The sequence below is a fragment of the Rhinoraja longicauda genome, chromosome 1 (genome assembly GCF_053455715.1).
Source record: "Rhinoraja longicauda isolate Sanriku21f chromosome 1, sRhiLon1.1, whole genome shotgun sequence".
Lineage (NCBI taxonomy): Eukaryota > Metazoa > Chordata > Chondrichthyes > Rajiformes > Arhynchobatidae > Rhinoraja > Rhinoraja longicauda.
In genome coordinates, this window is record NC_135953.1 from 39,969,756 (window position 1) to 40,241,492 (window position 271,737).

Here is a 271,737-nt window from a genome sequence, read left to right on the forward strand (position 1 = left end):
CCGACACCCGTACTAATCAAGAATCTATCACTCTCTGCCTTAAAAATATCCATTGTCTTGGCCACCACACCCTTCTGTGGCAATGAAATACACAGATTTACCACCTAAAAAGAATTCCACAGACTCACCATGCCTAAAAGAGAAGGCATATAACATTGCAATGTTTCGTAGGAAGCCAGAGGACAGGGAAGCTATTAAAGAACAACAGAGGGTAACTAAAAAGGCAATACGGGAAGAAAAGATGAAATACGAAGGTAAGCTAGCTAATAATATAAAAGAGGATAGCAAGAGTTTCTTCAGTTATATAAAGAGTAAGAAAGAGGCAAGAGTGGATGTTGGACCGCTGGAGAATTATGCAGGAGAAGTGATAATGGGGAATAAAGAAATGGCAGAGGAGTTGAACAAACTTTATTGCATCAGTCTTCACAGTGGAAGACATCAGCAACCTGCCTGAAATTCAAGAGAGTCAGGGGGTGGGAGTTAGTGGAGTGGCTATTACTAGAGAGAAGATATTTGCGAAGCTGAAAGGGCTGACGGTGGATAAGTCACCTGGACCAAATGGACTGCACCCTAGGGTTCTGAAAAAGGTGGCTTTAGAGATTGTGGAGGCACTGACAGTGATATTTCATGAATCACTAGAGTCAGGGGTGGTTCCAAATGATTGGAAAATTGCCAATATTACCCTGCTGCACAAGATGGAGCAAGGCAGAATAGTGGGAACTATAGGCCGATTAGTCTGACTGGTGGTTGATAAGATTTTAGAGTCCATTACAAAGGAAGAGGTTACGGAGTACTTAGAAGTTCACAATAAAATAGGCCGAAGTCAGCATGGCTTTGTGAAGGAGAGGTCTTGCATGACAAATTTGCTGGAATTCTTTGAAGAAGTAAACAGTAGGGCAGACAAAGGAGAGTCGGTAGATGTTGTTTATCTAGATTTTCAGAAAGCCTGAAAATCCTGATAGGGTGCCACACGAGAGACTGCTAAGGAAGATGACTGCCCATGGTATCAATGGGCAGATACTAGCACGGATATCAGGTTGGCTGGATGGCAGAAGGCAACGAGTAGCAATAAAGGGGGCTTTTTCTGGTTAGTTGCCAGTGACTAGTGGAATTCCGCAGGGCTTGGTACTGGGGCCACTGCTCTTCACATGGTTTATTAATGATTTGGATGAGGGGATTGAAGGCTTTGTGGCCAAGTTTGCGGATGATACGAAAATAGTGTAGAGAAAGCAGGGACTCTGCAGAAGGACTTGGATAGGTTGGGAGAGTAGGCAGAGAAGGAGTAGATGGAATATAGTGTAGCAAAGTGTGGAGTCATGCATTTTGGTAGTAGGAATAAAGGCATAGATTACTTTCTTCATGGGGAAAGAATCCAGAAATCAGAGGTGCAAAGAGACTTGGGAGTGCAGGTACAGGATTCCCAAAAAGTTAATCTGCAAGTCGAATCGGTAGTAAAGAAAGCAAACGCAATGCTAGCCTCTATTTCGAGAGGGCTTACTGTATATCCAAAAACAGGGATGTAATGCTGAGGCTCTACAAAGTGCTGGTCAGGCCCCATTTGGAATATTGTGAGCAATTTTGGGCACCATACCTGGGGAAGGATGTGCCGGCTCTGGAGAGAGTCCAGAGGTGGTCCCGATCCCAGGAATGAGTAGGTTAACATATGATGAGTGTTTGACGGCATTGGGCCTGTATTCGCTCGAGTTTAGAAGAATGAGGGGGGACAACATTGAAACGTACAGAATAGTGAAAGGCTTGGATAGAGTGGATGTTTCCACTAGAGGGAGAGTCTAGGACTGGAGGACATAGCCTTAGAATTTAAGGACGTTCTTTTAGGAAGGAGATGAGGAGAAATTTTGTTAGTCAGAGGGTAGTGAATCTGTGGAATTCTTTGCCACAGAAGGCTGTGGAGTCAAGTCAATGGATATATTAAGGCAGAGAGATTGATTCTTGATAAATACGGGTGTCAGAGGTTATGGGGTTAGGAGGGAGAGATAGATCAGCCATGATTGAATGACAGAGTAGACTTGATGAGCCGAATGGTCTAATTCTGCTCCTACCACTTATGATGATCTTCTGACCACCCTCTGACTAAAGAAATTCCTCCTCATCTCGTTCCTAAAGGTACAACCTTTTATTCTGAGGCTATGGCCTCTAGTCCTGGACTCTCCCACTAGAGGAAACATCCTCTCCACATCCATGATATGCAGGCCTTTCACTATTCAGTAAATTTTGGCGAGTCAAATTTGTGTGAATTTCCCGGAAAAGATTAAATTGCATGAGGCAGTAACAGCAGTGACGCAATGGACTGTTGCTATGCTATTATATCCTGTGTATGGGAGCACCTTGGGGAGGGCACAGTGCAGATGAGGGTCCAAGGCCAGATTGGTTTATTACAGCAGTGGTTGCTCTGCTTACTGTGGCCACGTCCACCTAGCCTAGGGTTGCCAACTGTCCTGAATTAGCCGGGACATCCTGTCTTTTGGGCTAAATTGGTTTGTCCCATACGGGACCACCCTTGTCCCGTATTAGGCCCGGGGGCGCTGTAGGCCCCGACAGTGTAGGCCCTGCCACAGTAGATCCCGACAGTTTAGGTCCCGACACTCTAGGTTTCCGACATTTTAGCTCTGGACAGTGTAGGCCCGGAGGCCCGGGCGCCGCCTAACGGAGGTTGCATAGCAACCCGCCTCCTGGCCCGGGTGTCCGCCATTGGTGGAGCAGGAGCACGTGGCCGCTGGCTGGATGAGGTCACGTGTGGCGCGGGGCGGTGACGTTACTCTGTCCCATATTTGGGAGTGAGATAGTTGGCACCCCTAGCTACGCCACAGAAGGCTGCTGCAGAAGGCTGTGGAGGCCAAGTCAATGGCTACTTTTAAAGCAGAGATAGATAGATTCTTAGACACAAAATGCTTGCGTATCTCAGCGGGACAGGCAGCATCTCTGGAGAGAAGGAATGGGTGATGTTTCAGGTCGAGACCCTTCAGACCTTTCTTCTCAACCCAAAACGTCACCCATTCCTTCTCTCCAGAGGTACTGCCTGTCCCGCTGAGTTACGCAAGCATTTTGTGTCTATCTTCGGCTTAAACCAGCATCTGCAGTTCCTTCATACATCATGGATAGAGTCTTGATCAGTACAGGTGTCCGAGGATATGGGGAGGAGAATGGGGTTAGGAGGGAGAGATGGATCACCATGATTGAATGGCGGAGCAGACTTGACGGGCCGAATGGCCTAATTCTGTTCCTATCACTTATGACTTTATGGGAGCACCGTCCTCGGGGTGGGCACGGTACAGGTGGGGGTTGAAGGCCAGGGTGGTGGGCACGGTGCAGGTGAGGGTTGAAGGCCAGGGTGGTGGGCACGGTGCAGGTGAGGGTTGAAGGCCAGGGTGGTGGGCACGGTGCAGGTGAGGGTTGAAGGCCAGGGTGGTGGGCACGGTGCAGGTGGGGGTTGAAGGCCAGGGTGGTGGGCACGGTGCAGGTGAGGGTTGAAGGCCAGGGTGGTGGGCACGGTGCAGGTGGGGGTTGAAGGCCAGGGTGGTGGGCACGGTGCAGGTGAGGGTTGAAGGCCAGGGTGGTGGGCACGGTGCAGGTGGGGGTTGAAGGCCAGGGTGGTGGGCACGGTGCAGGTGAGGGTTGAAGGCCAGGGTGGTGGGCACGGTGCAGGTGAGGGTTGAAGGCCAGGGTGGTGGGCACGGTGCAGGTGAGGGTTGAAGGCCAGGGTGGGTTATTACAGCCTGGCGTGGGTTGCTCCGCGCTTACCGTGGTCACCTTGGTCACGTCGGGCCCGTCGCTCCCTGCTGCATTGACGGTTGCCATGGTACCGCGCCGTTTACTCTCCAGTGCCGAGGGAGGCGCCGGGCCTGGCTTGGCCGCAGCTCTCCGGTGACGGCCAATGGAGCAGGTGGTGTGCGACGAGAGGCTGACCAACAGGTTGGCTCCTCTGTGGAATGGCGTCCGCCGCGGCGAAGGAGAAACGGCCGGCGGTAGTAGGACTGGCTCTGGCGGAGCGGGAGAGCGGGGCAAGTGTGAGGTCGAAGAGACAGGAAAGCAGCCGCAGCCGCAGCCGGAGCCGGAGCCGCTGCCTGAGCAGGAGGTCTGTGTTTGCAAGGAGGATGGCGACGAGCAAGTCCCGACGGAGGCCAGGGCTGACACTGCACCGGAGAGCAACAAGGATCGCATTATTAAAAACAAATGCCTGCTTGGGAACTGGCTGGAAGAGGTACTGAACCTTGAGAAAGGAGCTGACGTGCAGTTAGTTACCCAAACCTTTGTTTTACAGTCAGCAATTAAAACAACTTATTTCACCGTTTATTGCCCTCACCCACAACCACCATCCCAGTTCATTGGCATGGTTCTACTATTTGCCTGTCTGAGTATTTCTAGCAGTTTCTGTGTTTTTCTTACATTTCAGATTTCCAGCATCTGCAACACTTTGGTTTTGTAGCACCACCAGTTTCCGGTGCTTATTTATTGAGACGATGGATATCTGCCTAAATATCATGGAAACTGGTTATTTTCCAGTAACTATAACATGTATGTGAGTCTTACAAAAAGCATGGCCGACAGACAGACCTTTCACAGTAGGGGGATTGAGGACATGTATACTAATGGAATGGCCCACAGAATGGCCCACTGTGCTCATTGTTGACAAAGAAGACCTCTGTGGCATTGGGATGGGGATCCAAGTAAACTGCTAACGTTCAATATCATTAACGTTAGCAGTTTACTTGGATCCCCATCCCAATGCCACAGAGGTCTTTGTCAACAATGAGCACAGTGGGCCATTCTGTGTTTGTACATGATCTCAGGTGCTGTCTGAATGGTGTTTGCATGTTCTGTCATTGTCTGCATATACCCTGGTTTCACTCGTATCCCAGAGAGCTAAGTAGCATCCGAAGATAACCCCCTAGTATACAAAAGGATACACAATGCTGGAGTAATTCAGCAGGTCAGGCAGTATCTCTGGAGAACATGGATAGTTGAGACCCTTCTTCCAACCTATAGTGCTAAACTCCCAAGTGACAAAAGTGACAAAAGAATAAAATGGGGGATGATGGGCATCTGAGAGGGAATAAGCTGTAAGCTATTGGGGAGAAAAAAATGATGGGATTGGGACTGATGGGATTGCTCTGCTAAGAGCTAATATGGGCAGTGGGCCTAAGGTCAACTTCTATGTTGTTAAAGATAAGTGTTCTCTATATCTGCACACTGAGAGATTCTAGATGTGCTCAGGTCACATTTAGAAATAACGTGTTCCACTAAGTTCCAGAACTGTGCCAATTTGTAAGTAAGAATTTCATTGTTCTATCTGAGACATATGACAACAAAACACTCTTGATTTATCAACAACATCCTTTTCATAATGTCAATGGGAGGTTTTTTTTCTGGAGCTGGTGTCATATTGGCCAAGTGTAGTGGCAAATTTACTTTGTAACATAGTCTGATTCAGAGGTTTTTCTGTTCCAGTCCACATCAGACTCTTAAGCTCATCAATCCAGTCTGATGTGACAGTGGGATGTTGATGTTGGTTTATTATTGACATGTGTACTGAGATGCAATGAAAAACTTTGTATTATGGATTATCCAGGCCAGTCATACAACCAACCATCAGGTAGTGCTAAAGTAGAAGTGAACCGAATATGGCCACAGAGAAAGTACAGAGAAAAAGTGCAAGAACTGCAACAAGGTAGATTGGAAGATCAGGCAATTTATCCCAAGCTTATGAGAGATCTGTTCAAGAGTCTGATAACAGTGGGGAAGAAGTTGTAGTTGGATCTGGTGGTACATGCTTTCAAATTGTTGTATCTTCTGCCCAACGGGAGAGAGCAGTGTGAACAATAGATGGAATCAGTGGGGAGGAGGCTGGTTTGTGTGATGGTCTGGGCTGCATTTGCCATTGCAATTTCTTGTGGTCTTCAGTAAGAGCAGTTGCCATACTAAGCTGCGATGCATCCAGTCTAGATGCTTTCTATGGTGCATCTGTAGAAATTGGTAAGTCATTGGAGATAAGCTGAATTTCCATAAATGTCTGAGAAGCATTGGTATGTGTTTGGCTGTAGTACCAATTTGTTTTGACCAGGACAAATTGTCGGTTATATTCACATCAGCAATTTGAAGCTCTCGACTATTTCCACTTCAGCACCATTGATATAGACTGGAGCATGTACTCCATCTCGCTTCCTGAATTGAATGAATGCTATTGAAGGAAAGGTCTGAAGAATGGTCTCGTCCCGAAACGTCACCCATTCCTTCTCTCCAGAGATGCTGCCTGTCCTGCTGAGTTACTCCAGCATTTTGTGTCTATCTTTTAATGAATGCAACACGGTTAAACGTTTTTTGTTGTGCATGATCTGTAGTTTCATTCATTATAAAATATCCTAATGTAATTTTTTAAAGAAAAATTGTCCTGGCCAATATTTATCCATCGCTCAATTGCTTCAACGAACAGGTTGTTTAGTCATTATTACAGTGTAATTTATTGAACCTTAGTAAAGCACTTTGAAACATCTGGAGAGTGAGGCCACATGTAAACTGGAAGAATAGCACCTCAAATCTTGCTTGGATAACTTATAATCCAATGGTAAGAAAATTGAATTCTCCAATTTCTCATTGTACCCACTAACCCCCCACCACCACCACCACCACCACCACCACCACCATCACCATTCTTCTATCACCCTCACCAAACCACAGGCCTGCCTGGTGCACACACATTTCTCCCATCATCCTGCTCTTTTTCCCTCCTTATACTCCCATCCCCGTGCCCTAGTTCTCTTTTCTCTCCTCGGTTCTTCCCATTATTCACTTTCAACCATACCCTCCCTCCAAGTCGAGATTTTGCTCTTCTTCTTTCCTTACCTGATGCCCTTGTGTCTCCTCTCTACCTCTTGCCTTTATCACTGTTTCCACCAATCAACCTAATCACCAATCAACCCCCACCTTATCAGTATCCACCTATCACTTGCTAGTCTAGCTCCATGCTAACCAACTTTGGGTTTCGTCCCCTCTACTCCACCCCGATCTGAAACGTGTCCGTCCATTTTCCTGTGCACATTATGCTTGACCTGCTGAGTTTGTGCAGCAATTTGCTCAAGATTTTTGCTCAAGATTCCCACAACTGCAGTCTCTTGTGTTGCCAATTTTCATTGGTGTGTGTCGGTGGTGGAGACATTGGCAGCTTCTAATTCCTGTGCATTAATATCTCAGATGACATGTCCTGGGCCTGGAACATATTTATAATCACAAAGAAAATGCTTTTACGTTTGTTTTTAAGTTTAAAGTGATTCCACATGAATACTCAAACAAACTTGTACAGATGCACTTTAGAAAGGTTTCTGACTAGTTACACCAGGATCCTTTCTAAGCAAGAAAGAGCATAGCCAGGTGGTCAGATTTCCAACGAGCAGAGGAGGGATGGAGCGATTGACATTTGTCACGGTGGCATAATAGTGCATGAGTGATTGGGTTCGCTAGTGTTGATAGATTGATGGTAATGCAGCAGATAGTTCTGCAAGCTGGCCTGGTTGATGACATTTTTGATAACGCAGAAGGCATCAAGGATATGACATTTTTGTGCTTCTCGATTGCAGTTTCGTGAGGACGTTGCGTGGATTAAAGTGTAATACGTATATAAGGAGTGGTTTGTTTGGATTTGGATTGTTTTCTCTGAAGCAGAGAGGCTGACGGTTGACCGGTTGGAAATGTATAAAATTATGAAAGACATAGATAGGGTAGCTGATCAGTGTTTTTCCCCAGGGTGGAAATATCAAATACAAGGGCGCTTGGCCTTGTGAGAGGGCGAGCGTTTTAAAGAGGTTTACCAAGTCTTTTACACAGAGAGTGGTAGGTTTCTCTAACATGCTATCAGGGGAGGTGGTAGAAGTGATATGATTGCAACATTGAAGAAGCATTTAGACAGGCAGGGAATGGGGCGATATGGATCACATGCAGGTATAGGGCTCACAAGAGGATGAGGGGTGATCTTACATAGGTGTATAAAATCATGAGGGGAATAGATGGGTGAATGCAGAGAGTCTTTTGTCCATTGAAGGGGAATCAAGAACCTGGGGACATAGGTTTAAAGTGAGAAGGGAAATATGTAATAGGAACCTGAGCGGGCAATATTTTGCACTCAAAGGTTGGTGGTATATGGTATGAGTCAGAGGCATTTAAAAGACACTTGGAAAGGTACATGGATAGGAAAGGTTGAGAGGGAAATAGGTCAAAAACAGGCAATTGGGACTAGCTCAGATGGGCATATTGGTTGGCCTAGTCAAGTTGGGGCGAAGGACCTTTTTCCGTGCTGTATGACTGAGATGGGATTAGTTTATTTAGCAGCACGGTTGGCACAGGCATAGTGGGTTGAAGGGCCTGCGTCTGTGTTGAACTGTTCTATGTTTTAAGTTAAAAAAAAAAACTCTTTGTTTCTGTAAACTTCATTTTTCATTATGTGTATTAAACATTATCTTTAATTTTTTTTTCTTTCAACTCTTATTCCAGCGAATGTCAGCTCCTATAGATCAGCGGGACGCGAAAGTTACAAATGCTGTAGCTTTCAAGAATGGGCATAAAGGTCTACTTAGTATTGATCACTGGGCAAAAATGTCAGACATAAGTACGTACAGAGAATATTACACTCCTCCCAGGGGACCAGAAGAACGGGAAAGAGGTAATTATGAGTTGAAATGAGGGGAATTGGTTTTAATGGCATACACTGCTTTTCAAACCTACTAGGTGGTTGTTATGTACAAGATTCGGCAGGGTTATTAAATTAGAATTTAAGAATCCAATTATCATTTAACTTTATTTGCTGCATTTTTTATATCCAAAGAAAAGAACTAAAATGTTTTTTGGTAAATAATGAACAAAGATGTGTAGGTTTTTAAGGGATAGGAAGACAATTAAAAGTACCAGGCCCAGTCCTTTTTATATTTCTCAATCCCATCATCTCTTCATATCATGTTCTTCAAACTGTTCTTTAAATCCAACCTGATTGCTTATTGAGGCAACTTTTGCCGGTAGCCCAACCAATGCATTAAATAAAAGATCTAACTGTCTCCCCTTGCTGCATCTGACTCTATTTTTCTGACCTGTGTGAATTTGCGCCTAGATAAATTTTAGTCTATTGGTAATTAAATCAAACTGCAAAATGTATATTATGATATACTGTTGTTGATATGGATATTGTATAAATGGTTAACATTAACTTGCTAGCTATGTATAGTTGTTTTAAATACATAATTTTTTTCATCTAGGAATTAAGAAAGAACTTATTGAAAAGTACTTGCGTCACAAGATATGGTAAATATAAAGGGTTGGGCATTGAGCGGGAGGGAAAATATCAATTTATCAAACATAATGCAATCTATTTCATTCCAAAAGATCTTTCCAGCTGTACGGTAACTGGAAACATCTGACAATATTCATACTGATTGTTTTCAGTTCTAAACTGTTGTTATATTAACCTATTCTCAAGTTTGACTTCTGGCACATCTTATTTCTCCCTTGCCAAAATGGTAATAACATTCCTTTTTGGACAACTATTATAAATGTAAAACAATATTCCCCTTTTGAATTCTAATGATTTATTCTATGTTGATCAAGTTGATTTCAAAAGTTGCTTATGCTTTACTGGTGTAACATTCACTATTGGCCTTGTTTCTAATTCTAGCCCATTGTCTACTTGGCTACATATTATAAATTTCTGAAATTAATTGGAAGGGTGACATTTGAAAACCTCATTTGTGTTGGTTCAAATAACATTTGATTTGGTTTGGTTTTGACTACTGTAACACCATGTTCTATAGATGTATAAAGTTGCTTTCTCAAAACTAGCATAGAAATCTTAGCCATAATACACATCTGTTTCAACCCCCTTTGATATATTGCTTCCTTGACACAAATAACTGGCCTGCCATACTCTAGATGGTTTAATTGAATGACATTTCCTCAGCTTATTATGGGACTTGACTTTTACAGACAGACCTCAATCCAGCTATTCTGTTTCATCTGGCTGCTGTTGCCATGTGCGAACCATACGTGGCATCTGAAAATTTGATGTAGAATGGAAGACCCAGGCAGCCTTGCTATAATTATTTTTTGTCTTCCTTTCAGTGATGATGGTAGACATTATAATTGATACATCACTAAGCAGGTCCATTGCCAACATTATGTTCTTGTACCTTTGTTCATATTTCAGCAAGAAAGTATATGATGAACATGAGGCACTCTACGAGATTAAACCGATGGAATCGCTGTCTGTAACAGGACAGGACTTCAAAATGGAAGGCTTTAAGTCTGTTCCACCTCCTCCTGTTATGGTAAGATCTGAACATAAGACATTGATTATTTAAGTTCATGCCTCAATAGTTGGTACAAATAAACTGAAGAAAATCCAGCCATCCAAACATGGAAAAGGCAGAACGGTCTAGCTATTTGCTGCAGCACTTTTTAAAAAGCACATGTGAGCATTTCTCAAAGTGTAGACAGGAGTAAAATAATGAAAGAAACGTTAATACGCGATAAATAACTTTGATAAATATCTTCCAGCAATTAATGTATTAGGTGCTTAGAATTAAAAATTCTTGAAAAAGTGCTTATTTTTAAAAAAAACAATTACACTTTGCAAGTATATTGAAACCTGACTGGAAAAAAACAGCAATGGAAAAATCGTGACATTTTTTCCTTATCTTTCATTTTCAAGATTTATATGTTGAACATGCCCTTGATCATCCCAAAAATGTGTCTAAATGGAATAGTTACTGCTATGCACATGAAGGTCCTGAGTACTGATAAATTGATGTATTTGTACACAGATTGGGTTTACATCAAAAGAAAGCAGATATGTTTGTGTTTTCTAATTGATTTTTGAAAGGTCAAATTGAGATTATTGTCATCTGTGCAAGTACACTGAAGTGAAAGTGCAATTAAATCTTACATTCAGCAGTATCAGAGTCACATAGTCACAACAGCAACAAGTTTGTCCATAACACAATTAAAAATAAAATAACTCCATGGTATTACAAGAGGAGGTCTATAGAAAATTGACGGTCTATAAAAAAACGTCTACCGACCTGTCCCGCAGGCACATTTTGGGAAACCTAGATGTGCTTCAACTCTCGGGGGCTGCCAAGAACGAAGGGGGACCCAACAGGTGATCCCAGTCTGCATCAAACGCGTAAAAATCGTTCCAAGATCAGTTGAACTGGCATGTTCCAATGAGGAGGAGAGATAAGGATGGCAAAGTAAAGGAACCTTGAATGACCGAAGAGATTGTAAATTTGGTCAAAAAGAAAAAGGAAGGTGATCAAAAATACAAAAGCTTTTTATACCTATATTAAAAACAGGAGGGTGACCAGGGAGAAGGTAGGACTGCTAAAGGATTAAGAAAGGAATTTGTGCTTGGGAGTTGGGATGTCGGCGAAGTACTAAACAAGTATTTTGCATCTGTTTTCACCAAGGAGAAGGACATGGAGGACCACGAGGAGATAACAAATATGCAAGGCCAGTTTGAGATTAAGCAGATAAATACCCAGGTTATTGAGAGTGGCAAGAGAGGAGATTGCAGGAGCCAAAGGCAAGGCCCCAGAGGACTGGAAAGTAGCTAATGTTGTTCCTTTATTTAAGAATGAAAGTTGAGAGATTCTTGGTGATTGAGTCTAATGTCAGTAGAAGGGAAGCTATTGGAGAGGATTCTTCAGGATAGGATTAGCTCTTATTTGGAAGCAAATCAGTTAATAAGGTACATTGGCTTTGTACAAATAGGTCGTATCTTACTAACGATCAAGTTTTTTGCGGAGATGATGAAGTTGATTGACAAGGGTAGAACGGTGGATGTTTTCTACATGGATTTTAGTAAGGCATTTGATAAGGTCCCACACGGTAGGCTGATCCAGATGGTTAATAGAGTAACAGTGACTTGGTTGTATGAATTCAGAACTGGCTTACTGATAGAAGACAGAGTTGGTGGAACGACAATATTCAGGCTGGAAGTCTGTGGCCAGTGGAGTTCCGCAGGAACACACAAAAAATTTACTATATATAGTAAGTTTGCAGATTACATCAAGGTATTAGCTACTGGCAGACATTCAACAGACTTGGATTGTTTTCTCTGGAGGTTGTGGGCGATGTGATAGAAGTAGATAAGATTATGAGAGGCATAGATAGGGTAGACAGTCAGAGCGTTTTCCCCAAGATGGAAAAATCAATTACTGGAGGGCATCACTTTAAGATGAAGGTAGCACAGTCGCGGACTGTGAAGAGGGCAGTCAATGTATACAGCGGGATATAGATCAGCTGCAAAAATAGGAGGAGAAATGGCAGATGAGGATGTATCCAAACAAATGTGAGGTGTTGGGAGGTCAAATGTAATGAGAGAATATAAATTAATGCATGACTTATAATAGCGTTGATGTACAGAGAGATGTTTGGGTCCAAATCTATAACCCACTGCAAGTGGCAACACAAGTAGATATAACTGTTAAGAAGGCATATGGTAGGCTTGCTTTCATAGGTTGAGGCATTGAGTTTAAGAGTCAGGAAGTCATGATGCAGCTTTATAGGATTTTGGTGAGGTTGCATTTAGTGTGTTCCATGCAATTCTGATTGTCCCATTACAGGAAAGGTGGGGAGGCTTTGGAAAGGGTGCAGAGAAGGCCTAACAGAATGATGCCCGGATTAGGGGGTATTAGCTTCTGGTAGATGTTCGACAGACTTGGATTGTTTTCTCTGGAGGTTGCAGGAGGCCTGAGAGAAGCATATAAGATTATGAGAGACATAGATGGGGTAGATAGTCAGAGCGTTTTCCCCAGGATGGAAAAAATCAATTACTGGAGGGCATCACTTTAAGGTGAAGGTAGCAAAGCATGAAGGAGATGCTGGGCAGTTTTGTTTTTACACAGAGGATAGTGAGTGCCTGGAATGGCTGCCAGAAGTGTTGGTTGGTAGAGATTGGGCAGGCTAGGAGTATATGCTTTGGAGCACAGGATGCTGAGGGGTGATCTTATAAAAATGTATAAGATCATGAGGGGAATAGATGGGGTGAATGCACAGTCAGGGCAGGGCAGGGGAATTAAGAACCAGAGGACATAGGTTTAAGGTGAGAGGAAAAAGATTTCCCTCTCACCCTGAGGAGCAACTATTTCAAAGGTCAAAGTTCTTTTATTGTCACCTGTACCAATTAAGGTACAGTGATATGCGAATTACCATACAGCCATACGGAGAAAAAAAAGCAACAAGACACACAACTACAAAAAAGTTAACATAAACATCCACCACAGCGGATTCCTCACATTCTTCACTGTGATTGAAGGCAAAAAAGTCCAAACTTCTTCCTCTTTATTCTCCCGCGGTCGGGGCAGTCGAACCATCCGTTGGAACGATCAAAGCTCCCGCAGCTGGCAGTTGAAACCCCCAGGTCGGGGCGATCAAAACTCCCACGTCGGAGCAGTCGAAACTCCTGCGGCTTGGAGTTCCCAAAGTCAGTCTCTAACCAGAGACCATGGGCTCCGTGATGTTAAAGTCCACAAGCACCCATGGTTGGAGCTCCAAGGTCAATCCTTGGCAAAGGGATCGCGGGCTCCGCGATGTTAAAGTCCCATAGGCACGCGCGAAGGAACTCTCAAAGGTCGGTCTCCAGCAAAGGCTGCCAACTCCTCGATGTTAGGCCGCAGTGCGGACGGAGATACGATACGGAAAAAAATCGCATCTCCATCGAGGTAAGAGATTAGAAAAAGTTTCCCCCAACCCCCCCAACTAAAACAAGCTAAAGAACATTAAAAACATACATTTAACACATACTATTAAAACACAAAGAAGGAAAGGACAGACAGGCTGTTGGCAAGGTGCAGGGTTCACACAGAGGGTGTTGGGTATATGGAATGAGCAGGTACTATAATCTATATACTAAAACTCTTGTTTGTTTGTTCCTTAACTACAGCCAAAACGGTACACGATAGAGCAACAATTTTAGGCCCTCCTTACTCACCGTCTTCCCTTTGGTGCTAATGGAAGAAGTTTCATTGAAATATTTTTAGTTATTCACATTTTAAAGTTTAAATCTATCTCCTAGGGAGGGAAGGGGGAGGGAGGGAGGGTGGAGGGAGGGGGGAGGGAGGGAAGGGGAGGAGGGAGGATAAAGGGGGTTGAGGGGATGGAGTGGGGGGGAGGGGAAGGGGGAGGGGGAGAGGGAAGGGGAGAGGGAAGGGGAAAGGGTGGAGGGGGGGAGAGGGTGCTGCACCAATGCAGGAGAGGTTTGGGCCCAACAGGTCCACTTGGTAACATTTAAAATACATTTGGATAGGTACATGGATATGAAAGACTTGGAGGAATGTGGGCAGGTGGGACTAGCATAATTGGCTCACAAGTTGAGCGGGAGGGCTTGTTTCCATACTGTATGACTCCAGGGATACTGCCTGAGTTAATTTATCATTTTGTGTTAATTTTTAACAATAGTTTATTCATTTTTTCATTGTATTAGCTATAAACGTATAATTTATCCTATATGGTTAATTTATGTTAATCATATATTACTTTGGCCTGTTTTATTTTATATTTACGTATGAACTGTAATTTACAGCGTCATGATTATAAAACGGACCAACCTATCACAATCTGGTCGGACAATGTTAAGCAAGTACCGGTGAGTACAAGACATTTTTCAAGAAGTTGAGCAAACGGTGAAGATGGGATATAGGATTCTGAACATTGCTTTTACAATCATACCTACAATATGACTTGAAGAGAATTAAACACAAAAGTTTACAATATACTGTTCTGAATTCTGTATTCAATTACAAATATAGTGATTGAGTGAAAATTTTGATTTTGCAATTCGTTGATTTAAAAATGCCTTGTTTAGGGTTTATTATTGTAACATGTTACGAGGTGCAGTAAAAGCATAGTATGTTGCCTGCTATCCAAGCAGATCAAATATATCACACATAGATACATTCAGTTCAAACTCAAATAGATTTGATACAGCAAAGGAGAAGATGCAGAGTGTAGAATATAGTTCCCAGTAGAGTAGTGCATCAGTTCCTTACACAAAGTCCAAAGTTCTCAATGGTGCATCGACCAGTATCCTAGCTTATGGAAGAACCATTCAGAAGCTTGATAATGTAGTGGAAGAAGCTGTTCCTGAGTCTGGTAGTGCATGGTTTAAAGTTTCTGTATTTTCTGCTGGATGGGAGCAGGGAGAATAAGGAATGACTAGGTTAGGACAAGTCTTTGATTATGTTGGCTGCTTTTTTGAGACAGCGTGGGGTGTAGATGGAGTCAATGGTGGGAAGTCTGGTCTGTGTAATGGACTGGGCTACTTCCACAACTCTGCAAATGTGTGCATGCTTTGGCCGATAAATTATAAAAAGCTGAAATTGTATAATTTGCAAAATCTTGCCCTTAACCATTTATGAACTGATTGCAGATCCACTCACATGGCTTTGCATCTGTAAAAATGCTGGGGAAAACTTTTTTGTTGGATTACACAGGTTCAGGTGGGATAGGTTAGCCTGAGTATTCACGTTAATTCAGAATATTTGCTCACACTGGACTCTCTGTCTCAATCTGGAACCCTGTGTGGTTAAGTATATGTGCTCCCATCTGAAAAGGAGCTGTGTATAATTACAAGCCTCAGTGACAGCAGTGGATTTACGAGGCAGGGGGGTATGAGGAGGAGGCCAGCACTGACAGCTGCTTGATGCTTGCTGGAACAGTAATGGAAAAATGGCCAGGCTCAGAAGGTTATTTCAACAACCATATCTTGAGTTTAACTTTCTCAATCTAACTATGTTGCAGATTTATGAATAAGTAACATATTTCAGTCTTGCAATCCTGGTGTTTTACTGTGCATCAGAAAACAAATTATTTGTAGACTAAAAAGTTACTTTATTCATTCAAGGAAAGTTCTATCAGTAATAATCAGTAAAAAATTGAGATTGAATATTAGGTGGCATAGTTATGCAAGATACTTAAGGACAAACAACTAAATTAAGAAATATATGTTGCTTACAATATATATTGTTTACATGGTTAAAACCATGAAAATGTAGGTGTGAGATACAAATGTTTTATAATTTTGTTAATCTAGGTTGACAGTGGTATTTTTGTTGTGACATCTTAATTAGTAATTAAATTTCAAGGAGGAAAGTAACATCAACAAGAACAAAAATTAAAATTATACCATTAAGGACAGAAGGGTCTCGACCCAAAGCATCACCCATTCCTTCTCTCCAAAGATGCTGCCTGTCCCGTTGAGTTACTCCAGCTTTTTGTGTCTATCTTCAGCATGATAGGTACATTTAATCAGTAATTCAACTAGTTGTAGTAATACGATAGTCCTAGCAGATTTCTGTTATTCCAAAGGAAAAGTGGATAGTTCTGTGACAATTAAAACAATAGAATGAAAGTTCACGTAATTCCAGTCAGAAAATCTATACAGTGAATTTTCTGAATGGAAATTTAGGACTGATGAAACGTTTCTTTGTGATTATCTATTTATCATAGGTGATCAATAACAATGATAGATCTTTGCATTAATATTAATTGTATGTATCTTTGTATATGTGCTTATCATATCAGAAAATTGTCACCATTCATTGCATATAGGTCATTTTTATTGTAATAAATGATTATAATGACAGCACATGTTATGATTATTGTAAGGAAAGTGGGAAAGAAAAGTAGTACAAGGAGAGGAAAATGAAAAAAAGTAACGTTTCACTGGTTAAAAAGCAAGGCTGTGAAATGAAAATAAAATCAAGTTTGAGGGTCACAATATCTGTTAAAAATAATCAAGAAGTAAGAGCAATTCTGAGTTCTTTTTTAATTTGTGGAAGACTGATCATTAAAGATCAAAATTCAAAGAAGTCAGAATCAGCAATGTTTTGATATAATTCTTTGGGAGGTAAAATTAATACATATTACCCATATAACAGCTGATATGGTTCCATGTGCATGGACACAGAAAGAATTTGGATTATCAACATGGAGAAGAAAATGAGAAACAGCGATGTTCCACAGGTTGAAAGGCTAGGCTATAAAAATAAAATCAAGATTAAGTTCAGCTTCAGTGCCATTACTCATACAGCGTGGAAACAGGCCCATTGGCCCAACTTGCCATACCGACCAAATGCCACTACACTACATTAATCCCACCTGCCTGCGTTTGGCCATTTCCCTCTAAACCTATCCTATCCATGTACCTGTCTAAACGTTTCTTAAAAGTTGTGATAGTAGCACATAATAATTTATTATTTATAATTTTTATTTTTAATTTGCCATTATAATAATTTACTGTAATAAAAATGACTTCTACATCCAATGAATGGTGATAACTTTCTGATATAAGAAGCACACATACACAAAGATACATACACTTAATAGTAATGCAAAGCTCTATCATTGTTATTGATCACCTTTGATAAATAGATAATTATAAATAAACATTTTATCAGTCCTAAATTTCCATTCAGAAAATTCACTAAGTATAGATTTTTGACTGGAATTACCTGAACTTTCATTCTATTGTTTCAATTACCACCCTTTGTATAAAAGATTGCCCTTCAGGTTCCTGTTAAATCTTTCCACCCTCACCTTAAACCTATTTCCTCTTGTTCTTGATTCCCCTGCTCTCGGAAAAAGTCTCTATGCATTTAGCCTACCTAATCCTCTCTTACCTACCTCTATCACTCCTTATCTTCCTGTACTCCAAGGAACAAAGTACTAGCCTGCTCGCTATCCCTTTAGCTCAGGCCCTCAGCCCTGGCACCATCCTTGTACATCTACTCTGCACCCTTTCCAGCTTAACAACATTTTTCCTATAACAGGGTGTCCTAAAATGAACATAATACTCGAAATACCCTTTAATATGCTTGGATTTTAAGAAAACGTGCAAGAACTTTACGTGATTTAAAGACATTTAAAGTTGCCCTTTGGATCTCGAACAGAATAGCCGGCACGGTAGCGCAGCGGTAGAGTTGCTGCTTTACAGCGAATGCAGCGCCGGAGACTCAGGTTCGATCCTGACTACGGGTGCTGCACTGTAAGGAGTTTGTACGTTCTCCCCGTGACCTGCGTGGGTTTTCTCCGAGATCTTCGGTTTCCTCCCACACTCCAAAGACGTACAGGTATGTAGGTTAATTGGCTGGGTAAATGTAAAAATTGTCCCTAGTGGGTGTAGGATAGTGTTAATGTGCGGGGATCGCTGGGCGGCACGGACATGGTGGGCCGAATAGGCCTGTTTCCGGCTGTATGTATATGATATGATATGATATTTTTAGTTTGGAAGAAATGAGACAGACTTTCTAGAATATTTCAGAAACATCTATGGTGCTGGAAGTATACATTTCAATATTATACTGAATTAATAATATTGAAGATGTCAAGGTAGATTATGTATAATTGGTTTTATCGATTGGGCTCAGGGAGGAAGAATCATTTTAAAAACAAATGCAACTTCAATTGTGTCTTTTAGCCTTAATTACAGTGTGGTGTAGTGCCCATTGTAATTGTTGGCCCCATAAAGCATTTTGCCTGTGGGGTAACAGTTGGTTAATTGGATCCTGCAAAATTATACTGTAATGTTAATGTATTGAAAGTTTTAAACAGTACATATACAAACAAGGCATCCAAAGTAAGAGAGAAGCCCCACTGAGTAAACAGAATTTTCTTTTTTTCATCTTTGGTGTGCCTATATAATCCAAATTATTTCTGTCCCTGCACATGCTTCATGATGTATTATTTTGATCTCTTTTTTAATATGTCTGTTGGGCCCTGACAGCACTGCTGATGTAACTTGTAAGATTTGATTATGCTATGGCATAACCTGATATGTGTATGAGTGACTAATTAATAGTAGAAATGGCCTTCATCACTCTGGAATTATAAGACTAAAACAGATTGACCTTTCTTTTAATGATTGCATTAGCAATTTGCCACAAGTGTTCTCTTCACACAGATGTCGCCTGAGCTGCCGAGTATTTCCAACATTTTTGTTTCTATTGTAGATTTTCAGCATTGGCAATTTTTCATTTTGCCAGCAGTTAGTAAATGGATTAGAAAATGTCAATATAAAGACTCTCCAATAAAATAATGAGATACAAGAACTGCAAATGCTGGTTTACAAAAAAAGACACAATGTGTTGGAGTAGCTCGGTGAGTCAGGCAGCATCTCGTGTTGGGTTGGAGACTCTGATTGATGTCGAATGACTGATGTAGGTAGAGAGGGGGGCTGGGAGAGAGTTGGAAGAGAGATGGGACAGAGTTGGAAGAGAGATGGGACAGGACGAAGCCTATTGGGTGAATACAGATGGGGGATGTGGGGTTTGATAAGTAGATGGTTGGACGAAGACCAGAAATTGAAAAGACAAAAAGTGTAAGATAAAGATAAGAGGTCCAAATTGTGAAGCCAGAGGAAGGAGTAGAGGTGGAAGGGGATGGGTAGGGGAGAACAAGGTGCAAGTCCAGGTGCAGCTCAGGGAAGCGAGAGGGTAGCAATAAAAAAAAGGGGTGTAAGAAAATAACTGCAGATGCTGGTTCAAATCGAAGGTAGACACAAAATGCTGGAGTAACTCAGCGGGTCAGGCAGCATCTCAGGAGAGATGGAATGGGTGACGTTTCGGGTTGAGACCCTTCTTCAGATTGATGTCAGGGGAGGGGGTGGGACAAAAACAGGATGTAGTAGGAGACAGGAAAACAGTGGGAGAACTGGGAAGGGGGAGAGGGACAGAGGTACTATCCGAAGTTAGAGGTCAATGTTCATACCGCTGGGGTGTAAACTGCCCAAGCGAAATATGAGATGCTGTTCATCCAATTTGTGCTGGGCCTCACTATGACAATGGAGGAGGCCCATGACAGAAAGGTCAGACTGGGAGTGGTAGGGGGAGTTGAAGTGCTGAGCCACCAGGTTGGTTAAGACGGACTGAGTGAAGGTGTTGAGCGAAAGCCTGTGTTTGATCTCGCCGATGTAGAGATGTTGACATATGGAACAGCGGATACAATTGATGAGGTTGGAGGAGGTGCAGGTGAACCTGCCTCACCTGGAAAGACTGTTTAGGTCCTTGGATGGAGTCGAGGGGGGAGGTAAAGGGACTGGTGTTGCATCTCCTGTGGTTGCAGGGGAAAGTACCTGGGGAGGGGGTGGTTTGGGTGGGAAGGGTCGAGTGGACCAGGGAGTTATGGAGGGAACGGTCTCTGCAGAAAGCAGAAAGAGGTGGAGATGGGAAGATGTGGCCAGTAGTGGGGTCCCGTTGGAGGCGACGGAAATGTTGGAGGATAATTTGTTGTATACAACGGCTGATGGGGTGGAAGTTGAGGACAAGGAGGACTCTATCCTTGTTACGAATGGGGAGAGGGGGAGCAAGAGCGGAGCTGTGGGATATAAAGGAGACCCTAGTGAGAGCCTCATCTATAATGGAAGAGGGGAACCCTCGTTTCCTAAAGAATGAGGAAATCTCTGATGCCCTAGTATGAAACACCTCATCCTGGACGCAGATGTGGCATAGATGGAGGAATTGGGAGTACGGGATAGTTTTTACTGGAAACATGGTGGGAAGGAGTGTAGTCAAGATAGCTGTGGGTTGTTTGTAAGTAAGTTATCTAAAATTTGAGAATTCAATGTTTATACTGTAAGACTGCAAGCTACCCAAGCGGAATATGTGCTGTTCCTCCAGTTTGTGTGTGGCCTCACTCTGGCAATGGAGGAGGCCCAGGACAGAAAGGTCAGTATGGGAGTGGGAAGGGGAGTTAAAATGGTTAGCAACCGGGAGATCCAGCATGCCTTGGCTGAACATGTGTTTGGTGAAACAGTCGCCGAGTCTATGCTTGGCCTCGTCAATGTAAAGGAGTCCAAATCAGGAACACTAAATGTAGTAGATGAGGTCAGAGTAGGTGCACATGAACATCTCTCACCTGGATAGGCTGCTGGGATCTTTGGATGGATGTGAGGGAGGAGGTAGGGGGGCAGGTGTTATACCTGGGGAAGAGGTGGTTTGTGTGGGAAGGGATGAATGAACCAAGGAGTTGTGATGGAGTGGCTTCCTCGGAAGGCAGAAGTGTGTGGGGATGGGTAGGTGTGACTGATGTACCTCAAATTCTGCCTGGGTAGCTTACAAGCTAATGGTATGAACATTGATTTCTGCAATTTTAGGTAATTAACCTACAAACAACACACCCTTCTTTTACCTTCCTTCCCCTTATCTTCCTTATGCCCCACCTGGAATCACACCCACCTCACCCCTTTCCTCTCCCCTTCCACCTATATACTTTTCTCTGGCTTCATAATTTGCACCACTTCTAACCTTACCTCACACTTTTCATCACTGGTCTTTGTCCATCTGCCTAGCAAAATCCTCTAACATCTGTATCCACCGATCACTCAACAGTCTTCTTCCTGCCCTACCTCTCCCACCTCAGCCTGAAGAAATGTCACAACCTAAATGTCACCTATTCATGTTCTCCGGAAACGTTGCCTAACTCACTGAGTGACTCCAGCATTTGTGTCTTTTCTTCCAATAAAACTATCCTCAGTTAAACTGCTGTTCATGTTAAAGCAATTAACACAATAATTTTGCAGAAGAATCACAAAATTTAAGTTACGGTGATCACCCTTTGATAATCAGTTTCAGTTTAGTTTATTGTTACGTGTACCGAGAGGTACAGTGAAAAGCTTTTTGTTGCATGCTAACCAGTCAGCAGAAAGACAATACATCATTACAATCAATCCATTTACAGTGTATAGATACATGATAAAGGAAGAACGTTTATGCAAGGTAAAGCCAGCAAAGTTCAATCAAGGATAGTCCGAGGGACATCAAAGAGGTAGATAGTAGTTCAGCACTGCTCTCTGGTTGTGGTAGGATGATTCAGTTACCTGATAACAGCTGGGAAGAAACTGTCCCTGAATCTGGTGACATGCGTTTTCACACTTCTATACCTTTTGCCTGATGGAGAGGGGAGAAGAGGAAGTGGCCAGGGTGTGACTCGTCCTTGATTATGCTGCTGGCCTTGCCGAGGCAGCGGGAGGCATAAATGGTATCAATAGAAGGGAGGTTGGTTTATGTGATGGCCTGTGAATCCACAATTCACTGCAATTTCTTACGGTCCTGGATGGAGCTGTTCCCAAACCAAGCTGTGATGCATCCTGATAAAATGCCTTCTATGGTGCATCTGTAGAACTTGGTGAGTGTTGTAGGGGACATGCCAAACTTCCTAAACCTTCTAAGAAAGGTGAGGCGTTGGTGCGCTTTCTTAGTTGTGGCTTCAATATGGGTGGTCCAAGAAAAATTGGTGGTGATATTGACTCGGAGGAATTTGAAGTTTTCGATCATCTGTACTTCGGCACCATCAATGCAAACTGGGCTATGCTTTCTGAAGTCGATCACTATCTCCTTTGTCTTTCTGATGTTGAGAGTAAGGTTGTTGTCTCGACACCAGGACACAAGGTTCTCGATCTCCTTCCTGTACTCCGTCTCATCAATATTTGATATTCGGCCCATAATGGTGGTATCATCTGCGAATTTGAAAATTGAATTAGATTTGTACATGGCTGCGCAGTTGTGGGTGTACAAGGAGTAAAGAAGGGGGCTTAGAACGGATCCTTGCGGAGCACCAGTATTGAGGATATCGTGGAGGATGGTTTGTTTCCTATCCTCACTGATTGGGGTCTGTTGGTCAGGAAGTCAAGGATCCAATTGCAGAGATGAGTGCTGACTCCGTTCGGCATGATTGGTGATAATCTAGGATGGTATAATGGTATTAAAGGCAGAGGTGTAATCTACGTATAGGAGTCTGACGTAGGTGTCTTTCTTCTCGAGGTGTGCTAGGGATGAGTGCAGGGCTAGGGCGATGGACCTGTTGTGGTGGTAGGCAGCGGGTCAAGGCCGCTGGGTAGAATGGATTTAATACATTCCATAACTAGCCTCTCAAAACATTTCATGATAGTGAAGGTCAAGGACGGATGGTAGTCATTTAGGCATGAGGTCTTGCTTTTCTTCGGCATTAGGATGTTGGTGGTCTTCTTGAAGCAGGTGGGTACTTCAAAACGGGTAGGGAGATATTAAAGATGAGCGCAAATACTTCCGTTAGCTGATCCGCGCAGCTACTAAGGACACGGCCAGGTCCTCCGTCTGGTCTAATTTCTTTTCATTGGTTTACCCTCAGGAAGGCTGATCTAAACCTTGCTGCAGTCACCCTGGGGAGAGTCGCACTTGAGTCTGAAGGGCCAGGTGTCACTGCCCTGTTGGCCTTCTGCTCCAGGCGAGCATACAAAGCATTCAAGGTATTTCTTCACAAAATGCTGGAGTAACTCAGCAGGTCAGGCAGCATCTCAAGACCCTTCTTCGGTCTGAAGAAGGGTCTCGACCCGAAACGTCACCCATTCCTTCTCTCCCGAGATGCTGTCTGACCTGCTGAGTTACTCCAGCATTTTGTGAATAAATACCTTAGATTTGTACCAGCAACTGCAGTTATTTTCTTATACAAAGCATTCAGTTCATTGGGTAGGGGCGCACTATCACCAATGATGTTGCTTGACCTGGCATTGCAGCCAGTTATCTATTCAGACCTTGCCACATTCTCCGTGTATCTGAGTGATTATCCTGGGATTCAAGTTTGTCCCGGTATTGTGTATTGGCTTCCTTGATGGCTTTGTGGAGATCATAGCGGGTCTTCTTGTACTGCATGAGGTCATCGTTAACGGTGTTCTCTTTTAACAGCAAAATTATAATATGAATTGTGCTATCTACTATACTGAAAATATTGGTCATAAAACTAATAACAATGTTTTTATTTTCTTTATCTCTCCAACAGAGTTTCACTGAAATGAAGACCGGTGATACTCCATTTAGAAAAAATACCTCATTTACTAAACCAATAATGGAAGCATTGGATACTTAACAACTGGATCCCAGCCATAGAAATGAATCATTTATAGAAGTTGGATATACTGCATGTATTTTACTTTGTTATCCTTCAGAACTTTCATACTGATTTAAGGGAGAATTTGGATCATTCATTTATTATCAGTTTCCAAAAATTAGATAAATAAAAATAAAATTAGAAATAACATTAAGAGATGGGAAAATATCTTTTTGTATCGTGCACTGAAGAATCTCATGCTGTCTGCCCAGTGAATTACAGAACAGTATACTTTCAGCCAGTAGTTTGTAACTATTAAAGATATTGGCTAGAACATTATACCCTATCACCTTAATGATCTTCTGCCAATTAATTTTCATATTATCTGATTGGTATTGCATTTTATTAAATTTTGGCTGTATGATTTTGAAATATTCTGTTCTCTACAATGTATTAGAACACAAAGACCAGAAAACTGATGATAGAAATTAAAAAAAGATAGAAACACTCTCTCATTCCCAGTTCTGACGAAAGGTCTTCAATCTGATACATTTTTTCTGTTTTCACAGAAGCTGCCCAACCTATTGATTGCTTTCAGTTTTTCTGCTGTTGTTTTGGTTTCCCAGCTTCTGTAGTTCTTATGATTTGCATTTTTTTCTGAAAACTGATGATCTAGGGAACTAGTTCTTGCATTGGGGTGAAATCAATAATGCTGAGAAATACAAGGATGCTCCTTGGGATGCGAGAGTGAATTGCCATTGGATTTTTCAGGTTTTATTTATTTCAATAATATTGAAGTACATCCAGAACAGCATTAGATTGGAGCTAGCCACTAGGTGGGGCGATAAGAAAAATGCAATGATGTCAAACTGCTGGAGAGCAGAGCAACCAGGTCCAGTTGATTTTGTGAACACTATCCTCAGTAAAATCAGCATGGCAGCTTGAGGTATATTGTTGGCACAAGAGGTCAGACAAGTGAGAATAACACTCGCTGGAACCATTATGTCAGTTCAAAGGAGGTTGATGAAGCAAGCAATTTGAGCTTTCACCAGGTCCCATTGGTTCAGTGAGGTAAATCAGACTGTTTCTATTTTAAATTCTGGGCTGGAAGCTTCACTTTGAGTTGCAATTCATTTATGCAGTCGAATACAGGGTCAGCCAACTAGCTAGAATATACTCCATGATTTTGTAAATTTAATAATGAGGAATTGAAATTGAAATTAATATATTTTGATTTATTCACAAAAAGCTGGAGTAACTCAGCAGGTCAGGCAGCATCTCGGGAGAGAAGGAATGGGTGACGTTTCGGGTCGAGACCCTTCTTCAGACTCTTTAGCAGCGAGAGAGCATGTTGCTAAACTCTCGTCGAAGAGAGGAGGAGAACTTCTTCAAAGTAGACATACCTCGAAGAGAAATCACAGTGGAGCAACCAGTAGTATAAGAAAATAACTGCAGATGCTGGTACAAATCGATTTATTCACAAAAAGCTGGAGTAACTCAGCAGGTCAGGCAGCATCTCGGGAGAGAAGGAATGGGTGACGTTTCGGGTCGAGACCCTTCTTCAGACTGTCTGAAGAAGGGTCTCGACCCGAAACGTCACCCATTCCTTCTCTCCCGAGATGCTGCCTGACCTGCTGAGTTACTCCAGCTTTTTGAAATTAATATAGTTGCTTAGGTCAGTGCGACTGACCTTACTTTTGCACTGAGCTCTGCATTATTGAAATTCAAGAACTCTTTAAGGTTTATTTTGGAATTAAAGTCAATTACAATGCAATGTAGCTAAATCAGGTTGATGTGATTTTTATCTGAATTATGTTAACAATTTGATACTGATTTACTTGGTGAGAGACCTCAATGTACAACATTTCCCATTTGGCACATAAAAGTTTTACCAAATTGATCTGCAACTATTAGAAGTCCAAAACTTCAAGTCCAAGTAAGCATAGTACTTTGTAAACATTTATGTATACATAGTGCTCCGTAAACCCCTCGGCTTCCTGTGCACCATGGAATAAAGTCCTCATCTGCCCAACGTTTCCTTGAGTTTTGGGAATATCCATGTAAATCTTCATTGCACTCTTTCCAGCTTAATGACACCCTTCCTATAGCAGGGTGACAAAAAGTGAACACAATACTCAAAAGGTGACCTTACCAATGTATTGCACAACTATAACATAACACATCCCAACTTCTACAGTCAATACCCTGAATGATGAAGGCCAATGTACCAAAATAATCAAGAGAAATGGGAGCAGAGTAAGAAAATGTTTTATAGTGGTGGAGATTCATACATGATATTGATGCATGGCGAAGCAGACTAGCGACCAAATGGTCTATGCCTACTCCTATTTCTTGTGCTCAGAGTATTTAATAAACAAGCCAAAATAATGAATGGGGCTGATATTTGTCTTTACGAGCTCTTTAATAAAACAAACACAGTGCCTAATCTACTTTTGTTAGCTGATATCTATACTCTATTTGCCAACAGATTTGTGCATTTCAAAAAATGGTTCTCATAGAGTCATAGAGTCCTACAGCACAGAAAGAGGCCCTTCGGCCCATCGTGTCCGTGCCGCCCGTTACCAAACACAGTCTAATTTTAATCCCATTTTCCCGCATTTGGACCGTAGCCCTGAATGTTGTAGCATTTCAAGTGCCCATCCAAATGCCTCTTAAACGTTGTGAGTGTTCCCGCCTCCACCACCACCCCAGGCAGTGAGTTCCAGACTCCAACCACCCTCTGGGTGAAAAAGTTCTTTCTCACATCCCCCCGAAACCTCCCTCCCCTTACCCTGTATCTATGTTCTGTTCCAATTAACATTTGAAAACAATAATACATTGAATGCCCTCATTTGCCAAGGCAATACAGAAGAAGAAAATTAAATCTATATTACTTGTCCCATCCGATGCACAGAGCAAGACTTGCCTGTTAACTCTTTTATCCCCAGAGGCAGAAAAATGACAGACCAGCATCATTAATTCAACATTTGATCTGGAAACGACCCTCCCCCCCTCCCACCTGGGGGCGGGGGGGAAAGAAGGCCAGAAGCAAAATTGGAGAATTCAATGTTCATACTGTTGTGTTGTAAGCTAACCAAGTGGAATTTGCATATGGCCTCAATGGCAATGGAGGAGGCCAGGACAGAAAGGTCAGTATGAGAATGGGAAGAGGAATTAAAATAGTTTGCTGCCAAGATATCCAATAGGGCTTGGCGGACCGAGCACAAGTGTTCAGCGAAACGGTTGCTGAGTCTACACTTGGTCTTGCCGATGTGCAGGAGGCCACGTTGGGAACACCAGATACATTAGATGAGGTTAGAGAAGATGTGTGTGAACCTCTGTCTTAGCTGGAAGGACTGCTGGAGTTCCTGGATGGAGGTAAGGGAGAAGGAATCAGCCATGATCACATTGAATGACAGTGCTGGCTCGAAGGGCCGAATGGCCTTCTCCTGCATCTATTTTCTATTGTCTATTGTCTATTGGTATAGGAACAAGTATTACATCTCCTGCAGTTGCAAGGGAAAGTACCTAGGGAGGGGATGGCTTGGGTGAGGATGAGTAAACCAAATAGCAGTCTCTGCAGAAGGCAGAAATGAATGGATATGGGAAGATGTGACTGGTGGGATCACATTTGATGTGACGGAAATGTTAGAAGATGATGTGTTGGATGCAGTGGCTTGTGGGGTGAGAGTTGAAGACTCGGGGAACTCTATCTAAAAAAAGTAGAAGGGCCACAATGGGGTGTGGTCTGAGGCTATTTATGTGCTTGCATATAATGCCTTGTCAAGCACTCACAAATAGTTTCATTTAAGAGCAACCCAGATTCCAATTGTCCCTTAAAGATATGGGAGAGCAACAAAATCTTTTTGGACAAGGCTCCTCAATCCTTCAACAATCAGCACTACTGATTGATCGCCGCATGCAATTAGAGTCTTAATCACACTAATTAATCCTGCATAGAAACATAGAAACATAGAAAATAGGTGCAGGAGTAGGCCATTCGGCCCTTCGAGCCTGCACCGCCATTCAATATGATCATGGCTGATCATCCAGCTCAGTAGCCTGTACCTGCCTTCTCTCCATACCCCCTGATCCCTTTAGCAAAAAGGGCCACATCTAACCCTCTTAAATATAGCCAATGAACTGGCCTCAACTACCTTCTGTGGCAGAGAATTCCACAGACTCACCACTCTCTGTGTGAAGAAATGTTTTCTCATCTCGGTCCTAAAAGACTTCCCCCTTATCCTTAAGCTGTGACCCCTGGTTCTGGACTCCCCCAACATCGGGAACAATCTTCCCGCATCTAGCCTCTCCAACCCCTTAAGAATTTTATATGTTTCTATAAGATCCCCCCTCAGTCTTCTAAATTCCAGCGAGTACAAGCCCAGTCTATCCAGTCTTTCCTCATATGCAAGTCCCGCCATCCCAGGGATTAATCTGGTGAACCTTCTCTGTACTCCCTCTAAGGCAAAAACGTCTTTCCTCAGGTTCCTCAGGTCAGGTTCAAACAATCATCGAATGCAATAAACCAAAAGAACAGCAGTGTGCGAAATCTGGGAGTCTGTCAGCCTCCCATGCATCTTACCTGTGTTTTTCTTGGGTAATATAGCCAGCTTCATTACAAATATGCAACCAAAAACATAATAAGCAGTAAGAAAACAGACCATCCATCTAAGTTATAACATATGGTGATGACATATTGGATGTCTGCCCAAGATACTGACTAACCTCTTGATGCCTTGCAGTCTACTAGAGAGGTGAAAAACCACATCAAAATCCTAAGCATATTGAAAGAAAAAGAAATCTGAAAACCAATTCAGGAAAACAAATTGAGAATTTAAAAAAATTAAATAATTGGTATTCACCTTGTGGTCAGTGTTGTCTCCGTCTAAGGAATCATTTCTCTGTGCTACCACATTTTAACCCAGACTCGCTACCACAGCCACATGTGTTTTCTCGGTGCTTCACTCTACATCACCTTCGATATCTCTCGTTTCCCTTTACCCCGACTCTCAGTTTGTAGAAGGTTCTCGACCCGAAACGTCACCCATTCCTTCTCTCTCTCTCTCTCTCTCTGCATGCCTGAGTTACTCCAGCACTTTATGTCTAGCTTCTATACCGAAGATAAACCAGCATCTAGTTCCTTCCTACACGAATTATATCTCTTTCCTTGACTATTGGGGCCGCCTGCAAAATTAATAAGGGTTAAGTGCTACGGAAGCACATGTCTGGCATCCACAAAATGACTTATTCAAAGAACAGAAGAATGGTCTCAATTATGTACTCAAAGCCTTTTCAAAAAATGTAATATCTTATTGGCTTCTGGAAACCTCAGGCCCACGATCACTCAAATTGCGAAGGAACATTCAGAATATTATTGAGAAACTAGACTCCATGTATAAGGAACTACCTCATAAATGACCCACCAAATCCCCCCGCCCCATTTAGACATCTCGTGTATGAGGGTCAATGATTATCACATTGCTTGCATCAGCCTCCTCAGAACTGACAAAACCACAGTGGGTTCTGAGGCAGCTGAATGGACATCCTCCATCCTTAGTTTAGTTTAGTTTAGAGATACAGTGCGGAAATAGGTCCTCTGGCACACCGAGTCCAGTGATCCCTGTACACTAGCGCTATCCTACACATTAGGGACAATATACAATCTTTACCAAAGACAATTAACGTGCAAACCTGCACGTCTTTGGAGTGTGGGAGGAAACCAAATCGCCCAGAGAAAACTCACGCGGTCACAGGGAGAACATACAAACTCTGTACAGACAGCACCCACAGTCAGGATTGAACCCAGGTCTCTGGTGCTGTGAGGCAGCAACTCTACTGCTGCACCACCATGCCGCAGTAATCCAGATGGACTAACTTCGAGAAGAGAGAAAGAACATTTTCTTCAGTGCAGTTGTTATCCCATCTACAAAGGAGAAATTATGTGGAAGGAGAAACAGAATTAATATATAAGAAAATAACTGCAGATGCTGGTACAAATCGATTTATTCACAAAATGCTGGAGTAACTCAGCAGGTCAGGCAGCATCTCGGGAGAGAAGGAATGGGTGACGTTTCGGACAGACAGAATTAATGTTTCAGGTTGACGATTTGCATCAAAAAGACATGACAGCAGGCCATTGAGTTGAAATATCAAGTCTATAAGCTTCCATTATTTATGGAAGCTTATATTAATTTATGGTCATTGTATTATCAATTTGACAGTTTGGATCTCTGATGCCAAACACCCATTTTACTCCCTCAGACTGTAAACAATTTGCCGTAAATCCTAATCTATCAATCATACCTGAAGCATGTGTATCTTTTCCAGAATTCGTACATGTCTCTGCACCCATAGCTCCATTAAAGTGAGTACTCCTGCTAGTGGGCAGCAACAGTGCCACTGCTTTTATGATGGCACTGGTATTAGTACACGTAGAGAGTCTTCAGTGGGTGAAAGAGGGCAATAAACTTAATTTTCATTTAATTTATTACCTATAGGGAGATGTGTGATTGAAAAAGAAGCAGAAAAAATATCAGCTATGTCCTACTTCAAAAATGATAATGAGAGCAATCAAATGTGTGGTTTCAATTCTTGACATATTGACAATTTACAAACATGAAAACATCATCATAAATGTGCTCATTAAATATTTCTATGACTGGATTTGCTTACAGTTGCACCACTGAACAAATTAGTGTAACATCAGCAGAATGTTATAATTAACTATGTATGCAAAGGCAATAACATTTTTAAAAATTAATTCAGTCCCTGTGCAATGCAACATTGAGAGAAGTATGACATGTTGTTATCATTATTTTATATATGGTATTCCAACAGTGTTAAATCTGTTTCATATTATTTTTTAACCACATAGATCAAGATGCTGCTGTTTCTGCTGACTATAGTAAACTTTACTTTTCATTCCACTTTAAAAACTGCCTCAAAGCTTGCAAATTAAAATCATGATAAATACAAAAATAAGATCTTATCAGTTTGTTTTAATGCTAATAACAATGATCTTTGCTAATCATTAGCCTGATATTATAATTCCACTCAAGGTCTTATAGAATGCTATTCTGTCAGGTCCTGAGTTATATCATAATACATTATAATATCATGTTGTTATTTCAGTTTACTTTACTTTATTGTCACATGTACTGAGGTGCAGTGAAACGATTTTGTTGTGTGCTAGCCAATCAGCAAAAAGAGTACACATGATTACAATTGAGCTATCTACAGTGTATAGATATATGATAAAGGGAATAATGTTTAGTGCAAGATAAGGTCCAACAAAGATAGTCCGAGGGTCTCCGATGAGCTAGATAGTACCTCGGGACAGCTCTGTAGTTGTTGATCGGATGGTTCAGTTTCCTGATAACAGCTGGGAAGAAACAATCCCTGAGTCTGGAGGTATCGCTTTTCACACTTCTATACCCCTTGCCTGACGGGAGAGGGGAGAAGAGAGAGTGGTGAGACATCCTTGATTATGCTGGTGGCCTTGCCGCGGCAGTGTGAACTGTAAATGGAGTCAATGCAAGGTAGGTTGGATTGTATAATGGTCTGGGCTGCACCAATGCAGGAGAGGTTTGGGCCCAACGGGTCCACTTGGTCTAGTGACCTCTAATCCTAGATTCCCCCACTAGTGGAAACATCCTCTCCACATCCACTCTATCCAAGCCTTTCACGATTCTGTATGTTTCAATGAGGTCCCGCTTCATTCTTCTAAACTCAAGCGAGTACAGGCCCTGCTGTCAAACGCTCATCATAGGTTAACCTACTCATTCCTGGGATAATTCTTGTAAACTTGCTCTAGACCCTCTCCAGAGCCAGCACATCCTTCCTCAGGAATGGTGCCCAAAATTACACACAATATTCCAAATGCGGCCTTACTAGCGCCTTACATTACATCCCTGTTTCTGTACACAAGCCCTCTTGAAATAAATGCTAGCATTGAGTTTGCTTTCTTTACTACCGATTCGACTTGCAGATTAACATTTTGGAAACTCCGCACCAGCACTCCGAAGTCCTTTTGCACTTCTCTCCCCACTGCTTTTATGATGGCACTGGTATTAGTACACGTAGAGAGTCTTCAGTGGGTGAAAGAGGGCAATAAACTTAATTTTCATTTAATTTATTACCTATAGGGAGATGTGTGATTGAAAAAGAAGCAGAAAAAATATCAGCTATGTCCTACTTCAAAAATGATAATGAGAGCAATCAAATGTGTGGTTTCAATTCTTGACATATTGACAATTTACAAACATGAAAACATCATCATAAATGTGCTCATTAAATATTTCTATGACTGGATTTGCTTACAGTTGCACCACTGAACAAATTAGTGTAACATCAGCAGAATGTTATAATTAACTATGTATGCAAAGGCAATAACATTTTTAAAAATTAATTCAGTCCCTGTGCAATGCAACATTGAGAGAAGTATGACATGTTGTTATCATTATTTTATATATGGTATTCCAACAGTGTTAAATCTGTTTCATATTATTTTTTAACCACATAGATCAAGATGCTGCTGTTTCTGCTGACTATAGTAAACTTTACTTTTCATTCCACTTTAAAAACTGCCTCAAAGCTTGCAAATTAAAATCATGATAAATACAAAAATAAGATCTTATCAGTTTGTTTTAATGCTAATAACAATCATAATACATTATAATATCATGTTGTTATTTCAGTTTACTTTACTTTATTGTCACATGTACTGAGGTGCAGTGAAACGCCTTTAATCCTACTACCAAAGTGCAAGACTCAACACTTTGCTACACTATATTCCATCTGACATTTCTCTGCCCACTCTCCCAACCTATCCATGTCCTTCTGCAGAGTCCCTGCTTTCTCTACACTACCTGCCCTTCCACCTATTTTCGTATCATTCGCAAACGTGGCCCCAAAGCCTTCAATCCCCTCATCCAAATCATTAATATACAAAGTGAGGAGGAGCAATCGTTTCTTCAATTATATAAAGAGTAAGAAAGAGGCAAGAGAGGAAGTTACGAAGTGGAAGTGGAAGCACTGGCCCCTGCGGAACTGCAAGTCACTGGCAGCTAACCAGAAAAAGCCCCCTTTGTTGCCACTCTTTGCCTTCGGCCATCCAGCCAACCTGATATCCATGCAAGTATCTGCCCTTTGATACCTTGGGTTCTCATCTTCCTTAGCAGTCTCACGTATGGCACCTTATCAAAGGTTTTCTGAAACTCTAAGTAAACAACATCTACTGACTCCTTTGTTTTTCTGCTATTTACTGCTTCAAAGAATTTCAGCAAATTTGTGCCTCCCCTTCACAAAGCCATGCTGACTTTGGCCTATTTTATCGTGAACGTCTAACAACTCCGCAACGTCATCCTTTATAATAATGGACTCTAAAATCTGACCAATCACTGAAGTCAGACTAACTGGCCTATAGTTCCCACTATTTTGCTTTGCTCTCTTCTTGTACAGTGGGGTAATTAATATTGGCAATTTTCAAATCATCTAGGACCTCTCCTGTCTGTAGTGATTCTTGAAATATCACTGTCAATGCCTCCACAATCTCTAAAGCCACCTTTTTCAGAACCCTAGGGTGCAGTCCATCTGGTCCAGGTGACTTACCCACCTTCAGCCCTTTCAGCTTCCCAAGCACCTTTTCCCTAGTAATAGCCACTCCATTAACTTCCATCCCCTGACTCTCTTGAATTTCAGGCACGTTGCTGGTGTCTTCCATTGTGAAGACTGATGCAAAAAGGTTATTCAACACCTCTGCCATTTCTTTATTCCCCATTATCACTTCTCCTGCATTATTCTCCAGTGGTCCAACTTCCACGCTTGCCTGTTTTTTACTCTTTATATAACTGAAGAAACTCTTGCTATCCTCTTTTATATTATTAGTGAGCTTACCTTCGTATTTCATCTTCTCTCCCTGTATTGCCTTTTTAGTTACCTTCTGTTGTTCTTTAAAAGCTTTCCAATCCTCTGGCTTCCCACTAATCTTTCCTAAGTTATATTCCTTCTCTTTTAGTTTCATACTGTCCTTGACTTCCCTTGTCAGCCACGGTCGCTTCTTTCTCCCCTAAGAATCTTATTCCTTCATAACGAGAGGATTTGAGTATAGGAGTAAAGAGGTTCTCAGCAGTTGTGTAGTGCCCTGGTAAGACCACATCTAGAGTATTGTGTACAGTTTTGGTCTCCTAATTTGAGGAAGGATATCCTTGTAATTGAGGCAGTGCAGCGTAGGTTCACGAGATTGATCCCTCGGATGGCGGGACTGTCATATGAGGAAAGATTGAAAAGACTAGGCTTGTATTCACTGGAGTTTAGAAGGATGAGAGGTGATCTTATAGAAACAGAAAATTATAAAAGGACTGGACAAGCTAGAGGCAGGAAAAATGTTCTCAATGTTGGGGGAGTCCAGAACCAGAGGCCACAGCCTTAGAATAAAGGGGAGGCCATTTAAAACTGAGGTGAGAAGGAACTTTTTCACCCAGAGAGTTATGAATTTGTAGAATTCTCTGCCAAAGAGGACGGTGAAAGCCAAATCACTAGATGAATTTAAGCGAGAGTTAGATAGAGCTCTGGGGGCTAGTGGAATCAAGGGATATGGGGAGAAGTTGGGCACAGGTTACTGATTGTGGATGATCAAGCATGATCACAATGAATGTCAGTGCTAGCTCAATATGCCGAATGGCCTCCTCCTGCACCTATGTTCTATGTTTCTATGTTCCTCTTTGAAATGAAAAGATCCTGCATCTTCCCGATTATTCCCAGAAATTTCTGCCATTGCTGTTCCACTGTTACCCCTGCTAAGGGATGCAATTTTAGATGCAGGATTATGTGCTGTGCGCATCCTGTATTTTAAATTTAATTGCATTTAATTTTTTTCCATCATTTGAACGGCTGTTAATGAATCCATTACTCGAGCGAATACGAAACCACTAAAGATCAGATCTTTTCTTTCTTTTCACATCTTACTTATCATCCTACAATCGCTACTGACATACAAGCTGCAGATTTATTTTCACTGTATATACTGTCACGAACTGCAAAACGGAAACAACAAGTGAATAAAGCTGTCTGTCATTTGACTTCGTACAGTAGTTACAACTCAGCTCAGTTTCTGAAGCTCTGCATAACTTAGATTCAAAGTGAGAGCTGCATATGGTTTAATCCAGGCAGCCAGAACAAAGCCAAGGATGTTGCAGATGTCAACATAAGTTTGTAAATTCATAAGTCATGGAAGCAGAATTAGGCCATTCAGTCCATCGAGTCTACTCTGCCATTCAATCATGGCTGATCTCTCAACCCTATTTTCTTGGCTTCTCCCCATAACCTTTGACACCCTTACTAATCAGGATCCTGTCAATCTCTGACATGGCCTCCACATCTGGCTGTGGCAATGAATTCAACAGATTCACCTAATCCTCTAACTAAATAAATTCCACCTCATATCTTTTCTAAAGGTATCTCCTTTTATTGTGAGGCTATGACCTCTAGTCCGAGACCCGTCCACTAGTGTAAACATCCTCTCCACATCCACTCTATCCAGGCATTTCACATGAGTGACAAAGGACTCAGATGAGGACTTTGATGCAGAAGATCGGAAGCCAAGTTGAAATGCGTGATGCACTGGGAGATCTGTTGGAAATTTTCCATAAATTTGGAATATTGTGAGCAATTTTGGGCAACATGTCTGAGGAAGGATGTGCTGGCTCTGGAGCGGGTCAAGAGGAGGTTTTCAAGAATGATCCCAGGAATGAGTAGGTTATCCTTTGATGAGCGTTTGACGGCACTGGGCCTGTACTCGCTGGAGTTTAGAAGAATGAAGCGTGACCTCATTGAAACATACTGAATAGCGAAAGGCTTGGATAGAGTGGATGTGGAGACGATGTTTCCACTAGTGGGGGAGTCTAGGATTAGAGGTCATAGCCTCAAAGTGCCCACAACCCATTATTTACGTTAATGTTAAATATGATTAATGTTAAATAAATAAAATTGCTAAATATAGGAATGTTCATGCCCAGGAATATGAAGCTGCTAATTCTCTCCGCCGCTGACCTACCAATGAAATCAGGTGCGTGGTCTCCCAATTTCCCCTTTCCAAAGTCAGTGATTAGTGCCTTGGTGTGATAGAGCGCGAGGTTGTTAGTGCAGTACTATTCAACCATGTGCTCAGTCTCTGCGGTGCTGGCTCGAAGGGCCAAATGACCTCCTCCTGCACCTATTATCAATGTTTCTCTCTCCTACATGCTGACACATCATTATAACTGACATTGAAGCCATGCTTACCACACAGTCACAGGTGTAAAGGGATTAGAGAAGGGAGCAGAGCATGCAGCCTTGAGCTGCATCCGTTTTGATCGTCAACGAGGAGATGTTACAGATTCACAGTGATTGAGGTCTGTCAATCAGAAGGTCAAAGATCCAGAATGTACAGAGGCACAGGGCTGATCATGCGGATGGATTCTAAGATATTCCATCAAGTTTGACACCAGTGGGAGACTACCAAACCCTTCTAGAATTTGAATCACTTGGTTGTAAACTTTAATCCTGTAGTGTCTGGTTCTTTTGAAATCTATATCTATACATATTACTAAAACTCTCATCTTGTTTGTTCGATTTGTTTGTTTTGTTTGTCCCGTATGTTTGTTCCCGTTGATCCCATAGCCAAAAACGGTACACGATAGCGCGATAACTTTAGGCCCACCTTACTCACCATTATCATGGGGTCTGTATAACCTGTTTCATTCAAATTAGTCTTATATTTTTAAAGTTATTGCCATTTTAAAGTTTAAAATTTAACTTTTCAACTTACCCTGGCCATCTTCAGCGTTCAACGTCACAACGGGACCCGCCCGAGTGATGGGAGTGGCGGCCAATGAGGGAAGGGGTGCCCACAATGGCCGCCGGGGGCGGGATGTGCCAGAGTGATGGGAGTGGCGGCCAATGAGAGGGGGGGGGGGGGGTCTGCTGAGCCGACGAGCTGCCGCTAACTTTAATAAATGCGTTCTCCCCCCGCCGGGAGGACCAGCATTTAGGTATAAGAATTGATAATGATATGAAGAACTTATATAAATTAAATTATTTATTATTACTAAGAAAAATAAAAGAAGACCTTGATAAATGGATAACATTACCAATAACATTAATAGGAAGAGTTAATGCCGTTAAAATGAATATATTTCCGAAGTTACAATATTTATTCCAAGCATTACCAATACAAGTACCACAGAAGTTTTTTCAAGAGTTAAATAAATATGTGCGGAAATTTCTCTGGAAAGGTAAGATGTCAAGAATATCGTTGGAAAAATTGACATGGAAGTTTGATTCAGGAGGATTAAAACTTCCGAACTTTAAGAATTATTATAAAGCAAACCAACTGAGATTTATTGCATCTCTTTTTGAAGAAAAAAACCCGGCATGGACAAGAATAGAACTAGACAAAATAGGAGAAAATATACCAGAAGACTTTATATATAAATGGGAACCTAAATTGATACGGGGACTGAAAGAATCTCCATTATTAAAATACTTGATCGGATTATGGAATAAGGTAAATTTTGAGGATGAAACAAAAAAATCTTTATTAGGAAAGACTACTTTGATTCAAAATAGATTGATACCTTTTACAATGGGTAATCAGCTTCTATATAGGTGGCATCAAAAAGGGATTAGATATATAGGTGATTGCTTTGAAAAAGGTATATTGATGTCATTTGAACAATTGAAAAATAAATATCATATATCAAATAATTCTCTTTTCTGTTACTTTCAATTAAGAGCTTATTTAAAAGATAAATTGGGTCAAACAATGTTCTTGCCGAAATCTAAGGAAATTGAAAACCTAATTCAAAAAGGACAAATTAAAAAAATTACTTCTATTATATATAATCTAATTCAAAAAAAGGCCCCTAAACAAGGAATTCATATATCAAGGCGAAAATGGGAAACGGATTTGAATATTAATATTGATGGAACAAATTGGTCAAAACTATGCCTTGACAGTATGAAAAATACAATAAATGTTCGGTTTAGACTAGTACAATATAACTTTCTGCATCAATTATATATCACACCACAAAAATGAAAGAGAATAAATTCAAGTTTATCTGACCAATGTTTTCGGTGCAATCAAGAAATTGGTACTTTTTTTCATTCTACTTGGTCCTGTTCAAAAATACAACCTTTTTGGACAAACTTAAGAAGTTTTCTAGAACAGATTATCGGAATACAACTTCCATACAACCCAAGATTTTTGTTATTGGGTGATGTTGAAGGAATAAGACCACAACTTAAAATGAATAAATATCAGAAAGAATTTATAAAAATTGCATTAGCAGTAGCCAAAAAAACTATCGCAGTTACTTGGAAATCAGATCCTTATTTAAGTATGGACCTTTGGAATAATGAAATTTCTAACTGTATCCCACTTGAAAAAATTATTTATAACTTAAGGAACAAATATGATACTTTTTTAAATATCTGGCGCCCTTATCTACAAAAGAGGGGCCTATATATATATATATAGAAGAATTGTTCATATTCTCAATGGTTCTTTTGGGAGAGATGTACATATATATACAGTTTATTCTGTTTGGAATTCCATGGGGCGTGTGCAGGACCCCCAACAACCTGTCCTTATAGCTCAGTCCCTTGAGTCCCTGAAACATCCTGGTAAATCTCTAAACTTTTTCAAGCTTGACAACATCTTTCCTATATCATGCCCAGAACTGAACACAATACTCTAAATGTGGCCTCATCAATGTCACAAAAAGTTAGTATGCAGGTGCAGCAATTGATTAGGAAGGCCAATGGAGTCTTAGCCATTATTGCCAGGGGGATAGAGTATAAAAGTAGGGACGTTTTGCTGCAGCTGTATACAGTATTGGTAAGACCGCATTTGGAATACTGTGTGCCGTTTTGGTGTCTATATTTAAGAAAGGATGTCCTTGCTCTGGAGGCAGTGCAGAGAAGGTTTACACGGTTAATTCCAGGGATGAGGGGGTTGACATATGAGGAAAGGTTAAGTAGGTTGGGACTTTTCTCATTGGAGTTCAGAAGAATGAAAGGTGATCTTATTGAAACGTATAAGATCGTGAGGGGCCTTGATCGGGTGGATGCGCAAAAGATGTTTCCGATGATCGGGGAGACCAGAACTAGGGGGCATAGTCTTAGAATAAGAGGGGGCTCTTTTAAAACTGAGATGAGGAGAAACGTCTTCACTCAGAGGGTGGTTAGTCTGTGGAATTCGCTGCCTCAGGGAGCTGTGGAAGCAGGAACGTTAAATAAATTAAAAACGGAAATAGATTGTTTTTTAATAGACATGGGAATTAGGGGTTACGGGGAGTGGGCAGGGAAGTGGCCATGAGCTATTGTTAGTATAGTAAGACCTGAGTAATCTCCTGGACAAGTTTCGATCGCCTAACTTGGGGTCGGAGAGGAATTTCCCAGATTTTCTTCCCAAATTGGCCTGGGTTTTTATCCGGTTTTTCGCCTCTCCCAGGAGATCACACGGTTCTTGTGTTCCTGCTCCTGCTCCTATTTTCTTGTGTTCTTGTGTCATATATAACTGTAACATGACCTCCCAACTCCTATACTGAATACTCTAACTGATGAAGGCCAATGTGCCAAAAACCTTCTTGATCACGCTATCCACCTGTGACACCATTTTCAATGAACTATGTATCTGCACTCTTAGATCCCTGTGCTCTAAACAGCTCCACAGAGCCTTCCCATTCTCTTTCTAGGTTCTTCCCACACTCGACTTCCCAAATGGCAACACCACACATTTCTCTGTATTAAATTCCATTAACCATTCCTCAGCCCACATGCCGAACTGATCAAGAACCTGCTGTAATCTTTGACAACCATCTTCATTGTCTCCAACACTACCCACTTTAGTGCCATTGGGGTCCAATTCCATAGCTCCCTGAAAGTGGCACTACAGGTAGATAGAGTGGTAAAGATGGCACATAGTTTGCCTTACTTCATAGGTTAGGGCGTTAAGTTTAAGAGTCAGGAAGTCGTGATGCAGAAAGACTTTGGAGAGTGGGCAGAAGATGTTTACCAGTATACTGCCCGTAGAGAAGGCATTAGCTAAAAGGAGAGATTGGACAAACTTGGATAGTTTTCTATGGAGCATTGGAGGCTGAGGAGTGAAGCGATCAAGATTTTCCTATGGACTGCACAGTACTTTCTATATCACCATCTGACATTGATGGCTATTATGGACTGCAACGTCCAAGTAATTTTCTAATAAAATCTCTTAAAAATAAATTACAGTAAACCCTTGTTATAATGGACCAATAATGGTGTCCGTTATTGTCATTTCTCTGCTATAACTGAGTAAACAAATACCAGCAGATGATGGTTAATACACAAAAAGATACAAAGTGCTGGGGGAACTTAGCAGGTCAGGCAGCATCTCAGGAGAACATGGATAGGTGACATCAGGACCTTTGTTCAGACTGATTTATTCACAAAATGCTGGAGTAACTCAGCAGGTCAGGCAGCATCTCGGGAGAGAAGGAATGGGTGACGTTTCGGGTCGAGACCCTTCTTCAGACTGATGTCGGGGGTGGGACAAAGGAAGGATATAGGTGGAGACAGGAAGATAGAGGGAGATCTGGGAAGGAGGAGGGGAAGGGAGGGACAGAGGAGCTATCTGAAGTTGGAGAAGTCGACGTTCATACCACCGAGCTGCAAACTGCCCAGGCGAAATATGAGGTGCTGCTCCTCCAATTTCCGGCGGGCCTCACTATGGCACTGGAGGAGGCCCATGACAGAGAGGTCAGACTGGGAATAGGAGGGGGAGTTAAAGTGCTGGGCCACCGGGAGATCAGTTGCGTTAATGCGGACCGAGCGCAGGTGTTCAGCGAAGCGATCGCCGAGCCTGCGCTTGGTTTCGCCGATATAAATAAGTTGACATCTAGAGCAGCAGATGCAATAGATGAGGTTGGAGGAGGTGCAGGTGAACCTCTGTCTCACCTGGAAAGACTGTTTGGGTCCTTTGATGGAGTTGAGGGGGGAGGTAAAGGGACAGGTGTTGCATCTCGTGCGGTTACAGGGGAAAGTGCCCGGGGTTGGGGTGGTTTGGGTAGGAAGGGACGAGTGGACCAGGGAGTTATGGAGGGAACGGTCTCTGCGGAACGCAGAGAAGGGAGGGGGGGGGGGGGGGCGGGATGGGAAGTTAGACTGCTGAGTTATTCTAGCACTTTATGCTGATTCATCGTGAAACTAGGCGCTGATGCCATTGGTATGCACCAGCGAGTCCTGCACCTACCGCACAGTCCAGTGACACAACTGTTGTTGCGGCTCACGTTGTCGGCCCTGGCGACAGCGTTATCTTCAGGACGCCACCACCGATAAGATGCGATCGGTCACCATGGGACTCCCTCCCCTCTCACCGCTGCATTGTTTTAATGAATATTTTCATGCGTCTTTGTCTGTGAACTGTGACACAAAAGATGTAGTACATCTGCAGGAATGTTACCCTATTATGAGGGGCTTGTACAGTCCAAGTTTATTTTAGTTAAGAGATACAGCACGGAAAGCGGCCCTTCGGCTCACTGAGTCCGCACCGACCAGCGATCCGCGGACTTTAATATTACCCTACACATACTAGGGACAATTGACACTTAACAAATGTACATCTTTGGTGTGAAGAAACAGAAGATCTCAGTGAAAACCCACGCGGTCATGGGGAGAAGGTACAAACTCCGTACAGATAGCAACCACAGTCGGGATCGAACCTGGTGTTCTGGCGCTGTAAGCACTGTAAGGCAGCAACTCTACTGCTGCACCACTTTCAAGTGTTGGAAAGCTCAGCTTCAGACTGCACCACTTCACCATGGGCAGTAGCAATTGGAGTTGTGCAATCGAAGAGCAACAACAAGGATAATAACAGCATGGCAGCGATGTGATCAAAGATGTGGTTACTTAGTTTCAGGATAGTCTACAGAGGTACTGCCATTCCCCCAGAATGGCAATTCCTATTACCATATGTTCACACTTCATGAAAACTTCATGAAAACAGGCCATTTGGCCCAACACGTCCATGCTGGACAATGGGGACCAATCTCTATTAATCCCATGTTCTGCATTTGGCCTGTAACATTAACATTTGATGACACTGGGCCTGTACTTGCTGGAGTTTAGAAGGACGAGTGGGGACCTCATTGAAACTTATCAAATAGTGAAAGGCCTGGATAGAGTAAATGTGGAGAGAATGTTTTCATTCGTGGGACAGTCTAGGACCAGAGGCCAAAAGGTCATAATAAAAGGACGTGCCTTTAGAAAGGAAACAAGTAATTTCTTTACTCAGAGGGTGTTGAATCTCTGGAATTCATTGCCATAGAAGGCAGTGGAGGCGTCAATGGATATTTGTCAATGGACATTGATAGATTCTTGATTAGTTTAGTTTATTAGTTTATTGTCACGTGTACCAACGTACAGTACAGGTGCCAGGCTTATAGGGAGAAGGCAGGAGAATAGGGTTGAGAGGGAATCATAGATCAGCCATGATTGAATGGTGGAGTAGGCTTGAGGGGCCAAATAGCCTAATTCTGCTCCTACAATTTATGAACTGTTTTTAGCATAAGTCTAATTCATTATTTGTTATGGTCCTGCTTCTCATTTTAGCTGTGATTTGGAAATAAAACGTGCATCAGTGTTGCCGTCATTCAATGAGCTCTGAGTTGCAGTAAAAGAAATGTAAAATTAAATGGAGTCAATTCAATGAAAGGAAGCATGCAGGTACAGCAGGCAGTGAAAAAAGCCAATGGAATGTTGGCCTTCATAACAAGGGGAGTTGAGTATAGGAGCAAAGAGGTCCTTCTGCAGTTGTACAGGGCCCTAGTGAGACCGTACCTGGAGTACTGTGTGCAGTTTTGGTCTCCAAATTTGAGGAAGGATATTCTTGCTATTGAGGTCGTGCAGCGTAGGTTTACTAGGTTAATTCCCGGAATGGCGGGACTGTCATATGTTGAAAGACTGGAAAGACTAGGCTTGTATACACTGGAATTTAGAAGGATGAGAGGGGATCTTATCAAAACGTATAAGATTATTAAGGGGTTAGACACGTTAGAGGCAGGAAACATGTTCCCAATGCTGGGGGAGTCCAGAACCAGGGGCCACAGTTTAAGAATAAGGGGGAGGCCATTTCGAACGGAGATGAGAAAAACTTTTTCAGTCAGAGAGTTGTGAATCTGTGGAATTCTCTGCCTCAGAAGGCAGTGGAGGCCAATTCTCTGAATGCATTCAAGGGAGAACTAGATAGAGCTCTTAAGGATAGTGGAGTCAGGGGGTATGGGGAGAAGGCAGGAACGGGGTACTGATTGAGAATGATCAGCCATGATCACATTGAATGGCGGTGCTGGCTCGAAGGGCCGAATGGCCTCCTCCTGCACCTATTGTCTATTGCGTCTAAACAGTCGCTGTGAATATTAACACATTAGTTTGAGAACTTAGGCAAAGAAGATACAATGCAGATTAACAAACAGTGCAGTTGAAAAAAATGTAATTGTCACACCAAGATTTCAAATTCCAGTGAAGACCTCTCATTGTTAAATCTATCTTGATAATCCCAACCGCTTTGCTCAATACCCCTGCCTCTGACGGCAAGCAGGCTAAACACCTTCCCTACCCTATCCACCTATGTTGCCATTTTCAGAGTCCCATGAACTTACATCCCAAATTTCCTCTATTCCTCTAGAGGGCATAGCTATAAAGTGAGAGGGGAAAAGTTTAATGGAGATGTGTGGGGCAAGTTTTTACCTCACACTTAGATTAGAGATACAGCATGGAAACAGGCCTTTTGGCCCATCAAGTCCACACCGACCAGCGATCCCTGCGCATTAACACTATCCTACACTAGGGACAATCTTTACATTTACATTTACACCAAGCCAATTAACCAACAAACCTGTATGTCTTTGGAGTGTGAAAGGAAACTGAAGTTCTCTGAGAAAACCCACACAGGTCACAGGGAGAACGTACAGGCTACGTACAGCCATATCCAAGATCGAACCCGAGTCCCTGGCGCTGTAAGTGCTGTAAGGCAGCAACTCTACCGCTGCGCCACTGTGCCGCCTCAAACCTGTCTGATTTAATTTCATCTACCACCACTCCATCAACATTCCAACTGGTCTCTCTATCCTTAAGGATGTCTTCTTATCAATTAAAAAGTTTATTTTTAATTTTCGCACCTTGAAGATAAATAAAGCACCATAGAACCATTGAATATTGTAGTAAATTGGACAATTGCAGATTATTTGATTATTTAATCAGTGGCAGGAACACTTGTCATCACAATTATTCCAATAGATTGTTGGGGACCAGAACAAGCAATATTTAACAAGTAATCTCTTAGCAGCACAAAGAAAATTGGATCAGGGAATATAATTTGAAGCAATATGTTAAAATTAGTAAAATATGGAGGGACTATTTAGAAATATTGGGGTTGAGATCAATATAACATACATGCTGGTTTCAACAAATGTCAGATCGGCCGCGGGACTTTCCATCGCCGGTGCGGCTCGGCCGCGGAACTTTCCATCGCCGGTGCGGCTTGGCCGCGGGACTTTCCAGCGCCCGGTGCGGCTCGGCCGTGGGGCCTTCCATCACCGGTGCGGCTCGGCCGTGGGACCTTCCATCGCCCGGTGCGGCTCGGCCGCGGGACCTTCCATCTCCTTGCGGGGGCTGCGTGGGCCGGTCGCCTCGGCAGGGGTCGAGCTGTCTGTCTGTGGGAGGGGCATGGGGGAAGAGAGAGGAAGTTTTTTGCCTTCCATCACAGTGAGGGGGTGTTTGGAGGAGTCACTGTGATGGATGTTTGTGTTGGAGTTGTGTGTCTTGTGTTCTTTTTTTGCTCTGACTGTGCTGTTGTGACTGCTGGCAAATGATTTTCGTTCAGTTCGAATGACAATAAAGGTATTCTGTATTCTGTATAACTTGAAACAAAACTTAGCATTTGTCTTCCAGAAAATGACACTGCAAAAAATTAATTTCAAATGGAAGAAAATGACATGTAACAATTCTTATTAAAAGGGATGAAACAATGAAAAACTTAATAAGGTTAAAGGTTGACGGGGTCTATTGACCTGCATCCAGGGTTTTAAATGAAGTGGCTGCAGAATAGAACCATTGGCCACATTTTCAAAACTCAGAATTCCAGGAAGATACTACCATTTTAGGACCTCCCTATTTAAGAAGGGAGAAAGACAAAAAACAATAAGCCAGTAAATAATTTTAGTTAGATGTTAGAGTTGAAATTAAGGAAAATATGGCTAAGGAGAAATTACCTTTCGTCAAGATGCTTCCCAAAGAAGAGAAATTTGATAAATCCTCTGGAGTTATTTAAGGAAAGTCAGGTTTATATAAGGGAATCTATATATATATATGTTACACTTGGATTTTCAGAAGGCATTTGGTAAGGTGCCACATTAAAAAGATGCTACACTGGATAAGATTTCATCAATGGGTAAACATTGATTGAGGGCAGATTATCATACTGAACAAAATGAGCTTTTTCAAACTGGAAACATATGGAGTGCTATGGATCAGGTCTTATCCCTCAATTAGTTACTTTCCATATGATTTGGAAAGAGGAAGAGTTCACAGTATCCAAGTTTATTGATGAGGTGAAAGTAGATAGGAGAGCATGCTACAATGAGAGCATTGGGATTATGAAACAGGATATAGATAGGTTGAGTGAATGGGCAAAGTCTTTACAAATGGAGTTTAATATAGGAAAGTGTGAGGTCATACACTTCGGTTGGAGGAATTCAAAGGGAGACTTTTATCTAAATTAGGAGAGACTACAAATGAGTGGAGTATAGAAGGATCTACGTGTTCTTATGCATGAAACACTAAATGTTAGCAGACAGGTACAGCAAATAGTTAAGACAAATGGCACATTGGTCTTTATTCATAAAGGATTGGAGTTTAAGAAAAGTATTGTTACAATTATACAGCATGTTGGTGCGGCTGCACATGATGTACTGAGTATTAAGACTTTAGAGATACAGCGCGGATACAGGCCTTTTAGCCAACCAAGTCTGTGCCAACCAGCGATCTCCATACACTAACACTATCCCCATACACTAACACTATCCCCATACACTAACACTATCCCCATACACTAACACTATCCCCATACACTAACACTATCCCCATACACTAACACTATCCTACACACTAGGGACAATGTACAGTTTTATCAAAGCCAATTAACTTACAAGTCTGTGCATCTTTGGAGTGTGGGAGGAAACCGGAGCACTCAACGAAAACCAACACAGTCACAGAGAGAACGCACAAACTCCATACAGACAACATCAGTAGTCAGGATCGAAGTCAGGTCTCTGATGCTGTAAGGCAGCAGCTCTACCGTTACACCATTGTCCTGCCCCTATGCCATTGGGCCACCATTATTGTTCCATAATTTTAAGAAAGAATATACTCACATTGGAAGCAGTCCAGAAGAGAGTCAATAGACTCATTTCTGGGAAGAGCCGATGTCTTATGAGGAGTGGCTAAAAAAGTTACATGTACATTCTTTGGAACTGAGAGAATTAAGCATTGAAGCACATAAAAGTCACAGGGGCATGATAGGATAGATATTGATGTTTTTTCCATGAGTGGAGGATTTCAAACAAAGGGACATAATTACAAAGTAAGAAGGAAGTCATTGTAAACTGAGGTGCAAAGGGGTGTTTTTTTTTACAGGATGGTGAATCTCTGTAATACTCTAAAACAGAGGGTTCTGGAGGTTGGATCATTGAGGGTATGTAAAGAGGAGATAGATTAGCTTATTGAGGGCTGTGGAACTGGCAAGGAAAAGGATCTGCTGAGATACTCCAGCTTTTTGTGTCTATCTTTGGTTTAAATGAGCATCTGCAGTTTCTTCCTAAACAGAGTTGAGGCTCAGGGCAAATCAGCCACAATCAGATTGAATCATGGGCCTGTCTTGGGGCTAGGTAGTCTTCTCCAAGTTCCACTGTCTTGCATTCTTAATTTCTCCCTAAAACTCTTATTTTCTTGAAACGATCTCAACTTCTAAGTCTGAATATTATATACGCATCTCTCACGTTCCCAAGTATTAACTGAAATGCCAGTCAAACCGATTTTATCTGGTTTATTTGAACAAAATATTTAACAATATCTTAGATACACAGTATGTACAGCTTATATTGGGAAAATATTACGGTAAGAATTTACCTTTAGTTGAAAGTGTTAAATGGGTGTGAGAAAACCAAACACCAGGTATCATCACATCCTAGTATTTGGTTCCATCACAGTCAATGGGACTAATATGTCAAGAAGGGGGTACAATCAACAGTGAAAACTTTTGGACTCATTTAACTCGAGTGAACAAGGACAGATTTTTACCCCTTATTTAAAAAAAAAATCTCAAACACATTATATAAATCTTAATATAGAAAGCACCAAAACAATAAGGGTTTATTGAAAAGCTAAGAAGAATGTTCTTAATAAAAATTACTTATATTGCAGCTTTGTTCAGGTATGAAACATACCCAGGATAATTCTAGGCTACTGATATCTTCTAAGATCTTCCAGAAATTAACATAGCCAAAATTTGTTTATGTAACAAATAAACTACAGCTTGAACGATCACTGTTCTGCAGTATAATAGTGTACAAGCGATTTCACATCGAACATCATATTAGATATCGGAAATATCCTTCTGTTCACCAAGCAGCCAGTAGGTCCTCAATTTGCCTTTACCCTGTCAAAGACAAATCAAATGTTACACATGCTGGCTAAAATCATCAATAATCCTTAAATATTTGCCAATCTTTATAATGTATATGAAAATGATTTTCTAAGATGCATGATGGATTAAGGCACTAAATCAGACAGACAAGTTTTAGGTTTGATCTTTTGCTTCAATTTGCAGGAGTGTTCTCTGTGTCTCATTTCTCTTACTCTTTCACAAAATATAGATATCAGTGGCAATATCAGCAATTATTACTCATTTGTAACTAATCTAATTAATTAATTAATGGACAATTAAAGGTTCAACTCTTTGGAGACTCTGGAGCCCCAAATATGCAACATTAAGTAAAAATGATATTCTCTCCTGATGGATTTTAGAAAAGCAAATGACATTTTACAACCATCCCCGGAATTTAGTGGTTAACAATTCTGAAACTAATTAGTTTCAACCTAATTAACTGTGACCCCCCCCCCTAGTCTGCATCTGCCTATTACTTGCCATGCATTGCACTGCTTCTTAGTCTTCTTCTCCCCCACTAAAATCAGCCTGAAGAAGGGTCTCGACCTGAAATGTAAGCTTTCCATGTTCTCCAGAGACACTGTCTGACCTGCTGCGCTACTCCAGCACTTTGTGTCCTTCACTGGGATGCATTTATCTGCAGATTTGTATTGATGCCAGAGCGAATGAAGGGAGAAAATGGAAAGTACTGGACTCCAAGAAAGAATTGGGATTAAATAGTTGTTCTTGCAGAGACCTGGCACGCACTTGATCAGCCAAATGGCATTCTTCCATGAATCTGATTCCAGCTACATCTAATGCTGTTGAATACCCACATTGTTGAAATTATATGGCACTGTTTTGAGATGGCAAAGGGGCAAATGTTTTGTTCCTTTAAATTAATGAGCTGTAGCTATAACTGGAACTTAAAATGGTTCATGAGAACACTTGTGAGATTTCCTTATTTTGTTTCTTTATAGTAATGCTTATTTTGGGCGACTATTTTTGGCATTTTGCTCATTTGAAAGCATTTGACTATAATGGAATGGGAAATGTCTGAACTTGAACAATTCCACATTTATATAATGTATTTCAAAAAGGTTAAACAGGGAAAAATATAATTAGCTGCATCAATTTTGAGTTTGCTCTTTATATGAAATGGCAAAATGGGAAATGGGAGCAAAATCAATTCTTTATTACACCAGTGAGCTGAAGGATCCCTTAGGATCTTAGAGGTTCATATCATTAACACACACATGATGCCCTTCAAGCAAAATGGCAAAATAATCAATTTCTGGGGAGTGGAATTAATTATTTTGTAAAATCTGGCAATTATATGATTTATTTGTTATACTGCGTTTTCCCTAATGATTTGATTGTAAACACGATTGCTTCAGATTGAAGGCATTTGGCTGAATTTCCTATGCAGTCAACTAAATTGATCACTCAACAAGCATTGACTCAATTGGACTGCAGCCCTGCAGTCCATGTGCCAAAATAATACTGACATTAATAGATTTTAAATTTGTGCTATTACAATTTGAAGGAACATGTTTTTTTCACTCCTTCAGAATCCCAGCTCCTATAATTTTGTCTTTCCCCAGCCCCCATCATTTATCAGACATAATCCAGCTCACAATGATTTCATGTCGCTGTTAATGCTTGTCCTCAGTCATTGATTGCCACAGAAGACGCTGAATGAAATTGTGATTCACATTCAATTTGCTTTCCTTCTGTCAGTTCTTTAGGAGTGAACCATTTTACGTACAGATTCGAGTTGAAGCAACTCTACAAGAGGAGTGAATTTCATTTCTTTACAAAGGAAAATTTAGAACTGATGGGATTGTAGAACTTTAAAATGTGAGAGGCATTGAAGGCTAAAGTTGAGCAAACGATTTAATCAGACTGTGAGCACAGAATTTAAAATGAGATACAGTCTTGAAATTTGAAAAGCGAATGGAAGGAAAAGGAAGCAGCTCTGAAGAGCAGGTTCTGTGACAAAAAAAGCGTAACAAACCTTTACATAAACTAAGCTGGAGGTGGTTTCCCATGAATTCTCTGTTTAAGGCATGATTGACCGAACTATGAAGGTCATATCAGCCTCGGTTGACTGATTTGATTTCAGAAAGGTGTTAGAATTGATACAGTTGGTCTCAAGAGTTACAGGACCAGACAAGGAGAAATGGACCTGGATTTTGATTTCTGAACATTATTCACCTATTATCGAGCATTATTCAACATTACTGACCTGCATCAAAATTGTATGTGTGGGTGTCTAAAGGGAAAAAAGTCTAGATGATTGGCATATTTTTCAAAGGACATGCTGCTAATGATATGAACCTGATATGAACCTCTAAGATCCTAAGGGATCCTTCAGCTCACTGGTGTAATAAAGAATTGATTTTGTTTAAGTTTACTGTATGTTTAAGTTTACTGTATGTAAACTTATATAACTATCACAGTTCAATAAAAAATATTATTAGCTATTATTTCATTTCCATGCCTTGGTGCAGAAACGAATGTTGTACCCTCGGGTAAAATAATGGTCAGAACCATTCTTATTCTTTTTTTTCTTAGAGCAATGACTGACTCATTGTAAAGTAGTTCTTGCACAATTAGATGCTTAAATATATGTATATGCAGATATATATTTGCATTAGAGTAATTGAGAGCAATCTCACTAGGTGGTATTTGGGTATCATTCACCTGATCTGAACTTACTGGTGGAAAGCTTGTTGACTAAAAGATTTTGAACTTTCTTAACATGCATTTGCACTGAAAAAGGCCACATCAATGACACCTATTGGGATAAATATTGCAACGCTCTGTTAGAAACACCCAATTTTCCAGTAGGTTTGAAAAAATTGAACTTTTACTGTTTTTGTCACGAACACAACTGGAGAAATCTTGGGCGCAAATTGTAGTTTAACTGATTATTGCGTAGTCAATGGAGTGACCAAATGTAGAAATCGCCTGATCACCACAAGCCAGAGGACTGAAGCATTAACATGGTTCATCCTATTTCTGTCATCTTTGCCAAACTGCCAATGCACACACATGCTGGAAGGCAACTAGCCAATTGGAAATGCAGTTGGACGTTTACCAGTTTTTCTACATGCAGAGAGAAGGTGATGAAGGCTTAATTGAGCAATCAGCATCAGCACAAACAATTTGTTTGAGGGGGCCAGGAGGAGGATTTGGCCATAAAAATATTTGCAACACAGTTTTCAAATGCATTATTACAGTGTCTGGCAGTGGTTACTTTGAGAACAACTGGTTCAGCTGCACTATGAGCAATGACATTATCAATGACTGGTACATGCTTAAGAAAGGTTTAGAGAGATATGGGCCAAACATGGGCTGGTGGGACTAGTATAGATGGACACCTTGTTCGGTATGGGAATGTTGGGCCAAAAGGTCTGTTTCCATGCTGTATGACTTTATGACTATAATTATAGGTTTCTAATATTGAGCTTTGCAAAATTTATCAGAATGTGTATTCCTAACAAGCAAATATAAGTGCGAGTTAAGCACGATTCAAGAGCATTAATCAACAAACTTTCCACTAAATTTGTTTCAACATAATGCTGATTGTCTATTTTCCAGCACACTCCAAACTTAGTCAAATAGAAAAAAACGGAATGATAATTAGCGGGTTTGCTGGGAAAACTCATCTCGGTTTCTATTTTAATCACCTTTTAGCCTGAAGATGACAACTGGTGTGAGATTACAGATCTACACATGAGAATAGGATTTCAGTTGATCATAAAAATGGCCTTACATGCAAATATGCAAAGCCACAGAGTGAGAATTAGGTAGCTACTCTCCATCATTTGTCAACTGGGAACAGTGGGAAAATTATCAGACTCCTGTTTAAATTAGTTTCGCATTTATTTTGGAATGTTGAGACTACCGTTGAATGCCTAGGTACTTTATTAAAAAAGCATAAAGTTTGATTGAATTGATTGAAAGATACAGTATGGAAACTGGCCCTTCAGCCCACCAAGTCCATGACGAACATTGATCATACAGCACACTAGTTATGTGCTACCCTACTTTTGCATCCACTCCCTATATACTAGATGCAATTTACAGAACCAACTAACCTATAAACCTACAAACCCACATATCTTTGGGATGTGAGTGGAAACCAGAGGGACTGAAAGAAACCCATGCCATCTCAGGGAGAACATGCAAACTCCACAAAAATAACACACAAGGTCAAATTTCGAATCTGGGTTTCTGGTCCTGCAATGTAATGACTCTACCAGCTTTGCCATTGCACTGCCCTGGAACATATGCAACTTCTTATTATGATATTGATCTCTGATGCTTGGATAGCAAATTACAGGATCAGGTCATTTATTGATAACATAAGTAACATTTTCATTCATTATATAAATTGAATAAAAATGATGGACAGGCAATTTATTTCAATGATTTACTGCCCATGTGGTAAAGGAAAAACTCCCACCAATGAAACTTAAAAGAATACGATGGGATTTTTCTTCTATTATTAAAATCTTTTGTATTATTTTTTGTGAAAGTGGCTCTAGGGCTTTCAAGTTACCCATTTTTTGTTTACAGGGCAAACATTAATTTTAATGCTAAAAGGGAAATATTTATTAATGGTGTTTCAAAAATATTTAATAACTTGTGGGGCATTCTGAAAGGGTAATGGAAATCACAATATAAAGTAATTATATTGTTCTCCCTTCAATTAAGAAGGAAATACTCTTCTTAATTTTGACCAGCTCTTTATTTATCACCACCATCATACCACCGACAATCCCAAAAGGTATTGTCAGCTTCTATCTTTCATGGTTTAAAACATGATTTAAGTTCAATCCATATCATCCATGGCTGTGATTATGAGAGTTGTGCTAAACCATAACTTGCATATAAATTTACCTTCATTTCAACGTCCCCGCGTAGATCGAGTTTAAAACTTCCAAACTCATCCAAAACATTTTTGGTCATTGAGGATACATGGATTTTTAATGCTAACAAATAAAAAAAGGTAAAATGTCAACAATAGGATGAGGATAGAAAATCACTAAAACTAGTTTTCTTGATTTTGACTTTTGGGTATTAGGTTTTACTGCCAAATCCTTAATAAAATTTTCATTTGAGGAATTGTTTAGCTGAAGGGTTCAGCTTAGCCCTGGACGATTATTTAGCCTCAGAGGATTCTCGCAGCTGGTTCAGATAACTATTGAATTTCAAGGGTATATTACCTCAAAGTTAAATTCTCGGATAATCTGTCCTAAAATCGATTTGTGGTTTGTAAATTTGTCTAATGCCCATGGTCGATATAACTATTAACACATTTCCAAATGAAATAAAATATTTTTGCTACCATTTAGATATATTCCCCTTCTGATTTCTAACATAGAATATAGAACATTATAGCACAGTAATAGGCCCACAATGTCTGTGCCGAAAATGATGCCAAGACCAATTTTACTGACCTGTACATAATCTATATCCCTCCATTCCATGTATCTCCATATGCCTAACCAAAAGGCTCTTAAATACCACTATTGCATCTGCTTCAACCACCAATCCTGGCAGCACGTTGCAGACACTCACCGCCCTCTGTGGACAAAACTTGCCCCAGAACTCAGCTTTAAACTTTGCCTCTCTCACCTGTCATTGCAAAGAAAACAATCCAAGTCTGTCCAACATCTTCATGTAGCTAATAACCCCTAATCTAGCCTTGTTTTATACATACACGCATATATATATATATATATATATATATATATACTCTTAACATATGAAATGTATAAATAATCTATACATTATTATACAATAATAATTAATATTATTATTATTGAGCCATTATCTATGATAGCTCCCAGATCATTCCCATCAGTACCATTCTCTACACTTTTATTCTCTGCAATCTATTCTCTTTCACTGCCCATCAACTTTTCCTGGTTCTTTTGTCACCTACCAACTTGAGGGTCAATCTTGCAGGAGCCAGCTAACCTACTTTGTAACAATGTCATTGGAACAATGTTCAAACACAGTCAAACAGTCAACTGTGAATTCAAACTGATCATCTTTGAGTAAATTCAGTTTGCCGGCACTATCAATGACCCATTTCATTATTTTACTGATGAATGGGTTTGGGTAGAAATGGGCTGGGTTACATTGGATTTATTTTGTTTGTTGTTGTATGTGCCTGGACATTGAATTTAATCTCTATTCAATGTGCCAAACCATAGTTGTATTCAGCTCCAATGCCAAATATTATGTAATTAGCAGAGTACACACAGAAATAAATGCCCTGAGATCCATGAGCCACCATTTAATGAACATTTTAAAGGCTACTTGCTGACGGTTTATGTCAAGCACATTCTCTGGACCAGAGTAGTGTTTAAGTATTTTGCAAAGAGTCCTGAAGCCTCCAAATTAAATGCATTGAAAAGTAAAAACAATATTTCTCCTCCATAGACACTGGCCTAATATCACAATATATTATGTGGAAAAATAGGCACACATAGAAAAAGCAATGTCGCTTTTGTGGATAGACTCAAAAAGCTGGAGTAACTCAGGGGTTGAGGCAGCATCTCTGGAGAGAAGGAATTGGTGACGTTTCGGGTTGAGACCCTTCTTCAGACTAGTTAGGGGTAAGGGAACCCCAGAGATGTACATGGTGACGTAGAGAGATAAAGAACAATGAATGAAAGCTACGCAAAATAGTAATGATGATAAAGGAAACAGGCCATTAGCTGAACTAACAGCGGGACAGGCAGCTTTTGTGGGTTGGGATGATGGGAGGGATTTAGCTGGAAGAGGGGTCAAAGAACTGGACAAGATTACAATGACTGGGCAATCAAATTGGTGGATGTAATGATAGATTAGAAGAAATTATGGTATAGACAAACATTTGTGGATTAACCACCTCTCCTAATCATTTTATTCGTTCATCCCTTTGGTTAACAATCATAGAAACATAGAAAATGTGTGCTGGAGAAGGCCATTCGGCCCTTCGAGCCAGCACCGCCATTCATTGTGATCATGGCTGATCGTCCACAATCAATAACCCATGCCTGCCTTCTCCCCATATCCCTCGATTCCACTAGCCCCTAGAGCTCTATCTAACTCTCTCTTAAATCCATCCAGTGATTTGGCTTCCACTGCCCACTGCGGCAGAGAATTCCACAAATTCATAACTCTCCGGGTGAAAACGTTTTTTCTCACCTCAGTTTTAAATGGCCTCCCCTTTATTCTAAGACTGTGGCCCCTGGTTCTGGACTCGCCCAACATTGGGAACATTTTTCCTGCATCTAGCTTGTCCAGTCCTTTTATAATTTTATATGTTTCTATAAGATCCCCTCTCATCCTTCTAAACTCCAGTGAATACAAGCCTAGTCTTTTCAATCTTTCCTCACATGACAGTCCCGCCATCCCAGGGATCAATTTCGTGAACCTACGCTGCACTGCCTCAATTACAAGGATGTCCTTCCTCAAATTAGGAGACCAAAACTGTACACAATACTCCAGATGTGGTCTTACCAAGGCCCTATACAACTGCAGAAGAAACTTTACTCCTACACTGAAATTCTCTTGTTATGAAGGCCAACATTCCATTAGCTTTCTTCACTGCCTGCTGTACCTGCACGCCAACTTTCAGTGACTGGTGTACAAGGACACCCAGGTCTCGCTGCACCTCCCCCTTACCTAACCTAACTCCATTGAGAAAATAATCTGCCTCCTTGTTTTTGCAGCCAAAGTGGATAACCTCACATTTATCTATATTATACTGCATCTGCCACGCATCTGCCCACTCACTTAACCTGTCCAGGTCACCCTGCAACCTCCTAACATCCTCTTCACAGTTTACACTGCCATCCAGCTTTGTGTCATCCACAAACTTGCTAGTGTTGCTTCTAATTCTCTCTTCCAAATCATTAATATATATGGTAAACAGTTGCGGCCCCAACACCGAGCCTTGCGGCACTCCACTCGCCACTGCCTGCCATTCTGAAAAGGACCCGTTTACTCCCACTCTTTGCTTGCTGTCTGCCAACCAATTTTCTATCCATGTCAACACCCTACCCCCAATACCATGTGCTCTAATTTTAGTCACCAATCTCCCGTGTGGGACCTTATCAAAGGCTTTCTGAAAGTCTAGATACACTACATCCACTGGCTCCCCTTCATCCATTTTACTTGTCACATCCTCAAAACATTCCAGATCAGTCAAGCATGATTTCCCTTTCATAAAACCATGCTGACTTGGACTTATCCTTTTACTGCTATCCAAATGCACCGTTATTACCTCTTTAATAATTGACTCCAGCATCTTTCCCACCACCGAAGTCAGGCTAACTGGTCTGTAATTCTCCTTTTTCTCTCTCGCTCCTTTCTTGAAAAGTGGGATAACTTTAGCTATCCTCCAATCCACAGGAACTGATCCTGAATCTATTGAACATTGGAAAATGATCACCAATGCATCCACTATTTCTAGAGGCACCTCTCTGAGGACCCTGGGATGCAGACCATCAGGCCCAGGGGATTTATCATCCTTCAGTCCCATTAGTCTACCCAATACTATTTCTTGCCTAATGAAAATTTCTTTCAGTTCCTCTACACCCCTAGATCCTCTGTCCTCCAATACATCTGGGAGATTCTTTGTGTCTTCTTTAGTGAAGACAGATCCGAAGTACCTGTTCAACTCTTCTGCCATTTCCTTGTTACCCATAATAATTTCACCCATGTCTGCCTTCAAGGGACCCACATTTGATTTTGCTACTCTTTTTCTCACCTCTTTTTAAATCAACACCAGATTTTAAATTAATAATTGATCTAGCATTACTTTTGGTGAACAATTGCACTCGGCCTGCGGTGGCCAACTGCATCTCCCAGTTGCTATCCATTTAACTCCCTTCCCATTTCCATGCTGACCCTTCTGTCCTGGGCCTCCTCCATTGCCAGTGTGAGGCCACACACATACTGGAAAAACAGCACCTTATGTTCCTCGGGTAGTTTGCAACTAATGGGGTAAATATTGGATTCTCTAATTTTAGGTAACTTCTAACTAACCTTCCCCCCTCACCTTATTTTCTCCCCTACATCCACCCTCTGTCTCCCCCCCCCCCCCCCCCCTCCTCCCTGCCCTGGACCCCACCTGAACTCCCATCTAATTTTCCCTTCCACCTGTTCCCCTCACTCCTGGTTTCCTCCTTCTGGCTTCACAATCTGCAACTTCTCAAACTTGTCTCACACCTACTGTTATCTCTGGCCTTTGTTCCAACCATCTCCCTGTCAAAATATCCCCCCTCACCTGTGTTGATCTATCACCGGCCATGCTTCGTCCTGCCTCTTCCCTTTTCCAGCTTTGGACTCCCCCACAATCAGTCTGGAGAAGAGTCTTGACCTGAAACATCACCTATCCATGTTCCCCAGAGATGCTGCCTGACCTGCTGAGTTATTCTAGCACTTTGTGCCCTTTTGTGTACTCACCACCATCTGCAGTGATTTATTTCTGGCATTAATTACTGTTGCAAAAGAGAACATTGGAGTATTTAAGTTCATTTCTGAAAGGCCTGGCTCTAATCTTTTGGCTACCTAAAGTCTCCAAACAGCAACAATAGCATTATCAGATCCAATTAATATCTCTTGCGCTTTTCTTTCAACTGAATAAATCAACTCAGATAAGAATCAGCTACTAATCATTACTTCAATCAAACTGCTTTCAGAATGGATAGTCAGACTGACAAAAATGGCTTTTAAATACATCACAAAAATATTTCATTATAAGATGGATATGGTGGGAATGGAGGGGTATGGATCACGAGTAGGCATCTGAAATTACTTTATCTTGGCATTATGTTCAGCACTATCATAGTTGGCCAAATGACCTGTTCCTTTGCTGTGCTTTTCGATGTTCTATGTTCTATGAAACGTTCATTATATAAGCATAAAAGACTGAGTTTTCAGTATGCATTAGATTAAATGCTAAGCTTGATTTGGTTTTTGCTTAAAACTCACTTACCCTCTCCAGTAGATTCCATACGAGATGCTGTATTTACAGTGTCTCCAAATAGACAGTAACGAGGCATTTTTAACCCAACAACCCCTGCACACACTGGACCTGTTCAAATTATGAAAAAGAAAAAATTGTTCCCAATTATTTTAAGTCATTTGTACAATTAAAGAAATTATTTAAACACCAGGATGTTTCACTCTGGATATTTTTGGAAAGGGGACAAACAATGAATTATTTAAAACATCTTAAATAATGTCTCCAAAATAACTCCAATACGTGTTTCTTTTGGCGGAACTTTGTCTATGATCACATGGTCATGAAACATTAATTCACTCCCAAGGTGAAACAAATTTGAATGCCTCGTTTTTAACTATAATGTTACCTTCAAAGATGCTTTTGACTCTGGAATGGAATGCAGTATTACAAATGAGACAGAGGCCTTGGCAAACAGTGAAGCACAGTTTGGGAAGTGGTCTTACATGAGTTGGGGGGAGGTGGATGTGGAAATAGGACACTGTTCTTGGTTAGGGGGTCACGTCCAATCATTAACACAGTTTTAGCACTGTTGTCTCCCATTTGCAGTAGGTGCACCAAAGAAATAATTCCTCAAGCTCAATCACTGTGTTCTCCAGAGGAGGAAATCTGCCATCCTTATCTCGTCTCATTTATGCAAGACCCCAGAACCACCTAAACCTTGCTAGTAAATAGAAAGATAATTGGAGATTGTCTATAAATTATGGTTGGTCTAATTACATTGTTTAGATTAACTAAATAACAGGATAACAATCAACTAGTTAACAGTTTAAGGATAGCGGAGTCAGGGGGTATGGGGAGAAGGCAGGAATGGGGTACTGATTGAGAATGATCAGCCATGATCACATTGAATGGCGGTGCTGGCTCGAAGGGCCGAATGGCCTCCTCCTGCACCTATTGTCTATTGTCTATAGTTTACGACAAGTAAATGAAAAATTAATCTCTTTGAGGATACTGTCTTAGAAATCTGACAATGCAATCAAGGACCATTAACACCACTTTTTTTTTCCTCTCTCCTGTCGGGCAGAAGATCAATAAGTCGAAAGCAAATACCATTAGATTCAAGAACAGCTTCTTTCCCGCTGTTATTAAACTCTTGATTGGTCCTCCCGTTATGCTAGGGATGAATTCCCAATCTTCCAATGTGCTTTGTTGCTGCCCTTGCACTCTAACTTTCACTGCAGCTGTAACACTATATTCTGTGCTCTGTTTATTTCCTCTTTTGCATTACCTGATATATTTATGCATGCTAATGATTTGCCTGGATAGCATGCCAAACAAAAAATTTCAACGTATTTCAGAACAGATGGCAATAATAAACCAATGCCTATCATATCATTTCTCAGCTTCTAAGCCACTGAAGGAAGCAGTCCTGATTGAAGGATTTTTTTTTCACCTTTTTTTATGGTAAATTAATAATTATGTGTTACTCTCTCCCTAATTAGATTTTTCCTTTTGCATTTTATTAAAATCTTCACCAGGACGAGCACTTAGATGTCCACCACTGACACACAATGACAAGATTTTGTAACATGAATGTCACAACATTTCCTTTTTTTTTGTTTCCTCTCTTAAATCACAGATTAATATCATAATGCAATTTTGTAGGTAGTGACCATTGCAGGGTACCTTGCTAAGATGAACATTCATAGCACAAGACTCTTGACAGAAAAGGGGGGAAATAGCAACAGTCCTTCACTTGGCCCATTGTCTGTGACACAGTGAAAGAGTGCAACCTCTGCAAAATCACAACCAGTAGATTGTGTTTCCAAGCAGTGTTTCTGAATAGTAAAATCTAAAAAACATAGCACAAAAAGTAAGGAAATTTGTGTTTGGTAGATTATTTCTTTGTTGTAACAATGGTTCTTGGCAATAAATCTTATACCGTTGGAAAGCCTGTTTATTTCCCTTTTAAATGGTGCCACATTTGTAAGGAACATGCATTTGTGGGATGAGCAGCAGATCTGAGTATATGGGTTGCGCCCATGAAAAATTTGCCAAATCTTCTCTGCCAATGCCAAACAGCTTATTCTGCTGTTGCTATTGACTCTTGTTTTGCGCTTCTGGTACCCCCAGGTGCTGACAATCAGGTGCCTGATTGGCACCTGATTGGCAGCATCTGTGAGCATGGGCCCTGATACAGTGGTCAGTAGGTGTCTGCTCCAAGAATCGGCATGCCACGTTTGACTGATCTGGATAGGGCCCCTGCGATAGGGCAACTTCAAGCTGGTGTTTAGCAAAACCAAGTTGTGGCATTATTTGGAGTGAGCCCTAGTACCATCTCCATAGTGAAGGCCAAGTTCCATATAACGGGGGATGTCAGAGCCAGGCCGCGAAGTGGGCGTCCCAAGAAGACGACACCCGAAGAAGACCGTTTCCTCACCCTGTCAGCACTTAGGAACCGTAGGCCATCTTCTACAGATTTGCAGTCATGGTTTGCAGGACGATATGGCCGACGGCTCTCTGCCCAGACAATTTGGAACAGACTGCACGCAGCCGATCTCCGGTCTCGTAGGGCTGCCAGGAGACCTGCCATGACTGCCCTTCACCGTCAGGCCCGTTTGCGCTGATGTCGGCAACACGTGCACTGGAACCTGAACATGTGGAGGAACGTTATGTTCAGCGATGAGTCCAGATTCTGCCTACGGCAGTTGGATCATAGGGTCAAAGTGTGGAGAAGACGCGGAGAACGCTATGCCGATTGCTGCACCGATAGAGTAACATCTTTTGGTGGAGGCAGTGTGATGGTGTGGGGCGGCATCTCCCTCACTGGAAAAACGAGGCTTGTCATCATTGGAGGCAATCTCAATGCAGAGAGATATCGAGATGAGATTCTGCAACCAGTGGCAATCCCATATCTCCACAGTCTGGGACCGAACTCTATCCTCCAAGATGACAATGCTCGCCCCCACAGAGCAGGGTTTCTCAGAGACTACCTCCAGAATTTGGGAGTGGAGAGGATGGAATGGCCTGCCAGCAGTCCTGACCTCAACCCCATTGAACACTTGTGGGATCAGCTTGGGCGTGCTGTTCGTGCCAGAGTGACCAACACAACCACGTTGGCTGACTTGCGACAAATGCTGGTTGAAGAATGGGATGCCATCCCACAACAGTGTGTGACCAGGCTGGTGACCAGCATGAGGAGGAGGTGCCAGGCTGTTGTGGCTGTGTATGGTTCTTCCACATGCTACTGAGGCTCCTGTTTATTAAATGAATACATTGTTAAATTGCCAATATATCTTGTTTCTTCAGACTTCAATCATCCAATCCACCAAACAACACCGAACAAGAGTCAATGACAGAATAAGCTGTTTGGCATTGGCAGAGAAGATTTGGCAGATTTTTCATGGGCGCAACCCACATACTCAGCTCTGCTGCTCATCCCACAAATGCATGTTCCTTACAAATGTGGCACCATTTAAAAGGGAAATAAACAGGCTTTCCAACGGTATAAGATTTATTGCCAAGAAGCATTGTTACAACAAAGAAATAATCTACCAAACACAAATTTCCTTACTTTTTGTGCTATGTTTATGAAGAATAGCTATATCATCCAAGTGAGAACCACGTCTTATATGAACTTAATTTACCTGTGTGCATTCCTATTCTTAGCTTTAGCTGGTCTTTGGGCTTATGTCGTATTTTAAATGATCTCACTGCATCCAGTAATGCTAAGGACATTCTGGCAATCTCTCGTGCATGGAGTTTTCCATTCCGTACTGGGAGCCCAGATACAACCATATAGGCATCTCCAATTGTTTCCACCTATCATTGAGAATACAAGCACAGCATTAGTTGAAGCTACTTAACATGGAAAGACTACCTATTCTCCAGTAGTGCAGTAAAGTGAAACAGTAAATGTTACTGTAGAACATTTGGTTCCAGAAGTTCACTGAGTTTATTTCTTGATCTAAAATTGACATAAGATCCCCCACAGAAGTGAGCAAATGGACACCTTTGGCTCCTTGCACTGTTTCCTCAAATTCCAGTTCATTCAACTATAGGAGGCGTACAGTACAGAATTGATTCTTTTTTACCCAAATCCTTTGAATGCTGGATCAATCATCCTATTTCATTTTTAAAAGCTGCATTGGTGTTAGTTCCAAGACACTGTGCTTTTTACCTCTTTCTCCTTAATTTATCGTAAATTAATAATTGTCTTTTACACTCTCCCGAATTCATTCTTTTTCCTCTTGCATTTTATTAAAATCTTTCAGAGTTTTATATGGTTTAAAAGATTACAACAAATGGTGAGAGGAATTTGACCAGCTGTTTAGTTTAGAGATACAGCATGGAAACAGGCCCTTTGGCCCACCGAGTCCGTGCCCACCAGTGATTCCTGCACACTCACACTATCCTACGCGCACACTAGGGACAATTATTTTTACAATTTTAGCAAGTCAGTTAGCCTACAAACCTGTACTTCTTTGGAGTGTGGAAGGAAACTGGAGCACCGAGAGAAAACCCACGCAGGTCAAGGGGATAACGTACAAATTCCATACAGACAGCACCCGTAGTCAGGATTGAACCCGGGTCTCTGGCGCTGTAAGGCAGCAATTCTATCGCTGCACCCTTCGCTGTTCTACTGAGCCTATCCGTATCATCGTGGTGCAATTTGTCCACACCACTGTCTCCATTCGTAGAATTTCTCCACCCCACCAGAACACCATCCTGTTTACTGGAACCAATCCTCTAGAAAATGTGTCAACATTTGTGATGATAAGCATGCATATTTTATAAGAAAAGCAGCTTTACAGCAATACTGTAATGCAGTTGCTTAATTAATTTTAATAATGTAAAAAAATGTTAAGTAAATGGTCTAATTGATATGTAGCCTTATTCAACCTACTGAAAAGAGAAAAACAATGAAATTAGTGAGATCTTTAAAGCATAAATGAAGGTATACAACTATTCTTATTGCAATTATCAAATCTTTGAAAGTTATATTTAATGCCAATTTCCATCCCTCTGGAGGCAAAACATATTGCCTAATGCTGGGTCGTAGCTCTCTCTCTGCTGTCACCCTTTAATACTTTGCAGATTTGGTCATTCCTAATGGCTGTGCTTGGACAGTAATTTCAAAAGGCCGTTCGACCAAGCACAGGATGGGTTTTTTTTTTTTGAGATAAATTTTTTATTGGAGATAGGTACATCTTTACAGTCATACATTTTTAAATTGATAATATTGTCAATTATTATTATATTGTCTCCAATACATTTTGCCCCCTTTTTTTTTAAACTAGATAGAACTAAAGAAATAGATGAAGTAAAGAAAGAAAAGAGAGAGAAGCAAAATAAAAACAAAAACAAAAACAAATTATAAAGATAAGGAAAAAGTTAGTTAAAGAAGAATGGAAAAGTTTATTAAAATAACAAAAACTTCATTCGAGAGATATATACATACATTTCAAAGTATAGCATTTCATCCATTCTTTAGTCCGAGTGCTAGTCAGGTTCCTGTGCTGAACCATTCTGACCCTTTAAGTAATCAATAAAAGGAGACCATATTCCAATGAATAATTCCTGTTTGTCCAACAGGGAAAATCTGATTCTTTCCACGTTTAAGGTCTCCGTCATTTCTATAATCCACATTTTGATTGTGGGGACCGTAGGGCCTTTCCAAAATTTTAGAATTAATTTTTTTCCCGTTATTAAACTATAATCCATAAAGTTTCTTTGTATTGTTCTAAATGTTTGATTTAATTCTAATATTCCGAGTATAATTAATTTTGGATCTGGGTCCAATTGTGTGCTGGTTACTTTAGATATTATGCTAAAAATATTTACCCAGAATTTTTTAATTTTTATACAGTTTGCGAACATATGAAATAATGTAGCTTCTAAATGTTGACATTTATCACATTTAGGTGAGATATGTTGGAAAATTTTATGTAGTTTTGTTTTTGAATAGTGTAACCTATGTATTACTTTAAATTGTATTAGAGAATGTCTGGCGTTTAGTGAACACTGATGTATATGTTGCAAACTTTCTTCCCAAGTATCTTTCGTAATTACTTGGTTTAATTCTTTTTCCCATTTTTGTCTGTATAAGTCCGTGGAGGGAATGTCACTGTCTAATAAGATATTATATATATAAGATATTAATTTTTCTGTATTAGGATGTTTGTTCCAACATTCATCAAGAATTTCTGAATTTCTAATTCGAAAATTTTGGGAGTTCGATTTTACATAATCTCTAAGTTGAAGATATCTGAAATAATCATTTCCACGAAGACCATAAGTCTGTTGCAACTCCTGAAATGTCAGAAAGGTGCCTTCCTTATAAAGTTGTCCCATATTTTTAATTCCATAATCCTTCCATTGTGTAAAACCCCCGTCTACCCATGAAGGCTTAAACAAAGGATTATTCACAATTGGAAGAAAAAGTGATAAATTATCTAATTTTAATGTCTTTTTTAATTGTTTCCAAATTCGTGTAGCACTAAATATTATAGGGTTTTCCCTATAAATTTTTTTGTTTAATTTAGACGTAGCAAATAATATCGAACCAATATCAAAAGGTAAACAATCTTCCTTTTCCATTTTTAACCAGTCTGGTTGATGATCTATTTCTTCCAACCAGAAATTCATATTTTTAATATTAACTGCCCAGAAATAAAACAAAAAATTGGGTAAAGCCAGGCCTCCATTTATTTTTGATTTACACAAGTGTCTTTTGTTTATCCTATGATTCTTATAATCCCAGATAAAATCATTAACAATAGAGTCCAATTTTTAAAAAAAGTTTTTTGTCAGATATATCGGAATTGTCTGAAAAAGGTATAATATTTGCGGTAAAAAAATCATTTTTATGGCATTAATTTTGCCAACCATTGAGATAGGGAGTGTTTTCCAATATTGAATATTCTTATGTAGTTTGTTCAGTAATGGGGGGAAATTTGCTTTAAATAATGATGTATATATCTTAGTTACATAGATACCTAAATATTTAAATTTTTCATTTACTATTTTAAATGGAAATTGTTGTATTATCTGCTTATTATGTTCCCTTATTGGCATAATTTCGCTTTTATTCCAATTTATTCTGTATCCTGAAAATGAACCAAATTGGGTTATTAGCTTTAATAGGTTTGGAATACTAATTTCTGGTTTTGTGATGTAAATTAATACGTCATCTGCGTATAGAGAAATTTTATTCACTGTGTCCTTTGTGTTATATCCATGTATTTCCGGATGCCCCCTAACTCTTTCTGCCAGTGGCTCAATAGCAAGCGCAAATAATAATGGGGATAACGGGCATCCTTGTCTACAACCTCTAGATAGGCTAAATTTCGATGACAACCTTTGATTTGTAAATATTCTGGCCGTGGGATTTGTATATAACAGTTTTATCCATGTACAGAATTTCTCCCCTAGTTGCATATTTTCCATCACCGAAAATAAATAAGACCATTCAACCTGATCAAATGCTTTTTCAGCATCAAGTGAGATTATTGCTAGATCTTCATTAATAATTCTCTTGGAATATATAATATTAAATAATCTTCTTAGATTATAGTATGTGTATCGTTTCTGAATGAAGCCTGTTTGGTCAGGGTGTATTAATTTATTCATCACTGTACTTAATCTATACGCTAGTATTTTAGTTAAAATTTTTTGATCTGTATTTAAAAGTGCAATTGCTCTGTATGATCCCGGATCTTCCGGATCTTTATCAGCTTTAGGAATGAGTGTTATTATAGATTCATTTAGAGTGTCTGGAAGTTTCTGTTGAGTATATATATACTCATACAGTCTATGTAAACGTGGGCTAAGCAAATCATAAATTTTTTTATAAAATTCGGAGCCTAAACCATCTGGTCCTACTGCTTTACCATTTTTTAAAGAACCAATAGACTCCTCAATATCCTTTGTCGTAATCTCCCTTTCTAATACTTCTCTATCGTTTGAATCTAAACCTTTTAAATTACATTTTTTTAAAAAGTCTGCTATTCCTTCTGATTGTGCTACGGTTTTAGTTGAATAAAGGCTCTGATAATATTGGAGAAATCTATCATTTATGTCCTTGGGCATTTTTAATAATTCTCCTGTCTCTGTTCTAATTTTATGAATTATTTTTTCCCCTTCCATTTTTCGTAACTGACGTGCTAATAGTTTTTGTGGTTTGTCTCCAAATTCAAAATGTAATTGTTTTGTTTTTTGATAGAGTTTTATTACTTGTTCTGAATACATTTTATTTAATTTATATTTCAATACCGCAATTTTATTATATTTTAGAGTAGATGGCATTCTCGCATTTTCTATATCTAGTTGTTTGATTTCACTTTCCAATGTTTGTTGCTTAATCCTGTTCTCTTTATTGTAAAAAGCTTGAGCAGAAATTAATGTACCTCGAACATACGCTTTAAACGTTTCCCACATAAGAGAAATAGGTGTGTCAGGGTTGTCATTTGCCTCAAAAAATATTTGAATCTGTTTAATAATATATTCCTGGCATGACTTTTCGTTCACAATTTGTGGGTTAAATCTCCAATATGCTTGTTTCTCGGACATTCCATTTAATTTAATCATGAATGTTAAAGGTGCATGATCTGAGATTATAATATTATGGTATTTTGAATTATAAGTAAGTGAGATAAGTTTAGCGTCGACCAAAAAATAATCTATTCTTGAATAGGTTTTATGTACAGGTGAATAAAATGAGTATTCTCGTCCAGTTGGGTTTTCCACTCTCCAAACATCTTTAATATTACTAGTGTCCATATATGCATTTAATAAGTCACTGGAATGTGATTTGGTTTTCCTTTGTCTTGTTGATCTGTCTAAATAGGAATCTAAAGTACAATTTAAATCTCCTCCAATTACTAAGTTATGTTGTGCCATTTCCGGAATGCAGTTAAATATTTTCTTAAAGAACAGTGGACTATCAAAGTTTGGTCCATATACATTAACAAAAATCATTTTTTGTGCATTTAATTCTCCTATTACAATAATGTATCTGCCATCCTTATCGGTTATAGTTGATGTATGTTTGAATAAAGTACCTTTCCGAAATAATATTGCTACGCCTCTTGATTTATGTGTAAAAGAAGAATGATATGTTTTATCTATCCATTTAGCTTTCAGCCTATGCTCAGCATCTTTTTTTAAATGTGTTTCTTGGATGAAAATCACGTCAGCTTTAATTGCTTTTAAATGTGCTAATACTTTACCTCTCTTAATTGGTTCATTAATACCTTTAACGTTCCAACTGCAAAACGTTATTCCTTCGTTCCCCGTATTCATTTTTAAATCTTGCATTTTTTTGTCTATGGGGGTCTATAATAGAGCCCATGGTTCAGTTCAACAGACCCGACCCCGCACCCGAACACTGAATAGATGAATTTTAAGACTCTTAAATGCCTCTCACATATATATCTCCTTTGCTCCAATTTATAACTCCGTTCAAACTGAAAATAATAATGATAGTTTGTAATAGAAAAAAAAAGAGAATAGATTAAGAAATTAGTATTGTGCACAAAGAAGGAAAAAACTACATCTAATGTTAGTGCAGTTAGTGCTAGCCATACTAGCATGGCTACCCATCTACCGACTTCCGTAGTTGATGGGTTTTAATAGATAATTTTACTTTCATCAGCATCTCTATCTCCCGGCAAGGGTAATAGGAGAGTGTTCAAAAGCCAAAACCATGTTTGAATATTTTTGTTCTTTGTAGTTGGCTTCAATAACACAATCTAGTTTCCTCTGCTGTTTTGGAAATCAGCAAATCTAGTACTACCCAGTGAATGAAGGAGAATAAATGATCAATCGACAATCATAGTGAGCTGCCAACTACTCTACACAACATTGGCTTTGTTGTGGTATTCATATTGCATGGTTTTGCTGCTATGTGCAGACTGAAATATAACGGCTTATATTTACTGGAATTTAGAAGGATGAGAGGGGATCTTGTAGAAACATATAAAATTATTAAGGGATTAGACAGGCTAGATGCAGGAAAAATGTTCCCAGTGTTGGGGGAGTCCAGAACTAGGGGTCACAGTTTAGGAAAAACTTTTCCACCCAGAGAGTTGTGAATCTGTGGAATTCTCTGCCACGGAAGGCAGTGGAGGACACTTCACTGGATGTTTTCAAGAGAGAGTTGGATCTGGCTCTGAGGGCTAAAGTAATCAAGGGATAAGGGGAGAAATCAAGAATGGGGTACTGATTCTGGATGATCAGCCATGATTTATTCATTGATCAGACTGAAGAAGGGTCTCGACCCGAAACGTCACCCATTCCTTCTCTCCCGAGATGCTGCCTGACCTGCTGAGTTACTCCAGCATTTTGTGAATAAATCGATTTGTACCAGCATCTGCAGTTATTTTCTTATATGATCAGCCATGATCTGGCTCGAAGGGCAGATTGGCCTACTCCTGCACCTATTGTCTATGTTTCTATCTGGTTAAATTACAGAATCATTTAGGTGTTCAAAGCAGATCTTTCAGTTTCAGTTTAGTTTATTGTCACGTGTACCGAGGTACAGTGGAAAGCTTTACACTTTACCCTGCATTTGCAGTGAGATCTTTGCATTTTACCAAGAGTATAGAACATATAGAACAGTACAGTACAGAGCAGGAGAAGACCCTTCAGCCCACAATCTCTGTGCTGGACATAATGCCAAGTTAAACAAATCTCCACTGCCTGCAATGAAACATAGAACAGTAGAGTAAAGGAACAGGATGCAGTAAATGCATAACATGCATATAAGTAAAGGCCAACACACGAGAGAACCGTATCAAATGATAAAACAAAAATTGTGTAATGGTAATTGCATTGACCATTGTGGCAATTTGCAGCTTCAAGTGTGAAATTGTTTCAGAACAGATACATTGGAAATTAATCTCCCTATAATCAAATTTTAATAAATGATCTGAAATGAGTTCAGAAATATTTGACATAGTAACATTACCTAAACAAATTATGTTTTCAGCACATGAAATAATATAAAAAGTAAGTAGCAAAGCATCACATTTTTTTTACTAGCTGGAGGCTCCACAATGATAGGTGATTGTTAATTTTACAATAATTAGCAAAATAACTAGAAAGAGATGGTGGGGATTATGGAGGAAGTTTATTGTAATCAAGAATGTTTTGTTCAAAGAAGTAGTAGAAACAGATTGAACAACACATTCATGGATAAATACCTAAAAAATACGCTTAGGACTATTATGCAAGAGTCATGTTGAGACTAATTGATTATTCCTTCAAAAAAGATTGGAAAAGGGGACAATGGGCTGACTATCCTCCTCTGTTTACAGGAGTCGTTGCCTTAAAAAGTCAGCCAGCATCATCATAGACCCACATCACCCTGGCCACACACTCATTTCACTCCTAACGGGAAGAAGATTATAGGAGCCTGAAAACTATTTTGTGCAGGTTCAGAAACAGCTTCTTCCCCAGAGCCATCAGGCTATTAAACACTCCAACCTCCAAATAAGCTCTGAACTACATAGACTTGGGGACATTGGCTTTGTCTTCTTGCACTATTATTGTTTGTGTGTTTTTATGCGTGTGTGTTTGTGTCTGTGTGTGTATATATGTGTGTATATATATGTGTGTATGTACCTGTGCGTGTGTATGCTTGTGTGTATAAATATATATATATATATATATATATACACACACACTGACTTTTTTCTTGTTTATTTCATTTACAGAGTACTATGTTTACATATTCTGCTGTGCCGCTGCAAGTAAGAATTCCATTGTTCTATCTGGGACATATGACAATAAAATACTCTTGACTCTTGTTTGATTCTGTTTAACCAGATAACAAGGTGATTTAGCACATATGCTTTTATGTCTATGGAGCAGGTCGATTCATGTTTGGCTGATTATCACCACCCTAATAAGGTCATAAGTTATAGGATATATAAAAGTGCACCTGATGTGCATAGATTCTTGTGGAGGCTCTTTGGGAGAAGCAGGTTATACCAAGAGTTTAGCATAGAGCAGGGGGAATTTTCATTCCCAAGGAGAAAGAGTCTTCAGAGTTTAGGCCTATATGTCTCCTAAATGTAGAAGGCAAGATTTTCTTTAGCATAGTGGCACAGAGGCTGGCAAGTTATTTAGAAAGGAACAGGTTAATACCATAGATACCATAGTGCAGAAAGCAGGAATCCCAGGTTTTGCAGGTTGCACAGAACACATTATTGCAATATGGCACCAGATTCAGACAGCCTAGCTCGAGAGAAGAGATTTGCATGTAGTGTTTATGGACATGGTAAATGCGTTTGGATCTGTGCCACATAGTCTTATTTGGAGTGCTTTGATTTCTTTAGAGTTCCAGGATGGATAGTAAATTCAGTGAAAGCATTTTTCCAAGATGTCCGAATGTGTTTTAGTACAGTAGACTTTACGACAGCATGGCAGAGACTAGAGATGGGCATTATGGCAGGGTGTACTATTTCCCCATTAGCTTTTACAATGGCAATGGAGTTGATGATTAGAGCATCATGGTGGATCGTCGGCGGGGAGAGATGGCAGGACGGACTGCGCCTCCGTCCAATCAGGGCCTATATGGATGATATGACCTTGGTGACCACAACATTTGCTTGTACAAGAAGGTTATTAGAGAAGATAAATGATAATTTTAATGGGCTAGATTGAAGATTAAGCCTAGTAGGTCACGGAGTATATCTTTGGCAAGAGGAAAGGTAGTAGAGAAAAGGTTTTATGCAGATGAAGAAATTCCGTCTATAATGGAGAAACCAGTTAAAAGTTTGGGTAGGTGGTATATTACAGGAAGTTGGATGACACTGAGCAGGTTGCCTCGACGAAGATGCGATTTTTTCCCGTATCGTATCTCCGTCCGCACTGCGGCCTAACATCGAGTAGATGGCGGCCTTTGCTGGAGACCGACTTTTGAGAGCTACACCGTGGAGTGACTGTGGATTTACCATCGCGGAGCCCATGATCCCTTTGCCAGGGATCGACCTCGGAGCTCGAATCGTGGGTGCTTGCAGACTTAACATCACGGAATTCGCGGTCTCTGGTCAGAGACTGACTTTGGGAACCCCAAGTAGCAGGAGCTTCGACCGCTCCGACGCGGGAGTTTCGATCGCTCTGACGTGGGAGTTTCGATCGCCCTGAAGTGGGAGCTTTGATCGCCGGCTGTGGGAGGTTCGATCGCCCTGACCACGGGAGAATAAAGAGGAAGAAGGTTGCACTTTTTTGCCTTCCATTATAGTGAGGAATGTGGGGAATCCACTGTGGTGGATGTTTATGTTAACTTTGATGTAGTTGTGTGTCTTGTTGCTTTTTTTTTCATATGGTTGTATGGTAATTCGCATATCACTGTACCTTAATTGGTACATGTGACAATAAAAGACCTTTGATGCATTTGACCTTTGAACTTAGAAAAGATGTTAAGCAGCTCAGGTTAAGCAGGGACAGTGGATGAACTTGGAAAGTGTACAAAAGAGGAGGGGGGAGGAGGGGGGAGGAGGGGGGTTGTTCTGGGATGCCAGAACCTGTTGAGCCGACAACCGAGGTGTCGTGGGCCTAACTCAATGAAATACCAGTGAAGGGAGGTGCCCACTTGATAACCCCAATGATATACTTGCATCTACAGGATTTGTTTTTTTTAAGAGCTAGTTAATATGTTGGTAGCTGTTTTTTTGCATACGGGGTTTTTTTTATTGTATGTTGGTATATTTAGTTAGATAGATAATACTTTAGATTTGGGCTTGGTTTTGTTAGTTGAGTGCTTTTGCTGGAGTTACAGCGCAAGTACTTTGTGTTTTAATTGTAATTTAGGAGAAGAATTAGGCCATTCGGCCCATCAAGTCTCTCCGCCATTCAATCGTGGTCGATCTATCTTTCCCTCTCAACTCTATTCTCCCATCCTCTCCCCATACCCCCTGACACCCTTACTAATCAAGAATTTGTCAATCTCCACCTACTTGGATATTTTTAAGGCGGAGATATCTAAATTCAGTGCTGATCAATTCACTTAATTATTTTAGTAGACTTATTTTTGGCATTTTGCTATTTTTTGGCATTTAGTGACTGAATGTTGAGGTTGTTTCAATTGAGAAGAAAATTAAGGTTTAGCTACGTTACATGGTATTTTGCCAAATACAATATTTTTTAACAGCTGGCGTACATCAACAAATTTAATTTATAAGAAACAAATTATTATATGAGCAAAAATAAATCTTTAAGCATTTACTAGCACACACATAAACAGCAAACCTCTTCCAATATTTTTGATTGCATAAACAGCCTGGATAAAGCAGTCACTGGAGGAGAGCCGGTGTTGGCTTGTAGTAACTCAGCGGGACAGGCAGCATCTCTGGAGAGAAGGAATGGGTGACGTGTCAGGTCGAGACCCTTCTTCAGATGTCTCGACACGAAACATCACCCATCCTTCTCTTCAGAGATGCTGCCAGTCCCGCTGAGTTACTCCAGCATTTTGTGTCTAACTTCGATTTAAACCAGCATCTGCAGTTCTTTCCTACATTTTTGGCTTTTAGTGATGTTTTCTGCAGGGATCTCTGTGGCGTGGACCCTCCCTTTTGACATGTCAATATAAAGGGGTTCAATGGGGCCTAGCACCTTGTCAAAATCATGCCTCCAAGTATAACGACTAGCCAATGAATAAATGTAACCAAAAACAGAAAGCCAAGCGTATGGAGGATACAGATTCCTGGAATAACTCAGCGGGTCAGGCAGCATCCCTGGAGCATCCCTGGAGAACATAGATAGGTGATGTTTCGGGTCAGAACCCTTCTTCAGACTGATCGTTGGGGTGGAGGTGGGTGAGAAAGCTGAGAGTAGAGGCACTCTCCCCTCCCCCACATTCTCCATTCTTCCTCCCCTTTTCCCTTTGCCTCATCTGGACTCAAACCTATTTGTCCCCTCTCCATACATTCCTTCCTCTGAGTTCACAATTTGCAACTCTTCAGTCCTTCTGTTGCAATCTCTGGTTTTTGTGTCAATCATCTGCATATCAAAAACACCCTCGCCTGTGTCAACCTATTTCCTGCCACGCTTTGTCCTGTCATGCCCCCCCCCCCCCCCCCCTCCCAGCTTTCATTTCCCTTCTCCCCTGCAATCAGTCTGAAGAGAGGTCCCGACCTGAAACATCACCTATCCATTTTCTCCAGAGATGCCGCCTGACCTGCTGAGATACTCCAAAAGTAAGGAGGCTTATTTTTTCAATAATATTCTAAATATTTAACAGCATTGAAATGAAGTTTGAAACACAGGCATAAAACAATTGAAGCAACTGTATAATTTTCAGGATTTTCTTATGATGATATCCATCAGTTTCAAGGACATATGAGGGAACTACAATCCACCATACAAAAAGCTATTTATTCACAAAATGCTGGAGTAACTCAGCCGGTCAGGCAGCATCTCAGGAGAGAAGGAATGAGTAATTCCTTCTCTCCTGAGATGCTGCCTGACCTGCTGAGTTACTCCAGCATTTTGTGAATAAATACCTTCGATTTGTACCAGCATCTGCAGTTATTTTCTTATACAAAAAGCTATATTGTAGGACAAAAAAATGTGCTTAGCAGCAATTATGGCTTAGTGCCCCAACTTACAGGTTACACTACATTTTCAAGGTATCATAGAGCAAAACCAACTAATGTACATCTATTTATAGCAGGGAAGGTTCAAAGAAGTGCAGATGGTTAAAGCATGAAGCACCAGAAATAAAGTTAAGATTTCCATGTTAAACTATGAAAGTTCAAAAATCAGAAAATTCAGTTGCCTTTTCACTGTCATATAATCTGCAAAGTCTTGCTCAGAATTTAATTAAAAGATTTTTGATAATGTATTTCACATACCTTATATACATCAAAGTTGTCAATTATAGCATCAAAACAAGTATAGAGGTCATTCAGTAAGGTCACAACCTGAAAGAAGAAGAACACTTCCATAGATATTTTTGCTAAACAATTCAGCACCAAATAAAAAAATTGAATTACTCCAGCATTTTGCGTCTAAAAAGCGGATAAGTTTGTTGAAAGTAATAGAAATTGCCCTTTGTTAATGCTGAATAATATATGGCAGCTGTGCATTGCATTCCCTTTTAAACTTCAGTTCAAATTAAGTCGATGGAGCCAAAGCTGCTGCTGTTACTATGGAAGGGTATAGAACCCAACCAACACATATGGATTCTGTAATAATCTGTGGCACTAATAAACTTTAAAAAACATTACTCATTCAGGCAGTTTCTTTTCAATTAGGTTTTGAACTTATTTATACTGCTGTTTAAACCTGGAAACATTGGGAAACGCACTTGCCATAATTCTTCTGAAATGGTTTTATTTAAATTCAATTTCCAGGAACTAATCCATCAGGATAATAATTTAAAGACTTAATTTGCTATGAACTTCCAGACAAGTACAAAATTCATGCTGTAAATTGAAAAGTGACAGAAATGATACAATCGGGGTAGCAGAAAATCATTATCAGGAAAGAGGGAGCTCTGGCAATGTATTTCATGTGCACTAAGCATTGGCAATGTACACTGGCTGGCCACCAAGCCACATCTCAGAACTTGACCAAGTTAAGTTTCCATTGTCAGCTAGGTGAGATTGGTCTGAAGAAGGGTCCTGACTTGAAAGGACATCGGTCCATTCCCCCCAAGATGTTGCCTGGCATTGTAAGGCAGCAACTGAGATCATTACAGATAAAACAGGCCATTAACCTGTTTTAATTCAACCATTTTACACAATTACTTCATTCCCTCAATGTTGCTCTTTGGGAATGGGATTTACGACAAAGTCAGCATTTAAAGCCCATCCCATTGCTCTCTCCTGGTGATGGGCAATCTTTAGCAACCTCTGCAGTCTCTACGGTGAAATATTACAATATTATTACGTAGAAAATCCCAGCGTTCTGGTTCAGTGTGGTGACCGATCAGTGATGTTTTTCCATTGTGGGTGTGGAACTTTCAGATGGTCGTGTTGCATCTTGCCTACCGGAGGGTAGATGAACAGGTGACGACGTTCAAGGCAAAGGCTGTTTAGCGAATGCAACCCCAACTGCCCTGCTCAGGGTGAAGCCACGGGCCCTGTGGCACCAGCTTGACTCCCTGCAGGAGCCACAGAGGTTATTTGACATAACAGGTTGTCATATTAGGAGGTGATGAAGAAGAATATTGTTGATTTGTTGCAGTACATGTTAGGTGGTTCACAATGGAACTTGCAGCTATTTAGATGGTAGGATTATGTATTCGAGGAACTGGATAACATGTTTTTCAAGGAGGTTGCTGTGACCTGGATGTTATTGATCTTCCTGAGTGCTGCTGGAAAATATTCCATTGAAATCTGGACTTGTGCCCTGTAGATGGTGGAAGGTCTCTGGGGTGTCAGGTATCTAGTTACTCCTTGTAAATGCTCTGAACTATCCATTGTATTCTTGTAGCCAGTTCAGATATTGCCGGAGTAACACAGAGGGTCAGGCAGCACACCTACAGAACATGGATTGGTGACTTTTTGGGTCAGGATCGTTCTTTAGACAATGTTTCAGGTCAGGAGCCTTCTACAGACCCAAAGGATGTAGTTAGATAAGATTGGACCTCACCCCCAAACCATTTTCCATGACTCCAACCTTCAGAGCTCTTCAACCTTCAACCCTTACAGTCCAGGACCAAGGGGATCCAACCCTCGGTAGTCAAGCTGTAGTCAAGCAGATGACACTTGCATTTGTGTACGTTCAAAGTCCGAGCACCAATGCATCGTCAATTCATTTATCAGAGTTTACAAGTGGATGGGTCTTAACACAACATCTTCAAGCCCAAGATCCCCAAACAGCCTATCTCTGTTGCACTCCACTACCCTCCATCAATTAGGATGCTAGGAAGATGGTGAGGGTGGCCCTAGACCCTGGAGCTTCATTCTTACTGGCAGGTTACTCCTGTAACCATGTGTTAGGAAGGAACATTAAGTAACCCTCACTTTCTCCCTCTCTCCATCCCTCCCTTCCCAGTTCTCCAACCAGTCTGACTGTCTCTGACTACATTCTATTTCTGTTTGCTTTGTTGTTACCTTCTCCCAGCTAATAATGACCTATTCTACATTTTCCTGATCACCATCCCCTTTGTTCTGATTTCACACCTTACACTTTCTTATCTCTGCATCTCCCTCTCCCATGACATCAGTCTGAACAAGGGTCTCGACCCAAAACATCACCCATTCCTTCTTTCCAGAGGTGCTGCCTATCCCGCTGAGTTACTTCAGCATTTTGTGTCTAACTCCTGTGACCATGTTTCTGGGCACAGTAGATCCTTATCTGGCATGTCCATGTACTGCGTTTACTATTTATGTAGGACGTGGGGTCAGGAACATCGCTGCAGTTGGGAGATCACAATATTGTTAATTTATTTGATTGGTCCAGTAGCTTGTATGTTGCAGCATTGATAGACATTGTTTTTGCTGGGAAGTGCACTAATTCCCATATCTCAGGAGGCACCTCTTGGCCATGGCAAACACCCAAAATGAAATTCATCACTGCACATTATGTACCAGCAAAACTTCTGGCTGAGAAGAAATTATCTGAGTTTCAAGATCTCTGAGCTGGCACAAAATTCACGGTCCTTCCAGCAGTCCATGATCGCCGTGCTCAAATATGCTTCTGAGACTTGGACAGCCTTTCTCTGACATCTCAAGCCATTGGAAAGGTACTACCAATATCATATATGTAAAGTCCTCCAAATGCACTGCAAAGATAAGAGAACCAGCCTCTCTGTGAACGCAACATCCCCAGCATTGAGGACCTAGTTACTATCAGCTACTGTCATATGCTCAAGTCCCAAAACAGATCATCTGAGCTGTTGCACAATGAAAATTACCAGGTGGACACAGGATAAGATACGAGCAAATGCCCAAAGCTTCCGCAGCATCCCCACTGGACAAAGTGGGGGAAAATGACTGAGATGGATTTGAAAACCTTCAGACCATGGATTGAGAGAGCAGAGAGTACCTGTGTGGAGAACACCACTTCCAAAACTTCCCACCAACTATCTCCTTCCCCATCTTAGGAAGGGACCTTGTGTTGGGAAATGAACCTGGCCTATTGACTGGTGTCTCAGTGGAAGAGCATATTGAGGATAGTGATCACAACTCCATAAGTTTTAAGATTGGTTTGAAGAGGGATAAAGCTGGACCTTGCAGGAAGGGACTAATTGGAGTAAGGCAAATTACGCTAATATCAGGCAGGAGCTCAGGAGAGTACATTGGGAGCAGATGTTATGGGGCAAGTCCACATCTGACATGGGGGAGTCATTTAAAAGCCAGCTAATTAGAGTTCAGGACTGGCATGTGGAGGAGTCCAACCTCTCCTTATTGCTAAAATCCTCCGATGCAGGCAGCATTCTGATAAGCCCCTTCTGTACCTTCTCCAGAGTCTCCGCATCTTTCCTGTAATGGGGCCAACAGAACTGTACACAATACCCCAAATGTGGTCTAACCAAAGTCCTATAAAACTGCAACATGACTTTCTGACTCTTATAATCAACAGCCTGACCAAAGAAGGCAAGCATACCATATGCCTTCTTTACAATTCTATCTCCTAGTGTTGCCACACACAGGTAGCAATGGATTTGGACTCCAAGATCCCTCCGCAAAATCAATGTTATTAGTGGTCTTGCATTAACTGTATACTTTCCCCTTACATTTAACCTCCGCGATCACACGTGTTCAAATTAAATTCCATCTGCCATTTCTCTGCCCACTTCTGTAGATGATCTATATCTTACCATATATTTGATGGCTATATAATCTAACTGAAAATCTACCAACAGGTAAAAGGAATGACTATTTCTTGAAAATGCTTGACAATATTTAAATCAGTTTGATTTGTTGGTGGAGGAACAATATATTCTTACTTTCCTTCTTTTATTTCCTGGCTCTGATAATGAATAAGCATATTCTTATCACGGCCTCATCACAGATGACGATGACAGGGAGTACAGAGAACTGACCCAGGACTTTGTGGACTGGTGCCAGCGGAACCACCTCCAGATCAACGCGGGGAAAACCAGGGAGATGGTGGTGGACTTCCGCAGGCACAGCCACGTCCCCTCGACACCGGTGAACATCCAGGGAATGGATATTGAGAGAGTGGACTCTTATAAGTACCTGGGTGTGTTTACCTGAACAATAAACTAGACTGGACTGATAATAGTAATGCACTGTATAAGAAAGGCCAGAGCAGACTGTACCTGCTGAGGTGACTCGGGTCCTTTGGAATGCAGGGGGCATTCCTGAGCAGCTTCTTCGACACTGTGGTGGCATCAGCTATTTTCTATGGAGTGGTCTGCTGGAGCAGCAGCATCTCAACTGCTGACAGGAAGAGACTTGATAAACTGATCAAGAAGGCCAGCTCTGTCCTGGGATGCCCCCTTGACTCAGTGCAGGCGGTGGGAGAGAGGTGGATGATGGCAAAGCTATCATCACTGCTGGACGACTCCTCCCACCCCATGCAGGACACTGTCACTGCGCTGAGCAGCTCCTTCAGTGACAGACTTCTTCACCCCAAGTGTGTGAAGGAGAGATATCGAAGATCCTTCCTTCCTGCTGCCGTCCGACTGCACAATCAGCACTGCTCCCAGCAGACCAGTAAATAAAGATAATTACCCCTATTTAAATTTTTTAATGAATGCTTATTTATTTTTGCTATCCACTTTGCTGCTGTAACCCAGCAAATTTCCCCGTTGTGGAACGAATAAAGTACTTATTATTATATCTGCCTGAAATCTTCAAAAGGTTTAGTGCTAGTACTAAGCATGGCCAAAAAATGTAAATTACTATTTTTAATATGTATCAAATTTCATCAACTAAACTATGGCAGGTCTTCATAACCTACATTATTGGTTATAAGGCACTTTGGAGGTCTCTAACGTTATGAATTTCACAACATAAATGTAAAGCATTTTTTCAGTCACGAAGATGACCTGTGCTTGTCACAAGTACAATTAACAAATATCTGATATTTGCTCTAAAAAGTGTAAAATAACTCTGCTGCCAGTGAGACTGTGATTCAATTTGACTTTTTTAATCTTGCAAAAGGCTGTAACCCTTCACAAAAATCGGATTGTAATATTTCAGTAATACCAATACGCAGCAATGCTTCGATATACTACCTGCAATGGCGTGCTTTCTGCAGACATTGAAGTGAATCCAACAATATCACTGAAATAAATGGTGACACTGTCAAATGCCTCTGCCTGGACTGTTTCCCCCCATTTCAGTTGTTCTGCCACTGAACTGCAACAGAAAATAACAGAGTTTAATAACAAGTCATGTGTACCTCATCTCATAAAAACCTTTTTACTTAGAAACATGACATTATTAATGAATTAGGTGTTAGGGGTTAATTGTAATTAGACATGTCACGAGTAGGATATGACCTTAAATCATCATCTACATTAATATTTTTGCGAAACATGTACTTATTTTAATTCTTAGCCATTTTATGAACCAGGTAGTACATTTCCATGTCTTGTGTTGAAATGCATAATATGTACTTCAATGTTGCAAGAATAAGTTGGTTGAAATTTGAAGTGAACACATGATATTTATCATAATTTATCACCCCATTACATTCCTCAAAGTTAGGGAATGCTGCATTATCGTGGAAATGGGTTTGTAGATAGCATTCCACAAATTGGGTGTGTGGCACCCACATTTTAGACATCATGTGGTTGAGTGACCTCCTTCTGTGTTCCATCATTAAATGATTCTACTTTGCAATTTAACTATAGTAAATCTGTTACTACCATTGTTCTAAATCAGTGAACAATGTTATTGTAAATCTGTGGGTTGGATATCAACGTGTACCTAGATATTTTAAAAGAATTGTAGAGATACTGTTACATACAATTAAAATGTAATAACAGTAATGTTATGACATAAGACCAAGAAATACTGGACAGTTGGTGAAAAGGACAGCTTTCAGAATGGTCACACACAGGATTAGTTGGTGACCCTGAAATCAAAAGCATAGCTCATAAAGAAGCAGACAATACCAAAGTGGAAAAGACATTTGAAAAGGGGTGATGAGGAATGAGGTGGGAATGTTTTCGAACATTCTAAGTTACTCCAACTATTAGAAAGAAAAGCAAAAGCACAAAGTGCTGGAGGAACTCTGCACATCAGACAGGATCTGTGGAGACAAAGGGATAATTCACATTTTGGGTCTTTGTCTCCACAGATAATGCCTGACCCGTTGAGTTCCTCCAGCAGTTTGAGTTTTGCTCCAGATTCCAGGATCTGCAGTCTCTTGTGCCTCTAATAGAAAACAACCATCTGATCATTTTTAAATTCAAATGTTTAACGTTTTTAAAATTAAGAATGCATTTTATAATAAATACATATAAATCAACACAATTAAATCAAATAAAAAGGAAACCGAACAAAGACTGAAAAGGCAATTAACGTATTAACAATATCATTAGAGGCTTTCTTTCCCATTTACATCAATGGACCTGTTGGATTTTCACCACATTCACCTAGCAGAGACCTAGTGGGCAGACTTATCATATATATACAGCCGGAAACAGGCCTTTTCGGCCCTCCAAGTCCGTGCCGCCCAGCGATCCCCGCACATTAACACTATCCTACACCCACTAGGGACAATTTTTACATTTACCCAGCCAATTAACCTACATACCTGTACGTCTTTGGAGGTGCATACTTCAAGGTGCATACCCAGAAATCGAAGGAAGGGTGTATTCTCCTATTGAATAGCACATTGGATTGAATCAATGGACTGGCATTGCAGGATTACAGTCCATGACTGGTAGCCCTGACTTTCCACAAAGTGGGTGAATGGTAAAGAACAGATATTGAATTTGTCTTGTCTTTTGAGGAGCTCACATTTAGGGAGTGGTGTGCAGTTCTGATTGCCATATTTGTAAAACATCTAGAGGATTGCAGAGAATGCCGAAAAGTATTTTTTGGTTCAGAAGAGAACTTTGAGAAATGACCAAATAGAGGAATTAAAAGTTCAATAGAGTAGACATAGCGAAAGAGTTTCCACTTGAGAAAAAGCAACACCAAAAAGCAGAAGGAACATTTTTATCCATTGATCTGTGAACATTTGTTAACATGGGATAAAGCATGATGAAGAAAAAAATGACTAGATCAATTTAATTGGGAAGCTCGAAAAGATGGGAAGAAGACCAAGCAAAACATAAGTGACAGTGTGGACTGGTTTGATCAAATGGGATTTGTTGTTTGATAGTCCATGTAATTTGATGTAAACAAGTCACACTGTTAATAAACTATTCTATCGCTGGAGTCCCTCCAGTCAGAATAGGGCGAGGGTCCATAATTCACTGATCCTCCCTCTCAGTTGCTGGCACTGGCAAACTGGAAAATCCAAGCAGGAATATTCATGAAAACCTATTTAACAAACCTAGCTTCAAACTCAGGTTGTAGTTACATAAATCATGTTGAAGTTTATTGGCATGGATTTTGTGGTCAGCAGTGAATGAACAGCACTCACTGTTATTTACACTTGCAGCTGCCTGCAGACTTCTTGTGGGCTTTGGCGGGTCAATTTATGGAATCAAGAATCCAAGACAGTGTGGCTTTCTCTACAGGGGATCCGTGGCATGTGTTAGCATTGCAACCAACAGCATGTCTCCTTCACCAATCTAATTTAAGAATACATCCTGAGGTACAAAGACTCAAAATCCGAGGACTCGAAAGCCGTATCAGTGTATGTTTAGGTTTATTATTGTCACGTGTATTGAGGACAGTGTAAAGCTTTGTTTTGCATGCTGTCCAATCGGAACAGATAATACCATACATAACTAGCATCAAGTCAAGCTCGTGTCAAGAATATTTAATTGTCAAATGCACCAAAAACGGAACAATGACTTATTCAGTGCCAATGACTTACTCAGCAGCAGAGCAGGTCTGTGAACATGATACTCATGACCCAATAAACAAAAGAAAGTTCAATTAAAAAAACCAATACCAGTGCAAAACAGAAGCCTGAAGTCCTAGTGCAACCAAAAAAAGTTTGAAGTTGATACTTTTTTAAAATGTTCAAGAGCCTGTTGTTTGTTGGGAAGAAACTGTTCCCTTAAACTGGAGGTAACAGTATTTAGACTCCTACACCTTCTTCCCAATGGTCGGAGTGAAAATGAGAGTATGTCCAGGATGATGTGGGACCATGATGATGCTATAGATCCTTTTGCTGGAGAGGAGGTCAGTATCTGTGATGGACCACTTTTTGTAATCTCCTTCAATCCTGGGCTTTTGAATTGCTGAACCCCAGGCCATGATGCAACCAGTCAAAATGCTCTCTACCATACACCTGTAGAAGTTCAAGAGAATATTCATCAATATGCTAAATCTCCACAATCTGCTAAAGAGGTAGAGGTGCTAATGGGCTTTCTTTGGGATTGCATCAATGTGGTGAGCCCACGACAGATCTTTAGAGATATGCACATCCAGGAACCTGAAGTTGCTGACTCTCTCCACCACCGTCCCGTTGACAAAGACAAGAGCCTTCCTCTGCTAAAGTAAAAATTTGCTCCTTGCTCCCCTGTACAATGACAATAAAGATATATTGTATTGTATTGTATTGTATTACTGATGTTGAGAGCAAAGTTGTTGTTCTGGTACCATTCAATCAGATGATCAATCTCCCTCCTATACTGTGACTCATCATTACCTGTAATTAAGTACAATAGAGAACAATAGAGAACAAAGGGCAAGATACATGGTGCATAATATGGTTCTCAGAATTGTAGTGCAACAGTTCCACAGACAAAGTCAATGTCCACAATGGGGAGAAGTAAAGGAAAAAAGACTGCAGATGCTGGTTTAAATCAAACGCAGACACAAGATGTTGGAGTAACTCTGCGGATCAGGCAGCATCTCGGGAGAGAAGGAATGGGTGATGTTTCAGGTCGAGATCCTTCTTCAGACTGAAGAAGGGTCTCGACCCGAAACGTCACCCATTCCTTCTCCCCTGAGATGCTACCTGACCCACTGAGTTGCTCCAACATCTTGTGTTTACCGGGGGAGAAGTAAATCTTGATAACAGAGGGAAAGAAGCTGTTCCTGAATCTGGTGGTGTGTTTTAAAGCTTCTATAACATTTGCTCGTCAGGAGCAGGGAGAAGGAGGAATGACTAGGGTAGCACAAGTCTTTGATTATGTTGGCTGGTTTGTCACAGCAGTGTGGTGTAGATGGAGTCAATGGTGGGGAGTCTGGTCTGTGTGATGGACTGGGCTGCATCTACAACTCTGTAATTTCTCGCGGTCTTGGGCAGTGCTGTTTCCAAACCAAGCTGTGATGAAATCCAACAGTATGCTTTCTATGCTGCATCTGCAGAAGTTTGTAAGAGTCATTGGAGATATGCCGAATTTCCTCTGTCTCCTAAGGAAGTAGAGGCATTGGTGTGTGTAAGACGGGGAAAACAGGCACACGGTTGATTACTTAAACTTTGATGGAATGTGGTCTAACCTATTTCATACATTTAATCGAATGTTTCTTTGTGATTACATTTATTTTACATTGTGGCAAAGCAGCACCATGATGATCTCTGATGGAGATAAGGCAAGGAGTTTGAAAATGGAGAATCAACACTGCTGGTTTCACTGCTTCCATAAGGTCACAGATCATAATGAAAAGGGGTAGAATGAGGCCATTTGGCCCATTAAGTCTATTCCGCCGTTCAATCATGGCTGAACTGTCTCTCCCTCCTAACCCAATTCTCCTGCCTTCTCCCCATAATCTCTGACACCTGTACTAATCAAGAATCTATCTATCTCTGCCTTACATAAAATATCCACTGACGGCCTCCACAGCCTTCTGTGGCAAAGAATTCCATTGATTCACCATTCTGTGACCAAAGAAATTTCTCCTCATCTCCTTCCTAAAAGAACGTCCTTTAATTCTTGAGGCTATAACCTCTAGTCCTAGACTTTCCCACTAATGGAAACATCATCTCCATATACACTCTATCCAAGCCTTTCACTATTCTGTGTGTTTCAATGAGGTCCCCTCTCATTCTTCTAAACTTCAGTGAGTACAGGCCCAGTGCCGACAAACTCTCATCATAGGTTAACCTAATCATTTTTGGGATCATTGTTGTAAACCTCCTCTGGACCCCCTCCAGAGCCAACACATCCTTCCTCAGATATGGTGCTCAAAATAGCTAACAATATTCCAAATGTGACCTTATAGAGCCTAAGCATTACATCCCTGTTTTTGTATAGAAGCCCTCTTTGAAATAAATGCTAGCATTGAGTTTGCTTTCAGATGAGTTAATAGACAATAGACAATAGGTGCAGGAGTAGGCCATTCAGCCCTTCGAGCCAGCACCGCCATTCAATGCGATCATGGCTGATCACTCTCAATCAGTACCCCGTTCCTGCCTTCTCCCCATACCCCCTCACTCCGCTATCGTTAAGAGCTCTATCCAGCTCTCTCTTGAAAGCATCCAACGAACTGGCCTCCACTGCCTTCTGAGGCAGAGAATTCCACACCTTCACCACCCTCTGACTGAAAAAGTTCTTCCTCATCTCCGTTCTAAATGGCCTACCCCTTATTCTCAAACTGTGGCCCCTTGTTCTGGACTCCCCCAACATTGGGAACATGTTATCTGCCTCTAATGTGTCCAATCCCCTAATTATCTTATATGTTTCAATAAGATCCCCCCTCATCCTTCTAAATTCCAGTGTATACAAGCCCAATCGCTCCAGCCTTTCAACATACGACAGTCCCGCCATTCCGGGAATTAACCTAGTGAACCTACGCTGCACGCCCTCCATAGCAAGAATATCCTTCCTCAAATTTGGAGACCAAAACTGCACACAGTACTCCAGGTGCGGTCTCACCAGGGCCCGGTACAACTGTAGAAGGACCTCTTTGCTCCTATACTCAACTCCTCTTGTTACGAAGGCCAACATTCCATTGGCTTTCTTCACTGCCTGCTGAACCTGCATGCTTCCTTTCATTGACTGATGCACTAGGACACCCAGATCTCGTTGAACTCCCCCTCCTCCTAACTTGACACCATTCAGATAATAATCTGTCTTTCTATTCTTACTTCCAAAGTGAATAACCTCACACTTATCTACATTAAACTGCATCTGCCATGTATCCGCCCACTCACACAACCTGTCCAAGTCACCCTGCAGCCTTATTGCATCTTCCTCACAATTCACACTACCCCCCAACTTAGTATCATCTGCAAATTTGCTAATGGTACTTTTAATCCCTTCGTCTAAGTCATTAATGTATATCGTAAATAGCTGGGGTCCCAGCACCGAACCTTGCGGTACCCCACTGGTCACTGCCTGCCATTCCGAAAGGGACCCATTTATCCCCACTCTTTGCTTTCTGTCTGTCAACCAATTTTCTATCCATGTCAGTACCCTACCCCCAATACCATGTGCCCTAATTTTGCCCACTCATGTCCTATGTGGGACCTTGTCGAAGGCTTTCTGAAAGTCGAGGTACACCACATCCACTGACTCTCCCCTGTCAATTTTCCTAGTTACTTCCTCAAAAATTTCCAGTAGATTTGTCAAGCATGATTTCCCCTTCGTAAATCCATGCTGACTCGGAATGATCCTGTTACTGCTATCCAAATGCTCAGCAATTTCGTCTTTTATAATTGACTCCAGCATCTTCCCCACCACTGATGTCAGACTAACTGGTCTATAATTACCCGTTTTCTCTCTCCCTCCTTTCTTAAAAAGTGGGATAACATTTGCTATCCTCCAATCCACAGGAACTGATCCTGAATCTATAGAACATTGAAAAATGATCTCCAATGCTTCCACTATTTCTAGAGCCACCTCCTTAAGTACCCTGGGATGCAGACCATCAGGCCCTGGGGATTTATCAGCCTTCAGTCCCATCAGTCTACCCAAAACCATTTCCTGCCTAATGTGGATTTCCTTCAGTTCCTCCATCACCCTAGGTTCTCCGGCCCCTAGAACATTTGGGAGATTGTGTGTATCTTCCTCAGTGAAGACAGATCCAAAGTAACGGTTTAACTCGTCTGCCATTTCTTTGTTCCCCATAATAAATTCCCCTGCTTCTGTCTTCAAGGGACCCACATTTGCCTTGACTATTTTTTTCCTCTTCACGTACCTAAAAAAACTTTTGCTATCCTCCTTTATATTATTGGCTAGTTTACCCTCGTACCTCATCTTTTCTCCCCGTATTGCCTTTTTAGTTAACTTTTGTTGCTCTTTAAAAGAGTCCCAATCCTCTGTCTTCATGGACAGCCTAGGCAGGAAGCATCAATGGTTACTTTCTCTTCCCCTATTTCTCCTCGTGTTCATATTTCCCAGTTGTCCACTTCAAAGCTTTGGCAAGTGTGTCCTCATGGATTGTAAAAAGATGCAAATTATGAAAAGACTACGACAAATATCAGGATCTGTTTGTCTGTGTATTGTGCATTATCTTGCAGAGCAATATGGGTGGAGAAAGCTTTGTTTCAGCATGGCAATGTTCTACTCCACCACTTGCAGCTGCATCCTGACCATCTCTTCATGGCCTATGCACCAGAGTCACATTGTTAATCATCTTAACTGGAGAGCAGGCAGACATCACAACTAATTGCTGGATCGAAGGAATGGGTAATGTTTCGGGTCGAGTCTGAAGATGGGTCTCAACCTGATACTCCACCCATTCCTTCTATCCAGAGATGCTGCCTGTCCGGCTGAGTTACACCAGCATTTTGTGCCCATCTTTGGTGTAAATCAGCATCTGCACTTCCTTCTTACACAACTAATTGTTGCCCAAATACTCTGAGTGCTTATGGTCTCCAACTGGAAAACTTTTTCCCAGCCAATTTTCACTTCCAGTAGCTTCTCCGGGTGTGCATGCCCTCTGATCTGACTAACATTCAGGACAAACCAGTTTGCTCGATTGGAATAAAAATGAATCGCAGATGCTGGTTTATTCCGAAGAGAGACACAAAATGCTGGAGTAACTCAATAGGTCAGGCAGCATCTCTAGAGAAAATGGAGAAATCGATAGGTGACAACTGAAGAAGGGTCCCGGCGTGAAACCTATCCATTTTCTGCAGAGATGCTGCCTGACCTGCTGAGATACTCCAGCATATAGTATACATCTTGGCTTGATTGGAACCCCGTCAACCACCTGAAACATTCATTCCCTTCACTGCTGAAGCATAGTGTGTACCATCTACAAGATGATGTGCAATTACTCACTCAGACTACTCCGACAGAGTATTCTGACACTTTCTCAAGCTGCAACCTCAAGAATAGCTGGTGCCGGTGTTCCCATGTTCTGTATGTTCCTCTCCTAGCTGCACACTATCCTGACTTGGAAACATATGGGGCACCTTGGTCGGCATGAGCATGTTGGACCAAAAGGCCCGTTTCCATGCTGTTTGACTGTGACTCAATCTATATCACCGATTCTTCATCCTTTTAAGGTCTAAATTTTGAAACGGTTAAAGTCTGCCTCGCACACCTACCCTGAGAGCAATTACTGATGGACAGAAAATGTCTAATTTGGAATAGAGTGGGTGCAATTTCCATTCCCGGACACCACTGTAGTATTTCTGTGGCAAGAGAATCTACACCACAGGCTTGGTTTGGTCGCATAATTAACGTGCATGAACATACTGTATAATTTTTTTTTTATTAAGCAAAAATAATCCCCAGGCTATAAAGATTTGATGCAATACCCACTCAATGCCAGGTCGGAAGGACCGGGTGGTGATGGCGGCATTTGGCATGCTTGCCTTCATTGGGATGGATACTGAGTACAAAGGTTGACACACCATGATGCAGTTGTGCAAGTCGTTGGTGAGACCATGTTTGGAGTACTATATTCAGTTCTGATTGCCCAAATATAGGAAATATGTCACTAAGTTGGAAAGGGTGCAGGAGTGATTCACCAGAATGTTACCTGGACTGTGGGTTTGAGTTAGAGGGAGAAGCTAGGACATTTTTACTTAGTGTATAGGAGGCTGAGGGGAAACTTTAATGAGGTGTATATGATCATGAGGGGCACGATAAAAGTGAACGCTCACAGTCTTTTTAAAAAGGGTAAAGGATTCTAAAATTAGAGGGCATGGGCTTAGGGTGAAAGGAGCGAGATTTAAGAGGGACCTCAGGGGCAATGTTTTCACAGGAGGTTGTCCATATCTAGAATGTTGTCAGAGGAAGCTCGAGAAGCAATATAATTATGACTTTCAAATCACATTTGGATAGGGTGTAGAGGGGTATGGACCAAAGGCAGGCAATTGGAACCAGCCCAGAATGCATAAGGTTGGCCGAAGGGCCTATTACTGTGCTGTACAACTCGATATTTCTTTGGAATTCCATTTAGTGCCCCAATAGTTTTTATAAACATGTTATTTTATTTCAAAAATAATTGTAATTCCCCTTACACCCTACTTTCAATATTTCACAAGGCTTATAACCTGTGAAAAATATTAGAATTTAAAAAGCAGCTATGTGCACTATGTTCTGCACTCTATTTCCTTCCTCATTTTTGCACTACCTGGTGCACTCATGTCTGAGATGATTGCACTCCTGTATAGTATAATCTGCCTAGATAGCAGGCAAAGCAAAACATTTCATGAAACCTCAGTACACATGACAATAATAAACCAATACCGATATACACATGCAGGCAAATTTGTAATGTTCCAGTTATGGTTTCCGTTCTCCATTTTGAACATTTAAACCTTGGCGAAGTGTTTTTTGAAGGTTTCTAAAGTAACATTGCATTATTTTTATAATAGCGGCAATACTGCTGTACCTTTAAGGTTTCATTAGACAAGCATGCTTTGATCACACATGACAGTTTATGCTTACTGAGGTAAAATTTGATAGAGCAGATTTTCTGCTTTTCTCTTTTCCTCAAGGTAGGCTTGTGTTCTTTCTTCTACAAGCTTCTCCAGGTTATTGGCATACTGTTCCATTCTTGACAGCAAATTGTCCAAAATACTGCTTCTGCCCTCACTGAAAATGTTGGAAGCAAAGAAGTACGGTTGAAAAGATATGTTACCGCACAAGCAGATGGAAGTCAATTTCACTCTTTCGTTGCACGATTAGATACAAATCTAATTTCAGTTACGCTTCTCATTTCTGTCAATATCCTCATGTATCTTAAGATTTGTACCTGCTGTACTCAAAAAAATTATCTTGCTTCTGCATTTAATTATACCCCCCGTATTTATAAACCTTATATTAAATTATGTTACAGCCCAATACCAAGTCACAGTTTATCCTGGACGTTGCTGGAAATGTATGCAGTTTTGAATGCAGTGGTGTATTATTACTTACTTATTAAATTTTCTAATCAGAATCTTAATTTGGTTAAAGTCAGGCCTTTCAGCAATATCTTCAGCCCAGCACCTCTCCATAAAGGTGCCCAGTTCTTCACTGTGATAATTGATGTCAGTTGTTGGCCTGAAATATGGCTTCTGACCATTTTTGACCTTCTGCACAATTTCTGAAAAGATGAGGAAATTGCAATGACGATTGTGATAGCATTTTTGTAATGTAACAAAGTGCAAGATAATATTCAGCTGTACTGATACAACATATTTTATTTTTAGGAGCAAGGCTTAATCTCAGAACTTTTCAAAAGCAATCATACATGCACTGTTCACAGAACTGTCCACTAAAATGTATTTCTGATATTTCATTTAACATTATATACAATATTAGCTCGTTTACCTGTGATGCATTCTTTCAATATAAATAAAATAAACTCTTTTATTCTGTTGCTCGAAGGGAATGCTGATATTTTGAACAAAACTTTACTTTTGCAGAGAAGGAATAGTCCTTCTCTACTTCAGCTTTAATTTCTCTTTGTGAAAAATATGTTAACCTTTGTATTAATGTTTACTTCAATTCAATATGAATTAGAAGCACAGACCCAGTACTCATAGCCAGATGTGAAGATCCAGGGTTCACCAAAATTCCCTGAAGATATTCCCTGAAGGAATCAGGAGGTGAGTCAGGATATCTAGTCTCTAATCTGAGAACTTTTAGCCACAGCATTTGTGTATCTTTTCCCATTGAGGTTCCAGTAAATGGTGAGCACCAGGATGTTAATGGTGGGATACCTAACTATCAATGATGTTACCATCGTCAAGGGGGAGATGATTAGTTTCTCTCTGTAAATGGTGACTGCTTTGCACTTACAGTATGGGTTGTGAATGAAACACCATTTAGCAGCCTCTTCAATTCATTAATTCTCCTTCCTATCAAAATTAGTCCGTTTAGTACAGGCTGAATTTTGGGCTTTTTCTCAATGTGCTGATGTACCATACATGTAACCATTAAGACCACAAAGTGTCAAGAGTGTTTAATTGTCATGTGTACCGAAGGGAACAATAGAAACATAGAAACATAAAGCATAGAAAAATATGTGCAGGAGTAGGCCATTCAGCCCTTTGAACCAGCACCGCCATTCAATATGACCTTGGCTGATCATCTAAAATCAGTACCCCATTCCTGCTTTTTCTCCGTATCCCTTGATTCCTTTAGCCCTAAGAGCCAAATCTAACTCTCTCTTGAAAACATCCAGTGAATTGGCCTCCATTGCCTTCTGTTGCAGAGAATTCCACAGGTTCACAACTTTCTGGGTGAAAATGTTTTACCTCATCTCAGTCCTAAATGGCCTTCGACAAGGTCCCACGTAGGAGATTGCTGTACAAACTTAACGCACACGGTATTGAGGGTTCTGTGTTGAGGTGGATAGAAAATTGGTTGGCGGACAGGAAGCAAAGAGTAGGAATAAACGGGTCCTTTTCGGAATGGCAGGCAGTGACTAGTGGGGTACCGCAAGGCTCAGTGCTGGGACCCCAGTTATTTACAGTGTATATTAATGATTTGGACGAGGGAATTGAATGCAACATCTCTAAGTTTGCAGATGACACGAAGCTGGGTGGCAGTGTTAGCTGCGAGGAGGATGCTAGGAGGCTGCAGAGTGACTTGGATAGATTAGGCGAGTGGGCAAATGCATGGCAGATGCAATATAATGTGGATAAATGTGAGGTTATCCACTTTGGCGGCAAGAACAGGAAAGCAGAGTATTACCTGAATGGTGACCGATTGGGAGAAGGGGAGATGCAACGTGACCTGGGTGTCATGGTGCACCAGTCATTGAAAGCAAGCATGCAGGTGCAGCAGGCAGTGAAGAAAGCGAATGGTATGTTGGCATTCATAGCAAGAGGATTTGATTTTGGAGCAGGGAGGTGCTGCTGCAGTTGTACAGGGCCTTGGTGAGACCGCACCTGGAGTACTGTGTGCAGTTTTGGTCTCCTAACCTGAGGAAAGACGTTCTTGCCTTAGAGGGAGTACAGAGAAGGTTCACCAGATTGATCCCTGGGATGGCGGGACTTACATATGAGGAAAGACTAGATAGACTGGGCTTGTACTCGCTGGAATTTAGAAGACTGAGGGGGGATCTTATAGAAACATATAAAATTCTTAAGGGGTTGGAGAGGCTAAATGCGGGAAGATTGTTCCCGATGTTGGGGGAGTCCAGAACCAGGGGTCACAGCTTAAGGATAAGGGGGAAGTCTTTTAGGACCGAGATGAGAAAACATTTCTTCACACAGAGAGTGGTGAGTCTGTGGAATTCTCTGCCACAGAAGGTAGTTGAGGCCAGTTCATTGGCTATATTTAAGAGGGAGTTAGATGTGGCCCTTTTTGCTAAAGGGATCAGGGGGTATGGAGAGAAGGCAGGTACAGGCTACTGAGCTGAATGATCAGCCATGATCATATTGAATGGCGGTGCAGGCTCGAAGGGCTGAATGGCCTACTCCTGCACCTATTTTCTATGTTTCTATGTTTACCCCTTATTCTTAAACTGTGACCCCTGGTTCTGGACTCCCCCACCATCGGGAACATTTTTCCTGCAATTAAATTCTTATTTGCAACAGCATAACAGGCCTGTAAACACAGTACTAATAGATAACAAAATAAAAACGTTCAATAAATTAAAATTTAATTTATAAATTACAAAAAAGTGGATCAGACATAAATTAATTTATTTGCTGAATAATTCAATGGAGGATATGATACAAAAAAAACATACCTTTTGGACTGAGATCCATTCCTTCTATATAAAATGGACCATTTCTTAAGGCAATTTCTTGAAGTATAATACCAAAGCTGTACACATCTCCTTTCTGGGTACCTTGAGATGGTGCCCTTCTCCACCTGATTATTTCTGGTGCTGTCCAAAGTTTCTCTGTTGCACAAAAATAGACTCAGTGGAAATTTAAATTGCTGTCTCCAAACTTTAAATATTATGTATTGCCTTGCACAATTAACAAACGCATTCGGCTGGGTCACATGTAGATGCAACTTCCAAATTTGCAAACTCCATGGCCAATGGGATAAGTTACTATCATGGTCAAGTATCCAGTGTTTATTTGTTCAGTTAGCTCAGTGGTTACTTTTCAGTATGAAGGAAACATCTTGTCATAAAGAAATATTCAATACGATTGCCACAGTTTATTGGTATTTTCTTTATTGTTTGGGAGAGTGATCTGTGCCTCAGGCAGTGATCTTACATACAATATCCATTGACAGCGTGTGCAAAAAGAATGATTATTTTTCTGCATTGAGGATCCTGCTAACTAGGATAATTAGGTGCGGGGGATGTTGAAGGATAGATTCAAAGAGATACACAGTATGACGGTTAATATAAAGTACTATATTATAATATAGTACAATAAATAATATAATATATGACCATGACTACCCCACGTTGTCACCAACATCACTATGTAAAGCATTTAGCATGGTGCTAACGTAATCAACAATTAAAATAAAATGATGTATGGACTAACCACGAATAATTTTATTCATCTATGCTCCACATTTGGAAACTTCAAGGATGGGAAAATGATGCAAGACTTTTTATCCATTTATAGATACTCAGCGGGACAGGTAGCATCTCTGGAGAGAAGGAATGGGTGACATTTCGGGTCGAGACCCTTCTTCAGACCTGAAACATCACCCATTCCATCTCTCTAAAGATGTTTCAGTTTCAGTTTGTTTAGTTTATTGTCACGTGTACCGAGCTACACTGAGTTACTCCAGCATTTTATGTCTATCTTCAGTGTAAACCAGCATCTGCAGTTCCATCCTACACTTTTTATCCATTTGTCAAGTGTACCTCTGGCATGCAAGCTTGCAGTATTACCCCGAGTTCACAAATCACATTGCCACCTATCATCTGACAAAATACACTGATTGGTAATAAGTTTGCATCAGTGATAGTGAAGCCCCAATTCTGAAAGAATTGGTTACTGTTGAATTATTTCTGGTCAAACGACCGGCCTCAATATTAATAGAAGGAAGGCATACATTGAAGTATACAACTCTATAAATGAGTGCAATGGCCAGAAAAAAATGTTTTTGCCATTCACTTTTAGCTTATAATAGTGACAGAAAGAATACGCATCGACACTTAATTTGCTTAATCTTCTGGGTAGGGAGTAGCTGCAAGCTGAGAGTAATTTTAAAGAATGTGTAGGAAAATATTCACCAAAAGAATGAAGCACCTGCCAAGTTGAAAATCTAAATAATTTTTAATTGGTTCTTTTCATTACAATAGTTTACCTTTCTATTAATTGCAACATACTAAAAGTAGATCATCCGTACAATCTTGCAGCTGTCAGTCATTATATAAAATGCTTTATCTTGGCACAATCCTGATGCGTGATACTTTTTTCATTCTTGTTATATTTAGTACGCTAACCATTCTCACAGATAACTTGGTATGAGAAAACAAACTTGCATTTAACTTAAAAAACATAACTTTTTCAACCAGCAAAAGTTAAAAATTCCCTTGTCTTCCTTAATTAAGAAAGACATACTTTTAATTTGGTTCAGCACTGAGCTCCACCAAATCTGACAGTATCGTTTTACTTGCTGAGAAGAAACATTGGATACTCTTCGACTATTCCTGCTCAATTTTCATTTGCATCTCTGGCTGGCATTCGACCGCCACTCATCCAATCTAGGCTCTACTGGAAAAATCAGCAGCCCTAATGGCCCACAGAATTGTGAGCTACCATTGTGAACTGACTGGAGTCCTTCAGCTGATGGTACTCGAGGGAGTTGTTGGTAGAATGTTCCAGGATGTAAACTTAGCAATAATGAAAGGATGGCAACATAGTTCCAAACGAGTGTGATGTGTGATTTGGAGAGGAAATGGCATGTGGCCATTTATCGACTGACCGTGACATTCTTGGTGATAGATGTGGGAGGTGTTGTTGGAATGGTCGAGATGAATAACTGCAGTATATTCAAAAGGACACAAAGTGCTGGAGTAACTCAGCAGGTTAGGCAGCATCTCTGGAGAACATGGAGAGGTGATGTTTGGGGTCAAGACCCTTCTTCAGACATTGTGTCCTTGTGTGTATTAACCAGCATCTGCAGTTCTTTGTTTCTACTAACTGCAGTATATTCATTGATGGCACACACTACGGTCATTGTACTTAGATGGTGGACAGAATGAATATTTACAGTGATGGATTGAGTGCCAATCAAGTGGACTGCTTTGACCTGGGTAGAGCAGAGTTTTTTGAGAGTTGTTGTAGCTGCCTCTCCTGACTAGTGCTATGTAAATGGCAAAAAGGCTTCGGGATGTCAGGAGGCAAATCACTCAACAGGGGATATCCAGTATCGGAACTGTTTTTGTAGGCATTGCATTTATGTAGCTGGTCACGTTAAATATGGTGATCCCTAGGATGTTGATGTTGGGGAAATCAGCAATGATATCATGGTAATGTCAAGGATCGGTTATTGCCCCACATCATCCAGTGTCTGAATGCTATCTATGTTTTGATACACACAGCATGGACAGTTTCATTTGGTGAGACGTTGCAAACGGAATTGAATGTGCAATCATCAGCGAACATCCTCATCTCTGACCTCATGATAAAAGGAAGATCATTGATGAGACAGCTGAAGATAGTTGGGCTAGGACACTGCCCTGAGAACTTCCTGTGATAATGATGCGAACTGGACCCGGGGGCGTGGGGTTGCCGAGAACGTTGGGTAACCTGGCAGGGAGCTGCCAAGAATGTAGGGGAGTCCAACTGGGGGTCGCTGAGAATGTTGGGGTTCCTGGCGGGCGACCGCAGAGAACGCAGAGGGGCACAACGTGGGGCCACTGAGATCGAATGGGGACCCTGCTGATGCCTGGTTCACTGCTGTGAGGATAAGACTGATCAATGAACTTTATGTAACTTTGTCGGCACCAGAAACGTGGCGACTCTTTGTGCACTGCCTAGGTGAGGTCTGCCGTGTGATCTTACCGGATCGTATGCACAAAGTATTTCACTGTACATGTGACAGTAAAGTATCATTGAACAAGGATCACAAAATGCTGGAGGAACTCAGCGGGTCAGGCAGCATCTCAGGAGCGAAGGAATTGGTGACGTTTCGGGTCGAGACCCTTCTTCAGACCGAAGAAAACAGTCTGAAGAAGGGTCTCGACCCGAAACGTCACCCATTCCTTCTCTCCCGAGATGCTGCCTGACCCGCTGAGTTACTCCAACATTTTGTGATACCTTCGATTTGGACCAGCATCTGCAGTTATTTTCCCATTGAACTGGGATGATCGACTTCTGACAACCACATCCACTTTCTTCAGTGTGCAGCGTGACTCCAACTATCGGAGGGTAAACTCTTTGCTGCTCAATGACTAGGGCTCTTTGGTCAAACGTTGTCGTAATGTCACACAGCTAAGCTTACTCAAAAGTCATTTGCACCAACTGTCATTCTCACTTACCCTTCTTTCAAATTTCACATGGACGTGAATCTTTATCAATTAAATGTTTCCATTGCAAAACTTATACCCGTCTTAAACTTACTTGCAAAGGATGCATATGAATCTTCATTATCACATGATGAACGAAAACTCGCCAAACCATAATCTGTGATTTTTAGCACAAAACGACTATCAACGACACAATTGGATGATTTAAGATTTCCATGTGACCCAATTATGCTGTTATGCAGAAAAGCCATCCCCTGTAAAACAAATGTAATCAGATTAGTAACCTATTTGATTGCATCTGCTCTACAATTTACTGTAGGCCTACCATTTACTGTGTAAGTCCTATCCTTGTTCAACGTCCCAAAATGGAATATCTCACACTTCTCTGTATTAAATTCCATCAACCATTCCTCAGCCCACCTGGCCAATCGACACACCGGCTCCCGATGTTGTCATTTAAAAAGGGGATTGAGCAACTAGATCTCCTCAACTTGGTCAAAAAGGCCCACTTCAAAATTTAATCACTCCTCTACTCACTCCGACCTGCATGAGATAACCACTGTTTGCGCAGTAATCAACCAGAACCAGAACCTGTTGCAATCTTTCACAACCTTCTTCACTATCTGCAAAACCACTCACTTTTGTATTATCAGTAAAATGGAGAAATGGTTCAATAAGAGTAATAAAGTTCTCGTACTACATTCTATTCTCCCTATAGCAAGGGAAGGATCACCCAAGATATTTAATCATATTTGGATGAGAATAGACTAATTAGGAACAGTTACCATGGCATTGTCCAGGGTACTTATGTCTTATAAACTAAATTGAGTTTTTGAGGAGATTTGAGGTTTAATCTAGTCAAGTATGAGGTGTTGCACTTTGGGAGGTTAAATGCAAGGAGAAAGTATAAAGTTCATGACAGGACCCTCAACATCATTTTACTGTGCAGCCAAACTCGGCTCCAACTCCATCTACGTTTGCAGATTACCCCCACTGTGGTGAGCTGAATCATGAACATGTCAAGACGGAGTACAGGGAGGAGATAGAAAACTTAGCAGCCGGGTGTCAGGATAAGAATCTCTCCCTCAATGTCAGCAAGATGAAGAATCGAGTTATTGACTTCAGGAAGTGTGGTCCAATCAGCATCTATGGGGATATGGTTTGGACCTTCAATTTCTTTGGCGTTAATATTACCAATGATCTGTCATGCATTGGAGGAGGGGGAGTTCAACGAGATCTGGGTGTCCTAGTGCATCAGTCAATGAAAGGAAGCATGCAGGTACAGCAGGCAGTGAAGAAAGCCAATGGAATGTTGGCCTTCGTAACAAGAGGAGTTGAGTATAGGAGCAAAGAGGTCCTTCTACAGTTGTACCGGGCCCTGGTGAGACCGCACCTGGAGTACTGTGTGCAGTTTTGGTCTCCAAATTTGAGGAAGGATATTCTTGCTATGGAGGGCGTGCAGCGTAGGTTCACTAGGTTAATTTCCGGAATGGCGGGACTGTCGTATGTTGAAAGGCTGGAGCGATTGGGCTTGTATACACTGGAATTTAGAAGGATGAGGGGGGATCTTATTGAAACATATAAGATAATTAGGGGATTGGACACATTAGAGGCAGGAAACATGTTCCCAATGTTGGGGGAGTCCAGAACAAGGGGCCACAGTTTAAGAATAAGGGGTAGGCCATTTAGAACGGAGATGAGAAAGAACATTTTCAGTCAGAGAGTGGTGAAGGTGTGGAATTCTCTGCCTCAGAAGGCAGTGGAGGCCAGTTCGTTGGATGCTTTCAAGAGAGAGCTGGATAGAGCTCTTAAGGATAGCGGAGTGAGGGGGTATGGGGAGAAGGCAGGAACGGGGTACTGATTGAGAGTGATCAGCCATGATCGCATTGAATGGCGGTGCTGGCTCGAAGGGCTGAATGGCCTACTCCTGCACCTATTGTCTATTGTCTATTGTCTATTGACACATCGATGCAACAACCAAGAAGGAACACCAAGGCCTCTACTTCGTAAGGAGACTGAAGAAATTCAGCATGCCTTCAATTACGCTTTCAAATCTCCACAGATGCACCATAGAAAGCATACTGTCAGGTTGCATCACAGCTCGGTTTGGGTAAGACCACAGTTCGGTGGGCCAAGACCACAAGAAATTGCAGAGTTGTAGATGCAGCAAGATCACACTAGAATCCACACGATTGACTCCATCTACATTTTTCGCTGCTTTGGAAAAGCAGCCAAATTCATCAAAGACGTCCCACTCTGGTCATTTTTTCTTTTCCCTGCTCCCATCAGGCGAAAGGTACGGAACCTTGAAAGCCTACACCACCAAATATAGGAACAACTTATTCCCCTCTGTTATTAGACATCAGAACAGTCCTTCCATTAGCTGGGGTACTGTCCAATTTACTTCTACCGCATTGCGGACATTGGACTTTTGTCTATGGAACTGATGCGCTACAATGCTGAGAAATATATTATGCACCCTATCTCTTCCCCTTTATCTTCCTATTGAGTTTGACCTAAATGTATTTATGTATATTATTACATCTGCTTTCATAACATTTGATTTTCCTTTTCTTTATTTGGCCCAGTATGATTGCAGCTGGTATAATATTGTTCTCCTGTAACTTACCTTCACAATGTCATTAATGAGAGAATAGCGGAATACCCAATCCAGATTAATATTTTCATTTTCAAGTATATCCTACAATGACAAAAGTAGAAACAATTTAAAATAAACTTGTGCTCCTCCCTAATTTGTAATGAATCTGCAATGTTTAACTCTTTTTAAGGTAACAATCCCTTGGATTGTTATTTTGATAACAACAGTTTAAAATATAATGAGAAAATTTTCTCAGTAGCTAAATGTTGCTTTGAAAACAAAATCACGGCATTATCTGATGGATATCATGATTGGAAAAGGTTTAGATTTGTGGTCTTTGGCTTAGGTTGGAAATCAGCTGCAACATTAAAGAGACTGTTCCTTCTGTGACTCCCTGGTTAACTCATCCCTTCCTACACAAACCACCCCCTCCCCAGGTACCTTTCCCTGCAACCGCAGGAGATGCAACACTTGTACCTAAAGTGCATTCTGAAAGTATTCAGACCCCTTCACATTTTCCACATTTTGCTACGTTACAGCCTTATTTTAAAATGGATTAAACTCATTTTTTATCATCAATCTACACACTATACCCCATAATAAAAAAGCGAAAACAGGTGTTTAGAATTTTTTGCGAAGTAATTAAAAAGAAATAACTGAAATATCACATTTACATAAGTATTCAGACCCTTTATTCAGTACTTTGTTGAGGTACCTTTGGCAGCGATCACAGCCTCAAGTCTTCTTGGGTATGATGCTACAAGCTTGGCACACCTGTATTTGGGTAATTTCTCCCATTCTTCTCTGCAGATCCTCTCAAGCTTTGTCAGGTTGGATGGGGAGCGTCGATGCACAGCTATTTTCCAGTCCCTCCAGAATTGTTCGATCGGGTTCAAGTCTGGGCTCTGGCTGGGCCACTCAAGGACATTCACAGACTTGGCACGAAGCCACTCCTGCGTTGTCTTGGCTGTGTACTTAGGGTAGTTGTCCTGTTGAAAGGTGAACCTCCGCCCCAGTCTGAGGTCCAGGATGCTCTGGAGCAGGTTTTCATCAAGGACCTCTTTGTACTTTGCTCTGTTCAACTTTCCCTCGATCCTGATTAGTCTCCCAGTTCTGCTGCTGGAAAACATCCTCATGATGCTGCCATCACTATGCTTCACCGTAGGTATGGTATTGGCCAGGTGATGAGCGGTGCCACTTGGCATTCAGGCAAAAGATTGGTTTCATCAGACCAGCGAATCTTGTTTCTCATGGTCTGAGAGTCCTTTAGGTGCCTTTTGGCAAACTCCAAGCGGGCTGTCATGTGCCTTTTACTGAGGAGTGGCTTCTGTCTGGCCACTCTACCATAAAGGCCTGATTGGTGGAGTGCTGCAGATATAGTTGTCCTTCTGGAAGGTTCTCCCATCTTCACAGCGCAACTCTGGAGCTCTATCAGGGTGACCATCGGGTTCTTGGTCACCTCCCTGACCAAGGCCCTTCTCCCCCGATTGCTCAGTTTGGCTGGGTGGCGAGCTCTATAATTGGTGGTTCCAAAGTTCTTCCATTTAAGAATAACAAAGGCCACTGCTCTTCAGGACGTGCAATGCTGTAGAAATTGTTTTATACCCTTCCCGTTGTTTTATTCTCGACACAATCCTGTCTCAGAGGTCTATGGACAATTCCTTCGTCTTCATGTCTTGGTTTTTGCTCTGTCATGCACTGTCAACTGTGGGACCTTATATAGACTGGTGTGTGCCTTTCCAAATCTTGTCCGATCAATTTAATTTACCACTGGTGGACTCCAATCAAGTTGTAGAAACATCTCAAGGATAATTAATGGAAACAGGATGAACATAGTCTCAATTTTGTGTGTCATAGCAATGGGTCTGAATACTTATGTAAATGTGATATTTCAATTATTTATTTTTACTTACTTTGCAAAAAATTTTAAACACCTGGTTTCATTTTTTTATTATGGGGTATTGTGTGTAGATTGAAGATAAAAAAAAAGAATTTAAACCATTTTAAAGTAAGGCTGTAATGTAGCAAAATGTGGAAAAAGTGAAGGGGTCTGAATACTTTTTGAATGCACTGTATACCTCCTCCCTTCACTCCGTCCAAGGACCTCAACAGTCCTTTCAGATGAGGCAGAAGTTCAATTGCACCTCCTCCAACTTCATCTACTATTCAAGATGTGGACTCCTATATATCGGCGAGACCAAGCAAGAACAGCATAAGCAATCATTTCACTGAACACCTTTGCTCAGTCTACCAATGCAATCTCCTGGTTGCCAAATATTTTAACTCCCGTTCCCATTCCCATACTGACCTTTCTGTCCTAGTCATTCTTCACTGTGAGAGTAAGGCCAAATGCAAATTAGAAGAACAGCACCTCATATTTTGCTTGGGCAGCTTACAGATTGCAGCCGGTGGGAATATTGATTTCTCTAACTTCATGTAATTTGCATTCCCTCGCTCTCCATCCCTCCCCCACCCTAGTCGTCCTACTAGTTTCACTGTCATTCTGCTTAGGTTGTCCTGTTTGTATCACTCGTTATCACCTTCTCCACAGCCAACAATGGATTTGTTCTTTTCATATTTTCAATTCATTTGTTCTTTGTAAATTTTCATATCTCTAGTTTCCCACTACCCTGACGCTCAGTCTGTAGAAGGGTCTCAACCCGAAACATTCACCTATTCTTTTTCTCTAGATTTGCTGTCTGACCCGCTGAGTTTCTCCAGTACTTTATGACTTTCTGCAATGTTGAAGGAACTAACTCCATTTTAGGAAAGAGGCTGGGATGGACAAGTTGAGCGGAAGGGCTTGTTTTCATGCTTTATGACTCTATCACTCTTTTTGCCAAATTTTATTCAAGAGCATTAACTATGTTTAAAATCAATAATCAGATTTTTCCAATAATCATAACAAAAGGGGTTTAATTTGCTCTGAAAACACTGATTTGATTTTGTATTCAATATTTTCTCTTTCTTTTCAGCCTAGTCACAGAACCACAAATAATGCATTTCTGGAAACCAGATGGTTTATAACTAAAGAGCAATGGTGCAGCCGGTCAGAAAAAAAGCAATAACAAAGTCACTTATTAACTCTCAGCATCATAGCGAACATCCATTATAGATGCAGTGGGGCGAGCAAATTGAATGAAGCTAAGTGTAGGAAGACCTCATTTACTGATGAGGTCCTTCAAACTAATATAGATGATCTAAGTGAGTGGAGAAGTGCCCTCTGCAGGTCAGGACAACCCATCGTAAATAGTGTCCAGCAGGCATTCAAGTTATTACACAGTTGTCAGCATTATCTACCCTAATTTGATATTTTTGTCAGGTTTAATAAAGTGCCAATTTAAACAAGTAGAAATACTGTCAGCAGTATTGCTGCACTTTACATGGATATGCCTGTTATAAATGGTATAAATGACATTGGTGGAGAATGTCTCTTTGAAGGATTTTTTAATAATAAATATTTACATAGATCTGATTGCATACTTTTTAACCAGTAATATAATTTTCAATTATTATTTGTAAGGTGCTGCTCATTGCTCCAAGCAATAATTTGCTTAAATAAGAAATAAAAAATCATGACTAAAACTTTCATGAAACAAGCTGCAGACTTTTGAACTGAGAGGCCAACTAGAAGTGAAATTTATGACTATATACTTACACAGATCATCTTTATTAAAATTACATTTCAAACAAAGCATTGTTCTGTTTTGCAGAAGGAATGGCCAAGCAAATGCCATTGTGCTGGTTTTGGTCGGGATGGGATGACATAGATTATGTTGGCTTCTGAGGCAGCAAACGTGCAGATGGAGTCAATGGTGGGAAGTGTGGTCTGTGTGATAATCTGGCCCACATCTACATCTTACACGTGGTCTTGGGCAGAGCCGTTCCTAAACCAAGCTGTGATGCAACCGCGATAGCATGCTTTCTATAGTGCATCTAAAGATGTTTGTAAGAGTCACTGAAGACATGCCGTATTTTTTCAGTCTCCTCTGGAAGTCGATCGTTTGGTGTGCCGTCTTGGCTGACGCCTCAGTGTGGTTGGTCCACGACAGATCATTGGTAAGATTAACACCAAGGAACTTGTGGCTTTCAACCATTTCCACATCCGCACCATCGATACTGATTGAGCCATGTACACTACCATACTTCCTGAAGTCCTTTATCTTGCTGACAATGAAGGCGAGGTTATAGTTCTGACACCGTGACACTAAGTTACCTATCTCCTTCCTGCACTCCGTCTCATCATTATATGTGATACGGCCCATCACAGTGGTGTCGACTGCAAAGTTGTAGACAAAATTTGTGCCGAATTTGACTGTACAGTCGTGATTGTAAAGGGGTTATGGTAGGGGACTGAGAATGCATCGTTTCGAGGCACAACTGTCGACAGTTATTGTGGAGGACGTGTTGTCACCCATCCTCATTGATTGAGGTCTATGGCTCAGAATGTCGAAGATCCAGTGATGGGGGGAGCTGATTCCAAGGTCCCGGAAATTGGATGGGATTATGGTTAGGAAGCCGGGCTATAGTTGATAAATAGGAGTCGAACGTAGAAATTCTTGTTGTCTAGGTGCTCCAGAGTTGGGTTTAGGGCATGGGGCATGGAGTCTGCTGTGGACCTGTTGTGACAGTAAGCAAACTGTAGTGGATCAAGGCTGGGTGGGAGGCTGGAGTTATTAATATAGTCATTAAGACACGTTACCTTACTTTTCTTTGGCTCTGGGATGATAGTGGTCTTTTTGGAGTAAAGTGGGTATCTCAGAATGAACTGATCCATACAGGTTCTCAAGAGGTTCCAAAGTCCGATATGATGAAAACCGATCTTACGACAGCCAATCTTATGTCGGCCTCAGTAACATGCGGTGCTAGCGCAACTGAAATTGGTTGGACAAGTGTTATTCCACCATCGACCTTCTGATCATCGTGGGCATAGAATTCATTGAGTGCATTGGGGAGGAATCCATTGCTGCCAGCGATACTGTCCACCTTCGCTTTGTAGGCCAGTATTGCCTGCAAGTCTTGTCACAATCTACGGGCATCTGTGTCATTGCCTCGAGACTCCTGTTTAGTCCAGAATTTCTTCTTGACATTCTTAGTGGCTTTGCGAAGGTCATAGACAGACTTCTTGCACCGCTCGGATTTGTTTGATATGAATGCTGAAGACTTGGACTTCACCTGGGAGTAGACCTCTCCATTCATTCATCGGTTCCGGTTGGGGATCACACGCATTGTCTTCTTTGGTAAATAGTCCTCTACACACTTGGTGATAAAGTCTGTGACAGCAACGATATATTTGTCAAGGTTAGCCACAGATTCCATGAATACAGATCAATTCACCCACTTAAAGCAGTCACAAAGGGTGTCATTTGTTTTCTCAGACCAGCACTGCATGACTTTCTGCGCTGGGTCCTTCTGCTTCAGTTTCTGTTAGTAAGCAGGGCAGAGCAGCACATCCAGCTGATCAGATTAACCATTGTGTGGTCTAGGAATGGGAGTCGTATGTATTTTTAATGGTCATTTAGCAGTGGTCAAGGGTGTTTGGGCCTCTGGGTGGGCAGGAGATATGCCAATAGTATCTTGAGGTTGCTCTACTTGAAGGCTCCAGCTGTTGAGGACAAGGCCACAAGGTGTTTTGTTTCAAAGTTATTGTTGACAGAGAGTAGTTCCTCAAGTGTAGGCTTAGCATCGGCCAGGGTTGGGATGTAGACTGCTGTCAGGGTAGGCAAAGTGAATTCCTGCAGCAGGTAGTAGGTACAACACTTCACTGTAAGATATTCCTGTTCTGGGGAATAGGAGCTTGCCAGGACCTCCACGTCCCACAACCACATGGGATCAACATTGCCATTTGGAGCCATTACAGTTGTTCTTGGTATTAAACTTGTAGGACATGGTTCTGCGTATCACTGAGTTTAGTTTCAGAAATAAGGCATGAAAATATCCCCTACAGCCCACTGAGTTTGCCCATTGATCACCCATTCACACCAGTTCTACGTTATCTTATTTTTGCATCCATTCCTTACACACTAGGGGCAATTTGCAGATGTCAAATAACCTGCAAATCCGCATGTTTTGGGGATGTGGGATGAAACCGGAGCACCCAGAGGAAACGTACAAATTGCGCGCAGACTGCACCCGAGGTCAGGATGGTACACGGGTCTCTGGCACCGTGGGGCAGCAGTGCTGCCTGCTGTGCCACTGTGTCCCCACCTGGGGTCACATTAAACTCCTTCAAACATTTTACATTTGGTAACTAGCCATCTCATATTTCCAACAATCTACATTTCCTGCATTTGATCAAATTTGATTTGTTGCTTTATTATTTAGAAGAACACTTTTCTCCATGTGGTTTATCTCGACTATGCTACTTGGATTCATTTCTTTTTCGTGGAAATGCATTGGACATATTTTTTTTAATGAGATGCATCTTCTGCCTATTATGGAAAGAATCTTTTGGCGCCACGTTAAATGATTATGCTTTTCCTGCCTTATCAGCAAGATTGAAAGCATATTGTCTTGTGCACACTTTATTACTCCTTTCAATATCTTCTGATTTAGCTTGAACATGTTATCCACTACAATTTAATGCTTTGTTTATCAATAATAATTCTTTCTAATTTCTTAATTGCGTCCATGCAGCCAGTAAGCAACATTAATTTTCAGCACAAATATGATTTATGTTGTTAAAATCACTTTTAACAAGTTTGCTAGTATTTATATACCTTTTCCCAAATGTTAAGCACTGGTGGGTTTCTGTTGCATTCCCCCTTCACTTACCATTAGCTTTTATCTCTTCACAAGACTCTCTTCCTGCTTCGAAGATAGACATAAAATGCTGGAGTAACTCAGCGGGACAGGAAGCATCTCTGGACAGAAGGAATGGGTGACGTTTCGGGTCGAGATCCTTCTTCAGCCTGAAGAAGGATCTTGACACAAAATGTCATCCATTCCTTCTCTCCAGAGATGCTACCTGTCCCGTTGAGTTACTCCAGCATTTTGTGTCTATCTTCGATTTAAACCCACATCTGCAGTTCTTTCCTGCACATCTCTTCCTGCTTCTGTCACCTGAGTTATCTTAAACATCACTGTTTGTGAAGAGCCCAACCTCATAATGAGCAGGCCATTCAGCCCTTTGCCTTATTCCTACACGACCAATATACAGGAAAGATACAAAATGCTGAAATAACTCAGTGGTTCAGGCAGCAAACCTGGAGCACATGGATAGGCGACGTTTCGAGTCAGGACCCTTCTTCAGATTCAGCTTTGGGTCCTGAAGTGAAATGTCACCTATTCACATTCTCCAGGGATGCTGCCTGACCTGTTAAGTACTCCAGCATTTTGTGTCTTTCCTTGGTAAACCAGCATCTGCAGTTTCTTGTTTCCACCAAAGATAGACACTAAATGTTGGAGTAACTCATTGGGTCAGGCAGCATCTCTGGATAGAAGGAATGGGTGATGTTTTGGGTCGAGACCTTTCTTCAGACTGAGAGTCAGGGGAGAGGGAGACAGAGATATGGAAGGGTAAGGTGTGAAAACAAAAGATCAAAGGGGACAAAGTTCTAGGAAAATGTAAAATGGAAAATAGTTAGCTGAGGGGAAACTGACAATGAGGCAAACAAACAGTAAAATTGAATCAGGAGGACAGTAGAACTAGTCGGAGAACTAGGATGCGGGAGGAATGGAGAGAGAGGGCAAGCAAGGGTTACTTGAAGTTAGAGAAGTCAATATTCATGCCACTGGGTTGTAAGCTGCCCAAGTGAAATATGAGATGCTGTCCTCCAATTTGCATTGGCCCTCACTCTGACAGTGGAGAAGGCCCAGGACAGAAAGGTCAGTATGGGAAGGGGGAGATAATTTGGTTGGCAACCAGGACATCAGGTAGGTTTAGGCAGACTGAGCGAAGGTGTTCAGCGAAACAATTGCCGAACCTGCACTTGGTTTCGCCGATGTATAGGAGGGCACACCTAAAACAGAGGATACAGTAGATGAGGCTGGAGGAGGTGCAAGTGAACCTCTGCCCTGGGTGGGAAGGGATGAGATAACCAGGGAGTTGCGGAGGGAACAGTCTCTGTGGAAAACGGAAAGGGGTGGAGATGGAATATGACTAGCGGTGGGATACCTTTGGAGGTGGTGAAAATGTTGGAGGATTATATGCTGAATGTGATGGCTGATGGGATGAAAGGTGAGGACTAGGGGGACGGCCTGTTGCGACTAGGGGGAGAGGGAGCAAAATCGTAGTTGCGGGTTACGGAGGACAGCCGTGTGAGACCGTCATCTATGATGGAAGGAGGGAACCCCTGTTCTTTAATGAATGAGGACATCTCAGACGTCCTGGTATGGAACACCTCATATTGGGCGCAGATGTAGCATAGACGGAGGAATTGGGAGTAGGGGATAGAGTCTTTGCAGGAGGCAGGGTGAGTATAGTCTAGATAGCTGTGGGAGTCAGTAGGTTTATAATAGATGTCAGTTGATAGTCTATCTCTTGCGATGGGGACAGTGAGATCAAGAAACGGAAGAGAGATGTCGGAGATGGTCCAAGTGAATTTCAGTGCAGGATGGAAATTAGTAGTGAAGTTAATAAAGTTCGTGACTTCAGCATGGGTGCAGGAGGTAGCAACGACGCAGTCATCAATGTAACGGAGGTAGAGTTCGGGGATAGGGCCAGTGTATGCCTGGAACAGGGATTGTTCGACATACTCTACAAAGAGGCGGGCATAGCTGGGGCCCACACTAGTGCCCATGGCTGTGCCTTGGATTTGGAGGAAGTGAGAGAAGTCAAAGGTGAAGTTGTTATTAGTAAGGACCAACTCCGCTAGGTGGAGGAGAGTGTTGGTAGAGGGGAATTGACTGGTTTTGCGGTCGAGGGATGAAGGGGGCTTTAAGGCCTTCCTCATGGGGGATGAAGGTGTAGAGTGACTGAACATCCATAGTAAAGATGCGGGAGTGGGGGCCTCCAAAACTGAAGTCATTGAAGAGACGAAGGGCGTGTGAGGTGTCCCCCCTGGTGTGAGGTGAACCAGGGGGGATAGGATGGAGTTGAGGTATGTAGAACAGGAGCAGTCAGAAACAATGGGTCTGCCAGGGCAGTTCTGTTTATTGATTTTGGGGAGAAAGTAAAACCGGGCCGTACGGGGCTGGGGAACGATAAGGTTAGAGGGAGTGGAGGACAGAAAGCCGGAAGTGATTAAATCAGAAATGGTCTGTGAGATTATGGCCTGGTGCTCATCTAGACAAGAGACAATAGACAATAGGTGCAGGAGGAGGCCATTCCACCCTTCGAGCCAGCACCGCCATTCAATGTGATCATGGCTGATCATTCCCACTCAGTACCCCGTTCCTGCCTTCACCCCATACCCCCTGACTCCGCTATCCTTAAGAGATCTATCTAGCTCTCTCTTGAAAGCACTCAGAGAATTGGCCTCCACTGCCTTCTGAGGCAGAGAATTCCACAGATTTACAACTCTCTGACTGAAAAAGTTTTTCGTCATCTCCGTTCTAAATGGCCTACCCCTTATTCTTAAACTGTGGCCCCTGGTTCTGGAATCCCCCAACATTGGGAACATGTTTCCTGCCTCTAACGTGTCCAACCCGTTAATAATCTTATATGTTTCAATAAGATCCCATCTCAGCCTAAATTCCAGTGTATACAAGCCTAGTCGATCCAGTCTTTCAACATTCGACAGTCCCGCCATTCCGGGAATTAACCTAGTAAACCTACGCTGCACACCCTCAATAGCAAGAATATCCTTCCTCAAATTTGGAGACCAAAATTGCACACAGTACTCCAGGTGCAGTCTCACCAGGGCCCTGTACAACTGCAGAAGGACCTCTTTGCTCCTACACTCAACTCCTCTTGTTATGAAGGCCAACATTCCATTGGCTTTCTTCACTGCCTGCTGTACTTGCATGCTTCCTTTCAGTGACTGATGCACTAGGACACCCAGATCTCGTTCTACTTCCCCTTTTCCTAACTTGACACCATTCAGATAATAATCTGCCTTCCTATTCTTACCACCAAAGTGGATAACCTCACACATCCACATTAAACTGCATCTGCCATGCATCTGCCCACTCACACAACCTGTCCAAGTCATCCTGCAACCTCATAGCATCTTCCTCACAGTTCACACTGCCACCCAGCTTTGTGTCATCTGCAAATTTGCTAATGTTACTTTTAATCCCTCCATCCAAGTCATTAATGTATATTGTAAATAGCTGCGGTCCCAGCACCGAGCCTTGCGGTACCCAGCCTGCCATTCTGAAAGGGACCCATTTATCCCCACTCTTTGCTTTCTCTCTGTCAACCAATTTTCTATCCATGTCAGTACCCTACCCCCAATACCATGTGCTCTAATTTTGCCCACTAATCTCCTATGTGGGACCTTGTCGAAGGCTTTCTGAAAGTCAAGGTACACTCCATCCACCGGCTCTCCCCTGTCCATTTTCCTAGTTACATCCTCAAAAAAACCCAGAAGATTAGTCAAGCATGATTTCCCCTTCGTAAATCCATGCTGACTCGGAACAATCCTGTTACTGCTATCCAAATGCTCTGCAATTTCGTCTTTTATAATTGACTCCAGCTTCTTCCCCACCACCGATGTCAGACTAACTGGTCTATAATTTCCTGTTTTCTCTCTCCCTCCTTTTTTAAAAAGTGGGATAACATTAGCTACCCTCCAATCCACAGGAACTGATCCTGAATCTATAGAACATTGAAAAATGATCACCAATGCGTCCACAATTTCTAGAGCCACCTCCTTAAGTACCCTGGGATGCAGACCAACAGGCCCTGGGGATTTATCAGCCTTCAGTCCCATTGGTCTACCCAACACCATTTCCTGCCTAATGTGAATTTCCTTCGGTTCCTCCGTCACCCTAGGATCTCTGGCCATTAGAACATCTGGGAGATTGTTTGTATCTTCCTTAGTGAAGACAGATCCAAAGTACTGGTTCAACTCGTCTGCCATTTCCTTGTTCCCCATAATAAATTCCCCTGCTTCTGCCTTCAAGGGACCCACATTTGCCTTGACTATTTTTTTCCTCTTCACATACCTAAATAAACTTTTACTATCTTCCTTTATATTATTGGCTAGCTTACCTTCGTACCTCATCTTTTCTCCCCGTATTGCCTTTTTAGTTTTCTTCTGTTGCTCTTTAAAAGAGTCCCAATCCTCTGGCTTCCCGCTCTTCTTTGCTATGTTATACTTCTTCTCTTTTATTTTTATGCTGTCCTTGACTTCCCTTGTCTTACTCCCCTTAGAATCTTTCCTCCTCTTTGGGATGAATTGATCCTGCAACTTCTGCATTATTCCCAGGAATACCTGCCATTGCTGTTCCACCATCTTCCCTGCTAGGGCCTCCTTCCAGTCAAATCTGGCCAGCTCCTGCCTCATGCCTCTGTAATCCCCTTTGCTATACTGTAATACTGACACTTCCGATTTTCCCTTCTCCCTCTCAATTTGTAGATTAAAACATCATATTATGATCACTGCCTCCTAATGGCTCTTTTACCTCAAGTCCCCTTATCAAATCAGGTTCATTACACAACACTAAATCCAGAATTGCCTTCTCCCTGGTCGGCTCCAGTACAAGCTGTTCTCAGAATCCATCTCAGAGGCACTCCACAAACTCCCTTTCCTGGGGTCCAGTACCAACCTGATTTTCCCAGTCTACCTGCATGTTGAAATCTCCCATAACCACCGTAGCATTACATTTGCGACATGCCAATTTTAGCTCTTGATTCAACTTGCACCCGATGTCGAGGCTACTGTTTGGGGGCCTGTAGATAACTTCCATTAGGGTCTTTTTACCCTTACAATTCCTCATTTCTATCCATACTGATTCTACATCTGATTCTATGTCACCCCTTGCAAGGGAGTGAATATCATTCCTCACCAACAGAGCGACCCCACCCCCTCTGCCCACCTGTCTGTCTTTTCGATAGGTCGTATACATCTGAATATTCAGTTCCCAGCCTGGTTGTCTTGTTGCTATGTCTCTGTAATTTCCACAACATCATACTTGCCAATGCCTAACTGAGCCTCAAGCTCAGCCACTTTATTTCTTATACTTCGCGCATTTAAATAGAACATTTTAACTTTGGTATTCACCTCCCCTCTCATACCGGTCACCATTGGTCCTGACCTTACTCTCTTGTCCCATCTAGAACTTTCCTTCCCATTTATTCGAGAGTCCTTTGCAATTTCTCCTGTATTCGCTTCCCCTTTATGGGGTAATGGTCCAAGGATAAGTGGGAGGAGGTGTCCGAGAGCAGGCACCTGGCCACAGCGAGATAGAGGTCAGCTCGCCAGACTACCACAGCATCTCCGTTGTGCCTATCTATTTATACTTTGATTCCCTTAACATCTAAAAATCAGTCAATCTTTTTCTTTAATATACTTGCTGGCTGAGCCTCCGTAGCTCTCTTGCTATACCAAAGATTCTCTACCTTTTGGTGAATAAATTTATTTACATTTTATACATGAATGGGTATATTCATGATCTTAAGATGGTGACCCTCAGTTTTATTTATCTAAGGCAAGGAAAACACTATTCTTCAATCTATCTTATCAAGGCCCACTGGAATTTAATACATTTCAATGGGATTGCTTTTTGTTCCCCTAAAATAAAGAGAGCATAAATTAATTTATTGCATCGTATGGAAGTCGCATTCCCAATCTCGTTGTACCCCCCCTATACAATGACAATAAAGATATATTGTATTGTATTGTATTGTATTCCTCAGCACTTTCTCTCAAAAGAGAAATACTGTATTTCAGAAATTGTTCCATTCTATTAATATTTCTCTCGCCTTGTCAAATTTAACTTATTTTCAATGATTTACCACAATCTCTACATACATAAAACACGTGTACCTAATATTCCTCAAAGCTGATGTTTAAAGTGAATATGTGGATAATCTATTTTTGCAATCAAATCCATTCCTTCTCTCCTGAAATGCTACCTGACCTGCTGAGTTACTCCAGCATTTTGTGAAATAAATACCTTCGATTTGTACCAGCATCTGCAGTTATTTTCTTACACTTAATGATAGCGGAGTCAGGGGGTATGGGGAGAGGGCAGGAACAGGGTAATGATTGTGAATGATCAGCCATGATCACATTGAATGGCGTTGCTGGCTCGAAGGGCCAAATGGCCTACTCCTGCATCTATTGTCTATTAACTTCGTCACATTATCCTGTCAACTATTCAGGCAATCTGAAGAGAGTGAAAGGTGTAATTGTCCATACTATCAACATCACTAGATTTTATTTGAACATTTTCAGTTGCAGGTTTATAGAATCGTGGAGAGATATTGCTCGAACATAGACCTTTCAGCCCATCAAATCCATGTCAGTCAACAAACACCTGTTTGCACCAATTGTACATTAATTAAAATATTTTTTTTTCATCAATTCCCCATTCACCTTCACATTAGTTCAGCTCAGTTTCAGTTCAGTTCAGTTCAGTTCAGGGGCAATAGTGGCCAATTAACCTACCAATGTGTTCATCTTTAGGCCATCCTTCTTCTAGCTCTGATTCTATTAACCTCTTACATTGCTGTTCCCTTTCCTTAGAGGGATTGACAACATGAGGGGTTAATAGAATCAGAGCTAGAGTTTTCAACTTTTGACCCAGGGACACAAGTTTGAATCCCGGACACGGCAGCTGTCCAAAAATTAGAAAGAATACACATCTCAGCATGATTACTATTTAAATACCACAAAAATCCTTCTGGTTCACTTATGTCTTTCATTCCTTACTCAGTCTGGGAAATCTATCACCTCAGACTCATCCATGTGGCTGATTCTCAACTGACTCACAGTACAGCACGGGAACGGTCCATCCGGCCCACAATGTCTGTGTCAAACATGATGCCTAGATAAACTAATCTCATCTGCCCACACACGATCCATATCCCTCCATTTCTGCATACCCATGTGCCTATCTAAATGCCACTATCATATCTGCCTCCACTGCTGCACCTGGCAGTGCATTCTCTGTGTAAAAAAAATGAGCCCGCATATCTCCTTTAAATGTTGCCTCTCTCGTTTTAAACCTATGCCCTCTAGCCTTTGATATTTCCATCCTGGGAGTAAGGTTCTGATTGTCTACCCTATCTATGACTCTCACACTTTTATATACTCCTATCAGGCCTTCCCTCAGTTTCTGGCATTCCAGAGAAAATATTCCAAGTCTGTCCAATCTTTCCTTACAGCTAATAACCTCTCATCCAGACATCCCTTTGGTAAACCTCTTTTTCACCTTTTCCAAATCCTCTGCATCCTTCTGGTACTGTGATGACCAAAACTGCACACAATACTTTAAATTCTGCTACGCCAACTGGATAAATAATAAATGATGCATTAATGTTGAAGTCCAGCCCAATATTTTTAATATAGAATGTAGAGTGGAGATGAATCTTTGAAGCCTATACCGGTAATTCATTGCTTAGTCTACAAATGGGCAGGCATTGCCACTTCTGCTCTGCAATGATCCTGGTACAATGGATTATTCTTGCAGATGGGGAGAGGCCTAATGGTGATCTTTTAATCAATTATACACCTAAATACATTCAAGTCCACATGTGTTGTAAATGATGGATTAAAGGGAAGTCTATTCCAAATGGACACCTGGAGAGAAGAAAGTGAATGATTTTCAGGTTTCGATGTACCCATTAGTGAATGAGCAAAATAAGTCAACTTCAAAAGGTTTGCAGTGAGTGGAATCCAAAGTTAAATAATTCAATTTTGAACTATTTCCAAAGATCGATAAAAGATTTGGAGATGGGAAAGATTAAGGAACAGGGTGATGAAGGGGATACAGGAACTTGTCATCAATTACTTTGTTAATGATCAAGTTGACAGGAGCAGAATATCTTATGAAATGACAAGGTGAAAACAATGAATTTGCGTTCATGAAGATAGGCGATACAAGAGAGCAGTGAATCAAAGGAGCCCAGATGGTGTTTTAAGTCACAGAGAGTGTAGATTTATTCAGTGCCGAGATCGAAGGAAGACTAGAAGGACAAAAGCTTGTTGATTCACTGCAGAATGGGTTTGCAGTGACAAACAATGATGATCGCAAAGAAAAGTGAGAAGGATGGCAAAGAGATGATGTAAAAAGTCAAGGTGTGTACGAGCAACGTAAGTTACACAACCCACAGCCATTTGGGCAGATCAGTGATAAAGTTGGCTAACTAGCCTTGCCTTGCAGAGGTTGATGGGATGCTTGACTAAAGAAAATGTGGCTAAAAAAATGTGTGTACTGCAGAAGTCAAGCCCAGACAGCTAATTTGGTTGCAGAGATACTTAACTATTGTGCATATGGTCAGTTGCATGGAAGTTGTTAATGGGCGAAATTGCCGTTATGCCTTCATGTCTGGTTACCCCAATGTGATAATTGCCTCGATTGTGGACATGGTTGGATGTCCGACTGTAACAGGAACAATTACTGTAACTGTAACAAGGACCTAAATTGCCTTCATGTCTGGTTACACCAATGTGATAATTGCCTCCATTGTGTACCTCTATTATTATACCTTGAGCACTGAAACTTGTGCAGAAAGTTTAACTCAGATAGCTAACTTGGAGCAGGTTTATTGCATATATGGTAAAGCCATCTGGTTGTGGATTTTGCATGTCACCTCCATAATAAAAAGAAGCTGTATCCTGCTATTGGTGAAGTGGGTGCTCAGATCTGGCAAGTATAGCAACATACTTGTAGCCGGCTCTGCCACTTCCCGCCTGGGCGTTAGTGGGTAAGCTTTTTGTGTTTTAAATTGATTAGCGTGGTTGTCTATTTGTTACAAGGTCAAGAACTTTAACACAGTAGTCGAAAGTGCCACCAAGCAGGAAGGTTTTATACCTCTCTCCATTTCAAACTCTGCATTTCTTTAGAGACATAGAATCATTCAGCATGGAAACAGGCCCCACGGCCAAACTTGCCCATGCCGGCCAAGATGCTCCATCTAGATTGGTTCCAATTGCCCATGTTTGGACCATATCTCTCTAAACCTTTATCATCCATGTATCTGCCCAAATGTCTTTTAAATTTTGCTATAGTACCCAACTCAACTACATTATCTGGCAGTTTGTTCCATATGCCTACTACCCTCTGTATAAAAAAGTTGCCCTCAGATTCATTTAAAAATGTTACCCTCTTACCTTAAACCTGTGTCCTCTCCTTTTTAATTCCCCTACCCTGGATAAAATAACTCTGTGCATTCACGCTACATGCTCCCCTCATAAACTTTTGTAAGATCAACCATCATCCTCCTGCGCTCCATGGAGTAAAGTCCCAACCTGCCCAACCTTTTCCTCTCTTTCAGGCCCTCGAGTCCTGGCAATATCTTCGTAAATCTTCTCTGCACACTTTCCAGAGAAATCTTCTTGACCACCCTATCTACCTGCTATGCTACCTTCGAGGAACTATGTACCTGTAATCCTAGATTCCGCTGCTCTATAACACTGCCCAGGGCCCTGTCATTCACTGTAAAGGTCCTGTCTTGGTTTGACTTCCTAAAATGCAACACCTTGCATTTATCTGCATTAAACTCCTTTTGGTCTTTCTTCAGGCCACTTACCCAACTGATCATGATGCTGCTCTAATTTCTGATAACCATCCTCGCTATCTATGATAGCGCCCACTTTAGTGTCATCTGCAAACTTACTTATCAAGCCTTGTACATTCTCATTCAAATCGTTGATATAAACCACAAACAGCAATGTGCTCAATAACAGCCCTGAGGCACGTCACTAGCCTCCTGTTTGATAACCTTCCACCATCACCCTCTGATTTTTTCCAATTAAACCAATACTCTATCCAGTTGGTTAACTCTTCCTGGATCCCATGCGATCTAATCTTCCAGATCAGCCAACCATTTGGATCCTTATCGAATGCCTTGCTGGTCCATATGGACAAAATCTATGGCTTTTCCATCATCAACCTTGTTGGTTACTTATTCAAAAAACTCCATCAGATTTGTAAGACATGATGTCCCACATACAAAACTGTGCTGACTATCTATAACCAGCCCCCGTTCATTCAAACGCATATGTACCTAATCCCTTACAATGACTTTCCATAATTACATGGATTTTCCTTGCGGCCCATTTTAAAGAGAAGCTTATTAGCCACCCTCCACTCTTCCGGCACTTCACCCATGTGCCATGATGATTGATATATCTCAGACAGGGCACTTGCAGTTTTTTCTGTAGCTTCCCACCAGATCCCCGGGTATCTCTGATCAGGTACTTTAAATAACTGATTCCATTATGAAGCAATTGCTACCCTATCATGCATAGTTAGAGCCAATATTTGTTTCATACACAACATCTGTTAGCAAAAGATGGATTAAAAGCCCTTCAAATTAGTTAATTTCCTGTCCTTAGGAGCACCATAAAAAAATCTGAACAAATTAGTGCACTCTGGACTCAGACTATTTGTGCTCAAGTCTGGGAGATACAGTCATATAAAAATATTTTGGTCTGAGGTCATGTAATGGTTAGCTGTAAGCCTAAGTTACTGGCATAATGAATATGCTCAAAGTTACCAGCATTCAAGTAATGGTTTCATTGACATGTGATCCCACATGGTAAAACGTCCAGTATATTCTTATATACGGGTTGGCTTGGCTTAGTGGCTGCATTTTGCTATCATGTGACTTTATAACTAAAGTAAAACTAATTAAATAGTTATGAATCACTGTGGAAAGTCAAAATATGTTTTTTTCTCTCTCTGAACAGTTTATAATATTTTTGGCAAAGGCGCAGAGATGATTGTCAATAAGATAGGTTAGGTTGCTCTGCCATGGCACAATATAGAAGCCAAGCATTTAAAGTGGATTTCCATTCACAGTAGCACTAAAATATAGGAGCCGGAGTATCGGTCAAGCTTGCCCTGATATTCAATGTGATCATAGCCGATCTACGCTGGCCTCAACTCCTCTTCTGTGCCTGAACTCCATTGCCCTCAAAAACCTCCTCTTTCTCAGACAGTCCCCCACGTCAAGGATGATTTATTTACATTCTCGTTTTGTGGTTCTTTTTGTGGCTAATGAGGCCAATCCACAGACTCTTCTACACATTAAGCAGGAGGCAGCCGACAAGGTGGCTAGACATTTCTGAGATGGTGCGTTCCCTCTGTGACTTATAAAATATATTCAAGGGCACTGTGGGAAGCTAGAGAAGAAATTGCAGGTGCCCTGAAATTTTTGAATCGTCATTAAATACAAGTGAGATTCCACAAATACTGGAGAATGGCAAATGTTGTGCCACTATTTAAGAAGGGCTGCAAGGAAAAGCCTGGGAACTATAGGTCAGTGAGTCTAACATCTGTGGTCATAGAGCTATTAGAGAGTATTCTGAGGGACAAGATATACATGTATTTAGATATACAAGGGTTGATTCGGGATAATCAACATGGTTTAGTATGTGGAAAATAGTGTCCCACAAATCTGGTTGAGTTTTTTGAAGATGTAACCAAGAAGCATGGTACGCTGCTCTGGAAGGTTAGATTGCATGAGATCCAGGGAGAGCTAGCTGACTGAATAGAGAATAGGCTTCATGGAAGGAAGTGGATTATTTTGGTGGAAGGTTGTTTTTTGGACTGGAGGCCTATGACCAGTGGTATGCCTCAAGTATCGGTGCTGGACCCATTGCTGTTTTGTGGTTTATATTGATGACTTGGATGAGAACTTACATGGCATGATTGGTAAGTTTTCAGATGACACTTAAATGAGTGGTATTGTAGATAGCAATGATGGTTATCAAAGGTTACAACACGATCTTGATCATTTGGGTAAATGGGGAAAGGAATGGTGAATGGAGTTTTTTTTAGCATAGAAGTTGGGATGTTATGTTACAGCTGTACATGGTGCTAGGGAGGCCACAGTTGGAGTAAAGTTGTCAGTTTTGGTCACCTTGCTGTAGGAAAGATGCTGTTAAGCTGGAAAGAATGCAGAGAAGACTTATGAGGATATTGCCAGGACTTGAGGGCCAGAGCTATAGGGGGAGGTTGGACAGGTTATGACTGCATGCCTTGGCGCCTAGGAGGATGTAAAGTGATCTTATAGAGGTGTATAAGAACGAGGGGGATAGGGTAGGTGCACAGTCTTTTACCCAGAGTTGGGGAATCACAAACCAGAGGATAGCTTGGCGGAATGGAAAGATTTAATAGGAATCTGAAGGGCAATCTTTTCACCCAGAGGGTGGTGGGTATTTGGAAAGAGCTGGAGGAGGAGGCACTTGAGGTAGATACTATACCAACATTCAAAAGACATTTGGACAAGTGCATGGATAAGAAAGGTTTAGAGAGATATAGGCAGGTGATGATACTAGTGTCGATGGGGGACCTTGGTGGGATTGGACAAGCTGAGCAGAAGGGCCTGTCTCCATGTTCAGCTATAACTATTATGCAGTACCTCTATATGCTCCTAATGTATGGCCTAGAATTTCACATTGGATTGAATGCACATTTGATGGTCATGGGCCACTAAGGTTCCCAAGAGTCATTAGGAATATTGTATTTCTGTAAGGAGTCTTGCGCATTTCTTTGAGTCTTTCTTTCTCTGTCTGTCTAATAATCACTTCCCATGACTGAATTTGGAATAAAGTGCCTGCTTTTGGGAACTTCGTGTTGGACAAGCAATCACACTTAAAAGGTGTGCACTTGGTGAGGAGGGTTTGGGGGTTATGGAGAAATGGCACAGAAGAAGAGTTTACTTTGACTCAAATTGCTGCTTTGCAGCCCGATGGTTGATGGATGAAATTAAGGACATGCCTTTATTTCCTTTGAATAAAAAATCCCTGTAGGACAAAGTTTGGGAAGAAATTCATGTCATACTTGGCTAAAATTAAAATGGACTCCTTCTCCTTAAACTTCCCATCTATAGTCAACCCCCACCTACATCCCCCGTCACACCCCTTTTGCCCCATGTATGTCGTCAGCTCATCTGTGCTAATACCAGAAAACATTCCGTTGCCACTTCCAAATTCTATGATTCTTTAGCTCTCCTGGAACGTCTGCCATCGTTTACACTCCGCAAACTCCAGCAGGTCTTTAACTCTGCTCATAGGTTCCTCTTTAACACTACAATAAGTAATTCTCAGAAACAATTCCTGTTATTGCTAACATGCATTGGCTTCCATTGTGGCACTGTGAAAAAATTTAAAATCCTCATCTGTGTTCGAATACTGTCAAGGCTTTCTCCCTCTCTGTGTCAAATCACCTCCAGCCATACTGTGCTTCTGCTGTTCTAGGGTGGGTGTATTTCCTGATTTGCACCATTGGAGACATCTATGCCTTCAGTTCTCTGGGCACTTGGTTCTGGAATTCCCTCCATGAACCTCGCTACTAATTCATCATTTTAGAAATCAGCTCAAATGCTTTGACAAATTTTATTTCTCTTGAAATAACCTGTTCATTTGGACAGGTATATGGATAGGAAACATTTAGAGGAATATAGGCAAACACGGGCATAAATGGGGCATCTTGGTCAGCATGGGCAAGTTGGGCCGAAGGGCCCGTTTCCGTGCTGAATGACATCGTGACTCTAAATGTTTCACCTTTCACAGAGGTTCTTTCTACCAGTACCACATGCTCTACCTCACTGTGCACTTCTGCTGAATTCTTATTACCTGCTTCAGCAGGCCTCCCTTTCTGTATTCAGCATTATCTTTGAACACATTGTGCAATCAGCATTACATTGTTTAAGCCAGATCCATATAGCTATAGTACACATTCCAAATTTCACATCACATTCCTCTTTCAACACAACAGCACAAAAAGCAGCAGAGAGAAAAGGTAATGATATTTTGGATTCTTTAATCGTGAAGAAAACTTTTACTAGGATGAATAAAATGGAGAGGAATGTTGTTTCATGGAATCAACAAAGATTTGCATAAAAATTTGCATCTTCAGTACATATCAGGAACAATACCACAAATCAAACTGCCTTTGAGTTTCAACAATTAAGCTAATGCACACCGGCTTTTCAAAGCCCGATCTGTATTTTCTGCCGTAAACGTAGTTATTTAAAAAAATTAAATTGCATGAAGAAAAGTCCCGATAAACCTTTATCAGAACAGCTGTTTAGGAACAACTGAAATCTTGTACCCTGTTTCAGACCACACAGTTTAGAAAAGATGTGAAAAAGTCTTCAAGAGGATGCAGAAGAGATACACTGTTGTGATTTCAGTAAAAAGGAATTTCAGTTTTGTGGATAAACTGGATGCGTGGGACTTCTCTTTGGCAGAGAGGAGGTTACAATGGGATGTGAAAGAAAGTGTTTAAAATCAGGACAGTTCTGGGAAGAATGAACAGGAAGAAACTGTTCCCAATAGTGGAAGGGTCAAGGAGCAGAATGAAAGTGATGAGCAAAAGAAGCCGAAAGATCTTATGGGAAAAACATTTTTTTTTCTTGTCTTGTTGAGCAAGTGGTTAGAATTTAGAATAAATGGCTTAGACAGAGGTATTGTAGTTAGTGGAGGCAAATATCGATTATGGTCTTCAAAAGGTAATTGGATAAATACCTATCGTTAAAACAAAATTGTAGGGCTATGGGCAGAGGACAGAAAAGTAGAACAATCTGCATTGTCCAGAATGCTGCATGGATTAGAGGACTTAAACTGCAGGGAGGTTGGATAGACTTGGATTGTTTTCATCAGAGTTTGAGGGGAGACTTGTTTGAAGCATATAAAGTTATGAGAGACATTCAGAACCTTTTCCTCAGGATGGAAATGTCCAACACTAGAGGGCATGGCTATAAAGGTGAGAGGGGGAACGTTTAATCGAGATGTACAAGGCAAATTTCTTTTACATAGAAAGCAGAGGCCTGGACTGCATTGCCAGGGGTAGTGGTAGCAGTGAAGGCAGATGTGATAGTAGCGTTTCAAAGGCTTTTGGCTAGGCACATGGAAGTGCAGAGAATAGAGGGATATGGATCATGTACAGGCAGATTAGATCAGTTTAACTTGGCAACATTGTGGGCCAAAGGGCCCATTCCTGTGCTGCACTGTTCTGTGTTCTATGTTTTATGTTTTATGATTCAATGGGCCGCAAATCTTCTTCCTTGCTGGATGTTTTATGCCATTCAGTGATCCAATGAAGCTCCTCATGACCCTTGAAATTGACTCAAAGGGGCAAATTTTAAGATGTTGCTACAATTCAAACTATAATGATCTCACTATCTTATCTTAGTAGAACACTCAGCTCTACATCCCCGTGAAGACAAGGTGCGTGAACTCATTCAAACACTGCTTGAAGCAGAGAGACCCAGAAGCAAAGCAAATGTAATCCCTCAGTTCCACATGCCGGTCTTTTGCTCCTGGACTCAGTGATGAACACAAGTCCCAGGACAGGTCAGACAAGCTGGGAATCTACCTCCAGCTCACCTCTGACTTCTGCGTTCCACTGATGTCAGAGGTGAGCTGGTCTCAACATTGCTGTTAGTCAGTGGTTCCTCTGGAACTGCCAACTGAAGTCTTGTTATACAAAAACATCAAAATCATCAAACATACAATATTTGATAGTAAGAATAGTTTTGGTTACATTCCCCACAAAACAAGTTTCACTTGCAGGCCAAACATTAGCTGATGTATCATTGTCCAACAAATAACTGGCCTGTCATCATCTTAATAACTGAAAACGCCTAGTTAGAAAATGAAATTAAAATCTTCATTTTCTCGCTAAGTGATTTCAGTTGTTAAGATAATAACCAACCAGTTAATCACTGGACAATGATACATTGGTTAATATTTAACCCAAGGATTTAATTTCAAGCAATAAGCTGCATAATTAACCAAGTGACTATACTTTAAGAAAAATTGCTCCAGTTTCCATCTTCATCTCAATTGCATCACATATCTTACCTGAAGACTTCCTCGAGGGCAATATTCTGTTACAATACAAATATTTGGAGTATCAATACAAGCTCCAATGAACCTTGTCAGATGATTAAACTGCACATCCCGCATCTGTAACAAACACAATGTCAGGCATATTTGTGATCAACCATAAAAATGATAAGGGTTTCTGAAGAGACTCATAAAATTGTCCACTTACATGTTTCAGTTCAAATAGCACTTGCCTGGTTAGCTCAATCCTTTTCTTATTTACATGTTTTATTGCAACTAAATTACCCTGGAAATAAAGATGAAAAGGTTACTAGTCAAATTGAAATGGCTATAGAGGTAGAGGGAAGTAATATCATTGTCAGTGTCACAAACTTATTTAATTCTGTTACAAAAAACCCAAAATATTTAAAGAAACTTTTTCTAGTTTTGAATAAATATTGCAAATAGTAATTTGACTGCATCAATTAACTTGTGGTGTGTCACTATTGTGTTTAATTCTAAAAGCATTAAATTCATTATCAATATAGCAAAATACCATTATCAGTTTATTGCCAGCCGTATTATCCAAAACTACTCAAGAGTCTAATTAAAATGGACAACAAATAAAATTTGTTACTCATGACAAAAATAAACGAATGCTAATACTTTATAAATGCTTCTCATTGGCCTAGGATTTGCACATGATCAGTGTATAAATCAGATCGAGTTCACAGAGTTTCTGTATTAAGTCCAAGCTCACCATCAAGAAGGAATTGACATCATCCTTCATCAATCCTATTTTATTCACTTGCCATTCACCTTAATTCCTCCAATTCTACCACACAGCTACACAGTAGGAACAATTTATTGTTGCCAATTGACCTACCAACATAATACATCTTTGGAATGTGGGAGTAAACTGGATGAAACCTTCACAGGAAGAACGTGCAAACACAGAAAATCAGGATTGGATCTGGATTTCTGGAGGTGTCAGGCAGTTAATATATAATTGCGAGAGGGATGGATAGGGTAGACAGTCAGAATGTTTTTCTCAGGATGGAAAAAAAATCAAATGCTGGAGGGTATAGCTTTAAGGTGAGGGGCAAAGTGGGGCAAAGTTTAATGGAGATGTGTGGGACAAGATTTTAGTTTTTTTTACACAAAGGGTGGTGCATGCTGGAATATGTTGCCAGAGGTGGTGGTTGAAGCAAATGCATTAATGGCATTTAAAAGACTTTTGGACAGGGATATGGCTATGCAGGGAATGTAGGGATATTTGTTATCATATCATATCATATATATACAGCCGGAAACAGGCCTTTTCGGCCCACCAAGTCCGTGCCGCCCAGCGATCCCCGTACATTAATACTATCCTACACCCACTAGGGACAATTTTTACATTTACCCAGCCAATTAACCTACATACCTGTACGTCTTTGGCAGGTAGATAATTGATGGTATTGGCATCATATTAAGTGCAGACATTGGTGGCTAAAGGACCTATTCTGGAGTTGTAGTGTTGTATGTTCTATGTTGTCTAGTAACTCTGCCGTTCATCGTACAGGATCCCCAAAGAAAACCTCTTCGGAAATTAATCTAATTAAGTTATTGACTTTCACGGCCGCATTGATGACCCTTCTTCCCTTTATCTACGTTTCCGACCACTTTCGCTGAACGAAACAGTGATTTACCAATAATTCTTTCAATCTACTATACTCTAACTGCTGCTCATTAAGCAGTATGCCTAAACAGAGATCTGGTGACCATTCGGCAGTACATCACCATACAGTCTCTAAGGGTACCAATGGACTTCTGGTCATCCATCACTTTAAGTCTCCTGCGCACTCCCACTCTGACCTCTGCCCTCATCCTCCTACACTTTTCCAATAAGGTTTTATCGTAAGCTCAATAAGAGGCACTGCTTCTTTTGATTAGAATGACTAAACATTGATTCAGATAGAAATTCTGTTGTACCCACTATTTCATACTAGACATATCTGTTTTTGCCTTAAAACATTCATTCTCTTTCAATTTAATCTCTACTGCCTTCTACCCTGTCACACACTTTACTTTTGGTTTCTACCTCTCCTCAAATTTCTCCTTCATTCCCAGCACCCGGCTTTATATCTCCAATTCTTTCTAATTCTGGCAAAAAGGTTATGGATTTGCACAAAAGCCACCATTGAGCATTATGAATAATTTATCTTTTTATTTTAAATTTCCATCATCTCACTTTGGTCTTAGAATCATATTCCCAATTCATGTTGTCATGTGGATTTTAATCATTCAATTACCTTTGCTCAGGAGCGTTCTGTGATTTATATGATCACTAGTGAGACTTTTACAGACTGCAGAGCACCAGAAATGTGGTGTCTGCTCATCCTATTGCCTACAGAGTGTGTAAAAATCTTGCAAAAGGTGGACTGCAGATATTGCTTTATTTCTAAAAACACAAATCATTATCATTAAACTGCAGCCCCATGCAGGATATGGTTAAAAATAGTAGTTATTTTAATTTTTGACACTCCGTAGCTTTAGAGTCATAGAGTCTTACAGCGTGGAAAAAGGCCCTTCGGCCCAACTTGCCCACACCGACCAACTTGTCCCATCTACACTAGTCCCCCCTGCCTGCGTTTGGCTCTTATCCCTTTAAACCTATCCTATCCATGTACCTGTCTCCATCCCTTTCCGCAGAGACTGTTCCCTCCGTAACTCCCTGGTTAACTCGTCCCTACCGACCCAAACTACCCCATCCCCAGGTACTTTCCCCTGCAACCGCAGGAGATTCAACGCCTGTCCCTATACCTCCTCCCTCGACTCTGTCCAGGGACTCGGACAGTCTTTTCAGGTGAGACAGAGGTTGAGGTTGCACCTCCTCCAACCTCATCTACTGTATCCGCTGTTCCAGGTGTGGACTCCTATATATCGGTGAGACCAAGCGCAGACTCGGCCATCGTTTCACTGAACACCTCTGCCTAAACCTACCTGAATTCCCGGTTGCTAAACACTTTAACTCCCCCTCCCATTCCCATACAGACCTTTCTGTCCTGGGCCTCCTACATTGTCAGAGAGAGGCCTAGCGTAAATTGGAGAAACAGCACCTCATATCTGTCTTGGGCAGCTGACACCCCAGTGATATGAATATTGACTTCTCTAACCATGTAACACCTGCTTTCCCACATCCTTCCCCTTTCCCAGATCTCTGACTGTCCCTGATTACATTTTATCTCTGTTTGCTTTGTTGTTACATTCTCTTAGCTAACAATGATCTACTGTATTCTACATTTTCTTTCATCTCCACCCCCTTTGGTGTCTTGTACTCACACGTCACACTTCCTTATCTCCGTATCTCCCCGTCCCCCCACCCAATGACTCAGTCTAAAGAAGGGTCTCGACCCGAAATGTCACCCATTCCATCTCTCCAGAGATGCTGCTTGTCCTGCTGAGCCACTCCAGCATTTTGTGCCTATCTGTCTAAATGTTGCTTAAATGTTGCAATAGTGCTTGCCTCAACTATCTCCTCCAGCAGCTCGTTCCATATACCCACAAACCTTTGTGTAAGGAAGTTACCCTTCAGGCTTCTATTAAATCTATCCCCCCTCACTTTAAACCTATGTCCTCTGGTTCTTAATTCCCCTACTCTGTGCAAGAGACTGTTTTGGACGGCAGAGTTAAAGTGGAATTGGGAGACAAGTGGTTGCTGCTTCCTGTGATTAACTGGTGAAACATATTTTTGTAATACCTGTTGGATGTGTTCTGAAAGGAAGAAATGATTAAGCCATGTATATTAACCAGACTCAATCACATTTGTGATGCCACTGCGGCAATCTGATTGAAATAGGAAGAGGATATCCCACTTCAATGACTGGTTGAGTGCTGTTACATTAATAATGATCTGAAGCTATTTCCGTTCTGCACCTTATGTACATGAAGAGGGCAATAGCTGATAGCTTTTTCATCCTCGTTTGGCTCTCAGCAGTGGTATACCCTGTTGATGCAGGTTTTCACCACAAGCCATCCCAGGGGCTTTAAGGCACTAAATCAATCTGAAGAACAGATCTCACCCCAGCAGATGTGAATTCATGGCTTCAGACTAGTGCATATATTACAAATCCTACAACTTCCTGCACACTGCCCCATAATTAAAATCTGACATCAATGCCACAAAGCAAATGGATGCATTGTAGATGGAACTGAGATAAGTACCTTAAAGTAGCCAGTCTTTGCAAAAAGCTGGTATTTCCCTTGGGTTGTCAGTAATGAGCAATAACTAGAGCCTCGCTGAAGAGGGAAAAAATAGAAAATGAAATAGCATAAGTTGAAGAAGACACAGGACCTCATAACATTTTAAATGGTTTCCAAAATAACATCCATGTTTTAACTTGAATTTTAAAGTTCATGTTTTAAGACACCATTGTACTTTGCAACCAAGAATGTAGGGACGAAATATGGGTACCTTTTAATCGAATTGATGGAGAAACCTGGCAGCCAAGCCAGAAATTTCATTCAGTTTCTTCAAGAGCTGGTGCTTTACATTTACATTGCAAAATCAAATTAGCCTTTGGTTTGGTTTGATTAACTATCTTTCAGCAATAGCACCCAATTTGATGGAATTCCATCTTCTGCCCCGTCAACCTTGGGTGCGCCTGAATCAATGGTCACAGTTGCAGAAGTAAGATTACCTTTCCTGAAAGGAAACCCGTGAAGAGCAACTGGTTCAGATGGATAACCAGCTGCGTCCTCAGAATTTGTGTGGATCAAATGGTTGGAGTATTCAAAGACAACTTTAACCTCTTACTACTCCATTCTGAGATTCCCACCTGCTTTAAGAATACCACTGTTATCTTGATGCTTAACAGAAGCTGGGTAGCATGCCTTAATAACTACTATTCAATGGCTTTGACATCCTCCATCGTGAAGTGGTCTGAGAAGCTAGACATGGCGCACAATTAACATCAATCTCCCAGACACCCTTGATCCACTGCACGTTGCCTATTGTTGCAACAGGTCCACAGCAGATGGCATCAGTTATGGATGTAGCTTACTCCATCACGCAGACTGGCCTCCCCATCATCGACTCTGTCTGCACTTCACTCTGCCTTGGGAAAGCAACCAACATAACCTAAGACCTTTTTCACTGCAGTCATTCTGGCTTCTCCCCTTTCCTGTCAGGCAAAAGACACAAAAGCTTAAAAATATGTACTGCCAGATTTGGGAACAGTTTCTTCCCCATTGCTAGCAGACTACTGAAGGGTGCACCGATATGCTAATCTTCCAACTTACATCATTGTGAACTTGGACTTTTTCTCTGTAACTGTAACATTACGATGATTTAACACCATATTCTGCACTCAGGTATCTTTCTCCTTGCACTCGCTATTGTACCTATGTATGGCTTGATTGTACTCGTCTATAGTTTTTTTAACTGAATGGAAGCTCATCACTGTATCTCAGTATATGTGACAAGAATAAACCCATAACAGTTCCAGTTCCTGGCACAGATCTTGCTGCCTAGGAAAGCCTACCAAATGGACGTACTGGGGAATCAAAATATTCTTCCATAGGACGGGAAGAGAGATTTAATGAGGAACGAAACACAAGTTTCATTGCGAACGGCAGAAAAATCTGAGCAATATCAATGGTTCAATGTACCAGGTATAGTGAAAAACATTTTTGCATACAGCTTCATCCTGTACTTCTTCCCGAATATGTACCACACTCTGTTCCTAGAACTATAGCAATGAGACTCCAACATAATGGGCCAGCTCTTCCGTTGCACAGAGATCACTGGTTGTCTCTCCTCCATCTTGCATGGTCCAGGGTGTCATTTCCCAGTGGAAGCCTTGGTGTGGTCTAAACCATTGCAGTGCCTCCCTCAGTGTAAGAAACCGGCTCTGCTCATTGAATGGTTTTGACAGCCAGAGAAACTCTGCCTACAGGTTCACCAGTTGTCATGTTTATTTTTTCGAAAGACTTTCAGAGGGATTCACAAGAGCAGTGCTCTTGAATGCCAATAAATTGGGTAAAATTAATTCGCTGATGGTCGGCTGTTGAAGAACTTTTACAAAAACTGTGAAGTTTTAGTTAACCAAGCCCAATCTGGAAAATCAGCAGCCAGTCATCATCTAGTACTTATCATCTTCTCAGTCTACAATAAGTTACTATATAACATCCACATAAATGTACATCACTTGCCTTCAAATCCCAGCTTCAGTGATCCTTCACAGAGAGTTTAGTCCTAAACTGATGTTGCAAAAGTTTCAACAATGTGACCTTTAGATTCACTTCATGGACCTTTTATTTTCAAATAGACCAAGTGGACCCATTGAGCCCAAACCTCTCCTGCATTGGTGCAGCACCCTCTACCAGCCCCCTCCCCACTCCCTCCCTCCCCCCCTCCCCTCCCTCCTCCCTCCCCTCCACCTCTCCCCCCACCTCCTCTCTCTGCCCTCCTCTTCCCCTCCCCCCTTTCCCCTCCCCCCTTATCCTCCCTCCTCTCCACTCCCTTCCTCCCTCCCTCCCTCTCCCTCCCTAGGAGATAGATTTAAACTTTAGAATGTGAATAACTTTAAACATATAACACCGATTTCAATGATACTTCTTCCATTAGCACCAAGGGATGACAGTGAGTAAGGTGGGCCTAAAATTGTCGCGCTATCGTGTACCGTTTTTCCGCTGTAGTTCAGGAACAAACAAACAAACAAATGAGAGTTTTAGTATAGATAGATGAAGCTTCAGCATGTATAACTTTCTTCAAAACCAAGGCCAATAATTTCTGACTAGTTCTGGCTCTCTTCAATCAAAATTCAGCTGTTCAGAAATCTTTTGCAAAATTTGCAAAGGGCTCCTCCACTGCTAGAAATACAGTCTGAGCAAAAGTAAGAAAAATGAACCTGAAATATTCAAAATATTTACGAGTAAACAATACCATTTGGTAATCATATAAAAATAGTGGCTGTTTTAGCTCTTTGACAGATCTATCCAATTAGTGTCATTCTATTCTTTTTCCAGATAATGCACAAAGAACTCGCTGTGTAAATTATTCCTCCACATCTCATCTTTCTTCATTGTTGTCTGTCCTACTTGCCAGATATTTGTACACCAGAAGCAATTTACCTCATCAAAGCCCTCCATGAACTTTGTGGGCCCATCCCTGTGCTGTACTGTTCTATGTTCTATGAATGATCACTTCTGTGAAGTATTCCCCAACCTTTCAGTTTGAAGACAATTGCAAATTTGTCGTTTCTTTACATGACTAAAAATTCTCATTCTTTGATATAGTGAACGCCAGTATGCAAATGTTGGGTTTGTACTTTATCCCAAAGCTTTTCTCCATGAGCAAAACAAATTATTAACACTATGAATCTTCTCATGCACACAACTACATAAGGGCAGAATGGTGGTGCAGCGGTAGAGTTGCACCAGAGACCCAGCTTCAATCCCGACTACGGGTGCTATCTGTACGTAGTTTGTACGCTCTCCCTGTGAAAGCATGGGTTTTCTCTGAGATCTTCGGTTTCCTTCCACACTCCAAAGAAGTACAGGTTTGTAGGTTAATTGGCTTGGTATAAATGTAAATTGTCCCTAGTGTGTGTAGGATAGTGTTAATATGCGGGGATCGCTGGTCGATGCGGACTCGGTGGGCTGAAGGGTCTGTTTCCGCACTGTATCTCTAAATAAAACTAAACTACATTTCCACTTTATCCCATTCCCGAGTATATCGAGACATAACCAGTTTATGGTGACTTTGAATTTCTTTGGTCCAATTTCTTATATTATACCTTTGGTATCATAGTGGTATCATAGATAGCAAAGATGGTTATCAGAAATTACAGCAGGATCTTGATCAGTTGGGCAAGTGGGATGAGGAATGGAGTTTAATGCAGATAAGCGCGAAATGTTGCATTTTGGTAAGTCAAGCCAGGGCAGGACAAGCCAAGCAAGTCACCCGGTGAATGACAGGGCTCTGTGGAGTGTTGTGGAGCAGTTCCTTGAAAGTGGTATCACAAGTGGATAGGGTGGTCAAGAAGGCTTTCAGTACATTGGCCTTCTTTGGTCAGGGTATTGAATATAGAAGTTGGGATGTTATATTCCAGTTGTACAATATGATGGTGGGGCCATATTCGCAGTTTCAGTCATCCTGAGAAAGGAAGGATGCTGTTAAGCTGTAAAGAGTGTGGAGAAGATTTACAAGGATGTTGCTAGGACTTGAGGCACTGAGCTATAGGGAGAGGTTGGGCAGGCCAGGAGTATATTCCTTAGAGCACAGGATGACGAGGAGTGATCTTATAATTGGCATATATTTTACTTTAGTTTAGAGATACAGCGCGGAAGCAAGCCCTTCGGCCCACCGGGTTTGCGCCGACCTGTACGTCTTTGGAATGTGGGAGGAAACTGAAGATCTCGGAGAAAGCCCATGTAGGTCACGGGGAGAACGTACAAACTCCGTACAGACAGCACCCATAGTTGGGATCGAACCCGGGTCTCCAGCGCTGCATTCGCTGTATGGCAGCAACTCTACCACTGCACCACTGTGCCGCCCTAAATATATGATTATGAGGGGAATAGATAGGTTGAATACCTAGGTTTTTTTTTACACAGAGTAGGGGAATCAACAAACAGAGAACACAGGTATAAGATGAGAGGAGAAAGATTTAATAGGAACCTGAAGGTCAACATTTTCACAGTGTGGTGGGCTATTGAACGAGCTGCCAGAGGAAATAATTGAGGCAGGTACGATAACAGCATTTAAATGACATTTGGACAGGTACATGGATAAGAAGGATTTAGAGGTATTTGGGTCTAACACAGACAAGTGAGACTGGTGTAGATGGGGCAGCTTGGTCTGCATGGGCACATTGGACTGAAAGGCCTTTTACCGTGCTGCTTAACTCTATCACTGCAACAAAGCAGAACCAATAATAAACATCCTTTATTGAATGCGAGCATTTCAAATTGATCTGCGCTGTCATGAACATCAATATATCTAGGTCAGACCATGTGAAATAGTCATTTTTTAAAGAAATGCTTCCACTTGTACACACTACACTATTCCCGCTTTAATGACAATATTCACACAAACAATCAGGTTTTTGCATATGAAACCATGCAATTCATTATTTGCAAGGCTATACATATGTGGTTGTAAATGTAACCATTTAGTTAGTTCTGTTAGTTCTTTCAACTGCAAAACCCTTTACTGCTAGCAGCACTTTCCTTCAGGTTTAAGTGATTCTTCATACATATCTCATAGAGTCAATCAATTCTTCATACATATCTCATACAGACTTAGTCTGGAGTTCTGATTTATAATTGCTGCATTAACAGCAATCTTCATTTTTGGCGCACATTACATTACTTGTTCTGGATCTCCACCTTCTTAATAGCCCTCATGGGGAAAACAGTTTGCGCAAATCATAACACAAATGTCTAATCGCACTGATAAATACAATGGTACAAAACTACAATGTAATTGTCATACCACTACATATCATGAACTCAATGATAACAGTCTCTACTTTGCTTGCCATTTAACACCCTTTCTTGCTCATTTCTCATCTGTCATTGCACCCTGACTTTCCTTTCCACCTTCCTTTTCCATTTACCTCTTTCTCTTTTCAGCCTTTGCTCTTTCCATCCACTACTTTTCCTTGAACATCCATGATTTATTAGGTTTAAACTTGCATTCATCAGCTTATGAATGAAACTTCCAGACCTTTGTTTCATTTGTTGCCACTTTCATGCCAGAGATGGATTCCATCTAAAATTCTCTGTACAGTTCTCCGTACTGACCAGACTTAGAAAATAGGTGCAGGAGAAGGCCATTCGGCCCTTCATGCCATGTATGATAAGTCATCAGGACACAGAGTCACACACTATGGAAACAAAGCCTTCAGCCCAATTTGTCCATGCTGACCAAGATGCCCCACCTAAGATGGTCTAATTTATCTGCATTTGGTCTATACCCATGTAAACCTTTCCTCTCCATGTATCTCTCCAAAGATAGCGCATTCAGATATTGGTGTTTGGGAATGTCAGGGTAATTTGACCTCTGATGGTATACTCTGGGTAACTGGTATAATCTCCTGCAGGCGCCTGCCTGTTGATCCCTTCTCACTTGCCCATCATAATCCTTTTCCGACTCCTTCAGTATTACAACACATGCTGTAACCGCAGTGATGGCCTGCAAATGCAATAAACATGCAAACAAATCTAACATTTGGAAAGGATAATGTTGACCAGATTAGCTCAAATCATAGAAAAAAAGCTGTTGTGACGCCACAGTAATTATCTCCAAGCTTGATGTCCACTGCAAACCCATTTTAAATCCAACTCTCTCAATCTTCCCATTTCATTGCCAATGTCTGATGGGGAAGTATTCTTTTTATTCAACATTAATCAGCAAGTATCATTCTTAATCAACAATGATAATAAATCGAATGATTATAACAAGGTCTGAGGGAATCTGCCAAGAAACAAATGCCAAAACTCATGAATAGGCTCCATTGCTTCTGTTCATTATGTTACAACTACTTGAAGCTAATTTTCAATCTAATTAAGTCATGGAGTCGTACAGCATGGAAACAAGCCCTTTGCCCCAACTTATCCACGCTGAACAAAATGCCCCATTAATGCTAGTCCCACCTGCCTGTGTTTGGGCTCATATACCTTTAAACCTTCCCTGTTCATGTACCTGTCCAAATGTTTTTTAAATGTTATAATACCTGCCTCATCTACATCCTCTGGTAGCATACTAAATACCCAACACTCTTGCAAAAAACTTGTTCCTTGGGTTCCTATTAAATCTTCCCCCTCTCACATTAAACCTATGTCCTCTGGTTCTTGATTCCCCTACTTCGGGTAAAAGATTCTGTACATTTTGTTCCCCTCATAAATTTATACACCTCCATTATATCACCCCTCAGCTTCCTATGCTCCAAGGAATAAAGTCCTAGCCTGCCCAACCACTGTCTATTGATCAGGCAACATCTCATCCTGGCATTATCCACATAAATGTTCTCAGCACTCTTTCCAGCTTAATGGTATAAATAAAGAAACAAGATTGTATTTCAACTCAGTGAAATCAATATGAATATGTATTTCTGTTTTATTGGCCACTGCAAAGAACGTTTCCATTCCCAAAAATTCTCTTTTAGAATGTCATCTTTATTTTCCAAATCGCAAAGTATTCTATTATGTCATAGTGCCGCAATGACACCAAAAAAAACACAAGCCAAGAAGAGTCTGCATCGATTGCTGATGGGCATTTTCTGTCTTTGCTATTTGAAATAGGCAAACAGTTCTGTCAAAATGGAATTTTATACAATCACAGTAAATGTGCAATGTTTCCAAAGCAGCAGGAAAAACTCAATAGATCCACTGATATCTGCCGAGACAGAAACAGACTTGAGGTTGATGGACTTTCATTGAAACGTCAGCCTGAAGCCTGACCTAATGATTCTTTGGACCATGTTTTTAAAACTATTTTTTAAGCATCTATAGCATTTTGTGTTGCATTAATGTTTCTCAGTTTTTCTTTAAATTTTATTTTCATTCCCAATGGGCACACAAATCTGAATCATAGCTATGTTTTTAAACCAGAACTTGTGCAAGTCTTAAATAATAGTTTTGCCAAAAACATTGTTTGCAGTTGGAATTCTAAATAATTCTAAATAATTCACTCAAAGAGAAATGTAATACAGCAGGAGGAAGGCAGAGTCCAGGCAAGCTCCAGTGAAAGGAGGTGCTATAAATAAGGGACTAGACAGGAGATTCTGTTAATGTAATTAAGACTCCAGGGTAGGGTGTTGCATCCTGGGTGTTAGGGTCAAGAACATCTCTGAGTGGTAGCAGAACATTTTCAAGAGAGAGGGTGAGTAGCCAGAGGTCATTGTATATATTAATACCAATGACATAAGTAGAAAAAATGATGAGATCATGCAAAGTGTTTATAAAGAGTTAGGCTGAATGTTAAAATGCAGGTCCTTGAGGGTTGCAATCTCCAAATTACTCCTGCTGCCACACAAGAGTGAGGATAGAAATAGATGGATGGGGCAGAGGATGTTTCCATTAGTGTGAGAGTTTAGAACTGAGGACATAACCTCAGAATTAAAGGCCGTTCTTTTGGGAAGGAAATTATGGGAAATTTCTTTCGTCAGAGGGTGGTGAATCTATGGAATTCTTTGCCGCAAAAGGTTGTAGAGGTCAAGTCAGTGGATATTTTTAAGACAGAGATAGATAGATTCTTGATTAGTACAGTAGTCAGAGGTTGTGGGGAGAAGCCAGGAGAATGGGGTTAGGAGGGAGAGATAGATGTTTGAGTGGCAGAGCAGATTTAAACCACCGGATGGCGCCAGCAATGGCTGCCTCGCCAGCAGGCTGTCTGTCCTTTCCTTCTTTCTGTTTTAATTGTATGTGTTAAATGTATGTTTTTAGTGTTCTTTAGCTTGTTTTATGTGGGGTTGGAGGAAACTTTTTCTAATCTCTTGCCTCTATGGAAATGCGATTTTTTTCCATATCGTATCTCCGTCTGCACTGCAGCCTAACATCGAGGAGTTGATGGCCTTTGCTGAAGACCGATTTTGAGAGCTCCATCGTAGTCGCCTGTGGACTTACCATCGAGAAACTCGTGATCCCTTTGCCAGGGATCGACCTCGGAGCTCCAACCGTGGGTGCTTGTGGACTTAACATCACGGAGCCTGCAGTCTCTAGTCAGAGACCAACTTCGGGAACTCCAAGCCACGGGAGTTTCGATTGCCCCGACGCAAGTGTTTCGATCGCCCCGACGCGGGAGTTTCGAACGCCCCGACGCGGGAGCTTCGATCGCCCCGACGCGGGAGCTTCGATCGCCCCGACGCGGGAGCTTCGATCGCCCCGACGAGAGAGTTTCGAACGCCCCGACGAGGGAGTTTCGATCGCCCTGACACGGGAGTTTTGATCACCCCAACATGGGGGCTTCGACCGCCGGCTGTGGAAGTCGATGGATGGTTCGACTGCCCTGACCACGGAAGAATAAAGAGGAAGAAGTTTGGACTTTTTTGCCTTCCGTCACAGTGAGTAATGTGGGGAATTCGCTGTGGTGGATGTTTATGCTAACTTTTATGTAGTTGTGTGTCTTGTCGCTTTTTTTTCGTATGACTGTATGGTAATTCGCATATCACTGTACCTTAATTGGAACATGTGACAATAAAAGACCTTTGAAACCTTTGAGTTGAATGGATGAATAGCCTAATTTTATTCGTATTCCTTATAACCTTATGACCTAAAAAATGGCTGAATACCTGGTGCAGGCAGGAAGGATTCAGTTTCTTGAACCCTTGACATCTCTACTGGAGCAGACCTGTACAAGAACTGTTGCATCTGAACTGAAGAGGTCCAATATATCCTGAGGAAATTTTGCTGGAGCTACTCATGATTGTTTAAACCAGTCCCGCAGATGGGCGAGACCTAAAATGTGTATGAGATGTCACAATCTTCTTAATTTCCATGGGAAAATAATATCAAACAATTGGAGTATTGTAACTGTTAGAATCTTTAAAAAAAAAAAAAAAAAGCTTTTAATTGCAGGTCAGATTGTCAGGCTAAGATAGATTCAGAAACTTATACAACATGGAAACAGGCCCTTCCACCCAACTCATCCATGTTATCTAAGATGCCTTTCTAAGCTAATCCTATTTGCCTGCATTTAGGTCATAACCCTCTAAGTGGCCAGGAACTTTTAAGAAGAAACCATCTGGGAAAAGGAAACATTAATCCAAATTTAATTAAATGTGGGTTAATAAATGAAAGCCAATGAGCTTTTTAAAGAACAAATTGTATTCAACCAACTTGATTAAGTTCACTTTATGAAGTACGAGAGGAAGATTAATGGAACAAATGCAGTATTATATATTCTTTTTGAGTGTTGGCATGTTAGCGTGAATGATTGCTTTTCATGCTGGTGAGAAGTTTGCAATAGTGCTCCTCAGGAGATAGTTTCACAGTTTAGGGTGGCACACAGTGACAAAAATTATCAGACTAATTATTGCCCCATCAATTCATTCTCAATGTGCGTAAGATAATGGAAAGTATGGTCGAAGGTAGTATAAAGCGATACATGGTCCCCCAAAATACTCGCTTCTCAGTGCTCATTTGGGGTTTTGCAGGTGCATGGTTCCTTGAAGATGGAGCTGCCGGTAGATAGGGTGGTCAAAAAGGCATTTGGCACATTGGCCTTCATCAGTCAGAGTATTGAGTATAGAAGTTGGGAGGTTATGTTGCAGTTGTATAAGACGTTGGTGGACCGCATTTAGAGTATTGTGTTCAGTTCTGGGTACCATGTTATAGGAAAGATGTTGTCAAGCTGGAAATGGTAAAGATATACTGCACAAGAATGTTACCAGGGCTAGAGGGTCTGAGCTATAGGGAAATGCTGAGTAGGCTGGGACTTGGAGCGCAGGAGGGGTTATCTTATTGAGGTGTATAAAATCATGAGAGAATAGATCGGGCAGATGCACAGTCTCTTGCCCAGAGTAGTTGAATTGAGGACCAGAGGACATAGGTTTAAGGCGAAGGGTGAAAGATTTAATAGGAATCTGAGGGGTAACTTTTTCACACAAAGGGTGATGGGTGTATGGAACAAGCTGCCAGAGGAGGCAGTTGAGGCAGGGACTATCCCAAGATTTGAGAAACAGTTAGACAGGTATATGTTTAGGACAGGTTTGGAGGGATATGGACCAAATGCAGGCAGGTGGGACTAGTGTAGCTGGGGCATGTTGGCCGGTGTGGACAAGTTAGGCCAAAGGGCCTATTTCCACACTGTATCACTCTATGACTCTATGACTCTATGACTCTATGACCTTGTGCAACAAGCACTGGCTTCATTAGTGGTTCGTCTGAGTTATAATAGCACGGTGACATGTTGTGACAATCACACAAAACGTGGTATGTAGTGGTCATCAAATAAACCAGATAAGAATTTGTCAGAACAGAAATTTTCACACCTGCTACTGAAACTGATATAGTGAAGGAGGGCTTGCCTCAAAGAATAAAAAGAGATAAGGCTGGAAATATTTTGGAGGTCAGAAGAGAGTAATAACGTTTACATTTCAAGTCAGAACATGACAGAAGAATGTCATGGTGGGTTTGGAACTCATCCTGCCCATTCTCTCTTCCATCTTTCTCCTCTCCACTACAACCAGTCTGAAGAAAGGTCCCAACACAAAACGTTACCTGTCCTTATTCTCCAGAGATGCTAAGGTACTCCAACACTTTGTTTCCTCTAAAGTTTCAGGTCAATGGAAGGCCAGGTTATGGATGGGGCCAACAATCAGATCAGTAGTCTCATTACCTTAGTATTGAAAAGAAGCTATTTGCTTTGATCTTTAAACTAGAGAAATTTCACCAACACATTTTATTCAGGAGAATAAATGTATTTGCACAGTGATCACAAGCCATTGGAGATCAATGCCATTACATTCCTCCAAAAAAGGCTGCAGTAATTGAATACGAGGATGTCGGTGTATAACGTGAGGTCAGTCCTCGCCACATAAAGGCTTACCTGAAGCAAACAAGGTATAACCAGAGAGCATGGGCCTGTACCAGAGAGATTCAGAGAGCACTATGCCTGTACTCGCTGGAGTTTAAAAGAATGATGGGGGACCTCATTGAAACAAACAGAATAGTGAAAGGCTTGGATAGAGTAGATGTGGAGAGGAAGTTTCCACTAGTGAGAGAGTCTAGGACTAGAAGTATGGACAAGTTAGGTCAAAGGGCCTATTTCCACACTGCCTCAGAATTAAAGGACATTATTTTAGGAAGGAGATGAGAAGAAATTTCTTTAGTCAGAGGGTGGTGAATCTGTGGAATTCTTTGCCACAGAAGGCTGTGGAGGCCAAATCAGTGGATAAATTTAAGGCAGAGATAGATAGATTCTTGATTAGTGCAGTTATCAGAGGTTATGTGGAGAAAGCAGGATAATTGGGTTAGGAGGGAGAAATAGATCAGCCATGATTAAATGGCGGAGTAGACAATGGGCCGAATGGCCTAATTCTACTCCTATCACATGACCTTACTGTCCACGCTCCAGGATTACAGCTTCTTCAATCAAGGAATTGGCCGTTGAATGTTCAGACTCAGAGCAATGAAAAACATGGAGTGCCATCGATCTATTGGTGCTGCACAATAGAACAGATGTTCAGCTTGTTACGAATGAATGGGCAACTGATGGACTATGAATCGGAGAGATAAAGTGGTTGGGAGTGGAAATAACAGGTGGTGGAGAAATTGGACAAACAAGTACGTATTTGGTAACAAATGAATTCATAGCCTTATAATTAATTGCAAAGAACTAATAGGAGGCACCTGGAGAGCTTGTGAAATAATGTATTAAAGGTTTCCCTCCCCAGATGCTGCCTGACCCACTGAGTTCCTCCTTTTATAAGGTATGAGCACCAATAACTCTGGAGACTAACCATCACAATGAAGAGGAAAGAAAGGTCTGAAGAAGTATCTCAACCCGAAACGTCACCCATTCCTTCTCTCCAAAGATGCTGCCTGTCCCACTGAGTTACTCCAGCATTTTGTGTCTACCATCACAATGAAGTGGTAATTTTCAGTGTAGGATGAAGAGATGAGAAACCCTTCATTATGGATCTGGCTAGTTTGCAAGTGTACAGGCAATATGCTTGCTTATTAATAGAATGTAAGTGTGCATGTTAAGTAATGAGTATATGTATGGGTCCTTGCAGTGGTGTGGAAACAGAACTCTTTTTTGCCTGGAGGTGTTGTCAGATAGTGACAGACAATAAGGGTTAGTCAAGCACACAAACAATGCCAAGGAAAAGAATCTTAAGATATTCAGTATGACAAGACACAGTCCAATCGTTCAGTTATTAACATTGGAGGTTGAGGCAACTACCAAAAAGGATGAAACAATGCAGTACCCTGAAGCAAGTGATTTCAGTTTAAATGGAAAGAGTCACAGTGTAAGTGAACCTGTTTTCAAACCGGACATCCCTGCAAGATCAGCACCCAAGAGGCCTTAATCAGAGTTTAAGGAAAAATGTTCTCAAGCTACACAGGAAAACCTTGCAAAACGCATTCCCTCCTCACATCTGGGAGTGAACAGTTCCTTCCTCAAAATGACAGCGAGTACTTACTAGCCAGCAATGGACAGGAATTATATGCTAAAATGTAGATCACCAGAAGGGAACACTTCAGCCTCAATTAATCCCTGATTGATCCTGGCCTTAGGTTATGTCTGACCCGTTTCACATGGGAGGGAAGATTTATCGGGTTACAGTTGATTATTTTTCAAATTCTGTGGAGACAGTTGACTTGGAAAGAAAAGCCACTGAGTATCACTCACAAGCTCAAAGGACAATTTGCCAGATACTTGCAACACTGAGGTGCTGATCATTGTGCAGGGGCCACAGTCCGTCCAGCAAAACTGCCAGAACCAACTGGAGAATCCTAGACATTCGCAATATCCCAACCCAAGAGAGTCTGAGCAACTCTGTGTAGAGACTAGATAAACACACGAATATTTCCAACAACTGAGAACCTAATATAACCATCCATAGAATGCAAGACGAAAATGAAACATAGGCAGACTAAATAAGACGCAAAGGACGCAACCAAAGCAGAGGTGTTAGAGACCTGTCGATATCAAGGTTTGGAAGCAGTCTGCAGATGCAGTCCAGGTCACCCTGACACCAGATATGGCAGTAGGCTTAACCCACAGCTCACCCAAATTATACTGTCTTGATGGGGTTATCTGTTATCAGAAGAATGGGGATGGGGACACCTCAGAAAGAACATCCAAGCTTGATTGTCTGAAGCAGATATTGAAGGAAGCACGAAGATATTGAAGAAAACTGGCTCCACAATGCAGATGAACAACAGGAATAATGCAATCAAGTGAAATCAGGTACAATACATCCATCAACCCCCGCAATCAAAAGCTTTGTAGCAAAGTAAAGAATTCAGAGATGAGGTAGCTGGCTGGATGTTTTTTGTTCTCCTTTTTGCCTTTCATTAGTAAAGGTATGTAAAGAACATCATAAATTACATTGGTCTGTTGACAAATTTTCCATTAATCCTTTAAGAATCACACATAATTGTTTTCATTGTTGCTGCAATATTTCAACAGTAAAGTTCCAGGACAATGCAGTTGAAAACACAATAACTGAAAAGAAAGTAACTAAAAAGATGCCACATGATTTAAAGATGCTTTGTGCGTAAAGAACCTTTGTCAATAGATTGCTGACAATTTCCAATATCTTAAAGAGTGAAAGGAGGAGATAACAGGGCACCCAAAGCCTGTGTCTTGGCCTCAACCATAATCTGCCCATGCACAGCACTCTGATATCCGATCCTAATCACCCATTACCACAAGGTTTAATGTCTCCCTTGACCGACCATCCACCACATGATCATACGTGATAGGAGCAGAATTAGGCCATTCAGCCCATCAAGTCCACGCCGCCATCCAATCATGGCTGATCTATCTCCCCCTCCTAAACCCATCCTCCTGCCTTCTCCCCATGACCTCTGACACCCGTCCCAATCTCTCACCAACGCAGCTATTATAGCGGTCTGTCACCGCCGGTCACCCAGCCTCTGAACACAGCATCAGCCAACATCATGCGCAATGCCATTTGGGCCGTGAGCACAACTAGAGCTTGCAAGCAGGATGATAATGCAAAAAAAACCCACGGTCATTATATTCTCAAGGACAAGTAGGGTCACACATAAAGGATGGCTCCTTGGATCAACATTTGTGGAAAGAAAGCCAGTCTTAGATTCATAATAGCATCATAGCTTTGGGACAATCATAGAGTTAGAATTCAGAAACGGGCCCTTCAGCCTAGCTCACCCAAGAAAATCAGGTTTTATAACTGATCCCGTTCAATTTGTCTACCATTTGGCCCTTAGCTCTCCAAACCTTTTTTCTTCATGTGCCTATCTAAATGTCTTTGAAACATTTGCTTTGCAGCTTCCTCTGGCAGCTCATTCCATATACGTCTGACCCTCTACATGAAGAAATTGCCCCTCAAGTCCTTTTTTAAATCTTTCCCCTCTTACCTTAAAGCTATGTGCTCTAGTTTAAGACTCTCCTACCATGGGGAAAATACTGGCCATTCACCTCATCAATGCCCCTCATACTTTATCTTGTATCTTGTGGTCATCCCTTCCGAAGAGTCCACCAGGGACTATACTGGAAGTACCCGACACCCATTAGGAACACTTTTTAACACTATCCTACACCCACTGGGGACAATCTTTTTACATTTACCAAGCCAATTAACCTACAAACCTGTACGTCTTTGGAGTGGGGAAGAAAGCCGAAGATCTCGGAGGAAACCCACGCAGATCACAGGAAGAACGTACAAACTCCGTACAGGCAGCACTTGTAGTCAGGATCGAACCCGGGTCTCCAACGCAGCATTCGCTGTAAGACAGCAACTCTACCGCTGCGCCACCGTGAAATTCTGTAAGTTCACCCTTCAGCTCCATGGGAAAAAACCTAGACTGAGCAGTCTTTTCTTGTAACTTAAGCACTCCAGTCCCAGTAAGATCTCCTATTGGCATCTTTTCTGCGGTTTAATGACATTCATCTTCGAGCTAGGGAATCAGAACTGCAAACAACACTCCAAATGTGGTCTTGCCAACACCTTGTACAGTTGTGACACGAGTTCTAATGTTTGTACTCAAAGCCTCGACCAATGAAGGCAAGCGTGCCAAATGCCTGCGTCACCACTTTCAGGAGTTTATGTACTTGTACTCCTTGATCTCTCTGTTCTGCAATACACCCCAGGGCCTTGCCATTTACTGTACTAGACCTGTCCCGGTGTAACTTCCCACAATGTAACACTTTGCACTTTACTAAAGTTAAATTTAATCACCCATTCCTTGACTCACTTTCCCAGTGATCAATAGCCTGTTCTAACCTTAGATGAACTTCTTCACTGTCCACAATGCCGCCAATTTTGTGAAATTCTCAAAATGCTAACTACATTCTCCTCCAAATCATTCATGCAGATGCCAAACAGCAGTCACGCCAGCACAGATCCCTTTGGCACTCACTGGTCATGGGCCACCAATCTGAAAAACTGCCTTCTACATCCAGGCTCATTTTGTATTCGAAGGTAGACACAAAATGCTGGAGTAACTCAGCGGGTCAGGCAGCATCTCTGGAGAGAAGGAACGGGTGACGTTTCGGGTCGAGACCCTTCTTCAGACCAGTCTGAGATGCTCAGCCTGTCCCGCTGAGTTACTCCAGCATTTGCTGTCATCTTCAGTTTAAACCAGCACCTGCAGTTCATTCCTATTCATTTTGTATTAGATTGGCTAGCTCATCCTGGATCTCATTTGATCCAATCTTCTCAACCAGCCTTTGTAGGAAAGAACTGCAGGTGCTGGTTTAAATCGAAGGTAGACACAAAATGCTGGAGTAACTCAGCGGGACAGGCAGCATCTCTGGAGAGAAGGAACGGGTAACATTTCAGGTCGAGACCCTTAAGGCATTTTGTGTCTACCTTCTAGACCAGCTTACTGTGCAGGGCCTCGCTAAAGTCCATGTAGACAACGTCTCCTGCCCTGCCCTCACCAATCCTCTTGGTCCACTTTTCAAAATTACTTCATTAAATTCATGAGGCATAATGTCCCATGCATAAAGCCACTTAACTGTACCAAATCAATCCTTTCCTTTCCAAATGCAGGTAGATTTTATCTATTAGGATCTCCTCCAGTAACTTTCCCTAATGTTTTTCTTAAGTTCACTCCACTGTAGTTCTCATGCTTTCCCTTGCAGCCTTTCTTGAATAAAACACAGCATTAGCCATCTGCCAGTCTTCCTGCACTTCATCCCTTCCGAACAATGAAACAATTCTCTCTGCCAGAGCCCTGGCAATTTTTTCCCTGCTTTCCCAAATATTCCAGTGTACATTCAGTCAGGGTCTGTGGATTTATCCACCTTTATGCACTTTCAGACTGCCGACGCCTACTCTTTTATAATGTGGAGAGTCAGCAGGTTTCAGTTATTAACACATTAATAGGCTAGTGAGCACTTACCAGCGATAATGTAAGGCGGCTGCCGGCACTCTTCCGGTATTTATCAGTGTTGCCCAACTGCAATTCTTCCCAGCGGATCCGCCACATCATACTAGCCAATTCCTTCTCCAGCTTTAGTTTCCTGTTAAAGTGTCACGTTAAGCTGTGCCATGAACCACCCTTCAATGAATCCTGCATTAGCTACACATCAACTCTGAAGCTAGTTCTATTTAATGTGGCAAGTTGGAAGACATGCAGATTTCCTGTAGAGCAGTATCTCATTGTGCTTGGGGAATACTCAGCCCTTGTGTTCCTTTCTCTCCTCTTCTCACCCACCCAGGTTCTCTCTGCTCCCTTTTTCCAACCCCCAAGCTCCTTTTCACCTAGTTTCATTCTCCCCCAGCCCCCTCCCATTATCCCTCCCTTATCCGGTTCCACATTACCTTCCTGACAACTAAAGTTGACTTGACTTGACAGCAGATTCCAGCATCTGCAGCCTGCAGTGTCTCACTTATTACCGTTCCGGTTTCTATCTCTACCTCCAGCCTCGCCTCTTCTTCCCCCACCCGATTCCATCTACTCCCCTGTCTCTTCTCCCTTTATGAGTCTCTGGTTATCACCCACAAGCGGCTGTCTCCCAGTTCCACCCTTGCCCTCCACCTGACCATCTGTCTGTCACCCCCATCCTCATGTTCATGTTATCAGAGCAGAATTAGGCCATTCATCACATCAAGTTTACTCCACCATTCAATCATGGCTGATGTAACTCTCCCTCCTACCACATTCTCCTGCCTTCCCATAACCCCTGACACACGTACTAATCAAGAATCTTGATTCGAGTAATTCGAGTTTCACTGTACCTTAATTGGTACACGTGACAATAAACAGACCTTTGAATCGAACTATCTCTGCCATAAAAATATCCATTGACGGCCTCCACAGCCTTCTGTGGCAAAGAATTCCACAGATTCACCACCCTCTGACTCAAGACATGTCTCCTCATCTCTTTCCTAAAATAACGTCCTTTAATTCTGAGGCTCTGACCTCTGGGCTTAGACTCTCCCACTAGTGGAAACATCCACTCTATCGAGACCTCCTCACCTGGTTCCACCTATCACCTGCCAGCCCCTGCCTCACCCCTTCCTCTCATCTCTTTATAATGGCCATCTCTCCTCTGCAATCTCAGACCTGGTGCAGGTTCTCAACTTGAAACACAACTCTTACTCTACGTCTACAGGTGCTACCTTACCCTTTGGGTTTTCTCCAACAAATTTAATTCTTACACCAGATGACAGCATCGGTAGTTTCTTGTGTCTGTATTGCCTTAAGATAAATCTGTGGTTGTTTTAGGTATGACTATAGTTGTAATCTTAATTGTTTAAATGTAAAATATTAATTTCAAATAGCAAAATCAGAATTAGTCAAACTTTTTTCTTTTTTATAGAAACAGAATTTGAAACACGTTACCTACCGGTAAGCAAGGAAACTAGATATCATAAAAATCACCAGAGTGAGGCCAGTTCCCAGCGCAACAATTCCAAGCAGAGATAAAGTAGCTAAGGAAGCAAAAATAATGTAGTTAACGAGTCATACAGCACAGAAACAGGCCTTTATACACAACTTGCCCTGATGCCTCATTCTATACTCTTCCCACCAGCCCGCATTTCACCCATATCCCTCTAAACCTTTCCTATCCATGTACTGTATAAAAGTATTTTAAATGTTGTTATACAGTGCCCTCCATAATGTTTGGAACAAAGACACATCATTTATTTATTTGTCTCTGTACTCCACAATTTGAGATTTGTAATAGAAAAAGTCACAAAACTCACATGTGGTTAAAGTGCACATTGTCAGATTTTAATAAAGGCCATTTTTATACATTTTGGTTTCACTATGTATAAATTACAGCTGTGTTTATTCATAGTCCCTCCATTTCAGGGCACCATAATGTTTGGGACACAGCAATGTCATGTAAATGAAAGTAGTCATGTTTAGTATTTTGTTGCATATCCTTTGCATGCAACGACTGCATGAAGTCTGCGATTCATGGACATCACCAGTTGCTGGGTGTCTTCTCTGGTGATGCTCTGCCAGGCCTGTATTGCAGCCATCTTTAGGTTATGCTTGTTTTGGGGGCTAGTCCCCTTCGGTTTTCTCTTCTGCATATAAAAGGCATGCTCAATTGTGTTTAGATTGGGTGATTGACTTGGCCATTTAAGAATTGACCATTTTTTAGCTTTGAAAAACTCCTTTGTTGCTTTAGCAGTATGTTTGGGATCATTGTCTTGCTGCAGAATGAACCTCCGGCCAATGAGTTTTGAGGCATTTGTTTGAACTTGAGCAGATAGGATGCGTATACTCTTCAGAATTCATTATGCTACTACCATCAGCAGTTGTATCATCAATGAAGATAAACGAGCCAGTACCTTCAGCAGCCATACATGCCCAGGCCATAACATCCCTACCACTGTGTTTCACAGATGAGGTGGTATGCTTTGGATCTTGGGCAGTTCCTTCTCTCCTCCATACTTTGCTCTTGGCATCACTCTGATGCTTCATCTCATCTGTCCACAAGACCTTTTTCCAGAACTGTGGTTGCTCTTTTAAGTACTTCTTGGCAAACTGTAACCTGGCCATCCTATTTTTGTGGCTAACCAGTGGTTTGCATCTTGCAGTGTAGCCTCTGTATTTCTGTTCATGAAGTCTTCTGCGGACAGTGGTCATTGAAAAATCTAAACCTGATGCCTGAAGAGCGTTTCTGATCTGTCGGACAGGTGTTTGGGGATTTTTCTTTATTATAGAGAGAATTCATCTGTCATCAGCTGTGGAGGTCTTCCTTGGCCTGCCAGTCCCTTTGTGATTAGTAAGCTCACCAGTGCTCTCTTTCTTCCTAATGATGTTCCAAATAGTTGATTTTGGTAAGCCTAAGGTTTAGCTGATGTCCCTATAGTTTTATTCTTGTTTCTTAGTCTCATAATGGCTTCTTTGACTTTCATCGGCACAACTTTAGTCCTCATGTTGATAAACACTAATAAAAGTTTCCAAAGCTGATGGAAAGAATGGAGGAAAGACGAGGTGCTGAGAGCTCTCTTATACCTGTATTAAAGAGGCAATTAAACACACTTGAGCAATTACAGCACCTGTGAAGCCATGTGTCCCAAACATTATGGTGCCCTGAAATGGGGGGACAATATATAAACACAGCTGTGATTTCTACATGAAAACAAAATGTATAATATACCCTTTAATAAAATCTGACAATGTGCACTTTAACCACATGTGATATTTTTGTATTACAAATCTCAAATTGTGGAGTATAGAGGCAAATAAATAAATGATGGGTCTTCATCCCGAACATTATGGAGGGTACTGTGGTACCTGCCCCAACTAACTCCTCTAGCAGCTTGTTCCATGTACTCACCACAGTCATTTCTTAAACAAAAATGCTATTTACAATACAAAACAATACAAACAAACCCACCACCACAATACAAGCAAAACAAATATTCTCAAATCACTATTCCCCCATCCTTACTGAGGATACATTCCACCCCCCGCGGTGCACAATGGTCCCCGAAATCCCCCAGGGTGCCCGTGGACCACGCGCCCCACCACACTCTTTGTGAAATGCTTCCCATCAAATCTTTCCCTTCTCGCATTGATTCCCCCACTCTGGGTAAAATAGTATTTGTAAAACATACAAGCAGTGTCTGCTTGCTGTTACTTAAACTGAAACTTCCATTTATCCCATATTTTGCCATAGACATAGTCGTAGAGTCATACAGCGTGGAAACAGGTCCTTCGGCCCAACTTGCCCACGCCGACCAACATGCCTTGCTCCCACCTGCCTGTGTTTGGCCCATATCCTTCTAAACCTATCCTATCCATGTGCCTGTCCAAATGTTTTTGAAATGTTATGATAGCGCCTATCTCTGCCAGCAACTTGTTCCATATACCAACTATCTTTTATGTTAAAAAAGTTGCCCCTCAGGCTCCTATTAAATCCTATTAAATCTCCCCCCCCCCCCCCCCCCCCCACATCAAACCTGGAATTTTTGAATCCCCAATTCTGGGTTAAAGACTGCATTTATCCTATCTATTCCTCTCATGATTTTATGCACCTCTAGAAGATCACCCCTCATCCTCCTGTGCTCCTAGGAATAAAGTCCTAACCTGCTCAACCTCTCAGTATAGGTCAGGCCCTCGAATCCTGCCAATATCCTCATAAATCTTCTGTGCACCTCTTCCACCTTAACAACATCTATCCCATAAAAAGATGATTAAGATACTCTAAATGTGGCCTCACCAATGTCATGTACATCTTAGAAAATAAAAAGCTTTTCTTTCCCCTTGCAAAGATATAACAGCATTACATATATGGGATTTGCTTTTCACCAGTTATATTCACTCATGAATAATAATTGAATTTCAGTTATAATGAAATACGTGGTCAATACCTCGTTGGCAGATTGTTTCATCAGCTTCAAACACACATGGAGGGTTGTCTGTTGGAATATAACCCAATGGCCATTGAATCTCTACATCGGGAATACGGTAAATCTGTTTTTTTATTCCCAGATAATGAGCCACAACCTGTAAAAGGAAAAGGAATTCTGCTTAATCTACATTAGGCCTTAACTATTCTAACATCATCAAAATTTAAACAATTCTAGTCATGCATGATCTAAAATCACAAGCTTATGTGTATGAACCTGATTAAATATTCTCTCTTAAATAGTTCAAGAGGCAAGAGTGTTTTATTGTCATAATGGGGAGAATGGTATTTGCAGAAATGTTTTACAATAGACAATAGGTGCAGGAGGAGGCCATTCGGCCCTTCGAACCAGCACCGCCATTCAATGTGATCATGACTGATCATTCTCAATCAGTACCCCGTTCCTGCCTTCTCCCCATACCCCCTGACTCCGCTATCCTTAAGAGCTCTATCTAGCTCTCTCTCTCTTCAGAGAATGGGCCTCCACTGCCTTCTGAGGCAGAGAATTCCACAGATTCACAACTCTGACTGAAAAAGTTTTTCCTCATCTCAGTTCTAAATGGCCTACCCCTTATTCTTAAACTGTGGCTCCTTGTTCTGGACTCCCCCAACATTGGGAACATGTTTCCTGCCTCTAACGTGTCCAACCCCTTAATAATCTTATACGTTTCGATAAGATCTCCTCTCATCCTTCTAAATTCCAGTGTATACAAGCCTATTCAGTGGAATTATTGGATGTTATACCATTGGAGATCCTGCCAACATTCGAGCCAGATTTGTTTAAGCAAATGAAACCCCAACTTGCAAATCAATATATTTCCCTGGAACAATCAGAAAGTGGGTGCTGATGAAGTTATTCTCATTCTCCGAGTTACTGAAGTGTTTCTTTCCAGTGCTGAGGACGAATGTAAATGCCGTAGGCAAAGCCACTTACTCTACCAATCAATTTGTTCCATATTTCGTAGCAGCATTCATTGGGGTCTATTTCTGATCCAAAACTAATTCTCCCTTCTTGGCCAGATTCCTTTGAAAGCTTTCTAAACATAAATCTGCATTGAAGTCAGTTTTGTGCCCTCAAGCACATAAGATTCGTTCAGAATGGAAACTGGCTCTTGGGCCCAACTCGTCTTTCCTGACCAAGTTGCCCCATCTAAACCAGTTCCATTTGTTTATGTTTTGCCCCAATCCCTCTCAACCTTTCTTGTCCCTGTACCTGTCCAAATGTCTTTTACATGCTATTTTAGTACCAGCTTCTGCTACCTTGTTTGGCCACTCATTCCATATACCCACCACCCTCTGAGTGAAAACATTGTCCCTCAGGTTCTTATTAAATCGTGCCCCTCTCACCGTAAATCTATGTCCTCTGATTTTTGAGTCCCTGACCTGCGAAAAGACTCTGTGCATCTGCCCTATCTATTCCCCTCTTTTATTCGCTTCTATAAGATCACCCCAGAGCCATCTGCACTCCAAGGAACAGAGTACTAATAGTCTTCAGATGCTCATGATATGTTGACAAAAATAAATTGGACACACAACTTATTTTTGTCAACATTTCATGAGCATCTGAAGAATATTAGTACTCTGTTCTTTGGAGTGCAGAGGGCTGTGGGGTGATCTTAACCCAGTGACATCACAGCTATAGATTATTTCCTTTGTCTTGAAACATTTCCCCCTCCCAATGACCACAAGGACTGCTGGGGTTTAAGGCAGCAGCTCCTCTCAGCCTTCTCTACAGAAGGCAGGGAAGGTGATAAATTCCAGTCCTGCTGCCAATAATGTCTACATCCTGCCTGTAAATAAGAAAAATATAATAGAAAAATAAAAGACTAATTTTGATGGCATCAGACAGGAACTTGCAGAGGTTGACTGGGAGAGACTGTTTGCATGGAAAGGAACATCTGGCAAAATGGAATGCTTTGAAAAGTGAGAGAGGGAGAGTTCGGGGCTAATCTGTTCATGTTGGAGTGAAGGGCAAGAGTGGGAGGATCAGAAAACCTTAGGTAATGCAGAATATTGAGACAGGTTAGTAAAAAGGAAGCATATCTCAAGTGTAGGAAGCTTGGATGAAATAATCTCTTATGTAGTATAGGATACAGGAGTACACTTAAAATATACTTGACAGGTTCATGGATAGAAAATCCGCCTACAGGGATGAGGTGAGGCAGCTTGAACTCTGGTGCAGAGACAACAACCTCCCTCTGAATGTCGACAAGACGAAGGAGATGATTGTCGACTTCAGAAGGGCTGGAGCAACTCACTCCCCCCTGCAGGTCGACGGCAGGACTGTGGAGACAGTGCACAGTTTCAAGTTCCTGGGAGTGCACATCACAGATAATCTCTCCTGGAATCAGAACACCTCCTCCTTAGTGAAGAAGGCTCAACAATGCCTGTACTTCCTCAGGAGGCTAAAGGGAGTTGGTCTGGGTACATCCTTTCTCTAAGTTTTACAAATGCACCATCGAGTTCATTCTGACCTGCTACATTACTGGCATGGGACCTGTTCAACTGCAGACAGAAAGGCCCAGCACATTACTGGGACCAGATTCCCTGCCATCAGTGACATTTACAGAGGAAGGTGCAAAAGTAAAGCCTGCAGCATCATGGGGGACTCCTCTCAACCCTTCCAAGGTCTATTTGACCCGCTGCCTCCCGGAAGAAAGCTGAGGAGCATTAGCTGCAGAACCACCAGGTTCAGGAACAGCTTTTTCCCTCAGGCTGTTTGTCTACTGAACTGCCCCACCTGACTTAGAGTGGGGGGGGGGGGGGGGGGGGGGGGGCATGTAATTCACTGTTTACATGCTTTAAACTCTAGGTTAAATGCTTTACCTTTTCCCTTTTACATGCTTTAATCCCCTGTCTATATGTATTGTATTGTATTGTATTGTATTGCACTGTCTAACTGTATTGTACTGTATCGTATTGTACTGCACTATCATCCCCCGTCTATCTGTTTTGCATTTGTATTGCACTATGGCCCCCGGAGGCACTCTGTTTCATCCTATCGTTGCATGATCTGTAAGGAGTGGAATGACAAATAAACTAAAAGAATTTAAAAAACTTTAAAGGGACATTGAGCAAATGCAGACAAATGGGATAAGCTCAGGAAAGCACTTTGGTCAGCATGGATGAGTTGGACCAAAGGACCTGTATATTTATTATTCTAATTAGTCTATATGCTTGGAACGAATACTATTCTAGTGGACCACATCGATAGGTTTCCCATCATATTTTAAATGGATATAATAATAAATGTAGTAATCTCATTGGAAGCATGGACGAATAACATTGTACTTTAGTATTCCAAATGCCCTCTTGTTTAATTAGGAGTTCCATTTGAATCAAGGGGTTGTTGAATTCTCCCTATATAGAATTCTGGCTTATAATTTTCTATATAATTTAATGGGTTTTATACCTCGCACAAATCCATCAACATTACAAATAAAAAAACACACTGAAGAAAACATAAAAATACTGATGTAAAACTAACTTTATATACTCCAGTCTTTGTGTTGACCATATTCCAGAGACTAAAGTCAATGTCTCTATCACCATTTTTATCAATGCTCACCAATCCATTGACACCTACGATAGAAAGACAAAAATTAAATGAAACATCAAAAAGTAAATCATAAATTCAAAACAGCAGGCTTGTAAAAAAGGGTGGTCACGGTGGCGCAGCGGTAGAGTTGCTGCTTTACAGCGAATGCAGCGCCGGAGACTCAGGTTCGATCCTGACTACGGGCGCCGTCTGTACGGAGTTTGTACATTCTCCCCGTGACCTGCGTGGGTTTTCTCCGAGATCTTCGGTTTCCTCCCACACTCCAAAGACGTACAGGTATGTAGGTTAATTGACTGGGTAAATGTAAATATTGTCCCTAGTGTGTGTAGGATAGTGTTAATGTGCGGGGATCGCTGGGTGGCGCGGACTCGGTGGACCGAAGGGTCTGTTTCCGCGCTGTATCTCTAAATCTAAAATCTAAATCTAAATCTCTTAATATTGGAAAAAGTTTGCGTTTGAATGCGATGACATCCATTTAGATTTTAATTAAATCGATCTTCCAGTGATTACCAATGTTTTCTTTTGGGTATCGAGCACTGATTTGAAAAGTGGCATGCATGCAATTCTTATGTTGTGATGTCCATTCTTACCCGTTGGAAAATATTTTAACTTCGGCCACTCACTAAAAATCAACCAGTTAGAATTGCTCTTGAAGTTCAATCAGCATCCTGAACTATAGCTTTTCCTTCACCGTTGCTGGATCAATATTCTGGACCTCTTGACATTTCCATGTTGAAAAAGGACCACATGCAGGAAGTCAGGAAACTATGAGAGAATATTTACTGGTGGGTTTAATTTCCTGAGCATGAACACCTCAGATAACTTGTTCTGGGCCTAACACGCAGATGTAATCTTGAAGAAGCCACAACGACACCTCTACTTGCTAAGAAGTTTAAAAAGGTTTGGCAATTTTTGAATAATCTGACAAACTTCCACAATTGTACTGTAGAAAGCATCTGGACTGGTTGCACCATGGCCTGGTATGGATATAGAGAGTAATCGACTGTCCTAGTCCATCATGAGACCAACCTTCCCTTCCATTGATCAGTCTGAAGAAGGGTCTCGACCCGAAACATCATCCATTCCTTCTCTCCTGAGATACTGGCTGACCCGCTGAGTTACTCCAGCATTTTGTGATACCTTCGATTTGTACTTGCATCTGCAGTTATTTTCCTACACAACTTCCCTTCCATTGAAATCATCTGCAAGAGGCTCCGCCTCAAGAAGGTGGCATCCATCACGGATCCCCACCATTCCTCTTCCCGCACTGTCAGCGGGGAGGAGGTACAGGACCCTGAAGTCCCACACCACCAGGTTCAGGAACGAACACTTTCTTACAATTATTAGATTCTGCACAATCCGAAAACTACCACAACAACAGAACACCATGGCCCGATTTATGCACTACTTTTGATTTTTTTTTTCAATTATGCTTTTGCATTAATGTCTTGTTGTTTGCACTGTCATCTTCTTTTAGAATTGCGTGTAATTTATGTAAACTTATGTATGATTTGTTTTTGCGTGCTTGACTGAGTTTATGTGCCTGTGATTCTGCTGCAGGTAAGATTTTGCATTGTAGCTGTATCTCACCATACCTGTACATATGGCAGTAAACTTGACCTTGTTCATCCCAGAACTAATTGCCAGAACCAACAAATGCTGAATTAGTCAACTGTGCCCACTTCCAGTGAATTAATTAAAAGGGCTCACTATTTATTTCTACTAGCCTTTTACATTTAATCCACGGGTTTGTGCAGGTTTAATGGAGATGGCTGATTCCGAACAGCACTAATTTGAGATCACAATAGAATACAAAATGAATAAACCCATACATTAAAAGTAGAAGGCTAGCTATCAGGTGCTTGTTGATTGGCATATAGTCACTGAGCCAGAGCTCTATTACTCTAACCGTATGTGTGAACCCTGCAGAAAAGCAGTATTTCCACAACTATTTTTATTATTGAAGTACAACTATTCATAAAAGTAGAGCCTGCCACTTTCTCCCTCCTCCATTTTTTATAACCCCCATTGTTTTTATTCCTCCTAATTGAATTTTAAGCCCCATTTCACATAATTTTTTCTTACCACTTTATTTCTGCTATCTCCATTCTATTTTTGTTTAGCTATTCTGAATAGTCGGCTACCTACTCTCAGTTTAATGCTCATTTCAAGTCTATTACAAGAGGCTATTTTCTGTAGGTTTTTATTTTAAATGGCCTGTTCCTCAATTACAGTATTATTCTGTTGAAATGCCTGCTCATGATTTACTTTTCAAATGGCCCTTCTTTGTGAGTTTTCTTTACAAAACAGTTTGCCTTTATCCATGATGGTTTAAAGGCTTATTTTCCTTTCATTCTTTAACCCTTTTTCTCATTCCTTCTCAAAAAAACTTGCATCTTTTCAACTTTATTTGCCAATTAAGTTTACCATAGATGTTAATCCTTCACTCCAAAACCTTTTCTAACCAACTCTGCCTATATAGTTCCCCATCATTCAATTCTCATGCATTCTCTGATGTATAAGGCGGCACGGTGGCGCAGCATTAGAGTTGCTGCCTTACATTGCCAGAGAACCGGGTTTGATCCTGACTACAGGTGCTGTCTGTACGGAGTTTGTACGTTCTCCCCATGACTGCAAGGGAGTTCCCCGGGTGCTCTGGTTCCCTCCCACATTCCAAAGACATAAAGCTTTGTAGGATAAATGTGTCGGAAGGAACTGCAGATGCTGGTTTAAATCGAAGATAGACACAAAATGCTGGAGTAACTCAGCAGGACACCTTCGCTCAGTCTGCCTAAACCTACCTGATCTCCCGATTGCTAAACAATTAAACACCCACTCCTTCACTGACCTTTCTGTCCTGGACCTCCTCCATTGTCAGTGAGGCCCAGCGCAAATTGGAGGAACAGCACCTCATATTTCACTTGGGCAGCTTACACCTCAGCGGTATGAACATTGACTTCTATCTTCAAGTAACCCTTGCTTTCCCTTTCTCTCCAACCCCTCCCCCTTCCCAGTTTTCTGACCAGTCTTACTGTCTCCGACTACATTTTATCTCTGTTTGCTTTGTTGTTACCTTCTCCTAGCTAACAATGATCTATTCTATATTGTCCTTGATCTCCATTCCCTTTGTCCTATTTTTACACCTTACACTTCCTTATCTATGTACCTCCCACTCCCCTGACATTAGTCTGAAGAAGGGTTTCAACCCAAAACGTCACCCATTCCTTCTCTCCAGAGATGCTGCCTGTCCCGCTGAGTTACTCCAGCATTTTGTGTCTAGGTTTGTAAGGTAATTGGCTTTGGTTGTAAATTGTCGCCAGTGTGTTAGCTAGTGTACAGGGATCGCTGGTCAGCGTGGACTCGGTGGGATGAAGGGCCTGTTTTATGCGATGCATCTCTAAAATAAACTAATTGTTTCATTTTATTCCTACTTGCATGCCATTCCACACACAAAATCTTCCATTCTATCTGCCTTTTAGCCCCGAAAACCCCTCGCTTTCCAAACGTAAAAAGGTACTAGAACAGGTTGAAAATTGGTTACAAACCTAAGAACCAACTCCAACAGCTACATCCACATCCATAAAAAGGAATATATACTTATGAATGAGTGGATGCTGTCATCTTTAAGTTAGTAGAGTTGCTCATAACTGATACAATTTAGAAAAATCAACTACATACTTTAATGGGACAAATGACCCAAAAATGACCCAAAAATTCTCAAAGTGAGTTTTGAGGAGCATCATAAAAGTAGTAGAAGCGTGTAGAGATTGGAATGGTTTATGAAGGGAATTCCAAATATTAAAGCAGTTAAATATAAGGCCCGCAACAGTGGAATAACTCAACGAAAGAAGTCGTAAAATCTCAGAATTAGAAGAAAGTAGCTGCCTGTGTGGGCTGTCAAACTGTCACCAGAGACACCTGGCAAACTCTAAAAATCAAGCTCATATTGAATGAGAGTTTTCTAAAAGTGTATGTGTGTTCAGTTGGTTGCAAGGGGTCCCTCCAGCAGTAATTTTGAATCTTGGAGGGGTAACCTCTGTTCCTCCTTCTCATACCAGATCCTCTTGTGATTAGGGGGAATTAACAGAAACAACAAAAAAGATTACTAAGAGAGATCTGAACCTACAGAATCCAACACCACTGCACGGATCAGAGCTTTAAGTGATACAGGTGCTTGAGAGTGACAGGAATGGTGTAGGTAATGGAACTGAATAGATTGCTCTCCAGCAAAGGTGATATGGACTCATTGGGTTAAATCGCCTCTTCCTGCCCCACAACAATTCTATGATACTAAGCATTACGAACAGCAATGACCACGAATCAGTGACAAAATTGAAAGGACGCTGCAACAGAGTCAGGCAGCTATTAGTGCATTAATTGTTTAATGAAACAGAGCCCCCCTCCCCCATCATGTAAATCATGGAGCAATGGGAACTAGAAATTTAAAAAAATAAACATGAGTGGAAGCAGCAAATTAAATGTAGAGAAATGATTTCACTGCACGGCAGGTACACAAAAAGTCAGTAAATAAATAAAGTAAGGAGTTACAGTGGGGTGGAGCTCAGGGATTCAATGTATGGTGTGATGCTGAGAAGTGACGGTGGGATATAATATAGTGGGATCATGAAGGCAGATTGTATACTGGAAACAACTAATTTAGCACCTGGCATGATAGTTTGGGCTTGGTGCCAAAGGCTCAGATTCACTGTCAAACTTTGGTGTTTTGCAAGTAATGTTTGTACATTCTTGCTGTGGCCACTGTGGGCTTGTTCAGAGTTCGTTGGTTTCCTTCTGCATTTCAAAGGCATGCTAATAGATTAGTTGGCTGATACAAATTATCTCTAGTGCCATTGGGTAGCAGGAGAATCAGTGGGAAGTCAAGCGCATGTGGTAGAGAAAAGATTGCAGAGAAATAAGTGGAGAAATAGAAGAGAAATGGAAAAGAAGTAAAGAAATAACTAAAGGTTAGAAGTCCTATGAAAGCCAACATAGACTGGATGGACTGAATAATCTTGGAAGAGGCCATAAAGTAAACTAAGATGAAATAAAGAAAAGTAGAAACAAAGAAATGCAGATACTGGTTTATACCAAAGATAGACACAAAATGCTAGAATAACACAGCAGGTCAGGCAGCATCTCTGGAGTAAAAGGATGGGTGACATTTTGGGTCGGAGCTCTTCTTCAGACAGTGACTCAGTCTTCGTCTTCAGTCTGAAGAAGGGTCCTGACCCGAAACGTCAGATGCTGCTTGACCCACTCAGTTACTCCAGCACTTTGTGTCTTTCTTAGGAGGAAATAAAGACAGGGTACAGTGCATTCAGAAAGTATTGAGACCACTTCACTTTTTCCACATTTACATTAGCCTTATTTTAAAAAGGATTAAATTCATTTTTTTAATCATCAATCTACACACAGTTCCCTAGAATGAAAAAGCGAAAACAGGTGTTTAGAAATTTTTGCAAAGTAATTAAAAAGAAATAACTGAAATATCACATTTACATAAGTATTCAGACCCTTTGCTATGACACTCAAAATTGAGCTTATGTTCATCCTGTTTCCATTGATTATCCTTGAGATGTTTCTACAACTTGATTGGAGTCCACCAGTGGTAAATGAAATTGATTGGACATGATTTGGAAAGGCACACACCTGTCAAAATAAGGTCCCACAGTTGACAGTGCATGACAGAGCAAAAACCAAGCCATGAGGATGAAGGAATTGTCCGTAGACCTCCGAGATATGATTGTGTTGGGACACAGATCTGGGGAATGGTATAAAACAATTTCTGCAGCATTGCAGGTCCCGAGCAATTGGGGGAGAAGGGCCTTGGTCAGGGAGGTGACCAAGAACCCGATGATCACTCAGACAGAGCTCCAGAGTTCCTCTGTAAAGATGGGAGAACCTTCCAGAAGGACAACTATCAGGCCTTTATGGTAGAGTGGCCAGACGGAAGCCACTTCTCAGTAAAAGGCACATGACAGCCCGCTTGGTGTTTGCCAAAAGGCACCTAAAGGACTCTCAGACCATGAGAAACAAGATTCTCTGGTCTGATGAACGCCAAGCGTCATGTCTGGCTTTGGCCTGAATGCCAAGCGTCATGTCTGGAGGAAACCAAGCACCGCTCATCACCTGGCCAATACCATACCTACGGTGAAGCATGGTGGTGGCAGCATCATGCTGTGGGGATGTTTTTCAGTGGCAGGAACTGAGAGACTAGTCAGGATCGAGGGAAAGATGAACGGAGCAAAGTACAGAGAGATCCTTGATGAAAACCTGCTCCAGAGCGTTCTGGACCTCAGACTGGGGCGAAGGTTCACCTTCCAACAGGACAACGACCCTAAGCACACAGCCAAGACAATGCAGGAGTAGCTTTGTGATAAGTCTGTGAATGCCCTTGAGTGGCTCAGCCAGAGGCCGGACTTGAACCCGATCGAACATCTCTGGAGGGACCTGAAAATAGCCGTGCATCGACGCTCCCCATCCAACATGACAGAGCTTGAGAGGATCTGCAGAGAAGAATGGGAGAAATTACCCGAATACAGGTGTGCCAAGCTTGTAGCGTCATACCCAATAAGACTTGAGGCTGTAATCGCTGCCAAATGTGCCTCAACAAATTACTGAGTAAAGGGTCTGAATACTTATGTAAATGTGATAGTTATTTCTTTTTAATTACAAAAATTTCTAAACATCTTTTTTCGCTTTTTTTATTATGGGGTATTGTGTGTAGATTGATGATAAAAAATGAATTTAATCCATTTAAAAATAAGGCTGTAATATAACAAAATGTGGAAAAAGTGAAGGAGTCTAAATACTTTCTGAATGCACTGTACCTTTGGCTCTCTTTACCAGCAGTGGATAAACAAACCAGATAATTTATGAGAATGGTGTTGATCAAAATTTAACGTATTTGACAGATTAATTAGAGAAGACTAAAGAATCGTATCCTGATGTTTATTGCATAAAACGTACTTGATAAACACAGAGGAAAATAATTTGGCCAAAACACAATGGCAGCAAGTAGTACATAATCAGCCATGTGCATGATCAGCCATGATCATGGTGAATGGCGGTGCTGGCTCGAAGGGACGAGTGGCCTACTGCTGCACATATTGTCTATTGTCTATAAATGGCATAATTTTGAAAGGGTTAATGCAATATTTCAAATCTTGAAAAGGACATAAAGTGCTGGAGTAACTAGGTGGGTCAAGTGGCATCTCTGGAGAATATGGATAGGTTGTGTTTTGGGTTGACACCTTGAGTCTGAAGAAGGATGCTGAACCGAACTGTCACCTATCCATGTTCTCCAGAGATGCTGCCTGACCTGCTGAGGTGCTCCAGCACTTTGTGTCCTTTTGTGTATTAACCAGCCCCTACAGTTCTTTATTTCTACATTTCAAATGCCGATGTTTCTACAAAGAAAATAATTTTCTTTGTGGCTTCACGTGTGGCTGCGCCTAACGGCTGCGGCTCGCTGGCAGTCTGTTTGTCTTTTTTCCTTTTTTTTTTGTTTGTGTGTCGGTGTTGGGATGGTTTTTGTTTCTGTTTTTGACTGTGTATGTTTGGGGGGGGGGGGGGGGGGTGGGGGGGGAACCTTTCTTTTTTTAGGTCTCTTCCCTGGGGCGCAGCTCGGCCGCAGGGCCTTCCATCGCCCGCGGGGCCTTCCATCGCCCGGCGCGGCTCGGCCTCTGGACTTAACATCGCCGGCGCGGCTCGGCCGCGGGGCCTTCCATCGCCCGGCGCGGCTCGGCCTCTGGACTTAACATCGCCGGCGCGGTTCGGCAACGGGACGATTCAGTGCCCGGTGCGGCTCGGCCGCGGGGCCTTCCACCCCTTGCGGGGGCTGTGCGTGTCGGTCGCCTCGGTAGGGGTCGAGCTGTCTGTCTGTCCGTGGGCGTGGGGGGACGAGCGTGGAAGTTTTGTTGCCTTCCATCACAGTGAGGGGGTGTTTGGAGTCACTGTGATGGATGTTCTTTTCTTTTTTGTTGTATTCTGTGACTGCTGGAAATGTAATTTCGTTCGGTATCTGTACCGAATGACAATAAAGTTCTGTATTGTAAAGCATTACTAAATTGTGACAAGTAGAAATAATAGTTGCGGACATGAAGTGGATATCATAAGCAAAATTTTAACATTCCATTTATAAATCAATTTCACACATATATAAATGGTTTCCATCTGTGTCAGCGAAAACCAAATCTCAGATCTCAAATATTACATGTTTACTGGGGCAAGACCATCATAAAACAAAGTGATTTTTTTTTAGTTTTCCTCAATTTCTATTTCTCACCTGAACCCATAAATTTACAAATAGTTTAAACTGCTTTCTGATTGACCTCAAGAGCTTGCGTACAACTAATGTGATTTGCATTTGCTTAGTTGGACCATTTCCATCAGGAACTGATCATTCAGTGCCCTCCATAATGTTTGGGACAAGGACCCATCATTTATTTATTTGCCTCTGTACTCCACAATTTGAGATTTGCAATAGAAGAAAAATAACATGTGGTTCAAGTGCACATTGTCAGATTTTATTAAAGGCCATTTTTGTACATTTTGGTTTCACCATGTAGAAATTGCAGCAGTGTTTATACATAATCCCCCCCCATTTCAGGGCACCATAATGTTTGGGACACTTGGCTTCACAGGCGTTTGTAATTGCTCAGGTGTGCTTAATTGCCTCTTCAATGCAAGTATAACAGAGCTCTCAGCACCTAGTCTTTCCTCTGGTTTTTCCATCATCTTTGGAAACTTTTATTGCTGTTTATCAACATGAAGACCAAAGTTGTGCCATTGAAAGACAAAAAGACATTATGAGACTGAGAAACAAGAATAAAGCTGTTAGAGACATCAGCCAAACCTTAGGCTTACCAAAATCAACTGTTTGGAACATCATTAAGAAGAAAGAGAGCACTGGTGAGCTTACTAATCGCAAATGCAGGCCAGGAAGACCTCCACATCTGATGACAGAAGAATTCTCTCTATAATAAAGAGAAATCCCCAAACACCTGTCTGACACATCAGAAATACTCCAGGCGTCAGGTGTAGATTTGTCAATGACCACTGTCTGCAGAAGACTTAATGAACAGAAATACAGAGGCTACTTTGCAAGATGCAAACCACAGGCTAGCTGCAAAAAGAGGATGGCCAGGTTACAGTTTGCCAAGAAGTTCTTAAAAGAGCAACCACAGTTCTGGAAAATGGTCTTGTGGACAGATGAGATGAAGATTAACTTATATCAGAGTGATGGCAAGAGCAAAGTATGGAGGAGAGAAGAAATTGACCAAGATCCAAAGCATACCACCCAGTCTGTGAAACACGGTGGTGGGGGTGTTATGGCCTGGGCATGTACGGCTGTTGAAGGTACTGGCTCACTTATCTTCATTGATGATACAATTGCTGATGGTTGTAGCATAATGAATTCTGAAGTGTATAGACACATCCTATCTGCTCAAGTTCAAACAAATGCCTCAAAATTCATTGACCGGCGGTTCATTCTACAGCACGACAATGATCCCAAATATACTACTAAAGCAACAAAGGAGTTTTTCTAAGCTAAAAAATGGTCAATTCTTGAGTGGTCAAGTCAATCACCTGATCTGAACCCAATTGAGAATGCCTTGTATATGCTGAAGAGAAAACTGAAGGGGACTAGCCCCCAAAACAAGCAGAAGCTAAAGATAGCTGCAAAACAGGCCTGGCAGAGTATCACCAGAGAAGACACCCAGCAACTCGTGATGTCCATGAATCGCAGACTTCAAGCAGTCATTGCATGCAAAGGATATGCAACAAAATACTAAACATGACTACTTTCATTTACATGACATTGCTGTGTCCCAAACATTATGTTGCCCTGATAGGGGGGAGGGGCTATGTATAAACACTGCTGTAATTTCTACATGGTGAAACCAAAATGTATAAAAATGGCCTTTATTAAAATCTGATAATGTGCACTTTAACCACATGTAATTTTTTCTATTACAAATCTCAAATTGTGGAGTGCAGAGGCAAATAAATAAATGATGGGTCTTTGTCCCAAACATTATGGAGGGCACTGTAAGAGAACAAATCAACTTGCTGGTTAAAAATCATACATGTGCTTGAAACTGCAGACTTCCTGTGATATATAGACAGTTACAGAAATATCATTAATTCCTCAGACTAAAATTTTGCAATATTGCAAAAAGAACAACATATTTTTATCATGCTTTTGTCCTCTCCAGGCCAAAAATTTAAAAACCATAGTTTACACAAAACTATGTTCTGACTTTCCCGTAATCCATTTGAGCCCTATTTGAATTCATTGGAACTGTTCCAACATCTATAAGGTCAAAGTAACCTGGCAAGTTTTATCAGTGCAGTGAAGTTCCCCTTCCAAACATTATTATACATTTTTAGATTTTTATTGCAACTCTATTCATATTTACCATTCATTTCGTGTTTCAGCATCTTTAAAAACAAATCATTAATCGTTAAGCCGTGGAAGTTTTGTGCAACATTCAAGGAGCTATAAAAATAATGTCAAAGAACATCTGCAAAGATTATTGCCTGCGTGTTACAAAGTCAATTTGTTGCAAAGAAGAATGCAAGAATTGAGAAGTCACATGACAGTTATGATTTTACTTAGACAATTAAAACAAATGAATCTAGGAAATCTGCAAGGCCAAAAGGATCCCTCTCGACGTTGTCAAGATCAGGGAAAGGGTCTTGTAAGAGTGAGATTTCTGTGCAGGTATGACATGTTTGGCAAATTTATTAGAACGATCAGTGAAAGATGATATGCCAACAATACAATAAGAAAGACCATCATGGATCTTATTAAAAAAATAAATCCTCCAAACACTGAGAAGCATCAGGAACTCTTGAATTAGACAGTGTCATTGTCCCTCTTACATAGAAAGAACTTAAGAGCAGAGAAGGATTTGCAGACATTAGGCAATCTATTAAATTCCGAGTAATATTCCAACCAAGATGTGTTTACACTTGAATAACTTTGTTGCTTCTGCATTGCATAAACCAAACCCAGACTGGGCAATAGCTTTGCATTCAGTCATTTTGATCTATATTTTCTCATTTCCAGTCACTTTAATTCTCCTTTCCACTCTGACCCTGTCTTCCTGTGACTTCCTGCACCAGACTAAAATCCTGCAACGAGATCAAACCCAGACTTGAGTAACGATACCTCACTTTCTGCCTGGGCACATTGCAGGTTTCAGAACTGGTTGTAAATTTGGTCAAAAAGAGAAAAAAAAAGCATATGCAAGGTTTAAAATAATTAAATCAAATAGTGCCTGAGGAGAATATAAAGCAAGAAGGGAAGAACTCCAATAGGTGATTAGAAGAGCCAAAAGGGGTCACAAAATAGATTTGGATTAAAGATAATTGGGAGGCTTTTTATACCTACATAAAAAACAAGAGGGCAATCGGTGTGAAGGTAGGACCTCTCAATGGTAAATGAGGGAAGATACAAGGAACTGCATATGTGGTTTACAAAAAAAGACACAAAGTGCTGGAGAGGATTCTTGGGATCAGAGTTATTCCCATTGAGACGGTTAGCATGGCATTGTATGCAGCAGATCATGTCTTAGTAACCTTTTTGAGTAGGTGATGATGGTGATCGATGAGGATAGGATGGTAGATGTTGTCTACATGTATTTTCGTAAGCCAATTTCAGTATCTCTTCAGGTCTTTTTCAGTGTTAAGAGAGAATTTAAAAGGTGAGTGATTTGCCAAGGCATTTGAAAGCTGAGAGGCGGAAGAAGGTCAGAAGCATTTAAACGATAAGCAGTTGCTGTCTGCCCCCTTTCAGTGTCAAGAGAGTGGGAGAAATTGAAAAGGAGAGTGATTTGCTAGGCTGGAGGAGTTCCTCAGGGATCTGTGTTGGTACCTCTGTTGTTTGTGATATATATAAATGACTTGGACATAAAAGCAGCTGGGTTAGTTAGTGAGTTTGCAGATGATACAAAAAATGCTGGGGTCGCAGACGGTTTGGAAAGCAGTCAAAGTATCATCATAATCATAATCATACTTCATTAGCCAAGTATATTTTGCAGCATACGAGGAATTTCATTTGCCATACAGTCATAACAATAAAAAGCAACAGAACACACAAAATACATTTTAACATGAACATCCACCACAGTGACTCCTCTGAATTCCTCACTGTAATGGAAGGTGATAGAAAGTTCAATCTCTTCCCTTCTTTGTCCTCCAGCGGTCGGGGGCCTCTAACCTGCCGTTGACGGGATGATCTTACACCCGTAGCCGGCGATCGGGCCTTCCTCATCGGGGCGATCAAGCTCCTGCATCGGGGGGGCATCTCGCTCCCCCACGCCGAGCGATTGGACCCCGGGTCGGGGCTTGTCGAACTTCGTGCGGCTTTGGAGCTTCCCGACTTCGGTCACAACCCGAGACTGCAAGCTCCTTGATGTAAAGGTCCACAGGCTGCGGTTGGAGCGTCGATCCCAGGCAAGGAATCGGCTCCGATGGCAAGTCCATGCCCTGTGGTGGGGCTCACAGTCAGTCCCGGGCAAGGCCTCCAACTCCACGATGTTAGGCTGCTGAGCAACCAGATACGATCCGAAAAACAATCGCATATCCGAGATTGAAAAAAGGTTTCCCCTGACCCCCCCCCCCCCCCCCCCCCCCCACCCACCCCCCCACATAAAACAAACCAGAGAACATCAACATATACTTTTAAAACTCACCAAAAATAACAAAAAAAGAGATGAAAAGGACAGACAGACTATAGGCAAGGCTGCCATCAAAGCACCATCCGGTATACAGTGGGATATGGATCAGCTATGGAACTGGGTGGAGATATGGCAGATGGAGATTAATCAGAGCAAGTATGAGGTGTTGCACTTTAGAAGGTCGAATGCAATAGGAAAATATACAATTAATGACAAGACCCTTAACAGCATTGATGTGCAGAGGGATCTTGGCGTTCAAGTCCATAACTCCCTGAAAGTGGCAACACGAATAGATAGAGCGATATATGGCAGGCAAGCATATAGTACACAAGTAGGAAACAAGTAGTGTAGTATGCTTGCTTTCATTGGTTGAGATAATGAGTATAAAAACTCAGGAAGTCATGATGCAGCACTAAAAGATTTTGGGCAGACTGCATTTGGAGTATTGCGTGCAGTTCTGGTCACCTCCTTACTTGGAGGATGAGGAGACTGGGAAGGGTGGTTTCTCCGAATGCTGCCTAGATTAGAGGGTATTAAATACAAGGAGAGGCTGGTCAGACTTGGATTGTTTTCTCTGGAATGCCGAAGGTCGAGGAGAGACCTGATAGAAGTATATAACGTTATGAGAGGCATCTATAGGATAGACAGACACAAACCTTTACCTGGAATTGAAATATAAAATACTAGATAATATATCTTTAAGGCGAGAGGAGCAAAGTCCAAATCAGAAGTACAAAGCATGTTTTTTTTGCTCTGCGGAAGATGGTGGGTGCCTGGAATAAACTGCTGGGGATATGATGGAGGCAGAGAATATGCAGAAAATGGGACCAATATTTATCGTCTAAATTCGGCTTCATATACTTAGCCTCCTCTTCACTCATCCAATGGGACTTCACTCATCCAATAATCAATGTAGCAAACCTACCCAGGATTGACTTAAACAGCAGGAACAGTACAATGACCAAAGCCCTGTACAATCTCAGCAAGGGTTCCTTACTTCTGTACAACCCCTTCTTAATTAAAGACAGAATACAATTTGCCTTCAGAACTGCATGTGGCACCCATATTCTTACATACTCTGCCTCGTGAATGAGCTAAGTTCGGTCTTTACTTCAATTAGTTTCTCAGCTTAAAAAAAATAAAAAATTCCACCCATTCTTCTGACCAGAGGCCTGGCAAGCAATGTGTGCTCATTTTAGTTTCATTGTGCGATGTGCCAAAGACAGTTTCAAAGTTGACTTGTTGCTCCAAACTCCAGCACCATACGAGAACAAAAGTGTTACTGACAAAGGAGAGTTTAAAGTTATGGCTGCGCAGCAGTGGCCCGGATATTCAGATTAATATAGACAGAGTGTCATTCATCATTTAAAGGACACAGACAACAGTGCAATCAAATCAAATCTAACAAGATCAGGAAGTGGGTGATGCAATGGTTTGCAAAATATTCTTTCTATGTTTCTAAGCTAGGTTATATCTGGTTCAATTTGATGGAAGGAAATCTCTTTCAGTCGGTTGTTGATAGTCTGAAGTAAAATTAATTTTGGAAACACTCTTGCTCCGTCAATTGTGTTCAATGCAAAACAGGGCTATGGTTCATCAAATATCAAAGAGTTTTACATTGTGCAGCGCAATGGATACTGATTCAGGAAATGGAAAAACTAAGCAGTACAGCAGGAGCGATCACTTATGCAGAATTGGAAATAATGACAGATTATTGATGCAGATATAATGCTTACAGCAATCACTATCTTGACATCATTGACCTAAAAAGTTAATTTGTTTTTTTTCCTTGCACATACTGACTGTAGGGCCTAGTATTCTCAACGTGTTCACTACTTACTGAGGATTTCTAGCTTCAGTAGCATTTTGGTTTTGCATTAAAATCCCCCTTTATCAGGATGGGTACAGAAAAACGATTGCACCAAATTTTACAGTCTAGAGCTTTGGTGAAGAACTTCCTGCTTAGGGTCACACAGCATGGAAAAAAAGCCCTTCAGCCCAACCTGCCCATGCTGACCAAGATGGGCATCAACCATCTACCAGTCCCACCTGCCTGTGTTTGGCCCATATCCTATCTAATGTGTCTGTCCAAATGTATTTTAAATGTTGTTATAGTACCTGCCTCAACTACCTCCTCTGGCAGATTATCCCTCTGTAAAATACAGTTGCCCTTTAGGTTCCTATTAAATCTTCCCCCTCTCATCTTAATCCTATGTCCTCTGATTCTTGATTCCCCTAGTAAAAGGCAGCAGCTTCAAGATGATTCCTGCCTTATTCATTCTGTTTTCAGTGGAGCCATGGCACAAAGGTTCATTTCCATGAAGCCATTACAAGAGCTATAGGTTTTCACATAATAACTCTTGTCCTTGTTCTCAAATCTTAGGCAGATACAGGTTGTCCCTGGGTAGAGCAGGATTCAGTTTCTGTGAACCTTTTAAAATCATAGAGTGATACAATGTGGAAACAGGCCCTTTCGACCCAACTTGCCCACACCAGCCAATGGATCCCAGCTACACTAGGACAACCTGTCTGCGTTTGGTTCAAACCTGTCCTATGCATGTACCTGTCTAACTGCTTCTTAAATGTTAGGGTAGTCCCAGCCTCAACTACCTCCGCTGGCAGCTTGTTCCATACACCCACCACCCTTTGTGTGAAAAAGTTACCCCTCAGATTCCTATTAAATCTTGTCCCCTTGACCTTAAACCTATGTCCCCTGGTCCTCGATTCCCCTAATCTGGGCAAGAGACTCTGTGCATCTACCCGATCCATTCCTCTCATGATTTTATATACCTCTATAAGATCACCCCTCACCTTCCTGCACTCTGGATAATAGAGTCCCAGGCTACTCAACCTCTCCCTACACCTCAGACCCTCTAGTCCTGGCAACATCCTCGTAAATCTCTGTACCCTTTCCAGCTTGAAATCCAAACAATTCACAAGTCAGAAATGCAACTGCGAACTAAAGGATTGCTGCAGCCCTGTAGTAGCCAGCCAATCCATCCCAGGTGCTCATTCGATTATATGGGCTGTACATTTGAACATTTGTAGGCTGGGGAGGATCCATTGACATTCGGCATCCTTTGACATTTCCACTCTGGCAAGTTAAACTAATGCTTTCACAGACAGACAAGTTATTTGGTACTTCCCATTTCTAGAATTATATCTTAAGTCAACTTTCTTATATACTGCCCTGATCCACCAAATAACGTATTCTGTCATCTGAAGCTAATGCCACCATTATACAAACCATCCCATCTTCTTCCCTTTAAACTTTAAAAGGAACTGGTTTTGGTTTAGTTTTATTATCATCACATGTACTGAGGTGTGGTCAAATCTTTGTTTAGCTTAGTTTCGAGATACAGCACAGAAACAGGCACTTGGGCCTACGGAGTCCACACCGACCAGCGATCCTGCACATTAACACTATCCGACACACTCTAGGGCCAATTTACACTTGGACCAAGCTAATTTACCTACACCTGTACGTCTTTGGAGTGTGGGAAGAAACAGAAGATCTCAAAGAAAACCCACGCGGTCATGGGGAGAATGTTCAAACTCCGTACAGACAGCACCCGTACTCGGGATCGAACCCGGGTCTCCGGTGCTGCAAGTGCTGTAAGACAGCAAGTCAACCGCTGCACCACCGTGGCCACCCTTGATGCCTGCTGTTGATCTGTTTGCATTCTATGCTGCATTTGCAGAAAGTTATAACAGGCATTGGAGACATGCCAAATTTCCTCAGTCTCCAAAGGAAACAGGGGCTTTGGTGTGCCTTCTTGACAGCCACCACAATGCGGTTGGTCCACAACAGATTGTTAGTAATATTAATGCCAAGGAAATTTGCTGATCTCAACCACCTCCACTTGGCACCATTGACGTTGAATGGGGCATGTGTTCCACCACCCTTCCTGATGAATAGCTCCTTCATCTTGTTGACATTGAGGGAGAGGTTGTGTCCTGCCACCATGTGACTATCTCCTTCCTCTACTCTGTCTTGTCATTGCTTGTGTTCCAGCCCACCACAGTGGTATCATCAGAACACTTGAACATGGAGTTGGAGCCAAATTTGGTTGCACAGTTGTGAGTGCATAGGGAGTATAGTAGGGGACTGAGAACGCATCTTTGGGGGCACTGGTATTGAGAATCGTTGTGGAGAAGGTGTTGTTACCTAATCTCACTGATTGTGGTCTGTGGGTCAAAGTTGCTCTCCAGTTTCCTGGGTTCATTCTCCAATCTCCTTTCATTTGTTCCCATATGACCATCCAGGCCCCAAATACAGGTGAAGGAGTGCTCTGCTTGTATTTCTTCTAATCCCCTGTGCCGCATTTAGTGCTCATGATATTGTTTCCACTACACAACGGAGAGCAGAGGCCATTTGGGTGACTGCTGTGAAGAGCACTTTTGTTTGGTCCATGACTGCGACTCTGAATCTCCAATTGTTCATGACTTTTACTCTCCGTCACACTCCCACTTCTAACATTGAGACACAAGAAACAGCAGGTGCTGGTATCTTGAGCAAAACAACAAAGTGCTGGAGATAATCGGGGAAATCAGGCAGCATCTGTGGAGGGAATGGACAGGAGATGTTTTGGTGTGGGAACCTTCTTCAGACTGATGGAGTAGAGCTGCAAACGGTGGGATATAGAGAAATGGGGTTGGAGCAAAGCCTAGCAAGTGATGGGTGGACACAGGCAAAGGGAGATAATTGGCAGATGGATGGAGTAAGGGGAAGAGGTAAAAAGGTGACAAAAGAATGCCAGATGAAGAAAGAAAAAGAGTGAAAGGTAAAGCCGATGGGTACGATGTGGGTGGAAGGGGATGAGGAGGTGGCTGGGAAAGAGAGGGGGTCAAAAGAGCAATATAGGAGTTGGGGATGGGAGATGATTGTATGCACGAGAGGAACAGAACAGGGTGACTAGGGTAGTGGAAGATGGTGGGAGAACTACCTGTGCATGGGTGTAGGAGATGGTAGTGAGTTTTTTACTTGAAATTGGAGCATTCAATATTCATACTGTAAACCACCCAAGTGGAATATAAGGTGTTATTCTTCCAATTATTGTGTGGCCTCCCTCTGGCAATAGAGGAGGCCCAGGACAGAAAGGCTGGTATTGGAACAGAAAGGGAGTTCAAATAGTTAGCAAACAAGAGTTAGCAAGCATTGGCAGACAGGGAACAGGTGTTTAGTGAAATGATCACTTTATCTCGCCAATGCGCAGGAGGCTACATCGGGAGCCCCAAATACAGTGGACAATGCTAGAGGACATGCATATGAACCTCTGATTAACCTGGAGGGGCTGCTGGGTTCCTTGGAATGGAAGTGAGAGAGGAATTATTGGGTCAGGAGGTATAACTGCTGTGATTGCAGAAGAAAGTTCACGAGGAAGGAGTGGTTTGGGTGGAAAGGGATGAGCAAACCAAGGAGTTTCAGAGAGAGTGACTCCAGCATTTTGTGAATAAATACCTTCGATTTGTACCAGCATCTGCAGTTATTTTCTTACAGAATCAGAAAATGATGGGGATGGGAAGATATGATTGGTACTGCAGATTCTGGAATCTTGCGCAGAACACAAAGTGCTGGAATAATTCCGCAGGTCAGATAGCCTCTCCGGAGGACATGGATAGGCAACATTTCAGGTTGGAATTTTTCATCAGACTGTCTGGAATGGGGGATCTGGCCGGTGGTGCGATCAGGTTGAAGATGGCAGACATGTTGAAGAATGGTGCGTTGGATGCAGAGGCTAGTGGGTTGAAAGGTGAAAAATAGGGGTACTCCATCCATGTTCCATTTGTGGAGAGGGGGGGGGGGGCAAAAACCACAATTCAGGACACAGTGGAGACACAAGCAAGGGCTCGATCCACTAAAGCAGGGATGAAACCACATTCACTGAAGAGCACGTCTTGGATGCCCTAGATTGGAAAGCTTCATGGTGGGAGACAACAACATTGAGAGAAAGGGATGGCATCTTTGAAAGAAGATGGGTCAAGAGGACGTGTCGTGAAGATAACTGTGGGAGTTAATGGGTGTGTAGAGGATGACCACATCAGGGTTGTAGAGAGGTTGTGGAAGAGAGAACCAAACCAAGTGAATTTGAGGACAGGGTGGACGTTAGTAATAAAGTTAGTGAAACGAGTTCTACACGTTTGCAAGAGGTAGTCGCGATGTTATTTTTGATGTAGCAAAGAGAGAGTTGGGAAATGTTGCCACGGTATATTTGGAACAAGAAGTGTTCAATGTAACCAACATAAAGAAAGGCATAGTTGTGAGGTTATCTACTTTGGCGGCAAGAACAAGGAGGCAGATTATTATCTCAATGGTGTCAGAAAAGGGGAAGTGCAACAAGACCTGGGTGTCCTTCTACACCAGTCACTGAAAGTAAACATGCAGGTACAGCAGGCAATGAAGAAAGCTAATGGCATGTTGGCCTTCATAACAAGATGATTTGAAAGGAGGTCCTTCTGCAGTTGCACAGGGCCCCGGTGAAACCACATCTGGAGTATTGTGTGCAGTTTTAACAATAGACAATAGACAATAGGTGCAGGAGTAGGCCATTCAGCCCTTCGAGCCAGCACCGCCATTCAATGCGATCATGGCTGATCACTCTCAATCAGTACCCCGTTCCTGCCTTCTCCCCATACCCCCTCACTCCGCTATCCTTAAGAGCTCTATCCAGCTCTCTCTTGAAAGCATCCAGCGAACTGGCCTCCACTGCCTTCTGAGGCAGAGAATTCCACACATTCACCACTCTCTGACTGAAAAAGTTCTTCCTCATCTCCGTTCTAAATGGCCTACCCCTTATTCTTAAACTGTGGCCCTTTGTTCTGGACTCCCCCAACATTGGGAACATGTTTCCTGCCTCTAATGTGTCCAATCCCCTAATTATCTTTTCCTGCCTCTAATGTGTCCAATCCCCTAATTGTTTTAAGCCAGAGCTGGTTATAGGCACAAGGTGATGGCGGAAAAGTTGGTGCAGTGTGTTTCCTGCAGGATGTGGGAAGACGGGGACGTCGCTGGAGCTTCTGGGAGCTACACCTGCAAGAACTGTGTCCAGGTGCAGCTCCTGAAGGGACATGTGGTGGAGTTGCAGAGGCAGTTGGATGACCTCAGGGCCATCCGAGAATGCGAGAGTTTCCTCGACAGGACCTATTGTGAGGCTGTCACGCCAAGGGTCCAGGTCGAGCGAAGGTGGGAGACTGTTTCAGGGGGGAGTGGACGTGGACTACAGGAGACCCCAGTGGCTGTGCCTATTGCAAATAGGTATACCCTCTTGGGAACTGTCGGGGCAGAAGACGTTTCCAGTCCGAGTGGCGGACCTGTTGGCAAGGATACTCGACAGGGGAGACCGAAGTCTGGAAGAGCCGTAGTGGTCGGTGACTCCATAGTCCGAGGGACGGACAGAAGATTCTGTGGCAGCAGGAGGGACTTGAGGATGGTCTGTTGCCTCCCTGGTGCCAGGGTTCAACACATCACAGACCGGCTTCAGAAAATCCTAGTGAGGGAAGGCGATCAACCTGAAGTCGTTGTGCACGTGGGCACGAATGACGTCGGGCGGAAGAGGAAGGAGGTGCTACAGCGGGAGTTTAGAGAGTTGGGAAAAGCGCTGAGAAGTAGGACGTCGAAGGTGGTTATCTCTGGACTGCTACCGGAACCTCGTGCTGGTGAGGCCAGGAACAGAGAGATAGAGGGTATGAATTTATGGCTGAGGGGCTGGTGCAGAGAGCAGGGATTTAGATTTCTGGACCACTGGGATCTCTTCTGGGCTAGGGGTGACTTGTACAAAAGGGACGGGTTGCATCTTAACAGCAGGGGGACAAACATTCTGGCAGGCAGGTTTGCTAGTGTGACACCTGTGGCTTTAAACTAAGTAGTGGGGGGGAGGGGTTAACAAATTGTGAATATGAAGATGAGGTCAAAGGGAATACAGGAGATATTGCAAAAGACTCTCGGAAGAATGGGAACAGAAGTTCTAGAGCGGAAAAGAAATTAAGGGCAGGGCCAATTGTGAACGATGTGAGAGAGGAGGTAAATACAGAAGTTAAAGTGTTGTACTTAAATGCGCGTAGTATAAAAAATAAAGTGGATGAGCTTGAGGCTCAGTTAGTCATGGGCAAGTATGATGTTGTAGGGATCACTGAGACATGGTTACAAGAGGACCAGGGCTGGGAACTGAATATTCAGGGGTACACAACGTATAGAAAAGACAGACAGGTGGGCAGAGGGGGTGGGGTTGCTCTGATGGTAAGGAATGATATTCATTCCCTTGCAAGGGGTGACATAGAATCAGGAGATGTTGAATCAGTATGGATAGAAATGAGAAATTGTAAGGGTAAAAAGACCCTAATGGGAGTTATCTATAGGCCCCCAAACAGTAGCCTCGACATAGGGTGCAAGTTGAATCAGGAGATAAAATTGGCGTGTCAAAAATGTAATGCTACGGTGGTTATGGGAGATTTCAACATGCAGGTAGACTGGGAAAATCAGGTTGGAAATGGACCCCAGGAAAGAGAGTTTGTAGAGTGCCTTCGAGATGGATTCTTAGAACAGCTTGTACTGGAGCCTACCAGGGAGAAGGCAATTCTGGATTTAGTGTTGTGTAATGATCCTGATCTGATAAGGGGACTAGAGGTAAAAGAGCCATTAGGAGGCAGTGATCACAACATGATAAGTTTTACTCTGCAAATGGAAAGGCAGAAGGGAAAATCGGAAGTGTCGGTATTACAGTATAGCAAAGGGGATTACAGAGGCATGAGGCGGGAGCTGGCCAAAATTGATTGGAAGGAGGCCCTAGCAGGGAAGACGGTAGAACAGCAATGGCAGGTATTCCTGGGAATAATGCAGAGGTTGCAGGATCAATTTATTCCAAAGAGGTGGAAAGACTCTAAGGGGAGTAAGAGACACCTGTGGCTGACGAGGGAAGTCAGGGACAGCATAAAAATTAAGGAGAGGAAGTATAACATAGCAAAGAAGAGTGGGAAGACAGAGGATTGGGACTCTTTTAAAGAGCAACAAAAGTTAACTAAAAAGGCAATACGGGGAGAAAAGATGAGGTACGAGGGTAAACTAGCCAATAATATAAAGGAGGATAGCAAAAGTTTTTTTAGGTACGTGAAGAGGAAAAAAATAGTCAAGGCAAATGTGGGTCCCTTGAAGACAGAAGCAGGGGAATTTATTATGGGGAACAAAGAAATGGCAGACGAGTTAAACCGTTACTTTGGATCTGTCTTCACTGAGGAAGATACACACAATCTCCCAAATGTTCTAGGGGCCGGAGAACCTAGGGTGATGGAGGAACTGAAGGAAATCCACATTAGGCAGGAAATGGTTTTGGGTAGACTGATGGGACTGAAGGCTGATAAATCCCCAGGGCCTGATGGTCTGCATCCCAGAGTACTTAAGGAGGTGGCTCTAGAAATAGTGGAAGCATTGGAGATCATTTTTCAATGTTCTATAGATTCAGGATCAGTTCCTGTGGATTGGAGGATAGCAAATGTTATCCCACTTTTTAAGAAAGGAGGGAGAGAGAAAACGGGTAATTATAGACCAGTTAGTCTGACATCAGTGGTGGGGAAGATGCTGGAGTCAATTATAAAAGACGAAATTGCTGAGCATTTGGATAGCAGTAACGGGATCATTCCGAGTCAGCATGGATTTACGAAGGGGAAATCATGCTTGACAAATCTACTGGAATTTTTTGAGGATGTAACTAGGAAAATTGACAAGGGAGAGTCAGTGGATGTGGTGTACCTCGACTTTCAGAAAGCCTTCGACAAGGTCCCACATAGGAGATTAGTGGGCAAAATTAGGGCACATGGTATTGGGGGTAGGGTACTGACATGGATAGAAAATTGGTTGACAGACAGAAAGCAAAGAGTGGGGATAAATGGGTCCCTTTCGGAATGGCAGGCAGTGACCAGTGGGGTACCGCAAGGTTCGGTGCTGGGACCCCAGCTATTTACGATATACATTAATGACTTAGACGAAGGGATTAAAAGTACCATTAGCAAATTTGCAGATGATACTAAGTTGGGGGGTAGTGTGAATTGTGAGGAAGATGCAATAAGGCTGCAGGGTGACTTGGACAGGTTGTGTGAATGGGCGGATACATGGCAGATGCAGTTTAATGTAGGTAAGTGTGAGGTTATTCACTTTGGAAGTAAGAATAGAAAGGCAGATTATTATCTGAATGGTGTCAAGTTAGGAGGAGGGGGAGTTCAACGAGATCTGGGTGTCCTAGTGCATCAGTCAATGAAAGGAAGCATGCAGGTTCAGCAGGCAGTGAAGAAAGCCAATGGAATGTTGGCCTTCGTAACAAGAGGAGTTGAGTATAGGAGCAAAGAGGTCCTTCTACAGTTGTACCGGGCCCTGGTGAGACCGCACCTGGAGTACTGTGTGCAGTTTTGGTCTCCAAATTTGAGGAAGGATATTCTTGCTATGGAGGGCGTGCAGCGTAGGTTCACTAGGTTAATTCCCGGAATGGCGGGACTGTCGTATGTTGAAAGGCTGGAGCGATTGGGCTTGTATACACTGGAATTTAGAAGGATGAGGAGGGATCTTATTGAAACATATAAGATAATTAGGGGATTGGACACATTAGAGGCAGATAACATGTTCCCAATGTTGGGGGAGTCCAGAACAAGGGGCCACAGTTTGAGAATAAGGGGTAGGCCATTTAGAACGGAGATGAGGAAGAACTTTTTCAGTTAGAGGGTGGTGAAGGTGTGGAATTCTCTGCCTCAGAAGGCAGTGGAGGCCAGTTCGTTGGATGCTTTCAAGAGAGAGCTGGATAGAGCTCTTAAGGATAGCGGAGTGAGGGGGTATGGGGAGAAGGCAGGAACGGGGTACTGATTGAGAGTGATCAGCCATGATCGCATTGAATAGCGGTGCTGGCTCGAAGGGCTGAATGGCCTACTCCTGCACCTATTGTCTATTGTCTATTGTCTATCTTATATGTTTCAATAAGATCCCCCCTCATCCTTCTAAATTCCAGTGTATACAAGCCCAATCGCTCCAGCCTTTCAACATACGACAGTCCCGCCATTCCGGGAATTAACCTAGTGAACCTACGCTGCATGCCCTCCATAGCAAGAATATCCTTCCTCAAATTTGGAGACCAAAACTGCACACAGTACTCCAGGTGCGGTCTCACCAGGGCCCGGTACAACTGTAGAAGGACCTCTTTGCTCCTATACTCAACTCCTCTTGTTACAAAGGCCAACATTCCATTGGCTTTCTTCACTGCCTGCTGTACCTGCATGCTTCCTTTCATTGACTGATACACTAGGACACCCAGATCTCGTTGAACTCCCCCTCCTCCTAACTTGACACCATTCAGATAATAATCTGCCTTTCTATTCTTACTTCCAAAGTGAATAACCTCACACTTATCTACATTAAACTGCATCTGCCATGTATCCGCCCACTCACACAACCTGTCCAAGTCACCCTGCAGCCTTATTGCATCTTCCTCACAATTCACACTACCCCCCATTTTGGTCTCTCAATTTGAGGAAGGACATCCTTGCTATTGAGGCAGTGCTGCGTAGGTTCACGAGGTTAATCCCCGGGATGGCAGGACTGTTATATGAGGAAAGATTGGAAAGACCGGGCTTGTATTCACTGGAATTTAGAAGGATGAGGGGGAATCTTATAGAAAAGTATAAAATTATAAAAGGACTGGACAAGTTAGATGCAGGAATTTTTTTTTCCCCAATGATGGGGGAGTCCAGAACCAGGGGCCACAGTCTAAGAATAAAGGGGAGCCCATTTAAAACTGAGATGAGAAAAAACTTTTTCACCCAGAGAGCTGTGAATTTGTGGAATTCTCTGCCACAGAAGGCAGTAGATGCCAATTCACTGGATGAATTTAAAAGAGAGTTAGATAGAGCTCTAGGGGTAGTGGAATCAAGAGACATGGGGAGAAGGCAGGCACGGGTTACTGATTGTGGATGATCAGCCATGATCACAATGAATGGTAGTGCTGGCTCGAAGGGCCAAATGGCCTCCTCCTGCACCTATTCTCTATGTTTCTATGGGCCCCATGCGAGTGTTTATGGTGACACCATTGACTTGAAGAAAGTGAAAGGAGTCAAAGGAGACGTTGCTATGGTTGTGGCTGTTCCATCAGGCAGAAGAGAGTGTTAGTCAAAGAAAACTGATTGGGTCTCTGTTCAAGGAAGAACCAGAGGTACCCCATGGCCTTCCTGATGGGGAATGGAGGTGTAAAAGACGTTCCTGGTAAAAATGAGGTGATGGGGGCCTAGAAATTGAAAATTATTCAAGTGGTAAAGTGCATGTGAGGTGGCTTGGATGCAGGTCAAAAGCGACTGAACAAGTGGCACAAGATAGGATCAAGGTATTACCCCAAATCTAAAGCAAGACATCCCTAGCTGACTCATTATTTCTGGCACATTCAAACCCATCTCCAAATACTTTCTTGTCCCAGAAGGTCATCTTAAAATAAAGTTACCTCCATTTCTTTCTCCCACCATACGCTGCTCAACCTGCTGAGTGGTTCCATCATTCTCTTTTATTTCTAGCATCTGCAGTGTTTAATATATCCATGGTTCAGTATTCTTCCATCACCCTGTTCTTGATCATCTCCTTCTATTTAAATTTCTTTGCATAGATCGGTATGATTAAAAAGCCTTCATCGCCTTCTAACTTGCACCACCATGAAATGCACCATTTAAAACTCTATTGACCTTCACCTGATCACAGGTATTTCCTCTGTTAATTCCACCACTTATCTGCACAATACTGATAAAATATCAACCTGAAACTTTGATGTTATCCCTTTTCCCGGACGTTACTCTCAGCACAAACCTGCTGAGAGTTTCTAACATTTTCTCAATTTTGGTACAAGCAATGCAGCCTAACTTGGTGCAAAGCAATCCAAAACTTAGTTGACCTAAGTTTAAGGACACCTCCGAGACACATTCTCATTGAGTTTACCTCCTGCCTGCAGCTGTGTGAAGCCAAGTTCTCAGAGGCTTGGAGACACAAGAGACTGCAAATGCATGTCCGCCGAGTTCCTCCAGCAGGTTTTTAAAAGAACTTTCTGTGAGGCTTTCTCACATTCTCATTCTGATGAAGGGTTTTCTGCCTGAGACACGAGAACTGTTTCTCTTTCATCAGACACTGCCTGACCTACTCAGTGTGCCCACCATTTTATTTTGATATCGAATATAAAACCGCTGTTTTGTTTTTCGTTTAAAAAAAAAAAAAAGTTCTCTCCCCATCAATCTCAGCAAACGCCAGTTCTCTCCCGAGCATTGTTTGTTTAATTTTGCTTCCAGACTCTCCTGAGTGCAGCTCATCTTATCCTTAGCCAAACAATGACTCAACAGCCATCAATGCAACTTAGACCTGCGGAGCTCCCATTTCTCACATAATTACACTCTTCATGGATGCTGCAAGAAAGAGATCAGTCATTTGAAAGTTGAAAAGATTACAGAGTTAGGAAAAGAAAACAGTGAGATAAACTATTTCTCTGCAATGTAAACAGGAAATGACTGCATCTGCCACCAATATGCTGAGTGAGTGAGTCAAGGGTGAAGCGCTGATTTCAAGCACAATATTTTCAACTCCAGGTTTCTGGTTACCGACCAATTTTAAATATTTATGGAGTTTAGTTTTATGATGCATTACTTCATCCCATTAAGAAATACAGCAAGCAACACTGCTGAATGCACAACATTAACATTTATAAGCTGCAACGATCTCCAAGCTAATTATTGACCGGTTAAAAGAGCAATGTTTAGTGGCTTCCAGATTGACATTCCCTCCTTTTCTTTGAAATAAATTATGACCATTTTATATAATGCAGCAACCTTGCTAGAGAGACAACAGAGAAAATTGCTTGAGTCAACAACACTGTGTAATATAATGCTTCCTGCTCTGCACTTGGTGTATTTAGAGTACTGGCTGTCAATAGCATTTTTGTTTGAAAATTGAACTATAAAAAAAATGTATAGCACCAATAATTTTTAGGAATAGTCACACTCAAGACAGGCTACAAGACGAGGTGGAAAGCTTAGCTGAAGAAATTTCAAGACTTTTCAGGACTCTTCTTAGTGGATAGGACCTGGTGAGAGAGGAGAGATTTAATAAGGAATTCAGGGGCAATATTTTCACTCAGAGGATAGTCTATATCTAGAATGCACTGTCAGAGGAAGCTTTAGAATCAGATACAATTACAACATGTAAAGGATATTTGGATAGGACATGAATATCAAGAGATATCGGAGATAACTTTGCGAAATATATTTGTAACACTTTTCACAATATTACAATGTCACTCTGCATTTTACAAGCAAGAAAATCTATTTTTAAGAGAAGTCACCGTTGTAATTTATGCATGGAAAGATTGTTTTGACGTGTGGCATTTGGGAGTGACAGTGATAAAGATGGGACTGGTAGAATCATAAAGAAGGATGAAATCAATGAATAGAAATAACAAAAAGGTAAGGGGTAAAAAGGTATTTCAAGGAGAACCTTGGCACTAAACTTGGAACGACAAACAAATGATTATTTGAATTAAAGCCATGTCATTACAAAAGGATGGTATTTTAAAGCACAACCTTGGAAGCACTAGGGGAGGTGACAAAATGGGACTTGACATTTATGAAATGCAGTTTTAGAAAAGATTGGTGCAAGTAAGGCCTTAATGGATGATAAACAAATGTCAAACTTCCTAAATAAATACTTTGTATTTTTTCATTTCACAACAATGACAAAATACCAGCAGCATATAAAAGCCTCAAAAGAGTCATGGGGAGGAAGATAGTGAATTTAATGTGTATGTAAATATTAATGGGGAATATATTGGGACTCAACAAATTACATGGACCTGATGATGAAAGGAATCATTAGTAATTGGCGTAACATTAGTTAGACTTGTCTAAACTCTTTAGATTTAGAAATTGGCTGTTCATTGAATATTTTAACTGAGCAGATCACATCATGTTGAATTTTTTGAAGTTTCCATTAGAATGTCAATTTAAAGGTGTTAACATGGGTTTCTCTATAAAGACATTGGAGGATATTTATTAAGGCTTGACATTAAAGGTTATTACATAAATAAGAGAAACTTGAATTGGTGATAAATATAGCTCCTCAGTTGATGGTCGGTTACGAACTAGAAAGCAGAGTATCAGCAAATTTGGCACAGTATTTATTGTGCTGGGTCCTTACTTTGCAGCACAACAAGCAATATTTTGGATGAAGGAATGGTGTGTATCCAGGTTTCCAAATTATGCTAACTTTGGAGAACAGTTATGTAGATGCGAGTTACAAAATCACATGGTAAGTAGGCATTGGCGTCAATTCAAACAAATGTCAAGAAACAACCAAAACTGCAGATTCGGTACTGTGCATGTTATACCATTGTGCAGTGTCAACTTACTCCCAGTAAGCAAGTACTGTGAAAGATGCTGCAACAAATCAGCAGTTTTATTTGTTTCCTGATATTTGTTTCAATTCACATCAATGTCTCCTAACCATGTGATTTTGTAACTTCCAACTCCCATCCACATAACTGTTCTCCAAAGGTAGCATAATTGTGAAAAATGACAATAACATAAGGAAGTATAAAATAACCCACTTTGGATTGAAGAAATAGTAAAATTTAGTAAGCGGGAAGAAAATAAAAATAACAAGAATAAATGGATTTTATTGTCCATTTGTATAAATCATTAAAGATTGCTACACACTGATGAAAAATAAATCCAAATGGAATGTTGCCATTAATCTCAAGGAGACTGGAATACATAGGCATGAAAGTTAGGCTTCAGCTGCACAGTCTTGGCCAGTTTCCACCTGGCACACTGCTTCAATTCTGGGCACTGAAAGTCAGGAAAGATATAAGGACCTTAGAAAGGTGACACTGCAGATTTGCCAAGAGGCAATGAAGGAAACTGCATTTTGTTTTTAATTTTCGTGTTGTGAATGCTGGTTGTAATTTTACAGGAGTAAATTCAAAATGAAAGTCGGAGTCCATTTTACTCCATTTCCTCCTCCAACTTAGGTTTCCTTGCAGGTTGCCCTCCAAGTCATTCAATATTCTAATATGGAAGTATATTGCTGGACCTTCATAGTTGCTGAGTCCAAACCTTGAGAAACCATAGGAGTATCTTCACCAGGAAGACTCCGGCAGGGCGAGATAACAGCTCACCACCACTTCAGAAGGTGTTTTGATATGGGCATTAAATGCTGCCCTTGCCAGGGATGCCAAGATTTCAGAAAATGAATAAATAAATAAGATACCATTATGGCCATGGTTATAATGTTACCGAACATTTTGTTATATCTGTCTGTCTGTCTGTCTGTCTGTCTGTCTGTCTGTCTGTCTGTCTGTCTGTCTGTCTGTCTGTCTGTCTGTCTGTCTGTCTGTCTGTCTGTCTGTCTGTCTGTCTGTCTGTCTGTCTGTCTGTCTGTCTGTCTGTCTGTCTGTCTGTCTGTCTGTCTGTCTGTCTGTCTGTCTGTCTGTCTGTCTGTCTGTCTGTCTGTCTGTCTGTCTGTCTGTCTGTCTGTCTGTCTGTCTGTCTGTCTGTCTGTCTGTCTGTCTGTCTGTCTGTCTGTCTGTCTGTCTGTCTGTCTGTCTGTCTGTCTGTCTGTCTGTCTATCTTCTATCTATCTATCTAATACTAAAACTCAGATCTTGTGTATATATTTTTTTGTGGTTTGGCCTGATATATTCGTAACAGCGATTGCAGCAAAACGGCGGACCGTAGCGCGACGGTTTTCACACTGCCTCAATCGCCAATCTCGCGCTCGCTCGGCCGTGATATTTTCATTTAATTTGGTCGCGTGTTTTTTAAGTTACAGAGGTTTTAAAGCGCTGCCCCCCCCCCTTTTTCAGGGGGGCGCTGCGGTGCAGATTTAGTTTTCAGCTTGTGGCTTGTGACGGCTACATTGTTTCGAAAAGTTTCCAGAAAAGGATTTAGTTTTCAGCTTGTGACGGCTACATTGTTTCGAAAGGTTTCCAGAAAAGCACTGATTGTTTTGTTATTGCAAGTCAAGTCAAGTCAAGTCAAGTCAATTATATTTGCAACCCATGTTGACCAAAGTGCTGCACATCTGATTAGGAAAAAAAAAAAAAAGAAGGTTATAGAGGTCACTTGACATACACAGATCAGGAGGACGGGCCCAACGGGCACACTTGGAGAGTAAGAGTGGGGCTGGGGGAGGAGAGAATGGGGGGTGTGGGGACGGGCCCAACGGGCCCGCTTTGAACGGGCACACTTGTTCTAGTATAATACTAAAACTCAGATCTTGTGTATATTTTTTTTTGTGGTTTGGCCTGATATATTCGTAACAGCGATTGCAGCAAAACGGCGGACCGTAGCACGACGGTTTTCTCACCGCCTCAATCGCCAATCTCGCGCTCGCTCGGCCGTGATATTTTCATTTAATTTGGTCGCATGTTTTTTAAGTTACAGAGGTTTTAAAGCGCTGCCCCCCCCCCCCCCCCTTTTTCAGGGGGGCGCTGCGGTGCAGATTTAGTTTTCAGCTTGTGGCTTGTGACGGCTACATTGTTTCGAAAAGTTTCCAGAAAAGGATTTAGTTTTCAGCTTGTGACGGCTACATTGTTTCGAAAAGTTTCCAGAAAAGCACTGATTGTTTTGTTATTGCAAGTCAAGTCAAGTCAATTATATTTGTATAGCACATTTAAAAACAACCCATGTTGACCAAAGTGCTGCACATCTGATTAGGAAAAAAAACAAAAAAGAAGGTTATAGTGGTCACTTGACATACACAGATCAGGAGGACGGGCCCAACGGGCACACTTGGAGAGTAAGAGTGGGGCTGGGGGAGGAGAGAATGGGGGGTGTGGGGACGGGCCCAACGGGCCCGCTTTGAACGGGCACACTTGTTCTAGTCTATATACTAAAACTCGTTTGTTATCTTGTTTGTGACTGAACTTCAGCCAAAACGGTACACGAAAGCGTGACAATTTTAAGCCCACCTTACTCACCATTGTCACTTTAGTGATAATGCAAGTAGTTTTATTGAAATCGGTGTTATATTTTTAAAGTTATTCACATTTTAAAGTTTAAAAGGAGGGGAGGGGGGAAGGGGGGAGTGGGGGAGAAGGGAGAGGGGAGGGGGGGGGGGGTTGAGGAGAGAAGGGAGGGAGGACAGGGTGCTGCACCAATGCAGGAGAGGTTTGGGCCCAAAGGGTCCACTTTGTGAATTCTTCAATACATTTTAAAGATATATCTTTATGTTTTACATCAATGAATTTTGATGATCAGCAATTGTGATGGGCTGCAATGAAAGGCAAACTGAAGGTTTTCAATTAGAAGCATCAATAATAGATCTTAAAACTTACCTTGGAATTGCTGACCCAGCATCTTCTTGGTGATTAGTAGTCCATCTTTTTTGGACCCGCCTCCCGCTAGTGTCTCATTGAGAGCCTTAGCATAGAGCAAAATTCCATCATAAAAACAACCAGCAATAAAATTCACCTGAAAAATAAAAATGGAAAATGTCGTTTTAGCTACACCTTTAGAAAAAACAAAAATGAGCTAATTAAAAGTTAGTTTAGTTTAGTTTAGTTGAGAGATAGAATGTAGAAACAGGCCCTTTGGCCCACCGAGTCCACACCGACAAGCGATCCACAAATACTAACTCTATCCTACATACACACAAGGAACAATTTACAATTTTACCAAGCCAAATAGTCTAAAAGCTTTTACGTCTTTGGAGTGTGGAAGGAAACCAGAGCTCCCTGAGCAAACCCACACAGGTCAGAGAGAGAACGTATAAACTCCATACATACAGCACCCGTAGTCAGGATCGAACCTGGGTCGCCAGCGCTGTAAGGCAGCAAATCTACTGTTGCGCCACTGTGCCGCCCAAATAGACTTGTGTTTTTTGGGGGGGTTCGACAATGTTTTACAATTCATGTCCTATCATAAATGACTAAATGAGATGGAACTGGATTCTTGGAAGAATTATCTTATTGAAACATGTAAGATCCTAAAGGGGCACGACAGTGTAGACTTTGAGATGTTTCTATTGTTGAGGGAGATTCAGACAACGGGATATAATTACAACATTATGTGGTGGTCATTTCAAGCTAAGGTGAACAGTAATTTATTCTCAGAGGGTGGTGAATGTCAAAGAGACAGACAGCATGGAAACAGGCCCTATGGCCCAACTTTCCCATACCGACCAAGGCCTGCAGACCGTGGGTATGGAGAGGATGTTTTCACTGGTGGGAGACTCTAGGACCAGAGGGCATATCCTTAGAATAAAAGGACGTAACTTTAGAAAGAAGATGAGGAGGGATTCCTTGAGTTAGCGGGTGGTGAATCTGTGACATTCATTGCCACTGTCGGCTGTGGAGACCACGCCATTGAGTATTTTTACAGTTTCCATTGGGTATTTTATTGTCCAGGCAATTGTCCAACAGCCAATTTGACCAAATTTCTTCATGCCGACTATGATGTAAATTTGATCTAGTCCCATCCACCCATGTTTAACGAATATCTCTCCAAACCTTATCTAAGCCCTAGACAGGAACTGGAGTAACTTTGCAGGTCAGGCAGCATCTCTGGAAAAAAAGGATGGTTGTGGTTTTGGGTTGGGACCTTTCTTCAGAGAGCTTATCTAAGCTCTCATGGTTTTAGACGCCTCCATCAGGTCACCCCTCCAGCTCCCATGCTCCAGGGAAGAGAGACCCCTCAACTTTCCATACTCCAGGAAAGAGAGACCCGTCAAGCTCCCATGCTCCAGGGAAGAGAGTGCTATCCTATCAAGGCTCCTCTTGTAACTCATCCTCCAGTTCTAGTGACATCTTTGTGAAAAATCTTTTCCACATCGTTTCCAGCTTAATTACATCCTTCTAATGGCAATGTAACCAGAATGCCCATAATACTCCAAGTATAGTCTCACCACAACTTGTAGTTGTACCTTGTTGTCTCAACTCAGGTATTGATTGGCTGGCTGATAAGGACAATAGTGCCAAATGCCTTCTTTCCACAGTTTCCATTCAAGTCTCTGGAGCAGTACTTGAACCTTCAACTACCTGACTAGCCAAACATCAGTAAAACACCAGTAGAGAATATTGCCCAAGGACCCACACGACAAGAGTTCCTTAGGATTGCATTCTAAGCACAGGCATGCTAACTACTCCCGCAGTGACCTTCCATTTTTAAAAATAAACTCAGGAACAGGAACATTTGGAGACTATCGCCTAACATTCAAATCCATTCACAGGGTAACGAAGCTGCCTACACCTGCTTGCAGCAGAACCTAAACAACAATAAAGAGAAGGTCTGATAAAGCAAGTGGCAAACTATGATCAACTCAAGGATAAGTTTCACCTCGGTCACTCTCCCTTCTCCCCTCTCCCGTCAGGCAAGAGGTACAGAAGTGTGAAACACATGGCTCCAGATTCAGGGATAGTTTCTTCCCAGTTGCTATCAGGCAACTTAATCATACCATCATCAACTAGAGAGTAGTCCTGAGCAACTATCTACCTCACCGGAGACCCTGGGACTATTAAATCAGACTTTACTGGATTTTATCTTGCACTAAATGTTATTCCCTTTATCATGTATCTGTACACTCTGGATGGCTTGACTGTAATCATGGACAGTCTTTCCACTGACTAGTTTGCACGCAAGAAAAACCTTTCACTGTACCTTGGCACACGTGACAGTAAACTAAGCTAAAACTTTGCCAAGGATTGCACAGTTATATCTTTACCGTTTCCCCTGATGTTAACATCCTGAGATTCTCACTGACAAACTTAACAAGATCATTCACATTCATGCTGCAAATTCAGGAGTTGGTCAGAAGCTGGACCTCTTCAGGAGTTGGTCAGAAGCTGGATCTCTTCAGGAGTTGGTCAGAAGCTGGATCTCTTCAGGAGTTGGTCAGAAGCTGGATCCCTTCAGGAGTTGGTCAGAAGCTGGATCTCTTCAGGAGTTGGTCAGAAGCTGGATCTCTTCAGCAATTTTTTCAGTGCATCCCACAGTCCTCGTCACTCTCGGTCGACTCCACTTAAAGATTCCACTGCTAATTTGCAAAGTAAATGCAAATCCAATGTTTTGTAATAGCAGCCTGTCTTCTTTGCATAAATTATTGTCTAGTCAGCAAAGCTGTAAATTACTCCGTTTATTCTCATCCATACAGTTTTCATAAATATTAACACTGAATTCTGGCCAGACTACAATATTTATACAGTATATTTGGCTGAAAACTGGTGTTTAACAGAGTATAAATCAGTTCTAAACCTCCAATGGCAAAATAATCAGCATTCTGGCTATGCGCAAAATAGTGGAAATAAAAAAGCAGAAGGATATGGTCCTAGCATGGGCAAATGGAATTTGTGTAGATGGGCAAAGAGGTCAGCAAGGAGAGGTGGGCTAAAATGCATATTTCTGCAAATTTTAATTTTCCTGTGTAATTGTAAAATAGACAATTATGGAAGAATCCGAATTCATATCCCAGTAATGAGAGCTTAAGTGGTGAGATGAAAGATCATCAATATGAAACAAATAATTCTGTTTCCCTCTCCACAAATGCTGGCTGAGTATTCCCAAAGCATTGTTTTATTTCAGATTCCCAGCAATCACAATATTTTGTTGTTGAATTTGCACTTGATTAGCACAGACAAAATCCCAAATACATCAGAAACATTATCAAAAAATATTATAAATTCCTTAGCATTCCAAAACTGTATTGGCTGCAAAGGCTGGGTTAGCTCAACTCAACTCAAGTGTTATTGGTTCTTCTCATCTACAGTCACCCTTATCATTGATAGAGCTGCAGCATCTTATGTATGTTCTTATCTTCTGAATGATGTGGAGCTGTGCAATGTAGATTTTGCTCTGCAAGGACTCCACAGAAATAAATACTTTTGAAGGGTAGTCACTATTGTGTGAACATATGGATTAAGAACTAGAGTAGTCCACTCTGTCCCTCAGCTTGCTCTGCCAACTCAATAAGATTATGGTTGATCTGATTGTAACCTCAACTTCATAGTGACCTTTTGCCCCATTGATTATCAAGAATCTATCTACCTCTGCTTTAAAAATGTACTGCTTCCACCAGAATTGAGAAAATGAGACTCAAGACTCTTGACCAATCCGAGAAAAATAAATGTTCCATTATCCATCTTAAATGGACATCCCCTTATTTTTAAACAAAGCACCCAAGTATTAGATACTCCCCCAAATGAAAACACCATCCCTACCTTGTAAAGACCCAATCAAATATAATGTTGCTTTCACGTCCTCTTTCGGTCTTTTAAACTCAGGAAATACAATTCAGGGTGGTCCAGTGTCACTGCTCACAGAACGGGTGCCTCACAACCCCAGTGATCCAAGTTCAATTCTGATCTCTGAGCTATGTGTGTGGAATTTATGTGTTTTCCTGTGATCATGTGTGTTTAGTTTACTTTAGTTCAGAAATACAGCACAAAAACAGGCCCTTTGGCCCACCAAGTCCACTCCGACCAGCGATCCCTGCATACTAACACTATCATACGCACTATCCTACATACGAGGGACAATTTACAATTATACCAAACTAATTAGCCTACAAATCTATATGTCTTTGGAGCGTGGGAGGAACCAGCGATCGCATAGAAAATGCACACGTCATGGGGAGAACGAACAAACTCCGTACAGACAAGCACCCATAGTCAGGATTGAACCCGGGTCTCTGGCACTGTAAGGCAGCAACTCTACTGCTACGCCACCCTTCTGATGTGCTTCTGGTTTCTCCCACATCCCGAAGATTTGCAGACGAGTAGGTTAATTGGCTTGTTTAATTGATGGTTAAGGAAATTGTCCCTGGTATGTGAACCAGTGGTAGAAACTGGATGCATTATAAGTGGTCGAAGCTGAAAGGAATCAATTGGAATGTGGCGGAATAAAAAGGCGGTTAGTGTAGGATTAAAGTAAAGAGGTAATAATCAACTCTCTTATGCATGGCTCCGGAATGAGAGAGCACTGGATAAAATAAGGAGTCACCATTTAAAACAGATAAGGCATATTTTACCCAATAGACCGTAATTCATTGGAATTAATTTACCCCAAAGGGCAGTGGAAGCAGTTGAATATTTTTAAGGCAAAGGTAGATCAACAGAGTGGTAAGTCTGTGGAATTCTCTGCCACAGAAGGTAGTTGAGGCCAGTTCATTGGCTATATTTAAGAGGGAGTTAGATGTGGCCCTTGTGGCTAAAGGGATCAGGGGATATGGAGAGAAGGCAGGTACAGGTTACTGAGCTGGATGATCAGCCATGATCATATTGAATGGCGGTGCAGGCTCGAAGGGCCGAATGGCCTACTCCTGCACCTATTTTTTATGTTTCTATGTTTCTAACACCTGATAAGCAAATGAGTAATGTTACCTGGGGTGGACAGTTAATATAGAATGAAGGATATAACCTGATTTACCTTGATCTGCCTGACCCGCTCAGTTACTCCAGCATTTTGTATCTACCTTCGATTTGAACCAGCATCTGCAGTTATTTTCCTATTCATCTGATTTACCTTGATCATGTTAAATGGTGAAGAAGGCTGATGCAGCTGGCTGGTCTGCCTCTGCTCCCAGTTCATATGTGCATTGGAATGAATTATAAAAGGTTGAAGCACTGACACCTATGCCTTTAGCACACCGACAGACATCTGGCAATGCGTTTGGGTCTGATACGCTCACACAAACAAAACTGTGACAATGAACAAATGGCCTGTTCTTTAATGAGGTTGCTTGAGAAATAAATATTAACCATGGCATGGCAATAATCAGGTTAGTTGTACTTCTGGCTTTGCTGCTGACATTTAGCAGATTCATAGCTCTCCTGAACAAAGGTCACAGCAGCTTCTGTCAGGTTAATCATTCCTCACCCATGCGTTGTGTTGTGACAATGTAGTGAGGCTCTTATATACAGATAAAATGACTTATCCCCAAATTCTTTCAAGATAACCCCAAAGAAGTTAAGCACGGTGTGCGTGAATGAATTGAGTTGTAAAGCATTTCATACAAAGATGATTTAGAGTGTTAATGGAGGCAGCATTGGTTTTGTTAGTGTTAATGCATCACTAAAAGCATTTTGCATGTATAATGCATTTGAACATATCAAAGCACTTTCGAGGGAGCAGGATTTGTGCAAACCTCCAACAGATGCACCATAGAAAGCATAGTTGGGTTGCATCATAACTTGGTTTGGGAACAACTCTGACTTGAAGAAACTCCAGAGTTGTAGATGTAGCCCAGTCCATTACACAGACCAGATGGACTCTCCTCAAGACATTTCCATTAACTTTCCCAAGTTCTCTTGTCTATATGTCTTTCTTCATGGTAAAAACAGAGAACTATTCATTGAGGACCTAGTCTACCTCTGATCACTCAACACGTAGATAACTGCTTTGGTTTCTGAGAGGCCCTATTCTATCTCCAGTTACTCTTTTTGTAATTGTAATTGGAATACTTTATTGCCACATGTGACAAGGCACATCAAAATTATTTGCTTGCATACCCAAGGTATGCAAATAGCCGCCACATAAACGGCATTGACAAAGTTACAAAGCATCCCATACCAGGTCCCCCTTGGTCTTCCCACTCTCCCCCCCCCCCCCCCCAACGGCAGTCCCCCCGTGCCTTCATCAACCACTGTACTGCCAATCGTGGGTCGACACGCAAGGCCCCACCGCTGCCACCAAGGCTCCACCGCTGCCATCAAGGCCCCACTGCTGCCGCCAATGCCCCACCACTGCCACCAAGGCCCCACTGCTGCAGCGAGACTCCATCATCCCGCGAGACACCATCCCTTCCGCTGAGGCTCTGTCGACTGTGAGATTCTGACAGCCGCTAGGCTCCACCGCCACCGCGAGGTTCTGTCGGCCGCTGCGAGGCTCCACCCACCCAGGCAGGCAGGCCGCCGCCCAGGTTCTCTGTGGCCTCCTGGAAGGTGTCTGCCTTAATGTTTCTATTAATATACATAAAATCCCTTTGGATTCTCCTTAATCATATCTGCCAGTGCTATTTCATGCCCCCTTTTTGCCCTTCTGATTTTCTTCTTATATATGCTCCTCAGTCCCCTACAATACTCCAAGGATACACAATCACAACCGTCTATACCTGTCCCATGCCTCCTCCTTTTTGCTGACCAGCGTCTCAATTTCTCTTGTCATGTCTGGTCCCTTTCTTCTACTATTTGCCTTGCAAGGTGGCAGACAAAGGGCATTATCAAAAGATAAACATTCAAAAGTCATTTGAGGGAAGAAAAGATGCAGGAAGAATGTTAATTTTCAGAAATGTACATAATGACTTCAATATGCAGCTAACTGTATATTCTGTGCTGAGAGCAAGCACCAGAGAATGACGTTCTATTCAGGAACGGTTCTGTGCCTTCTAATGCCTTCCATTACCCTGATATTTAACCAATACGATCATAATGGAGCTCTTAAAGAGGATCTCTGTTTGCTCACATAATGGTCACTGAATTTCAAAAGTCATCTATTAGCTGTGAAGCACATTAATGCACCTTATGGCTATTTGGTGCTAATATGAAATTAGCAGAATTGGCAGATTTCTGTTTTTTTCCCCCAATTCAATTCATACAATTATTTAACATGCATCTAAATATTTTAGTTGATCAATGGATGATGTTTGGCATTGTACAAGAGACAAGAGTATTTAATTGTCATATGTATTGAAAACAGAACAATGAAATTTCAACCTTCAGCTTCAATCACAAACACTGACAAGGCATTCCAGGCACTCATCACCCTGCGTGTAAAAAAGTGGCCCTAAACATTTCCTTCAATGTTTCCCCCTCTCACCTTGAAGCTATCCCCTCTAGTATTTGATTTTTTTCCATCTGGTGAGAAAAGTCCGACTGTCCACCTTATCCATGCCTCTCATAATTTTATATCCTATCAGGACTCCCAAAAACCTTTGGCATTCCAGAGGAAACAACCCAAGTCTGTCCAAGCTCTTGCTGCAGCTAATATCTTCTAATCCAAGCATAATTCTGGTCAACCTCCTCTACATCCTTTCCAAAGCCCCCACATCTTTCCTGTAATAGGACGACCAGAAGTGCATACAATACTCCAAATGCAGCTGAACCAAGTCCTATAAAGCTGCATCATGACTTCCTGGCTCTAATACTCATATGCCTTCATAACCACTTTACTTGCGCTGCCACTTTCAGAGGGTTATGGACTTGGACCCCAAGAACCCTTTGTGCATAAATGCTGTCAATGGTCATGCCATTAATTGTATATTTTCTTTCTCCCTCATATTCCTCCCCATAAACGCTATTCACTTCAACCACTACTTCTGGCAGAGAGTTTCTCATCCTCCAAAGTCTTTCGATAAGGAAGTTGCATTGGGGTTCCCCATTGTACTTCTTCATGCCTAATGTTGTTCCTGTATTTCAGAAAGGCAGTAGAGAGAATACAGGGAATCACAGGCTGGTGAACCTCATGCCAGTGGTTGGGAAGCTATTGGAGATGATTGGGTAAATAATGGGTTAATCAGGGTCAGTCATCATTCCTTCCAACACATTTTGTCATCATTCCACTGCGAAATCTTCTCAAGGGATGCCTACTTTGACGCTCTTACCTGCTAACTATCTGCCTAGTCTACAATTTATTAGCCAGTTCTTCAGTAAGTTCTGTAGTAATTTCTCTTATTTGGGTTTAACATAGTTCTTTCAGACCCAAATTTCTGATTACAAGACTAGTTGCTGAATTCTACCATGTTGTAATCACTGCTTCCTATTATATTAATGGATCTATTGCTCTGAGATCATTTATTACACTGGTCTCTTATTACAAGATCCGAAATAACCTGTTTCCTAGTTGGCTCCATAACCTAATGTTCTGGAAAACTAATCCAAATATACCTCCAGTACATTCACATGGTTACCATTTCCAAATTGATTAACCCAATTTACATTAAAATTAAAATCACCCATAAGTAATGTACTACTCTCCTTCACACTACGGCGTCAGAGATGTCCTCATTCTTCAGGAAACGGGGCTTCCCCTCCTCCATTATAGATGAGGCTCTCACTAGGGTCTCTTCTACATCCCGCAGCTCCGCTCTTGCTCCCCATCCCCCCAATCGCAACAAGGGCAGAATCCCCCTCGTTCTCACCTTCCATCCCACCAGCCAGCGGATCCAACAAATCATCTGCCAACATTTCCGTCACCTACAACGGGACCCCACTACTGGCCACATCTTCCCATCCCCTCCCCTCTCTACATTCCGCAGAGACCGTTCCCTCCGTAACTCCCTGGTCCACTCGTCCCTTCCTACCCAAACCACCCCATCCCCGGGCACTTTCCCCTGCAACCGCACGAGATGCAACACCTGTCCCTTTACCTCCCCCCTCAACTCCATCCAAGGACCCAAACAGTCTTTCCAGGTGAGACAAAGGTTCACCTGCACCTCCTCCAACCTCATCTATTGCATCCGCTGCTCCAGATGTCAACTTATTTACATCGGCGAAACCGAGCGCAGGCTCGGCGATCGCTTCGCTCTACATCTGCGCTCGGTCCGCATTAACCAAACTGATCTCCCGGTGGCCGAGGACTTCAACTCCCCCTCCCATTCCCAGTCTGACCTTCCTGTCATGGGCCTCCTCCAGTGCCATAGTGAGGCCCACCGGAAATTGGAGGAACAGCACCTCATATTGCGCCTGGGCAGCTTGCAGCCCAGTGGTATGAACATCGACTTCTCCAACTTTAGGCAGTTCCTCTGTCCCTCTCTTCCCCTCCTCCTTCACAGATCTCGCTCTATCTTCCTGTCTCCACCTATATCATTCCTTTGTCCCGCCCCCCCTGACATCAGTCTGAAGAAGGATCTCTCCCGAGATGCTGCCTGACCTGCTGAGTTACTCTAGCATTTTGTGAATAAATACCTTCGATTTGTACCAGCATCTGCAGTTATTTTCTTATACTCTCCTTACACCCACCTTTTCCCCATTATTGTGTAGAAAGGAACTGCAGATGCTGGTATATCCCGAAGATAGACACAAAGTGCTGGAGTAACTCTGCGCATCAGGCAGCATCTCTGGAGAAAAAGAATGGGTGACATTTGGGTCGGGATTCTTTTTCAGACTCCTTCATCAAGCCTGAAGAAGGGTACAGACCAGAAACGTCACCCATCCTTTTACTCCAGAGATGTTGCCTGACCCACTGAGTTACTCCAGCACTGTGTCTATCCTCCTCATTATTTCTATTTTCTGTGGTTATTATTTGGGAACCTACCACTGTCATCTAACCCTTGTTTTTTTTATCTCCACCCGAATGGACTCGACATCATCTAAGCCTAAACCATCTCGCACATCGAACAACTTTATTTTTGTTAAATCAGCAAATCTACTCCACCATCTTTTCTTTCCTGCTTGTCAAATATCCCTCTACACAGATTCCAGCTTTGATCACCTTGTAACCTTTATCTCCGCAAGGCCTATAGAACAAACTAGTTTGTCTCTACTTGGATAGCATGTGACTTTAGATGTCGAGTTCATATTTTCTTCTTTTGATCACCTTCACATTAACCTTAATGATTCATTTGTTCCATACCCTTGTTTACGTCCTGTTTTTGTATCTCACATCTCTACCTTTGTTCCCCTCTAACCTCCTTCCCCCCAATGCCAGGCCCCTGACATACATTTAAACCCTCCTCAGCAGCATTAGCAAATACGTCCAGTTCCTGCCTAAGTGTACTCCATCCAGCTTCTTCAGGTTCCACCTTCACTGGAAGAGTTCTCAATGCCTCAGGAATTGAATCCCACTCTCGCTCACCATCATTCTGATGACATGATCACCTTTGCCTGTGATACAACCTTTAGTGATTGGTATATTTGTACTCAAGAACCCTTTGTTCTTCTATTCAGAGAGTTGTGAATCTGTGGAATTCTCTGCCTCAGAAGGCAGTGGAGGCCAATTCTCTGAATGCATTCAAGAGAGAGCTAGATAGAGCTCTTAAGGATAGCGGAGTCAGGGGATATGGGGAGAAGGCAGCAACGGGGTACTGATTGAGAATGATCAGCCATGATCACATTGAATGGTGGTGCTGGCTCGAAGGGCCAAATGGCCTCCTCCTGCACCTATTGTCTATTGCCTATTGTCTATCCTACCTTCCAAATAATAATCTTATTCTTCCGATCAAAGTCTACCTCATTTGTGATATTTGTTATAAATTTAATTTGTCAATTGTTTGATCATTATGAGCATTTATTAATGATTTTCTATAATATTTTATTTTTAGCATTGATTTATACCCATTCAAAAAAACTGTCTTGAACCACTACTTAGATTTTGCCTGTCTTATGAAAATCTGAATCATGATTATAGCGCAATGATTCCAAAATGATCTTTGTTGAACATAAAGTTACCCACCTATGGAAAGCAAATGAATTTGCCCCCTGAATTTGCGTTTGCTGTTCTGATTCGTATATTATGTTTATTTTATTGGATACATTTCAAAAACTAAGAAAGATGTAATCGACTTCTTAGGATCTATTCTCACTCTCCCATCTCCTAATGTATTTATTAAGGTTGCTAAATCAAAATCTTCACTTTTACAGCTGAGCATGCATTTGTAGAGTTCTCCACAAGTACCAAGATGTGATTTTTAAACGGTAGATGGTGATGAGGTCATAGGGGATAGGAGTAGAATTAGGCCATTTGGCCCTTCAAGTCTACTCTGCAATTCAATCATGGCTGATCTATCTCTCCCTCCTAACCCCATTCTTCAGCCTGCTCCTGTTAATTTAAAGTTGCTTAAATTAAATTACTGATCAATTCCCCAGGGTAGAGGATTCAAGAACCAGGGGACATAGATTTAAGACGAGAGGGCGAGATTTAATAGGAACCTGAGGAGCAACCTTTTCACTCGGTGGTGGGTATATGAAATGAGTTGCCATTTGAGGCAGGTACTATAACAATTTATAAAAGACACTTTTATAAATTATACATGAACAGGAAAGGTTCAGAGGGATGGGGGTAAATGGCACTAGCTTAGATGGGACATCTTGGTCAGCATGGATGAGTTGGGCCGGAGGACCTGTTTACATGCTGTATCAATCTATGACTATGACTAATTTTTGTTTGCTTAGTGCAAAAATATCCTGGATATTAACTGGGATAGATTGCATAACCAGTGTTGGCCATAGTTAAGATAAACACTTGGGATCTGGACTTTCTGCTGGATTCACAGATTGTTTTGGTGGATTATGTTAGAAATGAGGAATTCAGTGCAGAAATCCTGTAACATGTGCACAGGCCACTACAAAAGAGGGTCTGCTACATTTTAGCACAGTTTGTAGTTGAGAAGGCAGCCAGTTATATTCATAAACCACATCCCTATCTTGCATTCTTTTTTTCAGTTATTTTGACCCTAAGAAGTACATTGTAGGGGCGATTGAGTATAATTTTTGAACATTTGTTAAAAAAAACTGGCTACCATGCAATAACGTAAATATAAATTTGTTCTGTCTAGTATTTGGTCAGTCAGTTATTTCAAATGTTGTATTACTCACAGGAGGTGGACTGGAAAAGAATTGAAAGGCTTATTTCTTGTTGGATTAATTTAATGTCAAGTTGCTAAATACACCAAGAAATTATTTCCACAAGCAAAAATGTAGTTTAAAAACATGCCTTTTGAAATGCTGCTGATTTCACAGGTCCATGGAAGATTTCACTTTCCATGGTATGCCATTGGTGGCAAAACTCAGGTTTTAGAAAACTTCCCACAGCTAACCCCATATAAATTGAATGATAGATTGCTTTATTTTGTTATTTAGTTTAGAGATACAGAGTGGAAACAGGCCCTTCGCCCAGAGTCCGCACCGACCTGCGATCCCCACGCATTAACAGTATCCTACACATACTACGGATAATTTACTTTTAAACCAAGCCAATGAACCTACAAACCTGCACATCTTTGGAGTGTGAGAGGAAATGAAGACCTCGGAAAAGACCCATGCTGTCACGGGGAGAACGTGCAAACTCCATACAGACAGCACCCGTAGTCAGAATCGAACTCAGTCTCTGTAAGTGCTGTAAGGCAGCAACTCTACTTACTGCTACGCCACAGTTCTAACACTAGTTCTAACAGTGTATGGATCTTTGATTATGGTCTAAACATTGTTATTTGGAGGTTAATTTAATATGATGCAAAATAGATAAAGAAAAGCAGAACAAGAATGTGGAGGAACAGTGCAATTCAATTAACAAGGATTCATAGCCATAGTAAAATAGACCCATCCATTTAACAAAAAAGGGAGGTTTAATGGGGATACAGATATGAACATGTCAACACCAGAGACAATGACAAGGAAGTAGCAGTAATATTGAATCATTATTTCACTTGCGTTCTTACTAAGGAGTTGGAAGAAGTGGACATAGCTTTGGATGACGAGCTGAATAATGAAGTGCACTTAAAATACAGAAAGGATAGACAATAGACAATATGTGCAGGAGTAGGCCATTCGGCCCTTCGAGCCAGCACCGCCATTCAATGTGATCATGGCTGATCATTCTCAATCAGTACCCCGTTCCTGCCTTCTCCCCATACCCCCTGACTCCGCTATCCTTAAGAGCTCTATCTAGCTCTCTCTTGAATGCATTCAGAGAATTGGCCTCCACTGCCTTCTGAGGCAGAGAATTCCACAGATTTACAACTCTCTGATGTGAATATATGGTTGAATGGTACTTTATTCCCACATGTATTGAGGTACAGTGAAAATGTTTTCTTGCATACAGTTCAGTAAAAGTGTTATGATACATAAGCACAATCTTAGATTAAGTACAAGTGTGTATGAACAGTACGCTGAGATACTATACAAGAGTTGCCAGTTTTTGGCACCATTTTCAAGCCCAAGTCCTTAACCTGGCCATGAAATCAAACATAAAGATTACCAGGTCTCAATAAATTGTGACTGTAATTAGAAGATTCTTGGGAAGAGACAGCAACAGTATTACTGCACATCTAATTATTGGTTTGAAAAAGGTTGTTCACAAAGCACTGTGGATAGCTTAATATAATAAATGTACATAAAAAGGGATATAACACAACTGGTGAATCATACACAGTATGATTGCCTTCATCGGTTGCGGTGTTGAATATAAAAGTCAGAAAGTCATGTTGCATCTGTATAATGATTTGGTGAAGCCACATTTGGAGTATTGTGTGCAGTTCTGGTCGCCATATTACAGGAAATATGTGGAGGCTTTGGGGGGAGGGGGGTGCTACAGTAGAGAATGTTGCCTGGATTAGAGTGTACTAGATGTAAGGAGAGGTTACATAAGCCCAAATTGTTTTGGGTTGTGCATCAGAGGCTGAGGTGAAAGGCAGTTGTGGTGTGGGCATTGACATGATAAGACTATATAAAACTATGAGTTGCATAGACAAGGTAGTTTTCTTTTTCCCCCAGGGTGAAAATACCAAATACTAAGGGGCAAAGATTATGAGGTGCAAGGGGAGAAATTTAAATGAAATATACATGGCAAGTTTATTTTACACAGGGAGGTGATGGCAGGTACAATGTTTAAGAAGAATTTAAACAGGCCCAATAAACAAGTATGGAATTGAGGGTTATTGACCATATTCACATAGATGTGCAGTTTAAATTTACATCATGGTCAGCACAGACATGGTTGTTTGAAGGGTCTGTTCCTGCGCTGCATAGTTCCATGTTTTATATTCCACAGTATTTGGCTTAATATCGATGGTAGAAACAGTAATTTGGGGGGCGATTGAGGGATAAATAGCAATTACAAGTATAGTAATAGTGAACATAGATTTCAAAAGTGAAGATTTTGCTTTAGCAACCTTAATAAATACATTCGGAGAGGGGAGAGTGAGAATAGATCCTGAGAAGTCGATTACATCTTTCTTAGTTTTTGAAATGTGTCGAATAAAATACCCATAATATACTAATCAGAGCAGCAAACGTAAATTCAGGGGGCAAAGTTATTTGCTTTCCATAGGTGGGTAACTTTATGCTCACCAAAGATCATTTTGGGATCATTACGCTATAATCATGATTCAGATTTTCATAAGACAGTCAAAATCTAAGTAATAGTTCATGGAAGTTTTAATAATGGGGTTGAATCAATACTAAAAATAAATTATTATAGGAAATCATAAATAAATTCTCATGATGATCAAACAATTGACAAATTAATTTTATCAAAAATAAATGTGAGATAGACTTTGATCGGAAGAATAAGATTATTATTTGGAAGGTAGGATAGAAGAAGGATAGAAGATGTAAGGTTTGAGTACAAATATACCAATCACTAAAGGTTGTATCACAGGCAAAGGTGAACATGTGATCAGAATGATGGGGAGGGAGAGTAAGATTCAATTCCTGAGGCAATGAGAACTCTTCCAGGGAAGGTGGAACCTGAAGAAGCTTGATGGAGTACACTTAGGCAGGAGCTGGACGTATTTGCTAGTTCTGCTAAGGAGGGTTTAAATGTATGTCAGGGGCCTGGCATCGGGGGGAAGGAGGTTAGAGGGGAACAAAGGTAGAGAGGAGAGATACAAAAACAGGACGTAAACAAGGGTGTGGAACAAATGGACCATTAAGGTTAATGTGAAGGTGATCAAAAGAAGAAAATATGAACTCGACATCTCAAGTCACATGCTATCCAAGTAGAGACAAACTAGTTTGTTCTGATAGGCCTTTTAGGAGTTTAGAGGCACAGCATGGAAACTGGCCCTTTGGGCCCACCATCGATCATCTGTTCACGTTAGTTTATGTTACCCCCAGTTTCTCATGCACTCCCTACATACTAGGGGCAATTTATAGAGGCCACTTAACCTACAAATCCGCATGTCTTTGGGATGTGGGTGGAAACCGGAGCACAAGGAGGAAACCCACGCAGTGGAAAAGGCAGTTTAAAAAGAGCGCCAAGAGGACGCTAGTAGTCAGTTTGAAAAGTCCGGGAGCAGAGCAAGGACGCCCGTTGGCTGAGAAGAAAAGTACGTGTTAATTACAGTGGAAAAGGCAGTTTAAAAAGAGCGCCAAGAGGACACTAGTAGTCAGTTTGAAAAGTCCAGGAGCAGAGCCCAGTGAGAAAAGTGCGAGTCTTTGGCTGCGAGTCTTCGGCGTGGAGGCTGAGGTGAGGAGGTTACAATTGTTTTAAGCCAGAACTGTTTATAGACACAAGGTAATGGCGGAAAGGTTGGTGCAGTGTGTTTCCTGCAGGATGTGGGAAGGCAGGGACGTCGCTGGAGCTTCTGGGAGTTACACCTGCAAGAACTGTGTCCAGGTGCAGCTCCTGAAGGGACGTGTGGTGGAGTTGGAGAGGCAGTTGGATGACCTCAGGGCCATCCGGGAATGCTAGAGTTTCCTCGACAGGACCTATTGTGAGGCTGTCACGCCAAGGGTCCAGGTCGAGCGAAGGTGGGAGATTGTTTCAGGGGGGAGTGGACGAGGACTACAGGAGACCCCAGTGGCTGTGCCTATTGCAAATAGGTATACCCTCTTGGGAACTGTCGGGGCAGAAGACGTTTCCAGTCCGAGTGGCGGACCTGTTGGCAAGGATACTCGACAGGGGAGACCGAAGTCAGGAAGAGCCGTAGTGGTCGGTGACTCCATCGACCGAGGGACAGACAGAAGATTCTGTGGCAGCAGGAGGGACTTGAGGATGGTCTGTTGCCTCCCTGGTGCCAGGGTTCAACACATCACGGACCGGCTTCAGAAAATCCTAGTAAGGGAAGGCGATCAACCTGAAGTCGTTGTGCATGTGGGCACGAATGACGTCGGGCGGAAGAGGAAGGAGGTGCTACAGCGGGAGTTTAGAGAGTTGGGAAAAACACTGAGAAGTAGGACGTCGAAGGTGGTTATCTCTGGACTGCTACCGGCACCTCATGCTGGTGAGGCCAGGAACAGAGAGATAGAGGGTATGAATTTATGGCTGAGGGGCTGGTGCAGAGAGCAGGGATTTAGATTTCTGGACCACTGGGATCTCTTCTGGGCTAGGGGTGACTTGTACAAAAGGGACGGGTTACATCTTAACAGCAGGGGGACAAACATTCTGGCAGGCAGGTTTGCTAGTGTGACACCTGTGGCTTTAAACTAAGTAGTGGGGGGGAGGGGTTAACAAATTGTGAATATGAAGATGAGGTAAAAAAAGGGAATACAGGAGATATTGCAAAAGACTCTCGGAAGAATGGGAACAGAAGTTCTAGAGGGGAAAAGAAATTAAGGGCAGGGCCAATTGTGACCGATGTGAGAGGGGAGGTGAATACAGAAGTTAAAGTGTTGTACTTAAATGCACGTAGTATAAAAAATAAAGTGGATGAGCTTGAGGCTCAGTTAGTCATGGGCAAGTATGATGTTGTAGGGACCACTGAGACATGGTTACAAGAGGACCAGGGCTGGGAACTGAATATTCAGGGGTACACAATGTATAGAAAAGACAGACAGGTGGGCAGAGGGGGTGGGGTTGCTCTGATGGTAAGGAATGATATTCATTCCCTTGCAAGGGGTGACATAGAATCAGGAGGTGTTGAATCAGTATGGATAAAAATGAGAAATTGTAAGGGTAAAAAGAACCTTATGGGAGTTATCTATAGGCCCCCAAACAGTAGCCTCGACATAGGGTGCAAGTTGAATCAGGAGATAAAATTGGCGTGTCAAAAATGTAATGCTACGGTGGTTATGGGAGATTTCAACATGCAGGTAGACTGGGAAAATCAGGTTGGAAATGGACCCCAGGAAAGAGAGTTTGTAGAGTGCCTTCGAGATGGATTCTTAGAACAGCTTGTACTGGAGCCTACCAGGGAGAAGGCAATTCTGGATTTAGTGTTGTGTAATGATCCTGATCTGATAAGGGGACTAGAGGTAAAAGAGCCTTTAGGAGGCAGTGATCACAACATGATAAGTTTACTCTGCAAATGGAAAGGCAGAAGGGAAAATCGGAAGTGTCGGTATTACAGTATAGCAAAGGGGATTACAGAGGCATGAGGCAGGAGCTGGCCAAAATTGACTGGAAGGAGGCCCTAGCAGGGAAGACGGTAGAACAGCAATGGCAGGTATTCCTGGGAATAATGCAGAGGTTGCAGGATCAATTTATTCCAAAGAGGTGGAAAGACTCAAAGGGGAGTAAGAGACACCTGTGGCTGACAAGGGAAGTCAGGGACAGCATAAAAATTAAGGAGAGGAAGTATAACATAAGAAGAGTGGGAAGACAGAGGATTGGGACTCTTTTAAAGAGCAACAAAAGTTAACTAAAAAGGCAATACGGGGAGAAAAGATGAGGTACGAGGGTAAACTAGCCAATAATATAAAGGAGGATAGCAAAAGTTTTTTTAGGTACGTGAAGAGGAAAAAAATAGTCAAGGCAAATGTGGGTCCCTTGAAGACAGAAGCAGGGGAATTTATTATGGGGAACAAAGAAATGGCAGACGAGTTAAACCGTTACTTTGGATCTGTCTTCACTGAGGAAGATACACACAATCTCCCAAATGTTCTAGGGGCCGGAGAACCTAGGGTGATGGAGGAACTGAAGGAAATCCACATTAGGCAGGAAATGGTTTTGGGTAGACTGATGGGACTGAAGGCTGATAAATCCCCAGGGCCTGATGGTCTGCATCCCAGGGTACTTAAGGAGGTGGCTCTAGAAATAGTGGAAGCATTGGAGATCATTTTTCAATGTTCTATAGATTCAGGATCAGTTCCTGTGGATTGGAGGATAGCAAATGTTATCCCACTTTTTAAGAAAGGAGGGAGAGAGAAAACGGGTAATTATAGACCAGTTAGTCTGACATCAGTGGTGGGGAAGATGCTGGAGTCAATTATAAAAGACGAAATTGCTGAGCATTTGGATAGCAGTAACAGGATCATTCCGAGTCAGCATGGATTTACGAAGGGGAAATCATGCTTGACAAATCTACTGGAAATTTTTGAGGATGTAACTAGGAAAATTGACAGGGGAGAGTCAGTGGATGTGGTGTACCTCGACTTTCAGAAAGCCTTCGACAAGGTCCCACATAGGAGATGAGTGGGCAAAATTAGGGCACATGGTATTGGGGGTAGGGTACTGACATGGATAGAAAATTGGTTGACAGACAGAAAGCAAAGAGTGGGGATAAATGGGTCCCTTTCGGAATGGCAGGCAGTGACCAGTGGGGTACCGCAAGGTTCGGTGCTGGGACCCCAGCTATTTACGATATACATTAATGACTTAGACGAAGGGATTAAAAGTACCATTAGCAAATTTGCAGATGATACTAAGCTGGGGGGTAGTGTGAATTGTGAGGGAGATGCAATAAGGCTGCAGGGTGACTTGGACAGGTTGTGTGAGTGGGCGGATACATGGGCAGATGCAGTTTAATGTAGATAAGTGTGAGGTTATTCACTTTGGAAGTAAGAATAGAAAGGCAGATTATTATCTGAATGGTGTCAAGTTAGGAGGAGGGGGGGTTCAACGAGATCTGGGTGTCCTAGTGCATCAGTCAATGAAAGGAAGCATGCAGGTACAGCAGGCAGTGAAGAAAGCCAATGGAATGTTGGCCTTCATAACAAGAGGAGTTGAGTATAGGAGCAAAGAGGTCCTTCTACAGTTGTACCGGGCCCTGGTGAGACCGCACCTGGAGTATTGTGTGCAGTTTTGGTCTCCAAATTTGAGGAAGGATATTCTTGCTATGGAGGGCGTGCAGCGTAGGTTCACTAGGTTAATTCCCGGAATGGCGGGACTGTCGTATGTTGAAAGGCTGGAGCGATTGGGCTTGTATACACTGGAATTTAGAAGGATGAGGGGGGATCTTATTGAAACATATAAGATAATTAGGGGATTGGACACATTAGAGGCAGGAAACATGTTCCTAATGTTGGGGGAGTCCAGAACAAGGGGCCACAGTCTAAGAATAAGGGGTAGGCCATTTAGAACGGAGATGAGGAAGAACTTTTTCAGTCAGAGAGTGGTGAAGGTGTGGAATTCTCTGCCTCAGAAGGCAGTGGAGGCCAGTTCGTTGGATGCTTTCAAGAGAGAGCTGGATAGAGCTCTTAAGGATAGTGGAGTGAGGGGGTATGGGGAGAAGGCAGGAACGGGGTACTGATTGAGAGTGATCAGCCATGATCGCATTGAATGGCGGTGCTGGCTCGAAGGGCTGAATGGCCTACTCCTGCACCTATTGTCTATTGTCTATTGTCACAGGGAGAATGTGCAAACTCCACACACTGAGGTCTGAATTGAACCTCGGTCCCTGGCACTGTGAGGCAGCAGCCCTACTAGCTGTGCCACTGCTGGTAATCATTATGGGATTTGGGTACTCTGATAAGGTCAACATTTATTCCACATGCTGACTGCCTTGATTTGGTAAATTGCCTTGAAATGCCCCAGCACTGCCATTAAACAAGGCTTCTGATCCAATAACGATTAAGGAATGGGATCATTGCCAACCAGCAGAGAGTGACCTTTAAAAATAGTAGCCATTAAAAAACAGCAAACATCATATAAAATATTATGTTTAAATTTCTAAACCATCTTTTATTTCCAAAAGTTTTCAGAAACCAGGAACATTTAAATAAGTACCCTCGTTTAATCAGGGACGTGGCCTCTAATGGGGAAGGATTCGGATTCCAGTAGCAAGTGTGGAGTATGATCAGGAAATTGAATGTTTGAGTCGTGCCACTGTTGGCTGTAATCCACTACACTTATCCTTGCTGTATGATTGTTTGTGTGGCACAGTGGCGCAGCTGGTAGAGCGGCTGCCTCACAGTGCCAGAGACCTGTGTTCAATCCTGCCCTCGGGTGCTGTCTATGTGGAGTTTGTCCCTATGGCCACATGGGTTTCTTCCAGGTGCACCAGTTTCCTCCCTTAGATGTGAGTGTTTGTAGGTTAATTAGGTCTGTATAAATTTGTAGGTTAGATCTGTACAAATTGCCCGTACAGTGAAGAGAGCGGGAATGTGTGATCAGTGGCCAGCATGGACTCAATGGGCCAAAGGTCCTGTTTCCATGCTGTATCTTTAAACCAAAATTAAAAACATTCTAAATAATTACATGAAAGACGAAAAAAATCTCAATGAACAATATTCAATAATTGCCTTTTAAAATAACCTAAAGAAAACAATTAAAAAATCCAAAAGCAAATCCAAAGTATTTGAGATTTCAATTTGTCTTAAATGAACAGCCATGCAACTGAAACACCTCAAAAGTCTAAATTTAATTATTCCAGAGCTAAATATTTTGAGCAGCAGTTTACCTTGTCTATCATGCTGTTTAATGTAACAAAATCCAATGTGATTAAAAAGAACAAACAAGATAGCCACCCTTGAAGAAAAATGCATTGGTAGAAATGGTCATTATTTATCTTTCTCTTGATTTGTTTATTTATGCTAAATAAATACTATTCCACAGCCTGCATTTAATCCTTCAAGAGCTGCACTGAAAGATAAGTCTGGAGAATGTTTCTGACGGCATTTGAGCTTATTTTTACTACTGTAAAATTTGACTCCACTCTAAATCATGTCTTTGATTCATTTTATTTTCACTTTTATTTTGCAACAATGATTGTTTCCAGTGATGATGTTTGAATGGCATTTTGAAAGCCAATAAGTAAAAAAAAAAGGACTACCATTCTTATTCCGAAAGTACTATTTAAAATAATCAGGTTTTATCATTCTTTGTTTTATCAGCAATATACACTTATTTACAGTTAACACTATTAACGCGGTTTTCACTCTAAATAATTTTTAGGATCATAACATGAGAAGTGTCCTGATACATTTGCTGAAGCTGAACTTTCACCGTGAATTTGGTACCCCTGAAAATGGTAGCTGTTAATTGAAATAATTCTAGATCTATCCACTACTAATCTTTAGTTATTTCAACAGGATCCAATATTTTCAATGGATTTCCAATGAAAATGGTGAGCAGAAAAAAGAGAGACCCAAAGGACAGCGGATGGTGAAATCTTATGCAAAAAGCAAACTGCTGGAGGAACTCAGCAGGTCAGGCAGCATCTGTGGAGGGAACTTCGTTCAATACCCTTTCCCAGTCTGACCGGAGTGCTGACCGGAAACATTGCCTGTCCATTTCCTTCCACACATGCTGCCTAACCTGCTGAGTTCCTCCAACCATTTATTTTTTTGCCTCAAAAAAAATCATGTCACTGACTCCATGTTGCTGGCCTTCTGTAGACTCAAACGATTTGAGTTAGAAACTATTGATACACCATGTTTGTTGCAATTTTTAATTTATAAAATGCATCCTTATCTTTAGCATGCTGCAGAATTAACAGACTGAAAACATGACCCCAAATTTTATGATCAATAGTGAAGGGATGATGCTCAGTGTTTACATTGAAGAAATCCATGCATGAAGCTTCTGCCAGCTCTGTGAGGCAATTCACTTGCTCCTTAAAACAGTTTTTATTAGGGCATTTTTTTTCAGATTGGAACACAAGATGAAGGAGGGGTATCTCTTCATGAGTAACTTCTAGATTTCTGTATTGGAATATGCCAGTGTGGTGAGAAGTAATTTTCACAAAGGATAATGGTAAACAGTGCCAATTTTGAAAGTTATAGGGTAATATTCCAAATTGTTCCGCTAGATTCAAGATTCAAGATAGCTTTATTTGTCATCCAATATTGGACGAAATTCAGTCACCCACAGTCCAACAATAAAAGCATTAAATAAGCATTAAAATTACACAACCCCAAAAAACGCTAGTTGTGACAATGACATTTCAGGAAATAATATATCAGGTAGTCCAAATATACAATTTGATTTTGCACCATATATTTCAACAATATTACAAAAAGTATATAAAAATCAGTAAATAAACTGCATTGTATTAAATTACTTATCCAGTCCATTTCTAGCTTAAAGATGCAAACCAGTATCAGCCCCAATATACCCGAAATAGAATGTTGCTTTTGTGTGTCTGAGGAAAAATCCTCTGCCACATGTTACGATAAACTGCAGAGGCCAGCTGGCATATCTGTTTGGTAAACAAATAATGCATTATACTACAGCAGCTAATTTACCTACAAAATGCCAGAAAACCAGAGCTAATAGAGGCAGTGATAAATATTGGTTGCAGAATAGTTGTTGTAGAGGTAAATGTGGGGTTACATGAGTAAAGAACCAGAATTCATTCAGACACTAAATGGGAATGTACGGTAATTGTAATTCTTTTATAGTTCAGGTGACATGTATCGCAAGATACAACACATCACAAAAAAAATAATTTCCTATAAACATGACCCCAGATTTTGCAGTTAAAGAAGAAAGCAATTTCCATAAGTACATGACAATGGAATTGAACTATACTTCTCAACCTATTTACTCACTTGTGTTAGAGACACAAGAAACGACAGATGCTGGAACCTTGAGCAGATCGCAAAGTGCTGGAGGAACTCAGTGAATCAGGTGCTATCTACCTGACCCGCTGAGTTCCTCCAGCACAGTGTTTTACTCATTTGTGCTTTGCATTATAAAAAATAACCAAATAACATTACATACATATAATGCATTCTAACAGATGTTGTACATGATGCTTAAGCTGACTTCACTTAACAGGTGCTCGGTACATCTGCTTCTTACTTATTAATTGATTAACAAGTAGGGATATTGAAAACAATACTGGAATATGGGAAAAATAGAGTAAATAGCATGAGGTCCCAAAAACACACAATGTGTTTATTAATACATTGGAGATCATGAGTATGAAGCACCAGCAATTAATAGCATAAGAACAATATAGAAATCTTGTATTCCAAGACATTTTACATTAGTAATACAAGTTACGTGAGATTCATTTTCCTGAGGAGAATGATACAAGAGATGTTGGACACCAAAGCACCTACCAATTGAAGTCATTATTACATTTTGGGTGTTCACCGTTTACAGGCTACTGCATAAAATGGACACACTGGAGAAATAAAATTAACTTAAAGACACTTGCAACATTTCTAATAACGTCAACACTGAAAAAGCAGCATTTAATACAATGAACTTTTTTTTCTGAAATCATCACACATCGAACTCTCACAAATGTGAGCAAAAAACCCCATTGCATTTACATTTAGCTCAGGTAATGCAATGTTAATTTTATGCACAACATAGTAACAGAAGACCTAGTGCAATAATTTACTAATTAGAAAACTATGTTTGATTACAGGGTCAAGAATGGCATATTTGAACGATGTTGTTACTTTATTTCAGACTACAGATTTTTCTCTAATTCTGCTAATACTATACTTTCTTCATGAATTGCCTCCATGAAAGAATAAACATCCAAGAAAATGAACAGTGCCACATTTGTTACAACAAATCTCCAAGATAGACTTATTTTCAGAAGAACTGCAATTTTCATCCCAAAGTCAAAATATCCAACAGTTTCTGTTTCAAGCCAACCTTATACCAATAAGTTGTGCAGATCATTGCATCAGTCAAAGCAAACAGGAATAGTTTAGATGAGCAACAACTGGACGTGCTTCATAGTTTGCTTAATTAAAACATATCCGTGGTCACCTTGCAAAATGATAATCAGACATAGTTCCCTGGGCAAATTTGGGATATTCTAGGCTTACCCACTTCACTGCGAGTTAAGGAGGGAATGGATTGCTCCATCCATCTGTATTCTCAGAGATCCCTATCTCATTTGTGTCGTCAATTACTTAATCGTTTTGATAATCAAGAACTAACTTTCTAGTCTGTATTTCAGCCAGCACTTACCAGAGAATTGTCCAGATCGATACTTGGCACATGTTTTAATCTTTCCCGTAAATCTTCCTGAAAATCTAAATACTCCGGGCCTTCGGGGTGCCGGTAGGTGATGATCATCACTGACTGGAAAATTAAACATTGTAATTATTCTTGGTTCGTGTAACTTTCTCGAGCAGCGCGCGTGGGGGAGAGTGGGGTGTAACAGTGTGGCAAATCATAGAGTTTGGCAACCAATCTTTGAAACATGTAGCAAGGCTTGCAGAAACCACAAGCATAGGACTGAGGAATCTATGTTATGGAGCGGTTAATCTACCTGGGAGGGACGCTTTATAAAACACGAGGGTGGAGTTTTCTGAATTGCTAGCATGTTCAATGTGAGTGGATGTGAACCCAGAACCTATTTGTGACATAGCACGTATTACCAGATTACAATCTACTACACCGCGAAAGTTATTTTCTTGTGTAGCACATCATTACTATATTTTGTCGCTCTGATGGCATTATTTTTTTAATGATAAGATTATCTTGGGGTATAAATATTAAAAAACACTTCAATTAAGACACTTAAATGTATCTCTGTGACCTGTTCCCTTTATAATCGTTACTTGTTTTGCATATCTATATCTCGATATCGCCGCCTATATCTCCAGGTCTCTCTCTCTCTCTCGCTCCCTCTCCTGGCTCTCAGTCTGAAGAAAGGTCTCGACCCGAAACGTCACCTGCTCCTTCTCTCCAGAGATGCTGCCCGACCGCTGAGTTACTCCAGCATTGTGTCTATCCACACTAACACGATTAACCACGATCTAATTGGATGAACTAAACAGGCTCGATGGTCGACTTAGTTACTTCTCTTCCTTTAATGACTTTCACGGCTTATGAATAGAATGGATTAATGAAGGATGGGTAAAAACAGACAACGAAGGCGGCTCTTTAAATGAAACGTTAACAAGGCATTTTATAAAACCTGCTGTTTTACAATCTACGTGACAGCACTTGCTGCGGGCGAAGTACCCCGACTAAAAACGGGTATTCGCAGACCACGAAGTTGAAAGAAATGTGCGTACTTTGAAAGCATCTTTGAGGAGTGGTTCGCTGCTGTGGTTATTTTCCCAGGGTTTGTAGGTGGACTGACCCGTTGACTTCCCTCTCAGACTCTCGCCTAAGAGATCCACGTAGAAAAATACATAGTCTCCATCTGTCAGTCCTTCCTTCTGCGCGTACAACATCATCTCCCGAAACTCTTCCAAGGGAAAACAGATGTAGATGACTGAAAGAAAAGAGGACCGATGTGGTGTAAACCGAAGCAGTATTTGAACACAAGACCCTCATTAAACAGAAAACTGTTCGTGTACCCCTTCAACAAATGAAAACGCCTTTTCACCAAAGACAGGCTATTTTTCAAGCAGGGTTCATCTTTTAGTTCAGTAATTTGAAACAAAATGAATCGCCGAGCTGCCAAAAAATAAACATGCTCGTTGTGCAATAAAAATATGCTAAGATTCATTCACCTTGTGACCGCTGCTTAATGAACCGATTGATCGATCGCTCTAAGGTTCTTAATGTTATCAATGTGGAGTGTGTGTTCTATGATTCATTACTGTAAGTGAGTTACGGCGAACTGTTAAAGCCAAATGATATATTTCTCTATCCGCAGTCTGCATTTGTGGTCCAATACTCTCGCACGAAGTCTTAATCTCCAATGTAATCTGCGCCGCTCGTCAAAGGCAATGATTTCGCACACAGTCTCTTATCATACGATTTGATACATTTATAAGCGAAATCGTACGACAAGCCATCTCCGCTCCCTTTCCTTCAACAAACTAACCTCCTTCTGAAGAAGGGTCTCGACCAGAAACGTCACCTATTCATTCTCTCCAGAGATGCTGCCTGACCCGCTGAGTTAATCCAACACCTTGTGTCTATCTTCGGTTTAAAGCAGCATCTGCAGTTCCTCCCTACAAGCTAACCTCCTTATTGTTTCAGCCCTCAGTGCCGCGCGGATTATAACTGTGGGACACATGTGTCTTTACGTGGGGAGGTTGGTCCCGCTTTGCCACTTTGAACGTGCGACACTCTCTGAATCTGAACCACCTACATTTTTAACAGGTAAAACCTCGAGGTTGCATCGAACCCTTTTTATGTTTTAGTTGGTGTGATTTCACAAACTGGAAAGCCCGGTTGAGCCCGCTTCTCTTTCAATAACGGGAACAGCCCCCACGCCCGAGCAAACAGCAAAAAACTCACTCTGATTTAAACTGACCTCGACGAAATAACGCGGCGGAAATCAATGAGCGCAATGGGTTGGTTTATTACTTTTAAAAAGTGCGTGTTATAGAGCAAGAAGGCAGCAGTACCAATGGAGGAAACCCAAGGTCAACTGTTAAGATGTTAAAATATTACATCATTCACTAACTTCTCCCCTCTAAAGCTTGCATTCCGGGACTAGCGAGGACAGGGCACAGATTTTCTTGCATACGAGCTGCTGCCTAAATAACAAACCTATTTGCTTTAAACCACATTCATAGGAAGGGGTGGGGTCTGGGAATCCACTTACTCCTGGCATTGTGCTTAATGAATTGTATAATTTCAATGATCGCTGCCTGCTGCAGCCCTTGATCCACGAGGTTGTCGTATTTCATCGTCATGTTTGGGAACTCTGTCTCCAGAGTGGTGTAGATCCCTTCCCCGGTGAAGTAGAAGGGTCGGTCGTCCATCTTTAAGTCCCAGTAAACCAGGGCTGCCCTGGAGGTCCAGTTGAAAGTCTCGTGGATGTGTTTGGCGAACTCGCCGAGTTTGGTGTAGCTGGGGCCGGTGCGGATGGTGGTGTTGTAATCTCCCGTCTTGTTGTCGAAGCCGAATGCCCAGGCTCCGCTGGTGACCATGGGCAGGTTCCAGTGGCTACAGAACCTGGACACGGGGGCGGCGGCGTAGGTGCAGCCCGGACCCACGAACACATCGGGGTCGTTCTTCATCTTGAAGTCCACCGCGTTGAACGGGGCGAGGGTGTCGGAGCAGCGGCCGTCCTTCTCGCTGGTCTTGAACATGTAGGTGAGCTGGTAGCCGCTGAGCAGCTCCTTGTCCTGGTTAATCCTCTCGACGGCCAGTTGGATGGCAGGTTCCACTCGCGGCCAAGCCCACGGGTAGTTGGTGTTGTTGTGAGGCAGCAAGATGGCAATCTTGATAGTTTCAAGGGCTTTTTGCGACCGGCCCTTGCCGACGGCGAAGTAGAAGAGAAGAAAGAAACATCGCACCTTCATGGTTCAGGCGAGTGAACAATTATGTGACAAGAAAAACCAGTCGATGCCTCTGTAAAACAAGTCCTTCCCCACAGCACAGGCATCTGTAAGGGAGAATGGAAAAAAAGTGCAATCATGTAACTGAAGGTTCCTGAAAATGACCAAAAGTGATGAAATTGAGGAGCCCTTATTTGTACTCACTTGGTCTTTAGCAGCGATTATCCCGGTTATCTGCCCTTCTCCAGTCTCCTGTACTGAGCCGACCCGTCCACATGACAATTCATCTGACCCGGTTCATTCATCTTTTTTTTTTTTGTTGCTCGTCTCTCGATCTACATCGATCGTTTAAGGAGGAAAAAAAAAATCTGGTCATTACCATAGCGGGCCTCCAGTTGGTGTGATCGCACGTCAGCGAAGAGGCAACAACGTTGGAGAGGTGTGGGATTAAAGCACCATCTGCCGGTGCGAGCCCGTCACCGACAGCGTCTCTCTCTCTCTCTCTCTCTCCTCCTCCTTCCCCGGGACTCGCACGCAACACTTGGAAAACTTCATAAACACGGCACCAGATCACGAATGGCTGGCATTCAGACATCAGTCTGAAGAAGGGTCTCGACCCGAAACGTCACCCATTCCTTCTCTCCCGAGATGCTGCCTGACCTGCTGAGTTACTCCAGCATTTTGTGAATAAATCGATTTGTACCAGCATTTGCAGTTATTTTCTTATACGAATGGCTGGCAGCTAGGTCGCCAGCAGTAAACGCGCACTTTACCGCTCGTTTGGCATTCCTCCCAGCTGCATTAAGCCAGTCGCCCGAAGATTTAATAATCCTATTTTCTATCAAGGTTTTGGAGAAGCTGAAGGAAGTTTGGAAGAGAAATGACACGGAATTTAATATTATTCCGCTCCGTAACTTCGGTGCTTGGTGGAACTCAATCTGCCAAATCAATAATAAAAATATAACCGAACTCAGCCGCCGTAAAAAGTAAATAGACGTAGTTTATTTTAACTTATTCTGCTTGTAACTCTCGCACAGAAAATACTACACTGTTGTTTAGTTTAATCATTTCTACTTTTATTCCCTATCTGGCAAAAGACGAAATAATGTTCAACCAAGCACAAGTTTCCGAGATAATCTTTTTCAAACCGGGTCGTTCATTGTGTTAATCAGGTCTAATGATGGGGAGACGTGATCGTGATGTTGGAATCGTCATTTCTGTTTACACTTTCAAAGCTTGGGAGCAACAAGTAATTTGGGGGAATAAAGAGTATGCAGAGTAATGTGGAGACCGTGGAAAGTGAATTTTGGAGGATTGGACGCGGCAATAGTCAACCCGAATTTCGATAGAAAATTAGATTTAGTAATTTGCCGAAAGATAAGGCACCTGCTGCATTAATAACAACAGAAGGAGGAGGAATTTATTTAATATTAATAATTACAAATTGAAGAGGCATATATTTAGCCAGAGGGTGATAAATCTGTGAAATTCATTGCCACTGATGGCGGGACGAAGGCCATGTCATTAGGTGTTTTTAAAGCGGAGATTAATAGGTTCTTGATTAGTAAAAGGGTGTCTAAGATTATTGGGCTGAGAGGGAAAGATAGATCAGTCACGATCGATTGGCAGAGCAGACTCGATGGGCCGAATGGCCTAATTCTGCTCTTACGTCGTATGAATTTATGAAAATTAATGACACGATTCTGCACACGGAATCTGAAATGAACTATTGGGGGGAATCAAGGAAGGGGCTCGACCCGAAACGTCACCCATTCCGTCTCTCCTGAGATGCTGCCCGACCTGCTGAGTTACTCCAGCATTTTGTGAATAAATACCTTCGATTTGTACCAACATCTGCAGTTATTTTCTTACAGTAGGATAAAGGTCAACTGCAATGAAATGCTTCGGCTAAAGTCACATAAAGTCTTCGCTTAAGTTGTGAGCTGTGAACAGTTGTGGAAAACCTCGGACCAAATCAATTCTCCACTGGTTGCGAACTGCCGGCGGAAGCGCACGGTGCGTTTTGTCCAAAAACTTTGTTATCAACGCATAGTAACCAAAACATAACGAGCATTCAAATGGAACCAGGCGGACTTTCTTTTAACCGTGTTCGGCAGCTGTTTTCATTTTGAAATGAAATGAGCAAAACTGCCTCCGACCACACCGAACGGTATAATCCGCTCTCCCCTCAGATGCTAAACCCCCATTTGAAATGCGTTTCATTTGCCAGTGACTATAAGAAAAAAAAAAAAGCAAGCAGGCTATCACAGTTTTACAGGGGTCACTTTGAAGAAGGAAGTTAAATGTGATACGGATGCACGCTGACTCGCTCAGTGCTTTAAACTGAAATTACTCGGTAATTTATTTTTTTAATGTTACCAAGTGTCTATTGTCTTTCCGTTGGAACACGACTGCTAACGAATACAATTATAAATTGAAAATTAAATATTGAATAAGATTTTGTTAAATAATTTCTAATTTGTTATTTCTGGAATATGTTTATTTAACAAAGGTCATTTTGTTATAACACGAGGCGAAATCGCGTTGTGAAGGTTTAGTTTGGTATTTGAGTTATCGGAAACAGACACATGGATGGGATGTGAGAAGTGTGGTCCTTGGGGGAATTGTGTGGAACCTGTGTTTTGTTTACCTGTGATCTGGCTGAGAGAATGGAAAGTGTAATCCAAATTTCCAGATTGTATTAAATCACTACAGACAGTAACTTGTGCGGATGACGAGTGAAATTACAACGATACAAGTAATAAATTAATTGGCAGATATATTGATGTGTGAGATCAACCATTTCGAATATCAGGGCAAATTCGAATATTTCCTTTAATAATAGGTACACGTAGATAACCCAATACAGGTATTAAAAAAACTGCAGGTTCCTCGTGGCAACAAGTGATCAAAAAGCTTAATGAAATGTTGTTCTTCATTTGTACGTTGGCCAAATCCCACGTCTAATTTTGGATGTCACTCCACGTAGGGAATATGAAGCGTGTTACGCCAAGGTGATTTATGGACGAGAAATGTGAATGCTGCGTCAAACAACATTTTCAAGAGGTCGACAAGCATTTTATTAGATGAAGAGTTTGTAGACTTTGCAGCAATGGCTGGCTCGTGGGGGTCAAGGTCCCGATTTATTATTAACTAATTGACGGCGAAAGTGAGCCCTGCTTAACCTACTTGAAATAGTTTAGTTCAGAATGGGGGAAGGCATATTTTAGTTTGGATTCACTTAATGAAAATGTAACATTTGTATTAATAATCAGTACAGGTGCATTGCAAAGTTATACGCTGAGGAATAGATACGTTATGAATGGAAAATGAGGAATGAGCTTGAATCCAAGTAAGTGAAAGACATGAGGAATAGCAGATGCTGGTTTATTAATGTAGACACAAAATGCCAGTAAATAAGCTTTAACTGAACCCTACATTTCTGGGCAGGCGGTTTTCAAGTTTCATGTCATGGTAAATGCCTACCCATAAAATGCCGTCTGTATTTGTCTCGTCACCAGGTTAGACGATAGCTATGTAAATCTAGTGTTCATTTGTTTTGTGAACCTGTCTGTGGATTGTTACCCCGAGTACACTTCGACAGGTACATGGATATAGAACCGGTTGAGAGTAGAGGCAAACGCAGGCAGGTGGGACGTACAGATGGGACATGTTGGTCTACGTGGGCAAGTTGGGCTGAAGAGGCTTTTTCCACGTTAAATGATTCTGAGAGTTGGACGATGAAACATAGAAACATAGAAACATAGAAACATAGAAACATAGAAACATAGAAACATAGAAACATAGAAAAATAGAAAATAGGTGCAGGAGTAGGCCATTCGGCCCTTCGAGCCTGCACCGCCATTCAATATGATCATGGCTGATCATCCAGCTCAGTAACCTGTACCTGCCTTCTCTCCATACCCCCTGATCCATTTAACAAAAAGGGCCACATCTAACTCCCTCTTAAATATAGCCAATGAACTGGCCTCAACTACCTTCTGTGGCAGAGAATTCCACAGACTCGCCACTCTCTGTGTGAAGAAATGTTTTCTCATCTCGGTCCTAAAAGACTTCCCCCTTATCCTTAAGCTGTGACCCCTGGTTCTGGACTCCCCCAACATCGGGAACAATCTTCCCGCATCTAGCCTTAAGAATTTTATATGTTTCTATAAGATCCCCCCTCAGTCTTCTAAATTCCAGCGAGTACAAGCCCAGTCTATCCAGTCTTTCCTCATATGAAAGTCCCGCCATCCCAGGGATCAATCTGGTGAACCTTCTCTGTACTCCCTGCGCAGGTTTTTGCAGCAGATTTAAACCATGATATATACTAATAAGCAAACTCAATAATTAGACTTAGGCACTCACGAGAATTTAGCTTGCCCTCTTCCATGTTTAGTTTTTTTTCCCACATCTTCTTTATATGTCGTTAACATTTTAAATGATTAAAATGTAGTGTTCATTTGTACGGATTGGTGCAATTGCACACACCGAGAGTTTTGCATCCAGGTAGTTTGATATTGATGGAGTTAGTGGAACTGAAGATAAACACAAAAAGTTGGAGTAACTCAGCGGGTCAGGCAGCAACTCTCGAGAAAAGGAATAGGTGACGTTTCGGGTCGAACCCCTTCTTCAGTTCCGCTGAGTTACTCCAGCTTTGTGTTTCTGTCTTCGGTTTAAACCAGCATCTGCAATTCCTTCCTACGCACAAGTTAATGGATCTGCAAACGTTGCAAAATATATAACTCGATTTCCAAAAGAATGCCAAGTAATACATCATTAATGCACCGTTTTGAAGGTCATATCAAATGATTTGTGGCAAAGGTATCAAAGCCTAGCGTCACAAGAACAATCATTTAAGAATCTGTACAGTCCTGTTTCTGAATGGTGCCACAGAGACTGAAGGAACGAACAGGAATTTGCCTATTAACCCTTGCAATTGTTTCCTTTTTCGATTTCTTGATTTTTTCCCACCTGATTCATTTAGGGACAGGTCGCCACAAACGCTTTATTTTTGTAAATATTGCCAGCCTTTCGTGTTTCCCCTTGGCTTGCTTTTTCCGGACTTCGGCTGCCACCTGGTGGTGGTTAACAATTCTGTTTAACTGAATTTCTTTGGTCGCGACATATGCAGTGAATTAATGTGGCGTTTTGCGTCACGAGAACAACCATTTAAGAATCTGTGCAGTCTTGTTTCTGAATGGTGCCACAGAGACTGAAGGAACCAACTACTATGAACAGGGATTTGCCTATAAACCCTTGTAATTGTTTCCTTTTTAGATTTCTTGATTTTTTTCCACCTGATTCATTTAGCGACAGGTCGCCACAAACGCTTTATTTTTGTAAATATTGCCAGCCTTCCGTGTTTCCCCTCGGTTTGCTTTTCCGGACTTCGGCTGCCAGCTGGTGGTGGTTAACAATTCTGTTTAACTGGATTTCTGGTCGCGACATATGCAATGAATTAATGTGGCGTTTTTAACGATGTATTTGGTGCAACTCAAAATATATATATGGGTTACTTACCTAAAATTGGAGAATTCAATGTTTACGCGGTCCGGCTGTCAGTTAGCCAAACAGCATATGAGGTGCTGTTCCTCCACTTTCTCTATACATCGCTCGCCATAAAACTCCTTTGTTTAGTCATTCCCTCCCACCCTAAAAACTTCCTCCCCAAGTACTTTCCCCGGTAATTGCAGAAGATGGAACATCTCTCCCTGTACCTTCTCCATCATATCCACCCAGCCGTTCCACCAGGTGAGAAAGAGGTTCGTAGATCGGCGAGACCAAGCGTAGACTAGGCGATGGTTTCACCGATGCTTGTTTTGTCAAGACCTACTGGGTTTCTTGGCTGCTAACCATTTCAACTTCCCTCCCCATTCCCATGCTGACTGTTCTGACCTGAGCCTCCATTGACAGAGTGAGGCCACATGCAAATGGGAGGAACAGCATCGCCTATTCTGCTTGGATAATTTACAGCTTAACACTGAGCATTGAATTTTCCAATTTTAGATAACTAATCCACAAGTACCATTACCCTCCCTCTTCCCTGTGCCCACATGGTTATGCCATTTCTACCTTCCTCCCTCCATCCCTTTCCAACTGTTTTCCTTCCTCTCGCCTCATATTTCTGTACAACTTCTAGCCTTAGCTCCTTATGTCACATCTTTTTCCTTTTCATCTCTGGCCTTTGTCCAACCACCTGCCATCAACCCTCCCACCTATATCAACCGATCACATGCCAGGTTTTCTCCTTTCCCAACCAGTCATTTAGTCTTAAAATGTGGAAACATGCCCTTTGGCCCAACTTGCCCACACTGCCTAACATGTCCCATGTACACTAGCCTGCCTGCATTTGGCCCACATCCATCCAAATCTTTCCTATCCAATGTACCTGTCCAAATGTTTCTTAAACATTACAATTGTGCCTCCTCCAGCAGCTTGTTCCAGGCACCTACTGCCCTTTGTGTAAAAATAAAAAGTTACACCTCTGGTTCCTATTAAATATTTTCCCCCTCGCCTAAAAACGATGTCCTCTGGTTCTTGATTTCCCCTACTTTGGGCAAGAGACTCTGTTTATCCGATTTACCCAATCTATTCCTCTCATGATTCTGTACACCTCGATAAGATCACGCCTCAGCCTCCTATGCTTCAAGGAATGGAGTCCTAGCCTGTTCAACCACTCCCTGTAGCTCAGGCCCTTGAGTCTTGGTAACATCCTTGTAAATCGTCTCTGCATCTTTCAAGCTTGACAACATCTTTCCTATACATGGTGCCCCAAACTGAACACAATACTCTAAATGTGGCCTTAACAATGCCTTACATAACTGCAACATGACATCCCAACATATATACTCAACACTCCAACTAATGAAGGCCAATGTGCCAAAAGTGGTTTGACCACCCTATTAACAAGACTCGGCACATTGGCCTTCGTCTGTCAGAGTATTGACTGATCTTTTTTCCAGCTTTCATGGGTGGGGGGGGGGGCACTGCAATCAATCTGAAGATGGGTCCCGACCCAAACATTGACTATCCATCTTCTCCAGAGATACTGCCTAACTCAACAAGCTACTCCAGCACTTTGTGTCATTCTTTCTAAACCACTATCTGCAGTTCCTTGTGTCTATAATTTAAAGAGTTGACTGTCTTCTGATTGTGTTAGGTTTTCCATTTCTTGAACCTTTTAGTTTATTTCAGTGTTGGGCAATGCTAAACATGCTGCATGGTTAATATGTTTAGGAAACAACTGCAGATGCTGGATAAATCGAAGATAGAAGATAGACACAAAGTGGGACAGGCTGCATCTCTGGAGAAAAGAATGGATAACATTTTGGATCAAGACCCTTCTTTAGACTGATGTCAGGATAGTGCGGGGTACAATGATAAAATGTAATTGGAGAAAGTAAGACTGGTCGGAGAACTGGGAAGGAGGAGAGGATGGAGAGAGCAGGAAAGCAAGGGATACTTGAAGTTAGAGAAGTCATTGTTCATACCACTTGGTTGTAAGCTGCCCAAGCGAAATATGAGGTGCTGTTCCTCCAATCTCCATTGGGCCTCACTCTGACAATGGAGGAGGCCCAGGGCAGGTCAGTGTGGGAATGGGAGGGGGAGTTAAAGTGTGGAGCAACCGGGAGATCTGCTAGGTTAATGCTAGGTTCGCTGGTTAGACACGCTTTTCCTGATAATTGCGATAACTGGGGGTGATTCAGATCTTTAAAAGATTTTACTGGTGTAAATGCCAAAAACCTTTGCACAGAATAAGTAGTACAGAGTCCTGTGCTATGAAGTGCTAGTCCCAGGGAAAAAAGAAGCATAGAATGTGGTGAAATTAGGTGAGGTGGGTAACGGTCACTTATTTCCCAAAGATGTGCAGGCTGATAGGTTAATTAGTCACTGTAAATTATCCCCAGTATGTAGGCAAGTGGTAGAATGTGTGTGGAAGACTACATGCTGACAGACAATCTGAGTGTCCCCCTACCATTGGTGAAACACGAGGCACATTCACAGGTTAAGGCCAGGTCTGCTGCATACAAAACAAATGATTCCGAGTGGTACAAGAAGGCCCCCTATGATCCCCGCAAAGCCATCAAGGATGCCAAGAGACAATACCAGGACTATCTTGAGTCCCAGTATAATCACTCGGACATACGGAGAATGTGGCAAGGTCTGAATAAGACGACTGGTTGCAAAGCATGGTCAGGGAGCATCGTTGGCGAAGGTGTGACCCATCTGATGAACTGAATGCTTTCTATGCTTGGCGGCACGGTGGCACAGTGGTAGAGTTACTGCCTTACAGCGAATGCAGCGCCGGAGACTCAGGTTCGATCCTGACTACGGGTGCCGTCTGTACGGAGTTTGTACGTTCTCCCCGTGACCTGCGTGGGTTTTCTCCGAGATCTTGGGTTTCCTCCCACACTCCAAAGACGTACAGGTTTGTAGGTTAATTGACTGGGCAAATGTAAAAATTGTTCCTAGTGGGTGTAGGATAGTGTTAATGTGCGGGGATCGCTGGGCGGCGCGGACCTGGTGGGCCGAAGGGCCTGTTTCCGCGCTGTATATCTAAATCTAGATCTATGCTCGCTTCGAGCAGAAGCCCAACAGGGCAGTGACGCCCAGTCCTTCAACCCCAAATGTGCCTCTTCCAAGGGTGACTGGTGCAGAGGTTAGATCAGCCTTCCTGAAGGGAAACCCATGGAAAGCAACTGGCTCAGACGGAGTTCCTGGCCATGTCCTTAGTAACTGATCTCATGCCTAAAGACTACCATTCGGTGGCTTTGACATCCACCATCATGAAATGTTTTGAGAGGCTAGTAATGGAATGTATTAAATCCAGTCTACCCAGTGGCCTTGACCCACTGCAGTTTGCCTTTGCCTACCAGGTACACGGACGATGCCATCGCCTTAGCCCTGCACATCCCTAGAACATCTGGATAAGAGAGATACGTCAGACTCCTATTCACAGACTACAGCTCTGCCTTTAACACCATTATACCATCCATGTTCAACACCCCAACAACTCGCACCAACTTCTACAGATGCGCCATAGAAAGCATTTTATCAGGATGCATCACCCCAAGGAACAATTCTGTTTAACTGAATTTCTGGTCGCGACATATGCAATGAAATAATGTGGCGTTTTTAACGATGTATTTGGTGCAACTCAAAATGTATATGGGTTACTTACCTAAAATTGGAGAATTCACTGTTTACGCGGTTCGGCTGTAAGTTACCCAAACAGCATATGAGGTGCTGTTCCTCCACTTTCTCTACACATCGCTCGCCATAAAACTCCTTTGTTTAGTCATTCCCTCCAAGACCGCATTAAATTGCAGCGAATTGCAGACGCATCACACAAACCAACCTCCCTTCCATTGACTCCATTTATACCTCACGCTATCTTGGCAAGGCCAGCAGCATAATCATGGATGAGTCGCATCCTGGCCACTCCCTCTTCTCCCCTCTCCCATCGGACAACAGGTTTTGAATTGTGAAAACGCACACCTCTGGATTTTGGGACAGTTTCTTCCCAGCTGTTATCAGGCAACTGAATCATCCTACCACAACTAGAGAGCAGTCCTTAACTATTATCCACCTCATTGATGACCCTCAGACCATCTTTGCTCCGACTTTACTGGCTTTACCTTGCACTAAATGTTATTCCCTTATGTATCTACACACTGTAAATGGCTCGATTGTAATCATGTATTTTCTTTCCATGACTGGTGAGCATGCAACAAAAGCTTTTCACTGCACCTATGTGACAATAAACTAAACTGAACTGAGCTGGGAATCTGGGGAGTTGATGAAAAATATGGGGAATATAATTAGGATTAGTATAAATGGAAGCTAGAAGGTCAGTGGGAGACTTAGTGTGTCAAAAGGATCTGTATCCATGCTGCATCCCTCCTTGGCTCTGCTGCTAGGTCCCCTGGTGTACAGGTTTAGGTGGAGGAAGGACCTGCAGATGCTGGTTTACACCAACGATAGACACAAAATGCTGGAGTAACTCAGCGGGACAGGCAGCATCTCTGGATAGAAGGAATGGGCGACATTTTGGGTCGAGACCCTTCTTCAGACTGAATGTCTACCCCTCATGTACACAACTAGTCATCTCCCACCGTGACCTCTTACCTGTGACTCACAGCCAGCCAATGCAGCCTCATCTCTCCAAAACCACGGGCAGCAGTCTGAAGCCGTCCCACAGAGGTCAATATCTTCTCGGGGACGTCTGTGTGAGTAAGTAATGGGCTTGCAGTAGCCGGGCTGAAGCCACAGGGGAGACACTGGAATGTGGCGCTCAGACACCAAAACCACAAACAAGGTCGTGAAAGGAACTGGGGCATGTAATTTCACTGAAAAAGGTGATCTTTTTAGATGTTATTGCTGTCATAACATAATAATATGAGCACACCAACTTTATTGAAACGCATCCTCATTTAGGGCCAAAAAGATTCTTCATTGTAGAGAGATAACTGACCCTGGTGTTTCAGTTGCTGCAAACCTTGTCAAGCACCAGTTCACAAGTTATGTAGGAAAATAACTGCAGATGCTGGTACAAATCAAAGGTATTTATTCACAAAATGCTGGAGTAACTCAGCAGGTCAGGCAGCATCTCAGGAGAGAAGGAATGGGTGACGTTTCGGGTCGAGACCTTTCTTCAGATGAAGAAGGGTCTTGACCCGAAACGTCACCCATTCCTTCTCTCCTGAGATGCTGCCTGACTTGCTGTTCACAAGTTATAGTCTACTCCATCATTCAATCATAGCTGATCTATCTTTAACTCTCAACCCCATTCTCCTGCCGCCTTCCCATAACCCTTGACACCTATACAAATCAAGAATCTATCAATCTCTGCCTTAAAAATATCCACAGCCTTCTTTGGCAATGAATTCCACAGATTCACCATCCTCTGACGAACGAAATTCCTCCATCTCCTTTCTAGATTCTCCCGCTGGTGGAAACATGTTCTCCACGTCCACTCTATTCAGGCTTTTCACAATTTGACACATTTCAATGAGGTCCCCCCTCATCTTTCTAAACTTCAGCGAGTACAGTCCCAGTGCCTTCAAATGCTCATCGTTTGTTAACTCAACATTCCAGTCTTAGATAGAATTAGGACCTGAGCTATAGGGAGAGGTTGGGCAGATGAGGACTTTATTCCTTGGAGGGCAGGAGGATGAGGAGTGATCTTTTTGAGGTGTATAATATCATGAGGGGAATAGATCGACTAGATGCACAGAGTATTTTATGCAGAGTAGGGGAATCAAGAATCAGAGGATTAAGATAAGGGGGGAAAGATTTAATTTGAACCTGAGGGCAACTTTTCCACACGGAGGGTGTAGCAGGTATATGGAATGAGCTGCCTGAGGAGGTTTATAACAACTCGAAATAACAATTATAACAACATTTAAAAGATATTTTAAAGTGCATGGATAGGACCAGTTTAGAGGGATATGGACCAAAGGTGATGGAAAGTATAGTTTAGATGGGGCAGCTTGGTTGGCATTGGCATGTTGTGCTGAAGGGCCTGCTTCCTTGCTATGGGACTCTATGATTCCCACAGTAGGCTAACTGCAGTACCGCCACTAAAGCACCCATTGACTTCTGAAACGCCAAATGCAAAGGAAAGACGCTCCCTGTTTAACTCTTAGAAGCCAGCATTGAGTTCCTGAAGTTGCTCAGTCAAGCCTCCCACTGTCACTAGTATGCCTTTAAAGATGTGCCGATACAGCAACGTATCACTGGCATTGCTCAATGGAGGTTGCAGGCTGCATCCAAAAGCTCAATTTTACAGCAGCAAGGGGAAAAACTTATGATGTACAACTTGTAATCTTGTTTGGTACATTTTTGATGCTGGGGAAAGTCAGACAATAGACAATAGACAATAGACAATAGGTGCAGGAGTAGGCCATTCAGCCCTTCGAGCCAGCACCGCCATTCAATGCGATCATGGCTGATCACTCTCAATCAGTACCCCGTTCCTGCCTTCTCCCCATACCCCCTCACTCCGCTATCCTTAAGTTAAAGTTGTTAAAGTTGTTCGCGAGTGGACATGCTCAGACCAATTTTACAATGGATATGATTTTACCCAGAAGTGATCACGAGCACAATCCCTTCTTGTGCATATAAAATATGGGTGATAAGGGATCCAATTTCTCGGCTTGGTTACCCTATGAAACAAAGTTAGTTTATAGCTCTTTTGCACTAGTTGTTTGGAGCTAATACCAAATACAAAATTCAGTGCAGTTGGGAATTTCATTGAAGGAGAGCGCAATGCCACTTCAAATATTACATACATTTTGGAAATGTGACACTGAAGCATAGTTGTGACAGTATTGAAACACAACCGCTTTTTCTTTGAAGCATCATACAAGTGACTTATATGCATTGGGCAACATACAAGTGAGTTTAATTCTCTGGCACTTGTTGCAGCGAGAAAATAATTGGGGAAATTGTATTTTTAAACTTAATAATCAAACAACAATTTGTTCAAAAAACAAACTGCTGGAGAATTTCAATGAGTCAGGCAGATCTGTTGAGGGAAATGCACAACTGACATTTCAGGTTGGGACCCTTCCTCAGATTGAAGAAGAGACCCAACCCAAATTCCTTCCACAAATGCGGCCTGACCCATTGAGTTCCTCCAGCAGTTTTGTTTTTTTGTACCTCTGCAGTCTCTTATGTCTCTGCAGTTCTGTTCATATCATATCATATCATATCATATCATATATATACAGCCGGAAACAGGCCTTTTCGGCCCACCAAGTCCGTGCCGCCCAGCGATCCCCGTACATTAACACTATCCTACACCCACTAGGGACAATTTTTACATTTACCCAGCCAATTAACCTACATACCTGTATGTCTTTGGAGTGTGGGAGGAAACCGAAGATCTCGGAGAAAACCCACGCAGGTCACGGGGAGAACGTACAAACTCCTTACAGTGCAGCACCCATAGTCAGGATCGAACCTGAGTCTCCAGCGCTGCATTCGCTGTAAAGCAGCAACTCTACCGCTGCGCTACCGTGCCGCAGTTATATAACTAGGGCAGCAGAACACAACAGTGCAGTTGCTAACTTTTAAAGGGTGATACCAGAGCTCATTCTGACTCAATTGAAAACACAGAAAAGTATACATCAAGAGGATCTCAACCCAAAGCATCAGATGTCCATTTCCCTCCCCATATTTTGCCTGACCTGCTGATTCTCTAGTAGATTGCTTTTTGATCAAGATTAAGGCATTGTACAGAATGTTGACACCATTCAATTCAATGTGGACGGCAAAAATGGTACTGATAACATTAATGTTGGTCTGTTGATATTGTGTACAAGGTCTTTTACTGCCATTCTGGCACAACTGGCATTTTCCAATGCCTGGCTGTGCAGATTGTTCAATTTTGTAATTAGTCTTCTGCAGTGGAACCATGATGTGCATTGCTGCCCAATGAGTTGAACCTGTGGTGTACTTTCCCATGTCCTGTCTTTAATGTGTTTGGAAGGTTAACCTTGTATTTGGAGTCCTTGTTTATTTACTGTCTCCGCATAGTATCAATGTCTATGTTGGCGCTTGAGGTAATCATTTCAAATACTGCTGTGACTGAGTGGGTGAAATTAATGCAGTCCCAAAGTGCCATTCTTCTACCCACGCAAGTGACCTCTGCTTCACCCAAATGTTTCAGTTATGACTAGAGAATGAAGGTAGCCCCTTCATTACCAGTTGGAAATCTGCTGCCTGGGGTTTTCTACGAACTTATTCTGCAGGAAAGAAGGAGGCAGTGACTTTGAGCTTCGTGAAGAATTCAGAGAAGATGCCAGCCATTCTTACATGGCAGAGTCTGTGCTAGTGATGAACATGTAAATATAAGGATGATGTCCACCAGAAGGACTTTGCAGGATAATCGCAACAGGCAATATGATGAATGCTATGAATCCTACAATTAATGGGATCTTTGCGTGGCTGTGATTTATTTTGGCATCCTTATTACCTTGATAACTCTTGTTGGATTTTAAAAAATCTGCATTGTAGTTTATTCTGAAGGAAATGTTCCTCAGCAATCTTCCCACTCAAGAGATAAAGGATGTTTCTTAATGGTTGCACTAAAGTTTTAAGTACAGCAACTTGAAATCTTGTTAACTGGAAGAGTGTCTGCCTTCACCCATTTTTCCCAGAACACCTTGTGTAATTTTTTTACAAGGCACCTCTTGCCTCAGAGGCTGGAACTGGATTCCCAATATCAATGCATTGTGAGCACAAAAAGGGAATTGGAGCGATGTGAATCGTGTAGGCGGAGAAGATTAGTTTAATTTCAATGATCTAATGGTACTTTATCACATGTACTGAGTTGTAGTGGAGATATTTCATTTGAAAAGGCAGAATGTAAAATAATAAGTAACATGGAAATGGTTTATATTAGATTTCTTTTGAGGCTGTCCAATGTTTTAAACCTAATGATGCAACACTTTTGTACATATAAGTGGAGAAAAAATATTATTTTCAAAAAGTACCTTCTACAAAATCTGTACACTGGTTTGCAGCCATTGTGAATCCAACAAGGCATTATGGACAACAAGAGAAATGAACCAATACTCTGGTTTTAAATATCTTGGTTGAGGGATAAGTGTTTAGAACATAGAAAAGTACAGCAGAGTATAATATCTGTGCCAAACATGATACCAAGATAAACTAAACTAATCTACCTGCAGCAGTACCAGGAGTCGGATCATTCTTTGCATAATGCCAAGGAAATCTTTATATTCTCCTGAGGCAGAAGATGTAGCTTTGGTTTATTTATTCTAAAGACAAGTCAAATGTCTCAGCAATGCTGAACAAAAGAAGAGTTCCACCTATTCTCAGCAATCGAAGATTCAAGGCGAGTAAAGGCTTGAAAGTTGTGAAAACTAAGAAAATAATTCTTAACAGAATGTTGCCCAGATTTTTCAGTCAATGTTAAAAGCATGACCCTTGCCACTAACCTCCAGCAAATGCAAAAACACAGATGTGGTGGATTTCTATCTGATAACATAACATGCAACTGATGCTGTACAGGAACAGTGAAACTATCAAACAAGTTGTGCCGCCATTTGGATTGAAGAATTGTCATGAAAACCCCCCCAGCACATATGATGTATTTAAGCAAAAATTATTTAAACAATTTTGAACAAAAAAAAGGATCATTAAGGAATTAAATGATCATAATAAGGCATTTTTTAAAAACTATTTATTAAATGTCAGAGTCATCGTTTCCAATATTATTTTTTCCAGGTCTGAAAGGTTGCCTAGATGTAATCATGACTCCATTGCAAACGGCTCAATCTATTCATTTATGGAAGGTGGAAATCATAGGCAAGATCAACATTTGTGGTCATTTCCGGATTGCCTTGCAGTAAGCGGCAGTGAGGTGCTTCACATGAATCGTTGAAGTCTTTCAATTCCGTGTACTTCACCAATAAAGCTGAGGAGGCATTTAAACCCAGTGATGATCAAAGAAAAGAAATAGCAATATTGAAGTCATGATAGGTTTGCAGAGAAACCCGGGTGGTGATGTTTCGAAAAGCAATTGCAGCCCCAGAACTTCAGAATTTTGTGAGGAGTTGCCGAAGAATCCTTGGCAAGTAATGGTGACATATTGATGGTAAACTCTGCAGCCAGGTATATTTGCAGTAGTAGTGCATATAAGGCGAACAATGAAGAAGAGTCTCGACCCGAAACGTCACCCATTCCTTCTCTCCCGAGATGCTGCCTGACCTGCTGAGTTACTCCAGCATTTTGTGAATAAATAAGGTGAACAATGGGTTGTCATTTCAACACTCAATCATACCTCATAGACAACCTTTTATTTTTAAATCTACTTGCAGTGATAATAAGTCAGGTTTTAAATTCATATCAAATTACGTGTTCTCTTATCATGAAACCATTGAATATAAGAAAAAATCAAAAATAAATCCAAGATCTTTTGGGAGTAATTTTAGTTTTTATCACTAAGTGATAAGTATTCCATTTGAAAAGAAAATTAATAGTTTAAAACAGAGAAACAATTTATCATTGTTTCCAGTGTGATGAAAGTTTAAATGATCTTATCATTTGACCATTAAGACTTGGAAGATTGTGTGGTATCTTCACAATTGATTTAGATGTGAATAAAGATCACCTGTAAAATGCACAAGGAGTCATTGACTACAGATGGTGATATTCTTGAGGAACTATCCTGGGAAAATAAAAGGCAAAGCTTCTAATGGGCAATTTGTTCTGATTGTGGCAGAATTGTGGTGGTGAATCTGTGGAATTCTTTGCCACAGAAGGCTGTGGAGGCCAAGTCAGTGGATATTTTTAAGGCAGAGATAGCTAGATTCTTGATTAGTATGGGTGTCGGGGATGATGGGGAGAAGGCAGGAGAATGGGATTAAATAGACCAGCCATGATTGAATGGCAGAGTAGACTTGATGGGCCGAGTGGCCTAATTCTGCTCCTATCTCCGATCTTTTGAATTGAGGAACTGGAAAAGAGATGCCAAGATGAGCAAAGGGATCCACATTTAACAGTACCTATGGATGAATCATGATGGAGTTGTGGGCTGTCCAGGGACTGGGCTATGCAGCATTTTACACTTTAGAGATACAGTGTGTAAACAGGCTCTTCCACCCACCGAGTCCGCGCCGCCAGCAATCACCCCTTACACTAGCGCTATTCTACATACTAGGGACAATTTACAGTGTGCGAGGAACGGGGAGAAAACCCCAGTCACAGGGAGAGCTCCAGGCAGTACCCTTAGTCAGGATCTCTAGCGCTGTAAGGCAGTAACTCTACCGTTGCACAACTATGCTGCTGCCCTAACACCTTTCCTTTCATAATATTGATGGTCAGTCCTTGATGTTCATTAAGGGGTTTCAAGTGATATATCTGTTTTCCTTCGTGTTTCGTGAAATGGCATTATCAAAAGGCGTAGTTGGTGATCTCTTGATTTTGGACTTGGCATGCAAACAGGCAAGACTGAAACCTTTCCCAGCTACTCGGTAACACAATGGTAATCCTTGGTGGGAAGTTGTCACTGATGAAGAATAAATGTGAAAGAAATAGAGGAAAATGGTTCGGGTGACTACAAAGCTTTTGTTGACGCTGGTGCTTATGATGAAAGATATTGTCTTTGCAACAGAATTGTGGAATGGTACAATCATATAATTATGCAGGAATTTTATGATGCTGTTAAATTTCTGTGGGCAGCCAAACGTAAACACCATTCAGCCCACCAAACCGTCACACTTCACAGATTCAAAGGGATTAAAGAAATCCATGAATGCAATAAATAATTATTGGTAGACATAAGGAATTGCAGATGCTAGATTCTTGCACAAAACATACAGTACTGGAGTAACTTGGCAGGTCAGGCAGCTGTTATCAGGCAACTGAATCATCCTACAACAACCAGAGAGCAGTGCTGAACTACTATCTACCTCTTTGGTGACCCTCGGACTATCCTTGTTCGGACTTTGTTGGCTTTACCTTTTACTAAACGTTATTCACATGTATCTATACACTAAATGGATTGATTGTAATCATGTATTGTCTTTCTGCAGACTGGTTAGCACGCAACAAAAGCTTTTCACTGTAATCTCGGTACACGTGACAATAAAGTAAACTAAACTGAACTATATCTGGAAGAAACAGACGGGTGCCATTTTGGGTCATGATTCTTCTTCAGACTGTACCTACAATTACTCCAAATAAATAATTTTCTTGGCTTTAGTGGTTTTCTTGGCTTTTCTTGGCACAGAGTGGTGAGTCTATGGAATTCTCTGCCACAGAAGGTAGTTGAGGCCAGTTCATTGGCTATATTTAAGAGGGAGTTAGATGTGGCCCTTGTGACTAAAGGGATCAGGGGGTATGGAGAGAAGGCAGGTACAGGTTACAGAGCTGGATGATCAGCCATGATCATATTGAATGGCGGTGCAGGCTCGAAGGGCCGAATGGCCTACTCCTGCACCTATTTTCTATGTTTCTATGTTTATCTGGTCACTAAGGTCATGGCAGCAGTTCCTCTTGATTAGTATTTCTCTGGAAATGAGAAAGAATGTGTCACGGAGAAGTTAGGCAAACATTTTTGCCATTGTGGAGAAAACAATCAGATGGATCCCCTTCTTCTTGGTACTAACTTTTCAAAGCGTTCTTGTGAACAGCAGAAATGTTATCCTGGTTCTTAATGTTGATTTACGAAGCTGTGCATCTTCTGAAGAAAGTGTCTCCTCAGGTTGGAACTGGGAAACACTCTCATCAATATTATGATAAAGCTCGCCAAGACAGCTTGTGGCACGAACATTTTGTGGCACTAATTGTTAGCGTGCTTCTCTGTTCAGGAGCATTTGGAACTGTTCCTTTCAACAGCCTTTGGGCTTTTTGCCATTGAAGAAGGTGACATCCTTCCAGCATCACAAGATAGTTTGAGCTGATGAACTTGAGCTGTAAACAGCGTTTGTAACACTAAAGAGGCACGTATCTGTTTTCAAACCATTTACTCAATCTACTCATTCTTTATTTCACAGATCTTCATTCGTACATGTTTTGACTTGGTGGTTTAGGTGCATTAATAAAGAATAGTAACGTTATTTTGCTGGTCTGTTGAATAGTTTTAGAGATACAGTATTGAAACAGGCCCTTCAGCCCACCGAGTCCACACTGATCATAGAAACATAGAAAATAGGTGCAGAAGGAGGCCATTCGGCCCTTCGAGCCAGCACCGCCATTCAATGTGATCATGGCTAATCGTCCACAATCAATAGCCCATGCCTGCCTTCTCCCCATATCCCTTGATTCCACTAGCCCCTAGAGCTCTATCTAACTCTCTCTTAAATTCATCCAGTGATTTGTTTTCCACTGTCCTCTGTGGCAGAGGATTCCACAAATTCACAACTTACTGGGTGAAAAGGTTCCTTTTCACCTCAGTTTTAAATGGCCTCCCCTTTATTCTAAGACTGTGGCCCCTGGTTCTGGACTCCGCCAACAATCACCCTTCACACAAGTTCTGTTATTCCACTTTATCATCTTACACTCTAGGGGCAATTTACAGAGGCTAATTAATCTACAATCCTGCGAGTCTTTGGGATGTGTGGAAGAACTCTGGAGAAACCCACTTGGTCACAGGAAGAATATAAAAGCAGGGATGTAATGTTGAGGCTTTAAAAGGCACAGGTCAGACCACATTTGGAGTATTGTGAGCAGTTTTAACCTCCATATCTAAGGAGGGATGTGCTAGCATTGGAGAGGGTCTAGAGGAGGTTTACGAGAATGATCCTGGGAATGATTGGGTTAACATATGATGTGTGTTTAATGGCTCTGGGCCTGTACGTCCTGGTGTTTAGTAGGATGAATGGGGACCTCATTGCAACTTACCAAATAGTGAAAGGCCTGGATAGAGTGGATATGGAGAGGATGTTTTCCTAGTGGGAAAGTCTAGGACCAGAGGGCACAGCCTCAGAATAAAAGGACATACCTTCAGGAGATGAGGAGGAATTATTTTTGCGGAGAATGGTGAATTTGTAGAATTGATTGCCACAGATGGCTGTGGGTGTCAAGTATTGGGTATTTTTAAAGTGGAAATTGACAGATTGTTAATGATATGGGAGAAGACGGGAGAATTCTCCCGTCTTCTCCCATATCATTAACAATCTGTCAATTTCCACTTTAAAAATACCCAATACGTGACACCCACAGCCGTACTTGACAATACTTGATACCACTGGGATAGATAGAATCAGCAATGATTGAATGGCAAAGTAGACTCGATGGGCCGAATGGCCTAATTCTCCTCCTATGACTTGTGAACATACAAACTGCTCACCACAGCACCTAAGGTCACGATTGAACCTTTACTACATTGCTTGTAAATCTCTTCATCGACTGACATTTTTGTTAACCCTGGGCTGATAGAGTAGGTGATGAAACGCAATGATTCAGTACCTGCCTTGTGGATTGCTGGATTCAGATCCTTCCACTTGGAGACTTTGTTATCAATGGGTCAGTGGTTCTTTATTGTCACGTATGCCCTGCACAGTGAAATCCTTTTTGCACAGTTCACACGTGCACGAGTCGCCATATTTTTGCGCCATTTACAAAAGTCCAAAGTTTGGTCCATGCGCTCGATGTACTGGAGCGTTCCCGATCCACGTAAGCCCAAAGCCGCTGCAGGGCCTCCTCCGTCACCCTTGACCGGCTCAGCCCGTGACCGACGTCCTCTCCTCGTCTGACCACCAGGTTGTTGGCACTGTACGGCAGCAACTGTGCCACTGTGTAATGTTAACATTATAATTCACACAGTATTACATTAACTTTATATGGGTACCAGCCAACTAAATCCCAGTCTGCAGCTTGGCAAACTGCCAGCTAAAGGTAAAATTGCATGGTTGGTATACTGGTGCAATGGAATGTTCAATATGGAGCTGGAGATAATTTATTGGACAGAGCACACTGGTTGTTTGAAAGAAAAATACAATCTTACCTCTTTTTTGTGCACAGTCATTTTATATTTTCAAGAAAGCAGAGACCAAATGGTTAGACTCTGTGTGCAGTTTGTGCCGTGTTCTGACAGGAGGCCACAGCACTGGAGTGTATGTTCAGTTGCGTTTGCCACAGGTCAGTCCGACAAGAGCACGGTGGCACACCTGTAGAGTTGCTATGAGTTTTCTCCGGATACTCTGGTTTTCTTCCATATTCCAAAGACGTTCAGGTTAATTGGCTTCATGTACCTTGTGTTTTATGACTGTTGGCAGACCAATTTCCCTCCTGAGATAAATGAAGTTCTATCATATTGTAAAATTGGAAATTGTCCATGGTTTCTAGGATAATGTTAGTATCATGGTGCATGGTCAGCGTGGACTTGGTGGGCTAAAGTGCTTGCTCCATGCTGTATTTCTAAAATCTAACCCAGAAGTGTGTGCTATCAATTTCTAAGTACTCAAACTATTATTTCTTCTGTAGCCTTCCACATTTATTCCTCCTGGGCTCGGTTGGTAGACTGCATGCATTGAGGTTTCATTACCATTCCCAACTTGCTGAAGTCTGCTACACTCCAGATTAATTTGTTTAGTTTAGTATAGAAATACAGTGTGGAAACAGGCCCTTCGGCCCACCGAGTCCATGCCGACCAGTGATCACCCGTACGCTACTTCTATCCTACACAGTAGGGGTAATTTACAGAAGCCAATTAACCTACAAACCTGTACATCTTTGGAAGGTAGAAGAAACTGAAGCACTCAGAGAAAACTCATCTGGTCACAGGGAGAATGTACAAACACCAGGCAGACAGCAACCATAGTCAGGATCAAACCCAGGTATCTGGCACTGTAAGGCAGCAATTCTACCATTGCACCATTATGCCATCCTTAGTTAGAGTGCTGAGTTAGATCCCATCGATGTGACGTATGGAATCATATGGCACAAAGATAGACCCTTTGCCCCACCACACCCATGCCACACTAACACATTGGGTCCATAACCTATGTTGTTGGCATATTGGGAGTAACATATCTTGCTCTCTCATGAGAACAGCAAGAAGCATCCCTGTCCCATCAATCATTGACTGGAATGGTGGAAAACATCCAGCAGGGCAACTGTACGGAGTTTGTACGCTGTATAGAGTTTTTATGTTCTCCCCGTGACCTGCGTGGTTTTCTCTAGGTTTCCTCCCACACTGCAAAGACATGCAGGTTTGTAGGTTAATTGGCTTTGGTAAATTTGTAAATTGTCCCTAGTGTGTAGGATAGTGTTAGTGTGTGGGGCAGGTTTGTAGGTTAATTGACTTCTGTAAATTTTGTAAGTTGTCCCTTGTGTGTAGGGTAATGTTAGTGTGCAGCGAATGTTGGTTGGCGCGACCTTGGTGGATCGAAGGGCCTGTTTCAGAGCTGTATCTCTAAACTAAAGTAAAAGAAGTCAGGCCTGCCCCTGCAGCTGTTGGGATATTATCATCTGCCACCAGACCCTTTGTGACCCGAGCTCCTCAATGTTTCTGGGAACCTTCTCTGCAAGATCTGAGCCTTCGGCTGCCGACCGCCAGCCATTTTGTAGAACTTTGCTCTTGTAATTATGGCGGAATATGAGAAAATAAACTTAAAAATCCATTATGGGCTAAACTCTGAGTGATTATTTCTTTTGGCATTTGTGAACACGATTAAAGTTCAAACTCCTTGTTTTATGAGCTTGTCTGCCAAGTCTTTCTGTGCAAGTGTAGACTTGGCAAAGCCAGGTGACATGCAAATGAATGATGGTTTAATGGATGAAAATATGTATATCGGGGGGAAGAAAGGCTGGTTTTACTAATCTAGGTGGGAAATGGATGTTGTAATGGTGATCGGAGTGTTTGAGGGGAAAAGATTTCAATGAGATGTTGGCACAGGGCTCTGGCTGTAGGCTGCCTTTGGAGAAATGCCACCATGTTGTTCATCAACCTCATGTGGTTGACGGGCTTCTTCATCTGCCAGCAGTAGCTCTGTTTCCTGTAAGGAAAAGTCATGCAGAAGGCAATAAACTGCTTAACACTCTCTCTGTAAACCCTTGGGACACAAAATGATTATTTAATCCCCCAATGGACTGCATTAGTCGAGCCCTGATATGTATCTGATCTCTGCAGGCTAAACTTATGATTTAGTGTTGTGATCAGTCAAGTCTAAAGGGAATCCCTTGACCCTGGCCAAGTTGCCTGAAACATGCCTTACCTTTTCAAATTGAGGGCTATTCATGGACAAACTACAAGTCGAAAGCATTATGAGAGATAAACAGGCACAAAATGTTGCGAGTGACCGAGCACGGCACGGTGGCGCAGCGGTAGAGTTGCTACCTTATAACGCCAGACACCTAGTTTTGATCCTTACTAGGGGTGCTGTCTGTATAGGGTTTGTACGTTCTCCCTGTGACTGCATGGGTTTCCTCTGGGTGCTCGGGTTTCCACCCACCTGCCAGAGATATACAGGTTTGTAGGTTAACTGGCTAGGTAAAGTTGTAAATTGTCCCGAGCGTGTGGGAATGTGTGTGGGAATGTGAGAATTAATGTGAGTGAATGGGGTGATCGCTGGTCGGTGTGGAATCGGTGGGCCAAAGGGCCTGGTTTTGCGCTCTATCTCTAAAGTCTAAGGACAATGGACCAGTTAATCGTGAAATCGGGTGGAAAGAAGTAATCACAGTGGGAGGAAGCTTGTGCAGAATGTAAATGCTGGCATCGACTGGTGGATGTGAACGAGCGTTTGCTATGATGCAGTTTATGTGTAATTTTATAAACTGATGAGGCATGTCAAACCACACCTTTTGCAGTCAGAAGTGATTTGTATTCTCTACATGCATCTCGAGCTCCAGTCCACAATGGCGAGAAATTTGGGGCTATGCTCAACCTTAAAAGCCTGAGGCCGTGTTATGCCAGGTTTAACGCTCAGCCTTGGCATCAACTGCTATGTTCTCGTTCTGATGCAGCCTTCCAAAAGTTACCCCTATTGGTTCTATAAACGCTCTTGATCCTGTAGCCGAAAGGGATGCTCCCATCCTACAGAGAATCTCCACAAGTTGAAAGTATTGGATGCTGTTCTGAGCGCCACGCTAGGAAGGATGTTGTTGTGCTGGTGGGAATGTTGAGTTTAGATTTTTTTAGATTTAGAGATACAGCGCAGAAACAGGCCCTTCGGCCCACCAAGTCCGAGCCGTCCAGCGATCCCCGCACATTAACACTATCCGACACACACTAGGGATAATGTTTTTACATTTACCCAATCAATTAACCTACAACCCTGTACGTCTTTGGAGTGTGGGAGGAAACCGAAGATCTCGGAGAAAACCCACGCAGGTCACGGGGAGAACGTACAAACTCCGTACAGACAGCACCCGTAGTCAGGATCGAACCTGAGTCTCTGGCGCTGCATTCGCTGTAAGGCAGCAACTCTACCGCTGCGCCACCGTGCCGACCGTTTCATCAGCATATTGTTTCATCAGCATATTGCCAGGTTTAGAACCCCAGTAAAAGGAGAGATTGAACAGGCTGGATTTATGTTCCTTAGAGAGGGAAAGGCCGAGGAGTGATCTGGTATAGATATACAAAATTATAAAGGGGATAGATAGGATAGATAATCTTCTTTCCATAGTGAAGACATCTAAAGGTTTAGGATGAAAGGTTTAGAGGAGATCTGAGCGAGAGGTTTTTTTAAACCCAGAAAGTGGTTGGAATCTGGAATGTGAGAAGAAGGTGGAGGGAGATACCTTCATGACATCGATAAACCATCTGTGGAACACAGGAATCACTGAGGCATAGAAGGCTACGGATCTAATGCAGGCCAGTGTGCATGGGTGTCGTGGTGGTTGTGGGTATATTGGGCCAAATGGCCTGTTGTGAATGGCTGTGCGACTCAGACCTGAGCAGATGCAAGTTCAAAACAAGAACATTTTGGACAAAAAGATATTCTTGGAAGTTTTCCAGATAGTTGCTAATGACTTGATCCTTAAGGGGGGTCTCCAGCATTTTGTGAATAAATACCTTCGATTTATACCAGCATCTGCAGTTATTTTCTTACACTGATCCTTAAGGGAACTCCACTTTCAGTATAGTTTGACTGCTCAGTTCTGAATTGATACATGCTGAAGCACTTAAGATAGACACAAAATGCTGGAGATACTCAGCGGATCAGGCAGCATCTCTGGAGAAAAGGAACAGGTGATGTTTTGACCCTGAAGTCTGAAGAAGGGTTTCAACCAGAAACGTCTCTTATTCCTTTTCTCCAGAGATGCTGCCTGACCCGTTGAGTTACTCCAGCATTCTATGTCTATCTTCGGTGTAAACCAGCATCTGCAGTTCATTTCTACGCATATTGAAGCACTATTTGGATTCACCACTGATTTTACACTGTGTTAAAGTGAATGAAAATGACTTCAGTGTCTTAGTGGTGTCTGAAGAAAGGTCTCGACCCGAAATGTCGCCTATTCCTTCTCATCCGAGATGCTGCCTGACCTGCTGAGTTACTCCAGCATTTTGTGAATAAATACCTTTGATTTGTACCAGCATCTGCAGTTATTTTCTTATACTCAGTGTCTTAGTGGTTCATTTAAGTCGCTGTCCCATTGAAGCAGGATTTTTGCCTGCCTATTATCAAGGGTCTGACTGCAATGTTTGCAGTTGGATTGTCAGTTACAGCAGCCCTGTAAATTCTGCCCAGAAATTTTGATTTGATGCCATCTTGTCACAGCCTGGAACCATGGATGAAAATCAACTCGGGAATACAGTAAACTGTCTTTGTGGCTTCAGCAAGGGTCTCCTTGTATGTCTGAAGAAGGGTCTCGACCCGAAACGTCACCCATTCCTTCTCTCCCGAGATGCTGCCCGACCTGCTGAGTTACTCCAGCATTTTGTGAATAAATCGATTTGTACCAGCATCTGCAGTTATTTTCTTATTCTCCTTGTACCAGACTGGTCAAAGTCAAAAAGGAATGTGGGAAGCCGAATGCAAATAAGATTATTGCTTCATACTTGATGACATAATCGTTACAACAACGTCTTAGGATAATATTTAGATTTTGGGGAGTCTTTGGCATTTTGGGGAGTCTTTGGCATCTGGAAATTTACTGTTCAGTACTTTGTTCGCTGATGAAATGAATTTGAAGAATCTGCTCCAAAAATGGATTAATTGAGAAGGTGACAAAAATGACTAGTTTGTTTTTTTTAAACTTAATTTGCAGCTTTCTGCTGTCTTATCAGATAGTTGGCCCCAATATGGCATGTTCTTTGCCAGCAACAAAGCAGGGAGGTGGTCTCTACATTTTTGAACTACCAGGGGTCTTTCTTCCTCTAAAACACTATTATAATTGATACTTGCTTCTCCTCTTCTGCCAATCTGCCAAGTAAAACAAAATACCACAGTAATTAACTTGCTCCCAAGATCTTTTCATTTTAAACAAGAGCCTACACTGATATTTAAGGCAGTTCCTGTATGAGGAGGAGCAAATAGTGACTCAGAATTTGCAGACTGACTGATTTGTGCAGTCAAAGTTTTTATGCATTTCAGTTTAGTTTAGTCTGTTGGATTTTTATTTTTTTTAATAAATTGTAGAAAGTTTCACAATGTTCTTTAATATATCTCAGCAGTGACCAATTTAAAGATGCTTTGATGAATGAATGAATAAATCCTTCTACAAAACCAGAAAATGCTGGAAAAAAATTGCAGGCCAGGTAGCATCGTGGAAGGTGAAACTGTCAATGTTTAAGGTTCTGGACTCTTTGTCAGAATTAGGAAGAGAAATACGTTCGTTTAGAGTGGGAAAGAAAGTGGGGGAGGAATAAGTGGAACAAAGGGAATACCTGTGATAGGGTGAATCCTAGTGGCTGAATGGGGCAGTTATAAGCACATTAAGCTTCTTTGTCTGTGTCTAGTGTTGTAAATGGTGAGATAAACTGAGCTAACATGGCCATTTCTGATGCAAAAAATGTGAGTTACATAAATTTGTAAAATTCAATATTAAGTCCAAATATTGTGCCCACATGTTAATTTTTTTTCCTTTATTGGTAAAACTTGCTTATGCTTTTAAATGACATATTGAGTTTGCTGGAATTGTTATTGCTTCTTTGGAAGTTACTGAATAACTTTTGATTAGAGTATCTTTTTGTTTTGCATGTCTAGCTTTATCCAGCAGTACCAATTACATATTTCATTCCATTATAAATGAACTTGGCATCACAAAATTTCAAGATGAAATTTATGCATTTGTTTCATTGATTCCCAGAACGTCATTGTCTTTTAATGACTGCCCTGGTGGCAGTGAGCTGCCTTTCTGAACCAATAAGCAAAGAATGTTTTTTTTTAAACTACATCATAAGTGATAGGAGCAGAATTAGGCCATTCAGCCCATCAAGTCTACGCCACATTCAATCATGGCTGATCTATCTTTCCCTCTCGACCCCATTCTCTAGTCTTCTCCCCAGAACCCCTGACACCCTTACTAATCAAGAATCTGTCTATCTCCACCTTAAAAATATCCATTGATTTGGCCTCCACAGCAGTCTTTGGCAGTGAAATCCACCGATTCGCCACTCTGCGACTAAATAAATTCCTTCTCGTCTCCTTTCTAAAGGTACATCCTTTTATTCGGAGGCTATGGCCTGGACTTCTCCACTAGTGGAAGCATCCTCTCCACATTCACTCTATCCAGGCCTTTCACGATTTGGTACATTTCAAAGAGGTCACACCTCATGCTTTTGGGACATTATATTGAATTGCTAGATATGACCTCAGTTCCTTATTTATAGAGTAGAAAAAGTGGCAGACAATGCCCACTAGAAAGCAGGCTACTGAAGCTGCCATTAGAGCTTTGAAACTGCATAAAGCTTACAAGAAAAACGAGTGTTTATAGTCTGTAAATCACTCTCATGTGTTACAGGTGCGAAACACCAAAAAAATGCATGTTCCACAGAGTCACACAACATCAAACAGGCCGGCCCTTCGGCCCAACGTCCATGTCAACCAAGATGCCCATCAAATTTTAATACCATTTGCCCACGTTTGACCCATAAACTTTTATGCCTTAAAGCCTATAGGGTCGCACAGTACGGAAACAGTTTGTCCAGGCCAACCAAGATGCCCCATCCAATCTAGTCCAGTTTTCCTGTTCATGTACCTGCCCAAAAGCTTTTTTTTCTTCCTGTTGAGACCATGCTAATAGACCAATGGAGTAATGCAGCCTTAAAATGTGCTTTTCAACTTATCACGAATGTGTGAATGTTTACCTTCTAACTTATGGTTTCCCTGAGAATAGCCATATAAGTAAAAGCTTCTCCCTTTTTCTCTGTCACCATCACTTCGGGTAAATTAAAATATGCTCAGTTTTAGCTGTGACTCTCTCTCAGATGTCATCTGATGGCCAGTGGGCGGCCTTCTCAGCTTTTAAGTGCATGAAGTGTAATGTATAAATGTATAAGTGCAAATCTTTCTTTTCATTTGCTGCAGGTTGCCACAGAGATTACAGCATTGCCACAGCCAATGATGCTGAAGTGAAAGAGAAAGCTGGGCACAGATTGTTCAGTCAGCAATTATTGCAATCAAGGTAACAAAGGGAATGAAGGTAACTAATGTACATGAAGGATCATGGAACAAGATTCCTGCAATATCTCTATGGGTGAAAATGGTGGCTCTGCGCATCAGCTGCGGCTCACCTGCGGTCCGTTTGTCTTTTGTGTTTTTTGTTGTTTTTTGTCTTAATTGTAGTGTTTCGGTGTGATGTAGTATTTTTTTGTGGTTGTGTACTCTGTGTGTGGGGGTGGAGGGGGGGGGGAGAACTGTAAAATTGTCTCTTCCGAACGGAGACCTGACTTTTTTTTTCTGGGTCATGTCTCCATTCCCGCTGCGGCCTACCATCGGCCAAACACCTGGAGCTGGCGGCCTCCACCTGGGACCACCTGGGCTCTGGTTCGCAGAGCCCATGGACCGGACTTACCATCTGCGGAGCTGGCTGCCTTCGGAGGCTGGTGTGGCGCTGCGAGAGCGGCTGCGACTCGCCTCCGGAGGCTTCGGCTGCGGGTCGCGTGGATATCGGAAGCTCGCAGGCCCCTGGGTGGGGGCCGACATCGGGAGCTCCGGCAGTGGCAGTGTCTTTGCCCGCCCCGAATCACGGGGCTTGTGTTGGCGGCCTGAAATAGGCCGCGGGATTTTCCTCTGCCTGGCCGGGGGCTTCAATTTTGGGAGCCACAACCACTCCAACGTGTTGCGGCAGCATCTTCGCTCGCCCTGAATCGCGGGGCTTGGGTCGGCCCGCTGCGGACCTTTCACCGTCCGGCGTGGCCTGGAACGTGGCAACTTCAACAGACTGACCGCGGGAGAAGACGGCAGGGGAAGAGGAAAGACATTTTGGCCTTCCATCACAGTGAGGAGGTGACTGGAGGAGGCTCACTGTGATGGATGTTTCTTTTTTTTGTTTTGTGTTGGTTGTGTTGTGTGTGTATTGCTTATTTTTATTGCTCTTATTGTTGGACTGTGGGTAACGTAATTTCGTCCAAAAGACATGTTTTTTTGGATGACAATAAAGGTTATTCTGATTCTGATTCTTCTGATATCACTCTATCCCAGTATATTGTCCTGTCATTCATTTGCTTCCCAGCTTCATACCTGCTTCCCAGCTTCATTCTGCTTCATTCTTCCCAGCTTTATTCCTGCCAAAAGGAATTAGATTGTATAAGTAAGATTGTGACATTTAGTGTTCAATGAGGAAGTTTGTGAAACAGCTGAGCATACACCACCATTGCAGGAAGACCTCAGGAGGGAGACGTAGGTTGCCCTGGGATTGTGAAATTGTGATGTAAACGGAACCATATTTCTGAAGCAGCGTTCCATTTTGTACATTGCTATGTTGCATGTTTAGAGCTCATGCAGGGTGTATTTATGTCCCATGAAGTCATACTGCTAGGATTGTATTATTCATTCAATAATTGCACATTTGTTTAGGTTTAGTTTTATTATTGCCACATGTTTTGATGTACAGTGAAAAGCATTGTTTTGCATGTTATCCATTCAGATCAAATAATACTATACGTAAATACAATCCAGTCAAATTCAAGTACAATAGAGTGCAAGATACAGAGTGCAGAATATAGTTCTCAAAGTTGTTGTGCATTAGTTGCATAGGCAAAGTTCAATGTCCACAATGGGATAGAGGTAAATGGACAGTATTTAGCTTATGTAAGCCTATGTTCAGTCATCTGTCAATGCCACAGCCAGATGTAAAAACAGCTTTTTTCCACAAGTAGTAGCTCTACTCAATAACCAAAAGTCTGTAGTCTCTTTTTGCTCTGGTTTATTTCACTCACATGTTTAAATTGTAATGTGTATTCTTAATGTTGTAATGTTTTATACTTTATTCTTAATTGTTTACTGTGTGCTCGTGTTGTTACTTGCGAGCGGAGCACCAAGGCACATTCCTTCTATGTATAAATACTTGGCCAATAAACTTATTAATTCATAAACTTATTTATTATTCAAAGGGGAAGAAATTATTCCTGAGTCTGGTGGAGTTCCCTTTCAAGCTTTTGTTCCTTCTGCCATACGGGAGCAGAGAAAAGAAAGAATGACTGGGATGAGACAAGTCTTTGATTAGGTTGGCTGCTTTTCCAAGGCAGTGTGATGTGTAGATGTAGTCCGTGGTGGGAAGTCTGGTCTGTGTGATGGACTGGGCTACATCTACAACTCTCTGCAATTTCTTGTAGTCTTGGGCCAAACTAAGCTGTGAAACAACCCTATAATAGGCTTTCTATGATGCATCTGTAGAAGTTTGTAAGAGTAATTGGAGACATGCCGAATTTCCTTGGTCTCCTCAGGAAGTAGATGCATTGGTGTACCTTCTTGGCAGTCACATCAATGTGGTTGGTCCACGACAGATTATGTATATTCAGTCAAATCTTCCAAATTTTAAAAACTTGTTTTTTAAAATGGGTTCAGACTTATATTATGTTGTTAATATATTCATGTTTTAATTCTCAGTTCCTCAACCTCAATGCTTTCTTGCACTCAAAATAGTAATTTGTAAGATATGCTCAACATATTTACTTTGGAATTTGAGATTACTTTGGACTTATAACATATTAAAGTTAATTATTTGCAAATGAATAAAGATTAAATAAAATATTTGTATTTTTTACTGTTGTCCCACACGTACAATGTCAAGAAGGGAAATGCCAACATGTAATTAGCATAAAAGTAACTTAAAATCTAAGCGTAGGCCCCTCAGAAGTCAAAGTAGTCATCTATGTGTGGAGCCCCAGGAGATGAACAAGTTCCTCAAAATCAGTGTCCTCAAATTTCAATCTCACATCATTGAAGAAATGCCCTCAGTTACCAAGGACCAAAGCCTTCCTTAAACCTGTCTGCTTCCTTTCCTCTCACCTACCTAAAACCTACATCATTCACAAAGAATTTGATCTTCTTCGTCAATAACTAAGTATCTCGGCATCATTTGTTTTGTTTCATGAAGTTGCTTAAGATCATTTCTGTTTTGGAAAAGGTGCTATATAAATGGAAGCAAGGGTAGTTGTTTACTCTCAATCAGATTTCATTTTCCAAGAAGGGGACTAATTTCACACTAGTTACTTCTGTCAGTATTTATGAGAAAATCTAGTTAAGAATGCAGACTTGGTTGTAAAGATGTCTGACATAATTCAATTTATCCAACTGCATGAAATATGTAGATAAATTACTATATGTTACTGGTAACAATAAAATGATTCATTTTATATTTTAGGAATGGTTCCTCCCAGATATTCATCATGGATTGGGAAGTCTATCAAACTGAATGCATATTCAGCCAACAAAACTGACCTGAAGAACTGAATGAACTTGTGACCAGGAAAAAAACATTCCAAATTCTAACAATTGTTGGAAGCTACAATTTGAGTTAGTGAAAAGAATATCGAATGCATTTTTATTCATAAAAATCAGATATGATGAGTATGATATTTAATTACTTTGTGCAGTTTTATTATTGATCCCAGGAATGAGTAGGTAAACATATGATGAGCATTTGATAGCACTGGGCCTCGACTTGCTGGAGTTTAAAAGAATGAGAGAGGGAACCACATTGAAACATACAGAATAGTGAAAGGCTTGGATAGAGTGGATGTGGAGAGGATGTTTCCACTAGTGGGAGAGTCTAGGACTAGAGGTCATAGCCTCAGAATTATAGGATTTTCTTTAGGAAGATGAGGAGAAATTTCTTCAGTCAGAGGGTGGTGAATCTGTGGCATTCTTTGCCACAGATGTCTGTGGAGGCAAAATCAGTGGATATATTTAAGACCGAGATAGACAGATTCCTGATTAGTATGGGTGTCAGAGGTTATGGGCGAAGTCTGGAGAATGGGGTTACGAGGGAAAGATAGATCAGCCATGATTGAATGGCGGAGTAGATTTGATGGACTGAATGGCCTAATTCTCCTATCACATGATCTTATGATTAATCAAAATGACCATTAAAACTGCTTTTAAAACAATAGTTACAGTAGTTCTGTACCATGAATGTTACAATATATACTGCTTTATTTCGATTGAATCTAGTTAACAATATTGGGGTGAATTTTCTTTGAACATTTCCTCCCAAAGAATTTTACATTCACCAGAAGTGTGATGAACACCTCATCCAGCCTTATAAACTGTTTGCCTTCCACACCGTTGGTGGTATTTACACTTAAAACATTAAATAATACTGAATAATTAAAGAAAATGATTGTAGACTGGTAATTTAATAGACTTAAACATAAGATCATAAGTGATAGGATCAGAATTAGGCCATTCGGCCCATCAAATCTACTCCACCATTCAATCATGGCTGATCTCTCTCTACCTCCTAACCCCATTCTCCTGCCTTCTCCCCATAACCTCTGACACCCGTACTAATCGAGAATCTCTGCCTTAAATATATCCACTGACTTTGCCTCCACAGCCTTCAGTGGCAAAGAATTCCGCAGATTCACCACCCTGTTTTAACGTGACTTGTTTGTGAAATACAAGCTGCATTATTTAGAATGTGTTGAGAACTCTTTCCTGTCAGTGAGTGAAGCAAACTTGAGGGAAAACCCAACCTCACCTCATCCTCTACCATTCACAAATGCATTGGTGACCGTACCACTACCCTGGTGGAGTATTCACTGGATGTTTCAAGAAAGAGTTAGATTTAGCTCTTAGGGCTAGTGGAATCAAGGGATATGGGAAGAAAGCAGGAAAGGGGTACTGATTTTGGATGATCAGCCATGATCATAATGACTGGCGATGCTGGCCCGAAGGGCCGAATGGCCTAATCCTGCACCTATTTTCTACATTTCTAGTATCTTCACATTGATGATGTTTTGCATTGTGTTATAAGGCACTGGAGTCAAGCAAAATGGAATACATCTTATTCTTGGGTGGTGTGCAAGTTCAGAAGTGTGTCAATTGTATCTCGTTGGCTATTATCATTGTTTATATCTTAATGTTTGCAGTGGTTTGGTTATTGGAATATATACTTCTATGATTCACTGGTATAAGTGATAAACTAGTGTCAACAAAAACTGGGATTTACAAAATACAAATAAATGTTTACGAAAACTGGGTGTAAAATATAGCACAATGGCAGCATGGTGATTAAGTAAGATAGTCCTGAACTAATGATACATGATCAAATCTCACCGTAGGAATTTAAATCAGCTAATGAAAAATAAAGCTATATCTTAAAGCTAGCATCACGATGAGTGGAGAACTGCCAAATTATCGCTGGAGCCTATCGTAACCTCGATGGGAAGAAAAGGAATCTGTTTTTCTTACTTGATCTGGCTTAAAAATCAAACTGCTCCCACACCAATGTGATTGACTCTTAACTAATGATAGCTAATCAGTTCATGTGCAGCTGGGTATGAGCAATGATTAGTGGCTTTGCTAGATGCCTATATTCCAAAACGTGACTGGTACATAAGAGGCAATTTTAACCCAAATGAACTGTATGAAATTTATATTGTAAGATGTTTGGTACAGTACTTGATATTGAGTAAACTCAAATCAAAATTTTCTCCTAGCATTAGTAAGAGGAAAATAAATGTAACATATCCTGACCATCCAATATCAGCACTAAAGAATGATCACCACAAATATGTGCCATTCATAGGAAAAGAATGCAAAGTATTTTCATGAGCATTGCTTTGAAGGGTCACCACAGAGGCTGGAAAGTCATCGACAAACTAATCTTCTGCCTCAAGATATTTTTTAAATACCAGAAGCCCCTTTTGCGGGTTGCAACATTGCTTATGGATCTTTCTATCCTTCTCAATAAATGTGATTTATTTCGTGCAAAGCGATTCATTTGAATTGTTCTTAATTATGCAAAAGTTGAAAACAGATGAGAACAGTTGAGATTAAATCCAGCGTAACATGGCAAAATTGTTCACTGCAATAACTCTTAAGAAAATCTGATATCTTCAGCAATCTTGCAAATTGCTCATATGTGGCATTTATCTGTTTCTGTGATGAAATGAGAGACATGTGAAAAATAAGGAACAGATTTGTTTCATTATTTTCAATTTTCTTCCAATGGGATTATATCTAAACTAAGCATAGCCTTCCAAGTTATCAAGTAAAATGTGATATTTTACATTTGTTGATACAGATATTATTCAACATATTTGGAAAATCACTGCTCCTGGCTTCTTTAGCACACGCAAGAAGTTTTCATCCAAACCAGTTAATGGGTCTGCATTTCATTGAATACCAAAAACTTTTTTTAATGTAACTTTTGCTAGAATAGCATTCTCCCAATCAGTGGGCTTTCTTGCAGACTAAGCTACAATGATGTCTTCCTGACACCTTTATAGAACATGCTTTGCATTATGAAGACTAGAACATCAAAGCTGTAGTCAGTCAGAAGGTAGTGTGTCATCAGAAAAATGACAGAAAAAGCTTGAGTTATACAAAAGGACCCTTATTTTTTTCTATGTCCATGGATTTGCATCTGCTGGAACTGTGGGTAGAGAGATATCCTCGGATGCTAACGTGGACAGGAGAGAAGGTCCCGGCTGCCTCGTGAAAAATAGTGGCATCATTTATCCTAAGATGTTCCAAACTTTTCAGGAAAAGGTTAAGTAATGTTATGTGAGTGACTGGCATGGTAAATTGAGGCATTGGATGACAATGTTTCATCACACAGATTATTTCAACAACATTCCTGTCTTTCTTTCTCAGCAACTGGGTAAACATGCTCATAATCAAATTAAACCCAGAAAACTGCAGATGCCAGAATCTGAAATAAGAATAATCTGAAATTCAACGGACCAGGCAGCACCTGTGGAAAGAGAAACAAACCAACATTTCAGATCAAAAATTCTTAAAAAAAAATAACCATGTTTATAGCATTTTCTGTTTTGTTAACCTCACACTCAAAATCACTTTGAATTATTTTTATTGGCCATGAAGACACTTGCCGTAAACAGTAGATCTTCCTTTGAAAGGATAACTATTGTTAAATATCATATCTATGGTTTGCATATTATTTCAAAGAGAAAAAGCTCCATGAAGTTCATGGATCTGTAAAATTACCAACCCCTCTTCCAGTGAAAAAAGAGTAATATTCAACACCACATAGACAAGTGATGAATGATCAATATCCACAAACCAACAGGAAGATATAATAGATTGGTAGGTGTGAGCCTGTACCAGAGGCTAAAGCTGTCAATTAAATGCCAAGAAGTGATTTAGTACAAGTTCTGCAAAGCCTTTGATATGCAGTTTCCGCATCGTATGCATGCTTAAAGAATTAATTGCTCCTCTACCTGCTAATTTTTAAGCGTTAACATTACTGCCATTACAGCTGAACGCTTTCCTCTATATGTGGAGGTAGCATAATACTGATTGCCCTGCAAGGATGTGTTCTTACTCCCGTACCATGCTCCCTATGGAATCATGAGTTACGGCCAAATTCGGCTCTAACTCCATCTACAAGTATGCAGATGACAGCACTGTGGTGGACCAGAAGATCATGAATAATGATTAGTCCAGTGGCGCAGTGGTAGAGTTGCTGCCTTACAGTGCCAGAGACCCAGACTTGATCTGACTACGCATGCTCTCTGTACCAAAGTTTTATACATTCCCCCTGTGACCGTGTGAGTTTTCCCCGGGTGCTCTGGTTTCCTTCCACTCTGTAAAGATGTACATGCCTCTACTTCCTGAGGAGACTGAGGAAATTCGGCATGTCTCTTACACATTTCTACAGATGCACCATAAAAAGCTTATTGTTGGGTTGCATCACAGCTTTGTTTGGGAACAGCACTGCCCAGAGCCACAGGAAATTGCAGAGAGTTGTAGATGTAGCCCAGTCCATCACAAAGCCAGACTTCTGGTCATTGACTCTATCTATACTTCACACTGCCTTGGAAAAGTAGCCAACATAATCTAAGGCTTATCCTAGCCCGGTAATTCCTCCTTCCGCGTGCCCCTGCCCAATAGAAGGTACAGAAGCTTGAAAGCGCACACCACCAGACTCAGGAACAGCTTTCTCCCCTCTAATATCAGGTTTCTGAATGGTCTTTCCATAAGCTAAGGAACTGTCTGATTTTCCTCTACATCTTTGTCTATGCAACTGATGTGCTTCAATGCTGAGAACTATATTCTGCACTCTGTATTTCCCCTTTTGCTCTTTCTATTGTACGAGTTTGACTTCATCGTATTTATGTATAATATAATCTAATCTGATGGGTAGCATGCAAAGCTGTTATTCACTGTGCCTTGGTACACATAATAATAATAAAGATTAACCATTGTTTAGGAATTAAGCACCATGTGGTTTGCTGTTAGTGTTTGTATCTTATTAGTGTTTGAAGTTGATGCTTGCAAAGTCCGTCATGCAGCAAGACTACCATGCTTTAAGAAATTACGCATATTGTACAGTGTAACTTTTACGATTTAGGACTTGCATATAACATAGAACATAGAAAGCTATAGCACAAGAACAAGCCTTTCGGCCCACAATATCTGTGCTGCATATGATGCCGTCCATCATTTACTGTATATACCTGCACATAACCCGTATCCCTCCATACGCCTATCTAGAGGTCTCTTAAATGCTACTAACATATCTGCTTCAACCACCACCCCTAGCACCGCATACTAGACACTCACCACTTGCCCTGCATTATCTCCTTTAAACTTTGCCCCTCTCACCTTAAACCTATGCCCTTTAGGATATGATTTTTCCATCCTGGGAAAAGATTCTGACTGTCTTCCTATCTATGTCTTTCAGAATTTTATATACTCCTATCAGGTCTCCCAGCAACCTCCAGTGTTCCAGAGAAAATAATCCAAGTCTGTCCAACCTCTCCCTGTAGCTAATGCCCCCTAATGCAGGCATCATTCTGGTAAATCTCTGCACCCTTTGAAGCCTCCATATTCTTACTGTATTGCGGTGAACTGAGCTCCACACCATACACCAAATGCAGCCTAACCAAAAAGTCTATAAAGTTACATCATGATTTCCTGACTCTTGCACTCACTGCCCCAACCTATGAAAGCAAATACACCATATGCCTTTGTTTGAGGTCACAAATTAGCAGGTTTATTCAACATGATGTCCTAGAACAGAAGACCACAAGAAACCTGGAGCAGCAATAGGTCATCTGGCCTCTCAAACTGGCCCTACTGTTCAACGTGACTGTGACCAATCTTGCCCAGGTCTGAGCTCCTTCTCTATCCAGAGAAGGGTGTCCAATGATAAAATCTCTAGCTTTGAACCATTTTCCATTGCCACCCCTAATCTTTTTTGATGTACCCAGAAGATGCCACATTGAAACCGTTGAAGCCCATCTTAACATACAGACAGATTCACCCATACCCATTCCCAACCCACCTGTTGTTTAGGTTCAAAATAATCTTCCAGGTCTCTCTTAACTTAAACAAGTTTTTAAAAAAAACATAATTTGCTGAATGGAATTTTGTCAGCGTGCTTTTTTTCACTTCAGCCAGCAACTTTTCAGCATCACTTACATTTTTGTAAAAAGCATAACCTCAAACTCAGCTTTCTCTGAGTTGGACATCATTTTTCTTGAGGGCTTGGTTGAAATGTTGCCATTCCTGCTCATTGGTATTTAGTGGTCATCACTCAGGAGCTTCTTCATCTGCCCCCATGCTTCAGTATTCATCTTGTTACTTCTATCTCCTTCTTGTTTTCATTAACTGACAGTAACCAGCTGTGCAGTGTGGTTTTCTATGTTCCTCTAATCAGATCAAGATACGTGAAGTAATAAACATTCTACTTCTCCTCCCCCAACTGGCTTCCTGTCACTGAATCCATGGTTTATGAAGTCTCTTCTGTTTAGAAAACTCAGTCTGTTTATTCTCTGGATAATTCGAACACCCGCATTGTCACGGACGGGGGTTTCTGCGGCAACAGACGGGATTCGAGGATGGTGTGCTGCCTCCCTGGTGCCAGGATCCAGGATGTCACGGACAGAGTGCAGGAAATCCTCAAGGGTGAAGGTGAACAGCCGGAAGTCGTAGTGCATGTTGGCACAAACGATGTCGGAAAGAAGGGGATGAATATTCTGCAGCGTAACTTTAGAGAGCTCGGAAAAATGCTGAAAAGCAGACCCTCCAGAGTGGATATCTCCAGTTTGCTTCCAGTTCCTCGTGCTGGCGAGAGCAGGAACAGGGAGATACAGGACCTGAATGTGTGGCTGAGGAACTGGTGCAGGGGGCAGGGATTTAGATTCTTAGATCACTGGGATCTGTTTTGGGGTAAGGGGGAATTGTACAAAAGGGACGGATTGCACTTAAACAGGTGGGGAACCAGCATTCTGGCAGGCAGGTTTGCCACTGCTACACGGGTGGTTTAAAGCTAAATAAGGGGGGTGGGGGGGGGGGGTGTCAAATGGGATAGTCGAGGATGGAGTTAAAGGGAAAGAGAGTAAAGGGATAGTTAATGACCCCAGAATTAACGGGAAAGAAAGCTCACAAAGGGATAGGGATCGATGTGAAGGGTGAAATGAGTAAGGAATTAAAAGTACTGTATATGAATGCGCGAAGTATAAGAAGTAAAGTAGATGAGCTTGAGGCTCAGTTAGAGGTTGGTAGATATGACTTTGTGGGGATTACAGAGACGTGGCTGCAGGAGGATCGGGCCTGGGAACTTAATATTCAGAGTTATACCTCCTATAGAAAGGACAGGCAGGTGGGCAGAGGCGGTGGGGTAGCTCTGCTGGTGAGGGATGAAATTCAGTCCCTTGCGAGGGAAGACATAGGGACTGACGAGGCAGAGTCACTGTGGATTGAGTTGAGGAATTGTAAAGGCAAGAAGACACTAATTGGTGTTATCTACAGACCCCCAAATAGTAACCTGGATGTAGGGTGTAAGATGCAGCAGGAGTTAAAACTGGCATGTCAGAAGGGTAATGCTACTGTGGTGATGGGTGATTTCAATATGCAGGTAGACTGGGAAAATCAGGTTCGTTCTGGACCCCAAGAAAGAGAGTTTGTAGAGTGCCTCCGAGATGGATTCTTAGAGCAGCTTGTAATGGAGCCTACCAGAGAAAAGGCAATTCTGGATTTAGTATTGTCCAATGAACCAGATTTGATAAAGGAACCGCTTGAAGGTAGTGATCATAATATGATTAGTTTTAATCTGCACTTTGAGAAGGAGAAGGTTAAATCGGAAGTGTAAGTGATGCAGTTGAACAAAGAGGACTATGAAGGCATGAGAGAGGAGCTGGCCAAGGTAGACTGGAAAGGGATCCTAGCAGGATTGACGGTGGAACAGCAATGGCAGGAATTTCTGAGCATAATCCGGAAGATGCAAGATCATTTCATTCCAAAAAGGAAGAAAGATTCTAAGGGGAGTAGGAGGCAACCGTGGCTGACATGGACAGTTAGGGATGGAATAAAACTAAAAGAAAAGATGTATAACACAGCAAAGAGTAGCAGGAAGCCAGAGGATTGGGAAACTTTCATAGGACAACAGAAAGTAACAAAACGGGCAATACGGGCTGAAAAGATGAAGTACGAGGGGAAGCTGGCCAAGAATATAAAGAAGGACAGTAAAAGCTTCTTAAGATATGTTAAGAGAAAAAGAGTAGCAAAGTCAAATGTGGGTCCCTTGAAGGCAGACACGGGTGAAATTATTATGGGTAACAAGGAAATGGCAGAAGAGTTGAACAGGTACTTCGGATCTGTCTTCACTAAGGAAGACACAAACAATCTCCCAGATGTACTGGAGGACAGAGGATCTAGGGGGGCAGAGGAACTGAAATAAATTTTCATTAGGCGAGAAATAGTATTGGGTAGACTAATGGGACTGAAGGATGATAAATCCCCTGGGCCTGATGATCTGCATCCCAGGCTCCACAGGGAGGTGGCTCTAGAAATAGTGGACGCATTGGTGATCATTTTCCAATGTTCAATAGATTCAGGAGCAGTTCCTGTGGATTGGAGGATAGCTAATGTTATCCCACTTTTCAAGAAAGGAGCGAGAGAGAAAACGGGGAATTACAGACCAGTTAGCCTGACTTTGGTTGTGGGAAAGATGCTGGAGTCAATTATTAAAGAGGTAATAATGGTGCATTTAGATAGCAGTAAAAGGATAAGTCCAAGTCAGCATGGATTTATGAAAGGGAAATCATGCTTGACTAATCTTCTGGAATTTTTTGAGGACATGACAAGTAAAATGGATGAAGGGGAGCCAGTGGATGTAGTGTATCTAGACTTCCAGAAAGTCTTTGATAAGGTCCCGCACGGGAGATTGGCGACCAAAATTAGAGCATATGGTATTGGGGGTAGGGTGTTGTCATGGTTAGAAAATTGATTGGCAGACAGGAAGCAAAGAGGAGGAGTAAACGGGTCCTTTTCTGAATGGCAGGCAGTGGCGAGTGGAGTGCCGCAAGGCTCGGTGTTGGGGCCGCAACTCTTTACCATATATATATTAATGATTTGGAAGAGGGAATTAGAAGCAACACTAGTAAATTTGCGGATGACACAAAGCTGGGTGGCAGTGTAAACTGTGAAGAGGATGTTAGGAGGTTGCAGGGTGACCTGGACAGGTTGAGTGAGTGGGCAGATGCGTGGCAGATGCAGTATATTATGGATAAATGTGAGGTTATCCACTTTGGCGGCAGAAACAAGGAGGCAGATTATTATCTCAATGGAGTTAGGTTAGGTAAGGGGGAGGTGCAGTGAGACCTGGGTATCCTTGTCCACCAGTCACTGCAAGTTGGCATGCAGGTACAGCAGGCAGTGAAGAAAGATAATGGCATGTTGGCCTTCATAACAAGAGGATTTCAGTATAGGAGTAAAGAGGTTCTTCTGCAGTTGTATCGGGCCCTGGTAAGACCACATCTGGAGTATTGTGCACAGTTTTGGTCTCCTAATTTGAGGAAGGACATTCTTGTAATTGAGGCAGTGCAGCGTAGGTTCACGAGATTGATCCCTGGGATGATAGGACTGTCATATGAGGAAAGATTGAAAAGACTAGGCTTGTATTCACTGGAGTTTAGAAGGATGAGAGGGGATTTTATAGAAACATATAAAATTATAAAAGGAAAAATGTTCCCAATGTTGGGCGAGTCCAGAACCAGGGGCCACAGTCTTAGAATAAAGGGGAGGCCATTTAAAACTGAGGTGAGAAAAAACTTTTTCACCCAGAGAGTTGTGAATTTGTGGAATTCTCTGCCACAGAGGGCAGTGGAAGCCAAATCACTGGATGGATTTAAGAGTGAGTTAGAGCTCTAGGGGCTAGTGGAATCAAGGGATATGGGGAGAAGGCAGGCACAGGGTATTGTTTGGGGACGATCAGCCGTGATCACAATGAATGGCAGTGCTGGCTCGAAGGGCCGAATGGCATCCTCCTGCACCTAATTTCTATATTTCTATGTTTCTATGGCAAGGTCCCACAAACTGCAACGTGATAATAACCAGATATTCCATGGCTGAAGTATAAATACTAACCAGAGATTTCCCTTCCTCTTCCAGAGGTATCATGGATTTGTTTTTACTTTCACAGATTAAGAATAATGTCAGAATAAAGTTTTATCTGAAAAAAAGCACCTTTAGCAGTGTGAATTCATTCTGCACTGTTCTGATGTATAAGCCTAGATAATATGCTGATGTTTCTGGAGCAAGATTTGAAATCGCAGAGAACTCTTAAATCTGCAATACGAATGTTACGACTGAGGTATGGCTGACATGTGAGCAAGCCTAAGGAGGGTAAATGGCTTACCTTGTTGACTTACTAATGACAAATATCAATGCTGTTTACTAACCTGTTGGTGGATTTGGTATATCAGTGTTACATACATCAGGGTGACATGGTGGTGCAGCAGTTAGTTTTGCTATTCAGATTTGTTCTGTTTACGTGGAGTTTGTGCATTCAGTCTGTGACTGTGTGGGTTTCCTCTGGGTGCTTGGGTTTATTCCCATATCCCGAAGATGAGGTGGTGGGATGATTGTCAATTTTCCCCTTGTATAGGTTAATAACAAAAGAATCAAAGTGGAATTGGTGGACATGCATGAGAAAGGGTCAAGGGAGATAAGGGGAGGGGAACTAGAATCAATGGGATTATTCCCTAAAACACTGACAGGTACCCAAATGGGATGAATGCACTCTCGTTGTCCAACAGAATGAACGTGGAGATCAGCAGCAGTGTGGTGAGGGTGCCTTTGATTTCGCTGGGCACATGACGAAAGGCTAAGGTGCCCATAATGCCACTGTACACTTCTCCTGTTGACAAAAGACATTGATAGCCACCAATGAGCCGCCATTAACTAATATAGGTTCCAACTGTGCGAGATAACCACTCATGAGGTGTTTGTGCAATAATCAACCAGAACATGACCCACAGAATTGTGCATTCACTGCATACAGACTCCAGCTCATCATGTTCAGTCTGACGAACGGTCTCGACCCGAAACGTCGAGGCCATTCTAGACTGAACAGGCCATTCTAGACTGGGTATTGAGTAATGAGGAAGGGTTAGTTAGCAGTCTTGTTGTGCGAGGCCCCTTGGGCAAGAGTGATCATAATATGGTAGAGTTCTTCATTAGGATGGAGAGTGACAAAGTCGATACAGAAACAAGTGTTCTGAACTTAAAGAAAGGTAACTTTGAGGGTATGAGGCGTGAATTGTCCAAGATAGACTGGCGATTGATGCTGAAAGGGTTGACGGTGGACATGCAATGGAAGGCATTTAAAGGTCGCATGGATGAACTACAACAAGTGTTCATCCCAGTTTGGCAAAAGAACAAACCAGGAAAGGTAGTGCATCCGTGGCTAACAAGGGAAATCAAGGATAGTATTAAAACAAAAGATGAAGCATACAGATTAGCCAGAAAAAGTAGCATACCAGAGGACTGGGAGAAATTCAGAGTCCAGCAGAGGAGGACAAAGGGCTTAATTAGGAAAGGGAAAATAGATTATAAGGGAAAACTGGCAAGGAACATAAAAACAGACTGCAAAAGCTTTTATAGATATGTCAAGAGAAAAAGATTAGTTAAGGCAAATGTAGGTCCCTTGCAGTCAGAAACAGGTGAATTGATCATAGGGAACAAGGAGATGGCAGACCAATTGAACAAATACTTTGGTTCTGTCTTCACTAAGGAAGACATAAACCGTCTGCCAGAAATAGCGGGGGACCGGTGGTCTAATGAGATGGAGGAACTGAGGGAAATCCAGGTTAGTCGGGAAGTGGTGTTAGGTAAATTAAATGGATTAAAGGCAGATAAATCCCCAGGGCCAGATAGGCTGCATCCCAGAGTGCTTAAGGAAGTAGCCTCAGAAATAGTGGATGCATTAGTGATAATTTTTCAAAACTCTTTAGATTCTGGAGTAGTTCCTGAGGACTGGAGGGTAGCTAATGTAACCCCACTTTTTAAAAAAGGGAGGGAGAGAGAAAACGGGGAATTATAGACCAGTTAGCCTAACATCGGTAGTGGGGAAAATGCTAGAGTCAGTTATTAAAGATGTGATAGCATCACATTTGGAAAGTGGTGAAATCATCGGACAAAGTCAGCATGGATTTACCAAAGGCAAATCATGTCTGACGAATCTTATAGAATTTTTCGAGGATGTAACTAGTAGAGTGGATAAGGGAGAACCAGTCGATGTGTTATATCTGGACTTTCAGAAGGCCTTCGACAAGGTCCCACATAGGAGATTGGTGTACAAACTTAAAGCACACAGTATTGAGGGTTCAGTTTTGAGGTGGATAGAAAATTGGTTGGCGGACAGGAAGCAAAGAGTAGGAATAAACGGGTCCTTTTCGGAATGGCAGGCAGTGACTAGTGGGGTACCGCAAGGCTCAGTGCTGGGACCCCAGTTATTTACAGTGTATATTAATGATTTGGACGAGGGAATTGAATGCAACATCTCTAAGTTTGCGGATGACACGAAGCTGGGTGGCAGTGTTAGCTGCGAGGAGGATGCTAGGAGGCTGCAGAGTGACTTGGATAGATTAGGCGAGTGGGCAAATGCATGGCAGATGCAATATAATGTGGATAAATGTGAGGTTATCCACTTTGGCGGCAAGAACAGGAAAGCAGAGTATTACCTGAATGGTGACCGATTGGGAGAAGGGGAGATGCAAAGTGACCTGGGTGTCATGGTGCACCAGTCATTGAAAGCAAGCATGCAGGTGCAGCAGGCAGTGAAGAAAGCGAATGGTATGTTGGCATTCATAGCAAGAGGATTTGAGTTTAGGAGCAGGGAGGTTCTGCTGTAGTTGTACAGGGCCTTGGTGAGACCGCACCTGGAGTATTGTGTGCAGTTTTGGTCTCCTAACCTGAGGAAAGACGTTCTTGCCTTAGAGGGAGTACAGAGAAGGTTCACCAGATTAATCCCTGGGATGGCGGGACTTGCATATGAGGAAAGACTGGATAGACTGGGCTTGTACTCGCTGGAATTTAGAAGACTGAGGGGGGATCTTATAGAAACATATAAAATTCTTAAGGGGTTGGAGAGGCTAGATGCGGGAAGATTGTTCCCGATGTTGGGGGAGTCCAGAACCAGGGGTCACAGCTTAAGGATAAGGGGGAAGTCTTTTAGGACCGAGATGAGAAAACATTTCTTCACACAGAGAGTGGTGAGTCTGTGGAATTCTCTGCCACAGAAGGTAGTTGAGGCCAGTTCATTGGCTATATTTAAGAGGGAGTTAGATGTGGCCCTTGTGGCTAAAGGGATCAGGGGGTATGGAGAGAAGGCAGGTACGGGATACTGAGTTGGATGATCAGCCATGATCATATTGAATGGCGGTGCAGGCTCGAAGGGCCGAATGGCCTACTCCTGCACCTATTTTCTATTTTTCTATGTTTCTATGTTTCTATGTTTCTATGTTTCTATGTTTCTATGTCACCCACTCCTTCTCTCCTGAGATGCTGCCTGACCCGCTGAGTTACTCCAGCATTTTGTGATACCTTCGATTTGAGTTATTTTCCTACCCCAGCTCATCAATCTCAATGCATAGTTTGTATTCATACCTTGCCTTAAATAACTCCAAACCATAAAATGGAAATAAAGAAATTTCAAATCTCTCAGAGACTCGCCACCCACAAAATAATTTAATTTAATGATAAACCTTTATATATATAAAATTGTAAAAACTCAAAGTAAAATTGACCGGCCTACAACTACAGAGCACCCAACAGTACAGTTTGCACTGGATGAGATTGTATTTGAAGCAATAGGAAGAATACTGAGTCCTGAATGGGTTTCCTATCATTCTGCTCTGTACCAGGCCTCCCTTTGTCTATCTGCTTTGATACCTCTGGCATATAAATAAAGACAGGACAGTCCAATGCAAGGAATGAACATGCAGGTGGGTCACAGTATTAGAGTCATAGTCATAGTCATAGAGTCACAGAGTGATACAGTGTGGAAACAGGCCCTTTGGCACAATTTGCCCATACCAGCCAACATATCCAGCTACACTAGTCCCACCTGCCTGCATTTGGTCCATATACCTCCAAACCTGTCCTATCCATGTACGTGTCTAACTGTTTCTTAAACATTGTGATAATCCCAGCCTCAACTACCTCCTCTGGCAGCTTGTTCCATACACCCACTGCCCTTTGGTTGAAAGTCATAGAGCATGGAAACAGGCCCTTCGGCCCAACATGTCCATGCTGACCACGATGCCATAAGTTCATAAGTTCTAGGAGCAGAATTCGGCCATTCAACCCATCAAGTCTACTCCACCAATCAATTGTGGCTGATATATCTTTTCCTCTCAACCCCATTCTCCTGCCTTTACCTCATAACCCCTGACACCCTTACTAATCAAGAATGTGTCAATCTCTGCCTTAAAAATATCAATTGACGGCCTCCACAGCCGTCTGTGACGTGTGTTGCCCCATCTAAGCTTCTAACGGGTCTTGACTTCACATCTTTAAGATGCTTCAAACCACTAATGATCCCCTGCTTGAAATTTCCGGTTCTGTAGTTGTATTCTTGCTATTGAGGGCGTGCAGCGTAGGTTTACTAGGTTAATTCCCGGAATGGCGGGACTGTCATATGTTGAAAGACTGGAGCGACTAGGCTTGTATACACTGGAATTTAGAAGGATGAGAGGAGATCTTATCGAAACGTATAAGATTATTAAGGGGTTGGACACGTTAGAGGCAGGAAACATGTTCCCAATGTTGGGGGAGTCCAGAACAAGGGGCCACAGTTTAAGAATAAGGGGTAGGCCATTTAGAACTGAGATGAGGAAAAACTTTTTCAGTCAGAGAGTTGTGAATCTGTGGAATTCTCTGCCTCAGAAGGCAGTGGAGGCCAATTCTCTGAATGCATTCAAGAGAGAGCTAGATAGAGCTCTTAAGGATAGCGGAGTCAGGGGGTATGGGAAGAAAGCAGGAACGGGGTACTGATTGAGAATGATCAGCCATGATAACATTGAATGGCGGTGCTGGCTCGAAGGGCCGAATGGCCTCCTCCTGCACCTATTGTCTATTGTCTATTCCTCTGGCTATGGCCCAGCTCTCCTGGCTTATGATCCTGAGCTTCATCGGGTTATGCTCCAGCATAGGTTATGGTCCTGCGCTCTCCCGGGTAATGGTCCAGAGGTTTCCCAGGTTATGATCCTGCGCTCCCCCGGGTTACGGTCCAGCGGCACCTTGGTTGGGAACTGCAGATGCTGGAATCTTATTTAGTTTAGTTTAGATCGACAGCGCGGAAACAGGCCCTTCGGCCCACCAAGTCCGCGCCGATCAGTGATCCCCGCGCATTAACACTGTCCTACACACTCTAGGGACAATTTACATTTATACTAAGCCAATTAACCTACAAACCTGTACGTCTTTGGAGAATATAAAATTCTGGAGTAACTCAGCAGATCAAACAGCATCTCTGGAGTGGCTTATTGGAGCCATGCTGGATAATCAAGCTCCAGAAGGGAAATCTGAGAATCCATCTTCATACCTCTTTTTATACTGGCGCCATAAATGGAATGGGAGTTAAAAATAACTTATTGGGATAGCATCTCTGTTTATGCTATGTTATAATGACCCCATGTAGCACTGTTTCTTTTAGCGGCATTCCATTTTCTATGAACATATTTGGAGCACTAATCGAGGTGTTATTGTAATCAATTGTGTAAATTTACAGACATTCCGAGAGGAATTAAATATAAGATAGATAGATATAACTCTAATGTGAAATTCAGGAAATACTTACCAAAGCCAATGAATCTACAAACCTGTACGTCTTTGGACTGTGGGAGGAAACCAGATTACCCGGAGAAAACCCACGCGGTCACGGAGAGAACGTACAAACTCTGTACAGCTGGCACCTGAGGTCAGGATCGAACCTGCGTCTTTGGCACTGTAAGGCAGCAAACACTATCGCTGCACCACCATGCCACAATAGAAATCATGTATTAAAGAAATAAAAGAAAGAAATAAGGGATGTGCTCAGTTCGCAGACCATGAGTATCTCAATAGAGAAAGTTACTGGTCTACACAAATCAACAAATCAGCATACAAGCAAGATCCAAACTCCAAGCTTTAGCATTCACTCTTTTTACAATCTGACAGCAGCAGATCTTTTTATTCAAGAGAGTTACTCTTGGGGCTAATGGAATCAAGGGATATGGGGAGAAAGCAAGAACAGGGTACTTATTCTGGATGATCAGCCGTGATCATACGGAATGACGGTGCTGGCTCGAAGGGCCGGACGGCCTACTCCTGCACCTATTTTCTGTTTTTATGCTTCAAGATCACTGGTAAGGGAAACACTGATAACCAGATCAGCACAGTTTACTCAAATCATAATTGTCTGCAGATGCGTCTGTGTGTTTTCATGTTGTAAACTGAACAGGAATGTGGTAAGTATAAAATTCAATGTGGTTGTTGTTCTACCCTGCTTCACCAGACACCATGCGGAACTCTGATATCTTATTGCCCACACAGTTCATAATGAGACGCAACTGTCGCAGTCTTCAGTTTTTTTCTATATGTTCCATGTAATTTAATATTTAAAGATGTAACCAGTCTAGAAGTAAACATGGCTTAAAGTGCATACTTACAAATCATGACAATATTAAACCCAAAGCAATACCAAAAAAATAAAGTCAACTCAATCTCACTTTGTTTTACTTCACTCTGGGGTAACAAGACATCAGATACCAATGGCTTCAGCCACACGGGAGGTGATAAATCGGTTACTTTCTAATCTTTTGCATGTGTTCATCAGCACTGCAGGAATTCTTCAAATGGAAAAAATATCTGTGCAGAATGAACCAGACTGAAGTGCACTTCTGTTCAAACAATGATAACACATGGACTTTTACATTGAATATAGACAGAACATAGAACAGTACAACACAGGAACAGGCTCTGCAGCCCACAATGTTTATGCTGAACATGATGCCAAGACAAACTACTCTTATCAGCCCACACATGATCCATATCCCTCCATTCCCTGCATATCCATGAGCTTATCCAAAAGCTACTATACGTCACTATCATATCTGGCTCCACCACTACCCCTGGTAGTGTGTTCCAGGCACCCGTTAACCTGTGTAGAAAACCTGCCCTGTACATCTCCTTAAAACTTTGCCCCTCTGACTTTAAAGCTATGCCCTCTAGTATTGGATATTTCCATCCTGGGATAAAGGTTCTGACTGTCTACCCTGTTTATGCCTCTCATAATTTTATATATGGTTTTATCAGATTGCCCTTCAACCTCTGGCATTCCAGAGAAATCAATCCAAGTCTGTCCCAGCTCTCCCTGTAGCTATTACCCCCAATCCAGGCATCATTCTGGTAAACCTCCTCTGCACTATCACCTTCCTGTGTTGTGATAACCAGAATTGCACTCAATAATCCTAATGTAGCCTAACCAAAATCCTATAAAGCTGCATCATGACTTCCTGATTCTTATACTCAATACTCAAAGCAAACATACCATATGCCTTCTTTACCACTCTATTTACTTGTGTCGCTACTGTAAGGGAATTATGGACTGAGACCCAAGATCCTTCTGTACGTCAATGTTGCCATACAATTCCCCTTACCATTGTTCACCCAAAGTGCAACACCTCATACTTGCTTGTATTAAACTCCATCTGCCATTTCTCCCCCTATTTCTCTAGCTGATCTACACCCACTGTAGACTTTGGCAGCCTTCCTCGCAGTCTACAACTCCATGTCATCTGCAAACTTACAAACCAACCCATCCACATTTATGACCAAGACATTTTATATATATATATATATATATGAAAGAAATAGGAGCAGAATTAGGCCATTCAGCCCATCAAGTCTACTCCATCATTCAATCATGACTGATCTGTTCAATCCTAACCCCATTCTCCTGCCTTCTCCCCATAACCCCTGACACCCGTACAAATCAAATGTGCGGAGATTGCTGGTCGGTGTGGACCCGGTGGACCAAAAGGCCTGTTTCCACGCTGTGTCTCTAAACTAAACTAAACTAAACAGACTGGAGCGGTGGTAGCTGTACATCATGTCTGCCGACAGTACCAAATGTACCTCCATTCCTGTTGCCATGGTAGTGATGGACGATAGCACAAACCTAACCTTCCATTATAAGTAGAGGTGTAAGTTTCAAGGTTGGTTTTGTAAACTTTATCAAGTTGTGCAACCTGGGCATGAAATTTTATAACCGTTAGTAAAATGTGCAGCTCTCCATCATGTGGGCAGAGAAGAGATTGTTTAAAGGCATTGGAGATGAAGTATTTCAGGAAATGAATTTTGCTTAAATTGAAAGTCAGAAACGGAGGAAATTACCTATACATTGCTACGCTTATATGCCAGATTGTATGGTATTTAAATTGGTGTTGCAAAGGCATGATTTATTTCTATTCACAAAGGAAAATTTGTTGCAAGTCAATGAACCCTAGAAAACCAACAGCTTGCACTTATATTTTGCTTTTAAACATTAAAAACGCCCTGAGCTAATTGCCTAAGGAGGAACAAAAAGAAAATCAATGCAAAGGAAGGAAATATATACATCAAAGACTTTTTCAGGGAGTTACATTTCAAGGAATATGTTAAAGGAAAGTTTCCAATGTAATTGAGACAGTTGTTCCTGGAGTGCACTCCCTGTTAAGGGAATAATTACCAATGGTGCTTTAAGACGACCAAAACTCTTCTGTTTTTGTGAATAGTGTAGCTTCAGAAGCTCCAGCAAAACATGTAGCAGTTTGTTCACAGAGTAGCTGAGCATGTCCATGATACTATGGTGCCATAATAGACAGAGATACAACATGGAAACAGCCATTTGGCTCACTGAGTCCATGATGACCATCAGTCACCCATTTACACACATCCCACACTAATCTAATCCAACTTTATTCTCTCTATATTGTTATAAGTTCTCTGTATATTTGAAGGATAGGATTCAAAGGACACAATTGGTGGAGCTGTGTACAGTGAAGAAGTCTTTCAAAGAGTACAATGGGATACAGAGCAGTTACAGATATGGGCAAAGAAATGGCAGATGGAATTTAATCCGAGAAAGTGTAAGGTGTTGCATTTTGGAAGGTTGAATATAAGGGGAAAGTATACAGTTAATGGAAATGCCCTTAACGGCATTGATATACAGAAGGATCATGGGGTCCAAGTCCATAGCTCCCTGAAAGTGGCAACACGTGGATAGATTGGTAAAGAAGGCTTACAGTATGCTTGCCTTCATTGGTTGGCGCATTGAGTATTAAAGTCAGAAAGTCATGTTGCAGCTTTACAAAAACTGAGTTAGACTGCATTTGAGTCTTATGTACAGTTCTGGTTGACCCATTACAGGAACGATGTGGAGGGTTTGGAGAGATTGAGAAGAGGTTTACCAAAATGTTCTCTGGATTAGAGGGCACCAGCCATAAAGAGAATTCACTAAATTTGAATTGTTTTCTTTGGACCATCGGAGGTTGAGGGAAGACCTGCGAGAAATATAAAATGATGAGAGGCATAGATAGGGTTGACATTCAGAATCTTATTTTGCAGGGTAGAAATTCAAAGGCTAGAGGGCATTGCTTTAAGCTCAAAGAGGGAAAGTTTAAAGGAGATATGAGGGGCAATATTTTTATCCAGAGAATGGGGGAATCGGGGATTTTGTTCCATATTCCAGTACCAGAACTTCTACAGGTGTACAGTAGAGAGCTTATTGACTGGTTGCATTATTGCCTGGTTCAGCAATTTGAATGCCCAAGAGCGAAGAAGACTGCAGAAAGTGGTGAACATCACGGGTACTGACTTCCCCACCATCAAAGGGATTTACAGGAGTGGTTGCCTCAGAAAGGTATCCAGCATCAGCAGAGATCCACGCCACCCTGACCACACACTCATTGAAAGTGTCCTGCCATCGGGATGAAATTATAGGAGCCTGAAAACTGTAACGTCCTGCTTCAGGAACAGTTTCCTCTGTACAGCCATCAGGCTATTAAACACTACAACCTTCAAATAAGCTCTGAACTCGATGAGGAAGAACTTTTTCAGTCAGAGAGTGGTGAAGGTGTGGAATTCTCTGCCTCAGAAGGCAGTGGAGGCCAGTTCGTTGGATGCTTTCAAGAGAGAGCTGGATAGAGCTCTTAAGGATAGCGGAGTGAGGGGTATGGGGAGAAGGCAGGAACGGGGTACTGATTGAGAGTGATCAGCCATGATCGCATTGAATGGCGGTGCTGGCTCGAAGGGCTGAATGGCCTACTCCTGCACCTATTGTCTATTGTCTATTGTCTATTAACTACATAGACTTGTGGGCATCGGTTTTGTCTTTTTGCACTACTATTGTTTGTTTGTTTGAATTTCACGTGCGTCTGTGTGCATGCATATCTTTACACACACTAAACTTTTTTATTGTTTATTCCTCATGAGAGGAATAGATCGGGCAGATGCACAGAGTCTTTTACTCAGAGTTGGGGAATCGAGGACCAGAGGACATAGGTTTAAGGTGAAGGGGAAAAGATTTAACAGGAATCTGTGGGCTAACGTTTTCACACAGAGGGTGGTGGGTGTATGGAACAAGCTGCTAGAGGAGGTCGTTGAGGCTGGGAATATCCCATCGTTTAAGAAACAGTTGGACAGGTACATGGATAGCACAGGTTTGGAGGGATATGGACCAAGTGCAGGCAAGTGGGACTAGGGTAGCTGGGGCATTGTTGGCCGGTGTGGGCGAGTTGGGCCGAAGGGCCTGTTTCCACACTGTATCACTGTATGACTCTATGACTCTATATTGTTTAGAGCTTACTATGTTTACATATTCTATTGCACTGCTGCATGTAACAATTTCATTGTTCCGTTTGGAACATATGACAATAAAACACTGAAATAAAAAGTAATGGTAATGGTCCATATGCTCCTGATCTGTCTTAACATCTCTGTCTGGACTTTTATCTCACACCTCACTCCGATACCAGATCTCCGGCACCCACCATTCTCCTCTCAGTGAGGAAGGTTCGCTGAACTGAAATGTTAACTGGTTTCTCATTCCACAGATGCGGGGTATTGATTGGGGACGATCAGCCATGATCACAATGAATGGCGGTGGTGACTCGAAGGGCCAAATTGCCTCCTCCTGCACCTATTTTCTATGTTTCTATGTTTCTATGCTGTTTGACTGGCCGAGTTCTTCCAGCATTTCTCTTATTATATGATTGTAAACTTAAATTATATATATTTTTGAATGAAATTTTTCTCTCATCTCGAAATGAGGTATGCATTCTCGATTTGATATGTACATGAGTCTTACACATAAATATTAGCTCATAACATTGATTTATACTTAGTTTGGACGTGGCAGTGGGGCAATGGTTAAGTTATAGACTCCTAGAGCAGGGAACATAGATAAGTACAGCATTGGAACAGGGCCTTCTGCCCATAATGTCTATGCCAAATATGATGCCAAGATAAATTAATATCAACCTCTGGCTGCACATTTCAGACACCTACCACCTTCTGTGTGAAAAGCTTGTCCTGCACATCTCCCTTAAACTTTGCCCCTTTCACCTTAGATTGTCCAGCATGCCCCTCAGTTCAAGGGTAATGGAGATGGAGATGGGCAATAAAAAAGGGTCTTGCCAACAATGCTTAAGATCCTGATAAAAAACTAAATAATAAAACATATTAAACGATTCTCAAGTTTCTTAAATATTTGCAGCTTGGGGCTTAAGGAGCCTACAAACATTATTTATCATATCATATCATATATATACAGCCGGAAACAGGCCTTTTTGGCCCACCAAGTCCGTGCCGCCCAGCGATCCCCATACATTAACACTATCCTGCTGTGTAGTCAAATGTGCCTAATTGTTAGTAATCTGGACTTAGTTAATGAGATTCCTAAATGTAGGGTAGATGACATGAATTTTGATTCAGAACTTACGAAGGTTACCTGTGGGGTTCTGCAAGGCTCGGTGCTGGGTCCAAAGCTCTTTATACTCTATATAAATGATATTTGTAAGGTGTCAAAATTGTTACATTTAGTTATATTTGCGGATGACACAAATTAATTTTGTTTAGGGAAAAGCATGAAGCAACTTTTGGACACAGTTAAAGGGGAAATGGAAACCCTAAAGAAGTGGTTTGATACTAATGATTTGTCATTAAATCTAAGTAAAACAAAGTTTATTGTGTTTGGAAATCGAAAAATAAATTCGGAGGTAACATGTATGATTAATGATGTAGAAATTGAAAGAGTGTATGAAAATAAATTCTTGGGCATGATAATAGATCATAAACTCTGTTGGAAACCTCACATAAAACATATCAAATCAAAACTGTCTAAATCCATTGCAATGCTGCACAAAACTAAGGCCATCTTGAAACAAAATTCACTATTTACGTTATATTGCTCACTCATTATTCCATATATTACATACTGTGTGGCAGTATATGGAAACACCTACAAAACTAGCATTCATTCAATATTTATATTGCAAAAAAGAGCTATAAGAGTTGTCAATAAGGCTGGTTATAATGGCCCAACCAAACCATTATTTATGAAATCATATGCTCTAAAATGTATGGACGTAGTAGACTGCGGCACGGTAGCGCAGCGGTAGAGTTGCTGCTTTACAGCGAATGCAGCGCCGGAGACTCAGGTTCGATCCTGACTACGGGTGCTGCACTGTAAGGAGTTTGTACGTTCTCCCCGTGACCTGCGTGGGTTTTCTCCGAGATCTTCGGTTTCCTCCCACACTCCAAAGACGTACAGGTATGTAGGTTAATTGGCTGGGTAAATGTAAAAATTGTCCCTAGTGGGTGTAGGATGGTGTTAATGTGCGGGGTTCGCTGGGCGGCACGGACTTGGTGGGCCGAAAAGGCCTGTTTCCGGCTGTATATATATGATATGATATAATACTCTACAAATAATGTTTAGAGCAAAAGAAAGAACATTTCCTGACTGTATCCAAGGTTTGTTTTCAGTGAGGGAGATCAGGGGAAATTATATGTTTGAAAAAAAGAGGGTAATTACAAATGTGAAAAATAGATGTTAAAGGGGTCATTTTATGGAATAGTTGCAACAATGAATTAAAAGAGTGTAGTAATATGTGTAAATTCAAGAAAATGTTCAAAAATATTATATTTGAAAGATACTAAATATGTGATCAGCACTGAGAAATGAATGACATGACAGAAATGATGGTTCTTGACTATATTCGTGTTTCTTTCTATGTTTTGTGTATCTGCTTCTGACATGATGTTGTGTTTTTTAAATTATATTTTGTTAAGTATTAAGGGTAGGCACAATAAGCTTTGGCTTCTGCCTACATCTTTTTTTATCCGGTCAGAAAGTATCATGTGTGATTATATTTTTGATACAATGATTTCGCACTATTTAACTTTCACAACTGTATGGTTAATCTGTTGCATTATATTGACCGGAAAATAAATAAATAAATAAACGAATAAATAAATAGACAAATAAATGAATAAATAAATAGAAAAATAAAATTATTTTTAATTTCCATAGTTTATCTTTTTGCAATCAAAATTTAAGGTCTGATATCATCATGCCACCCGAAAACTTACATAAAAGCATGTTGCAAACCAGCAGAGAATGGCTCACATTTAACTTCATCACTAGCACTGTACTTGATTTATTTGGAAATGATCAAGTTACATTGTTTGCAGCAGAGTCTCAACACATGGTCATAATGTGTGAAATAAGTTAATCGTTCACTGGAGCCAGAGCAGTTGATTTTAAATCTGCAGGCACGGTTATATATTTGATTCTCTTTGTTCTTGGGATGGATGAAAGAATTGACTTTAACTAACCTAATTATCTCTGGTGCAGAAGGAGATGAACAGCTGTTCAGTGCTCAGTCAGTGGCAAAGATACGAGAGGAACAACTTGGACCACTACGTTGAAATCACCTATACTGAAGTGTAGTACGCAAAGGAACGTAATGGCCGCCATTTTAGTAGGCAAAACCCACCGTTCGCTATGCCTCTCACAGTGTAATCAGTGTTTTGGGGGAACAGTATGTGTGATGATACCATTAAAATACAGAATATATCTCATCTATCAATTCACAGATATTTGTTATTTTTCTTTTGAAATGTTTCTGCAAGTTTCTGCCTACTAAAATGGTGCCATGACGTACTATGGTTTTTAGGGTCAAGTGGTCTATCTTGCTCCTCTAGTATCTTTGGTCAGTGGCATGTCATTGGCTATCTCTTGCAGTTCTTTGTTTATTCTTATCAGTTGCACCTCAGCCCACATGGAGATTGTGCATCGAGGCTTTGGCAGTAAAATTCTCCTTCAACATGTGTAATAATGAATCAGCGACCCATTATGCAACAGGCCAGCATCTTTTTTCAATTTCAATAGAATGCAAAATCTGAGAGATTGCATAAGAGGCAGTTACTGTCTCACCTTTTCAATTTATGCCACTTTTGAACTGGAATTATTTATGCCTCATGGCATAATCTGAGCTGAACCTGCATCCAATTATGGGGACAAGGCGGGAGAGTGGGGTTCGGAGGGAGAGATAGATCAGCCACGATTGAATGGTAGAGTACACTAGATGGGTGAATGGCCGAATTCTGCTCCTATCACATGAATTGCTCACTGATGAATTTTGATCCAGGGAGATGAATCTTAGGAATTCACTACTCCTGAGGGTTGTGGCGGTGATACCACTGGAGGTATTCAAAGAGGAGGTAGATGACATTTTACAAGATTTGGGGATTCAGAGCTACAGGGAACAGGCACAGAGGATGAATTGAGCACTAGAGCGGATCAGTCATGATCATATTGAATGGCAGGGCAGATATGAAGGACTGGTGGCCTACTATGGTGTTCTTGTGATTCAAGCATGCAGGCTTTGCATCATTAAAATAACTGATAAAATATTGAAATAGTAAAAATCATATAAGCTTTCATGTGCCCAATAGATTTATTGAATCATAGAAACATACGGCACAACACATACGGGTGGCACGGTGGCGCAGTTGTAGAGTTGCTGCCTTACAGCTCCAAGACCCGGGTTTGATCCTGACTTTGGGGCTGTCTGTACTGAGTTTGTACTTTCTCCCCGTGACCTGCGTGAGTTTTCTCCGGGTGCTCCGGTTTCCTCCCACACTCCAAGATATACAGGTTTTGTAGGCTAATTGGCTTGGTAAAATTGTAAATTGCTCTAGTGTGTGTAGGATAGTATTAGTGTGCGAGGATTAATGGTCGGTGCGGACGATGGGCCAAAGGGCCTGTTTTCGCACTGTGTAGCAAAACTAAACTAAATTAAACTAAACTAGACATGCAGAATGAAAATAGTGCTTCGGACAACGCAAGTGCATTGTGATCAAGTACCCATATGACCAATCCCAATTTTGAGCATTTGGGCTATAGTCTTTTATGTCTTGGTGATTCTAGGCCTCATCTAGATATTTATTAAATGCTGTGAGAGCCTCTACCTCAACCACCCCCTTCCAAAGACAAATAATTAAAATAAAATAATCTTGTCGTGGATTTTCAAATAAATGTGACTTGCAACAAGGACTGTTAATGAGACAAGTACAAGTTTGTTTGATTTCATATACCTCCAGATTCAGGGACAGTTACTTCCCAGCTGTTATCAGGCAACTGAACCATCCGACCACCAAGTAGAGAGCGGTTCTGAGCTACCATCTACCTCATTGGAGACCGTTGGGCTATATTTAATCAGACCTTTATGGAGTTTATCTTGCACTAAACCTTATTCCCTTTATCCTGTATCTGTACACTATTGGCAGCTTGATTGTAATCATTGCTTCTACTCTGGGGCTGTAGAGAGCATCCTGTACGGCAACATTACAGTCTGGTTTGGGAACAGCTCTGCCCAGGACCGGATGGCCCTGCAGAGAGTAGTGCGTTCGGCAGAACGCACCATGGGAACTACACTCGTTCCCCTGCAGGACCTATACATCAGGAGGTGCAGATCCAGAGCAAGCAAGATCATGAGGGTCCCCTGCCACCCCAGTAACGGACTGTTCCAGATGCTACGGTCAGGCAAACGCCTCCGCTGTCACGCTGTGAAAACGGAGAGGATGAGACGGAGTTTCTTCCCACAGGCCATCAGGACTGTCAACTTTTATAACTCCAGAGACTAAATTTTTGTCTACACTATAGTAACTTATTAACTTTATTTATAAGCTGTAACTGTAATTCTTTTTTGTGCACAATCCGCAGGCATTGCCACTTTCATTTCACTGCACATCGTGTATGTGTATGTGACAAATAAATTCGACTTGACTTGATGTATAGTCATTCCACTGACTGGACAGCATGCAACAAAAAAGCTTTTCACTGTACCTCAGTACATGTGACAATACACTAAACTAAAGTTATCTCCATTCAAAACCTAAAATCACATCAACTTCACTCGAGTTACAGCATCTAGTCAATTCTCGCATATGCGCTCAGTCAGAAGACAAGCTCCAAATCACTGAACATGAAAATTAGATTTACAATTCGCAGCCAGAAGATGAATAAACTCACCAACCTATTCTGCCGCTAAATATATTGCCCAACAAAAAAAAATCCATGGAGAGACTCTCCTGAAGAAAGCTTACCATAACATGAGAGCCTCCACTTATTGAAGAAGGCAATCAATAATATGCCAGGACAGTCTTTGGTTGCTTTGAAACAAGAGTGTTTGAAGATTAAGGTGTCAATTGTTGTAGAGCAGATGGATCTAGGAGCCCAAGTACATCTTCCTTCAAAGTGGCATTGCAGATAGATAGGATGGTGATGAAGGCTCTTGGTATGTTAGCCATCAGTCAGGGAATTGAGAATAGAAGTTGAGACGTTATGTTGCAGCTTTACAAGACATTGGTGAGGCCACAGTTGGAATATTTTGTTCAGCTTTGGTCACCCTGCTTTAGGAAAGATGTAATTAAATTGGGAGGAGTGTACAGAAGACATACAAGGATTGGCGGCCTGAGCGGTAGGGATAGATTGGGCTGGTTAGGACTTTATTGCTTGAAGCGTAGGAGGTTGAGAGGTGATCTTTTTAGAGTCATAGTCATATAGTGTGGAAAAAAAGCTCTTTGGTCCAACTTGCCCACACTGAGAATAATGCACCTTCTACACGTCCCACCTGCCTGTGTTTGGCCCATATCCCTCTAAACCTATCCTATCCATGTACCTGTCCAAATATTATTTAAACATTGTGATAGTACCTGCCTCAACTACTTCTTTTGGCAGCTCGTTCCATATACCTACCACCCTTTGTGTAAAAATGTTGCCCCTCAGGTTCCTATTAAATATTTTCCCCTCTCACCTTAAACTTATGTCCTCTAGTTATTGATACTCCTACCCTGGGTAAAAGACTGTGCATTAACCCTATCTGTTCCTCTCATGATCTAAAATACCTCTATAAGGTCATCTTTCATCCTTCTGCGCTCCAAGGAATTAAGTCCTAGACTGCTCAATCTCTCCCTGTAGTTCAGGCCCTCAAGTCCTGGCAACATCCTCGAAAATGGTCTCTGCACCCTTTCCATCTAAACAACATCTTTCCTATAACAGGATGACCAGAACTGAACAACATACTGTAAATGTGGTCTCACTTGTACAACTATAACATGATCTCCAAACTTCTATACTCAATACTCTGACTGATGAAGGCCAATGTGCCAAAGGTCTTCTTGACCACCCTATCTACGTGTGATGCCACTTTCAACAAGTTATGTACCTGCACTCCTAGATTCCTCTGCTCTGCAACATTTCTTAGAACCCCACCATTCAATCCCAGGACCATTTTGACTCAACAGTATTGGTGCTGTTACCTATGAGGGGTCTGTCTGGCTGTTGATAAATGATCTATCCAGGGATACTAGTGAATGAACTGAAGGTACAAGAGACTGCAGATGCTGGAATCTGTAGCAAAAAATGAAGAGCTGCTGGAAGAACTCAACGTGTCAGGCTGCATCTCTGGAGGGAAATGGATAATCAACATTTTGGGTTGAAATGGACAGAAAGAGTGGAGGGGAAGTAGCCAGTAATGGAGAAGTTGATTTTAGTCTGTGGAACAACTTTCCCAATTTAGGCATCTCTCAAGTGTTAATGAGAAGGCCTTTGAAGGCCTTTGACTGGGTTTTGAATGTCTTTGCCGTGACTGGTGCCTGGTGGATACTGGGTGGTCTATCTGGTTTTATTCTTATTGTTTTCTATTGTACAAATGAATGGTTTGTGAACCAATGCAGATGGTACATAAGAGTCAACCACATCATTGTAGCTTATATAAACCGGGCAGCAGATATCTTTCCCATGAAAACACATAATAAGACAACTAACGTTTTACAGCAATCTGCCATCTTCATAATTTGATAACATTGTTCAGTTAACATGACATTGTTCAGTTAAATGAATTGAAATCTCCCAGGTGCTAAGATAACATTTGAACTCATGTCTTTGGATCACTGGACCAATTCTTTGGATTACCAGTAATGTGATGTAATCACAATGGCTCTGTGAAAGTTTGTCTTACTTCACTGAACCAAATTGTTGAGTGGTTCTCATTGATTCCGGAAAAGTTTTATGAATGCAAGTAATATTTTCTGATGTGAAAGAAAATGCAATGTATTTTGATTCCTATACACTTGATAAATTTAGAACCCCAGAGTTTGCCTGTTCCTGCAAATCATGTTGATAACAACACTTGTAAATCAAAGTTTTGCTGACAGGGCAATGTGAACGACAGCTTTGGGAACACACAGCACTTCCTGAAGGAAACCAGTCTGTAAACAAACACAAACCCATGACATCCTCAAACAGATGGCAGTTTTTTACAACCACCACAATGGAGTGGATTGTGGTTGAATACCTGGGGATCACCATGTTTTTAACCAGAAATTATAATTTACTACAAGGATATGAAATGTACTGTATTAAATAGCCAAGGAAAGAAGCCAACTTGGTACATCTGATAGCTTCTACACAAACTCCTAATTTAAAGATTTATTAAGGTGAAATGTTATTAATAAAGGAGAGGGGAAAAAAAACATTATCCTGGAATGTTTGTTAAGTAGTTTACCAGTCATGAGCTTAATGAAAAGCAGCCGTCAGACCCATTGAAGAGAGCTGCAAATTCTTTCGGACAATGATATTAAAATATGCCATGCACTTCCTTGCTCAATATATGAGTAGAAATGTTTAGAAAACAAACACAAACGATTCTGCATCTTATTGGAGGCATCTTAATTAATGAAAATATTATAGGAAGAGCATGTGTATTTTCTTTCTGTGAAAGGCTATCATTCCAAAACATTTTCGTAGAATTCTAGGATTATGGAAAATTTCTGACACAAAACGAGGCTACACAGCCCGTTATATCCAAAATCTAAAAGGGCAATCCAGCCTAATCCTCCCTTCTAGCACTTGGTCTGCAATTCAGCAGGTACACTCCTCAGATACTGCTCCAAGTATGTTTTAATGCGATAAGGTTTTCTACTTCTGCCACCCATTTAGGCTGTGAGTTCCAGATTGCTACCACTTACTCATCTGTCTAATTATCCTTTATCACCATTCTTTTGTTCTTGATCCCTCTGCTAAGTGAAATGTGTCCATTTTTAACAAAGACGGTACCCGAGGTCTGAATCGAACACGGGTGTCTGGCACAGTAAGGCACCAGCTCGGCCATTGTGCCACCATCAAGACCTCACTATTTAATACATTTTGGTTGTCTTTATCGCCTCTTTCCTTATAGTTTTGATTCTCTACTTCCAGCAACATCCTGGTAAATCTGCTCTCCAGTGGATTTTTGTAAGTTACTTGGCTTTGGTAAAATTGTAAATTGTCCCTAATGTGTAGGATAGTGCTAGTGTACGGGGTGACCACTGGACCGCGTCGATTTGGTGGCCAAAGGTTTCCATGCTACATTTCTGAGGTGTAAAGTAAACTACTTGAAGGTACATCAGGCTCAGATCAATGGGAGGTATTCAAGAAAGAAATTCAAGATTTACAATATACATTAACGATTTAGACAAGGGAATTAAATGTGACCTCTCCAAGTTTGCGGATGAAACAAAGCTGGGTGGCAGTGTGAGCTGCGATGAGGATGCTATGAGACTGCAGGGTGACTTTGATAGGTTGGGTGAGTAAGCAGATGCATGGCAGATGCAGTATAATGTGGATAAATGTGATGTTATCCACTTTGGTGGCAAGAACAGGAAGGCAGGTTATTATCTGAATGGTGTCTGATTAGGAAAAGGGGAGGTGCAACGAGACCTGGGTGTGCTTGTACATCAGTCACTGAAAATAAGCATGCATGTACAGCAGGCAGTGAAGAAAGCTAATGGCATGTTGGCCTTCATTGCGAGAGGATTTGAGTTTAGGAGCAAAGAGGTCCTACTGCAGTTTTACAGGGTCGCACCTGGAGTATTGTGTGCAATTTAGGTCTCCTAATTCGAGGAAAGACATTATTGCTATTGAAGGAGTGCAACCTAGGCTCACCAGGTTAGTTTCCGGGGTGGCTGGACTAACATATGATGAAAGAATGGTCGACTGGGCTTGTCTTCACTGGAATTTAGAAGGATCAGAGGGGATCTTATAGAAACATGAAATTCTTAAAGGATTGGACAGGCTAGATGCAGGAAAAATGTTCCCGATGTTGGGGGAATCTAGAACCACAGGTCACAATTTAAGAATAAGGGATGGGCTATTTAGAACTGAGATAAATAAATATTTTTTCATCCAGAGAGTTGTGAATCTGTGGAATTCTCTGCCTCAGAGGGCAGGGGAGGCCGATTCACTGTTTCACATGTTTTCAAGAGAGAGTTAGATTTAGCTTTTAGAGTTAACGGAATCAAAAAATATGGGGGAAAAAGCAGAAACGGGGTACTGATTTTAGATGATCAGCCATGATCATATTGAATGGCGGTGCTGGCTTGAAGGGCCGAATGGCCTATTCCTGCACATATTGTTCTATGTATCTAAAGGTGCTTACATTTATTCTGAGTCTATGGCCTCTGGTCCTAGACCCTCCCAATAATGGAACATCTTCTCCACGTCCACTCTATCCAGGCTCTTCATGTTTTGGTAAGTTTCAATGAAGTCTCCCCTCATCCTTCCAAACTCAAGCAGTAAGCTTAGAATCATCATCATTACTATCATCAGGAGTAAGGTCCAAGGCAATGATTCTGTCAGACAAGGGAGAAGTGCTGCTATGTAACTGAATGTTCTTATTGTGAGAGGCTTAGGATTAGTTCCTGACTATAGCCTGTAGGAATACATCATTGGTTTCACCATCCTTCCTGATACGTGGAAAAGATAATTCCGCAGTCAGCTTCTTGGTGCCTTTCTCTCAGGTGTTGAATTCTTGTCCTTATTTACTTTTCAGTGTGGTCATTTTCTGTGGCTTCTCAGTGGAATGGAGGGAAAGAGCAAACAGAAAGGAGGGAGAGAGAAAACAGGGAATTATAGACCAGTTAGCTTGACATCGGTGGTGGGGAAGATGCAGGAGTCAATTATAAAAGATGAAATATCGGCACATTTGGATAGCAGTAACAGGATCGGTCCGAGTCACCATGGATTTACTTAGGGGAAACCATGCTTGGCTAATCATCTGGATTTTTTTGAGGATGTAACTAGGAAAATGGACAAGGGAGAACCAGTGGATGTAGTGTACCGGCACTTTCAGAAAGCCTTTGATAAGGTCCCACATAGGAGATTAGTGGGTAAAATTAGAGCACATGGTAAGGGGTAAGCCATTTAGAAAGGAGATGAGGAAAAACTTTTTCACACAGAGAGTTGTAAATTTGTGGAATTCTGTGCCTCAGAAGGCAGTGGAGGACAATTCTCTGGATGCTTTGAAGAGAGAGTTAGATGGAGCTCTTAAAGATGGCGGAGTCAAAGAATATGGGGAGAAGACA

At 41.8% G+C, this 271,737-nt stretch overlaps 2 protein-coding genes across 2 annotated transcripts; one reads left to right on the top strand and one right to left on the bottom strand.

Annotated features, from left to right (window-relative positions):
• The first annotated feature begins 3,793 nt into the window (after window positions 1-3,793).
• Window positions 3,794-25,277, top strand: spag8 (sperm associated antigen 8). Its single transcript, XM_078409921.1, has 6 exons — window positions 3,794-4,219; window positions 8,500-8,668; window positions 9,255-9,300; window positions 10,199-10,319; window positions 14,576-14,638; window positions 23,803-25,277. Exons 1-6 carry the CDS (start codon window positions 3,893-3,895, stop codon window positions 23,887-23,889), a joined length of 813 nt encoding a protein of 270 aa, XP_078266047.1. The 5' UTR covers window positions 3,794-3,892; the 3' UTR covers window positions 23,890-25,277.
• Window positions 25,278-46,958: 21,681 nt separating this feature from the next.
• On the bottom strand, window positions 46,959-208,895 carry npr2 (natriuretic peptide receptor 2). The gene is made up of 23 exons (XM_078396012.1): window positions 208,664-208,895; window positions 207,781-208,566; window positions 206,291-206,493; window positions 205,236-205,349; window positions 180,887-181,022; window positions 149,797-149,891; window positions 146,272-146,407; window positions 143,283-143,367; window positions 141,833-141,953; window positions 124,985-125,059; window positions 121,008-121,085; window positions 120,815-120,919; window positions 97,974-98,045; window positions 95,439-95,598; window positions 91,643-91,798; window positions 88,876-89,044; window positions 88,405-88,551; window positions 78,715-78,838; window positions 73,412-73,480; window positions 61,199-61,373; window positions 57,582-57,680; window positions 52,484-52,575; window positions 46,959-47,584 (listed from the first exon to the last, which is right to left on the bottom strand). Exons 2-23 carry the CDS (start codon window positions 208,481-208,483, stop codon window positions 47,522-47,524), a joined length of 3,177 nt encoding a protein of 1,058 aa, XP_078252138.1. The 5' UTR covers window positions 208,484-208,566; window positions 208,664-208,895; the 3' UTR covers window positions 46,959-47,521.
• Between the last annotated feature and the right edge of the window lie 62,842 nt (window positions 208,896-271,737).

Excerpts from the sequence above, each read along its gene's own strand:
- spag8 (XM_078409921.1), top strand. The coding sequence starts at position 3,893 with ATGGAGCAGGTGGTGTGCGACGAGAGGCTGACCAACAGGTTGGCTCCT. Across the intron at positions 4,220-8,499 it reads TTGGGAACTGGCTGGAAGAG|CGAATGTCAGCTCCTATAGA; the intron begins GTACTGAACCTT and ends CTCTTATTCCAG. Across the intron at positions 9,301-10,198 it reads TACTTGCGTCACAAGATATG|CAAGAAAGTATATGATGAAC; the intron begins GTAAATATAAAG and ends TTCATATTTCAG.
- npr2 (XM_078396012.1), bottom strand. The coding sequence starts at position 208,483 with ATGAAGGTGCGATGTTTCTTTCTTCTCTTCTACTTCGCCGTCGGCAAG. Across the intron at positions 206,494-207,780 it reads CATTAAGCACAATGCCAGGA|TCATCTACATCTGTTTTCCC; the intron begins GTAAGTGGATTC and ends CTTTTCTTTCAG. Across the intron at positions 95,599-97,973 it reads TCATTAATGACATTGTGAAG|GGGATGGCTTTTCTGCATAA; the intron begins GTAAGTTACAGG and ends TTTGTTTTACAG.